Source organism: Melanotaenia boesemani, chromosome 5 (genome assembly GCF_017639745.1).
Source record: "Melanotaenia boesemani isolate fMelBoe1 chromosome 5, fMelBoe1.pri, whole genome shotgun sequence".
Classification (NCBI taxonomy): Eukaryota; Metazoa; Chordata; class Actinopteri; order Atheriniformes; family Melanotaeniidae; genus Melanotaenia; species Melanotaenia boesemani.
In genome coordinates, this window is record NC_055686.1 from 9,225,357 (window position 1) to 9,504,362 (window position 279,006).

General features: G+C 39.3%; 14 protein-coding genes and 1 long non-coding RNA gene across 19 annotated transcripts; 6 read left to right on the forward strand and 9 right to left on the reverse strand.

The window, feature by feature from the left end:
- Window positions 1-4,030: 4,030 nt before the first annotated feature.
- On the reverse strand, window positions 4,031-6,195 carry LOC121639733 (tripartite motif-containing protein 16-like). The gene has a single exon (XM_041985197.1). It carries the CDS (start codon window positions 6,193-6,195, stop codon window positions 4,513-4,515), a length of 1,683 nt encoding a protein of 560 aa, XP_041841131.1. The 3' UTR covers window positions 4,031-4,512.
- A 3,689-nt stretch (window positions 6,196-9,884) lies between these two features.
- LOC121639737 (tripartite motif-containing protein 16-like) lies at window positions 9,885-12,331 on the reverse strand. The gene has a single exon (XM_041985201.1). It carries the CDS (start codon window positions 12,206-12,208, stop codon window positions 10,538-10,540), a length of 1,671 nt encoding a protein of 556 aa, XP_041841135.1. The 5' UTR covers window positions 12,209-12,331; the 3' UTR covers window positions 9,885-10,537.
- Window positions 12,332-13,537: 1,206 nt separating this feature from the next.
- LOC121639841 lies at window positions 13,538-13,927 on the reverse strand. Its single transcript, XR_006010259.1, has 2 exons — window positions 13,687-13,927; window positions 13,538-13,609 (listed from the first exon to the last, which is right to left on the reverse strand). It is a non-coding gene; the product is annotated as an uncharacterized LOC121639841 (long non-coding RNA).
- Window positions 13,928-23,319: 9,392 nt separating this feature from the next.
- On the reverse strand, window positions 23,320-24,922 carry LOC121640345 (tripartite motif-containing protein 16-like). Its single transcript, XM_041986058.1, has 2 exons — window positions 24,918-24,922; window positions 23,320-24,840 (listed from the first exon to the last, which is right to left on the reverse strand). The coding sequence occupies exons 1-2, from the start codon at window positions 24,920-24,922 to the stop codon at window positions 23,748-23,750; spliced, it is 1,098 nt and encodes a 365-aa protein (XP_041841992.1). The 3' UTR covers window positions 23,320-23,747.
- A 3,517-nt stretch (window positions 24,923-28,439) lies between these two features.
- On the reverse strand, window positions 28,440-220,406 carry LOC121639738 (tripartite motif-containing protein 16-like). Its single transcript, XM_041985203.1, has 2 exons — window positions 218,554-220,406; window positions 28,440-29,705 (listed from the first exon to the last, which is right to left on the reverse strand). The coding sequence occupies exons 1-2, from the start codon at window positions 220,172-220,174 to the stop codon at window positions 29,656-29,658; spliced, it is 1,671 nt and encodes a 556-aa protein (XP_041841137.1). The 5' UTR covers window positions 220,175-220,406; the 3' UTR covers window positions 28,440-29,655.
- LOC121639766 (tripartite motif-containing protein 29-like) lies at window positions 29,693-32,051 on the reverse strand. Its single transcript, XM_041985244.1, has 2 exons — window positions 30,962-32,051; window positions 29,693-30,129 (listed from the first exon to the last, which is right to left on the reverse strand). The coding sequence occupies exons 1-2, from the start codon at window positions 32,034-32,036 to the stop codon at window positions 29,933-29,935; spliced, it is 1,272 nt and encodes a 423-aa protein (XP_041841178.1). The 5' UTR covers window positions 32,037-32,051; the 3' UTR covers window positions 29,693-29,932.
- LOC121639758 (tripartite motif-containing protein 16-like) lies at window positions 40,188-42,150 on the forward strand. The gene has a single exon (XM_041985229.1). The coding sequence runs from the start codon at window positions 40,212-40,214 to the stop codon at window positions 41,838-41,840; it is 1,629 nt and encodes a 542-aa protein (XP_041841163.1). The 5' UTR covers window positions 40,188-40,211; the 3' UTR covers window positions 41,841-42,150.
- On the forward strand, window positions 47,709-71,768 carry LOC121639762 (RING finger protein 150-like). The gene is given in 9 exon segments (XM_041985238.1): window positions 47,709-48,763; window positions 65,071-65,306; window positions 65,308-65,322; window positions 65,623-65,718; window positions 65,720-65,740; window positions 65,742-65,779; window positions 68,103-68,199; window positions 68,345-68,606; window positions 70,959-71,768. Coding segments are annotated over 9 exon segments (1,548 nt in total). The 5' UTR covers window positions 47,709-48,306; the 3' UTR covers window positions 71,285-71,768.
- Window positions 76,941-83,403, reverse strand: LOC121639722 (toll-like receptor 13). 2 transcript variants are annotated; one of them, XM_041985180.1, is made up of 4 exons: window positions 83,336-83,403; window positions 79,530-82,084; window positions 77,691-77,808; window positions 76,941-77,613 (listed from the first exon to the last, which is right to left on the reverse strand). In XM_041985180.1, the coding sequence occupies exons 2-4, from the start codon at window positions 82,042-82,044 to the stop codon at window positions 77,388-77,390; spliced, it is 2,859 nt and encodes a 952-aa protein (XP_041841114.1). In that variant the 5' UTR covers window positions 82,045-82,084; window positions 83,336-83,403; the 3' UTR covers window positions 76,941-77,387. The 2 variants fall into 2 exon arrangements, with proteins under 2 accessions (XP_041841114.1, XP_041841115.1); XM_041985181.1 differs by lacking the exons at window positions 79,530-82,084; window positions 83,336-83,403 and adding an exon at window positions 77,891-77,963.
- ppm1ka (protein phosphatase, Mg2+/Mn2+ dependent 1Ka) lies at window positions 100,877-110,878 on the forward strand. 2 transcript variants are annotated; one of them, XM_041985249.1, is made up of 9 exons: window positions 100,877-101,003; window positions 103,237-103,414; window positions 103,849-104,025; window positions 104,542-104,714; window positions 104,794-104,894; window positions 106,059-106,224; window positions 108,318-108,462; window positions 108,914-109,048; window positions 110,228-110,878. In XM_041985249.1, the coding sequence occupies exons 2-9, from the start codon at window positions 103,304-103,306 to the stop codon at window positions 110,357-110,359; spliced, it is 1,140 nt and encodes a 379-aa protein (XP_041841183.1). In that variant the 5' UTR covers window positions 100,877-101,003; window positions 103,237-103,303; the 3' UTR covers window positions 110,360-110,878. The 2 variants fall into 2 exon arrangements, with proteins under 2 accessions (XP_041841183.1, XP_041841184.1); XM_041985250.1 differs by having other exon boundaries at window positions 100,879-101,003; window positions 103,283-103,414.
- Window positions 116,022-140,225, forward strand: abcg2a (ATP-binding cassette, sub-family G (WHITE), member 2a). Of its 2 annotated transcripts, none has more exons than XM_041985193.1 (19): window positions 116,022-116,292; window positions 120,257-120,342; window positions 120,420-120,550; window positions 129,312-129,371; window positions 129,903-130,017; window positions 130,306-130,458; window positions 130,766-130,923; window positions 131,825-131,927; window positions 132,009-132,057; window positions 132,135-132,233; window positions 133,812-133,922; window positions 134,237-134,382; window positions 134,683-134,765; window positions 136,009-136,098; window positions 137,021-137,145; window positions 137,284-137,438; window positions 137,734-137,823; window positions 138,053-138,129; window positions 139,812-140,225. In XM_041985193.1, the coding sequence occupies exons 2-19, from the start codon at window positions 120,304-120,306 to the stop codon at window positions 139,957-139,959; spliced, it is 1,932 nt and encodes a 643-aa protein (XP_041841127.1). In that variant the 5' UTR covers window positions 116,022-116,292; window positions 120,257-120,303; the 3' UTR covers window positions 139,960-140,225. The 2 variants fall into 2 exon arrangements, with proteins under 2 accessions (XP_041841127.1, XP_041841126.1); XM_041985192.1 differs by lacking the exon at window positions 116,022-116,292 and adding an exon at window positions 117,622-117,768.
- Window positions 148,276-157,554, reverse strand: LOC121639720 (probable serine/threonine-protein kinase MARK-A). Its single transcript, XM_041985178.1, has 11 exons — window positions 157,419-157,554; window positions 156,318-156,496; window positions 154,040-154,234; window positions 153,551-153,735; window positions 153,337-153,449; window positions 153,117-153,256; window positions 152,096-152,184; window positions 150,079-151,986; window positions 149,047-149,122; window positions 148,827-148,959; window positions 148,276-148,434 (listed from the first exon to the last, which is right to left on the reverse strand). Exons 2-11 carry the CDS (start codon window positions 156,483-156,485, stop codon window positions 148,316-148,318), a joined length of 3,126 nt encoding a protein of 1,041 aa, XP_041841112.1. The 5' UTR covers window positions 156,486-156,496; window positions 157,419-157,554; the 3' UTR covers window positions 148,276-148,315.
- On the reverse strand, window positions 148,398-175,202 carry txk (TXK tyrosine kinase). Its single transcript, XM_041985239.1, has 17 exons — window positions 174,725-175,202; window positions 171,076-171,124; window positions 169,521-169,602; window positions 169,322-169,447; window positions 169,176-169,240; window positions 168,259-168,318; window positions 168,115-168,169; window positions 167,460-167,539; window positions 167,219-167,343; window positions 167,042-167,116; window positions 165,707-165,878; window positions 165,392-165,608; window positions 163,457-163,521; window positions 162,074-162,192; window positions 161,839-161,996; window positions 160,222-160,408; window positions 148,398-148,408 (listed from the first exon to the last, which is right to left on the reverse strand). Exons 1-16 carry the CDS (start codon window positions 174,735-174,737, stop codon window positions 160,337-160,339), a joined length of 1,533 nt encoding a protein of 510 aa, XP_041841173.1. The 5' UTR covers window positions 174,738-175,202; the 3' UTR covers window positions 148,398-148,408; window positions 160,222-160,336.
- tec (tec protein tyrosine kinase) lies at window positions 177,976-207,606 on the forward strand. The gene is made up of 18 exons (XM_041985191.1): window positions 177,976-178,161; window positions 186,572-186,775; window positions 188,304-188,408; window positions 191,791-191,872; window positions 192,588-192,716; window positions 194,142-194,185; window positions 194,291-194,499; window positions 195,781-195,846; window positions 198,640-198,694; window positions 199,988-200,070; window positions 200,356-200,489; window positions 204,602-204,676; window positions 204,748-204,919; window positions 205,260-205,476; window positions 205,591-205,655; window positions 205,739-205,857; window positions 205,940-206,097; window positions 207,054-207,606. The coding sequence occupies exons 2-18, from the start codon at window positions 186,638-186,640 to the stop codon at window positions 207,135-207,137; spliced, it is 1,935 nt and encodes a 644-aa protein (XP_041841125.1). The 5' UTR covers window positions 177,976-178,161; window positions 186,572-186,637; the 3' UTR covers window positions 207,138-207,606.
- A 12,155-nt stretch (window positions 220,407-232,561) lies between the features above and the next one.
- Window positions 232,562-275,203, forward strand: LOC121639727 (F-box/WD repeat-containing protein 7-like). 2 transcript variants are annotated; one of them, XM_041985188.1, is made up of 14 exons: window positions 232,562-232,780; window positions 233,783-234,367; window positions 260,014-260,090; window positions 260,317-260,452; window positions 262,511-262,645; window positions 262,739-262,862; window positions 265,551-265,687; window positions 265,775-265,888; window positions 268,961-269,142; window positions 271,102-271,327; window positions 271,403-271,469; window positions 271,809-271,952; window positions 272,061-272,210; window positions 273,470-275,203. In XM_041985188.1, exons 2-14 carry the CDS (start codon window positions 233,843-233,845, stop codon window positions 273,601-273,603), a joined length of 2,151 nt encoding a protein of 716 aa, XP_041841122.1. In that variant the 5' UTR covers window positions 232,562-232,780; window positions 233,783-233,842; the 3' UTR covers window positions 273,604-275,203. The 2 variants fall into 2 exon arrangements, with proteins under 2 accessions (XP_041841122.1, XP_041841123.1); XM_041985189.1 differs by lacking the exons at window positions 232,562-232,780; window positions 233,783-234,367 and adding an exon at window positions 255,813-255,982.
- Window positions 275,204-279,006: the final 3,803 nt, after the last annotated feature.

The window sequence follows — 279,006 nt, forward strand, 5'->3', positions numbered from 1 at the left end:
AGTCTATACAACTAAAAACCACCAACCAAGCCAGAAATCTGGGTGTATTGATGGACTCAGACCTTAACTTTGAGAAACACATTAAGGGAATTACAAAACATCCTACTATCACCTTAAGAATATATCAAGGGTAAAAGATCTGATGTCTCAGCAGGACCTGGAAAAACTAAATACATCAGTGACCTCTTGACCCAGTATGAACCTACCAGAACCCTCAGGTCATCTGGATCCAGTTTCTTATCAGTGCCCAGAGTCAGAACCAGACATGGAGAAGCTGCATTCAGCTTCTATGCTCCACATGTCTGGAACAAACTCCCAGAAAGCCTCAGATCAGCTTCTCAGATCACACTTAGTTTATTTAAATCAAGGTTGAAGACCCACCTGTTCTCTGCTGCATGGAGCTAGTTTTTATTTAGAAATCCAGATCTGCATTTGGTTCTTTTACGCTGAAATCTTAACTTTATTTCGTTATCTGAGCTTTTTCCTGCTGTTTTTATGTAATCAATTTTATCTTTTTTGATCTTTGCTTTTTTAATGCACTTGTATTTTTTTTTCTTCCCCTGCACCTTGCTGTAATGTTTTTATGTTTTATGTAAAGCACTTTGAATTGTATTGTACATGAAATGTGCTATACAAATAAATTTTCCTTGCCTTGCCTTTGCTACACTTCAGTTTGTGTTCTGCCATTGTGGTTATCTTTTGTTTAATTTTAGTGTTGGGCTAGGTTAGTGTTTTGTGTTGTGGCGACGGTCACGTTAGTTATGGATCTGCTGCCATTTTGTTTGGTTTTAGTTTCCTCTCTGAGTTTAGTCACTTCTTTGTTTGCACTCGGTGGATTTTGGTATATGTTTTTGTACATTTATTTCAGCAGGTCTGCGAACCCCAACACGTTTATTTTGTGTATTTTTTTCGTTACAGGTTTCACTCGTTGTTTCACTGGAGTTTAATAAAATGTGCTGATTACAACTTTACAATCTGTCCCAACGTTATCTTTTGTTACACCCAATCATGCCCCTGAGTCGGGTCGTAACACTGACCCACTGCCAAATCCGTCATGCTCATCCGTCTCATGCTACCACTACAGTGAAAGCACCACCCGCATTCAAAAGTGATCAAAACATCAGCAGGAAAGCAGGAACTGAGAAGTGGTGTGTGGTCACCACCTGCAGAACCACTCCTTTATTGGGGGTGGCTTACTAATTGCCTATAATTTCCACCTGTTGTGTATTCCATTTACACAACATCATGTGAAATTGTTGCTTCCTAAGTGGAAGTTTAATTTCACAGAAGTGTGATTGACTTGGAGTTACATTGTGTTGTTTAAGTGTTCACTTCGTGTTTTTGTGCAGTATAGATATATGTATCTATCTATTTATTGTATAAATATATATCAGTAGATGTATTGTTATGATCTCCCGGACCTTGGCTCCAAATGTTGTCTCTAACTGGACCTCTTTAAATTTTAGTTGAACACCTCTGCCTTAGGTGATAATTCTGCCTCTTCTCCTTGAAAGGACTGTTCCTTTCTGCGTACTGGAAGAAAACATTGTTAGCATAGAACATGCATGACACACTTTCAAATTATATTGGGGTTTGTACTTGGTGAACCCAAATTTTTAGAACAAAATAAATAACATCATCATTTCCTGACTAGATAACAAAAGGCATACTGCTTTTGCCTCAGCAGACCTTAGAGGATTACGTACCTTAAATGATAATTCTGCCTCTTCTCCTTGAAAGGCCCGTTCCTCTCTGCAAGAAAAGATTGTTAGTACAGATCCTGTATGATACACTTTGAAAATATATTGGGGACTGTACACAGACTTGCCTCTCTCTTCTGGTTCCAGTTCCCGAGGGAGTTCCAGATCGAGATGCCCCTCCGCCGCCCCAGTTCAAGGAGGCCGCACCTCCTCATCTCCACCTCCAGATCCAGTCTGTGCGCTCTCCAGAGATCCACTTTGCTCGGCCACCCAGCTGACCTCCTGAGCCAGGTCTGCTGTCTGTGCAGCCTCCAGGCCAATCTCCTCTATTATAGACATATGTAGACGGTGCATTGGTCCTGCTTTGTATGTCAGTGGCGCTGCCATATTGATCCTGGGAATTACTTTTAACAGTAAAAATGAACAACTGTTTTATAATCTATAAATAAAGAACTTCAGGTACTTGTTAGTCAAACAGGAACCTATAATGCTGTTATCCTAGCCTATAGCATTGATAAGGCTGCATGTCAGATCCTTTAGTTCCACTTCAGACATAATCTGACAGCATCTGAAAGATCCTGGAACCTTTTAAGTATTACAGGGTTTACTATAATATTTACTGGTTTTCACTGCTGCATTCCTTAAAACTTTTAACTCACCACTGTTTCTGCACATTTTTGTATCAGAAGATTGTGTGTTTTCTCATGTTGTGTGTGTGTTGTCCTGTAAATGTGAGTAGATGAGATGTTTCTGATGATGAGGAGCCTCTGTGCTGTTGATTGTGGCTGCAGATGTTTGAATCACAAACACATTTCTGCAATAAATGAAGACTTGGACACCAAACAGTCCTCCTGACGTCAGTCATTGAAGCACCATGCAGGTAGAAAATCATCTGAAACTTCACACTTTCTAAGCAGTTGTTGACACGGGACCCCTCTACAAACCAGGTCCTCTACAAACCAGGTCCTCTACAAACCAGGACCTCTACAAACCAGGTCCTCTACAAACCAGGTCCTCTACAAACCAGGACCTCTACAAACCAGGTCCTCTACAAACCAGAACCTCTACAAACCAGGTCCTCTACAAACCAGGACCTCTACAAACCAGAACCTCTACAAACCAGGACCTCTACAAACCAGGTCCTCTACAAACCAGAACCTCTACAAACCAGGACCTCTACAAACCAGGTCCTCTACAAACCAGAACCTCTACAAACCAGAACCTCTACAAACCAGGTCCTCTACAAACCAGGACCTCTACAAACCAGGACATCTACAAACCAGGACCTCTACAAACCAGAACCTCTACAAACCAGGTCCTCTACAAACCAGGTCCTCTACAAACCAGGACCTCTACAAACCAGGTCCTCTACAAACCAGGTCCTCTACAAACCAGGACCTCTACAAACCAGAACCCCAACAAACCAGGACCTCTACAAACCAGGACCTCTACAAACCAGGTCCTCTACAAACCAGGACCTCTACAAACCAGGTCCTCTACAAACCAGGTCCTCTACAAACCAGGTCCTCTACAAACCAGAACCCCAACAAACCAGAACCTCTACAAACCAGGACCTCTACAAACCAGGTCCTCTACAAGCCAGGTCCTCTACAAACCAGGACCTCTACAAACCAGAACTTCTACAAACCAGGACCTCTACAAACCAGGACCTCTACAAACCAGAACCTCTACAAACCAGGACCTCTACAAACCAGGTCCTCTACAAACCAGGTCCTCTACAAACCAGGACCTCTACAAACCAGGTCCTCTATAAACCAGAACCTCTACAAACCAGGTCCTCTCCAACCAGGTCCTCTACAAACCAGGTCCTCTCCAAACCAGGTCCTCTCCAAACCAGGTCCTCTACCAACCAGGTCCTCTCCAAACCAGGTCCTCTACCAACCAGATCCCCTACATTAGTTTTAATACAGGTGAGTCCTCCTTGTGTTTGTGGGCTGGAAGACAAAGGAGCTGGATCCTGCTTGAAGCAGAGGGTTGAAGCTCTTCATGGTTCTGGTTCTGATGGAAGTTTCTTTCTGTTTAAATTGAGAACTATGGATCTGAGGATGATTAAAATACTAATACTGATGATGTAATTCTGGTTGTACTTGATAATAACTGATACTAAGAGTCTGCACAAAATTGAATGATATTTTATTTTGAATTTTACATGAAATAAAATTGTGCATTTCTCACACATTTGATTCCCGCTCCTGAAATTTCTGTTCAGCTTCTGTCCAAAAATGATAAATCAGTTAATGATTCAAGAATAAAGAAAACAAGACTAAAAACATTTTTAACTATAAAACTGTATCCAGATACAAACATGAATTTATTTAATAAAAGAAAGATAAAATATGCAGAATAATAACTAAACTGAGGATAAATTCCAAAACCACCACCTTTTTCATCTTTATTGATCATGTAAATCATCAGTTTGTCACATTAATCAGTAAAATAATGATTGATGTCCTGATTGATGATGATCATGATCATTACTGTTTACATCACCTCATCTGTACATCCATTAGAACAACAACAACATTTGCTCTGACAAACCAATAAATGTAAATGAATTAGTTTAGGTGAATAAAATGCTCATGAGCAGTGATAGCCTCCATGGCTGAACAGACACAGGAAGGAGCTCCACCCAAACAAACCCAAACATCAACAAAACAACAAACAAGAAGATGTCAGAGAACCACCCAGAAAGTGTGATTGACAGCTGAAGAAATGACTCAACAATGATGGAGATAAATAAACTGGAAACTAAAATACACATTTTAACCATCTGACCTTAAATGACTTCTGTTTATTTTGGTTTAACAAACTCAGCAGCAGATTTGTAAACTAAAAATCCAAATCCAGCACAGAGCGGCTGAGTGAATGTGGTCTGGACTCTGTGGAGGAGAGTCCTGGTTTTAGAGACGCTGTAGAAAGACAGAATACCTGCTCTGTGGTCCAGATACACTCCTATTCTGGAGGAAGGAGGACCTGAGACATCAGTTTGGACTTTGTTGTGATGAAATGTATATCTTGTCTTGTCACAATATAATGCCCAAGATTTGTTATTGAATCCAAATAAACATTCATCTGCATCTCTTCCTCTACTGATGTTCTTGTAGGCGACTGCTACATAAACTAATTCTCTCCACTCCACCTCCCAGTAACAACGTCCAGTCAGACTCTCTCTGCTCAGGACCTGATAACATTGAGTGAATCTGTCTGGATGACCAGAATAAAACTGTTGTTGTTTCATTAATGTTGCTTTTCTGTTTCCTTTAGATAATAACAGGCGTGTGTGTGCTGTGTTTGAATCCAGTGTGAACTCATGTGAATATTTTAAGAAGTCAGCTCTGCTCTTTGGTTCTGGTTCTGGTTTTGGTTTAGGTAGTGAAACGTCCACATCAGTGGCTGCCAGTGAGATGTTTGTCCATTCCTCTGTCAGGATGTCCTGTAGTTTATCTCTGGTTTCTGACACAGCTGCTGTCAAATCCTTAAAGTATCTGAGAGGACGAATATTGATGCTGGATGAGTGTGTAGACTCACTGAGTGCTGACAGTGAGGGGTAGTTGTGTAGAAACTGGTTGTGATCCTCTGTGTGTGAGAGCTGCTCCAGCTCGCCGTCTTTCCTCTTCAGCTCAGTGATCTCCTGCTCCAGCTTCTCCTGAAGCTCTTTGACTCGACTCACTTCAGTTTCCTGCTGGGATCTGATCTGCTGCTTCACATCAGAGCTTCTTTTCTGGATGAGACGGATCAGCTCAGTGAAGATCTTCTCACTGTCCTCCACTGCTTTATCAGCGGAGCCATTGATGGCCTCCACCTCCTGTTGAAGCAGCTTCACATCTTTCTCTCCGTCCTGGATTCTCTGCTGGATTTGTTGTCGACTCACCTCCAGCTCCTTCTGCTTCTCAGCTCTTTCTGCTGCAGCTGGAACTGTTTCATGACCTTTATGTTCATCCATTAAGCAGAGATAACAGATACTCTGCTGATCAGTACGACAGAAAATCTTCATCACCTCATCATGACGAGAACAGATGAGCTGCTGGAGATTCTTGGAGGGCTCCACCAGCTTGTGTTTCTTTAACTGAACTATGTCATAATGAGGTTGGAGGTGTTTCTTACAGTAAGAAACCAGACAGACCAGACAGGACTTGATGGCTTTCAGCTTCCTCCCAGTGCAGACATCACAGGCCACATCTTCAGGTCCAGCATAGCAGTGATCAGCTGGAGCAGCTTGGAGTCCAGTCTTCTTCAGCTCCTCCACTAACTCTGCTAACAGGATGTTTTTCTCCAGGACAGGCCTCGGTATGAACGTTTTCCTACACTGAGGACAGCTGTAGCTTCCCGTCTGATCCTCTTCATCCCAGTGGGTTTTAATACAGTCCATACAGTAGTTATGCTTACAGGGAATAGTCACCGGATTCTTCAGTAGATCCAGACAGATTGAACAGGAAAAATTTTCTTGATGCAGCTGAACTCCTTTCTGCGCCATTTCAGCTCTCAGCAACGACTGTCCTTGTTTTGTTTCCTTGTACATTAAATGCTCTATGAGATCTGATACATCTTTGAGTAATGAATGTGATCTATCAGCTCTTGTACGCTACCTGTGCATGTAGGTTACACCCATCTAGAAACATAAATCTGTACGAGAAGGAACAAGGAAACAGTTTTTCGACAGACAAGAATTGCTGTTTCCCAGCAGGAGGAAGAAGGAGGAGTTATCAGGCTTTGATTCCAAGAAGAAGAGCAGCTTTTTTTGAAAACGTGTTTTAAACAAAAAAAAAAAACATGTGTAAATAGATAATAGATCGAGTATAGATGTGTGAATTTAGAGCAGTTTATCTCACATGAAAGATGCCAGATGTAGTTTATTCATTTATGTGCACCAGATGTAATGATGAGGGCAGATACTAACATGGGTTTAATGTTCTCAGGGCTGCCAACTTTTCAGTATTCCTTGGAGTGAGATTTGATTGAACCAACCAAAATTTTGTCGCATACACGGCAGCAAGACATAAGACTCTTTTTGACTCATTTTGTGCAGGTTTAATCATAAAATATAGCACTCAGGACTAACAAAGTATTTTAAAAAGGTGTACAAATAGGTCTTCAAAGTACCAACAGAAACTTCAAAATAAAACAGAAACCAACTCACCTACAAAAAAGAAGGATAAGACAGAAGGAATTTCACAACAATAGTAATTTTTCTTGACCTTTGAGCCTTGTCGTACTGGCTTTTGGCCTTTTTTGGGGCCTTAATTATCAGCTGGTGGTGGTGAAAATGTACAAAAATAAATACAACACTTGGAAATAAGATAAGATTATCTCAACCTGCTCACAGCAGAACATACAATAAAATTAAAGTTAATGTCACTGTTACTGAGATCATTTTGTTAGAACAAGCTGCAGGTGATTGATTGTTAACTGAAGAACTTCAGCCTCATCTGGACGTGATGATGGACCTGCTGCTGCGTCTGAAACTGACTTTTCAAGCAAACCTCCAAATTCATGTAAGAGATCAAAATGACATCACCTGAATGCATTTACCACAATAATCTGATATTCACTTGGAAGTATTTTCTAACTTAAGTCCATATGAATTTATACATATGATTGCATAATAAATTCTCTATTTGTATGTTTTACTTTTGTTTGACAACTCACAAAAAAGAGGATTTTTATTTTGAAATAGTCTGTAACTATTTGGTTCAGATGATTGGGATTTTTTAGGTACTGGATCAAGGCAGGATGTTTTCCAGAGCACAGGAACTCTTTTCTGACTCAGGCCTGAGTGGAAAAGATGCTGAAGAATCCAACTATTGTTGGTGCATTTTAGTCTGATTGAATAACCTATAAAAATATTTTAAACTTAAAATAGTCTGTCTAATAATTATTAGTTAATTACTTAATTCAACACATTAACTAGAAAAATAAAAGTTCTCAGGATTGCCATCCATCAGAAAGATGTCCAGCCTGCATCTTACAGATACAGAGTAGAATAAGTTTACAGTAAGACTGAAGGTACAATACAAAACATGACTCATGTGTCTGTGTTAGTATAGCCAGGGCAACTGGTTTATAACATAGAAAACATATATATTGAAGCTTTTAATACTACTGTAACATTGTCATATATCAGGGCCTCAGTTTCACACACAGCAGCAGCATCATGGGGGATGTTCCTCCATCCCTGCATCAAGTCTCCAAAGGGGTGTCAGGGAGGCACTCTCTTCTATCTCAAGTCTGCGAGGGGATCCTAGTGAGAGATGCTCCTCAAACCTTTGCCTCAAGTCTCCAAGGGGTCCCATTAAAGGATGAGCCCTGCCACGACTGCTCATGTTCCTGTTACTGCATAGGTCCAGACTAGAGACCTGCACACACTACGCACCCACTCCCAAAGCCTCCCTGCGTGCTCCTGCCCACTTCCTGCAAGACGCCCTTCACCTGACTGTCCAAGGGATTCCCATGTGTCCCGATGAGTCCCGAGTTTTTTCATGCGAATTCTGATGATGATCTTCTCATTACAATTATTGAGGGATTTTTTTTTCTAGAGTGCAGCGCACTGAGTGAGGCTTTGATTGACAATCCACACACAGACCAACCTGAGTCATGTGACCTGCACTACTAGTAAGAACAGGCCGCTGTTCACACAGTGCAGAGGTTTAAAAAGAAGGCAACAATTTGAAAGCTACTCCAAACGTCTGATTTCCCACTTTTGTCAACTTACACTTTATACGTGCCATCTCTTATTTTGCTTTCAGCTGGCTTAACCTTGCCCTCCAACTTCCCCTTTCCACCATCAGCTGCAGCTCACTCGAGTCTATCCGGACATGTGCAGGAGGCGGGACCTGACAGGTTTTGGTTTAGCTGCTTGCTCCCGCCCAAGGCAGGGTGAATTCCGTCTGATCCTCTGAGATTTGTGGCAGGTCCCACGGGAATTCCTGCCCTTTGCAGGTCTCTAGTCCACACTCTTCATATCTCTGATGGAGTCCCAGTGAGGTACGCTCCTGTTCCTTCTCTCAAGTGGGCCCTGCTTGGCTCGACTCTTCCTGATTCTGCTCCTGTGCTGGAAGGAATTTCTCCCCACCTGCCAGAACATCTCCTCTGTACCTTGTCATCACATCGTCAACCTGAGGAGTCCTTGTCAGCCACTTCAGTTTGTCCTGCTTCACCTGCTCCTGTCTGTCCATCCCCGGGGCTGTCCCCCAGTGACCCTGCTCCTGTCCGTCTGGTCCCTTGTGGGCTCTGTTTCACCAGCTTCCCAGCCAGCCCAGGGGAGCTGCTTGAGATTTTGGGCCCCATGAAAAGAAACTGGAGTGGGCACCCCTCCTGAAAATTTTGATAGTGTAATACATCCAATTAGCAATTTTAATGATATTTTGACCACCAAAGTCAATGATAAACTTTCAATCACGTAAACAAGTTGACCATGTTTACTAAAATGTGATGATCTCTTCATGCTGCTCTGACACTCTGCTGCCACCAAGTGGACAGATTTAACTTTGCAGCTTTGATGTTAGAAATCTGAAGACGAGCTGGAAGTGAGGTCTGGAGCAACTTCTACAAAGATGAGAACATGTAAAAAGTTCAGATTCTTGTAAATGATTAGTATTTGTCTCCTCAGAATGAAAGTGGGTCATAATGAGTCACCTGACTGCTGATCTGTGTGCATGTGTATTTGTGTGATGCTGCATGTGTGCAGGGACGGCTGCAGGATGGAGAACGTACAGAAGAACGTGGGCAGCAGGAAGTTTGCCTTCAGCAGCGTCTAGCTCCTCACCTTCCCCAAACTCTACAGACCTCCAGACGGCAGCTACGGATAGACTCACCACTGTTTCTGCACGTTTTATATAAGAAGATTGTGTGTTTTCTCATGTCATGTGTGTGTTGTCTTGTAAATGTGAGTAGATGAGATGTTTCTGAAGATGAGGAGCCTCTGTGCTGTTGATTGTGGCTGCAGATGTTTGAATTACAAACATGTTTCTGCAATAAATGAAGACTTGTACACCAAACAGTCCTCCTGACGTCAGTCATTGAAGCACCATGCAGGTAGAAAATCATCTGAAACTTCACAATTTCTTTCAAGGAAGCAGGTGAGGAAAGTTCGTAGAGATTAAAGATGATTTAGTGTCATCAGAACATGAAGATACATAAACACATAAAAACAAAGAGTCTGCAGAGAATTTAATATTTTATTTTCCTTTTCCACCAAAACATTGTGCATGTCGTATGTTTGATTCCCACTCTTCAAATTTACAGAACAGCTTCAGTCCAAAATTCATGAATCAATCAGTAGATTCAAGTTTAAATAAAACAACAAATTTTAACTATAATACTGTGACCACAGAATCGTGAATTTATCTGATAAAAAGAATAAAATATGTAGAAAAATAACTAAACTGAGGATAAATCCCAAAAACATTACCCTTTTTATTTTTATTGATCATGTAAATCATCAGTTTGTCACATTAATCAGTAAAATAATGACTGATGTCCTGATTGATGATCATGATCATTACTGTTTACATCACCTCATCTGTACATCCATTAGAACAACAACAACATTTGCTCTGACAAACCAATAAATGTAAATGAATTAGTTTAGGTGAATAAAATGCTTATGAGCAGTGATAGCCTCCATGGCTGAACAGACACAGGAAGGAGCTCCACCCAAACAAACCCAAACATCCACAAAACAACAAACAAGAAGATGTCAGAGAACCACCCAGAAAGTGTGATTGACAGCTGAAGAAATGACTCAACAATGATGGAGACCAAATAAACTGGAAACTAAAATACACATTTTAACCATCTGAGCCTTAAATGACTTCTGTTTATTTTGGTTTTATGAACTCAGCAGAGTCTTTTAAGTAAAGGAACCGAACTCCAGCATAGAGCGGCTGAGTGAATGTGGTCTGGACTCTGTGGAGGAGAGTCCTGGTTTTAGAGACGCTGTAGAAAGACAGAATACCTGCTCTGTGGTCCAGATACACTCCTATTCTGGAGGAAGGAGGACCTGAGACTGGAGTGTAGACTTTCTTATAAGAAAATATATAACTGTGTGCATCACAGTGTATTGACCAAGATTTGTCATTGATTCCAAATAAACATTCATCTGAGTTTTCTGCTCTGCTGATGTTCTTGTAGGCGACTGCTACATAAACTCCTCCTCCTCTCCACTCCACCTCCCAGTAACAACGTCCAGTCAGACTCTCTCTGCTCAGGACCTGACATCGAAAAGTGAATCTGTCTGGATGATTAGAATAAGACTGTTGTTGATTCATTACTGTTACCTTTGTATTTCCCCCAGATAATAACAGATATGTGTTTGCTGTGTTTGGATCCAGTGTGATTTGTCTTGAATATTTTAGGAAGTCAGCTCTGCTCTTTGGTTCTGGTTCAGGCAGTAAAACATCCACTTCAGTGACTGCCAGTGAGATGTTTGTCCATTTCTCTGTCAGGATGTCCTGTAGTTTATCTCTGGTCTCTGACACAGCTGCTGTCACATCCTCAAAGTATCTGAGAGGACGAATATTGATGCTGGATGAGTGTGTAGACTCACTGAGTGCTGACAGTGAGGGGTAGTTGTGTAGAAACTGATTGTGATCCTCTGTGTGTGAGAGCTGCTCCAGCTCGCCGTCTTTCCTCTTCAGCTCAGTGATCTCCTGCTCCAGCTTCTCCTGAAGCTCTTTGACTCGACTCACTTCAGTTTCCTGCTGGGATCTGATCTGCTGCTTCACATCATAGCTTCTTTTCTGGATGAGACGGATCAGCTCAGTGAAGATCTTCTCACTGTCCTCCACTGCTTTATCAGCGGAGCCATTGATGGCCTCCACCTCCTGTTGAAGCAGCTTCACATCTTTCTCTCCGTCCTGGATTCTCTGCTGGATTTGTTGTCGACTCATCTCCAGCTCCTTCTGCTTCTCAGCTCTTTCTGCTGCAGCTGAGACTGTTTCATGACCTTTATGTTCATCCATTAAGCAGAGATAACAGATACTCTGCTGATCAGTACGACAGAAAATCTTCATCACCTCATCATGACGAGAACAGATGTTCTGTTTCAGGCTCTTGAAGGGATTGACTAACTTGTGTTTTTCGAATGCTGGAGATTCATGATGTTGGAGGTGTTTCTTACAGTAAGAAACCAGACAGACCAGACAGGACTTGATGGCTTTCAGCTTCCTCCCAGTACAGACATCACAGGCCACATCTTCAGGTCCAGCATAGCAGTGATCAGCTGGAGCAGCTTGGAGTCCAGTCTTCTTCAGCTCCTCCACTAACTCTGCTAACAGGATGTTTTTCTCCAGGACAGGCCTCGGTATGAACGTTTTCCTGCACTGAGGACAGCTGTGGATTCCCTTCTGATCCTCTTCATCCCAGTGGGTTTTAATACAGTCCATACAGTAGCTGTGTCCACACGGAATAGCCACCGGATCCTTCAGTAGATCCAGACAGATTGAACAAGAGAATTTTTCAGAATCCAGCTGAACTCCTTTCTGCGCCATTTCAGCTCTCAGTAACAACACGTTCTTAGTTTCACTTCCTTACAAGTGAAACTACCTTCAGATCTGATTTAAACAGCATGTGTTTCGTCTCTTCCACTTCAGCACATGCTGGTTACACCATCTTCAGACTTGTAGATCTGAAGGGGCGGGAACCAGGAAATAAGTGAACAGAGAGGAGCTGCTGTGTTTCACATCCGTAAAGGGGAGGAGGAGTTATTAGGTTTTTATTTACAGGAAGAGGAGCAGTTAGACTAAACACACCCTTTACTCTTTAATTTATTCTTATATAATCCTTCTTTTTATGTAACAAAAAGGGAAAATTTTTAAAATGCTGTTTGACTCTTATTAGGAGGGAAATTAATTCCCAAATGTCTGAGTTTAGAGATGGATCAACACATTTCTGTTTTCTGTCAAACATTTGGTTTTAAAAACCAAATAAATAATCAGTATAAAATTTATAAAGATTTACTGTCAAACTTGGATTTATATGTTTTATTTGAACATTAATACATTTTATTAGGGTTGTCAAAATTCTTTTATCAGATTAATCACAACTTTTAAATAAATTAATTATCACAGCTTTCAAATTGATCATGATTAATCACCATTCGCAAGTTTTTATGACTCAAATTTGCCTGTTTTTACTGTATTGTATCAACAGAATGAGCCAACGCTTAAAATATTTACTGTTAACTGACCATCTCTTGTGTAAATGTCACATGTCCAATGGTCGGTAAATGCAGCATGTAATATACCTCTATGTTTTGTTCTAAATCATCTCTACCATGTTCTAGATCATAATTTAGAATTTATAAATCTCACCAACTGTCTCCATGGTGATAATTTGTCAAAACCATTTAAGTTAAACTGATAAAACTGATGATCTGGATAAAAACATGTTTTTCCTTTTATCATTGAAGTGTTAGTGTTTGTGCAACAGTGATAAAAGTACTACAGTAGCATCACCCACAATAAACACCTGTGAAAGGATTGGCAATTGGTTTGTTTTACAAGTTTTTCTTCACTTTTTTACATCACATGATCACTTTAGTTGTAATAATCTGTTCAATACGTCATAAAACCAAGACCTAAAAAAGGTCTTATTCATTCCCCATTTTTCCTGGTCAGTGCTTTTGCCTGGCCCCCAATCAAAATGTTTCTAGACTCGCCCCTGCAAGTATAAACCATGTCTACCACCAGCCTATTGTGTTAGAGAAGGTCCTGCCAAAAACAATACTTTGAGGTGATGGTGTAAACCATGAACCGCTAGTTTCTGTCACGGTCAGGGACCATAGAGAGGAAGAGGACCCAAATGCAGAACACACAGAGTTAAGGGATGAAATGAACATTGTTATCCACCTTTTCACGAATATGCGGGAGGCTTGGTCCAGGTCCAGGAAACTCTTTTTAAGAGAGGGCGGAGGGTTAGTGTGGATCTGAGAAGATGTTTGGTAATGACAGCAAGATCAGTAGCTTACTATGATCCGGTGGTTGTCTGATGGTGGAGGGTAAAGCCAGGGAATGATCTCTGGTTGAGGTGGATGAGTTAGGTGGCAGGGCGAGCAGGCAGACACTAACAGCAGGTGGTAGGCTGGCAGAAAGACATGTCCTGACCCAGAGTTGCTTGTAAGTCTCCAAGGTATGAACATCAAAATGCTGAGGAGTAGAGATAACAAGGTGAGTTACTTGCAAAGAGACACAAGAAAATCACTGGAGCTGGCCTGATTACCACGCAGCAAAGAGAGACAATCTGGCAAAGACTGGAGCTCCCGCTTGTCCTTAAATAGCAGGGTGTTGAACAGGATAACGAGCAGGATGATGAGATGCAGGTGGGGTCAATTGAAGCTCCAGACTCCAGCCTGAGTCCCCATGGCAACTTGCTCAGCCCTACCTGCAAACTCAGACACACACACAGAGCAAAACCATGACAGTTTCCTCCTTCTCAGCTGAACAATAATCAAACACAAAAAGAGAGAAAACCCCACAAGGACCAATTGATGACAACCAATGCAAATGGAAGGATGACAACAAGATGCATTTGTGACAAGATCTGCAAGAACCTGTGTGGCCTTAATATAAATCAGTTGAAGATGAAGTGCTTGGTGCAGCAGCCCACAATGCATTGCACAGAATTGGACCATGGTGAGATGCAGGAGTCTGGCCTAGAATCACCCCTCTTCCAAGCACCAGGGGCCTTATTTATAAAACTGGCGTAGGTACAAAAACCGGCGTACGCCAAATATAGTCAACGTTTGGGATTCATAAAAACCAAACTTAAAGGAAAAATGTTCCGACTTCCACAGCAACTCTGACCCAGGCGTACGCACAAAATCTGGGAAAACAGGAAACTGCGACACCAACGGTCCAGAATAAAATTGAGGAAATGGTGTGAAATGTGAGACATTTGTACACAATCCACTATTTCCTTTCACACCTCGTTAGATAATAAAGCTGTTTGCAGAAATAAATAAAAACGCACATTTCATATTAATTCTCCGAAGATGGCAAACTTGGGGGGAAAAACAGGATTTTCAGGAAAAGGGGAGATTATATTAATAAGAACCTCAACCACTAAAATATGTTCTGTCATTGTGAAACAAAACTTACATGTTATAAAACACATTCAGCTAAATAAGGTGACAGTCTGCTGCCAGCATGTCAGAAAGTCGTTCAGCAGAGCGGGAAGCAGACTGGAGGCTGGAGGTCTAGAAGTGATGCAACGCTAATGAAACACACAAGAGGTGGATTTCCTTTTATTTATTTATTCTTACGTATTCTTTTTTTCTACCAATTTCTGTCAAGACGGTCTTTATTTCCCACAACTCCTATAGTCCATCTGGTTATAAGCGGTGATTGTGTCCCTCTGCACCACCCACCCAGCTGAAGCACCCAGCAACTAGAAGAAAAACATTATTTAACACTAAATAAACTGCTACCAATCTCAGATGTAACTGTACATATTTATTTTATTAATTAAAACAAATTACCAGAATCATTACTGTAATTTTGCAGACACTTTTCTCCAAAGAAATTCACAACTCCTGGTATTGCTTGACGGATACTCTACCGACCGAGATATCCAGCCACGTATTCTGATGCCTCTGGCGTATCTTGCCTTCTGAAACTGCCCTGACAAGATCTGCCTCCTGTTACCACTATGGAGAGAACAAGGAAGCACACTGAATTTCTGGCTAACCTATTTCTGTTTACCAGGGAATTACTTGGAAGCAAGTGTGGTGGACGTCTCTTCTTTACTCCAAGGGGAGGTAGACCAGTTTCTCCATGCCACACTGCAGGACCCTATGAGAGATCAGGAACTGGTTCAATCAACCAGTTTCAAAAGTCCAGTTTGACATGAGGGAGCTGAGCTCGACGAAAAACCAAGACGTGGTGAAAGCAGCCAGATCCAGCTCAACCCCTAGCCCATGCAGGATTACTTAAAAGGTTTATAAGCTCTGCTGTTTCTTGCTCCATCTTCTCTGGAAACTTCTAAAACCAATCTGGGCTGGGGAGCAATAGAGATACGCTGAAGGGTTTTGGATTTCCCAGGTAGAAAAGTCCAAAAGCCTTGAGCAGTTCACATCTATCTCACTGCTTAGTGCCGAAAGCAAGATTTTAGACCTGGCAAATGCATATGGGTCAATACCACACAAGCTGAAAGAGTCTACATTAAACCAGCACCATGTTCCCAGTTAGATCAAGGACCTCATCTTAGACTATTAATACAACTTCAGATTGAGAGTCACTTCTGGACTTCTGGTTTAACATGAAACTCATTTATTAGGCTCTTTTTTTCTTACTTGTCCTGTCCAGTATTGTAGCAAGCAGAAAAAGAGGAGACAAAGATCTGGCCCAATGATGCTGGTCCATATATTTAGAAACTGGTAACATACCAGAAGTTTCAGCATGTCGTCTGTGGGAAGCAGAAAAGGATTTAATGTGAGGCAAAATAATCTCTTATACGTCTTATACTATTCAATTCAATTCAATTCTTTATTTCAGACTCATTTTTTTCATTCATTATTTCAGACAATTTGGTCAATATTAAAAACAAACACAAAACCAAACAGACCAAAAAAAAAAAAAAACAAACAAAAAAAAAAAAAGAAAAACTTATCCATCAAGGGACCTTCAGTACCACTCTGTGGTAATATGTGTTACTAGAATTAGAAGTAAGAGTTAAATAATTAGAGGATGCCTTTAGTGTTTCACCAGTTGAACAAATGCTGGACCAAATTAGGAAGACTAGACTATAATGAAACAAAATAAGAGAAAAAGTTTCTGGTGCACAGATTACGCTTGCAGACGTTTGAACATGTTAATAAGTTAATAAATATGGAAGATTTTGGCTGACCATTTAAGGACACACTTCCGTACATTTATTTTTATTAAAAGATTGCAGTTAATTTTCTGTCATTTTCACATTCACAGAGTTCATCTTGTGGGCCAGATTGGACCCTCAGGTGGGCTGGTTTTGGCCCCCAGGTCATATGTTTGATATGTCTGACTTCGAATATAGATCCTAGTTGCAGTAGATGGCTGACCTTCCTGGTTCTGTTCGATGTTTCTTCCTGTTTAAATGGAGTTCTTCCTCTCTACTTAAAACCAGTTTACTGTCATTTGGCGCCAATAAAAACAAGTTTTCACTCTGTAGAAGCTGAAACAGACTTTTACATTTAAAACATGTTAATTTATTTACTTCATTTGAACTTATTAGATTTCAAATAAAAATGAATAATAAACTGGGTTTTATTCTCTTTCATTGCAGGATTAATAAAATACTCCAAATACTGATGATGTCATTCTGGTTGTACTTGATAATAACTGAATGTAATGATACAAAAACACATAAAAACAAAGACTTTACAATGAATTTAAAAACATTTTTTTTTTCTTTAACATCAAAACATTGTACATGAATACAAATGTACCGTTCTTCTCACACGTTTGATTTCCTGACATCACATCATCATTTATACCGAAAGAATCATTTCAACAATCCAGAAACACATTAAAAACAAGAAATTCAGTCAACACAGAAAGCATCAATGTGGACCAAACAATGAACTCATCATGATGCAGATAAGTCTGGATAGACTGAAGATTAAAGAAAATAAAAAAAGAAATCATCTTAAATTTAACTATAAAACTGTATCCAGACACAAACATATTTTTTTTAAATAAAACAAAGATACAATTTGTGGAATAATAACTAAGTTGAGGATAAATTCCAAAACCATCACCATTTTAATCTTTAGTGATCATTTAAATCATCAGTTTAATGACTCAGTAACGACTGATAGTTTCACTTCTTTTCATCAGAAACTAGATTTTCAGCTTTTGTCAAAAACTCATGAATTATTAAATAAATTCAAGATTAAAGAAAACAAAAAAGAATCATCTTAAATTTTACTACAAAATTGAATCCAGACACAAACATTATTTTTTTAATAAAACAAAAAGAAAATAAGTTGAACAAGAACATTTTAGGGTGGCTCAAGAGCCCCTAAAAAAGCACAATGATGCCCATGGAGCGAATTATTAATATATTTAAGGTGTAGTTGAAAATAAAACATCAGAAACTCCAGACGATAGAGAAATTTCATGTAATATGCATTAACAAAGTAAATGTGTTTTTTTAAAACCATGTAAGGTGGACACAGATGGCCAGTATAGGGCAGAGGGTTGGCCCACATCTATTTCAGTTTAATGAACTGAGGAGTAGATTCATACCTAGGAAATGACAATCCTGAGCCGTAAGGTAGAACGTTTTCCTCAGAAAGTTCGGAGCTGAGCACAAGCTCCGTGATCACCGCCATAAATCAGCACTAACAACATCTTACTTTGAAAGTGGTGGTATGTGATCGCGCTACACCAATCAGAGGCCAGCTTCTGGTAAACAGAAAAGAAACATTGCTGCCTCCTTGGATTCACTGAGCAGCACCGATAGAGAGGAAAATTTCCCAAAATCATTGATATCGGACAGACATGAGCTGAAACCGGATTATACACAAAGACATGTTCATGAAGAACGATGAGGCAAATAGATTGGAAAGCAAAAGTGTCTTAAACTACATTTGATTACTTGCTAACTTGCCTGTGCTTTTCTTTAGAGAACAGAACCTCTGGTCTGCATTTGTTAAATGGCTGTAGATTTCCTTTAGTACTCTGGAAAAGGATTATAATGAATGTGTAAATAATAATAAACCTTATGCTGATGTAATTGTTGTCAAGTTTATTAACACAATAAACACTTATTTAATTCAAGTCAATTGAACAATTTGCCATGTCAACTTTGTTTATAAAGGATTTTACTGAACAAAAGTGCTCAACAGAAAACAGCCAAGAACGTTAAAAAAAAATGTAAAATGACAAAACAATAAAAGCTAAACAAATACAAAAACAAACAAACAAAAAAAACAATAAGAGTTAAAAAAAAAGCAACTCATACTGGTTGAAACACAGATGAAAATAAAAACGCTGTCAGGGTTTTCTTGTCATCCATGTAATTTTTAAATGTCCATCCAATCTCTCTTTGCTATTGAAGACCTATTTTGTGATTATGAAGAATGTGACACCAGGGTGTTTTTACATTGTTTTTTACATTGTGTTTATGTTGCATGCTGCAGCAGTGCAAGCACCAATGCAAATAAAAATACTTTTTTTTTAAATTTATTAAAGGAATTTAATCACTGATGTGGGAATTGGGTCTAAAAGGCAAGTTGTTGTGTTAAGCTGGAAGTAAACTCCACCCAGCATCTTTGCATCAACCAGGACAAAACTCTCCAGTGTTTCCTCGGGTAAAAGCAAAGCTTCAGGTCTGTTTAAATCAAAAGGTTGTTTGGATAAAAGGATGGATCTAATAAAATTTATTTTCCTTCTGAAGTGGCATGCAATGTCCTCACATGCAGCATCTGATGCAGGCATGAAAGACTTATTAAAACTTGTGTTTATTAAAAGATCTATTGTTTTAAAAAGAAATTTGGGGTTATTTTTGTTTTCTGCAATAAGATTGGAAAAATGAAGTGTTCTGGCTTGTTTAACTGTTTTATTGTAGGTTTTAAGTTTTTCCTTAAAAATTTCTAAATAAATGATTAATTTTGTTTTCCTCCATTTCCTCTTTGCTCTTCTGCAATGTCTTTTGATTACTTTGATTTGCTCATTCCTCCACGGTGTTGTTGGTTTGGATTTTATTATTTTAGTTTTGAGAGGAGCTACAGCATCAATAGCTGACCTAAGTTTGCTGTTAAAATGATCCACAATAAAAATCACATGATGCAGGTAAAATCTGAGCAGGAGTTTGGTTTAAAATTTCAAAAAAATTTGCAGCAACTTCAGAAGTACTATATCGTTTCCTCACAGTTCTCACTGAGGCCTCCTGTTGGCTAAAAGTGGTGATGTTAAAAAACACACAGTAGTGATCTGACACAGCCAAGTCAACAACAGAGGGCACACCAGTGGACAGACCATAGGTTATGACCAGGTCCAGTGTGTGTCCTCTGTTGTGAGTAGGCTGTGTGACATGTTTGAAATCTAAACAGTTTAAAAGATTTAAAAACTCCTCTGCAAAAGCCTCAGATCTGTTGTCAATGTGTAAGTTAAAATCACCAGTTATTAAAATTTAACTGTATTTTGAGTGTATAACAGTTAAAAAGTCAGAAAATTCTTGTATAAAGGAGGAGGGAGGATTGGGTGGTCTATAAACAGTCACAGATACAAGAGATGGGTTGCTAAAAACAAAGCATGATATTCAAATGATGCGTAATTATCTATAAACAATATTTTCGTTAAGATTGATCCTCAAGCAACTGATGCAGTTCTACTGGGATTGGGATGAATGAAAGAAATATGTGACCGAGGGTGTTTGTAATGCCTATTTGTGACGAGTACTGGTATATGATAGTGAAGAAGGTCGGATTGGACTAGGGATGAGTTCTGGCTGCGATGTCAATCCGTGCATAATTTGCAGGAGTGGAGTGTGAGATAGATTTTCATGGAAATGAGTTGTGTTCCCATTTGTTGTGGACGAATGCCATCTGATTTAAAGAGGTATGGTCTCTTGTAAAAGGTTGAGAAGTTGTCAACACATGGAAAGTTAATGGAGTTTCAGAAACCTTTAATCCCTTTGAGATCTGATCCAGCAACATTTTTAAATAGGGAATGGGACCAATCAGCTGTTAGATTTCAGCACAGGTTGGTTACACCCATCTTTAAACTTTTAGATCTGAAAAGGAAGGAACAAGGAAATATGTGGACTGGCTGGATCTGCTGTGCTTCTTAGAAAGAAAAGTTATCAGACTTTGATTCTAGGAAGAGCAGTGTTTAGTAGAAAATGTGTGTTTAACTTTTTGACAACAGCTGTTGGGGGTTACCAAAATAAAACTCATCTGAATCTGTGATTCTGCATCAGGTTAAAAAATATTAAAATGTTTCAGAAAGTAGAAAACTATCAGTAGAAAGTCTGGAGTCTAAAGCTCAGAAGATAGCGAAGTGCAAGCAGGGTGCATTTATTGAACCAGCATCAAAAACACCGTACAAATGATTGAGTCAAGACTCATGTTACTCTCCCAGACTCCTGTTTTTATACAGTTCTTGGACCCTTGTCCCCTAATGTTTATGCATCCTTCTCAGATTACGTTAAAGCTTTTCAGATATACTAATCTAATTGTGTACTAAAACCCTTACTCAGCATTTTTAAGAGGGTTACTACCCCCCTGTGTGGTGTCCAGGTCACCTCCCACATGGCAGCTCACATCACGTTTCCTTTGTCCTTTACTCAAAGTCACATGGCATTTGGGCCCCCTTCTAACTACATTATACAGTAAATACAGAAATGAATTATCATTGATCATATTTATGTATTGATTATCCATCATTTAACACTTATCACTGATACATACATATCATATAAACCAGCAGTGACGGATCAGGTGCAGCAGGATGATGTAGTCTCAGGTGACGTTGTCCTTCACATTTGCGAAACAGAAGTCCTTTTCCCTTCTTGCTGTGAGGAAGACAGCAAGAAGGCCGCTGGTTCGAATCTCAGCTGGAGGGGGGTTCGAATCTTGAGGGTGGTGGCCTTTCTGTGTGGAGTTTGCATTGTTCTCCCCGTGTGTGCGTGGGTTCTCTCTGGGTACTCCGGCTTCCTCCCACCGTCCAAAGACATGCATGTTAGGTTAATTGATGACTCTAAATTCTCCCTAGGAGTGTGTGTGTGTGTGTGAATAGTTGTTTGTCCCCTATGTGTTGGCCCTGCGATGGACTGGTGACCTGTTCAGGGTGTCCCCTGCCTCTCACCTGTTAATGCTGGGATAGGCTCCAGCTTACCCGCGACCCGTCATGGAATAAGAGCTACAGAGAATGAATAATGAACGAAAGTCCTTTTCCCACTCTTCGTGAAAATAATAAGTTTTTTGCCTCTTACTGGTATGACTGAACTCTGCCATTTTTACCAAAAGCCTGGTCTGCCTGTGCCTCCTCCCTCTGGCCACCCCGTTCAAATCACATTTAGCAGCACAGCTCGAACATTTGATTGGCAGCTAGTTGAAAAAAAAAAAAAAAAAAAAAAGGTTTGATATCGAAAGGAGGCAAGACATCTGTAAATTTGATTGGATTAATATTTTTTTTTTTTTACCAGTTTTTCCTAAATGACAAATCGTTTTTTGTGTTATCATTATTATTATTATTATTATTACTTTTATTATTATTGGAGAGTGACTGGAAAGGTGTTGGAGACCCCTGCTCTATTTTATGCTAACGCAATTTAGCACGTGAAATTAGCGCTAGCAACTTACTATGTGTGAATGATCTTCGCTCGTCATCATGATGTTTGCTGGTGTTATGTTCTTCGTCCTCCATAGCCTGTATATAAAAGAACCGTCCTCTCACAAACTGGCAACCAGCGCGAAACTCTCTAAGGACGAGGGGGATGCTGTCCGTATTTTTCTCTTTCGACTGCAGTTCTGATTTGAAACACTAGGTGTCAATGCTACTTATTTTGCCTTTAATCACTGGAAATGTTTCATATCTCATCAGCATTCCTGAATCACACTCACACACAAACATACACAGGAACTTATCTGGCCTAGAAAGAACATTCATAGCAGCAAGAGATGATGAATAGAGCAAATTTTCTCCCTTCATGTCTTCTACACAATTCATTTTCATTCTAAAGTACAGAGATGAGAACACAAATTCAATTTTGATCCTCAGTTAAATTCTTAGTTGTTTTAAAAACTTGAAATTCTGATGTTTTAACTAATTTTATTACAGGTTGCTTAGCAAGAGGATAACAAGACAAAGTAGAAACATGAATTCATTCATTCATTCTTTCATTCATTTATTCATTCATTCATTCTCTGTACTGCTTAGTCCATAAAGGGTCGAGGGTAGGCTGGAGCCTATCCCAGCATTATCAGGTGAGAGGCAGGGTCCATCACAGAAGTCGAAAACAATTTTAAGGAAAACATCCATTTGTGGTCATTTGTATATAAAATCCATGTGCAAAAAGATCTCTATGAAGAGATAATGGCCAAAGAAGAAAGTCTTTATTGATCTGTTTTATTCCATCTGTATATTTAAGTCTTTTCATTTTAGTTTCGATATACAGTATAATCCTCCATCTGGGCAGAAAGACAGAGCAGAGTATAAAATTAACAAGTCGCTGCACGACATGACTTGTTGACTTTAGCTAACACGTTAGCACAGCAACAACAAGCACCCACCAGCTCACAAGCGCCCCCTCATGGTGAGGTAAAGTTCTGTCTGCTTCCCTTTATTAGTTTTTTCTGCAGTTTATTGTCCAATCAGCAAGAATAATTGTCACACACTTATATTAAAGACATTACATAGACTGTAGAAAGTCATGGTGTATAATAAATCTTTCTGTAAACTTTACGTTGTCACCAGCAAATACAAATGTACCGTTCTTATCACATGTTTTATTTCCACTCCTCAACTTTACAGAACAGCTTCTGTCCACGACTCACAAATCAATCAATAGATTAAAGATCTAGACAAATTTTAACTATGAAACCGTGACACACAATCATGTATATATTTGATAAAAAGAATAAAATATGCAGAATAATAACTAAACTGAGGATAAATCCTTAAACCACCACCTTTTCATCTTTATTGATCATGTAAATCATCAGTTTGTCACATTAATCAGTAAAATAATGACTGATGTCCTGATTGATGATGATCATGATCTTTACTGTTTACATCACCTCATCTGTACATCCATTAGAACAACAACATTTGCTCTGACAAACCAATAAATCTAAATGGAATTAGTTTAGGTGAATAAAATGCTCATGAGCAGTGATAGCCTCCATGGCTGAACAGACACAGGAAGGAGCTCCACCCAAACAAACCCAAACATCAACAAAACAACAAACAAGAAGATGTCAGAGAACCACCCAGAAAGTGTGATTGACAGCTGAAGAAATGACTCAACAATGATGGAGATAAATAAACTGGAAACTAAAATACACATTTTAACCATCTGACCTTAAATGACTTCTGTTTATTTTGGTTAAATAAACTCAGCAAAGTTGCCATAAGGATCTTTAAAATAGTAGTTAAAAAACCGAAGTCCAGCATAGAGCGGCTGAGTGAATGTGGTCTGGACTCTGTGGAGGAGAGTCCTGGTTTTAGAGACGCTGTAGAAAGACAGAATACCTGCTCTGTGGTCCAGATACACTCCTATTCTGGAGGAAGGAGGACCTGAGACTGGAGTTTGAATTTCATTGTGATAAAATGTGTAACTGTTTTTCTCACAACGTAATGACCAAGATTTGTTATTAAATCCCAATTTACATTCATCTGAATCTCCTGCTCTCCTGATGTTCTTGTAGGCGACTGCTACATAAACTCCTCCTCCTCTCCACTCCACCTCCCAGTAACAACGTCCAGTCAGACTCTCTCTGCTCAGGACCTCCCACCAATGAGTGAATCTGTCTGGATGACTAGAAAAAGACTGTTCTTCATTTGTTACTGTTGCTTTTCTGTTTCCCTCAGATAATGACAGGAGTGTGTGTGCTGTGTTTGGATCCAGTGTGATTTGTCTTGAATATTTTAGGAAGTCATCTCTGCTCTTTGGTTCTGGTTTTGGTTTTGGTTTAGGTAGTGAAACGTCCACATCAGTGGCTGCCAGTGAGACGTTTGTCCATTTCTCTGTCAGGATGTCCTGTAGTTTATCTCTGGTCTCTGACACAGCTGCTGTCACATCCTCAAAGTATCTGAGAGGACGAATATTGATGCTGGATGAGTGTGTAGACTCACTGAGTGCTGACAGTGAGGGGTAGTTGTGTAGAAACTGGTTGTGATCCTCTGTGTGTGAGAGCTGCTCCAGCTCGCCGTCTTTCCTCTTCAGCTCAGTGATCTCCTGCTCCAGCTTCTCCTGAAGCTCTTTGACTCGACTCACTTCAGTTTCCTGCTGGGATCTGATCTGCTGCTTCACATCAGAGCTTCTTTTCTGGATGAGACGGATCAGCTCAGTGAAGATCTTCTCACTGTCCTCCACTGCTTTATCAGCGGAGCCATTGATGGCCTCCACCTCCTGTTGAAGCAGCTTCACATCTTTCTCTCCGTCCTGGATTCTCTGCTGGATTCGTTGTCGACTCACCTCCAGCTCCTTCTGCTTCTCAGCTCTTTCTGCTGCAGCTGAGATTTTTTCAAATTCATCTTCTAAAATCTTCATCACCTCATCATGACGAGAACAGATGAGCTGCTGGAGATTCTTGGAGGGCTCCACCAGCTTGTGTTTCTTTAACTGAGCTACGTCATAATGAGGTTGGAGGTGTTTCTCACAGTAAGAAACCAGACAGACCAGACAGGACTTGATGGCTTTCAGCTTCCTCCCAGTGCAGACATCACAGGCCACATCTTCAGGTCCAGCATAGCAGTGATCAGCTGGAGCAGCTTGGAGTCCAGTCTTCTTCAGCTCCTCCACTAACTCTGCTAACAGGATGTTTTTCTCCAGGACAGGCCTTGGCATGAACGTTTTCCTGCACTGAGGACAGCTGTGGATTCCCTTCTGATCCTCTTCATCCCAGTGGGTTTTAATACAGTTCATACAGTAGCTGTGTCCACAGGGAATAGTCACCGGATCCTTCAGTAGATCCAGACAGATGGAACAAGTGATTCTTTCTGAATCCAGCTGAACTCCTCTTTGTGCCATTTCAGCTCTCAGTAACAAAGACTGCGCCCTTTCTTCTTTCTTATACTGGAAACTAGTTTGACATCTGAACCAACAACATTTATTTGTACAGTAAACGTGACCAATCAGCTCAGCATATGTTGGTTACACCCATCATCAACATGTAGGTCTAAAGGGGAGGGAACAAGGAAATATGTGGACAGACTGGACCTGCTTTGTTATATAACAGGAAGAAGAAGGAGGAGTCATCAAGTTTTTATTGCAGGTAGAGGAGCAGTTTTATCCAACTCTCTGTGCTTCAGCTTTATTCTCTTATTGTTTCATAGCCAGATATTTATTTTAGGAGTTGGTGGAGACCAAATATGAAGCTAAAAGACACAAAGTCTTGGATTTTAGAGGCAGTTTTCACCTCCTCATTCAAACATGAGTCCTGACAGATAACAAGTGGACAGATCCAGCTATGTCAGCTCACATTCAAATTCAAATTCAAAACCTTTATTGTCAATATACACAGTAGCCCAACAAGATTGCTAGGCACTCCGATTACGTAAAACACACAGAGGCAATGACACAAGACAGATAGAATAGATTTGATATTAAAATCAGTTTAAAACAACTAATAATTATAGTAAATAAGTAAATAAAAACTGCATGAAAGTGACAAGTACTTAAATGAGTAATGTGTTCTAATCAAGTGCAAGAGACCTTGAGTTGGTCATTTTTTGTTCAGTAGGCTGATGGCAAAGGGATGAAAACTGTCTCTGAACCTTGACGTTTGTGCTGTGGCAGCTCTCTAGCGTCTGGCAGAGGGCAACAGTTCAAAGTGGTGGTGGCCACGGTGGAAATATCCCAAAAACCAGTAGAGAAACATTTATTTCAACTCCTTCAAGTAAAACCCCTCAGAGCCAGCTTGTCATTGCTTCTTTCAGTGTTTCCTTCTCACTTTGAGAGTAAAGATCCTAAAACAAGAGCAACAAAACAAGAATTCAAGAGTTGTTTGTGCAATTCTGTGCATGTTTATTGCATCCAGTGTGTTGATATCCAGTTGCTAGCATGTGATGCGTGAAGGAAGTCAGAACACATAATTTTAAGGTGAAAGCTACAGAGTGCTACTGTAAAGGTGCAGCATGAAACAAGATCAAAGGGAAATGTCAGAAAAATGTAATACATCATTAACAACTGTGTTTCTATTGGTATCTAATCACGTTACTAAAATAACTGTTATGTTTTTATTTTCTTAGACTGAGCCATTTATATCTACTTTCTGTGGGTCCACATACATGGCAGCCATGTTTGTGCCACCATTTTTACTACGGTGTCTCTGAATGGACAAACAACTCTGTGTGAGAAAAAGTGAGAAGTGAGAAAAAAGCAACACTGAAAGAATTATTGATGCTGATTTGAAGTTGTTTTTGAGTTGTCACTCAATAAAAGACTTGAAGGTTCCACAGCTTGTTTTAATATATTTGTCTCTTGTTTAAAGCCTAGATATTTTTTTTTATTTCAGGATATCTTAACAAGTGTAATTATGTTTCTGCTCTTGCAGATTCTTGTACTTGATTATACTTTGAATCTTCTCAACTTAAGTGATTTTTCCTTATATAAAGAGACCTTTTTTGCAGTGATGAACAGATTTTCTTCTTCTCTAACGGACTGGGTGAGATCAGCTGTGGCCGTCATGCTGATGGTTTTACTGTGTTTGAAAAACCAGGTCAGCTTAGATAAAGACGGTGTGTTTCTGTGGTGCTGATGCTTACAGGGTATCCTTGAATGTGTCAGAAGCTCAGAGACCACAGAACCTGTTAGTCAGGAAAGCTGTGACACACCTCAATGAGGATCACTGATTGGCTGGAAGTTAAGGCGTATCACCAGATTTTTGAATTTCAAAACAGAGGGAAGTATGTAGTAAAATTATTTATATTAATTTATTTCTATTTAAATCAAACTCTTTCCATTTTATGTGATTCCTATTTACTCCAATTTTTTGCAGTGTTTACAATTCCAAGATTCCAAAACTGAAGTCCAAATTAATAAATAAACAGGTCACGTGATAATTTGGTCCTTCAATGTGGCCCAGGACACATCTGTGTTCACATTGTGTAAGAATGTGGTCTCATGTGTCTCAGGCCTCGTTTCCACCAACAGGTTGGGACGGGATGGTTAGGGTGTGGATATGGTTTGTAAACTGTAATCTCGCTGTGTTTCCACAGCCAACCTTACATGAGAGGCGGAGTATCAGCCGGATAGCAGTAGATGGTAGTAGTAGATCGCAGCGCCTTCCTTAAAATATAACCAAAACACGACCCAGAAACAAAGGAGGAGAATGGCGGTCATCCAGCAGTTTTTATTCTTTCTTCTTGGTGGTGCTTCGTAACGTCATTTTAAATGGAGATTTAATGAACAAAATGAAAATATGTTGCTCTAAACAAGGAGCCGTTCCTGCATTGTTTTTATGTCAGGTCGCACGTGAAGTGATTGTTTTTCTCAACCAGTCAACTGATTGCAGTTTGTCAAGCGCCACCCTTTCGGGTTGGGTCGGTTAGATTGGTACCCTAACGTCCCAACAAAGTAGGACAGGTCGGCTTGAATATTAAAGAATTCATGTGTGGGAAAAAAAAAACAATGCGTCCCGACCCGTTGGTGGAAATGGGGCTTAGGACCACCTCCAACAAGTTCACCATGTTTACTAAAAGGTGAAGATCAATTCATGCTGTTCTGACTCTTTGCTGCCACCAAGTGGACAGATTTAAATTTGCAGCTTTGATGTTAGAAATCTGAAGATGAGCTGGAACAGAGAAAGTATGTTGTTGTAACGTAGACTTGGACACCAAGCAGTCCTCCTGACATCAGTCATTGAAGAATGAGCACCAAGCAGGTAGAAAATCATTTGAAATTTCAGACTTTCTAAGCAGTTATTGTTTTGGATCTGAGGATGATTAAAATATTACTAATACGGATGATGTCATTCATGTTGTACTTGATAATAACTGAACATGAAGATACAAAAACAATAAAAACAAAGAGGCTACATATAATTTAATGATATTTTATTTTTCATTTTCTACCAAAACATTGTGCATGAAAACAAAGGTATCATTCATCTCATGTTAATTCCCACTCTTCAAATTTACAGAACAGCTTCTGTCCAAAACTCATGAATCAATCAATGGATTCAAGATTAAAGGAAACAAACAAAAAATCATCTTAAATTTCAACTATAAAACTGTATCAAGACACAAACTTGTATTTATTTGCTAAAACAAAGAGAAAATGTGCAGAATAATACCTAAGTAGAGGATAAATCCTAAAGCCATAACCTTTTATTGATCATGTAAATCATCAGTTTGTTGTCACATAATCAGTAAAATAATGACTCATGTCCTGATGATGATGATGTTTACATCACCTCATCTGTACATCTATTAGAATAACAACAACGTTTGGTCTGACAATCCAATAAATGTAAATGGAATTAATTTAGCTCATGGGTCTCAAACATGTGGCTCTGGTGCTAATTGTGGCCCGTGGGATGATATTTTGTAAGAGCCTCATTTACTAAGCAGGTACAGATGGGATTTATGGCTCTTTAAAGAGAGCCAGATCTTGAGAAGCTGTTACTTTTGAAGAGCTTTTCAAAAGACTGGCTCATTCTTATTTTCTTTTCTTTATTTATTTATTTTAGTTTAATCAGAGGTAACTCATTTTTATCAAGGACACAATCCCCTGCAGCAATTAGGGTCAGATCATATTAATTTCAATTTACACACACCACTAACACATCCTACGGTGTTGGTCGGAATTATTCATAAAAATTGGTTTTACCTTAATTTGCTTGTCTTTTCATTGTAAGTATTCCAAAAGGTGTCTCTTCATCACCATGCTTTGACAGTGAGATCACAAAAAAAACACAACGAAATCTAAGTAGCTACATTTAACTTCCATGTCAAACAATTTTGCTTCAAAATCTTCCCCACAAATACACTTTAGTTAAGCAAAACACTTAATATATAAGAATAATAAAAAATAATATGTACCGATATAAAATCAAATATACAAGAAAAAAAAAGACAAATAAATCAGTAATACAGAAATAATATAAATAAAAATAGAATGAACCCAAGCAACATCACAGCAGATTTTAGTAAATATTTAAATCAAACTCACGAATCATCACCCAGAACGTGTGATTGACAGCTGAAGAAATGACTCAACAATGATGGAAAAAAATAAACTTAAAACTAAATTACACATTTTAACAATCTGACCCTTAAATGGCTTTCATCTATTTTGGTTTATTAAACTTAGCAGTGTCTCCATCAGAGTAGAAAAGAAGTAACTGTCTGTTTCACAATGTAATGACCAAGATTTGTTATTGAATCCAAATTTACATTCATCTGAATCTCCTCCTCTGCTGATGTTCTTGTAGGTGACTGCTACATAAACTCCTCCTCTCCACGCCACCTCCCAGTAACAACGTCCAGTCAGACTCTCTCTGCTCAGGACCTCCCACCAATGAGAAAATCTGTCTGGATGACTAGAATAAGACTGTTCTTCATATATTACTGTTGCTTTTCTGTTTCCCTCAGATAATAACAGATATATGTGTTTGCTGTGTTTGGATCCAGTGTGATTTGTCTTGAATATTTTAAGAATCCAGCTCTGCTCTTTGGTTTTGGTTCAGACAGTAAAACGTCCACATCAGTGACTGCCAGTGAGATGTTTGTCCATTTCTCTGTCAGGATGTCCTGTAGTTTATTTCTGGTCTCTGACACAGCTGCTGTCACATCCTCAAATGTAAAAATCCGAGATAAAATCCTCCTCCTCTTCACTCAACCGGGAATACAAAGAGTCCAGTCTCCCTCTGTGCTGGACTCGACACCAATAATGAAATTCATTTCGATTCATAGTATAAGGGAAGTCCTCCATTCTCCCTAAATGACTTATGTCTGTTTCATTGATGAACTCAGCAGCGTCTCTAATATAGAGGAAACTAACTCCAGCATAGAGCGGCTGAGTGAATGTGGTCTGGACTCTGTGGAGGAGAGTCATGGTTTCAGAGACGCTGTAGAAAGACAGAATACCTGCTCTGTGGTCCAGATACACTCCTATTCTGGAGGAAGGAGGACCTGAGACTGGAGTTTTTACTTTGTTGTGATAAAATCTGTATCTGGTTTTCTCACAATGTATTGACCAAGATTTGTCATTTAATCCAAATTTACATTCATCTGGGTTTCTTGCTCTGCTGATGTTCTTGTAGGCAACTGCTACATAAACTCCTCCTCCTCTCCACTCCACCTCCCAGTAACAACGTCCAGTCAGACTCTCTCTGCTCAGGACCTGATAACAATGAGTGAATCTTTCAGGATGACTAGAATATGACTGTTTTCCATACTTTACTGTTGCTTTTCTGTTTCCCTCAGACAATGACAGGCGTATGTGTGCTGTGTTTGGATCCAGTGTGATTTGTCTTGAATATTTTAGGAAGTCATCTCTGCTCTTTGGTTCTGGTTCAGGCAGTAAAACATCTACTTCAGTGACTGCCAGTGAGATGTTTGTCCATTCCTCTGTCAGCATGTCCTGTATTTTATCTCTGGTCTCTGACACAGCTGCTGTCACATCCTCAAAGTATCTGAGAGGACGAATGTTGATGATGGATGAGTGTGTAGACTCACTGAGTGCTGACAGTGAGGGGTAGTTGTGTAGAAACTGGTTGTGATCCTCTGTGTGTGAGAGCTGCTCCAGCTCGCCGTCTTTCCTCTTCAGCTCAGTGATCTCCTGCTCCAGCTTCTCCTGAAGCTCTTTGACTCGACTCACTTCAGTTTCCTGCTGGGATCTGATCTGCTGCTTCACATCAGAGCTTCTTTTCTGGATGAGACGGATCAGCTCAGTGAAGATCTTCTTACTGTCCTCCACTGCTTTATCAGTGTAGCCATTGATGGCCTCCACCTCCTGTTGAAGCAGCTTCACATCTTTCTCTCGGTCCTGGATTCTCTGCTGGATTTGTTGTCGACTCACCTCCAGCTCCTTCTGCTTCTCAGCTCTTTCCTCTGCAGCTGGAACTGTTTCATGACCTTTATGTTCATCCATTAAGCAGAGATAACAGATACTCTGCTGATCAGTACGACAGAAAATCTTCATCACCTCATCATGACGAGAACAGATGAGCTGCTGGAGATTCTTGGAGGGCTCCACCAGCTTGTGTTTCTGTAATGGTGGAGCTTCATAGTGAGGTTGGAGGTGTTTCTCACAGTAAGAGGCTGGACAAACCAGACAGGACTTGATGGCTTTCAGCTTCCTCCCAGTGCAGACATCACAGGCCACATCTTCAGGTCCAGCATAGCAGTGATCAGCTGGAGCAGCTTGGAGTCCAGTCTTCTTCAGCTCCTCCACTAACTCTGCTAACAGGATGTTTTTCTCCAGGACAGGCCTCGGTATGAATGTTTTCCTGCACTGAGGACAGCTGTGGATTCTTCTCTGATCCTCTTCATCCCAGTGGGTTTTAATACAGTTCATACAGTAGCTGTGTCCACAGAGAATAGTCACCGGATCCTTCAGTAGATCCAGACAGATGGAACAAGAAAAATCTTCTTGATGCAGCTGAACTCCTTTCTGCGCCATTTCAGCTCTCAGTAATGATCGTCTTTGTTTTGGTACCTTATACATGAAACTCCTTTGAGATCTGATCCAACAACATATTTGAGTAGTGAATGTGACCAATCATCTCTTAGACTGCACCGCAGGTAGATTACACCCATCTTGAAATGTAGATCTGTACGAGAAGGAACAAGGAAATACAGTAGGTTATGTGGATAAACAAGAGCTGATGTGGTTCCCAGCTGGATGGAGAAGAAGGAGTTTGCAGAGTCTGATTCCAGGAAGAAGAGCAGGTTTTAGTAGACATTGTGTTTTTAACTTTTTGTCTACAGAGCATGTGTAAAAACTAGGGCTTTCATATTATTAAAATTTTTAATCAGATTAATCAGAGCTTATGAATGAATTAATCATGAATAATCATGATTAACCACCATATATGCCTGTATTTACTGTAAGCCAATGACTACAAATATTCTATGTTGAGTGACCTTCCCATGGTGATAATATCTGTTGTAAATCACCAGATGTTGGCAAATTAAGTTAAACAGCTGATATTGATAAAGAAATTCTGATAAACTGATGATCTGGCTAAAAACACAAAGGTCTCATTTCTGCCCCCTTTTCCTGGTCAGTGCTCCTGCCTGGCCCCCCATCAAAACTTTTCTAGACCCACCCTTGCATAATTGAAGTATAAACCCTTTCTACCACCTGTCAGCTACTGTGTTTGAGAAGGTCCTGCTCTGATTTGTATCTCAGTTCATAATAACACTCTCCTCACATTCATGGCCCCTAAATGATCAGACCTGTGTCTCCAACATCTGCACAGCAGCAATAATTTAGAGAAGACGTCTCCTTTCTTCTTTTTTCTGTTTAACTCTCACTGGATATCTGAACCTTATCTATCGCCATAGATGTGTGCAAGGCTATCGTATAACTAGTAGATTTTACAGCTGTGTCACTAGCAAACCTCATTAATACTGAAAAGAGAATATAAAATAAAGTCAAACAATATGTAACTAAAATAAGCTGTTATCAACATTTTTTATTTTTTAGCTTCACATGTTAGTGACTTGGATCTGGTTGACGAGACAGAAAAATGTTGCCTCCTTTTCTAGAGCGTCCTGAAAAAGATAAACAGTGTTCAGTTTGGCTGCTTTTAAAAAAAAAAAAGACAAAATATTTCTCAAGTTTAACTATTTATTTGTATCATGCAGAATTTTGTTCGGCCGAGGCTCAGATGAGTGTATGTGGTTGCCACATCAACTCAAGTAAGCAAAAAGCGAAAGTTACAAAACTTTTTATTCACACCGTCAAACAAGGATGAATTTTCTCTCTGTGTGCTCCTTTCATGCAGTTGACCTTGACATAGGTTGTTTAGTTTTGGTGGAGACTTACTGAAGGAACTGATTAGCTTACAGAGTGAAAAATTACTGACACACAGGTACAGAGTGTATTTATCACCAAAAGTAGTGTACATATGAATGATTAATGCATTGGAGGAATATGTATGAAGTTAAAAATGATAAATGCATTTAAAGAAGAAATGTGAGGTTCAATCCTTCAATTCTCATTTTAATATCATTTATTATATATATATATAAAAAAAACTGTGTGGCTATGTGTAAGCTGTTAATAGCAGCAAACAATTGTCATCACAATCAGAGCGTAAAGTCACAGCTGAAATTAAGATAAGAAAACAGGGTTAGTAACCAAGTTTCTCTGAGATACTCCTGTCTTCACAACATATAGATCAGTAGCAAGCTGATGCTTTGTTGCAGTGAGCGTGTGTGTGTATAAGTGTAACATGGGGGGATGTGGCCCGGATCGTGACTGAGTGCAGGACCATGAGAGCCTACTGGTAGACCAACCCAATTCCCAAGGATGGTCTAGGGCTCCCTATTACAGAGTATGCAGGTTGGATGTGGCTACAGATTGATAGAAGCGAGACTGTAAAAATTTTCTATACTTTGTTAAACAGTGTATAAACACAACACAACAATAAAACACATTGAGTAATTTGGTGTTAACACAAAACCCACTGCAACCAAAAATAATAACCAAAACAACCAAAAAGTTAGTAAATTAAAGCATAACTCAACCAAACAAAATAAATCTCAAATTACCAAACCTTTAAAATGTGACTTGTGCAGACAATTAAAATAACCTAATGGGAGCGTTGAACTTAGGTCGGGACATTTAGAACAAAGGCGGGGTGCATGAGGTAATTGAGAGCAAAATCAAGCCTAATGAGAGTACAGTAGGGAGCAGAGGCAATCTGTTTCACAGAGAGAACGCAGAGTTAGCCAAAATACATGCTAACCAGTGAGCCAACCATTATCTTCTACAGACTTATCCATAACCCCGTCCTGAGCAACACAGCTCTACTCCAACGCCACTCCAGAAACCAGCAGCACAGTCTAGTGTGGAAGAATACACATTAGCCATGTGTAAACATAATATGCATCCTACAATGTCATGCTAGCATTTACCTTCACCAGCAAGGCTTGGGGAAAAGCCATAACCCAAACAGTGAATCCAGCCGACCTGACTCAAACAAACCACGTCGGCCAGCTCGTGGCAACACACGGCGTAACACTACCAACATGCCCAAAGGTAGAGGAAGACTAGCGACCGCACCTGTTTATATTCTTCCTTATGAGCCTAAGTGGAGAAGCGGAAGTACGGCCTGCGATGCCTTCACGACCACACAAAACACACAGCTATAATTACCTTGGGGTAAAACCACCCGGTTACATAAGGCTTGCCACAGGACAGTGTAACTTCCAGTACAGCAATGTGCAGCAAGTCATTAAATATTTGTCGTATGAAATCAGAACGGTCTCACCATCATAGTGACGAGCCGTCACATGACCGCTACCATCTCTCGAGTCAGCTCTGCTATTGTTCACTCAGGTGACATAGTTAGTCGAGTTCTGGAGCACGATGTCTTACCATCCAATGCAGATGTGTACACGTCCATCAAACATCTGGTTCCATTCCCTTTGAAACATCAGGGAGCAGAGGAACCCCCTGGGGATGTTTTGGTGAAGATCAATTGTCTTTGTTGCTTCATTTAAATAATATGGGGCATCAGGTAGGGCAGAAAGGGGTGGGTATCAGTCTCAGTTTGTTTAAAAAATAGCAAAAAGAGGAGTGGAGAAAAGTAAGTTGATGCTGTAGGTGATGTAGCTCCGGTGAGATGGCAGATTCAAACCAGGCGTGCTCAAACATTTATTCATTCATTCATTTAATCATGTTTTCTCAAATCTAATCAAAATATTCTAAAAGTAGGAAAAGTAGTGTCTTTTAAGGTACACTCTGGAGCACAGCAGGGAGGATTTGGTCAGCCTGACAGATGTCATAGATTGGTGCTACGACAGAAACATCATGGAGAAGCCAAACCAAACATCAACCACGCACATTTCCTTCAAGGCTAAGAGACAGTGAAACGACAATTCACCTGGAGCTATTTCATCGCCAGGGAGGTACTCAATTGACGTTCTTATCTCTATAGATAAAAAAAAACTTAGTAGTTTGGATGTGCGTTTGAGTCTGGTGGATATTCTCCACAAAGAGTTCCAGGCGTTTCGCGACTCACTGGAATTCCTCCAGAAGCAGGTGGAAACTCTGGCTGTGGAAATGCCAGCCTCAAAGAGTAGGTAAAATCCCTCACCAAGGGGTTGAATCCAACTCTCTGAGGAAAATAATAAGAAAAAAGAAACGGTGATCGATCTGCAGGCTAGGAGCATGAGAGAGAATCTGGTATTTGCAGGGATTTCAAAGCAAACGGAGGAGGTATCCCGAGACCGCGGTGAAAGACTTCATCTAAACTCACCTGAAGCCCCTGGAGGAAGCGATCACAGAGTCCATTGTCTCAGTGGGAGGAAACCCAGGGCCAGCAGACCAAGACCCATTGTAGTAAAGTTTGTCATCTTCAAACAGAAAGAGCAGGTGAAGAACCAGGGCCACGAATTGAAGGGGAAAAACTTTGGTGTTAACGAACAATATCCATGAGAAATCCCGGATTGGCAAAGTCCATCGCCGGAGGTGCTCGTGTTGTCATGGCAGTGGATAAGTTATTTAATGACGGACAGCTGTACCACAACCTGAACATCACTCCGTGGCTCTACTGACTTGGTTGGTATGTGCTTTAATCTTCATATATTCTTACTAGATCATGTTATATCCATAAAACTGCCATAAAAGATCATTTCATTAACAGTAAATTCAATGTCTGTCTCCACTACACTGCTCTCAACACGGATGTGTTTTTTTTTTCCTTGGGCACTGTCATTCTTTTCACTTTTCACTCTTCTTCTTTCCGACCAGCTACTTAAAACAATAGATGATGATCTGTCACAGTATTGGTGCCTACCCATATCACTCACGGGGAGGATTGAACAATTAAATTGATGATTCTACCTAAAGTCAACTACCTGTTTTCAGTTATATCCACTAGTGGTTCTCAAACTTTTTACAGTATGTACCACATGAGAAAATATCGAGCTCACCAAGAACCACTATCATGAAAAACCTGAGCATACAGTAGCAAACATATTAAGCTATAACATACATACCTATTAGCTATGGACAGTTCATAAAGGAACTGGGCTGCACGGTGGTGTGGTGGTTAGCACCACAGCCTCACAGCAAGAAGGTCGCTGGTTTGAATCACAGCTGGAGGGGGAGGTTCGAACTTTGTGGCCTTTCTGTGTGGAGTCTGCATGTTCTCCCCGTGTATGCCTGGATTCTCTCCAGGTTCTACAACTTCCTCCCACCGTTGTGGTTGTTTGTCCCCTATGTGTTGGCCCTGCGATGGACAGGTAACCTGTTCAGGTGTACCTGCCTCTCACCGGTAATGCTGGAATAGGCTCCAGCTTACCTACAACCCTTAATGTTTACTAATTTTATTAAAAAATATTTATGACTTTCCTCTAAGTACCACCAAGAGGCTCTCGCGTACCACTGGTGGTACACGTACCACAGTTTGAGAATATAGGCACTAAACCATCCTCCAGCTAGTTTAAGTCTCTGGACTCACATAAATGTAAATTTCTATGGAAAAACAAGCCATCACGTATCAGTCTAAAAACTTTACAACAGACTAAAGATAGAGGTGGATTGGACCGACCCAACTTTAATCACTATCAGCCATCAAATTACAGAAGTGTTTTAAAAGCGTTAATATCAGCCCCTCTTTAAGGGCTTGGTGGGAATTTCTAAAAACAACCAAGTCTTCACGTATTCCATGTAAGCTTACACGCCTCTGGAACAACCCTGACATTCTGCAAAACAAAGAGATGATTACCTTCACTCAATGGAAAAATAAAGGAATAAAACAGAACATATAATAGAAAATGGAAACATCCTGTCATTTAATATTCTCACTTGATAATACGGAATCAGCAGCAATAAACCTTTAGAATATCACCAGCTTTAATCAAGATGAATGGTCACAAATATGTTTAAAGACCTTTGCAATGACTAAAAATTCAAATACGCAACTAAAACGATTAAAAATTCTTCACAGAGCTCATTATACAGGACAAAGGATGTTCAGGATGGGGCTGTCAAAATCAAATATTTGCTCACATTGCACTGATAACAACTACTTCCAGAACCTGCGAACACCTGTTCGCAGGTTCTGGCTCCAGGTTTGTGAAGACATGTACACACGGTTTAAATGTAATATTCCTGCAAAACCCACACTGTGTCTACTAGGTGACTACTAGGTGAAAATTAACATGGTAATTAACCCTACATGCATGATCCTCACGGTCTTATGCATCGCAAAGAAAACTATCCTTGTGAACTGTGTTTTTGTCACTTGGTTTGTATTATCACACTGGATGGCAGTAAAGAAGCACACCGGGTGTATTAAATTGCAGCCACATGATGTAGGGCATTCTAATAAGCATGGGTGAGGGAGAATGACACAGTTGTTACCTCTATCACATTTTTGTTATTTGCACCTTTTATTTTGATCATAAATGTGACCTGTCATCAGTGAATACAATAAGATAACTGAAAATAAATGGGAACTTCACCCAACATGGACAGTGGCTTTTGTGTTGATTCCTGAAGCGTGTTATAAACAGATCTTTCCCCTCACCCAGCTGAGTGGCTAAATTCTGTGGTCACTACACAACTAATTAAGTACGGTTTTGTAAAAGGAGGAAACAAGGCAGAACCGAGAGATCTGTATGGTGTATTAGCTAACACTATTCGTCACTCCAACTCTGAAGCCTCGACATACAGGAGGTGACATCGCTCCTTCTCCATCATTTTCTATGGAAGTTGTGCTATGAGGCAAAATCGCAGCCCTCCTCCAGCCAAGCAACAGGCAGCATTAGTGCATGTGAAAATTTGCCTCGTTCACAGAGACGTGTACACATGGGCTTGTGACGTGGCACATGAAAATAGAAAAATGTTCCATTTTTGTTGCTGTCGCATGGCACAACCACCAACCAGTGAGGGTTTCATTGACTGACCAATGAGCTGAGAGCAGGCTAGACAGTGCAGTCTGCCAACACTCAACATGGAGAAACAAATCATTTTATTGTGTATGACTTTTCCATACTTTACAATACTTCACACAAAAATTATGTAAATAAAAAGGTAGCTGTGTGGCGCCAGGGTGAATTTGTCCAAACTTAGGTTCTAGATTTATCTGGATCAGCCTTCAGGTCCACCGTCAGATGATGATATTCACCATCCTTATTCCTTGTTTGTAAAATAGGATGAACACAGGGCTGTCTTTCTCTTTTGTACGGTAGAGTCAACAGCAAGATTTCTGTCAATTTGAGCAAAATCTTCTGACTCTTCATCCTTCATGCCTTGTCTGTCACGGACTGCTTTGAAAATGTCAAAATTCCCTCGAATATCATAACCAAATTTCTTGGAGAAAAGGGATCTGAGAGTGCGATGCGGCCGCATTGCATTTAAAATTTCTAAAAACAAAAACTAGAAGTTTATTTATAGTTTATTTAAGTTTAACATTTTTTATTTTGAATATATTTCATCGCTGCATTATTTTATTGATCAGATTTCCGTCTTTTCCCATCAGTTTTCGTTCAAGTCTCTCCTTTTTTTCTGTAGTAAAATCTATTATTTAAAAGATTTTGTCTTTATAAGCCTGACTTGAGCTTTTCAATTTGTTCTTGTAGGAGCCTGATTGTTTTCCATGAATTATTAGCCTGTAGACCCTCATGTCATATGAGCAGTTTCACATAGATGTGATATAAAAATGTCTTTGTGATGATCTCATTGCATCATGTTATAGTTTTTAGATATTTCTTATAATGGCATATTTTACAAAGTTGAGCTGTTAAGTGGAATTGGTTTAGCTATTGCATACAAACTAAACTAAAAATGAGATTAATTAAACCAATAGATCACAGAATAGACCACTTTGTACTGGAAAACTTTGGCCCCAGTTTATAAAAGGTTAGGAACCCATGTATGAGAGGATGCTTATTCATTGTTATGATGAAAGTTGTGATCTGGGGTCTAAATTCAGAAACTGTATCAGTCACAGTAACCTCCCTCTTTTTGTTTGTGTTAATTTCTACAGCTACATTAAACAAACAGCTGTGACTGCAGCTGCAAAGCTTCATATTCATCCTCTCAGTTTTCTCAGTCAGAGTCTACTCCTGGAAGCTGATATTTAGAGACAAGCTGGACACATATATGCTCTTTCTACCTAAAGACTGATGGGTAAAGTGGTACGGAGAACTACAAATATTTCCTGCTTTGGATGTAAATGTGTAAACTATTTTATGCTGACAATGATTTTGGTTTGTAAAACCGAGCTGAAAAGAGAAAAGAAAATTGTCATCCATCTCTAAACTCGGACATTCAATAATTAATTTTCCTCCTAACAATGGACTCAAAAAACATTTTACCTAATTTTCTCTCCTATTTTTACATAAATAGAATTATTAAACTAAAAAAGTAACAAGGATCAAACACACAATATCTTCCTGTATGCTACAAAGTATGCTCCTCTTCCTGGAAATGAAACCTGATACTCCTCCTCCCCTCTCCTGATGTAAAACACAGCAACTCCTCTCTGTTCACTTATTTCCTGGTTCCCGCCCCTTCAGATCTACAAGTTTGAAGATGGGTGTGACCAGCATGTGCTGAAGTGGAAGAGACGAAACACATGTTGTTTAGATCAGATCTGCAGCTAGTTCACTTGTAAGGAAGCAAAACTAGCACAGTTGTTGTTAACTGAGAGCTGAAATGGCACAGAAAGGTGTTCAGCTGGATTCAGAAAAATTCTCTTGTTCCATCTGTCTGGATCTACTGAAGGATCCGGTGGCTATTCCCTGTGGACACAGCTACTGTATGGACTGTATTAAAACCCACTGGGATGAAGAGGATCAGAAGGGAATCCACACCTGTCCTCAGTGCAGGAAAACGTTCATACCGAGGCCTGTCCTGGAGAAAAACATCCTGTTAGCAGAGTTAGTGGAGGAGCTGAAGAAGACTGGACTCCAAGCTGCTCCAGCTGATCACTGCTATGCTGGACCTGAAGATGTGGCCTGTGATATCTGCACTGGGAGGAAGCTGAAAGCCATCAAGTCCTGTCTGGTCTGTCTGGTTTCTTACTGTGAGAAACACCTCCAACCTCATTATGACGTAGCTCAGTTTAAGAAACACAAGCTGGTGGAGCCCTCCAAGAATCTCCAGCAGCTCGTCTGTTCTCGTCATGATGAGGTGATGAAGATTTTAGAAAATGAATATGAAAAAATCTCAGCTGCAGCAGAAAGAGCTGAGAAGCAGAAGGAGCTGGAGGTGAGTCGACAACAAATCCAGCAGAGAATCCAGGATGGAGAGAAAGATGTGAAGCTGCTTCAACAGGAGGTGGAGGCCATCAATGGCTCCGCTGATAAAGCAGTGGAGGACAGTGAGAAGATCTTCACTGAGCTGATCCGTCTCATCCAGAAAAGAAGCTATGATGTGAAGCAGCAGATCAGATCCCAGCAGGAAACTGAAGTGAGTCGAGTCAAAGAGCTTCAGGAGAAGCTGGAGCAGGAGATCACTGAGCTGAAGAGGAAAGACGGCGAGCTGGAGCAGCTCTCACACACAGAGGATCACAACCAGTTTCTACACAACTACCCCTCACTGTCAGCACTCAGTGAGTCTACACACTCATCCAGCATCAATATTCGTCCTCTCAGATACTTTGAGGATGTGACAGCAGCTGTGTCAGAGACCAGAGATAAACTACAGGACATCCTGACAGAGAAATGGACAAACATCTCACTGGCAGTCACTGAAGTGGACGTTTTACTGCCTGAACCAAAACCAGAACCAAAGAGCAGAGATGACTTCCTAAAATATTCAAGACAGATCACACTGGATCCAAACACAGCAAACACATATCTGTTATTATCTGAGGGAAACAGAAAAGCAACAGTAATGTATGACAAACAGTCTTATTCTAGTCATCCAGACAGATTTTCTCATTGGTGGGAGGTCCTGAGCAGAGAGAGTCTAACTGGACGTTGTTACTGGGAGGTGGAGTGGAGAGGAGGAGGAGTTTATGTAGCAGTCGCCTACAAGAACATCAGTAGACCAGAAGATTCAGATGAATGTAAATTTGGATTCAATAACAAATCTTGGTCATTACATTGTGAAACAGATAGTTACACATTTTGGCACAACAAAGTCCAAACTCCAGTCTCAGGTCCTCCTTCCTCCAGAATAGGAGTGTATCTGGACCACAGAGCAGGTATTCTGTCTTTCTACAGCGTCTCTGAAACCATGACTCTCCTCCACAGAGTCCAGACCACATTCACTCAGCCGCTCTATGCTGGAGTTCATTTAATCTCTCATGGATACTCATACTTCATTAAAGTGAAATAGACAGAAGTCATTTAAGGGTCAGATGGGTAAAATTTGTTTTTAGTTTCCAGGATATTTTGTCACCCACCCGAGGGTTCAGTCTGGCCAACGAGATGAATTTGGTAAAAATGACATAGAAGACAATAACTGCAATTTTTTTTCTTTGTTTTTGTTTGTTTGTTTTTTGCTCTAGAACTTTTATTCATACAAACAGCTGTGTGTTCTATTTTAAATGGTAGTGGATTAAGCAAACAAACAAGTGAATAGATAGCTAACCAGATAAATGAACTAAATAAACAGATGATATGTTAATAAAAAGGTAAATGAATTAATAAAAAGAACGATTGCTGTATAGCCTCTAATTGTATAATTTTGTTCCAGTGTAGACAAATGGTAAATGGTCTGTATTTATATAGCACTTTACTGTACCTGGGATGATACCCAAAGCACTTTACATGATACATCACATTCATCCATTCACAGACATGTTCACACACTGATGGCCCCAAGCTGCCATGTAAGGCGTTCAACCACGACCCATCAGGAGCAATTTGGAGCTCACAACATGAGCTCGAAAGATGCATCAGTAGTGAAACGCAAGAGCACCAGGACATTAAAAAACATCTGTGTGAGCACACAGGCCTCCACATACATGCTCTGTGTGTCAACAGACATATCCACATTTACACGCCTAGATCAGCAGATGCTACCAGCGTTACCAGGTCCACATTATAGAGGAGCTTTGCTGAATTGTAGGTTGGAGAAATAGTTTATAAAGGGTTTTCAGATCTTGTTAAATTTGTCCCCCTGTTTCTGGGTAGAGTACTGGATCTTTTTGAGACTTAGACATGACTGGATGTCCAAAAGCAACTGGGCCTGAGTGGGCAGGGCAGCACTTTTCAATCTGAGTAATATTGTTCACCTGGCTAGGAAAGAGGCAAAGAATTACATGCAACGCTTTGAGGGTGGGAGGTGTTTATTCTCCTCTTCGGTAGTACCAAACAGAGAAAGCAAGGGATTTGGTGGGATTTCAGTGGCGGTGACTGCGGACAGGGTTTGAAAGACCTCTGTCCAGAACTTCACTTTTTTTTTTCTTTTAACCCTGTCCTGTCCAGCATCCTAACATACCCTTGATATTTTTATTATTTTTATTGTAATCTTGTTTTCTTTAGTCTTTATATGTCAGTGCCGAATCTGACAGGGAGATAGAGGAAGAGGGAAAAAAGGGAGAAAAGGACAGGATTAAAAATGTGGAAATAACAGTTGTCTAGGCTGCCTAAAACACACCACAAAAAACAATATAAACTACAGTTTATCAAGTAGACAGTAGTCATCAAACGTACCTGCAGAGAAACGTACCAACACACAAACATCAGCAACATCTAGTCAGATGCGGATGCACTTTTGTGAGCATGCATGTGTGAACGTGCGTGTGTGGCCATGCAACAAGGAAGAAATGTGTGCTTGCAAGGGGGCTGCGATCACGCTGCACCCCGAAGCATCAGCGGGGGATGGGGGGAGCCCGATGCCCCAAAGGCCCAGCAGGTCCACAGAGCACCAAGCCCAGGACAGCCAAAGCAGACCGAGTAGCAGCCCAGTCAGACCAGAGCAGAGGGGGCCCCAGACCAGAGCCCCCCGAAGTGACAGGGCAGGGGCACCGGGCAGCCCAGGGTGACGGTGAGCAGGCCCAAGCAGGCACCGGGCTGGGCGCAGGCCGCCCGGAGGGCAGACACCCCACAGGTCAAAGGGCCACCCATTCCCCCAAGCAGAGCCCTGCCCAGAACACATGCTGAGACTCCTGGTTTGTCATTGTTTTCTAAGTATATAGCCCATTCTTTTGTGAAGTAGCTGATAAAATCGGGTTCTTTAAGCAATGCTGTATTAAATCTCCAGCTTTTAGTAGGTGGAGTGATTCTCGTGTTCCTCAAAGTGAAGGAAACTGGTGTATGGTCGCTAATAGTGATGGGGTGAATCTGGGTCTCTGAAATCTCACTTACCAAAGAGCTGCTAACCAGAAAATAATCTAGTCTAGAGTATGAATGGTGAACTGAGGAAAAGAAGGTGTACTCTCTGATATTAGGGTGATAAGACCGCCATATATCCCAAAGTTCAAATCTTCCATATATTGTTTAACAGTGTTTGTGGATTGCCAAATTCGATGTTTTACAGTGTTATTAAATCTACCAGCTGAGCCCAGAACCATGTTAAAATCCCCTCCTGTGATCAGTGTGCTATCTGTGTGTTCAGAAAGTCATGTGAAGAAAGAGTGAAAGAAGGAGGGATCGTCAACATTTGGGCCATATAAGTTAGCTAAGCATAACTTCATATTTTGAATAGATCGTTTTACTATGATGAATCTCCCTTCTGGATCTGTGATAACGCTGATTTCTGCGAATGTTACTTTTCTATTTATCAAATGGCTACCCCTCTCTGTCTGGAGTTATAACAGGCTGAGTAAACATGAGGAAACTGGGTTGTAGAGAGAGCATTCACTGATGTTTTTGTCATATGAATCTCCTGTAAGAACACAATGTCTGCCTGCAGATCATTTAATCTATTAAAGATTTTTAGTCTCTTCTCTCTGGTCCCAGCTCCGTGCACATTCCAGGTGATAAATCTAAGTTTGGTCATGCTTGTGGTGAAAAGGTGAGTGTTGGATGCTTCTTGTTGATATAAATGTGTATGTGTGTGTGTGTGTGTGTGTGTAAGTGTATGAATATGTATGCGTAATGTTGTGTGCTTGTGTTGAATGTTATTAAATGTGCTTGGATTAATAAATGTGAGTGTTGGGTTATATATGCAGGTATTACTAAATGTACTGTGCAGCTTAGCATTAGTGTTATGTGGTTTTGTGAGGTGGCAGCTAGAAAAAAGAAAAACAAAAGGTGTGCAGAGAGATAGAAAAAGAAGAAGAAAGTTGGAGGAAAACACCAAAAAAGGAGGGAAGTGGGTGAAAAAAATAAAATGAACCCATTAAAAATAATAAGTCCATTTTTGTGAACATTAGAGACTGGCAGTATTATTGTCTAATGTGAACAAACATTAAACTCTGTGACTTAAGCCCAGTGAGTCTGATTAGCATTTATAACACCTGTGCAACGTGTACACTTTGTGTGTGGAACTAACATTTACACATTTTGGCACAACAGAGTCCAAACTCCAGTCTCAGGTCCTCCTTCCTCCAGAATAGGAGTGTATCTGGACCACAGAGCAGGTATTCTGTCTTTCTACAGCGTCTCTGAAACCAGGACTCTCCTCCACAGAGTCCAGACCACATTCACTCAGCCACTCTATGCTGGACTTGGTGTTTTAACTACTATTTTATAGATCCTTATGGCAACTTTGCTGAGTTCATAAAACCAAAATAAACAGAAGTCATTTAAGGCTCAGATGGTTAAAATGTGTATTTTAGTTTCCAGTTTATTTATCTTCATTGTTGAGTCATTTCTTCAGCTGTCAATCACACTTTCTGGGTGGTTCTCTGACATCTTCTTGTTTGTTGTTTTGTTGATGTTTGGGTTTGTTTGGGTGGAGCTCCTTCCTGTGTCTGTTCAGCCATGGAGGCTATCACTGCTCATGAGCATTTTATTCACCTAAACTAATTCCGTTTACATTTATTGGTTTGTCAGAGCAAATGTTGTTGTTGTTCTAATGGATGTACAGATGAGGTGATGTAAACAGTAATGATCATGATCATCATCAATCAGGACATCAGTCATTATTTTACTGATTAATGTGACAAACTGATGATTAACATGATCAATAAAGATGAAAAAGGTGGTGGTTTTGGGATTTATCCTCAACTTTAACATGTAAATATTTATTTTTTATTCATGCCAGCAATTACATCTTTTAAGTGCCAGATTTTTTGATGATCCTCAATTTAATCTTTTTTTCCCACATTTTTTATCTTACTTTTATCAAATAAATACAAATTTGTGGAAATACAGTTTTATAGTTGAATTTAAGATGATTGTTTTTGTTTTCTTTCATCTTGAATCTATTGATTGATTGGTGAGTTGTGGACAGAAGCTGTTCTGTAAATTTTGGGAGTGGGAATTAAACATGTGAACGGTACATTTTTTTTCATGCACAATGTTTTGGTGTAAAATCAAAATGAAATATCATTAAAATTTACTGCAGACTCTTTGTTTTTATGTGTTTTTGTATCTTCATCTTCTGTTATTATAAGTACAACCAGAATGCCATCATCAGCATTAGTATTTTAGTCATCCTCAGATCCAAACCTCTCATTTTAAACAGAAAGAAACCTCCATCAGAACCAGAACCAGGAAGAGCTGCAACCCTCTGCTTCAAGCAGGATCCAGCTCCTGTTTTCCACAAACACACGGAGGACTCACCTGTAGTAGAACTAATGTAGAGGACCTGGTTTGTAGAGGACATATGTCACGTTACCCCAAGGACAAAAGACATTTGCAGCACCTCCTTGGTGCCAGCCTGGCTAAAGATGGAGTTAAAAAGACACCCTTTCTGACTAACAGGTCAGAGACCCTACAGAACATCTCCAGAACGGTCTTCTATTTAGCCCCTCCAATTACAATTGATGATTTCGGTCCCTTTGTTTTATTCATTTATCTTTTTCTAAGAAATCCTTTGTCAACTTTTTCCAACTCATCCAAACTTTTTGATAATTTTTAATTTTTTGCATCAGCAGTGGGTAGAGTAGATAAAAATATTGTACTTAAATAACAGTAGGAGGAACTACAAATACATTACTCAACTAAGAGAAAAAAGTATTTGGTGAAAAGAAGTACTCAGTAACTGCTTGACAGAGATGTGATCATTATTTCTTTCGCTTTAACCTACTTTATTAATACATTTGGCTCCAAAAATACACAAAACATATATAATATGAACAGAAAAAAGTACTATTTCTTCCATTACACACACACCCCACTTTTTCCTCAGAATGTATACACCTATGTTCAGTAGACTAGACCACTGTAATGCTGTCCTCACAGGTCTCCCTGAAAAATCCATCAGACAGCTGCACTTAGTCCAGAACACTGCTGCCCCAGTCCTCAGACCATAGAAGTGGATCTCAGATCTTTACACTGGCTTCCTGTTTGTCAAAGAACTGACTTCAAGATCCTGCTGTTTATAAAGCACTGAATGATTTAAGATCAAAATACATTCAAGATCTCCTTTCTTGTTATGGACTGACCAGATCCCACAGGTCGTCAGTTTGAGGTCTACATTCTGTTCCCCATGTCAGAACTAAACTTAGAGAAACAGCATTCAGCTTTTATGCTCCTCACATGTGGAACAAACTCTCAGAAGTGTTAAATCCAGCCTAAAATCTTTTCTGTTCACTTTTATCAAAACAACTGTTAAATCCTCACACTATAACTTATGTTACTTACATTTTGTTATATTCTGTGTTTGCTTTTTCTCTTTCTAAATTTCTTTGGTTCTTTTTAAATTTATTTAATGTACTTTTTGATGCTCCTTCTGCACCACACTGTATTGCTTTTATGTCTTATGTAAAACACTTTGAATAGTCTTGTATATTAAATCTTCTATAGCCTACAAATAAACATGCCTTGCCTTAAAATGGTAACACGGTGAATGATAAAATTTGACTGGCAAAACGTTTATTTAAAAATAAGATTGCATAAAATGTAATTAAATTAAAAGGGAATCAGAATTAAACTACAAGTTTTGTAATGTTTACATGTAAATAACTTTTCTCAGTTGAGCCGCTAGATGGCAGTGTTTGACAGCACTACCAACAGCATCGCATTGTTACAAGACGGAAACTAAATATTTTACACTTCAAAATAAAAAACATACATGTTTCGTCAAGTTAAACGTATCAATATGTCAAAAGGGAAGCTAATTAAACAAAATTCAATTATAATTCCTGTATGTACAAATAGTTTAAGAATAATTAAACCATTTTGACATTTTGAGCAGAATTAATGAGAGTTTTATTCTTGAAAGTCGTTACAGGAAGTAGTACTTCCTTGTCGCCGTAACAGTGGAGCTGTGGACTGTTGCAGAGTCAAAACAATGCAGCTTAGCTGGCCTTCTTCTGTGTGTAGCTTTAGCTTTAAAGAGAAAATACATTTTTAAATGCAGTGTTCACGGTGCACTGAATCCCCTGCATTGTGTTTCACCTCGGCGGGGTTCGGTTGCGTCGCCCCCGCAGTGACTTTTATCATCAACCGTGTTCGCGTTTAGGTTTCCACCGTGGCTGTTTATGTTTTGTCCGCGGCGACAGTTGGAAATGGAGACAGCTAATAGGCGTCTGCTGCTCGGTTGCCCAACGACTCTAAAGGGGAGCAGCTGAAAAGGTGGGGAATTAAAAGCGGAGTTGGGGCCGAAATATACGTGGCCCAGTGGGGAAATTAAGTTTTCTGTCAGTCGGTTGGTTACAATGGTGGAGTAGGCGTTTTCAGCCTTGAAGCTACCGGGCTCCTCCGACCAACTGATTGACGGTTTGCTCTCAGCGGGAAGGATCGTCATGGCCCCGGGCTCGTTGGTGGCGGCGTGCCGCAGCCTGGCCCTCTCTACGTGGTTGCTCTCCTTTTGCTTCGTCCACCTGCTGTGCCTGGACTTCACCGTGGCAGAGCGGGAGGAGTGGTACACCGCCTTCGTCAACATCACCTACGTGGACCCTGCCACCTCCGAGCTGCGCACCGAGAAGACGGAGTGCGGAAGGTATGGGGAGCACTCCCCGAAACGGGACTCGAAGGGGGTGGTGGTCCTTCCCGCAGCACCGCTCGACCGCCAGGCCTGCGACCCCCACACTCGGTTCGTTGTCCCCCCGCAGGCCGGGGCCTGGGTAGCCCTGATAGCCCCGGGAAACTGCACATACAAGGACAAAATCCGTCACGCTGCAGCACACAACGCCTCGGCGGTGGTCATCTTTAACGTGGGGTCTGCTAATGCCAACGACACCATCACCATGCCTCATCCAGGTATGATGGAGGTCCCCATTTATTTAAACTTTTAGAAAAAGGTAGATGTCTGCATTAAAATGTAATTAATACACTTTATTCTCTCTATTGCAATGTAAGCCAATAAACACTAAGTTAAATAATTCCACTTTGAGGTCTATTTAGGTATAAAATAATCCAGGTAATGTGTTGTCAAGTTAATCTCAGTTTATTATACTGCACAGAAAAAAACAGAAATGGTTATAGTTGTTTAAACTTGTGCTAACATAACTAGAAATGTGTTGTATGAGTTTAAAAAACATTGATTTATGAGCGTAATTGTTTAATGTTATTTTTATCTACTAAAAAGTCAGCGTTTTCTTAGATTTTAAGATTCAAGTTCTGACAAAAACTATAATTTCATAAAGTCGTTATTTGGGCCTTTGATTCACAATTAGAAGACATCATTAGGATTTTTTTTAAATGACTTTTTGCCTGACTCGTAGACTGGAAGCCAGTGTTTGCATGAATTGGGTTGGACCTGCTATGAATTAAAATGACTTGATTTACCAGTTGTTTCTTGGCCTAAACCAGAAAACTATAAACTCACATGACTGACGGAGCGTTTTCCAGAAGTGTATAAAAGCCCAAATTTCCTAAAGATAAAAGGTATTCCTTGATTTTTTTTTTTTTTTATAGTGAGGACAGCTACTACTTCTGTAGTAATGGGAGGTCGGACTTTTTTTTTAAAGATTAATCTGTTTTAGCTTCATTTAGGGTGCATTAACACTGTTTGGTCCATTTAAACGAACCCCGGTCTGCTTCCATGGATAGTACGGTTCTTTAGCTACACTCTGGTGCGGACCGAAGAAGCAAACATTGGTCGGATTGAAAACTGGGCATCTGTGTTCACTTGCAAATGAATCCTGTTGGCGTTCGCTGACAGTGTGAAAGCAAACAGACCATCCACAGAACCATAAAGGAAGTGATCCAGGATGTGATGTAGTGCATCATGTCAGATATCTCGCTGCTTCGCCTGCTGCTAAAACTGGACAGATTCTTGTGAACACTGCATTAGGTTTTAACACCAAAGTAAAAAACAGAAACATGGAGGCGTCATAAATGTATTTGTGCTCCATTGTTGTGGTGAATGAGTCGTTTTCTGTCCTTGACCAATCAATGAGCGAGATTTTTTTATCTTCTTTCTTCTTGGTCAGTGGTCGTTCCAGCTGGAGTATCGCCCTCTAGTGAGCAGTTGTGGAAGTGCAGTGTGAAAGTGCTCCTCTATTGTAGCCTAATTTACCAGTTACGGATGGTTTTTATGTTTAAGCTTTTCTTTCTTTAGTTATTCATTAAAGCCTTATTTTTATATATATATATATATATATATGGCAAAGAAAGACAGTTGCTATGGTTGCTATCTAATATTATCATCAAACCTTTTAATGAACATCTGAACACAGAGACACAACAAACATCAAATGAATAAAGGCACAGTCTGAAAATTATGAGTCTTCAGATCCACGAATTTCTCCCACTTTTTTCCGATAAACTTATAAGTTCAGCTCCTGTGTCTCTGCAGTGACACAGCTTTTAAAGTTTTGTTGTTAAAAAAAATAGTCATCAAGCGCTCCCTCAGGAACGGGATTTTAAAAAAAAAATGGGGGGTGCTATCGTCTTCATAATAAAAATTATCTGATGGGGGACGTAAGCGTCATCATTTGGCCAATCACAATCATGCTAGTCCAAGTTTTTCCCCATGGATACTTAGTTTATGGACATCAGCAGTTGTTTAGAGCAGTGTTTCCCACCCCTGGACCTCAAGGCACACTATCCTGCAGGTCTTAGACATCTAAGACCTGCAGGATAGTGTGCCTTGAGAACAAGGATTGGGAATCACTGGTTTAGAGGTAATTTGGGTTATCAGTCAGCAGTATAATCTGTCGTGTAATTTAACGTTGTGTAGAGTATCGTGATCCATTTCTCTGTAAACTTCATAATGGAAAGTTTTGTCTGTTTGTTAGCATATCCGCTAACATCAGTGAATAGTGTGTTAGCTTTAGCCTTCGCAAAATGTTTCACTCTGGCTATCTCCACTGCTTCTGTATTATCTGATTTTAATTCATGTTATTGTCGTAACATAAGAAGGAAATGAAAACACACACCAGTGTCTGGGATTGCAAAACCCACTTAGTAATTTGAGTCAGATGTGTTGGAGCAGGGACACATTGAAAACTTGCAGGATTGCTGGGCTGAATTGAGTAGGTGGCCTAGTTTAAAAGCTTTAAACCAGTCAGTGGAAACATGTTTGTTTCTGTTTTTATTTATTTTTATTAGATTTTCTTTCCTAATAGACAGAAACTTGGTTCCTATGACCTCTGAGATATTCCCTCTTTAATCTGAACTTTCTGTTGACCAGTTAATGTCACAGCTCTGATTTTAAAAGCTGCAGTGAGCTGAATATTACTCTGTGGTCAATAAATCATATCTGCCTCTCTGATGGTGAAAAACTCCATGCAGGGTTTCCCAGACCTCCCTGCACCCACCGATTACAGAGAACAGGCTCTTCTCATTCGATTATGTCCAGAGAAATTTAATGTGATGTTTGTTGTCAGTCACGATGCAGAGCAGAGTTATATAACCGCCTGGCTGTGCAGCAGTAGCTGGAAGTGAGGGCAGCTTGTTTACATTCACTCTGTCGGTGCTGCTGAGTGAAGGAACAGCTGTTTGTCTGACAGCTGGAATCTTCTTCAGGGATTGCTGCAGGTCTCAACAACCACTTTTAATGACAGAAATAAAGAAAAACGATGGCGTGTTGACTTTGAATCGAGTTTCTCATGACGTTTTCAGTGTCGGGGGTCAGATTTTCTGGGTCAGTGTTTGGACGTATGAGTTGATGTTAATAATTTTCCCAGAAGTGATATTTGCATCGGGTTCAGAAGCCGCCGGGTTCACATCGCTCTGCTGTTTTTTCTCTGCTTCTGTTTGCTGTCCATTTAAAGCTTTTTCTGCCTCTTTTTTAGTCACTCAAGTTTCTTATATATTGTTATGGAACAAAACATCAAATACTTGTACTTAAATCATGTAATACTGGTTTTAAAACCTCATATTGGTATTTATATGTGGAAGTTGACTGAAACCTGATTGTTATTTTTCATTTTTCTTCCTTTAAAGGCAGAAAATAATGATGATATTACGGGATTGTTAGTACGGGCTTGGACCCCCTTTAACTCCAGAACTGCCTTCATTCTTGGTGTGATAGCTGGAACAAGGTACTGGAAACCTTCCTCAGAGATTTTTCTCCATATCGACATGACAGCATCACACATGATGAGAATCTTCCGTTCCACCACATCCCAGATTGAGATCTGGTGACTGTGGAGGCCGTTGGCGTCCAGTGAACTTATTGTCATGTTCTAGAAAGCAGGTGGAGATGATTTGAGCTTTGTGACGTGGAACATTAACCTGCTGGAAGTAGCATTAGCATTACACCAGGAGCGTTGATCCAAGGCAGGATGGATCCATATTTTCATGATGTTTCCACCAAATTCTGAGCCTAGCATCTGAATGTGGAGCTGAAATAGAGACTCATCAGACCAGCAATGTTTCTCCATCTTCTCTTGTCCAGTGTTGGTGAGTGTGTGTGAATTGTAGCCTCAGTTTCCTGTTCTTAGCTGACAGGAGGCACCGGTGTGGTCTTCTGCTGCTGTAGCCCATTTGCTTCAAGGTTGGACGTGTCGTGTGTTCAGAGATGCTGTTCTGCAGACCTTGGTTGGAACCAGATTTGTTATTTAAGTAAATCCCTGTTTCCACCAATAGGTCTGACTTGGTATAAAAAGACTTGGTGTGGTTTAGTTCGGTAAATCCTGATCTCTGTTTGGTTTCTATAGCAAACTGTACCCTTACCTGGTAGGCAGGGTATCATCTGGTTAGCGATAGATCAGCTATCAATATCACATTATCCTTGAATCATGATGAAAAAGAATGCAACACAGAAACAAAGGGGGATGGTTGATATCCAGCAGTTTGTGTTCATTTTTCTTGGCTTGTGGATCTAAAGATGGTTGTTTGTGAAAATCCCAGTAAATACCCAGACCAACAACCATGCCATCCTCATTCTGATGCTCAGTTTGAACTTCAGCAAGTTGTCTTCATATATTCTATTATATACTGTATATAATAGTATAGTGTATTATGTATAATATTGTGTAATATATGTAATATTATAGTATAGTGTAGTCTATCATGAATTCCCCCCATGGGAAGAATAAAGTATCCATTTATCTGTATACATGACTAAATGTCTGAGTTGCTGCCATGTGATTGGCTGATTATATATTTGTGTTAACAAGCCACTGAAGAGGTGTAAATGATAAAGTGACCAGTGAGTGTTTATTCTTTGTTTCATCAGTTTGTCCAAAACAAAAATGTTCAGTTTCCTCACATGTACCTCATGGACATGGACTAATTCTTCTCTAATATTATTACTTAAGTTAAGCTTCTTAAGTTCCCATGTAATCAAATGTTGATGAACTGTGTGTGAATCAGTGCGTCGGTATTTGATCCAGCATATATGGTGACTTCCTGCATCTTTTAGGCTTAAACTAATTTTTCTCCATGAAATACATTCGGTAAAGTTGATGCAACGTGGTGGATAGTGTGTGATCAGGCCTGTGAGACTGGTTCAAATCGGAGGAGACTGGGTTTTATAGGGTGGAGAAGCAGCCTCCCTACATATGAATTTGGTCAATAGTGTTTTTCAGCTTAAAAAGCTTCCTAACAGTGAAATGAGTCAGATACCTGAGTAGCTGGTGAGGCTCAGGAAGGGAGCTTCGCTGTTCCCTTGATCTCCTGCAGCAAAGAAACACCTGACCATCTGGGCCATCCGTCACGACAGGAGATAAGTCAACAAAAAATGTAATTGCAGCTTCAGTCTTTAAAGCAGCGTATCATTATTTTTGTCCAGACTGGCCTGTGGTGAGGGATGGGGAATAAGTAGTTAACAGGTTTTATATAATGTTGCTTCAAGTGACGCCGCCTTCTTTGTCTGGTCCAACATTTTTAACCAAAGCAAAATCTTATTTGAGAAGCCTGAAATGTTGATTAATGATCAGCTTCCCCTCCTATGTGAGTCACATCCACCCTGTTTCAGCTGGAGAAGACATTTTTACTGCTATATCAATACTTGTTGCATAACATTGTGTAATTCATTCCTGTCTCTCCCACAGGCATAAAAACCTCCTGCTTGGTTTTATAACGTTTGTTGGTAGCTGATTATTTCATAAAGCTTGTGATTATTTAAAATATGTTGTAATCTTATGTCATTTGTTGCTGATTTTTGCTTCTGAAATGTACAAACTTGTTGGTCATATTGTTTCTTTTTGTTTGTTTTTCAAGGTTTTACAGTCAGATTAGAGAAAATATGATTAAAGCTGATCAAATGTTCTTCAGCTGTGACGTCCAGGTTAGAGTCGGTGCACATGATCGAGAGCAGAGGGGAGGGAGAGCAGCAGTGTTGGGTTAGAGCTGGTCCTGATGGGAGAAGGATGGGTTTGTTGGCGAATCCCTCGTCTGGTCGGGCCTATTCGCCGTTAATCCACCTGCAAACAGACTGTGTGGCATCAGCTGCTTTATCATTCCACAGTTTATCCCTCAGATTAGTTTGGAGCCGCTGATCATGACGTGCTGGGCCGAGCTCCGCTTCCACACTGCTGTCTGAAGTTTAAATAACCCTGGAAATATAGAAATCTTCTGACTAGGGCTGGGCGATATGGCCTAAAAATAAAATCTCCGATTTTTTATAACCAAATCCGATTTCTGATTTTAATCGATTTTTTTTCTTTTCTTTTACAAACATAAACTTATTAAAAACATTTATTTGTTTATATAGATGAATGCCAGCAAAAATAAAGCATATAATGTCATAGCTTATCCACCATATAAACGACTTCATATCTTACATAGAAATATGCGACACAATGCATCCGTGATCTCTTTCCATCTGGATCCTTATCGTACAGGATTCACTGCAGAAATAATTCCCCTGATGAAGGTCGTCTCTTTACTAGGGTTTGAGGGTTAAGTTGACTTCTGCATCTCGTAGAGAGCAGCATTTCTCACTGCAGTTATACGCACAGCTAAATCCCAGGCGTGAGTGACGGGTCACTTCACTGAAAATCTGTCAGACAAACACCGTGCTGGTCTGGCTAAGTCTGCTGCTAACTATGGAAAGAAAATCCCGATTTTCATAAAAATAAATCTCCAGAAATGCAAAATTCGATTTATCGATTTAATCGATTAATCGCCCAGCCCTACTTCTGACCTACCAGCAGCAATGAACTAACACAAGATTTTCCAGTTGTTCAGTCGAACCGAGTTTCAGGATTTCTGTCTCTGTGAGGACGGGCGTTTCGTCCAGCTGGGATTGGTTGATGATTTATAACAAGTTTTATGTTTAAGAGCATCATGATTTAGGACTGCTGATGTACCACCACAAGAAAAATAATTCAATTATTTATCAGTGAAATGATGGTTTTGGTCATATTTTCTAGCAGATATGCTAAAGTTATCCTGCCTGAAGCTTCAGAGAGTTGTATTCTTTATTGTTGGTTAATTAAAAATAATAAACATGATAAACGAGTCTTTTAACCCTCAAAACTCAAAGCCATTTTTGCTGTTTATTATAAAAATACATACAGAAGCTGAACCCTTTTAATCCCAGTCAGCATCAGACATGATGTTTTCAGGTCAGCCTCAGGTGTCAGATCATGAGGCTAAAATGATGTAAAATGAATGTATCGACAGATATAGCAGCATAAAGGCCGACAAAAACAAGAAAACAGAGTTTACTACTAACAGAACTTTCTAGAAATAACACACAGATCAACAGTGAGCAAGCCTTTTCTCATCTGCATCATTCTCTCAGGTTTTGGCTTTCAGGAGAAAAATTATTGACATTGAAACATTTACACAACAGAAACTATTTACATGTTTACACTTTTTGCTCATTTACAATTATTAATGCTACTATTTATCTGCTATCCTCACAACTCCAGCTCAGCTGCTTCTTGGCGCCACCGTGCATCAGAAACATCTTCTTGGCTTTGTTCCAGCCATAGAGGAGCATTATTTTTCTTCTTTTCAGACACACACAGAACTTTCTGCTCACTGGTTGAACTTTGGCTGCTCCTGATTGGACGTTATTGTCAATCTAACATCTCTGATTGGTGGAAAGTTTGATAGGAAGTGACTTCTTGTTCATTTTCGGCTCATAATTTTTATGATTTATTATTTTTATGATGAAAAAGTGATAAATAATGGTATCATGGATCATTGTGGATTTTCCAGAGTCTCTGAATAAACGCTAAATTTTGCAGTTGGGTTTTAATTCTCCTGTATGGGATGTAAATCGTTAGAAAAATTTTATAGATCACCTAAAAGGTAAACTCTCTGTCACAATTTACCACAAAGCTGCACGCCACCGTTCCCGAGACACTGATGACAACATGAGCACGGGTTCTCAGAGGACGCCGGTGATGTAGTGAAGAAGGGTTAAAAACTGAGTATTGGTTGAGCATAGATTTTTGCGTTTGCAGCGTACATCCTCAACTGGCACCTGAACAGCAGTACTAACTGTAACAAGTAGTTTTATAATTTTACATAAATTTATTTTCCCTCAAATCTGTTTAAAAGCAGCAGGTGATGAAGACTAGACAAGACAAACAGGTTGGAAGTGATTCTGTATTCTACAGCTGCACAATCTGTCACAATTGTCCTATTTCAAGTAAAAATGTTGACTTTGGGATTAATTTTCCATATATTGTACAGCTCTTCTCTATTTATTGCTCCATATAAAATTAAATACAGATGTAGGTCAGTCTTTTTTTTTAATCATTTCTGTTCTCTGTGGTATTTGCTGCAGAGATTTGTTTCCCACACTTTGGCATTTAGGTTGGTGCTTCTTCCCTGAAATAGACAGTAGGTTCCCTGTTGAAACAAAAACAGTCTTTAGAGGAAATCCTGAACAAATACTTCCCACAACAGAACAGCTTCATACCTCAGAAAACTTTATTAAGAAGAAAAACATCGGCCAATACTTAGACGGCTGCAAGGTTTGAGATGAATCTTCTAAAGAGGATGCTGTAAACATGACTGCAGTTTATTATTTACAACCAGGAAATAGTTTAACACAATTTTCAAGATGGAGACATTGTGATCAACCAAATTTCATTCAGTTTTACTGTCAGCTAAGAACAGGAAACTGAGGCTACAATTCACACAGACTCACCAACACTGGACAATAGAAGATGGAGAAACGTTGCTGGTCTGATGAGTCTTTATTTCAGCTCCGAATTCAGATGCTAGGCTCAGAATTTGGTGGAAACATCATGGAAACATGGATCCATCCTGCCTTGGATCAACACTTCAGGCTGCTGGTGGTATAATGGTGTGGGGGATATTTTCTTGGCCCACTTTGAGCCTGTTAGTACCAGCATGACCTGGTTTAACCACCACAGTCAACCTGAGGATTGTTGCTGACCATGTCCATCCCTTTATGACCACAGTGTAGCACCTCCTGATGGCTACTTCCTGCAGGATAATGCACCATGTCACAAAGCTCAGATCATCTCCAGCTGCTTTCTAGAACATGACAATATTCACTGGACTCCAACGGCCTCAACAGTCACCAGATCTCAATCCAACAGAGAAAGTAGACTTAATAAAGCTCTGCTGAGTGTATAATTCCAAATAGTTGAGGAAAAAAAATCATAATTTCTCTCGTGTTCCACTGACCAGTGTTAACGTATGTACTGCTGATTGCTACGTTATTTACTCGCTGTATGATGGAAATGTTTTCTCAACACCGATGCTGTTCCTTGTGTTTTTCTTGACGTTTCCAATATATGAAAGAATCACATGCAACATTTTTTTCTTTTTTTTGTCACCTTTATATCACTATTTTATGGTTGAAAAATGGTAGTAAAGATAATTATTTATGTAGAAAGGACACAAATAAAATTGCTTAATTTTTGTGTTCACACCAACCAGACTGAACCTGGTTTAGATTAAGGTTCATGATAGAGGTTGGCTTCATGTAATTGTTGCCAGTGGTCTTGCAAGTATAGGAGGATGTGGCCACATTGATCCCAGAGGATTATTTTTAGGCCGACGCTAATCGATGTTGGTGTTTGTGGGGCTGATGCGAGTTCTCCAGGGAATTTATCCAACTGCCAAACCACACAGCAAATATATTCACTTCTGAGCAAACATGCTGAGGTCACAGCCCATATCCCTCCATAATTAAATCTCAGAAGAGACTGAGAGAGTTCATGTTTGTTCTAAACAACAAAACAAGGAAACAGGAAGAATGAAGCATCTGTTGCACAAAGCTGGAACGCAGGAACCAGAAAATGATCATCATGAGAAACGAGCCTGATGCCGTGTTTGGATGAAGCTGCAGACATCTGCTGAACATTTAATTCGTTTCAACTTTACTGAGGAGACAAGCTGCTGGTTTCCTCTGTCCTCGGAGTGTCTAATACTTCGTGATATCAAATAATTCCCCTCAGTTACAGATGTCAGTACCAATAGTTTCCAGCATCAGATGGTCTGATCGGGGTCCTCTGAGCCCACTTCTCTATACGCTGTCTTTGCTTTTTCTGAGAAGCCGATGACTCTGTCCACCGGTTAAACATTTACTGCCTGACAAACATGAACTGCTGGATTTACTAGGCTGCTCTTAAAATCACTAACAATTTGTAAGATTTTTATTTTTTTAAGCTTTATTAAACACAGACAAACGTTTCAACAACTTGGAAAAATCTTGGAATAGTTTGTGTTTGGGCACCCTTCTCTTTGAGAGGTTTCCAACGTTTATGAACACTTTGGGATTTGACATCAGAAAAATGATTTAAAATTATGGTTAACTGTGAACAAATCTGTAACATCTATCTACTAACTTTGAATACAAATGGAAACCGTACAGTTCGACCATGCTCATGTTTTACTTGAACTGCTCACCTGGAATATGCCTGAGTCTGTCCTGTCAGTGGTGTCTTTGGATTTTTAAAGTATTTTAAAGTCTTTTTCTTGTTTTGTTTTTTTTTTTTAACAACATGCATCACATAAAGGAAAAAGGGGAACATATGATATACAGATGTTAACATAATGACAGAAAAGGAAGTGGAGTGTTGTACTGAAATGAAAGTGAACTGAGGGTCTGGACCCGACTCCCGCGGTACGATCGCCATCGCCGTCTGTGGTACATAATCAGATTTTAAACTAAAAGAAGCTCTGAAACGTACAGGTAGTCTTTGTTAGAGAAATGCTGAAGTTGGTGTCATGAGGACTGTTTTATTAGATTTGGTCTTGGCTGCAGTTTATCATCCAGCTGAGGTTGGGATCAGTTACACAGGCAAACACAGGAAACTGCCAACTTACATTAATCAGCTGTAATCACTTTCCACATCCTTTGTGCAGAGAGATTTAATACAATGAAGGTGCAGGAGATGGATTTAATCTGATGGACAACAATATGACTATTTTACACCAGTTTTCAGTTGAGATATTTATTGACTGGAGGGGTCAGATGCTGTGATAGTAATAACTTATGAATTACACCTTTTTCTTTTAGACAGCCCCCTGTGCAGGAGGCAGCATGAGATACGTGCATTACAGAAAGTCTTTTCACACTCAAGGAAGCAGCAATGCTAACATGTAGCACAGCTAAATAATGGGGAGAAACTCTGCTAAAAGACTCCACCAAGCACTGGCTTCCCAACCAAACACGGTTCAAACCTGAAGCAATTAAATGAGAATGTAAGAAAACCATAAGAACAGCTCTGTCCACATTAGAGCTTCTGCTAATTTCTCCACAAACAATGTGTCACATGAAAGCAGAGACTCTGATTACAAAGATGTCCGTCTCATTACGCTGGAAGCAGCCAGAATCAGAAATCATGTCTTACTTTTCTGTTTTGTGGTGAAAAGTTTGATTTCAGCTCTAAAAACTGCTAATATGTTTCTCCTATAACTTTGTCTTTGTTTGAGACGAATCATGAAGGTCCTGCTGTTCTCTACACCACTGCATGCAACACTTGGCATTCTTTGGTGGTGTATGGCTTGGATGCAGCTGATTGGCTGTGGCAACCCAACCCATGAAGCTCTCTTGGCACTGGTCTTGAGCTGATCTGAAGGCCACATGAAGTTTGGAGATCTGTTGCAATCGACTCTCCAGAAAGTTGCCGACCTTTGGGCACCATGCGCCTCAGCATCCACCAACCCTGCTGTCATTTTACAGGGCCGACCACTTCATGGTCGAGTTGCTGTCGTTCCCAATTGCTTCCACTTTGTTATGACACCACTGACAGTTGGCTGTGGAATATTTAGGAGGGAGGAAATTTCACGACTGGACTTGCTGCACTTGTGGCATCTTATCACAGAACCACGCTGGAATTCGCAGAGCTCCTAGAGGCGACCCATTCCTTCACAAATGTTTGTAGAAACAGTCTGCATGCCTCGCTGCTTGATTTTATACATCTGTGGCCATGGAAGAGATTAGAACACCTGATTTAAATTATCTGGATGGGTGAGTGAATACTTTCAGCAATATAGTGTATTTTTAATCCAGATTTGTTTTCTTTTCTTTTTGCAGCCGCAGTTATTTCCCGTGTAGAAGCAAACCAACCTCGGGGATATTTTGCTCAGTCTTTGGGGTTACACAAGGGTGCATTTGCACCGAGTCAGGCCTCAGTCACAAGGAAAACCTCAGATCTGAATCAAAAACAGCCAGGATGTGCCCCAGATTGAATTTTTTTTCAGATGTGCAGAAGTGGAGGGGCTGAGCTGATCAGCTGTAGAGACGTTTGTGTTTTCAGCGTCTGAGAGGGCCGTTGTGGCTGGTCATTGTCGGGGCTTGCTTGGAAATCCTGTCTTGAAGTTGACCTACAATGTTTATATTTGACTATAAATAGTTTTCTTGTAGTTTTTCCTTCCTCTTTCCCACCTTTAAACTTGACTCTGATGTGATGGATGAATGATTCCGTTTCCTGCTCAATTTTGTTTGTGATCCATAACAACCTAACCAGTCCTACAGGCATAAATCTGTAAACGAAGAAAATGAGCTTTACGTGTTTGTTTTGTTTTGTTTTTTTAGATCGGCACATTTAACCGTGAGCCAACGTTTTAAAAGTGGATTTCTTCTTCAGGTTGGATTGTTATCCAGCTAAAACAACAACATTAAGGGTTTAAAGAATAAATTGCTCCATTTTAATCTTTGGAAATTTGTGTTAACTTCAACTCCCAGCATGCATTTGGTTCAATTAAATGAAATCAGCTAGATAATTATATATTATATGATGAATGTAGGGCATTTCAGTAAAATAATTCAATGGTAATTCCTTCATTTCAAATACTTCATTGACATAAAAACTAACAAAAGTGTTGCGTACACCACAACAATATCAATCAGGTTGTGCAATAAATACTTCAGCATTGACCTGTTGTACATGTGCATTCAAAAATTTAGAAAAGCTCTAATTAAGTTCATGTATAAAGTTTTTTTTGTGCATTTAGGTTCATTCTGACATCATACAAAAAGCCAAATATCCCTAACGCTTCGTGAGTTATATATGAATGCAGTTTTTATGGGCTCAATATAAAGTCAGAAAGATTTAGTAGCTGTAAATGAATATTTGCAGATAGTTTCAGAGTTTGTATTTATAAATCAAGTTTTTCATCCTGCAAATAAAATCTAGCTGAAAAATTCAAGTTTGTGAATGTTGCATGGTTGTAAAACAGATTTGTATTTATGGAAAATAGAAGTTCTTTTACAAACATCCTGTCCACAGATGCAAAGCACAAAACTGCGTCCGAGACTGAAGTTCGGTTGTGAATTTTGTCCCAGTCTTTTTATGTCTATCTGATTGGATGGTGACTAATCAAACTGTCCAATCAGAGAGCAGACAGCTTCCTGTCTTTCCACACCGCTGCAGGTTGTTAAAGTGGAGTAGATCAATTTTAATGATGATAGCGGTGCAATTGTGTCTCAAAGTGAACATGATAAACTGATAATTCTCAATGGGAGACTCGAGCAGCAGGTGCTGCAGACTCTCTCTCTGCAAACCATCACTTTCACCCCCCACCGGCCGTTATGGTGGTCGCCCGGCTTGTTTACCTCCAGCGACCAGGTGGAGGAGAAAGTGGTGGTTTGCAGAGAGAGAGAGAGTCTGAAACACCTGCTGCTGGAGTCTCAGAATGAATATCGGTTTATGCTTGAGTGCGATGTCTGTCACTAATAGACAATCTTTGCATGTGCGTGCGTGACTTTACATTGAGCCCATACTTTTTGACTGTTTTCTGCAGCTTGGTCTGAAAACTTTCTCAGTAGCGGCGGTCTCTGAGGCATATGAGCATTGTGCAGAAATATTTGTCATGCCACAGATTCCACGGCCGAGTTGAAATAATGTGTATGTAAAATGTGTTTCTGCGTTAAACAACCTTGAGATAATCGTGGAAAATGACTGGAAGTGGTTGTTTAGACGGCGTTTCAAAGAAGATGGATCGTTGCTATAAAGAGCTGAATTAAAGTGCTCAGACATCTCACCAAATCACTGAAGCTGTTCTGGCTTATTTCTTCATGAAAGACGAGACTGGACACGTCCCGTCAGAGGAGTTCAGACTAAACTCAGGTTATTTAGAAAGAAAGAAATGCTCAGTAAGAGACAGGAATGTTCATTTGCTCTATATACGCTACATAATGTTTGCAGATGAATGGATAGGAATAAGTTTGAAAGTGCTATAAAATGTTTAAAAGAGAAATAATAGTTTGGAATAGATATTGTTTTACATCAAATAAAAATCAGGTTTTACTTGAATTTAGTTGAAGTAAGTAGAAGAGGAAGGACATGTACAATGTGTGGGGAAAAATGAGAATTTCTTTTACTTCATTTACCAGTTTGAGCTGTTTTTAATGTTCTGCTGGATAAAGCTTTTCTCAACATCTACTTCATTTGTCCAACTTTCTGTCACAGAGTGGCAGCCATCGCTCTGAAATCCAGGGCTAAAAGTAAAAAAATATTCCAGTATATTCTTGCATAGCTACCTGTGATTACAGGGATTCTCGTACGATGGGATGTGTGTGGAAGGGAAGGCACAAATGTTTTATGAGCATTTTTCATATTTTGACATTAAAAGAATTTAAACACAAAGAATTATTCTGAGGGACATGTATGTATTTAATCTGGACCAACGGAGTGTTTCCCTATGAGGAGTCAGACCTGCTGACGTAGAGCTGCAGTAATACCTGCCTGCAGGATTATAGAAATCCTGCAAACTGTCACTTATATAATCTTATGTTCAGCCTTCGTCCTGAAACTGAATGCTGCTCTGGATTGAAACAGGCGGCTGCACGCATCATGCACCATTTCAGCGTATAGAGTATATTTTTAGAACGGCAGTCTCCTGTGGGTGGGCGAGGAGCTGGTCGCCATAGCGATAGGGTGATGTGTTTAGCACAAGCCATAACAGGATCAATAAGCAGGGTGAAAACGTGGGTATGTTTGTGTTGAAAACAGTCTGTCAGAGATAAATTTAAATATGAGGAGGTGACAGTATATATTTTTTTTTATTATTATCATCACAAGGTTGTACTGTCATTGGCCACTTTATTAGGTACATCTACATAGTACCAGGTTTGCATCAGAAGATGTTACACTGTGGTCATATAGGGATGGACATGGTCAGCAACAGTACTCAGGTAGACTGTGGTGGGTAAACCAGGCCATGTTGGTACTAAAGAGCCCAAAGTGGGCCAAGAAAACATCCCCCACACCAGTACACACCACCAGCCTGACGATCCACGTTTCATGATGTTTCCACCAAATTCTGAGCCTAGCAATCTGAATGTGGAGCTGAAACGGAGACTCGTCACACCTGCAACGTTTCTCCATCTTCTATTTTCCAGTGTTGGTGAGAAAAAATATCTCCAACCAGCCTACCCATTGTCCTCTGACCTCTGACATCACAAGACTTTCTGGTCCAGACAACTGCTGCTCACTGGATATTTATTCTTCTTCAGACCTTCTCTGTAAACCCTGGAGATGGTTGTGTGTGAACATCCCAAGTAAATACTCAGACCAACAACCATGCCACGTTCAAAGTCATTTAAATCCTCTTTCTTCCTTAATCTGATGCTCAGTTTGAACTTTTGAACTAGATATTAAGCAGCTGAACAGCCGAGCAGATCGAAAGAAGCCGGTGAGTGTTTATTTAAAATGTTAAGATAAGCATCTAAGGAATGCTTAGGAATTGTTTTGCAAGCCCTTAAACTCCTAAATGAGTTTCTTTTGCTTTGCGTCCGACTAAAGCAATGCTGAAATATGAGACAAGGGAAAGAGCAACTTTTAGACATCACACAGCTGATGTGACAGAATAGGACTGAGGCTTAATAAGTTCACTTATTCTCACCAAAGCTCTGAAAACTCAAATACAGTCTGATGTTCAGGACGGCACTATAATACAAAATGTTCAGGTAGAAATGACCCCTTATGATCACATATTGTGTGGTTTAGTTCATTAACTGTCCATTTTGTCTGTAATATAGTTTTCTTAACTCAAACAGACCATGAATGGTCACATAAATACATCATAAAGTGGCGGAGAATCAGCAGGAGAAAGAACTCGTGAACAAACAAACCCTTTTAGCTAATTTAATCCAGGTGTTTTCAGAACTGGTCATACTTAAGTAGTTTGTTTTCCCACAGACCAGATGGCCACCACAGAGCCACGTCATGACATTTATTCCTCTCCTGCTTTACCTCAAAAACTCAGCTTTCAGAAAGAGCCAAATGTTTTATGTAACACCTAAAATAAGGATAATTATTGGCCAGCAGAACGATGTAACAAGATGTAAAATGTAACTCCAGATACTTTGAAACTAAACACGACCTGATTTAAAAACAAGTAGGATAAAATGCTTGAAGCTAGAAATTTGGACTTTTAGTTTTGTGTCTAAAATTGTATTTCTTTTAATCTAATTTAATTAATTTTAATTTACTATTATTTGTGCATATTTGGTATTGGGACCCTTCCATTGAGGTCCCAGCCGTACCGATCCAAATTAAAAGGGTGGAGCTGCAGACAAGAGGCAAACAGAGTTGTTCAGGTCTCTTTGTTTTACTCGTAGTTGGAGCCATTGAAATATTTAAATCCTGAGTGTTTCTGTTCAGTCCTGATTTCACCTCCTGATTTTAATGCGTTTAAACGTGTTTTGAAGCAGCTTGTTTTCATTTCAGCTGACTGGTTTTATCTCAGATTTAAGACCTGGGCGATGTGCTCCTGCTCTTCTTCAGGTACAGGTGAGGTGGTCGCCATCATGATCCCCGAGCCAAAAGGCCGCGAGGTCGTATCGCTGCTGGAGCGCAACATCACGGTCACCATGACGATCACCATCGGGACAAGGAACCTGCAGAAGTACGTGAGCAGGACGTCGGTGGTGTTCGTGTCCATCTCCTTCATCGTGCTGATGATCATCTCCCTCGCCTGGCTCGTCTTCTACTACATCCAGAGGTTCCGCTACGCCAACGCAACGGGACAGGAACCAGGTACAAGACTCCAACACACACACACCAACTGAGCGTGTGCAGAAAAAGAAAGAGATGGAGGGATTGACCTCATTACATGTAACCTGAATCCAGTGTTTTCACAGCATGACAAATAATTACGTCAGTGTGTATTTATGGACTCTGAAACCAGGTTACACAGGTGGTGGTAGAGATCTACGAACTCACTAGCAGGGATCCCAGCCTTAATTTTTACCTTTATCTTCAAGTGTTTCATTCAGTCCCTAAAACAGAAGATTTTTTTTAAAATAAAAGAGCACCATCCTCCTGTTCTCTCTTCAGCGTCGTCTTGGCGACGCGGCGAAGAAGGCCATCAGTAAGCTGCAGATTCGTACCATCAGAAAAGGCGACCAGGAGACGGAGGCCGACTTCGACAACTTGTGCCGTCTGCATCGAGGGCTAACAAGGCCAACGACGTGGTCCGCATCCTGCCCTGCAGGTAACCACACCCTCAACATGTTCTCTTCTGCCTCAATATGACCGTTCCCTCCCTGAAAGTCAGGTTTGGAAAACGGTTTCAGTAACATGATCTTTATCAGGGTGTCATGGGTCTTTCACTATCAGCGCTGCTTGGCTTAAATAGTTTCAAGCTGCAGCTGTAGACACGAATAGTTAACGCCTGCGGGAGTTTCTGAAGGCTTCTGCCAACTCCCACCTCTTATAAGTATCCAGAGAGGAAAAAAACCCTCAAACAGGAGTACGACTCGGGTAAACACTGTTTCTGTAGCTGTGTAAGATACACCAACAGTTAGCACTCACACAAGGCAGCTCTTTCTCTCTGCATTTAAGTTGTTTCAGGAAAAACTTCACCATCTGGACGAGTGTGAAAGTCTTTGTCATTGTAAAAAGGTTTTTCTCTCTGAACGGATGTTTGAAAAAGGAAAGAGCTCGTCCTGTGTGTTTGCTAATGTGGAAACTGGAGTAAGGACTTTGAGTATTTTGGACAAAGTGTGAAACATATTTGCAGCTGTTTGAAAAAAAACCTGCAGGAATGTCAAAAAATCTGCAGTTTGCTGCCGACCTCTGCCTCGGCTGGAGGCTCCAGCACACGAGCTTCTTCCAGGAAAACTGTCACTGAAGTGTGAGGGGTTCGTCGCCCATGACTGTCCACAAAAACATTAGGAAAGTATAGTAATTAAAAAAAAACTAAACAAAACCCAAAGAAAAACTAACAAACTGAATCTGAATCCTGAATCCTGGGTTGGTGTGTCCTGGTTGCTAGGTGATAGAAACCGTTGCTGTGATCAACAAATGTTTTCTGGTCACGCTCCCCGTATTAACCATTAGTCGTGACAATAGCACAGGCGGTACGATTTTTACTGGTGGTTCAGGTGCACTGGACTCACTGCTGGTAGCAAAATGAGACACGAACATATCAGAAAAGTTCCAGAAGAATTCGCACAGGAAGCACAACGTGCTTACACACACATACATCTGTCACACAGATGCCTCCAGATGTGGACCATCACACAAACTTGGTCCTACAGCTCTTCTGATTTTCAAATGTGCTGCTCATGCAGCATTTCTGCGCTTCTAAAGCTCTGGAAGACTGAAAACCACATCCAGAAAACTGGCTTCATGAGGCGACAAAGGTTTCCATAAACCAAACATCAACCTTTCACTGCCTGTAGCAGCAAGCCAGACTCAGTTGTAATTAAAAAAAAAGACTCAGTGAGCTGCTGAAAGTAATTGCCTTAAATCAGCTGACAGACTATAACTGCCCTATTCAAAAGCCCTGGTGCCAATCAAGCCCAGAAGAACCTGTGGTCAATCTCCAATCAATTCAGATCAAACTCTAATCAAGCTCCGATCACGGCCCAAACAAGCCCAGAAAAATCTCTGATCAAACTCCGATCAAGCTTTGATCAAGAAGTTCTGAACGAGTCCTGATCAAGCCCCAGTCATTCACAGATCAAACTTCGATCAAGGCCCCAATCAAGCCAAGAAGAAGCTCTGATCAGGCCCAGAGGAATCCTCGACTCAGGCCCTGGTCAAGTTATAACCATCTCCTATAAAGCCCAGAGGAAGGTCAATCTGGCCACTATCAAGTTCCAATATAAGACCACTAAAGCCCTGATCAAGCCCCAGAAACCGCTGTGGAAATATTGATCTTGGCTCACACCCTCCCAGTTTCTTTATGACTATATGATCTCATGTGTCAGTGGGTTAACCTTCCAGTGGAGCCCAGTAGAAAGTGGGAGAGTCCAGAGTTCTTCAGAGACTCTCATCCATGACTTTCTATTTCTGATGTCGGGTCATGGTGGCATCAGAACTTCCAGCTCCTCAGCAGAATTTTCCAGCTCCTCAGGGAATGCTGAGGCGTTCCCAAACCAGATGAGATATTTAATCTGTACACGGGTGTGGTTGGAGTCTCCACCTAGGAGACACTCCCAGTCTGATGTGCCAGGAAAACGTCCAGTAAAAAGCACCCGCAAGCTAACATTACCAAGAAAAGGGATCAAATAATTGGCTCTGCATCAAAAACTGTCAGAGAAACTTCAGTGATGTAGTTTATCTTGTTTTTTCTGTTTATATGACGTGGTGATCACAGAGCTGTCTAATCTCAGAGCAGACTGGTTTCCACCTCAGTCCAGTGGCTTATGAAACAAGTTTTGTGATATAACAGGAGTAAAAAGAGAAAATGTGCAGTGGAAGTAGAAGCAGCTGTGATTTCTCCCACAGCATTTTTCTAATGACTGCATGTTTGCAGCAGAATAACCGACTTCACAGCATCTTTTTTTTTTTATTTAAATATTTTGCAGACATTTGTTTCATAAGAGCTGTGTGGATCCGTGGCTGCTGGACCATCGCACATGTCCCATGTGTAAGATGAACATCCTGAAGGCCCTGGGCATCGCTGTGAGTCTGCACAGGGGGAGGGTCCACAGTTTGTTTGAAGTGTTTATTCTGGTGATTTTAATGAGTTAATAGTTGTATAACCTCTGAAAGCGGGTCAGGGCGGTCCATTAATGATGATCATATACATATATCATGTCCACTGCAGCTCAACGCAGACTGCCTGGACGACCTGCCTCTGGACTACGACCTGCCCCTGGGTGGCGTTGGAGGGGTCGGCATGGGCGGGGTCGGGGCCCTGGCCCTGGAGGCGGTGGTGTCCGGGGCGTCCAGCGACGGCACGCTGAGCCGAGGGCGGCTCCTCGGTGATCCTGACCCTGGCGTGCGACGGGTGGGACTCCCGCAGGACTACCAGGACCCAGACACGCTGAGAGACAGCCCTGTGACGGCCACCACCGACACCCACACAGGTAAAACACACACACATACTGCATGCTCAGAGTGCTTGTCACATACTGAGTGTTACACTGACACCTGGTGGTGCTTCTACTACATGACTTTTAATAACAAGTGTCAAATTCAGTTAGAGCAGTAGTTCCCAAACTGGGGGGGGCAGATGATGATGAATTGACAACAGTTTAACTACATAAAAAAAAAGGCAATAAAACATGATGAGGCATATCTTGCCTATCTTGCCCTGGACTTGACCAGATAATGGTCAAGAAATGGAAATGGTGAATTGTGGGTAATGCAGAGAGACCACAGCCTGTTGTATGTCTCTGACAGCATGAAGCCAAACAAGTTATAACGGCACTTGGGGGCTTTTCATCCTGAACACAAAGAAAAGCCCGTTGATTACTTTGGAAATAAATAACTTACCTGTTGTAAAAGGGGGACTAGGGACTGCAGATGGAAATTAACTCGGAGAGCTACAATCTGGTACAACACATATTTGCCTTTTGTAGTTTTTTATTCCCATTAGCCTTTTTTTGTGATCAGTGCCGCTGTACATGGACCCTGTTCCATAAGAAAATAAAAGTTTTACTAAAGCAGCATGTGTCTCATCAAATGCTCGACTCACCTGAGGTAGTTTGCATTTTTCTGGTTTAAAACACTACATCAGAGGGATTTATCATTCGCTCTGACACTGACATGATGAAGGTAGCAGCGGTAAACTAAAGACTATTTCGTGGCACATTTCTTGGTTCGTTTCTTTGTGAGCATCGGGGTGCAGGCGGTAGTGGGGTCGGTGAGGCTTGATGTTGTCGATGTAAAGGGGGCCCTGCAGAAAAAGTTTGGGAACCACTGAGTCAGAGGAACCGAGACGTCCTGTTTCTGAATGTGATGCATGTTTAATCTTTAAAATTTAGAGATGCACAAAAAGTTAGTCTTTCTGAGTTTTTTATCTTAATTTGGCATTTAGTCTTCTAGGAGGAAGAAAAAGTCATTTAACTTTTTATTAGTTTTTTAGAAAACAAAATTAAAAAAAATTATGGAGACTCCATGTTTGCTCTCTGCTCTCCTAAATAAATATTTAACTTCAGTTTTTCTGGTGTAATTTAAACTCTTTTTAGGTGACGACAACTTCATTTCCATTGAGACTCTCCTCCTGTGAAGCCATGAAAGAGACGTCTGGATGGGAGCAGATGTTGCTCTAAAACCTCCATGTACTTTTCAGCATTGATGGAGCTTCACAGCTGTGGAAGCTGCCCACGCCAGAGGCACTAATGCACCTCCATACCATCAGAGATGCAGCTTTTCACCCATCCACTGATAACAAGCTGGATGCTCCCTCTCCTCTTTAGTCTGCAGGACAACGCCGTCCATGCTTTCCAGAAGATTTCTCATCTTCATCCATCTGACCACAGCAGTTTTCCACAGAGAAAGGCAGCAGTGTTTCTGGATCACATGTAGCCTCATCTTTGCATGACAGAGCTTTAACCTGCATTTGTGGATTTCAGGATGAACTGTGTTCACAGTGATTTCTGGAAGTCTCCATGCAGTGATTTCCTGTAGAGAGTCATGTCTGGTTTTAATGCAGTGCTGCCTGAGGACTTAAAGATCACCAGAATGCAGTCTTGACCTTTGACCTTTCCCCCATGCACACAGAGATTCCTCCTGAGATGCACATTTTTGTTTTGTTTTTTTATTTAAATTTGATATTATACACTGTAAATGGTGGGATTTTTAAGTCTTTGCAGTTTCACCTTAGGAGCATTTTTCTGAAATTGTTCCACACTTTTTAGACCCACTTTGTCTCACATTGGTGAACCTCTGTCCATCTTTCCATCTGAGAGACTCTGCCTCTCTGAAATGCTCAGTTTACGTAATTAGTCGTCCAATGCTCCTCCAGTTGTTGCATCTGTTACTTTTCCAGCCTTTTGTTGCCTCTGTTCCAACTTTTTACAGACGTGTTGCTGCCATCAGATTCAAGATGAGCTCATGTTTTCCATTAAATGGTAAAATGTCTGTTTTATTGTCTATGTTGTTTGTGTTCTGTTGAGAATAAATGATGGGTTTGAGATTTATAAATCGTTGCGTTCTGTTTTTATTTACATTTCACACAATGTCACAATGTTTTTGGATTGAGGTTGAAATTTACTTTTGAAGAGCTGCTTTGGCTTTGTGCTTTAACACGTGCACCGCGTATTAACAGAGAATCTGCTGTATTTAACAAGAATTAGCGAACTTTTCCACCTGCTGCTGTTTATGAGCTGTTTCCTGGAAAAAAACCTTGTAAAAATTTGAGTTTTATACATTTGATTGAAAACAGCTTTGAAGATGATGATAATGAGTCTTGATTTCTTCTTTCTAACGCCAAGGTGAGCTGCAGCCGATGCGAGCGAGCGCTTCCCGTGGCTGTCGTTTGTCATCACACGCCGTGGAGACGCGGTCTCTCGGACGAGGAGGGACTCCATGGGATCAGTCCCTCAGCTGGGGGACAGTCATGAGAGCAGGCACAAAGAACCAAAACCACAATCGAGGCCAAAGAGAGACTTGGGATCAGGTCCAGGTTTTATTTTGTTTTCCTTCAACTGTACTTTGTGAGGGTCCAGAACAGAAACCGGACAGAAAACCAGCCAAACCCAACCTGAGTGTACCTACTGACCGACATGACGCAAGGCCCCGACATGTGCTCTGGATTTGACCTGGTTTTCAGTATGAAGCCTATCAACTGGAGCCAGACCCAGGCTTTTCCCTTCCGCACATGTGATTTATAACAAGCACAACACTAACCTCCTGAACCGTGTCATAGAGGGGTTTTTGTTTCTGTGGATTTAGGCTCAATAGAAGGACTGGTCCATGTTTCTGATTTCTAGAGAATTTCTCTCGACGCGGTCTCAACACCGGGTTTTCATCCCACCACAAGAGGCTGTTTTCCTCGGTCGTCCTCTCTATACCGGTTTCTCCGATTCAGCCCAGGTCTGCTGCCGCCTGATCGGGCTGACATCTGTGAAACCGTGTCCGTTTCCACCCCATCATAGACCCTCTCAACCCTCCACCGTGACCGAGTCTTTTATCTGAAATGTGGTTGACTTCTTTCAGCCAGCCAAGACTTTTTTTTTGTCTCCTGACTTGAAGGACACTTGAGGTTCAGCAGGTTTGATCCAAATGAGGGAGCAGAATCCAGATTTTGTAATGAGGTCCACTACTCTCTGGAGGGTTCTAGGCACCAGTTTTTTTGTCCCCCCCCCCCAGTATTGATCCACAGCATCTGAACAAACCCTGCTTCGGTGACGCTGTCAGGAACACGCTGTCCTGGTTCTGATCCAGTATTCCTGGACCCTTTTGATTTGTGCCATGAATCCGCTGCTGTATTTCTGGATGCGCGACGGACGTTCACCATTCTCTCGGAACAGTGACTTTCACTTCACGGTTTTCCTGAATCCTGGATCCATCCTGGCAGTGTTATTCAGCAGCTTGGCTGCAGGACTGAACAGCAAACATCAGTATTGTTTCTTATGTGTCTTTTATTTTCACAGTTTTTCTGATGTTCTTGGTTTGAATTCTCTTGCTGTTTCCAAACTCCATGTACACACCCTGTCTAGGTGCTTTCAGACCCAACCTGAGCGCTAAACTAAGTTTATAAAACTCCCTTTGTGGGGTCTAGCTCCTTCCCAGAGTATAGCCTCCCATCTGTGACAAACTCTTTTCCCCCATTGAAGGTTTAGAGTCAATCAAAAGAAAAAGAGAGTCTTGCTTCTTTTAGCTGGAGGAACGGAGGCAAGGACAGGAATTAGGATGGTAATCTGTCCACAAACAGCTTTGTAAAAATGTTGCCCATATAAATGGTTCCTGATATTTGCCTTTAAAAAGCCAAACACAAAGGAATGTGCTCAAATCATATACAAGAAGAAATCATTTAGATTTTTACCAGCCACCATCTGGTTGTTACGTTCGTGTTGTCAAATATAAACCAGAGGGGATAAAATCCCTAAAAATATGCTGTCCTTTGGGCTTTCCCATTTTCCATAACGCTCATTTAACCTGTTGAAGTATTTGATCCAAAAGTGTTGCATTTAGTTCCTCTGTCCAGCCCCCCGCCTGTGTGCCCGATCACGTGTCCGATACCATGATGCTGCCTAGCATTTACCTTTAACCCTGACAATCGAGGTTTGGAGTGTTTACCTGCTTGTACGGGACCTTTTCTCTGAACTTCATTTAAAATGTGTTTACCACCACAGGCAACCCCTCCTTCACAGGCTGACACCACCAACACTAGCTTAGAGAAAACCCTCCTCAGCTGCTCCCAGTTTTATGAAGTGTAGATCCGCTGAAAGCATGTAAATATAAAACCTATCCGACACACGTTCACTTCGCTGTGAGGCGTCGCCATCGGGTTGCCGACCGTCTGCAGACTGCCGAGTTCCCGCCGCGGTGTCGCCGGCGCCGTGAGCTTCCTGAGAAAGATAAAGATTGTTGTCTATTTTGATACCAGAGGAGACGTTTATTTTTGTAATGAAGACTCCCAGCAGCAAAGACTGATTTCTTTCCCTTCCATCCCCTCGTCACCCAGATGATTCTCATTGTGTTTGAGTACTGAGACAGATTTCAGTGTTTATTTGTGTAGTTTGTACATAAAAACCTTTCACAGAGAACATTGATGTGAACCCGAACCTGTCAGCGTGTTTGTACAGGTTTGGATCTTACTGATTAAAAACTGAGAGAATTGAGACCTTGTGTAGGCTGGTGGACCAATGTGGATGGAAAATAAGAATATTATCACAGCAGAAATAAAAGGACACAAAACAAATTGACAATTTTGTGGCATTTGGCTTTGAAGAAGTGGAATAAAGTATTGAATTATTATTGGATTAAAGTATTGGATATAATATTGGATTTACTTTCTCATTTGTTGTGTATATTTAGGTCTTTAACAGGAAACGTAACTGGATGAAAATTTTGCTTTTGGGAAATTCCAGTCTAAGTGCTGTTGTATTGGTTTCCAGTCCTACCAGTGACTTCAGTTTTCTCTCAGACTCACTGAACTGAATTTCTTTGTGAAGCTCCTGGGCTGAGAACCATCTCAGTCCCGCTCATTTACCAGGTCCTGTTGTGAACGCTAGTTAATTTAAACTCTGGTGGTAATGTTGGAGAGCTTGTAAGAGGAGAATGTTTTTGTATGCCTTGCTTTGGACTGTTTTCAGTGAGTAATGTTTTGAGTTAAAGTCACTTGCTTTGTGTTGTAAGCTTGATTGGCATGGATCTTTAATTCTACATCTGCACAAACCCACTCTATGAACAAGGTCATCTGTAAGATGGGACACAGCATGACAAGGAGCACCTACAAACATACAGAGCTCATATTTAATCATGAAATTAGGTTATGCTGTAAATTCTTAACCAATCAGAGTAGGACAACCATCTTTTTAACAACCTTCTTGCAGGTATTGATGAGCTTGTGGCAACATCCTGGAGTCCCATGGTTTAAATTCAAGCAGACATCCCAGGTAAGGTCCTCTCAGTGTTGAGGGGGTCAGAAAGGATCCATCCACTTACAAAAACTGGGAAGGGTGCCAGCATATCTCCTCCAACCCATCCTACTTTTTTTGGGACCTTTTTGTTGGGGTCCCAATCCTACCGATCCAACCTTAAATGGTGGAGTCTGACTCTGTAATCCTTTATTGGTCTAAATAATCACCACTTCCTGTTCTACTCAGCTATATTAACTAAGCAGGAACAGCTCAACTTGTACGGCTGGCTATAGAAACAACAGAAATCAGGGTTTACTGAACCAAACCATCCTAAGCCGGACCCCTTGGTTGAAATGGGGCTTTATTTTTCTGCAGGAGTCCTCCAAAGTTTAGTACTGGGACTCCTTGTCTTTGCGTTTATCCACCATTTCTTTGGGTCAGGTCACATCACAGATAATATTGCATGTAGTTCTGAGAACAAGCTAAAAGAACTTAAATAATATGCGAGGCAGCCATGATAAACATATACATGTAAATAAAATATGAAAAAATATTAGACCTGAATTGTGAAAGCATGTGGCAGGCAGGATGAATGTCCACTGATACGCCTGGAAATCTGCCAACATTTTTCAACATATCTTTCTATCATTTGGTTAGACTTTTTGTGTACATTATTTATTTGCTTTTCCTTTTTTTAATAAAAAAAAATTACAAGAACATTATTTAAACTGATGGAGAATTTGTGACAACTGTTAAACTTCATTAATGGATTGATTTTGTTCTCATATAAGGCAGTATAAGTATTGTAATTAATATTTTCAAGAATTTTGGTTTAAATTTAATTATTTTCAGACATCTGCCGGATTTTAAAGTTTATTTACCCCTTTTCCTTCCAGAAACCAACTCTTGGTGAGGTGTGGTTGGGATCACAGCTGTGTTTTTACACAGAGTGACCACCAGGGGGGCAGCACACATGAAATTAACTGGAAGTCTGTTTCTTGTACACACATACTCTCTCATGCATACACACACACTTATCAGCAGTCACTTCCAGCGTGGTTGTTGACTGGCATGACCAGCTGTCTCTGGAGACGATCTGCTGCCTCAAGATGTGTGTATTTCTGTATATCCGGATGTGTGTGTGTCGCCGCAGAGCTGTCAATCACAGTTTGTGAGAAAAAAAGATTGTCAAGTGTCTGATTTCACAAACCATATTTCCCCTCATCTCCACCAGCATGCTGCTAGTTACCTTGTGACTTTACAGTGTTTTGTTTTAGCTAAAAGTCCCTACAAGCCTCCACAGGAACTAGAACATCCTTCCTCAGCTATAGAAATGATTACATGAAAATATTGTTGTTGTCTGATGGAGCGCAGCACCAACTGCATGACTGGAGAGACCTTTCTATAACAACATATTTTGAAGAATTAGCTCACGTTGCATCTTGCCTGGTTCTCAGCTTTCTGATAAACCTGTAAATGAAAAAGAGTGTGACACATTTATATTTGAATTTGTGTCGGTGGGATGGAGAGGGGTGGCCATTACAGCAACCAGACCTTCAGCCCAGAGACTCGAACGCCATGTGCTTTGTATGTCTAAATTTAGTTAGGTTTAGGTTTATGCAAAAATTTTACAACTCAAACCAGAAAAAAATTAGAATGTGGGCAATCCGGTAACTCAAAGATTTTCATTTTGTCGTCGTATTTCAATGATAAAGGTTTATTTTTTCTTCTATTCAGACAATAACAGTAGGATGTTATGTTACAACATCCTACTGTTATTGTCTGAATAGAAGAAAAACCCTTATGTGGGCAATCCAGGGTTAGTGATGGGTTGTTAAAAAACTCAAATAGATAATGTCAACAGTTGATTGTACAGCATCCAAGAATAGTTCAATCTTTGAAGAGCAACGATGACAATCACTGAACTGTTTGAAAACAACGTTGCTCAAAGAAAGACTGCAAGGGATTTTCATGTTTATCTTTTTCATGTTTATCATATTTATATTTTGTCTCTATAGGACAGAATATAAAACAATTCACTGCAGTGGCAGGGGAGCAAGCCAACTTAGAGAGCTTTTTTATTAATAAATAAATAAATACTGAAATAAATACATATCCTATAAAATAATTACAAATTTAATTAATATGTACATTTTTCAATGATTATTGAATGACACATTGATTTAATTTATTTAAAACTTTTTAATTTGTTTTTGTATTAACACTTATTTATATGTTTATCTATTTATAAATACTTTTATTTATTTATTCATCATTTTTATTTTATATTGGAATTTAATTTAATGTGGAACTTTTTTATTTGCAGTACCATTTTGGGTTCTTATATTCTAGACAGGTTTTGGACAGTCCTCTCAACAGACCTGTCCAAAACAAAGAATGTTGGAGAATTTGTAAAAATAATTTTGAACGATGGCCCAGTGCCATTACACACCGTAAACCATTTGCATCAATAATGGGACAAAATAACTCCAGAAACTCTTCATCGCTAGGTCATGTCCTCAATGCTAGAGCATCTTTTAAATGTACAGAAACCCTGATCTAAGTTAAAAGTTACGTTTATCCATTAGTCTGTTAATTCTCGTTCTCTTCATGTACATAAATGGGTATTAATTTGTCAAATATTGTGAAACATCATCATTCACATTCTAACATGCTGCATTTACGTTGGTACGGTTAGACATCATCCACCATTGTACATTCTAAAAAAGACACAGCGGAGGCCATTAAATATGTTGCTGCTTCTTCTTCCTTCTTTCAATGGTCACACGTCAGCTATACTGCTCAACACTGCCCCTGCAGTTTCCAGTGGTACTGCTCTGATTGCTACGTCTGGGTAACCATCCGCAAACTATTTAAAAACTAAACAAAATCAGTAGAATGCTCCATCTGCATATACATATTTAACACTGAGCACTTTATGTAGTCGATTGTCTGACAGTCCTGACAGTACAATTGAAAGAAAAGCTACAAGCAAGAAACTTTTATTCAGTATTGTGAGGAAAAAAACAGCGATTTTGACACAAGCATAATTTACATTGTCTCTAAATAAGCAAAAATGAAAATAAAAAAGGATCCTACATTTCTTTTTCCTCTTCTCTGCCACCTAGATATACAAGAACCTTTCAATCCGATTTAAGTTTCCCATTAAAGTGTAAAAATTCTGCATAAATTAGATCCAAAATGTGTAAATCAAAAGTTACTGGTTTTTATCATCAGACCCAGTTCACATTAAAACTCAGTTCATTGGAGTTTATACCATTTTAACAGCACAACGATGCATCATTTCCATCATCTTACGTGTAAAAAATGTTCATGTTAAACACGGAGAAGTGAGTTATCAGTGGGGCTTTCAGCTGCACCCAGAGCTCGCTCTACGTTCTGCCAGAAGACCCCGGAGTGCTGAGTGGCCTGTGGCCAGCTCAGGTAGGTGCACCTCTTCACCAGACCTCTCATTTGGTGGTACGGAGACAGCTGTTGGACTGGGATGTCCTCCAGAAACAGCATGATCAGCACGTCTTTGTGCTCGTCGAACAGACGGAAGCTGCAGACACACATGATAGAAACTAAGCTGAGCCTGTGAGGTAAGTAGGTGTATTATTGGAGCTGCAGTTCCCTCACCTGGCCATCTGGATCTCTCTGGAGCACCACTCGCTCTGCAGGTAGTGTCTGCTGATCACACAGATGGTCTTCCTGCAACTGTAGATAGCCTCTGTAATGTTTTCAATGATGGGCTTACCTGGAAAACACACTTTAGTCAGCTGAAGTTTATAAAACTGTTTATTTTTTACACTATTTTGTTCAAGGATCCGAGAACCAACCTGTGACCAGAGTCATAGCCTTTTACCCCAAGATATGCTAATGGTTTTATGTCCTTCAAAAGTTAGAACTGGGAATAATTACACATCCCAGTTGACAATGTTCCAGTTTTATGTCAAAAACTTTGCTATATGATCTGAATTCTAAAACTGAATTTGAGACAGTTTAATGCTATATTTTACCCATGCTTACAACATAGCAAGTAATAAAACTTTTCAAAATTACTGGGAATTTTTCAACCATTTTTAAACTGATTATCTCCCTGCAACATCCACCAGAGTGCAGGCATATGTATGAGTCCAGAGTTACTGATGGACCTAATTATGCTGGGTTTGAATCATGGGTGTTAAAAAACATTAATCTACATCAATACATTGATGATGTTGTCAATAAGACAATGACATTGATCCAAAATGCAAACGTTGTTCAAAAATCTATACAATAACTAATTATCAAACACACTTTTATTTTGAAAATAGCTGTATTTTGAGTCCCCCTGGCATGTTTATTATTCTGTCTTTTGTTGTTAATAAAATTGATTAATTTAAATACCTGAGCTCAGGAGTAAACATGTTAAATGACATTCTAGTTGCTTTTTGTGATTTTTATATTACTGTGTTCAATTTCCTATTTCAAATCAATCGGTAGATCTTTAATCAAACTCTGATCATGACTGAATTTGAGATATCTGCAAAAATTGAATAGCTATCCATTAAGTCAATGTAATACCATATCATGATCAAACTGGTGATTTACACCCTTAACATTTCACTTCACATCTCCACCCTGGAACAGCTGCTGGAGTGAAGTTATTTATGGCAGTTGGCAAACAGCTTGGTGAATTGCTGCCACCTAGTGGTGATAGTAACACATTACCACTAGTCTGTTCAAACAAAATTGTTATACAGGTATATCTACATAAAAACAAGATGATATTTCAATGACTTGCCCACTGTCCACGTTGTTTTAGCTTCAAACCATGTGTCTCCCCCTGCCCCTTTTAAGTGTTTCTTACCAATCACAAGCAAACACAGGAAATCATTGTAACAGACTAAATTGTTTTATATTATTCTATTTTAGGATTTTTTTAATGGTGCAAAAATCCACCCAGGGTTCTACAGGAGTGTTGGGTAACTGTTTTCCATGTTCATTTGATTTGTAGGTTTTGGAAACAGTAAAGTGGCGCAATCATGACCAAAAAGGATTGCTTTCTGTAGCCCTAGTCAAGGTTGAGTTCTTATGTTTTGTTGGCCATCAAACATGGATTTATTATCCAAACTGACCTCTTTAAATTGCATTTTATATCTAATTAAGGCAGCCTGCTCCCAAAATAACCACTGAAAATTTTTAAAGACTGTTTTACAAAAAAAAAGACTAGAGAAAGTGCACCTTAATTCTTTACTAACTCTTTGACTATCAAATAGAATGAAATGAATGATATGACTTAAAATTATTATATTAGCTTAGGTGTAAAAATGGGTCTGAGAGGAAGGAGCTTGCATCTTCTGTCAGAGAAAGGGAAGTGAGATGCAGATATGTTTAGATCATAGATAACTGAGAAAGAGGAAGACGGAAATGGAAAGAAAAGAAGAAGATGATGACCCACTCAAGAGTTTTGAAGCAAACAAAAAGCATCTGTACCTGGTACAAAGTCTCTGTGGTGCAGACACAGTTTCCAGCCTTGCTGACCCTCCAGTATAGGAAGCAACTCACTGCAGACCCAGGCCTCATCATGAATGTTGTAGGACACAAAAGCATCGTAGCTGTCAGGAGTGCCCTTCTTGCTTCTTGTCTTATCGTAGAGGAAGGCCAGTAAAAGGTAGTAGGTGTAGATGATGTGCAATCTCAGGAAGTGATAGACAAAGGATGCAAGGAGGGTAAGCATGACCAGACAAGAGCTAGAAACGAAGCAGAGGAAGCTAGAGTCTACCCAGCAGAGTCGGACGTCAAAGTCCAGGAACATGTTACCCTTTTGGCTCACAGGAAATGCGCAGGGGTACTGGTGACCATTAACAACCTGTGTTTGGTTGTTGTTTAGAATCCACTGGTTGAAACCAGAGTTGGAGCATTCACATGTTAAAGGATTATCACTCAGGTCCAAGTATGTCAATGCAGGAAGGGATTGAAAGGTTGTCTCATTGATGATCGACAGTTCGTTGTTGCTGAGTTTGAGCCAGCGTAGCTTTGGTAGGTTGGCCCGAGAGAGAAAGTCCAAAGACGAAAGTTTATTGTTGGAGAGGTCTAGTTCCTTCAGGTTTGGGATTGGCCAGAAGACTTCAGGAGCTAAATGTGTCAGACCACTTTGGATTATTTCCAATCTTCGCAGCTGTGGGGTGTATTTAAACGTATCCGGGTGTAAAGATCTTGTGAAGAATTTTTCTGTTTTAAAGGATTCTAAAGATTTCAGACCACTAAGCAGATCTGGTGAAACATCAGCAGAGTAGGTGTCATAAGTTTTGAGAACAAGCGTCTTCAAGTTGACTAAATCAGAGAAAGATGGCTCGAAATTTTGTTGAAGACTATTTGGCTTCCAATTAAAGGTGAGATGAAGGCTCAGGGTTTCCAGGTGTTGTAGGCCCCTGAAAGTTGCTTTTTCATACACACTGAGTGACAGGCTAAGTGTTTTAAGGTGATCAAGTCCTTCAAAAGTTCCCCCATAAACATTATAATATGAGTCCGACTCCAAATCCAAAGAACTGAGGGACAACAGGTTCTGGAAGGTACCTTGCATAAGCTGTAAAAACCTATTATTGTGCATATTCAGAGTTTCTAGTTTCTGTAAACTTCCTTTGAGGCTGGATTCGATTGTACAAAAGATATTTTCCCCAATATCAAGTTCTTTCAAATTATTGAGATTTTGAAAAACACACTCTTGAAGACTGGACATGAGATTGCGTTTCAGATTGAGGGCTGTAATGCTTGTCAAGTTCTGGAAATCAAGGCAGCTGAGCTCACTGATGAAGTTAGCGTGCAGATTCAGGCTTTCCAGTCTGGCGAGTCCTCGGACTGCAAGTGGTACTTTTTTTAGCTGGTTTGACTCAAGATTCAACAGCTTGAGTTGTCTCGTATTTTGGAGTGCATGTTCAGACATACCAGACAGATCATTATGTGATAACTTGAGCTCATTAAGTTGCGAACACGACCAAAGCAAGTTATCATCTACAAACCCAATCTTGTTAAGGATTGCGTCAAGGCTTCTTAGAGATGGGGTTTGGCAGGCGACATCTATGAGGCCGTCATCTATAAACTTCTCCATGAACAACAGGGAAAGTTGTTGCAGGGAAGCAGCAGTCTGTAACATCGCGCTATATGTTTCAAAGCTAATATAACATCCACTAAGTGCCAAGCTAGTTAAGCTGCTCAGAAAGGTCTTGTTTGGCACATTCCAGTCTATGTCATAGCTGCACTTGCTGAAGTCCAGACTCTTTAGATGAGGAAAAATATCCTTTGTAATGCTGAACGTTCTCAGTGGATTCATACTAAGTTCAAGCATTTTAATGTTTGAAATGTTTAAAGGTAGGTCATCTGATTGAAAAGAGGTAAACTTGTTATACCCAATTCCTAGATATGTTAAAAATGGGAATTTTAATATCGGAGCAATGTCTGTAATTTGATGTAGTTGGTTGCTTCCCAGTTCCACCCACTGGATGCTGACCAGGGGTTGAAAAGCACCAGGGGATACAAAGGAGATCTGATTGGTGCATAGAGAGAGAAACACTAATCTGGACAGACCCAGAAACATGTTATCTGTCAGGTTTCTGAGTCGATTCTCATCCAAGAAGAGCGAATTTAATTCTCCCAAGTCTGCAAAAGCCCCATCATCAATATGTGAAATAAAGTTGTATTCAACCTGTGCAGTTCTGAGCTTTGATAAACCTCTTAAATCTGTCCTGGTAATAGCTAAAATCTGATTTGAGCCGAGATCTAGTGATGCTGCATTTCTGGGAATGTCATCTGGAATTGCTGAGATGCCATGCTGCCTGCATGAAACCGACACATCAGAGTTATTTTCAGAGTAAGCTATGGTGCAATTTTTCAGGGTAAAACCATGTGAGGGGCCATGATGAAGGGACAAAAACAGAAGTGAAACGAGCAGAAAAGGCCAAGTTCCTGAAGCCAGCATGGTGACCTTTGAGAGCAGGGTGGCTTCGCTCATGTCCTGTAGAGACTGGGATGTGGGGGCTATTTTTTCACAGCTGAGAGGAATAAAGAAGAAATCAAAGTTTCAGGACTTTTACTCAGATTACATTTTCTCTTCTAACAGCATGCAACTGCAACTTTATTTATAACTCACTTAAAAAACATAAAGGACCAAAGTGCAACATGACATTAAAATAAAAACAATCAAAATAAATAGCACATTAAGTACATAAAAAGTTAAAATAGTTCAAATAAAATAAATAAAATGTCTAATGTACAAAGGTAGCTTATTCCACAGTTTAGGTGCTACCAGAAAGGGTCCGGCATTCTTAAACAAGAGATGCTCTGACTCAAGCTCTGTCTATGACCACTGAATAAAAATCAATCCAGCACTCTCCTTACTGCTTATTTATCTGATATTTGATTCACTGACACAAACTTGGTTTTCCTGGTGGCTTTCCAGGAATCTTGAGCTACATAACCAGAAAGTGGACTATTTTTGGAGCTACCCCTAAAGTCTCAGGTAAGTGTTTTCAGAGGTCTCCTATAAGGAGCTAGCTCAATATCTTGTAATCTCTTATCACTTTCAATGTGTAACTATTATGTAGCCACAAGTTTATTATCTTGTTGTATGTATTAGAAATCCATGGCCACAAGTTAGCAATGAATTGCCACAAATTAATATGATATAATATAATTTTTCTTTCTAGTCTCCTTTTTATTTCTCTTCACTATTCTCATTGTTTTCTGTCCCCTTTGGTCAGGTCCAGCAAGATTATATAAATGACTTAATTTAAAATAAATAAATAAGATTTTAAAAATCAGATAATCAAGAGGGGCCTTATAATCATAAAGCTCCCGTTGGCAAAGAAAATTTGTTCATGCTGGAAGCACAAGTTAAAAAAAAAAACAAAAAAAAAACAATTGTGCTATTCAAAAAAACTTGGCTTTCTTTTATAAAACATTTTAATATTATAATAATATATAACAGTTTAAAAATTAGATTCAAAACCCTTCATTTTAAATACTGAAATTAATTTCAGATTTGTCAGATTTATTATGTCGCTAATAATAATCCGACATGAGAGAAAGAGTTTGAATACAGACGTGTGATGGTTTAACGCCATTAGACCTGTAGCTGCCTGCTCTCATTTTCTTGTAGGTTTATTTCTGTTCCCCCTTTTTTTTTTTTTTTTTTTTTTTGGCAGACAGACAGATAGATATAATCCAATGAAGTAATAAAAGATCCGTTTAAAGTTGGCGACATGCACAGCTCAACAGTCAGGATTTGGTTTAAATGTACTCACCAGTCTCTTCTTCATGCATCCTTTAGCTAAGTTTAATCAGTCGTGAGTACAAGATGGTTTTCACATCTCATTCACTGCAGACTAAAAACTTGACACCTAACTGTGTCAGATGTCAGAAATGTTTCACGTGGTCAGTGTAGATGTGTTTTGTGCTACTTTTATGGTTACACACTAAGGAAGTTTGTAATTAAGCCTCTGCTGTTCACAACATGACTGAAGTGTCAAGTCACTGCAAAAATTTATGACAAACAGGAATTCGCACTGCATCTTTAATAAGTAAGTAAGTAAAGTCTATTTGTAAAGCTATTCACAAATATAAAATCACACTAAAAAGTAAAATAAGAAAATAAGGTGCCATGATACCTAATAAAACATAAAAGAAGGCCTTAAAATAAAATAAAAAGGTAGTTAGGTACTTTTTGCAAAAAAGTTTTAACTGCTTTTTGAGAGTCCACAAAGTCAACTGAACATAGTTGTAGTGGTCAACTCTTCCAAGCCTTGGTACCATTGAGCAGTGTTTCTCAAATGGAGGCACATGTACCTCGATAAGACTTCTTACATAGATCTAACTTCAGTTTGTATTATGAGATGAGTCAGTCCAGATGTTCACTACTACTACACATGTGTAAATTTACATATATGTACACTTAAAATAACTTCTAGATGTTGAAAGGTTCATAATATAAATGGTCGCCTCTCTGGGGTCGGCAACTGGCAGGGTCGGCAGCTGCCGTCCCAGGCGTGCTGGGGCTGGTGCTTCGTGGCCTTGGGGTGCTCTGGTTGGGGTTTTCCTCTGCTGCCTTTTGGGCGGATGTGTGGTTTTTCCTGTGGTGGGCTGGCTGGGATACATGCTCTGGAGTTACAGGTGGTTTCCCAGGTCCCGTGATCTCCTGGTTTGCCTTTGATCTTTGCAGTCACCTGGTCACATTTGCAGGATCACTGATCACTACTCATCCCTGATATTTTGCCCCTTCATTTACTAACCTGCATGCTGAGACAGTCACTGTGTCGTCCGGTGGGTTTAATCACCAACAGCTACAGTTATGTTCATATTTGTTTTTTGTGTTGTTGACGTTTTTTGTTGTCATGATTCTTTATTTCAGTTACTCTGTCTTTTCATGGGTGCTTTTAAATATTGTTAGCTTTGTTTTCTTGCTGCCAATGTTGCAGCTGTTTTTCTGTTAAAACATTTGTGACACCTTTTGCAGCCTAGTGGCCATTAATGGTGTTGCTCTGTAGTGCTCTTCTTAATTGGTCCCTAATTATGTGTGTCTCTTTTATTAGAAGATTAGACACATATCTAAATACTTAAGGATATGACGTGATTCAGGCACTGTGATATGGTTCATGATGTTTGTTTAGCAAGCTACTGATATCATTTTCAGTTTTTAAGGCTCAACTCAATTTAGTTCCACTGGTTTACTAGATGGGGCAATGCATCCGGCCCAGGTTCAAATCCCAACCTGGGAATCTTTGCTGCATGTCATTCCCCACTCTGACTCCTTTTCTTTTTAGGCTACTATCAATTAAAGTCATTCACAATATAAGGTGAGGTGATGTTTGCTTGTGCTCATTACAGTAAAAAATATCCAAATACCAACATTTCATCTGAAATTTTAAATAATTTCCCAATTTTTCTTGAAATGAGATTTCTATTAATTGAAAGGGGGCTGGAAGATGTCACGTCATAGAAAATATTGTCTATGGCTGACAAACAACATAGCTCTAAGATTACTGTAAACATCAGCACATTTTCCATGTAGTTGTGCTATACTGTTCTGGCAGGCCTACAGGGGGCCCTGGTCCCAGGGGCCCAAACAGACTCGGGGCCCCCTGAGCTTCACCTGCAAAATGTCACAGAAAGGGATACATGCTGACATCCAAGTGTGAGCGCTTTACAGTAAGAACAAATATCCATCATAATCCTCCTGAAACAAGGATGTTTGACATGAATCATCTGAATTTTATGTTGCTTCCTGCTATTTGGTTCAGACCTTTACTCATTTCCATCCTCACTCTATTTGAAAGCAGGATCAGAAAACAAAGAAATAAATAACAAGAATCAGAAGGAATTAAAAAATCATGATGAGTTACAGAGGTTTAAGTAGGAGGAGTTGAATAAGACGACTGATGGAGGAGAGCAAATGAAGAGAAAGGCAGGAAAAGAAGAGGAGGAGCGAAAGTAGCTCTCTGCTCCCTCTATGCCTCTTCTATTTATTTATTCTTTGTGAAGAGAGACAAAGGAGGGATGAGTGGCTAAGGATTGGTACTCTTCATGTGCAAGCTGATTTTCACTGTCTACCGGAGCTGGACTCAGGAAAGGTACAAAAACCCTTCCAAGATCGTCATGATATTCCTGCAGTGAGTTGCTATTTTAACACAGAGATAGAAAACAGTACTGACAAGCTGCACTACTTTTTCTCTTTAATATTAATTTGAGTTATACAATGTGTCAAGGTTAATAGAATGGATTAATGGACTGGTAGTTTAACCCTAAAAAGTAATAGAAAGGTTAAATCAAATGCAGTATAAACAGCTGTGGTTCAGGGTCTGTCAAATTAGCTTGAGATTAATGTACCTTTTAAAGCACAAATACTGTGAAGCTAGAGAAGATTATTATAACAGAAAGAATAATTTAAAAAAAAGGAAAAAGAAAAAAAAGAAGAAAAGAGAAAAAAAAGGAAAAAAAAGGGAAAAAAGAGAAGGGAAAAAAAAGAAAAAAAAAGAATAATTTAAATACAAATCAAATCAATATAGCTAAATAAATCTTATAAATATATATATATATATATATATATATATATATATATATATATATATATATATATATATATATATATATATACAGTAGCTCCCGGTGAGAGGAGCCCAGCAGGTGTGGGCATGCTCATTGCCCCCCGACTTGGCGCCTGTGCATTGGGGTTTACCCCGGTGGACGAAAGGGGTAGCCTCCCTCCGCCTTCAGGTGGGGAGACAGGTTCTGACTGTTGTTTGTGCTTATGCTCCAAACAGCAGTTCAGAGTGCCCACTGTTTTTGGAGTCCTTGGAAGGGGTGTTGGAGAGCACTCCTTCCGGGGACTCCTTCATTCTGCTGGGGGACTTCAACGCCCATGTGGGCAATGACACCGAGATCTGGAGGGGCGTGATTGGGAGGAATGGCCCCCCCGATCTGAATCTGAGTGGTGTTTTGTTGTTGGACTTCTGTGCTCGTCATGGATTGTCTATAGCAAACACCTTGTTCAGACATAAGAGTGTCCACTTGTGCACTTGGCACCAGGACACTCTAGGCCGCAGTTCAATGATCGATGATTGTATTGTCTGACTTGCAGCCGCATGTTCTGGACACTCGGGTGAGGAGAGAGGCGGAGCTGTCAATTGATCACCACCTGGTGGTGAGTTGTCTCAGATGGTGGGGAGGATGTCGGTCAGGCCTGGCAGACCCAAGGGTGTTGTGAGGGTCTGATGGGAACGTCTGGCAGAGTCCCCTGTCAGAAAGTGTTTCAACTCCCATCTCCAGCAGAGCTTCAACCGTGTCCTGTGTGAGGCGGGGGACATTGAGTCTACGTGGGCTGTGTTCTGTGCCTCTATTGTTTAGGAGGCCAGCCGCAGCTGTGGCCACAAGGTCGTCGGTGCCTGTTGTGGCGGTAACCCCTGAACTTGTTAGTAGACACCAGCAGTAGGGGATGCTGTTAAGCTGAAGAAGGAGTCCTATCGGGCTTTTTTGGCCTGTGGGACTCCAGAGGCAGCTGATGGGTATCGGCAGGCTAAGTGGAACACAGCTTCGGTGGTCGCTAAGGCAAAAACTCAGGCATGGGAGGAGTTTGTAGAGGCCATAGAGAATGACTTCCGCACGGCTTCGAGGAGATTCAGGTCCACCATCCGGCGGCTCAGGAGGGGAAAGCAATGCTCCATCAACACTGTGTACAGTGGGGATGGGAGGCTGCTGACCTTGACTCGGGACATTGTGAGGCGGTGGGGGGAATACTTCGAAGACCTTCTCAATCCCACCAACACGTCTTCCGATGAGGAAGCAGAGTCTGGGGACCCTGGTGTGGGCTCTACCTTCTCTGGGGCTGAGGTTGCTGAGGTGGTTAAAAAGCTCCTCGGTTGCAGGGCTCCGGAGGTGGATGAGGTCCACCCAGAGTTCCTTAAGGCTCTGGATGCTGTAGGGCTGTCTTGGTTGACATGCCTCTGCAGCATCACGTGGACAGTTCCCATGGACTGACAGACTGGGGTGGTGGTCCCCTTCTTCAAAAAGGGGGACTGGAGGGTGTGCTCCAACTACAGGGGGTCACACTCTTCAGTCTCCCTGTTAAGGTCTATTCAGGGGTGCTGGAGAGGAGGGTCCGTCAGATAGTCGAGCCTCGGATTGAGGAGGAGCAGTGTGGCTTTTGTCCCGGTCGTGGAACAGTAGACCAACTCTATACTCTCTTCAGGGTCTTGGAGGGAGCATGGGAGTTCGCTGAACCAGTCTACATGTGCTTTGTGGACTTGGAGAAGGCATTCGTCCATGTCCCCCGAGGAACCCTGTGGGGGGTACTCCGGGAGTATGGAATGCCAGACCCCCTTGTACGAGCTGTCCGGTTCCTGTATGACCAGTGTCAGAGTTTAGTACACATTGCTGGCAGTAAGTCGTTTCCGGTGAGGGTTGGACTCCGCCAACGCTGCCCTTTGCCACCAATTCTGTTCATAACTTTTATGGATAGAATTTCTAGGCGCAGCTGAGGTGTTGAGGGGATCAAGTTTGGTGGCCTCAGGATTAGGGCTCTGTTCTTTGCAGATGATGTGGTTCTGTTGGCTTCAACGGGCCGTCATCTTCAGCTCTCACTGGAGTAATTCGCAGCTGTGTGAAGCGACTAGGATGAGAATCAGCACCTCCAATTCTGAGACCATGGTGCTCAGCCAGAAAAGGGTGAAGTGCCTTCTCCAGGTCGGCAATGAGGTCCTGCCTGAAGTGGAAGAGTTCACGTATCTCGGGGTCTAGTTCACAAGTGAAGGAAGGATGGAGCGGAAGATCAACAGGCGGATGGGTGCGACGTCTGCAGTGATGCGGACTCTGTATCGGTCTGTCATGGTGAAGAGGGAGCTGAGCCAAAAGGCAAAGCTCACCTATTGTCACGAGCTGTGGGTAGTGACCGAAAGAACAAGATCGAGAATACAAGAGGCCGAAATGAGTTTTCTCCGCAGGGTGGCTGGGCTCTCCCTTACAGATAGGGTGAGAAGCTTGGTGATCCAGAAGGGTTTCAGAGTAGAGTCGCTGCTCTTCCGCATCAAGAGGAGCCAGATGAGGTGGCTTGGGCATTTGGTCAGGATGCCTCCTGGATGCCTTCCTGGTGAGGTGTTCCGGGCACATCCTACCGGAAAGAGGCCCCGGACACGCTGGATGGACTACATCGCGCGGCTGGCCTGGTAACACCTCAGGATACCCCAGGATAAGCTGGTGAATGTGGCCGGGGAGAGGGAAGTCTGGGTTTCCCTGCTTAGGCAGCTGCCCCCGCAACCCGACTCTGTATAAGAGTATAATCCGGCAGATAATGGATGGAGATATATATATATATATATATATATATGTATATATATATATATAGATGTACATATATTAGGGCTGTCAAAAAATAACATGTTAATGGTAGTAACTAATTTATGTAATTAACTGCGTTAATATGTGTAATGCAGTTAACACATGCGGGGCATGACAAGCCCCATACATCTGTCTTTTCTCCGTTTTGTCTGCTCTAGTGGCTCTCTGGTTGTCTCTGGTTGTTTGTGCAGCAAACATGGAGACATCTCATGTTGTTCCGTGAATCATGATGTCTGTCAGTGATCAGCCTTTCTCTCTTGTTGCGTTTGTTTATTGTTAAGCTGACAAGGAGGAAACTAGCTGTTCATGGTTTACACCATCACATATTTACCCAAAAGCATTTATTTCGGCAGGACCTTCTCTAACACAGTATTTGGCTGGTGACAGACAGGGTTTATACTTCTACTATGCATTGGGTCTAGAAAAATTCTGATGGGGGACCAGGTTGGAGCACTAACAAGGAAAAGGGGGGCAGAAATGAGACCTTTTTTTACATCTAGATTTTTTTTAAATATTGAACCGATTGTTAGAACTAAAGTGATCGTGTAATGTATAAAAGTGAAGAAAAACGTGTAAAACAAACAGCCAATTATCTATTTTATTAACAGGTAGTTACTTTGGGTGATTTTGATGTAAGACTTTTATCACTGCTGCACAAACACTCACACTTCAATGATAAAAGGAAAAAGCTGTTTTTATCCAGAACTACAGTTTTATCAGAGTTTCTTCATCAATGTTGGCTGTTTAACTATGTTTAAATATTGCTGTCGTCATATCTGCTGGTTTTATGACAGAAATTATCACCATGGAGACAGTTGGTGAGATGATGATATATGAGATCTGAATTATGATCTAGAACATTGTAGAAATGATTTAGAACAACATATAGAAGTACATTACTTGCTGCATTTACTGACCATTGGACATCTTACATTTACCCAAAAGAAGGTCAGTTAACAGTAAATATTTGTAGCATTGGCTCATTCTGTTCAACGGGGAAATTTCAGGCATAGTAATTTCAATCATTTGACAGTCCTAATACACACATGCACACACACGTGTGTGTGTGTGTGTGTGTGTGTGTGTGTGTGTGTGTGTGTGTGTGTGTGTGTGTGTGTGTGTGTGTGTTGCTACTGCAACATTAAAAGTTTGGCATTATTTAGTTGAGAGAAGCAGATTTTGGGCATGTTGCCTTGTCACCACTTTGGTTTTTTTTGTTTTATTATTGTTGCTTAGTTTTGTAGGCAGTAATTGATTACTTTTTTAAAGCAACCCTTTAAGGTCCATTTATGCTCCTTTATATACATAATAGGTACATCCACTTTAAGCATTGTTGTATGTCACCGCGCTTATACTTCCATGTGTCTTTTACAATGTCATTGTTATGAAGTCAATTTGTCCTCCAGTGGACTAGTGAGTTCAGAGTTCACTGAAGCAAATATATATTTATAGCCTATATACACATCTGATACCTCTTCCCCTCCAGAACCAGAATTGCTAATAGCTGAGAGCGTACTTCATTAACTGTGAAAAAGAGTTTCAGTATGTTGTGTGGTTTTTCTGTAATCCACTCTGCATCACCGATTATTAGTGGTTCCTCACTGGCTCAGTATGATGTCTTTCAAATGCAATTTCCTCATAAACTTTGAATAGATCCCCACCCTCCCCTCATCTACCAACTGTGTGAAGATGCACATCTCTGCCATCTAGTGGTGGAAAGTGGTAACAGGTTTAAGAGCTCTTTTTGGCCTGGTGCTTATCTCAATTTTGTGACTTTAGCACTTACAGGGTTAACTATGGTATTAGACATAAGTATAAATCACAAAGTCTTGTTTTGACTATAGGATCTGCAGCAAAATGGATGAATGGACTAATACTTTGCTCTACTATCCTGCCTGACACAGTAAGATGGAACATGATATTATTGATCGAATCTATGTCTTGTCTTTCTTTCTTCATTTGTTCAATCAGGTGCTGACTTTCAATGGAATTATCCTACAGACAGAATTTGTTCTGATTTTTGTTGGACGGATATATAGCATCACCATGGCAACGCCCCCAAGTGTTTCCAAACAGAGAAAAGATGTTTTCCATTTGAAAAGCTCAGTTCCAGGGGAGGAGGACTTTTCAGATGCCATTGGCAGCTCGGATTCTAACGCCAATCGGGGTTTGGAGCCTAATTTCAACCTCAACCTCAATTTGACTTCGCCAAGCAACCCTCGCTCAGCCATGGGCACCGTGAGGCTGCATTCAGGGATCAAAAAGGATGATGGAAAAAAAAGGAGTTGGGAAATCTTTGGTAAGAGCAACAACAACTTCAGACACTAAAACAACTTCAATGTCACCAAGTGAGAGACAGAAGAGCAAAATTCCAGCTTTGTCTCCTTCACCAACAGCTGAGTTGATGGTGAACAGCAAAGATGAGCAACGTCTTCTATCTCCAAATCTTAAACACTCTCTAACACTCAGCCCCAAGATGTACACACATAGCAACATGGCGGCAAGTCCAAAACCACATCGGCTAGAGCAGGCACCCATGGGTAGCAGCCCCAGAACAGCCGAAAGAGCCAAGATGGAAACTCTCAGAGAGGGATCTACTAAACCAAAAGCTGAACCAAAAACCATGAACACAAACAAATTAACACTGAACATTAAAATGGAATTAAGCAGCAAAGAGGATGGTGGAAGACAAAAGATCCTTGGGACACCATCACCCCAAACTCTTTGTCCCCCAATGAATCCAAAAGTCCATGACCAGAAAGGAGACGCAATAAGTCCAAAACTGGCAACCCGGATCCCAACAATGCAAACCAAAATCAAAATAACAGATCGGCAACAAGCCAGGCAGAATCTGAGAACTCATGGTTCTGAGACGTCCCACTTAAATCTGAACTCACAGAGTCAAACAGCAGAATCAACACTGAGTACCAAAACCCCTCAAGAGACCTCTGTTAGTCCCAAACCTGCCACACAAAGGAAACCCACCGGCACTGGAAATAGTAATACATCAGGGTTTAAGGAGAATCAGAGTGGTAAAGACTCAAGTGCTGGTTCTGGATTCAAAACCAGTATTAAGCCCAGTTCAAACTCTACAGCAACAGTTGTGGCTAAGGACAGCCTGGATTCCAAATCCAGTCCAAACTCTCAATCCAGCGATAACCTGGATTCTAAAAGCAGCTCAGCTTCCAAAACCAGTTTGGATGCCAAAGATAGCTTAGACTTGAAAATGGTCCATAGTCCTAAAGCTAGTCCAAGTTCTAAGTCCAGGATGGGTTCCAGAGACAGTCTAGACTCTATACACGCTACAGAAATCAAAGCTAACAAAACCCACAGAAGAGTGGGTTCAAAGGACAACCGAGATCCCAAATCTCTTCCAGACTCTAAACCCAGTCTCAGAACGAGTCCACGTGTCAAATCTGGCTGTGATTTAAATAAAAACTCAAATTCTGATGTTGTTTCCAGTACCTGGTCAACTTCTACACCAACTCTACAGGCACCTGTTTTTAAGATGGACCTTCCTGGATCTTTTTCTCAAATAGCCAACACCAGCGGTAGCCTCAAGATCTCAGGTTCTAAGCCTAGTCCAGACCCCAAGACTGGATCAGATGCTTCTCAATCCAGTTCAAAGTCAGCTCTGGTAGATTTGTCATCCTCCCTGATACTGTATCCTGAACCAGTATTAGCCAGTAGAAGTCCTGGATCTAGTGTTGGGAAAAGCCTTGGTTCCAGGTTACCAGAAACAAACGGGGAGGAGCGAAGGAGTCCTGGTTCTGTTCCAGGTAAATGCTCACATAGTTAAGTACTGAAAGCTGACACTGAAGAACATAAGCCTTAGTTAAAGCAGAAGCTGATAATTTGAGGATGAAAAACAGCACCTGGATGCCAACGGTCTGGAAGAAACCAGACGAGTCTCTTACTGCTGTACTCAGCTTGTCCACATCGAGTATCTAATTATTATCTGATTTCTGGATTTGATCAGATAACGCCAGTTACATGATCAACTTAACACACTTGAATTTTACCCCAGTACTCCAATGTCTTTGTGTATGCGCACCATATCTGATTTATTTAGTTTTTTACATCTGTGATGTGAAAAAAAAAAAAAAAGACATGGCAACCCACTGCTCTCTTGAAAAGTCTAGTAAAGATGGGTCAAATGCGGAGGTGAATTTCCCAAATGAGATTAATAAAGTAGATATCATTATTATTATTAAAAAGACATAAACGCATTGTTGTCTAAATATTAGCAGAACATAAAATACAAACACAGGGCTTCTTGTTGGCCCAGCAACTCTCACATTATCAAGCCAAATTTATTTCTATTGCATATTTCTTACATAAGGGTCATAACTCCTTGTAAATGAATTTTTGATGGTCATAATTACAGGCCTAACACCTAAAACGCTACTGTGCTCATGAGCCTACTTACATTATCCTCTGTATGGAGGCAGGGCTTCGGAAGGCAGAGCTGAAGCACAGCAGAGAGGGAGGAGCTTACTTTTATCAAGCTAATACAGCCTTCTTCTAAAGATACAATATCAGTTATAATGTTCGTTTGCTATTCTTTAGTTCAGATTGATGACTAACAACATTTCTGTAATAGTAATTTGTAGCACTGATGATCATGTTCTTATTGTACCCCAAAACCACACACTAACTCCAAAGCAAGTCATTCTTGTTCTTTGCAGTACCTTCAGTTTTCCCACATGGTTGGTAGGGAATGGTGTGGTGGGAAGTTGCAGTTTGCAATTTATGCCACTAGATGTCACTATATCATACACACTGGATCATTGCTCCAAACCTGTTTTAACTGAGGCCAAAAGTTGTTTTTTGTGTCTCTTATATTTACCAAAAATATGGGCTAAGACAGACTATCATGATTAAATGTATCAAGAGCAAGGGACTCACTTGTGAAGTTAGCAAGATATATGCTCTTAGTGAGCTAGTTATTTATCTTCCAATATTTCCTTTTTGCTTCCAGGTGTGATTTCTGGCCTTTTGGCTCCTTTGGCCACCTCCAGCCCTAAAATTAGAACCACAATTACCTCAAAAGTAAAGGAAGGATCCAATTCAGAGTCTGCAGCATTTGAAGATTTGAAAACAAGCCCAAGCAATGTATACCCTGACGTTGGTCTCACTCTGGGTCTCACTATTGACTCTATCACAAAGACACAGGTAAAAACAGATGCTGATGTTGAGAAAGAACAGCTGAATGTGTCGGCTGTAGGAGGCCGAGTGTTATCTCCAGGGACCATGAACGACAATGCAAGGTGGTTGCCGGGAGACAAAGGGAGGATATCGGGCACCTTGCAGAGCAAAACCAGTACCCTGGGAGACACAAATATCATGACCACTGGAAGCAACACACCATCAGTAATGTTGAGTGTACACAGTGAGAAAGACAAGAAGAATAAGCATGAAAATAGAAAACAGAGTCCTTCTCCTTCCACTCACTCAACAACCTCTAAGAAATTTAACGAGACAGCAACAATGACTGACCTACTAGAGACACTTCATTCCCAGAGAAGGGAGCAAAAAGAGGTGGGCATTCAGGTGGAGGTGGAGGTAGTTGAGCGCTCGACCTCTACGAGCCCTAGCCTCCACTGTGGAGCTCCCATCTCTTCCCTGATTGGCTCCCCAAGCTATCAATCAGGCAGTTTGACCTCACCAGCCGTCCCATCACTGTGTTACATCCCCGCTGGTCAGCCGCCCTTCAAACACGTCTGCAAGATCGACATTGAGCTATGTAGCCAAACACCACTTCCCGCTGTGGTAAGTGACAAAGCGAGTTCCCTTCCCGCCTGTCTGCGTACGTACACCTTCCACCAAAACCCCTGCCTCATGTCGGAGATTGGACAAAACCACCACGGAGAAGTTAGCACTGAAAGCATTGTTGAAGACGAAAGGGAAGACTGGGAGAAGGAGGAGCACAGGAAAGAAGAAGATGTGGATAAAGAGGAGGCAGAAAAGCCACAACAGGTGGCGTGGGATGAACAGGGGATGACGTGGGAGGTGTACGGTGCCTCGGTGGACCTCGAGTCCCTGGGTACAGCCATCCAGTCTCACCTGGAATCAAAGATTCAGGAGCAGGAGAAACACATCAGGACTCTCAGGAAGTCCATCTGCTCCAACAGCAGCCTCAGAGCAAATAAAAAGATAAAGAGAAAGATGCGAACAGGGAGGATTCTTGGATGCTGTGGGAAGACGTACACTGTAGCAGACTGAGATCACTTGGCAAAACTGAACATCAGCAATATAAGCTCTGCCTGGATTATCTGACGCTAGAGACTTAATAAATTAACTTTTCATGTGTGGGTCACAGGCAGGTTGTCAGGTTGGATGAAGGCTAAAATAGTTTTAGATTATGGACTTTTGTTTTGATTTTACAGCCATTTCTGTCTGTAATTTAGACAAGAAAATGACTTGGGTTAAGCAAAGAATGTAGTTTCACTTCACTCTTAATGAGCATGATTTTCTTGTTGACTTCATGTCAGACCTAACCTTTATTTATTTTTTATTTTTTTACCCCAAATAGGAATTTTATTAACTTTATCTTCTGTCAGCTTTTAGATGTGATTGCATTAAACAAAACTGTGCACATGACTGTATTAATAGATCTGCAACCAACAGAAAAACTCAGCCTTCCTGCCATTTTTTAACCAAAGTCATTGCACATCATAAAATATCATATTTTCTAAATTGTAAAATAGGATGTGAGGTTCTTCTGTATACCACATTTTGTGTATTTATTGAAGAGGAGGGATGGAGCAACCAGCAGTCTAATGGGTTCGACACACAGGAGGCGATGTCACTCTTTCTCTATTCATTTCCTATGGATGAGGCGAAAAGCGCTGCCCTCCTCCAGCCAAGCGACAGGTGACATTTGTGCATGTAAAATGTTGCACTTATTCACGTAGACATGCACATGGGGGCTTGTGATGCGACACAAGAAAATAGAAAAGTTAAATTTTTGTCGTTGTCACATGGCACTACAACCAATTAGAGAGGGGCTTCATTCACTCCAATGAGAGCAGGCTTTACAGGGCAGTCTGAAAACACTTTAATTGTGGAGGAACAGATCATTTTAGCTGTGGCTGACTTTCCCATACTTTACAATTTTCACACAAAGATTATAGAGATAGCAAGAAAAAGGCAGTCGTCTTGTGCCAGGGTGAATTTGTCCGAACGTAGGTCCTGGATTTATTTGGATCCGCCTTGAGGTCCGCCATCAAAGTATGATATTCACCATGCCGTTATTTTGTAAAATAAGATGAACTCATGGTTGACTTTTACTTCTGTACAATAGAGACAACAGCAAAATTTCTGTCAATTTTAGCAAAATCTGAGTCTTTATCCTTCATGCCTTGTCTGTCACAGACTGGTTTGAAAAAGTCAAAATTCCCTCCACTATCATAACTAATCAATTTTTTTGGAGAAATGCGATCCGAGAGCACGATGTGCTACACTTCTGCTATCGCTGCTGTTTGTCGCGTCCTATGTGTTTGGTTTAACCAGGGTGGTGATGAGATTCGCCTGTCGCTGCTGTTGGTCACCCACCGTGTGTCGAGCTCATAAAGCATGGTCCACACTCCGCGAGAGGTGAGAACTTTCTTCTTCTTCTCGTCATGAGAACATCTCTTTGTTCTTGTTGCCTTGGTTTGGGAGGTTTTGCTGCTTGTTCTCCATGCATAAGCCAAGCAGAACTTTGTTCTCATGGGAGAAGTATTGTGGGATTGGTCAGACATTTGAGGTGGGTGTGGTTAACTCAAAAGAGCAACAAGTTGTCACTACTGAGGTTGAACACATAGTTTTAATGAACAGCTGATCAAGGTAGTGAGAAACTTTGAAAATTAATGCAACACATATAAATACATAGACACTGATGCATGCACACCCCGTCCTGCTAAGGACAAAGTTTCTAGTCAAGAGTTAAATATCTGCATCGATTGTTCACTGCACATAACACAGATACCCCCCACTGTAAGCCCCGCCCTGTTGAGTATGAAGTTTTGCATGGTGTATGAATTAACTAAACCAAAAAATGTTTTTCTTGTTTTTGTGGTCTCGAGAACAAGAACAGGAATAAAAAATTCTTGCTTCTTGTAGAGATGTCACAAACGTAAAGGCCCATTTATGGTCTACACAACAGATGGATACAGAGCCTTTTGTCCATCTCCTATGTCCTTTAGGTGCATAATTTGGTCAGTTTTCAGAGAGCTTGCAGATACGAATGGCGATGCAGCAAATGGAGCAGTACCACTGGTAACCATGGGGGCAGTGTTTAGCAGTATAGCGGAAGAAGTAAAAACTGCAGTGTATTTAGTGGCTACACAGATCCCTCTGTCACTGGGCTGCTTCTTTTCATCTTTCTTTCTGAGAATGTATATCATTATCTTGTCTGCTGTTATAATGTTTGCCATTGTCTAAAACTGATATCAAAACTAGAAGGTGAACTCAGAACTCTGCACTGCCCTCTAGTGGATGTATTACCCAACAATCATGCCAATGTATAGAATGCATGAGCGTATGAGGGCAGTGATGTTTGAAACGGACTTTATTATCTATGTACGTGAAGATGATACATGGGCCTTGAGGATCTTTTGAAATATGTGTTTTTATGTACGCCGATCCAAACTACAATGGGGACAAACCAACACTCCTAATCAGAATAAAATCTTTATCCGAAAGAGTGTAAACTTACCAGAATGTTACAACTAACATTTTACATGAAGCATTATTTGGTGTAGCCTCCTGCCTCTCCTGCTGCTCATACTGGACTCTGTTCACCATTGGTTTTTTTTAGTTGTGAATGAGCCATTTTTAGTCCTGGCCAATTAATAAGCCGGTATTTCTTCTTCCCCTTGCTTTTTTTTCTTGGTTGTTTTGGGAAATGTTGCCCCAAACATGCAGTTATTCTAACTGCACGACATTGTCCGGGCAGTTTGGTCTGCTTGAATGAAGTGCAATGTGAATACAAAACAAACCAAAAGAAGGTGCAACATTTCTCAGTCCCCTGGACTATCCTGGTGTAAGTGCACCCTATAAAAAGATATTTTGATGTGAGATGTTATTACAGAGTCAGTTGTTTTGGAAGCCATGATGTTTTCTTAACCTTAACCCTGTCATTACTAATTGGGGTGTAAATGAAAAGTTTGATCATCATATGTTATTTAAATTCTGTGGATGGTGATTTAATGTTTGCCACAGTACGATTTCCATTTGATTCAGGAGTCAGTTATCAATAATTCACATCTAATCAAATAAAAGTGCACCCATTTAATTATTTATTTTTAAACTGGGATTTTATAAAAAATATTAAAACAATTGAAAATAAATGTGTGCACTATTTTGCTTCATGCTCATAGGATTTTTGTATCTGTGATCACAGATATATCCACATCTGTTACACTGAGTTTTCGTTTATTATGCTTCTTGTATTTCATAAGATACATTTTAGAATAATTTGGTACTGAAGTATTATTGCACAGAGTTATACATCTTTAGTTTTGGGTGTTTTAAAACTGACGTAGTCAACATCTGCTGCTGGTTTTACAGCAATCCTGTGAAGTTAGTTCATGTTTGAATGTGTTACCGTGTCATCCAGCAGGAGCAGTAGTTAGTAGTTTAGTTATCCAGTGTTTCAGGTTCAGTTTGAAACAACAGTGGTTGTTAATGTGGAGCAGAGAGGACGGCAGCTCCGTCACTGGTAAATATTTCATCCACTTTCTTCTTTACCAAATGCTGCACAAAGCACTCAAGCACTCGGCCGTCCAGAAAGCCTCAAACCAAGTAGTGGATCACTTCCATTACTCAGACAGAAGCAGGTTCATTTCCTTTTATTTTCCCTTCCACACATTTATCTTACTTATTACTTACTTTTGGGTTTTTTTTTTCCTTTCATGTATTTTCACACACCTTCTTTTCCTGCTCTATTATCTGCTTTCTTTTGTTTACCTTCTGCCCTCCTTTCCTTTGCGTTCATGTCTTTCTCCATCTTCCTCCACCATCTTTAGTTACTCCTCCTCCCCCTCCTAAGGAGGGACTCATGTTGATGGACTCAGATTGTTTATGTGAATTATTCAGAAACATTAAAGTCACGCTCATGTTAACAACAGAGTCTCTGCCATGTTTTATTCAGTCAGTACTCCAGATACACTGAAAACACACACTCTGCATTCAGGATGTTTTATTAAAGCTTTACTGAAAACTACCATGCACAAATCATGTAATTATAATTAGATTGCTGTATTTGTACTGAAAATAAAAATTCAACTTGGGTTGTAATTTTTTTTCTTTTCTTTTCTTTTCTTTTACCTTATTTTTCATTTGTAGGTTTAAGCTACAATATCATTTACCTTTATGGATAAATGAAAAAATAAATAGTTTAAATCATTTAAACTTTTGTTCTTTGTTTTTGCTGTTTATGTGTCTGATAAATCCCTCATCCAGATGACGTCACACAGTCTAGAAAAAGCCCAGATATAAGGTATGTGAGAATTTAACAGAATATTAAACTGACACAGCTGCAGGTTTGATAAATCTGGAAAAATGTTTTTAAAAAGCTGCTGTAGTTAAAATCAAATGTCATTCAGATTAAATAAAATATACATTTCTTGGACTGTTTTCAGCATCAGACTTTTTGCTTCTGAGAGTATTTCTAGATAAATAAACCAACAATAAAAAAAAGAATAGAAGAAAAGCAACAAAGAAATGCAAATAAAGGGATATTCACATGGAGATAGTCGGAGGACTCAGTTTGATTGGATGGAAATGGTAAATGGTCTGTGTTTATATAGTGCTTTACTGTACCTGGAATGATACCCAAAGTACTACATTATACGGCACATTCACCCATTCACACACTGATGGCGGAAGCTGCCATGCAAGGCACTAACCCATCAGGAGCAATTTGGGGTACAGTGTCTTGCTCAGGAACACTTCGACATGAGCTCAACAGGCAGAGAATCGAACTGACAACCCTCAGGCTACAAGGCGACCACTATACCCACTGAGCCAGAAAACTGGACCACCTGGACCATAATCTTCAAGCCCCATAACCGGCGTCGATGTAAGCTGTCATTTAACAGCCCTAATTATATAACATAATGGGATTTTATTTGGTTGGCAAACATTATTTTTAAGACTTTTTAGTTTTGTAAACCTGATATGAATATATTTTAAAGTTGTCAAATATTTTCCTTTATTGAAATAAAAAGCAGTAATAGGTGTTTTTATAATCTGAAATAAAAGTTGCGGAGTTGGCTTAATTGAGTTTCTCCTAAACTGCTCTAATTGTAGTCAATAATAATAACAATAATAATAATAATAAAATTGAGAGAACATTTAAATTTGTTTATTTTGTATTTACTTGTTTGCTATTTAAAATTCACTTACCCTTTGCTTATTGTTAACGTCCCGTGTGGTTTGTATAGAATCCCTTTCACGCTACTTGTAAATTAAGTATATCTATATTATAATGATGAGATTTAATGTCACAGTTATGAGATAGAAAGTCATTATTGTGAGATTCAAAGTAATTTTTATGAGATAAAAAAATCATTGTTATGAAATTAAAAGTCATAATTATTAGATAAAAAGTCATAACTATAAGATAGTCAAACTTATGAGATAGAAAGTCATTAATATGAGATAAATTTATTTTATATCATACTTTAAATCTCAATTACTTTTTAATATAATAATGACTTTTGTCTCATAATAATAACTTTATATCTGATTTAAAAAAATTATCTAATAATTATGACTTTAAATTTAGTAGTTTTAAGATACTTGTTGGGGAGACACAGCTTCCATAGTTTGGCACTGGTCCTGTTGGTGATCAGTTTATTTTAACTCACTGGACACGCCCTCCATGAGGGCTTGGTGATGACGTTGGACATTCTGATGTTCTGATTGGACAGCTGTGGCTCTGTTTAAAATGCCTTCGATCTGTTTGTTAGCTCAGCAGTCACAGCGCGAGCGCCACTGACGACTGGAGACAGATGCTGCTGCAACGCTGAACACCTGTTGCCAAGGAAACTGCAGCCGGCGGGAAAACCACCAGTTAAAGCCAATAAAAAGTAAAAGGTGCGTTTTTCGGACAGCCATTTTGATTGTTCTTCTCTGTTTGCATCTGGGTTTCTTAACGGCTGTGTTTTTAAAAGTATTGATAACCTTTAACTTTACTTTTACATATTTTGAATATAGGTTGAATGTTTGAAAAAAAAGATTAAAAATAAAAAGTGGTTTTAATTATTTATTTGAAAAATAAACCTCAAATAGTAGTTTCTTCAGTCATATTTTTTCAGTATTATTAGTTTAACCAATAGAGTAAATTGCAGTAAATAAAAGTAAATCAAATCAGTCAACTCTCTAAAGTTGAAAAAATTTTTTATATAAATATTACTAATATTTAATGAAAGCCTCCCTAATCTCCATATTTGGTGATTTTTCATTTTACTATAATTGGAAACTATTAATGTGTAGAAATGTAAGTTAAACAAAATCTATATTTGAGCTCTTCATCTCAGTCTTGAAAAATTTTATACAATATTTTTTCATAATTTCTTTTCAATAAGACTATCAGTAATAAGCTGCAGGTAATAAAGGAGTATTTTGTTTGTTCTGAAACAAATGTGTGCACCCAAATATGCATGTGCATTATGATATTTTGTCAAAAAATAAGTGGTCACTTGAGGTAAATGTTGCGTGTGTGAGTGCAGGGCTGCAGAGGGATTTCATACTAAACATGTCAGCAGTTAGTGATTCATATCGATTACATTTACACTGAAGACCAGGCAAAATTTACATTGCAGCCTCAGAAAATGGGGTAAAGGTGATGGCTTCATAGGGTCAGGCTGCTTGCCATACATTCATTTTTGTGTCTGGATATAAAGTATATGGTAACATTAACTCATTCTTTTGTGTCCTTTTGTTGTTGTCAGTCAGACTATTTTTAGAATCTGGCATGTTACATGACCTACTTGTAATCGGTAGGAAAGGAGGTAGTGCAAAACATAGAACTGCAGAGCTATTTGAGGAACACACACACACACACACACACACACACACACACACACACACACACACACACACAAATGGAGTGAAAAGAACAAGATGAAAAAAAAGTGTAAATGTAGATTCAAATCCTCAGATTTAAGATCACATCTCAAAACTGAAGTTAACATCCTACTAACTCTTCATTTTATCATTTATGTAATCTGAATATCAGACCCTGAAATGCCCTGAAATACTCTTTTCTATGAGGTTTCTGCTCTTGATTAGAGAAGTTTGGTAGTAAGTCTTTTACTTATGCATTCACTTTTCCTTGTTATTTTTTATACTTCTACTCTGTTGACCCTGTACTTAGTGCAAGAAGGAATAACAACCTCTAATAAAGTCTCTAAGAAATTAAGAGCCACTCAGATTAAGTCAAATTAAGTCTAATTACCGTTTAATACATGTTTAAGTTAAGGAAAATATCATGATTTGACATTAAATACAAATTTTCCACATTGTTTTTTTATTTCACTTAGTCATAGTGTTAAATATAGCTCTTTAAGTGTTGATTTAACACTGCAAAGGTTGCTGTGTTAATAAAGTACCCCATGACTGTCATGTTACCACCTTTAAAAGTAATGCTTTGTGTGTACCCTCCCCATCAAATACTGATGCGATGGGCTTCTGAAAAAGCATCCATTATTGTTGGGAAGAATGGTTTATGTGGGCAGGAATAGAATTTGTATGGTTACTTATCACAGTAAAACTGAAGTAGCCCCTGACTGAAGACATTCTATTATGTTGAGGAATTCGTGCCACATTATTTCCTCTGTAATCACCTCCAGGATTTCTAGAGTGGTCCCATTCTCCCTAATTGTGAAATATGAAACATTTCCCAACAACATAGCACAATGAAAACTCACTTCACAGCCTTTTCCTAAACCTAACCAGGTATTTTTTTTTATTCGTTACCCTTTTCAAGTGGTTTTGTGCCTTAACCTAACCCGACAAGAAACTGGGTTGTCCAGTCCAAACCAAATAGTAGGGACTGGTAGTTCAAGGTTTATCTCTAGAAATGAGGCTAAACGTCTTTATATCTCACTTCACAGTTATGCCATGCCATTTTTAGTTTAAAATATTACACAAAACTGGTCACATCTTTCTTAATTTCTTTTTCATGTCACGTCTTTCTTAATCCCAGTTGTAAAAAAGACTCTTGCTACTGGGAGCCAATTTTCTAAAGATTATTAGTATACTTTTGATGCTGATACCTTTGCTGAAGTGTTAGTAGTAAAGTTTTACTGTTTGTTTTTTATTTCAGAAATTTGTCACCTGGCCAAGTGTTTCCTTCTCTTGTAAATCTCTAGAGCCGTTACAGACCATCAGCCATGTCGCCTGCAGTGCTGCTCAATCTGCTGCGTTGTGGCCGCTCCTCCATTGCTAGAAAAACCCTCCTCACTGTACGATCCTCATCTGAAACCTCCACTCCATCAGGGCAGGTGAATCGGTTCTCTATGTGTTTCTTTACTGGCAGCTTTACTTTTTGAAGATTAAAGCTGACTTTATAGTTCCAGCATTTTACATTTAGGAGTACCTGTAGGCAACAAGCAAGACCCAAACCTACACCTTCTTTCAATTTCAAGGTGTTACTTAGCAGGGTACAATAATAATAATAATGAAAAAAAATCCTGTCCTTATCAGATTATAAAGTGAGGTAAAAAAAAAAAAACTTATACATGTTACATATTACACTGCATCATTGTTAATTTAATAAAAACTAAGCCATAGGAAGCTGTAAGTTTCAATGGGCTATCAGACAATAAGTAGCCAGTGTCCAGTTACAAATACATCACCAGTAAGTACAAATAGGTGTTTATATAACATCCTGAGCATATCAAACTAACCTTTGTTTACGTGGATGTTTGCTGTACAGGTGGCCGGAGCACTGCTGGGGGTGTTGGGTGTACGGTGGGCCACCGGGTCAGCCCGATTCGACAGTGATGGCAGTGGCCGGCCAGTGACTTGGGACTCATTTGGCATTTGGGACAACCGGATAGAAGAACCAATACTGCTGCCTTCCAGCATCAGATACGGAAAACCAATTCCACATGTGAGTAAGGAGTTTGATTAATAACTGTATGGATAATAATGAATGGAGGTGAGGGGTGTTTATTTATAGACATTACATACAAAAAGCAACCCAGTCTGCTGTATATTATCAGAAATAGTCAGACAAGAGAACTCATACAGTGAGTTATATGTAAGACAAACAGATGTAAACTATCACTTTCATCATCATCAAACTACATAATCAAGAAAAAAAATTCATTATCTTAATTAAAAGCTGTTGCAAATAAAAGGGTTTTCAGAACCAATTTTAAAAAAAAGAAAAAGGTTAAGGTTATCTGGTCATTTATTCCAGATATTAGGATCAGAAAACCTTAACACTGATTCTCTTTGTTTTGTTTTGTTTTTTGGTTTGTTTGTTTATTTGTTGTTGTTTTTTTTTTTGTTTGTTTGTTTGAATGGGTGGGTGGAAGAAAGAATGAGTGTAAAAGATATAAATATATTTGAAGATAGATTGTTATAATTTCAAACCATTGAAGGTTATACTGTCCTCTCCTAGGTCAGTTTGTCTCGGGTTGGCAGTGCATCTGTTTTGGGTCTCAGGAAGCAGAACGAGGACCGTCTCCGCATCTCCTGTATCCATGAAAACCTATTGTACTTTGCTGTCTTTGATGGCCATGGTGGCCCCCATGCTGCTGACCACTGCTACACCTTCATGGAGAAATTCATCAGGTTGAATATTGATACTGTCATGCAAAAAAGCCCAAATTTACAAATTTGCAAAGCCCAATTTTCAAATGGTTTTGTGCAGAGACGCTTTGGAGGAGGATGATGACCTGGAGAGAGTTTTAAAGAAAGCCTTTTTGGATGCTGACAAGGCTCTCCATACGCATCTCAACTACTTCAAGAATGGTGAGATGCTCTCACAAAGAAGTACAGAAGGAATAAATTCACTTAAGGATTGCCTTTTTTCACAAAATGCTTCATGATTTGTCAGAGAACACCATATAACAAACAAGTTAAAACACAAGGTTGGATTTTTAACTCAAGCAGAAATAATAATCTCAGAGCTGTTACATTTTCTAAAATAGCCTGAACATACCAGCCTATCAAACTTTTTTATCATTTTTTTTAATATATATAATCCAATTTTTAAAAAAAAGTTTCTGCAGAGGTTAGACAGTGTTCGATAAAATTTGTTAACAGTGAGCACAACCAAAGCGAGATAGAAAAGATATTACTGGCAACCAGGGGGTCTTAGCTTCCAAGGTCTGCATGCTAAATCTAATTTGGAAAGAAAAACTGAAATTAAGTCTTGCAATGAGCGTCTGTGACTAGGTGTTCAGCAAAAATGCAAAGTACTTTAAACACCCGAGTTAAAAAGGATAAACAATTAAAGTTGTTGTCTAATCATAAATATATAAACTGTTAAAATACTTTGCTAAGAATGTAGATAAATAGTCATTTAATTGGCACTTTTAAAGACATAGTCCAATTCAATCCAATTCATATCAGGGCAGTTAAAACAAATCAATTACATGATCCACAAAGTCTAATTTAGACAACTGTTTTCCTGTAAGCAAATTTTAAAATATTGCCTAGCTAAAAGATACCATCAGATCCATCCACGACTACATTGTTCATAGAAAAGAAGTATATTTATGAATGAAATTTGGAAATAAATGATCATAATTAAAAGGTATGGAAATTTTTTTATTCAAATTCTGAAAATATTACTTAGTATTAGTGTAAATAAAAGGTATGTTGGGAAATTGTTCGTGTTATATATTTAACAGTGTTAGCGGTTAGCTTAATGTTGCATCACATTCATTCATGTTGTACAGGCTTCTGTTATCTGGAAATGATGAAGACGTATTGCAGCTCATCTGTCATCTGACAAGAAAGACAAGAGATGCTTCAAATCACTGCTACACTGTAAAAATAACACAACTAAACACAACTATTTGAGTTTTTTGATGTTCAAGATAAACATGAAGCTTAGAAACATACTGTTGAGCATTCCGTTGTTTAAATGACCACAGATTCATCGAGAATTAAAACTTTCCTCCTCCCCAGCCTCTTTCCTGACAGTTGGCACCACGGCAACAGTTGCTATGCTACGTGATGGTGTGGAGCTGGTGGTCGGCAGTGTCGGTGACAGTCGGGCGATGCTGTGCAGGAAGGGACGAGCCAAAAAGCTCACCAAAGATCACACACCTGACCGGAAAGACGAGAGGCAGCGGTACGTTTGCTCTTATCGCTACTACCATTAATTTTTTACAAGGTAAAAAAATAGAATTCTGTAATACAGTTTTTTTCTGTGTTTCATAAATTTCCCCATGTATACATTAGAAATTTGCATGTCTAATGTAAAAAAAAAAAAAAAAACAATGAAAAACTGGCAACCGTGGAAACACATTTAATTTTTATTTTTGAAAAATAAATATAATTTTATTTCACACATGAGCCATTTTGACCCACAAAATTCAGTTTTTTAAAGAAATTTAAAAATGACTAATTTCATCATAACTAATACTAAGTTGTTTACAACTCAAACAACACATTTCAGGGTGCACTACCCCTTGAATGGCATAGTCGTCATATCCATTTATCAAGGATATATGTACTATGCAGCATTCTCTCCTTAATTATGGTTGTGAGACACAATTCCCAAATTATTTGTTATACAAATATACTTAATTTATAATATTTTTTAATTGTTTAGATTTGCATATTTGTAATTTCATGTCAGTGTTGGATATTGCATTGTCAAATAATCTTACCACATTTTTTTTAAATATTTAATCAAAACTTCTTTGAAACATTTCTCAAGAAAATTATTGAAACAACTGAGACCTCATTTGAAACTCAGGCTAACTGGACAGGTACTTTTTGTTAACTTTAACATAAAAGAAGCAGAATGAACTTTAATTTATACATATAAAAAGAAATAAAAAACATTATTGAGAAGTAATTACGTTATTGGTTTCATGACATTTAAAATAGCAAAATTTATTCTGTAATTGTCTGTTGTTACATTATCAGTTGCCAGGCTGGCAATAATCTGAATTAATATTACATACATCTTTTAATAGACATTTAAAAAGCTGAAATAATAGAAAAATTTCCTGTGTAAAGTGAAAATAAGGTAAAAAGTGTATTTTTATTATGCAATTTTACCGTAATTTTATGTTTAATTTTTTCCTCTTTTTTTTTTTTTTTGGCACCCCAGCTGCTGGAATAATACCTTTCTTTTTTCCAATGTACCTTTTTTTTGTTTGTTTGTTTATTGACAGCAAGGGACATAACGACAAAGATTGCAACAAAATGTGACATTAACAGACCAAACATGGACGAAAGTTGTACGTAAAAGTGTAAAAGGCTACGTTCGCAACATCATGTTAAATTCACAATTATTAGGAAAACCCAACATTCCCAATATTTTTATGAAATATTGATGATCATAAGAGTTTGAGGTTTGAAGAGTTGTAACAAACTTTTTTATTACCTCTTGATTATGCATTAGTTCATTAGGAAAAAAATATTATTTATATTCACTTCACTATTAATTTACAGCTGTGCTATACAAAAAAACACTGATACAGTGTTAAAATGCTGTTTTGGTTGCACATTTACATTACTGCACTTAGTTTTTGTGTCTCTTCAGAACAGAGACTCAAGAAAGTAACTGTGGAAACCACTAACAAGAACTTCGAAAGGAACCTTTAGTTGAGGGGTAGGCAAGTTTAGTCCTAGAGAGTCGCAGTTCTGCAGGTTTTAGATGTTTCCCAGCTCTAACACAACTGATTTAAGTTAAAGTAATCCACCAGCTTATCAAGTTCTGCTCAGTGACTCATTCATTTGAATCGGGTTAGTTGAAACATCTAAATCTTGCAGGACTGTGGCTCTCAAGGCCCAAACCTGCTTTAGTTTCTTAAAAGTCAGCAGTGAAGTAACAGGATTCAGGTTACCCAGCAGCAGCAGATCAGGTTGTTGGATAAAAAAAGACTCCAAGTATGTTGGCTCGGACGTAAGAGCTGCTCAGAGACAGTCCAGCAGCAGCTGACATAAGAGCAAAGCTGTGAGTTGACAGGTTTGGGATTCCCTTCAGCTAAAAATGGGAGGTGTTATGTAACAATGGAGTGAGCCTGTGTTTGACTCTGCCTTGGTCAAACATGTTATCCCATTTGGTGTTGAGTTTGTGTGAGAAATATAGACACACAACGGCATTTAAAGACTTAAATTGTCTTTAAATGTCACTCATTTGGAGGTAAGACCAGAAGCTGTCATGAATTCAACATCACGTAAATTACAACAGGCTGCATTTGTGTTCAGGATACAGAGGTCTGGTGGTTTTTTGACGTGGAACAGTGTGGGTCAAGCAAATGTTAATGGACGTCTCGCCATGACACGCAGCATTGGAGACTTCCACCTGAAATCCAGCGGCATCATCGCAGAGCCTGAAACACAACGAGTCACCGTGAGTCTCAGTCACTATCAAGTCACCTCTGAGCTTCAAGGAAAATCAGATACATAGGGCTTTTAAAAGTCAGACTTACTGTAAAAAATTTTTTGAATATTAAAACAGAGTACTGTTCAGTTCCACTCTGCTGTGGCATGTAAATTTCCCCACTGTGGGACTAATAAAGTCTTGTCATACTTTATCTTTGGTATCCTGGACTCACAATGTCAGAATACTCATTAACCTCTTGAGGCCCAAGCAGTTTTTTACATGCATTTTTTATTTCTCTTTGCTATTTGGGCTTGTTTTAACCCAGTTAGAATAAAAACCAAGCTTCATATATTGATGTTATGTACTTTTAGAGAAAAATGATGTCCACATATGTGGTATAATGTTCTGAATTTCCATAAAGTGCTGTCCACGTATGTGGCTGCTAAGCCCTAAGAGTCTGATCTGTCTGTTTCTGCAGGTCAAACATGCTGATGACTCCTTTCTGGCTTTGACCACAGATGGCATCAACTTCCTGCTGAGTGACCAGGAGATCTGTGATATCATCAACAAGTGCCAGGACCCCACCGAGGCTGCTGATGTCATTGCTCAGCAGGTACATAAACTCAGTTGTTTTTTTTTTTGTCTTTATCAAGCAATTCATAAAACAGAACATAAGGGAAACAATAAGACAACTAAAAAGAACCTGAATAATATAAATAAGAGTGTTAGCTGTATTTTAACACATCAACTTGAAGTTTCATTGTTATATATTATATAAATTGAACTTTATATTAAAACCAACAAGAAGAAGCAGGGTCTTAAATTAAACATGTAGTAGACAGTCTCACTATGCTAAACAGTAAATTGTAGGCTAAGCTGCAGATGAGACAGTTAAGTGGCATTGTTGATATTTCATCCAGTGATCTGTAAACCCATTTATTCAGCATATGAACTTGCTTGAAGAGGAAATTAAGTCAAGAAGAAGGTTTACTAAATGAGCCTTGAGCACATACCTCTGATGTTAAGATTAGCTGAAATGTCTTTCTTTGACACAAGTGTACAAGCACAAGATTAAATTAATTTTTACAAAAGTGTGAATGATTTATTCAGGAAAGGAGCATCAAAAGTTTTGGAGATTATTCCTTCAGTGTGTGTACACACTCATGAGGGCTTGGAAAGAGAGAAGAGGTACAGCTTTGTTGTACAAAGAAAAAAACTTAGAAACCACTTAGCTAGAGGATGGTGTCATCAGCAAAGAAACATTCATTAAAACACTGAGTAAGAAAAGTAAAGCCTAAAAATCAGTGGGCCTGATCTTGATCCTTGAGGAACACCTTTCCAAAACTATTTTGGTTCACAGCAACAACATTTAGATGAGATGTAAAATAAAATTATTATTTCTGTGTAATTAAAATCGCTTCTAAGGGGACAATTTGTTTTTATGTTTCTAAAACATATTTGCACATTAGAATTGTTTGAGAAGACAGATAAACAGACTCATCTTCATAGAGAGAAAGAATGCCATTCATCCCTCTGTTTCCTCATCATTCCCTAGAATTCTGGGGAAAAAGGAGAGCAACTGTTTTGTCCCCATAAACCAGTTGTTTATGGGGAAAATGCCTTATGTGTAATGTAATGGATTGATAATAAGAAACTGATCTAAGTCAGCTGCAGCAGATGAATTAATGAAAAATATACATTTCTTTTAAATGTCATTTCACCTATTCAGTCATTTTCAATTAATTATCATTAATAATCATAATTTAATAATAAATGATGACATGTGTTTTAGGCGCTGCAGTACGGGTCAGAAGACAACTCCACCATTGTCATTATCCCACTTGGAGCTTGGGGGAAACATAAAAGCTCCACCGCCATCTACAGCATGAGTAGGAACTTCGCTTCAAGTGGAAGATGGGCATAAACCACACAAACAAAACCACAAAGATTAACTTAACTTTTCCTCAAATTGTACAAAAATCCATATCAGACTCCAAAGCATCCCAACCTTCACCTGTATGTATCCCAAAATGCTCTGGCCCAAAGAAATACTTCAGTGTCATCATGTTAGTTCATAGCTGACTCATCATCAGTGTAAATATAGTGTATTATAATATATGTTGTACATACAGAGAGAAATGCTGCAGTGTTTGTCCAGTATGTTATATTTGTAAAATAGTGAGCTTTGCTTTTAGACAAAAACATTTTCACATTCTTCATGTCTTATCTTCAAAGTGGTGGCAGATCTTGTGTTTTTACTGCCTTAAAATTAATTTAAATTTTCAAAATTTTTATTTTCTAGAGATGTCAGAAGTTCAGGTTGGACTTGAGTTTAACAAAACAACTGAAAACAGCTCAAAGATAAATGACAGCCCATTTGTTTTTTTCTCCTTACCTGATTTGATACAGTGGTTTGCAACAGTATTAAACTACTTGATGCATTTTACAGTCTGTCATTTTAATAAGTTTCTTTTCTTCAGTTAGATGTAAAGGACCTAAAAAAATAGTCCAATTTAGTAAAGGCAAATGTGAAAAATACATCCCACAATCTGCATCAGCACTAAGAGGCATCACCAAGTGAGAGACACCATTAAGACCAAGAAGCTCTCCAAACAGGTCAGGAATAGTGTTGTGGAGAAGTACAAATCAGGTTTGGGTTATAAAATTTCATATCAAAAATCTAAAAGAAAAAATTCTAAAAAAAATCCCAAAGAGCACCATGAAGTCCATCATCCCAAAACAGAATGAATATGATGCTGAAACAAACCTCCTTAGGCAAGGAGGACCTTAATTAGAAAGGCAACAAAAGCCCTGTTTCCACAAAGGGAAGGGTCGGTTTAGTCCAGTAAAACCTGATCTCTGTTGTGTCAAACATACCCTTACCCGGTAGGTGGGGTTTAAGCTAGGTAGCAATAGATGCCCTCTTTGTTTTTATTAGCAAGTCATGGGGAAAGTGACGATTCTTCTGACCAATCAGTGGATTGCAGTGAGTCAAGCTCCACCCTTTTGGGTTTGGACCATTAAGATGCGGTCCTAACAGAAGGGTTCCAAAAAAGGTAACATTGCTCAGATCAGATTTCCTGACACCCCTCCCAGTTTTTGCCAGTGGAAAAAATAAAAAAGCATACTGACTCATCTTGTACAGTTGGTGGAAACAGGTTATAGAGACCAAAGGTAACCCCGAAGCAGCTGGAAAGCTCCACAGCAGAGGCAATTGTATCTGTCCACAGGACCACTATAAGTTGTACACTCCACAGTATTGGGCTTTACAGAGAAGTAGATAAAAAAAATTAACAGTACTTACAGCAGTGGTTCCCACACTGGGAGGAGAGTCATGACAAAGGGGTGTGCAGCTGGACTAAATAAAACATATAGTTTTGCACTGCTACCAAAACATGGACAAATTTGTGAAAGTACCAATGGCCAAGCAATGATGAATCAACAACAGAGATTTCAACTACCAAAAAAGATACAACAAAATATCACGAGGCACATCTTGCCCAAGGTATGACCAGGTAATGGTCAAGTAACAGTAAAGGGCAAGGGTGAGTAAAGAAGAAGTGATGAAGCCAAACAAGTAATAACGCTGGGGACTTCGCATCCTGGACACAAAGAAAGCCCTGTTGATAACTTTAGAAATAAAATACACAACTGTCATATATAGCAGGGCTGTTTTACTCCATCTCATTGAACGCTCAACTCACCTGAAGTAGATCACAGTTTCCTGGTTTAAAACGCTTCACACTATAAAAAAAGGAATTGATGATTCCTTCTGCCACTGATATGGTTTTAACTATAGTTAACAAAGAAGCAGCCAATAAACTACAGACTATTTCTTGTCACATTTCTGTACACGTTTTTTTTGTAAGCATCAAGGTGCATGTGGTAGTGGGATCGGGGGGTGGGGGTTATGTTTTGACGTTATTGTTGTTAGTGAAAAGGGGGCACTGCAGAAAAAGTTTTGGAACCACTGACTTAGAGAAAAATTCACTTAAAGGCATGTGAGAGATTCACCTAGGTCCTCTCGTCATATGAGACCAAAACTGAACTTTTTGATCATCAATGAAAACACTAACCAATAATAACCAAGTGCACCATACCCACAGTGAAGCACGGTGGTGGGAATATCATAAAGACTAGGATGGAGATTCACAGTCCAGCAGAACAGTAACTATAGCCATGATGCAAAAGCAACATTGAAGTGATGTAAGAGAAAATGCTTGGATGTGCTGGAATGGCCTTTTCAAAGCCCAGACCTCAATCCAGCTGAGAATTTGTGGTATGATTCAAAGGCTGCTGTACACCCCCATAACCAATCTAATTTTAATTTCTTGTTTGCTTCATAATAACAAATATTTTACATCTCTGAAGATGTTGGCATGTTATCTAAACCAAACTCTAAAATACCCCAAAATTTATTGTAATTCCAGGTTGTAAGGCAACAAAACAAGCTAACAAAAAAGCCAAAGGGGGTGAATACTTGCAAGCCACTGCTGTTGCTAAAGAAGACTGAATCATTTACCACCTCTGGACTTGACTCTCAAGCTCTGACTTTAGACCCCTTAGAAGAATAAAGTTTTACATGTTCAAAAAAACATCATGTTGTTTCTTTGTATTCTTTAAACACTTTCATTTAGATTAAAATTTTAGCAACAGGTTCTGCATTGATAATGTAGATTTACTGCTGCTGCTTGGCAGGTGGTTCATTTCCTCCATCAGGACATCCATCACGTTTCAGCCACTGGTGCAGCTTTTGTTGTATCACACTCCCTGTAAACAGACGCAGTAATAAAGCAGGAAGGTCCTGCAAACAGAACCAGTGAAGAGCTGCTAAACTAAAACCAAAAGGTCTGGCATTTGTCATCATTAGAAGTAAAGTTTAAGTTCTCAGCATGTAATCTAATAATAATGTTCTGTTCTGGGCTTTTCTTTTGCTTTTCTGATCTATACTGTTTAGTTTCTGTGTCTGGAATACAGCTTCTAAACTGAATTCATACAATTTCCTCTCAGCTCCACCTCACTGGTAACATAATTTTAGATAATATAAATGAACTTAGAAACTTAAAACTTAATTTTGCATAATGATATGCTGCGACAGACATTTTCATAAAGTTTGTCATCCTGGTTGACTGGCAGCTGATCTTCCTCTCAGATGTCCAGTCACGTTGCTGGAATCTCAGGACCTGCTTGTGTAGAACGAAGCGTTCAGATGTCGGAGGGTAAATATAGAAACCATTGATTCATTAAACTAATTCATGTGACCACACGATGACGTTGAAGAAGGAGCAACACTCACATGGACACACAAAGTACCACAATGTAAAGTGAGTACCAGTGACACACACTATAACCGGACCAAGAAAACCTTGTGATGGACTGACCTCCAGAAAATTCTGCCTTGTGAGTATCTCTGTGTGTGTTTGTAGTTAGCTGGCTATTTTTGTGAGGACCAGTTTGAGTAAGAGACCTTTTGACGAAAGACGGTAGAAGGGTGAGGACATCACAGTCTTTACTTCCAAATAGATCTTTAAAGGGCTGTTTAACAGTTCACAAATGGCTTTGAAATTAAGGTTAGAATTTAAATAAACCACACTGAAAATATTTTTATACAATACAAAACTTACAGATACCTCTTAGTTCTTTGTTTTTCAATATTAACAAGTATAAACATATTGTAGAAGTACATAGTGCGTTTGTGCCCTCTACTGGTCAGCAGGCCAGTTGCAGACACCTAAATACCTATAAAAGTCACATTGGGGAACAAAAAGCAGACCTCCATCTGTATATTGATGTGTTTATGGTGCAGACTTGATTCATGCTGAAGTTTTGTTTAAACTATTCCCTCCTGAAGTCATGACTGCATATTATGAAAACACCATCAGCTATCACTGAATGGAGAGTTTAAAGTATCACTATGGCTAAAATAAGTGAAATATAATGTTCATCAGTGAAATGAAAGTAACTTTGTTGTAGTTATGTCAAATTAACCCGCAGAGTAAGACCATTTAACCTCTAAAAAGATTTATATTAACACAGAACAAATTTTAAAATGTTTGATCATTACAATTATATTTATGTTTGAATTTAATAAATATTTTTTAACATAAAATAGCTAAGTTGTCAGGGGTAATGGTGCATTTTGTGTAATATAGGTGTCACAAAAAGACTGTTGTCCTGCACTTTAGTTTGACTGAGCACAAATTCCTACAGCAATTCATGGTTAAAAGTTGCACAAAAGTGAGCAAAAAAAGAGTTTAGCAACTGGATATCAACAGACTGGCCATTTTCAACATGCACTGTGGTTAATTCAATAAAGCTAAAGGACATTGTTGGAAGAAGAGAAGACAAGAAGTTAAGTAACAATGCAAGAGATAAGGCAAGGGTTAACAGACTGACTGGAGAGCGCTCAGAGAAAGGACAGGATGAAGATGGAGGCTGAATCCGCCTTCATTAGGGGGTGCCTCACTGAGAAGATCAGCCAGCGTTTAGTAGTGGGGCTTTAAATTTACTCTGTCTTAATTGTTTGTAATTTTAAAATTTTGTTTGACTTCTCTGTGAACAAAAGATAAGTTAGGATAGTATTCATATCCAATGACAAATTCAATTAATGTGAGTTTAGTTAACCTGGACTTGATAGTCCTATCAATTTCATCATGATACTGTGACCCCTGACCTCTACACATGACTAAGCTGCTGTTTTCCTCAATGTAGATTTGTTACACTAAAATCTGTGACCCGTCAGAGTCTGTTACCACAGGGGGCGACATTGTACATTTCTATGCATGTCAGAAGACAAGCAATGTCGAAAGAAACTTGTGTTTAAGTCTGAGTTAATTATAATGCAGGTACTGTAAAGTCACCATTCTCATAGCTATTAGAAATTGTGTCCTATAGGTCACCCCTAGTCTGGACTCTTCTAAGAACACAGAGGTCACATTTCTGATAGCTATTACTGTACCTACATTACAATGAACTTAGACCTAAATACATGTGTTTTCGAGACTTTGCTCCTCTTCTAAGATGTATGCAGAGAAATGTACACTGTCGCCCATCCGGTCACAGATTCTGATGGGTCACATCTTTTAGTGTAACGTGTTTCTATGGCATGAAACCTATACAGTCTATGCACGAACCTTTCTGATGTACCTCAAATTACACCTGCAGCACACACATTTATCAAAATATATAATCGGACATCTAGCTTTAATAACGTGGCAGACACATACTTCTCGGGTAATTCATCCATCCTTTCATTAAATCGGTATTTCCCCCTCATCTTTCCTTCCTGTTTCAGCTGCTGGTGCGTCGCGTTGTCTTTTCGTGTCAGAAATACACGATTGGTTTTGAAGTATGTAAGATATAAGTTCGCCTGTTTTATATAAAAATAAAACTAGCGTAGTGGTCTCTCTTAGTGAGATTTCCACTGTTCTTAGATACTTAATTAAATATATGCTTTAGTTTAATGAAGCTGCAGTATCATGATTAAAACAGAGACCGTGTAAAAACTGCTGTATGGCTTTAGAAATAATTGATTGAATTAGATGAAACAGGATGTGAATGTTTCTGACTTCCTGTACAGACTGAAGCGGCTGAGAACGGACCTGGTCTCTGTCTCCACCCGCCGCCCCAGCAGCTCTTCGTCGTCCACCTTCATCCTGCTGCATTGCTTACAGTCACTTCATGTGGTTTGGAAAACAACTGGTTTCAGACGAGTTTTATCAGAATATCCTGGGCCGATGCTGTTAGAGACCTGCCAGTAAGTCAGACTGCAGAAGAGCTGATTTAATTTTCTGCTGGCGTGATCTGCATCTGCTGCAGGACTCCAGATAGAGGACCGCTCCTCTGAGCACACAGATGGTAAGAAGGGCTTTTTTTTTTTTTTTTTTTTTTTTTCTTTTTGAGATAGGGTGGTAGGCTGCAAATTAAAAATTAAATTTTTATTTAATAATTAAATCCCCTGGTCAACGATAAAAGCCAACTTAGAGATGTATGGGGAACCTTTAAAGTATTTTTTTCAAATTTAGACAGTTGTGTAACATTAAGTCATCTGCCACTCTGTAAGGTCCTTCTGGTCAGTTGCTTGTTTAATCAGCCAATCACATGGCAGCAAATCAGTACCACTAGTCATGGAGTCATAGTGAAGTTCAAACTGAGCATCAGAATGAGGAAGAAAGGGGATTTGAGTAACTTTGAAGATGGCATGGTTGTTGTTCTGAGTATCTACTGGGATTTTCACACACAACCATCTCTAGGGTTTACAGAGGAAACATCCAGTGAGCAGCAGTTGTGAGTCAGAGGTCAGAGGAGAATGGGCAGACTGGTTGGAGATGATAGAAAGGCAACAGGTCACATAAGCACTGGTTCCAACCAGAATAGCATCTCTGAGCACACAACACGTCCACCACAGCCTACCTGAGTATTGTTGCTGACCATGTCAACCACTTTATGACCACAGTATAGCATCTTCTGCAGGATAATGCACCATGTCACAAAGTTCAAATCATCCCCAATTGGTTTCTTGAACAGAGAAACTTGTGTGAGAAACTCACCAATGAAAGCCTTAAACATGGTGGTTTCAGCAAAATCTCTGGGGAATGTTTCCAACACCTTGATGAATCTATGACACAAGTAAAGCAGTTCTGAAGGGAAAAGGGTCCAACCCGGTACTAGTAAGGTGGACCTGATAAAATGGCTGGTGAGTGAACCCTGTCAAAGTCCTTCGTCCTTGAATGTGAACATGTAATAGCGTCCTCAGACAATATACTGACTCGTAAACTACATCTGGTGTCATCAGTCTGAGTGTCTCTGATAGTAAAAAGTAAGAGGCAGTTATGTAAAGCACTGGAAAGTTTACCATGTCTCCACTCATCCATTTCATTAAAAATCTTCATACGAACAAAAACCTTTAGAAGATTTCTTAAAGTAATGTTCAAGTTTTGCCTTTTACCAACCAAAAAAAGCAGATAATTATACCAAAAGCTTTGAGAGTTGTTTTTAATTAAAACATTGTGATTATGCAGAAAAGCTGTGTCAACATGATGAACTGATGATGAGCTGTTTTAGATACTATTTTCCTCAATTAGGGAACTGAAGGAGGAAAAAGTTAGTCGCTGACAATGCTGCCCTTCTCCCTACATATCTTATCACGCCTCAGTCATAAAACTGGGCTTACCAAACACACACGCATGCACACAGTCACTGTACACTAAACAAACTGTTCTCGCTCGCTGTCAAACACACACTGATCCCAGCAGACCCTGAACTCTCCTGGCCAGCCTCCTGTTGTTTGGATGTCTTTTAGCAGCTCTTTTCACAGGCATTTTATAACTTCAGGTGAGAAATGCTCTCTTATTTAACGTTTTTGCAAACATATGTAGCATGTTTTATACAGATTTATGAGGTCTTGTCTTGCTCTGGTTTATTTAAATTAAATTTTAGGTGCTTGTTTGTGCTACAGAACAGGGAAATAAGAATCACATTTAGCTATTTTTGACTTCAGTTGCTTAATCAGCAGCATGCAGTAAAGTGATTATTGCAGCATGCAGATGTCACAGTCAGCAGCTCCTCATTGTCCTAGAAATGTACCGTTTGTACAGGAATGTTTAAGCTTTTCATGAAACATCTAAAAGCTGAAATTCCATTTCAAGAAAAGCGGCTTTACATGCAAAGATGTTTATGTACATTTTTTATTTGAACTGGATGAAAACAGCCTTTAGAGGAGAGGAAAAGCTGGCAGATCAATAAAAGGTAAATGAAACCGAGCTCCTAAATGGAATAAAGTACAAATATTTGTTCGAAAGTCCCAGTTTCTAGTACAACAGGAACTCTCTCTATCTACAACTATTTTGACAAAGTAATAACCAAGAAGCAGTGGATGGAAACATGCAAATATAATGTTTTATTTAGCTGAATTAAAAGAAATTCTATTTTTCCATGTATTTTCTAATGTCCCATCAGGTACTAGGGAAGACCTATGCATGGTCACCGGTCCATCGCAGGGTTGTGCTCACATCTTGAGAGAATTTAGACACAAATTAAACTAACATGACTGTTTCTAGACTGTGAGACAACCAGGAATCTCCTTCCTGTGAGGCAACGGTGCTAACCACCACTTCTCAGTTTATTTTGGTTCAGAAAAACGTGTACTTACATTTTGCATGCACTGTCACTCACTAACCCTCAAGATAGTTTTATTTATTTTAATTCAGAATCTCTTTATTAAGGTTTTCTTTAACACCATACAGAGGAAAGGTCCCGTACAAATGCACATACAGACACAGGAGCACGCAAGTGCAGGGTCCACGAAAACAATAGAGAAAAAACAAGAGACAACAAAGGAAAACCAAACAAACAAAACAAAGCTTCAATTTCTTTGCCAGTGCCATCAGTCCAAAGATATATGCAGACATAACGATACAACATGAAAAGTTAGTTGTTTGTTAGCTCATACTGGAGATTCCTGCTGCCATATCTTCTGCAACTTCCTGCTCTCATGCTGGAGTGAAAGTCTGATCTCTAGTTTTAAACAGGACATCATGTTGGACATATTTTCATTTTGACTACATAATATACAGTAGATCTCCTTAAAAGAAGCTTTGTGCCTAAAGTTCATCAAACTAACCAAACAGAAATAAAAATGAATTCATTTTGGAGTATTTTTGAACAATTCATCAAATAAAATTTATTTATATAGCACTTTTCAGCCAAACAAAACAAGTTAGAACAAAAATAAGAGCATAATAGGGTTCGTAAAAACTAAAAGCAGCTTCTCCAAACAGGCAAAATAAATACTAGACAGACAAATCGGCGAAAAAATAGGACGGAAAAGAAAAAAACATAAAAGCTAAGCATAATACAAGACAAGTTAAAAGAAGATAAAAGCATTACAACAACAAATCAAACATTTAGATAAAGGTGGTTCCACACATCAGTGAAAATTTAAGAAAAAAAAATTAGCAGAAAAAAAAAAATCAAGGCACTGAGTTAATTTAAAAGATGTCCAGATATGATCGTCTTGTGTTTTTTAAATAGGACTTAACATGGTGTAAAAGTAAAAAACAGAAAAAAAGAACACCATAAATTACTTTCTTTTGTTTTTGCATTTTTAAAATAAGCAACTAATTCAGCATCCTTCGTGACTTTTTCTTCGTATTGTTTGCATCATGCTGTGCTTCCTGTGTTCGAAGTCCGTCTGGTTACATCAGTAGAAAATACATTTTATTTCGTGGCTGCAGATTTTTTACCTGTGGGACCTAAATGGATGCTTCATGTCTAATTCTCTATTTTTTGGTGTATTTTAAAATCCTACTTACAGGCCAGGCATAGAGAAAAAAATGTACACATTTCATTAAATGATTACACCTTTGTGGACAAATCTTTTAAATTAAGTATGTTTTGTCTCATGGTCATGGATTAGTTAACACATGGAAATGAGATTATTACTTATGCATGGAAAGGCAATAATTAAGTCATGGCTGCGGATTAGTAATTTGCCCACATTTTTATTTTATTTCAAACCGTGCATCCTAAGCAGCAGAATGAAGTGTTTCTTACTAATTATGACATTGTCGTTAATTGCGAGAGGTCACAGAATATCTTTATAATTCACCCCAAGATTAAAACTGGGTTAAATTAAATAAAAAAGATCCATGTTATATCTTATGGCCACAGTTTAATTATGTTCCCATGCATAGTTAGAACTATCTCATTCAGGTGCATTAGTAACATCAAGTTAGCATAGATATAAATGTGTTTAATTTCTCTTCATTTAGATGATCTGCCTTAAAAAAGAAGTGTTACTTAATACAACGTGCTTTTTCAGTGTTTTGGGTACAGGAGAAGAGGTAAAGGAGACCAAACAGCCAGGAGATGATGGAAGCCGGCCTGAATGGAGCCTCCAAATCCCAGGTACCTTCCTCCTTTCATGCTAATCTCTTACACTTTGATAGCTGAGGAGCTCTCTGGGTGAATTAACTGTTCAACAGTCTGCAGGTGCGAAGCAGCAGCTGCATGGCGCCACTGTCAGTTTCCACAATATTTTCTACAAAGTGAAACAGGGAGGTGGCTGTTTTTGCTTGAAGAAGACCACAACCAAAGACATCCTCATCGACCTCAAGTGAGTACAACAGTAATACTTCCGCTCAGATGAACATAAAATACATCTTTGTACTTCTTTAATGCTTAATTTAGACACATTCTTGAATGTTTAATTCATTGTTAAACTCAGTTTTGATGAGTTTTTGGTTGAGAATAAGGCTCAACTTTGCAGACAGAAACTTTTGACGTGGAAAAACAATCCAAAATATATTCTTTATTTTTATTTGTCTTTTGCTATGACACAAAGTGGAAAAAGGTGGCTTATTCTAATATTTGAAAGGAAGATTCACATGAGCAAAAGTTTGGTTTAGGCCTTTTAGAAGATGTTGCAGCTGCTTGGTTGTCTGCGTAGGAGACTTCGAAGCTCTGTGATGGTCTTAAAGCTCTATTAAACTGATGCAATCAATGCTGACAACTAATTTTAAGTCTCAGGAACTTTGTTCAGTTCAGTATCACTGTGAAATTAAGATACCAGTCCTCAGAAAATGTGGGCTGATGAAATGTAGCAGCTAATCAGACTGATAAAGTGAGTGCATGCTAGTGCTAATGCTAATGCTTGTGATCACAAACTCCAAAGTTGTGTGTTTAAGGTAGCTTATCAAAACGTAAGTCCAAATTGGAAAGCTTTTATGCCAGTTCCGCAACCATCAAATAAGTTCAAGCTATGTGAAAAAAATTATGTTCCCTGTTAAGAAAATGGGGGGGATTAAGGAAAGCAGAAAAAATGTTTAGAAATGTTTAATGCTTTTCACTCAATGAGACTGTAGTTAACCCACCAACTATTTTAATAAGGGACTGTAGTCAGTGACCAAATGTCTAGAAGCACATTAAGTATACAATAAATAAACATTTCCTCAATTAATTTCTCCTGCTACTGCTTTTCTGTGGAGAGGTCTAAATAAGATGAGGCAATTAATGGAGAATGGAGACATGACTGCTGAATTATTAACTTTCTGTATTTTACACACCATGTATGCTCTAAATTTACCCAAGGCCACAATCTGACTTATTATACTAAAACAATACAAGTATTATATAATAATATTATGTTAAATGTTCTCTACTTTCTGCTAGCTTTAGCTATGTCCAACATATCTGTCAATTTTTATTAAAGAAAGAAATATAATTCTCCATATTTTTTTCATTATATGGCAAATAAAAAGAAGTGTTGGAATCATAAACTAGTGCTTGAAGCTAACTAGCTAGCAAGCTAGTCTTAAATTGGTGTAAAATATTATTTGAGTCCCTTCAAATGATATATTCATTGCCTTAATTCAAGAAACATTATGCTTTAGCTGATTTAAAAAAAAACGAAGCAATGTCCCTGTTTTTAATGTTTTTGGCAAAAATCTGCAGTGTGTCTAGAAGAATAGCTTTTCCTGCAGAGTAGACACGTTAGCGATTCAGTTTGCTATTGTTAGCATCAATGCAACAAATTTCCTTTTTCCCTACAAACAAATCCTGTGTTAGTGTTGAAACACACTGAATTCACAGCAAAATTATGTATCTATAAATGCTGGTGGGGCATCTGTATTCACCGTTTCATGAATTTGACATCTTTTTGAACTAAATCATTCCTAGCCTTAGCCGTCAGGTGAAGTACGAACTCTACTCACTGTAAACAGTTATTGTGTGGTGGCTGTCTACGTGCCACCAGGAGCCCACCTGTGAAGCAAACGTGACCTGATCAAGCCTGCTCTGGATCAAATACTCTCACATGTTTTGGGAAAGGAAGTTTCCTTTGTGGAGAGACTCGGGTTCCCACTTTCCTCTGCAGCACACAAGCACTGTACATACAGGAGCTTGTTAGAAAACAATAACTTTGACCTTAAATCAACAAACAGGCACAGTAACAGGATGCTGACCTGCCTTGATACCTTTACAGCTGTATTTAGTGTAAACATTAAGGGTTTTAATATCACAGAAACACGTTGACTCTGGAGATTAGTGGCCCAGAAATAACCACTATATTAGTAAACACCCTCTTTTCCAGGTTTCTTTCTGCTTTAATATTTGTTTAGACCCTCAATTAATCCTCTGATGCACGACTACTAAAAATATGTGCCACATCTTTTACACATACTGTTTTACTCCTATCTGCTTGTACAGTAATGCTTTTCTTTATTTAATGTTATTTGAGTTATGTTCTATAGAAATATTTATAAGAGAATGTGTCTTATTCATAATATAAATATTCTATAAAATATAACTGCCTTATTTTCTTGTCCTATCACTCAAGTCAAACTTGGTAATTACGTTGTATGTACAGTATATATATTAGATTTTATGATTTATTTATTTAATTTTTAGCAAGTGGTGGTATATTAATTGACTCACAAATGTCCAGTGAAGTGGCTAATTTTCCAAATATACCATCCACACCCATGCTGGAAAACGGATGTCCACTGCAGTGGATACCATGCAACAAAGAGGTTATACTGGACCAAAAATTAAAATGGCTGAAATTTTTCTCTGAAGAAACTGATCTAAATGGGTAAATTTACTATTTATTCTAAACTGAATATAATAATATTAAGAAGAAGAAGAAGAAAGGTGTGCCGAGGCCTTTGTGGTTCTTAGATGTTGGAAAAATGTTGGTACCCTTTGGTTAATGAAAGAAAAACTCACAATGGTCACAGAAATAACTTGAATCTGACAAAAGTAATAATAAATAAAAATTCTATGAAATTTAACCAATGAAAGTCAGACATTGCTTTTCAACCATGCTTCAACAGAATTATTAAAAAAAATGAATAAGTAAAGTATTGAAACAGGCCTGGACAAAAATGATGGTACCCCTAGAAAAGACTGACAATAATGTAACTAAAGGAACATGTTAATCCAAGGTGTGTCCACTAATTAGCATCACAGGTGTCTACAATCTTGTAACCAGTCAATGGGCCTATATATAGGCTACAGGTAGTCACTGTGCTGTTTGGTGACATGGTGTTTACCACACTCAACATGGACCAGAGGAAGCAAAGGAAAGAGTTGTCGCAGGAGATTAGAAAGAAAATTCTAGACAAGCATGTTAAAGGTAAAGGCTATAAGACCATCTCCAAGCAGCTTGATGTTCCTGTGAATACAGTTGCACATATGATTCAGAAATTCAAGATCCATGAATCTGTAGCCAACCTCCCTGGACATGGCCGGAGGAGGAAAACAGATGACAAATCAAAGAGACGGATAATATGAATGGTAACAAAGAAGCCCAGTAAAACTTCTAAAGGGATTAAAGGTGAACTTCAAGCTCAAGAAACATCAGTGTCAAATCGCACCATCCATCGTCGTTTGAGCCAAAGTGGACTTAATGGGAGACGACCACGGAGGACACCATTGTTGAAAATAAACCATAAAAAAGCCAAACTACATGTTGACAAGCCACAAAGCTTCTGGGAGAATGCCCTATGGACAGATGAGACAAAAATGGAACTTTTTACAAGGCACATCAGCTCTATGTTTACAGATGGAAAAATGAAGCATATCAAGAAAAGAACACCATCCTTACTGTGAAACATGGAGGAGGCTCTGTTATGTTCTGGGGCTGCTTTGCTGCATCTGGCACAGGGTGTCTAGACTCTGTGCAGGTACAATGAAATCTCAAGACTATCAAGGGATTGTAGAGAAAAATGTGCTGGCCAGTGTCAGAAAGCTTGGTCTCAGTCGCAGGTCATGGGTCTTGCAACAGGTCAATGACCCAAAAAACAGCTAAAAACATCCAAGAATGGCTAAGAGGAAAACATTGGATTATTCTAAAGTGGCCTTCTATGAGCCCTGACCTAAATCCTATTGAGCATCTTTAGAAGGAGCTGAAACATGCCGTCTGGAAAAGGCTCCCTTCAAACCTGAGACAACTGGAGCAGTTTGCTTATGAGGAGTGGGCCAAAATACCTGCTGAGAGGTGCAGAAGTCTCACTGACAGTTACAGGAATCGTTTAATTGCAGTGATTGCCTCTAAAGGTTATGCAACAAAATATTAAGTTAAGGGTACCATCATTTTTGTCCAGGCCTGTTTCATGAGTTTATTTTTTAAATAATTCTGTTGTAGCATGGTTGAAAAGCAATGTCTGATTTTCACTGGTTAGATTTCATATAATTTACTTTTGTGAGAGTCAAGTTATTTCTGTGACTATTGTGAGTTTCTCTGTCATTAACTGAAGGGTACCAACAATTTTTTCCACCTCTGTAAGCTTGAACTGGTGCTTCAGGGTCATCCAAGCCAAAACAAACAGATTAAAAAATTGTTTTTAGCCAAAGACTGTAATTACACAGAAAAGTGTACAATCCTATCAACTGAACACACACTGAAACACCAGCAGGTGACTAATTTTTTATGCTACTCTATTATGAAAGCAGCATATTGTGTGTATGTTATGAAAACTGTATTTGGTCAAAGGACACGTGAACACGTTCCTGTAAAGTGTTACTGGCTGGTATTTATGGTATTTTACTGTTCAATGTGTGTAATCATTGACAGAGCTGAACGGTGGGTTCAGTTCAGGGCTGGACTGGACTGAGGGAAAAAAATCAGCATTTTTGTTGTATTTCTGTGATACAGTCAGGAATCTGTCAAGTTGTATGCCACTAATGTGTATATTCTTCACACTAGTAATCTCATAAATCCGCCTAGTAATCCTTAAAACTCCACGGGATCTCCTGCACTCCGAGCACCATCTCTTATATAATCATTGGTTTTTCAGAAACAGTAGTATGTAACTCTGTAGGGTAAATTGTGATTTAGATATGATTTGGATGGATAGTTCACGCTTTTAGGTGATCTATGGAAGTTTTACAGTTATTTATATCCCATCCAGGAGGCTTACAATCCAGCGCAAAGTGTAGTGTTTATTCTGTTACTCTATGTAGTAAATCCACAATGCGTGATCTATGACATCACCATTATTTATCACATTTTCATCATTAAAACGATCACTATTACTACTGTGTCACTAAAAGGCCTCTATTTTCACCCAGAAATGACGATAAGCCCACTTCTAATTAAACTTTTCAAATAGAGCTTAAATTGACGGTAGTGTCCAATCAGGAGCAGCCAAAGATCAACAAGTGAGCAGAAAGTTCTATGTGTCAGGAAAAAAAGAAAAATAATGCTCCTCTATGGCTTGAATAAAGCCAAGAAGAGGTTTTTGATGCACAGTGGCTCAAATACTTAAGGGTTAACTTCAGCTGAGTTGGTTTTGTGAGGATAGTAGGTAAGTAGACACATTAATAACTGTAAATACCACAAAAAAAAAAAAAAACTGGAGGAAAAAGTGGAAATACGTAAAAAGTTTCTGTTGTTTTTGATTCAGCTTCAATATTTTTTCTTCTTCAAGCCAAGACTTGAGAGAATGATGTGCAGATGACAAAATGCTTGGTTACTGTTGACCTGTGTGTTGTTTCTACAAAGTTCTGTTAGTAATAAATTCTGTTTTCTTGTTTTGGTCGGCCTTTATGCTGCTATATCTGTTGATACATTCATTTTACATCATTTTAGCTTCATGATCTGACAGCTGAGGCTGTTCTGAAAACATGTTTGCATGCTGACTGGGATGAAAAGGATTCAAATTCTACACGCAGTTTTACATCCGTTTTTACATTGAAAGAAATGGACAAACAAAAAATGACTTGGAATTTTAAGGGTTAACTTCAATGGAAGTAGTAAAACTTTGTTTGGATCTTATGAATTAGAAAAGCTGTTATTATCAACCCCCAACTACAGAGCTGATGGTGTGACTGGTTCGCTCAGGCAAACATTACAATCATTTAGCAGATGTTTTTATCTAAAGTGAGGATACAGTAGCCCAATGACCCTGAGGGATTTGAACCCTGGTCTTCCACATGGGAGACTGATGCTTTGCCAACTGAGCAACACATATTGTCTGCATTTCTGCCAAAGTTAGGTCAAATCTGAATGGAAATTACATGTGAAACCATAAGTCTATCTATGATTAAATGTGAGCTAAAACACATGCTGGAGTTAAACTGCTTTGTCATGTTTTCTAAAATCTGCTGATAAATGACAGATTTTTGAAAAGAGGAAGTCATGTCACTGTATTTGTCAAGGCCAGTTAAAAGAATGAGCTACATGATGAGGGTTGCAAAATAAATGTTTGCTGACCAATAACCTGACAGACAATTGAGAAGTGGAAGTACTCTCTCAATTTATTTTCAAAATCAGCAAAAAGAAAAAGATGAATGAATATCTATCTATCTATCTATCTATCTATCTATCTATCTATCTATCTATCTATCTATCTATCTATCTATCTATCTATCTATCTATCTATCTATCTATCTATCTATTCATCCATCCATCCATCCATCCATCCATCCATCAAAAATGTTATGTGATTTTAGGAGGCCTTCATTTTACCATAACATGACTGAGTGGTGTGACAATCATCTGACCGAATGCTTTTCAGTCTCAAACCATCGAACTTTCGATGAGACGAGACTTATCAAAGCTGGACAGCTACCCTGATCCAGACCAGACTTCTGTGTTCTGAAGAAAGTTTTGGCAAAAGTTAAAAAATGACCTAGTTTATCTGAACTGAGAACTCGTAACTTGCTAAAGAACCCTGAGATGACAGATTTTAAGATGCCACCTAGCCCCTTCTTGCCTTTATTAGATTTCTTTCAAACATGTTCTGTGTCTATAAAGTTTCTAGTGTAAACAAGTACTGATACGCGGTTATGGTGGGGTTTTTTGTGAAATGTTGCATCAAACTGTTTATAAACAGTTTTTAAAAAAAAATTGCCTGGCGCTTTCACGGTTCACAATTGGTTTGTGATTTTTTTACTTTTATACGGTATAATTGTAGAAGCTCACAAACTGGTTATTTTGGAGGTGTCCATTTTTTCCAAGGTTGTGCAGCAGAAACACCAATCAAGAGTTTTTACCTGGTAATGTTGTCGCCTACTATCAGATAAATTATGATACAACTGGGATGCATTATGTGTTAAAAACACGAAACAGAATTAGCCATCCTTCCATGGAGACCATTTCTGATGAGCCTTTGGCCAACAGTAAATGGATCAGCTGAAGGTCCAGATGCATTTCTCAGGTCCTGGTTCAGGTCTTTGCTGGATTTATCCTATTTCTTCAGGACACCTTTCAGATCCTGTTTATCTGTTGTAGATAGTTTTTCAGTCCTCACTTCTTCTTTTGTCCTCCACTTGTCACTTTAAAAAGTGCCTAAAGTGAACATTTAAAATTGGACGGAAAGAAGGGAGGGGTCAAGACTTCAGATTCAGGGAAGAAAACTGCAACCTCATGGTTTCAGCTTTATATTGTATGAGATTGAATGAATGATCTGACTCATTTCAGATGGAGGAACAAGGATGTTGTGTCCCGGAGTTTCTCAGGAAAACTTACGAAATTAATCAAATTGTTGCAACACTCAACTGTCACTGCATTTTTTGTTTGCTGAAGGGGGGGATTAAAGCAGTTTTGGTTCCTAAAATTAAGACAGTTCACCTCCCAGAAACACAGAACTGAAGCTGGTGCATGACTATACGAAAAAATTTGCAGATATTACATAAAACAAAAGACATTTGGAACTATGCAGACTCATTTCCCCCCTTAATTGTGTTTTAAATATGCTTTATTGATTTATTTGAGTTTACTTGATCAAACTGTAATACAGCCTCTCATGAACACATTTAATGATCATCATACAAAAAAGGAAATTAGAATGGGCACTCTGAATCCAGCATGTCCCAGCCTTGTGGTGTACCACAGGGCTCAGTCTTTGGACCCCCATTCTGTTTACATGCAACCACTTTTTATTCAGGACCATAACAAGCTTTACATTTCTTTTTCGCTGATGACGCTCAGCTGTACACACTCACAGACCACAGCGGCCTTGCAAATCTCTTAGCTTGACTCTCATAAGTTAGAGGTCACTTTGTTTGGTCCTCCAACTTCTATTTGTCAGAGCACCATCTTTATTTCCAGCTTTTACACACTGAACTCACACCATGTCTAGTTACTGTTAAATCCCTTTCTCTTGTTGAGAAAGCCTTTGGTAATGTCTAATAATGTTACATAATCAATATCCTCATTGCATATTCATAGTCATATTCTGGCTAAAATGTGATATCTACCTGATTGTGCTCTCCTAACACTGCTAATTATTTTTGCAGCATTGCCTATACAACCTGAAAATATGACTTAGATGAATTTGCTATGAGGCTAACAATATCAAACATGTTGTTATTGACTTCATGTATACAGTCAACTTACCCAACTCAGCATGTCCCTTATTGTGTAAAGCACTTTATAATATTGTTTAAACAAAGAGCTATACAAATATTACTTAAACCTGATGTAAGTGTCCCCACCTTCTCCCTGTGATGGGAGGGACTAAGACATGAGGAGAGGAGTTGAGTAATTAGGAAATCAGAACACTGATTGATGTGTGGCCGCAACACCAGATTTGATTATACTCAGCTGTAAAACTTATCAGTCTTTCATTATGTGGATGTTATGAAAGCTGTAGTCGGTGAAAGGACACCATGTGCTCATGTGAAAGCAGTTTGTGTCTGTTATCTTCTGTATTTTACTGTTCAGTGATTGTAATCATTGACGAGTAAAAGTGAGTTCAGCCTGTGGTTCCCGTGACAAACCACCAGTATTTATGAATTAGAGAAAACTTGTGACTTTAAAGACAAAATAGTGGAAATAAGGTCTAAGGACACTATTAATAGCTCCAATAATATAAAAACCACTTGCATGTCCACCATTAAGCATGTTCTTTTTGGTCTTCTTTTGCCCTCAGTGGTATCATGAAGCCAGGGCTGAACGCCATCATGGGAGCAACAGGAAGCGGCAAATCATCGTGAGTGCTGCAAATGTTTTGGTTTAAGAGGATAAATCCAAATACAGGTCAAATGTTCCCAAAAATATTCAAAATTGCATGTTTTTCCATTTAGTGGTGGTGTACATGTGTGTTAATGTGTGCAGAATAAAATTATTCAATTTTATTTTTGTTTATTTTTATTTTGTTTTCCCTTATTCATTCAGTCATTTAATTTTAGTTATTTTGTTACCTCTCATTCTCATTTATTTATTTTTTTTATTTACTTTAATGAAAATTTTTATTTTATTTATTTTAAAGAGAATATTTATTTAAAATAAACCTACACATTTGAAACAATGGAGAAAGCAGGAAATTCCTTTCCTGCTCTAATTATCCCATTTTCCTGTCCTCCCATCCTTTATCCTGGATGCCATATGGAAAAGACATCCCATTTAAAAGAAGGAAAAAAAATGCTCTTGGCTCCATTATTTTTTATTTTTAAACTTAACTTTATATTCAGACCTGTTGCATCAAAACCAGTTTGTTATTGGAGGCTTTTCTCTTTTTCAGGTTTCTGGATGTTTTGGCAGCCAGGAAGGATCCTGCAGGCCTGACGGGAGAAGTCCTGATTGACGGAGCTCCTCAGCCTCCGAACTTCAAGTGCCTTTCTGGATATGTGGTGCAGGTGGGTGAAAGGAACAGGAAGTCAGACCTGTGGCGGCCAGTCCACCACATCTTTGATTTAGCAGGATTTCCTGGAAGGAAGCGACTGCCTGCAACAATAAGACAAGCCTCTTTGGCCAAATCTGTTTTAGTCACATTAAATAAATTGTTTTAGAAAAGCTGAGGTCACAAGTCACAGCAGGGGAAATGAAATTCAATGTGGAGAGATATTATTGATATTAAGGGACATCCCGCAGCTTTAAATGTTTGTGTTTTAGTTAATTTTTCAGCGGTAACTTCCTGTCTGCAGGACGATGTGGTGATGGGAACGCTGACGGTGAGAGAAAACTTCACCTTCTCAGCAGCTCTCCGCCTCCCATCGAGCATCACTCAGCAGGAGAAGGAGCAGAAGGTCAACAGGCTAATCCAGGAGCTGGGACTGGGACGAGTGGCCGACTCCAAGGTGAGGAGGAGGCGAGGAAGAGATGCAGGATAATGGGAAGACATCCGTATGAGCATAAAAACTATGACCGAAAATGATTTATGAAGTAAATCAAGAATAAAAACAAAAGAAAGTTATAAAAATATTTGCGAAAAGGACAAAAAACAAAAAGACCAGCAGAGACACTGAGGACAACGAAACAATATAGAAATGAATGAATCAGACAGTAAAAATCTTCAGAAAAAAGTAAAGGAGGCTGAAAGAAAAGGAAGAAAGGATGGAAATGTATTTCATAAAAACTGTAAAGAATGAGTGTGTGTTTGTGCAGGTGGGCACGCAGCTGATTCGTGGGATTTCCGGCGGTGAGAGAAAGAGGACGAACATCGGCATGGAGCTGATCATTGACCCGCCCGTCCTCTTCCTGGATGAACCCACCACGGGCCTGGACGCCAGCACGGCCAACTCCGTCCTGCTGCTGCTGAAGAGGTGATCACGCTCACACGCTTACTCTGCTGCTGCAAGGGAAATAGTTTTCCATTCCTGGACATGTTTGGGTTGAAAACAGGCTACTGTTGGTACTTGTTACTTAGTTGCAGCACTGTTTAGTGTAGTGTGGGCCAGAACTGGGCCAGAACTAGACCAGATGTCAGTTGGCAGCCTAGCTTTGATTATTGCATGTCTCCTGTGGGCCACATGTGGTCCAGATGTTAGTTGTTGGCCTGGACGTGGATTATGACTAGTATACTGTGGGCCAGAAGTGGTCCTAATAATAATGTCCTTGTGGGCCACTTTTGGTGATCACATGGTTGAGTTTTGACATCCACAATACATTTAGTCAACAGTTTACGTCAAGGTCATATTTGGGCCGAACATTTTTTGTTATCTGAGTAAACCTGACCAGTCTGTAACTCTGAAACAAAGCCGTTAAAGATCTACCCCAAAGTGAACCACCATGTCCTCACTTCCACATCCTAAAACAGCAAGTCTGAGCAATTTCTGAGGATTTCTACACCAATGAAACACCTCATGCTCCTTAAAATATCATAAACAATCATTTATTAATGTGGGGCTTCAGTATTTTCCCCACAAACTCCAACATGTTGAGCCACAGATCAGATCAGATCATTTTCTCTTCTTCAGACCATTCTCTGTAAACCCTAGAGATGGCTGTGTGTGAGAATCCCAGTAAAGACCAACAACAATGCCACATTTAAAGTCACTTAAATCCTCTTTTTTCCTCATTCTGATGCTCAGTTTGAACCTCATCAAGTCATCTTCACCATGTCTACGGTACTAAATGTGTTAAGTTGCTGCCATGTGATTGGCTGATTAGATATTTGTGCTAACAAGCAGTTGTACAGGTGGAGCTGATGTTTTGTTTCTGTAGGATGGCTAATCACGGTCGGACCGTCATCCTGTCCATCCATCAGCCTCGGTACACCATCTACCGCCTGTTCGACAGCCTCACTCTGCTGGTCAACGGCAAACAGGTCATCTCAATTATTTGAAATGATAAAATGTAAAGAGAAAAGAATCCACCATCATTTTAAATGTAGTTTTGTAATGTCCAGGTTTACCACGGCCCAGCACAGAGAGCACTGGACTACTTTTCAGACATCGGTAAGAACTTAAATCTTACCATTCAAGATGGCAGCCTAAGTGGATGTTTGTAACTCAGCATGGAATCTGTTTTCCAGGATACACCTGTGAGGCCCACAACAACCCCGCCGACTTTTTCCTGGATGTTATTAACGGAGACTCAACGGCCGTCGCTCTCAACAGTATGGAGGAAGAAGGTGTGCAGCTTTGAACAGAAAGGAAACAATGAAAGGAGTAAAAGTGATTCCCAGGGATTTTATCTTAGAGTAGTAAAGCCAAAAATATCATTAACCCCTCCGATTCATAATTTTTCATAGAAATTTTAATAAGTAGACAAATGTGTATGAATAAAAGTTTCCTGGTAGTCCCTTAACCCATAAGAGCCCGACTTGACATATTTGTCACATACAGTTTCTGAGACGTTTTGCTTCAATTTATGGTATAAACTTTGCTAAAAATCCTGTTGAACACAATCTGACACTTGTCTTCTGTCCCCTAATAGATAGCCAGAAGCAGAAAACCATATTATAATATTTTTAAACTATCACATGCTAATAAATGGTAGATTCCCCCCCCCCCAAAAAAAATGTTAATTTTTATGTTACATTTTGGTCAAGGACCAAATAAAGACCTCATATTTAAAAAATTCAACTTTTCTTACCATTTTTTCATGGGTCGGGCCTTTATGAGTTAAACCCTTAATTTATTTACAATTATATAAAAACTAAAGAAATCTGGAAAAAACGTAATAAAAAAAAATAACTGGAATAAAATATGGTTAATGGTCTGTACTTATATAGCGCTTTTATCCAAAGCATCACATTCACCCATTCACACACTGATAGCAGAAGCTGCCATGCAGGGCCCTCAACCACGACCCATCAGGAGTAATTAGGGGTTCGGTGTCTTGCTTAGGGACACCTCGACATGAGCTCGAAGGGCCGGGATCGAACCGGCAACCCTTGGGTTACAGGACGACTGCTCTACGCACTGAGCCTACCGCCCCTATAAATAAAATATAGTTGAATTAATAACAATAATGATAACAAAATTAAATAAATATGAAATACATAAATAAGTGAATAAAAGCAAATATATATATAAAAATAAATAGATAAAAAAATAGCCAGTACAGAAATGGTTTGTTGCAAATTTATGACAGCAGGCATCAAGGGGTTAATAAAAAAAGAAGAATTTTCTAACGTGGAATCAAGCTTTACACACATTTCCAGTTTATTTTTAGATGAATGTATTAACTGACTTTGTAACATTTTTATAAATGGCAGCCTCTAGTGTTGAAGGTTGAAGTGGAGATGATCGTCCCGGCTTTTATATCCTCACGTCTGGACCGGTCTGATAGTCTTTAACCTGCTTAGATAAGAAGAAACTTAACCTCATTAAAGCTGCCCAGAACTCGGCTGGAAGGTTTTAACTGGGACCAACAAACACACCTGTTTGGCCTCCATTCACTGGTTACCATTTCATTTAAGAATACATTTTAAAGTCTTGACCTTAACTTTTAGAGCCTCGTCCAGCTCCTCCTTCCACCTCAGACCTGCTTCAGTTTCAGGTCAGAAGGCCGGGTGTTACCGGTGGTCCACAAAGCCCATTTTAAGACTGAAGGTTCCTCCTCTTTCCCTTTGCTGCCTCAATACTATTGATGTATTTTAAAGCAGTGAAAGACTGGTTTTTTAAACTTTTTTGTGAAAAATGCTATACACACACAACTATTATTGTTGTTTAAAATTTTTCTGTCTGATGTTTTATTTCCTCAGATCCACGTCCGGATGCAGACTCGGTGTCGATGTCCAGAAGAGGGATCGAGGACAAACTGGTGGAGGAGTACAGGAACTGCCAGAATTATAAAGAGACCAAAGCAGAGCTGGGTAGGTGCCCTGCTCAGTGTTTATATATGTATGTATGTACTACTGTACATATGTATGTACATAGTTCTCAGAGACACTAAACAACCACAAACAAAATGAGTTAAATTAGACACAAAATGCCAAAACTGGTTGAAGTTGTTGAAGCACATCAGAGCAAAACAACTGCAGCTACAATACGACTTTAAAGTGGCCAAAAAGTCACAAAATAACTAGATAGTAATCAGACACTAAACAACAAACACAGCTGCTAAAACAATAAGTAAAAAGACTAAAAACACACTAAACATCCTTTTTTTTTTCTTCCTATCGCTCAGAGGCGATAGTTCAGGGAAAGCCGGCCACCACCTCCTCTCGCTCCAGAACCATCACCTACAACACCGGCTTCCTGACCCAGTTCAAATGGGTTTTAAAGAGAACTTTCCGCAACCTCCTGCTCAACCCTCAGACCTCCATCGCTCAGGTAGGATACGAAGCAGCTCCGGTCTGTTTCTGCTTCCCCTCACTGAGTCTGAAATGTGTAGAAATTAAACACATTCTCGTGTTTTAGGAGTATCTTTGAGCCATTTTTAGTTCATTTAACAGTTTTGGTTCAGCTATAGCAGCATCTACTGGACAAAATAGGAACTGCAGAATCACATACTTAATCTTTTTTTTATGTTAAAATACTTCAATATTTCTTTATTATTTAGTTGTTATTGTTGCTCTGAATTCCCTGCAGTGACTGGTAATAATCTGTTTGTCTTGTTTTTATTGTGTGAAGGTTGCAGTAACGCTCTTCCTCGCTCTGGTTGTCGGAGCACTTTTCTTTGATGTCAAGGACAATCAGAGCGGAGTGCAGAACAGGTATTTTACTGTTTTTATCTACTTAAGCAGCACCGATGACTGATTTTATTTAATATGCACATCACTGGGAAAATACATTATGACAGATATCAGTGGCAGAATGAGGTTTGATGCAATTTATTAAGAATAATAAATCAAAATGTTTTATCAGAAAGTGGAAAACAATACGTCAAAATACTAAAAATCCAACTAAGGTTAAAAGCAATAAAGAATATTTAAGATACATGATGAATTGAAAGAAAAGTCCAACTTTAATAAAAATGTTATTTTTCAAAAAGACAGATGTTTCTTGAATAAAGAGAATAAGACCACATGTGTGCAGACAGCAGTGATGGCTGTGAGTTATTCCAGAGATATTCTCCTATTGCTGACTTTAGACTCATGGAAATATAAGAAAAGATCCACAGAGGGCTTTAAAACATGAGAAAATATCTAAAGATTATCTGAAAAAGTTTAAAAAGCACTCGACCAGTCATGGGTTTAATAAACGTACCGTGAATATCAGGCCGGGGTTTTTAGCTGTAATTTTAAATAAAGGTAATCATATATTTTCCTTTTTTTTTTAAAAAAAGGAGCCATTTAAATGCCTTTTTGAGGAAAAACTGATCTTTCTCAGGATTTTTTCCTGATTATTTATGAAGATATTATTCTAATCATGCTGTTAACCTGTACCAGACATCATGTGGGCGGGACATGACAAATATGTATTTTACTCTCCCTTTCAAGTACCTACATATTATAAACCACTGGAAAGCTAAGATTCTGGGATGTGCCATATGCTAATGCAATTTATCTTTGAGGCCATGCTGTACTCCAGTACCAGATGATGCTGAAACAAAATCACTCCTGGTTCATCAGCAAGGGTCCAGTAAAAGTAGTCCAGTAAAAAAGCTGGTCCACAAACAAGTCTTATCCATAAAAACCTGTTTTAGGCAGAAATTGCAGGATTTTAAACCGCAGGATTTGTTCTGGTAGTGTTCCAGTAGATATAACAGGAGCAGCAATTAACTATGTTATTTGGATTCATCACACACAGAAATACAAAATATATTTCAAGTGTTTATTTCTTGTCACATTGATGATTATAACTTAGAGCTAATGGAAACTCAAAGTTCAGTGAGCAGTGCTGGAAAAATGACATTTGTATGGAGTAAATTATATCTTAATAACTTTGGTGCATGACCAGCTTTAGTTGATTCTAGTGTTAATTCTGTATCAGTTCATTTTGTAATTGTATTTCCAGGATCGGCGCGCTCTTCTTCATCGTTGTGAATCAGTGTTTCAGCTCTCTGTCGGCTGCCGAGCTCTTCATCGCAGAGAGGAAACTCTTCACGTGGGTCTCACACACATACACACATTTACTCATAAGACCAATCAACAGCAGCCCAGATATTATTCTTTTTTTTAAATCCTTCACATTTTTCTCAATTTATGAGATCATTTTACACAAATGAACCATTTCCATTCATTTTTATTTAAAATTTATTAAGTAATTTACAATAAATACTGATTTTTTTCATTCCAGAAGGTAATTTAAAAATATATGTACATATTATTTATTAATTTTTATTGATTCATTTATTCATTTATTGTATTTATTCCAAAATCATTAATAGTAATTTTTATCAGCTGTAACTCCTATATGGTCAAAACTAAAACAGTAGTGGAAGTGGTAGTGGGGAAAAGAGAAAATACTTTATTTTTAATCATTTAATTATTTTAAAAAACCTTTTAACTTTAAAACTCCTAATTTCCACATAGACGTTTTCTGTCCACAGCTCCAACTGTATCCATATTCTGCCCTCTAGTGGTCAACATGGAGAAATGCATTTCCTTTCAGATGGATGTAAATATCATTGCCACAAAGACCAAAGGCCAACTTCAGTTTTCTGCATTAAATAATGTGTGCCTGTTATTTTTATGAAACACATTAAAAGTCACATGAATTACTTTTAATGCACTCTACTCCACAGCTTTCTATCATTTTAATACCAATGTAAGATAAATGCAACACTTGAATGTGATCTAAATGTACTCAGTCTAACTTGGAGGCTTATAGCTTCTCGCACACTGTGCAGTTTCATTTTCTAACATGAGCAAATTCTGAAGGTAAACCTGTCTGAGACCAAATAAAGAAACTTCTGGTTGACACACGCACATGTATGCAGAAACGAGACATAATAAAATAATTATTGACACGCTGCTCAGAGGATGTTTATCACTGAAACCTTTCCTGTATTTCTATCTTTCTGCAGTCATGAGTATATCAGCGGCTACTACAGGGTGTCCGTCTACTTCCTGTGTAAGATCCTGTCTGACATCATCACACTGAGGACCATCCCCGCCATCATCTTCAGCTGCGTTGCGTACTTCATGATCGGTGAGTGAACAACAAACAAAACCCACCTCTACATGCACAACCAAAATAATTCCAATTTGTTGACATTTTCACAGATTTCTTCCAGTTTTCCCTTTTGCCGGTGTTATAACTCTGCTGCACATTTGTGTGTGTGTGCAGGTCTGAAACCCACAGCTGAGGCCTTCTTCATCTTCATGTTCACCGTGGCTCTGGTGTCCTACACAGCCACCTCCATGGCCATGGCCATTTCGGCTGACCAGACGGTGGTGGCCATCGCCAACATCTTTATGACCATTACCTGCGTCTTTATGATGGTGACGCTCACAAACACACCTACACACACCATCACAAACACATGTAACAACTATTACATGGTATATCTGGACGTTAAAAAGGAAAATAAGGTTTCCAAAATGGCCATTGTAGAGATTACTGTTCTTAAGAGAGCTCTGTGACCTTATTTTGCAGCATTTTGTAAGGGGGGTTGCACATTAAGGTAGTTTACAGTCATTAAAACTGGATATTATTGATCTAAATCATGATCCTGCAACTTTAACTTTCACATCTTTTAGTGTCTCACTTTCTTGTGTTTTGTGTTTTGTTCTGCAGATCTTTGCAGGCTTGTTGGTGAATCTTCCTTCCATCGTCAGCTGGCTCGCTTGGTTAAAATACTTAAGTGTGCCCAGATATGGCCTTAGTGTACGTACACATCACACCTCAGTTTCTCCCACTTTAAATAGTTAATTACCTGTTTGTCTGCCTAATTTTCTAATTGCTAAATAACAGATAGAGAAGAAGCTGCTACATGTATTCATTCTCAGATTAGGATTAGAGAAACCCTGTATTTGAGGAAACCAAATAGTCATTTCTGTAAATGTAATTAAAGTTTGATGCCTGAGGATTATATTGATTGTCTCCGTCTCTTCAGGCTCTGCAGGTTAATGAGTTCACCGGGCTGAACTTCTGTAATGGGCTGAACAGCTCCGTCATTCCTCCAGGATCCTCGTAAGAAACACAATGCTTAATGTAACTGGGGTGTTGTTAAAACGAGCTGTTGTCAGCCTCTCTGATCAATGAGTTGAATGATGGGTTACAAACTTGATAATATCATGTTGAGCACTTCAGCACTTGGATTTGGTTCTTTTAAATAGTTCAGGAATTTTGAAGCATATATGTTAGCTAACTGGTTGTTAGCCAAGTGGATGTTAGCTAACTGGTTGTTTGCTAGCTGGGTGTTAGCTAACTGGTTTTTAGATAACTGGTTGTTTGTTAACTGGTTGTTAGCTAACTGGTTGGTTGCTAACTGGGTGTTAGCTAACTGGTTTTTAGATAACTGGTTGTTTGTTAACTGGTTGTTAGCTAACTGGTTGTTTGCTAAGTGGCTGTTAGCTAACTGATTGTTTGTTAACTGGTTGTTAGCTAACTGGATGTAAGCTAACTGGTTGTTAGCTAACTGGTTGTTTGCTAACATATTTGCTAATTATGTTAGCTAATTGTGATCCAGTTAGTTTAACCTTCAGATTTGTATAATTGCTATGACAAATGGTTTGTTAGGAAGTCTGTTAGTTGCTTACACACAAGGAAATTGATCTGTGTTTTCTATAGTTACATGAATATTGATCCTAGCAGTTTGATGATTGGACGATTCCTTTAATACTTTAACTGTTGAATTCTTGTTTTTTTGTGATGGTTCATTTTTAGTTAGTTTTTGGTAATGTCTGTGGTAAAATGTGAGGAAGTTAGTGGTTTAACTCTTCGAGGTCTGTGCCTATTCTTTTGGCTTCTGCTTGAAAATTGCGTAATGAAATTTCTATAACACTACAACCACAAGGCCATTTTGAATACTTTTTGAGTCACAGTAAAGGGAATGCTTGTGATTTATTTTTATTTATTTATTTATTTATTTTGTAAGACTTGTAAATATTAGTACATGTGTTACTGTTGATTAAAAAATTAAGAAGACATATTGCACAAACGGAAAATGTTTCAGGCTCATCTAAATTAACCCAAGCACTTTCAGGATTAATATAAATATATTTTTGGAATAACTGAGATGTGGCTGTAAAACTTATCAGATCATCAGATCATAGTACAATAGTAAAATATGTAAACATAAATCTGGAAAGGTCAAATCTGATAAAGTGGAGCAGAATAAAGACAGATTTTAGTTTAGACAGTTCAGGAGAGGTTTACTAGTTTTTATTGAAAGGTGAAACATTCTTTTTTAAAAGAATGTGTCAGAGTGAAGTAATCACTGGTTAAAACATGGATTTAAATAGTAATTACCACATTACACAAGTACCACTCTAACGTGCTAGTAATTAGCACATCAGCGTGGTAGATATAGTAGTTGGTTATTTGCTCATGTAAAAGATGCTCCTGATATTTGGTAACTTACCAGCTAATGTGACTGTTAGATGATTGGTTACGTGGTTAAATCAGCCTGGTAGTTTGTTGCCAGGTAACGAGCTAGTGTATTAGTTGTTGAAGTTATTAAGTTAATAAACACTAAAGTAAAATCTGAAGTTTTTTTGGTTAAATGGTTACTTAACTACTTGGTCCATAAAATACTCCTGATATGGTATGTTTAGTAAAGTTATCGACTAAGTTAGAAGGCGAACCTGCCAGCTAACCAGTGCACACAGAATAAAGTCAGTAACGTTGTCATCTTCCCGCTGCGTCTTCAGCTGCACAGGTGAGGCGTTTCTGGAGGAGCAGGGCGTGGATTATTCCAGCTGGGGCCTCTGGCAGAACCACCTGGCTCTGATCATCATGACCATCTGCTTCCTCACAATAGCATACCTCAAACTGCGCTTCATCAAGAAGTTCACCTAGACCCTCATCATCATCATCACTGCTGCTGCCTTGGTAACATAATCAAAACTGCTGCGAAGAGCAGCTCAGGATTGTTTGTTTTTTACAGATATAGTTTGTTACTTTCCATCGTTCAGGTTCAAACTTACTTTTATTGATTCAAGTAAAAAAATATCTGTGATCTTCCAGAAGACTTTTTTTTATAAATCTTTTATTCACTCCTTGTTAACGCTGTTTTACTTTGTATTAAGTCTATTTACTTATAAATGTTTTGGTTTTTTGTTGTTTTTTTGGGGTTTTTTTGCACTTTAAAATGCAGAAACACGCAAATGCATCTTTATTTTATATTTATAAATTTGTACAAAATAAAAGTGAATTTTCAGTCTGAATCTCTTTGTTTCCAAAAAAATAAATAAATAAAAAAAGGTAAAATAAATTCTCACTGCTCAGCAAAAGTTTTTTCTTAATTATCAGTTTAACTCATAAGTTAAGTAACTATTTTCAGAAGAGATGCACCAATAACACGTTTTTCATTTTTTTAGACCGAGTACAAGTATATTTGAGTACTTGTACACTGAGTACTGATAAATTCCATTACTGTTACTGGTAAGGAGTGTTGGCCAGAATGTCAGATGCTACAACCAAGTCATTAATTTTCTGAGATCAAATGGGTCATCCTGCAGCATCCTCTAAACGTAAGGCTTGAAAACTACCAGAGTCTTCATAATAAGGAGAATAAAGAGGTTTTTAGTGGATTCGGTTCACTTCTGTGACCAAAATCAAAACTTGATATTATTTCTCGCTGAGATTTTGTCAATTATTTCTTTCTTTCACTGGAGTTATCTGTTTCTTACCTGAAGTCAAATCGCTCTCAGTTTGGAGAATTAGTAACTAATCGTGTCCAGCAAAGACATGGACAGATTTCTCATTCAAAGCTCCAACAGCAGAGACGTTCGGTTCCCAAACAAATAAAAAGTGTAGGAATGAAGTGATGTAACACAATGACATACATCTATCCCAACTTTTGTGTCTCACTGCAAAGTATTTGAAAATTGTTTACATCTAAACATTGAAGATGGTCACTGAAAATCATGGAAATAATTTTGTATTTTATCCAGATTGTTGCATTTTGAAGGGGATCCAAACGCTGCAGCACCGATGGAAGAAATGTGTAGATCACAGTGGAAAAATTCAACCTGTGCATCATGATCGGCCTCCCCCATAATTCCCAACTCTTTTAGAAAAAATTAGTTTGTACTTAAACTGAAGCAAACAAACCTTTTAAAGTATCTCAAACAGATGTGAGCTCCCTCCTCAAGGAGTTGCTGAAGGAAAAGCCAAACGTTCACTAAAGTTTGCTCCATAAAAATCTATAAAACCGTCTCTGCTCTTCTGCTTTTCATCAACACATCGAGTTCAAACAATCTGCCTTTTGTTTGGACGGGAGAAGATAGAGGGAGGAGGTCATGAATCATATGAACACACTTGGAAGATCAGACTACAATAGATGTGTGTCTGTAAACAGATACGTTTCCATAGTAACCCCTGCTTTAAACAGTGTGTGTATGTGATGTTAGGAAATCCACTTTCCTAACAGCTGTGATGAGATCCAGGTAGAGAACTGCTTTGTTTGTTGGGAGGGAAATCTTCATGAAGGGAATGAATGAGTAACTGTTCCCATGAACGGCCTCACCTGCCCTTGAGCAAAGCAGTAGGACAACAAAGGAAAACCTGGTTAGGTCCCTCAAATTATCATTATTATTATTATTATTATTATTATTATTATTATTATCTGTGTTTAAGGTTTTCATGGAAAAAAGACTGTAGCATCTTGACTGGTTAAACTGGTACCAATGTCTTTAAACCAGAGAGCTAAATCTGTAAAATTCCATCCACTCAGTCCTGTGCAAACATCTTGAGCCCTTGTATTGTGCTTCCAGGCAGTCAGACTTTCTTGTAATCGTTTAGTCATCTTAAGCAACAGGTTTTCTGGCTTTTCAGGTTTCATAAAGCTCCTTTAAGGGTGCAGCGTGTAACAAAAACAAATGTCAATTTATCTTTAAAAACTGTGTTTCTATTTATATGTAATCACTTAAAAAGTTATTTTTTTATTCTCTTAGAATGAGCCACTGATATACTTGCCGTAGGTCCACACACATAGCAGGTGCCATTTTTATGCCACCATTTTTACTACGGTGTCTGTGAATGGACAAACAACTCTGTGTGTGAAGCTTTGAAACTGCAGCACCGATTTGGAATAAGTAACAGCTTAAAAGGACCACAGACAGAAGAAGTAGTTAGCTGTAATGCAGTCATCGCTGCATCTGGGGCCACTGGATCCACTCACAGATGAAAACTGCAGTCCATGTCTGAAAGAATTTTGGCACATTTTTGCCCACCATCCATTCATGACTGTGTGTTGCATTTGAAGTCATTTAAATGCTCCTGATCACCACTAGATGTCAGTAATTTGGAAATTTTGCACCTTTTACCAACTTCTTTGGACGGTGGCTGATTGTCACACATTTTCAGTCCAGTCTTTGTAACTGGCTATTTAGGTACTACCAAATCAGTGGTTCCAAAAGTGGAGGGCAGGACTAAAGTTATGACAGGGAGGGCACAGCAAGGCTAAAAAGCATTATCTACACATAACAGGCAGCTTAGCAAAAAAACTATTTAAATATCATCTTTAGGCTCTTTCTTACTAGTAGCCTGCCACAAAAACACATAAGCTAAACCTGCACAACTGCAATGCCATTTGCACCACTGTATTCATCTGGTTTTCTTTACCCAATGTTGCTGCTACTTGTGCCTTTTTCATTATTTATATTTCTTCTTTTTATTCCTTTTATATAGCATAATATAGTTTTTTATATATAGTATAGCAAAGCAGAGACCTTTTTTTTACTTAAAGATGTATGTTAAATGTTTATTGTCTGCACCTTGGGTCTGAGTGAAACGCAATTTCGATCCTCTGTATGTCTTGTACATATTGCAGAATTGACAAATAAAGGACTTTGACTTTGACTTTGATAATTGTTTCCCATTTCTTTAGTTGTATCTATGTAAAATACTACAGATACACAACAGACATAAACTAGGATTTAAGCAGCAACAAGGTGATTCCCAAAGAGATATTAGCTGGAAACATGGTGTGCAGTGTGTTACTAAAACATTTGAAGAAACTGAACAAGTGGAGGACAAAAGAAAAAGTAACCACAGCAGATGGACAGGATCTGAAAAAACGAAAATAAAAATCCATCAAAGACCAGGACAGCTGATACATCTACTGCTGCTTGAAGCTTCATCAGAAATGCTCTCCATGGAAGGATGGCTGTCAAGAAGCCATTGTTAACGAAGGGAAACAGAGAAAAAGCTGAGGCATGACACAAATACTGGACTGAAAATCAGCGGCAACAGGTCTGATGGAGGCACGAATCCTCCGCAGAGCCTGGACCTCAACATACTGAAGCAGTGTGAGATCATCTGGACAGAGAACGCAACAATGACTTTTCAAGACAAGCTTTGGAAATTCCTTGGAGAAACCTAAAGAAGTTACAAGAAAACTGATCTGAGAGGGTCAAAGAATAAAGCTGCTCATACCAAATACTTTTTTTCTTTCATGTGTTATTTCCATTTGTTTGGATGTTCGAGTAAATCATTAACAACTTTGCATCTTATTTAAACAAATGAGAACTGGTTCTCAAACATTTTTACCTGGTTAAATAAAGGTTAAAAAAAAAAGGCTCAGGACTTCTGCACAGTACTGCTGAATGTTTAGAAATTGTAATATTTTGCATATTTAAATATTTTACATTGTTGTAAAACATCATAAAATGAAAATTATTAAGTAAAATAATACACAATTCTGCTTAGCTACTTCTTGAAAGCACTGAAGATTGAATCACATGAGGGTGATGACTTCACTTTGCAGCATATGAACATAATGTGTTTGGGAAATCACCTCTGTGCAGATCAAACAAAGCCTTGGGATTTAATGCCCCGCTAATCTCACCTGGCATGTAATTACACGAGCTGCTGTTGTGTAGTTTAGCAAGACAGTAAAATGAGCATTGAAAGAAAAAAGGTAGCGGGGAACTCCAGGTGTTCATCCATCACAACTTAATATCAAGCTGGAAAAAGCTCAGCAGGCACACAGCCAGACTTTGTCAGACCGACTGTTATTCATCAAACATGAATACTTTCAGTCATATAATCACGAAACCCCACATTTTGTAACATGGGCTGAGAGGAAAAAGACAAATTTAAAAGAAACAAACAAAAAAAAAACAATCAAGGATCATACTGTGTGTGATGAGCTCCGGTAATCTCAGCACAGAACAACACACACATAGCAATTCTGTCCCGCAACCGATTTAGAATCTAGTCCAAGCCAGAAATCTTGCATGATCAAACATGATCTAACAAAAACAAACTAGAAAAAACATAGCAACAACAAGAAAAACAAAAAAGAACCACGACACAAACCGGAAAACACCCAGCATAGCATAGGACATACATAATGAAGTAATGATGGTGGTCTTAAGACCACAGCAAAAGCCAGAACTGAAAAAAATAAAAGACATGGACATGAACCCGGACTTTATATCCTTCATTGCTGCCCAGTCAGCTCGCTCTCTGATTGGCTACATTCCGTTCCACATCACAATCCACAGTTACAACTCAAGAGTCGTCAGCTTTCCTCACACACGTGAAGTTTTGTGGTCGTAAATACTGAACATGTTTGATACTTTCGATTGTCAGCCACGATGACGGGCGAATTCGCTCTTAACAAACCTCAGACCACGTAATAATCTTATAAGATAATCTTAAAAGACTTAAGTTAATCAGGCGTTTGCAGTCTTTGGTCGGGAAGGGGGGAAATCGGGACAAAAACAGCCAGATAATCTTTATTTGTGTACCCTGTTCTCTCCTAATATTGCTGATTGATTGTGCATCGTCTATAAAAGCAATTATGTTGAAGCTAATGCAATACATTCAGCAAGTACTTTTATATTTAAAAATTTAAGTATATTTAAAGGCAAGTACTTTTACTGGGTACTCTCCTTTATTTCAGCTGGAAATGGACCTGTCGTAGCCGACTGTGCAGAACAGCAGGCAGACGAGTTTCTAAGAAAACACAAGAGCCATGGAGTAGAAATTAAACAGCAGTAGGTGATTGCTGTGCTCTTATTGGCTGTTGATATTTAAGAAAAATCTCAGATTTGACAAGTGCAATGAAAAAACATTTAAATCAAGACTAAAAAGTACATGAAAAATGCAAGAAGAGATTTAATGCTGCTCCTTAAAGCTTCACTGAATGAGTCAAATTAGAAAAAGAAGTGGGGATTTAAAGGATTTTACTCTTTTGCAACTCAGAACCACAAACCCTGTCAGATCTCCTCTGACTAAACTTTAGAGTCTAGACATCCACCTTCTCCCTCCTTTCCCCTCCCTCCCCACCTCATTTTTCTTTATCAACTTCCTCTGTCACTTGCCACTCTGTCTTCTTTCCTTCCTCCTTTTACTTTCTCCTGGTCTTCTCTAATTTCCACTTTTTCTCCTCATATTGCTGTTCCTTAGACAGGCGTTATGTCTCTTGCTCTGCCCATCGTTTTCCTCCTTTATTTCCTCACAATTCACAGCATCAACTTGATCCACGGTGAGTACAGATAAATTCTTTATAATCTTTAGAAATCACATCCCCATGTGTGTATGGTTTTTATTCAACGTATTTTATGCACTGATGAGCTGCGAAAGACGTACAGGAAAAGAAGTTGTTGTAATTTGACTCTATTTTTAACACACTGTCTTCATGGCAGCTTTGCTGCAAACAAAAGACAGAGACAAAAGAAAAACACACCTTGGAGCTGTCTTCATGAAATATGCAGCACAGACTGACAGATCAGATGGCTGCACAGACACCTTCATACAAACAGACCGGTTAACCTTGGCACAGATAAGGAAGAAGTTCATCCTTGAGTACTGTGAAGTTATCAGAAGATAAAAACCAAGTATTTAAGAAAATCAGGGCATCTATTGCTCTATTATTAACCGATATACTTATTATTTCTCTACCGTAATCTAATAACAGTCACAGGATTCTGATTTATCATATTTAAGTTTTTGTATATTTAACTTGTGATGAAAACAATTGTTCAAATATTCTTTACAAAAACTCAGTGAGTCCAAAATAGAAAATTACCAAGTTGCATTAGTTTTCTTAAATCCATCAAGCTTGTCAGGATGTTCAGTACTTAGTTTGCAAATACTCACTAAATCAAGCTGAACAACTAAATTCTTCCAAATGTCTCAGTAAACTCTGGTTAAATCTGCTGGGAAACATTTGCAGCTCTGTCTAGTCAGGAGGAAAATATACATGTTTTCAGTTGTACAGCCACTTTTCTAAAAAACTTAGGACTTTGTATAAATTTTAAATAAAAGCTAAATACAATGATTTGCAAATCCTATCGACCCTTATTTTATTCTCAATAGCACAAAAACAACATATCAGATGCTGAAACTGAGACATTTTATCTTTTAATGGAAAATATGAGCTCATTTTGAATTTGATGGCAGCAACACATCTGTAAAAAGTTGAAACAGGAGCAACAAAAGACTGGAAAATAAAAGTAATTGATACAAATAAAAAGCTAGTGGAGTTTTTGACAGTTAATTAGGTTAATTGACAAAACGTCAGTAACAGGACTGGATATAAAAGGAGCATTTCACAGAGGCGGAGTCTCTCAGATGTAAAGATGACCAGAGGTTTACCAATCTAAGACAAACTGGGTCTAAATATTGTGGAACAATTTCAGAAAAATATTTCTCAACATGAAATTGTGAAGACAGTGTATAATATAATAAACCTGATGCTTGATTAATTCTCATTTTACCACATGCTTCTTGATGTTACTACTCAGTATGTCATTTCTATATAAACTAACTATACAGCAAATAAAAAACTAAACTTACTAACAAGAAATTTCCTTACAAGGGAAAAATAAAGTTAAAAAATAAAGGTGAAACATAGTGGTGTTACATAGAACTGATCCTTGCTACTGGCTGTTTATGTTCATTGTTATGTAGAAAATAAATAACATAGCTCTGATTTCTCTCCATTAGCTCAGCCGTTTTCACCTTTGTCGGGTTTTGAGCTTCCAGAAATCGATGGCTCTGCTGTAGATGAAACCTGCAAGATTTTCACTGATGCCACCCCTTCCATACCCACAACTGAACCAGCAACAACCTCACCCATCACCAAAAAGGTAAACATATGGGCTGTTGCTAAGGCTTGTGTCTAAGTTTTTGAAAGGTCAGAATGAGTGGTTGAAATTTGTTTTTATACTTATTACCATCTTCCCAGATCAGTTCTGAATGTCTATATAAACCATATACTGTTAAAACAGCTTAAAAAATGTATTATTTTAAAGCAGGTGATAACTACAGCCAAAAAAACAACTGCCATATCATCACCAAGGAAACCAGAAACCAAAGCACCAATCAGGACACTGCCAGATGTGGGCACACCAGTCTCTGTCAGCCAAACCAATCATGCCATAAATCTCCTCTACTACCTCCTGGCCAATAGCAGAGGAGGTGTGGCTGGTTCTCGGCCAATAGGAGTTAACGGTGTGATGTCGAGTAGCGACGAGTCAGCGGCGGTCTGGAGAGTGGCAGCATTTTCTTCTGAGGACTCCAGTGATGAGTCTTGAAATTACGACATAGCACTTTTTTTTTTACTTTTTCTACATTTCTTAATTTGTATATTCAGCTTTTGAATATAATTAAATGCAGTTTTGGAAGTAATCTTTTCTTGTTCACAAAAGTATAAAAAATTAGCGCTAAATTTAGCAGCCAGTACAATAGTTTTTTTTACCCAAATTTTGTAATGATTTTGTTTGTTTTGACAATTAAATACAATAAAAGATCGAAATGAAATGTTTGTATGTAACCTTTTCTTTGTTTTAAAAGTTTCTTTATATTATATTTTATAATTATATTTAATTATATGGTCAAAAAGTATTAGCATTTTACTACACAGCTCCTTTTGTAAAATTAATTTTTAAATTAATTCATTTTTGGTCCTTTCATAAAGAAGTTCAAGATACAAAAACAAATCTAAAAAAAAAAAAAAAAAAAACATTTAAATTTAAATGGTATTTTCTTTTCTATTTACTTGTTTGATAAAAAAAAAGAACTTTTTAAATTTGATTTGATTAGTATGACTGAATAAGCATAATCTTAAAGAAGAGTGAGACAAGAGACAGGAATTTAAAGTCAAGCCTGGTTATATTGACATCAGTGTTGTTCATGTCAGCACTTAAGTATTAAGTCAAGACATAAAGGCATTTTATCGGAGGAAACAGTGGTGCATTTATTGTGTTTGCTTTGGTTTGTTTGTATTAATGTCTTTCTGTGCTTCAGATGGCAGACTGGATGGACCTGGATGTTTGTCTCTCTTCTGATCCTTGGCTGTGCATTTGTTGGGTTTGCCTGAGAAAAAATTAAAGGATTAGTCATTTTATTTGCATTTCCCATAGTTTGAACATACTTCAAGTAGAGATTAATATTTAGTCTCATTGGTCCACTTCAGATCTCAAATACCAATAAATGCTCTAATGAGCAGCTTCTGGTTTGAATCACTTAACCCTTTGAAGCCCAGCCCAAGAAAAAAACAGAGAAAAAGTCTAATTCTTTCAATCTAAAGTCTCTATTTAGCTCTTTAACAAAATGTTTTAAAAAATGTACCATATATTACTGTGTGACATGTCAAAATTATGTGTGATGTGTCTTCTGGCTCCTGGTATCCACCAGGGTTTTGAACAAAGTTTTACCATAAAGTAATGCAACAGGTCTCAGAAACTGTATGTCTTGAGGTTGTCTACCTCTGAGATCCGAGCTTCTTAGATCCGGGAAATGAATGTGTGACTTGTTTTTGGCCATGGCAACACTGCTGTTACCGAGGTTACAGTGGTCAGACAGGAAGGAGCGATCCCGGACGAGACTGTTTTCTGATGCCTGAAAGGCCAGACAGCATTATCTTTAGATGAGACCTTTCTCCATTTTCATTTTGATAAACCAGAAAGACTTCAGCTTGTACTTTACCTGGAAGGTGAAGGACCCTGAAATATGGGCCTGTCGACCAAACATCCCACCATGATGCCTTGTTTTGTCAACACACCTGTTACACAAATGAGTTAAATTAACAAGAAAATGTTTTTTCTTGCAAAATAGCATTAAAATTATGGTTTCAAAAATGCTCAGATAGATTAAATTTATTGACTTGAAACAAAAGAAGCATCACTTGCTGCAGACTGAAACCAAACAATTCAGTGATACAAACCCAATGTCATACTGAATAAATATAATGCTGTTAAAAAGCAGTTCAGTTTAATTGTCTAGCTGAAAGACAGCACATTTAAAATGTATTGGATGTGCTGATAATCTAGCAGCTGAAATTGCATGGAACCAACCAAATAACTCCCATCTACCCCCAAACCTTAGCCCCATTTCCACCAAGAGGTCCAGCTAGGTATGAGATAGAACATATTTTTTCATGTTTCCACAGGCAAAAACTGGGAAGGATGCCAGAATTTTTTATCTGACCCATCCTGCTTTTTTAGGATGCTTCCATTTGGGTTCCAATCTTACCAATCCAACCCTCAAGACTGGAGCTGGGCCACTGCAATCCAGTGATTGGTTGAAAGAATCACCACGTCCGGTGCAACTCGGGAATAAGAACAAAGCAGGAACAGCACTGTGTTTAAATACACAGTGGGGTTCTTTTGTTGTTTAAAGCTATGTGACAAGAAGAAAGAACACAAACTGCTGAATGTCCACCTTATTTGTCTTTTGTGTCTCTGTCACATTCCTCTTTTATATTATTCAAGGAAGGCCTACCACCAATATGATGCCGCACTATTACTAAGCTGATACATCTGTCATTATCTGACTTAGTCGTCCCCTACCAGGTAAGGCATTGGCTGTGGAAACACAATGTAGATCAGAACTTAGCAAGCCAAACTGTCCCGTCCCACGCTGGATCCCTTTGTGGAAGCAGGACTATCGTTTCATAAATGGTAGCCATGAACAACATGAAAGGTCCACCCTGGACTGAGTGACTTCCCAGAGAACTACCTGTGACTTTGGGTCCCAGGATGGAAACTTGCTCCCTGGGAAAGGTGATCAGTGGCAACTTCGTTGTTGGTATTGAAGATAGAGAGGGAAGACATAAAAGTTGTGGAGGATGGGTGGAAGAGGAAAGGAGTGGAAGAAGGTGGAGGTGGAGGAGAAGGTGTAGGGGACTGGGGTATAATGAAATCAAATTTATTTAGGTCTGTAGCATCCACGTTGTTAAGGATGAAGCTTCTTGTTGGAGCTTTGTGGTCCTCAGACGTGACTGAAGTCAAATCTGTGACTGCAGATACAGTTGTGTCAATCCTTTCTGGGTTGTCGTTCTTCTTCGCTTCAGCAACAAATGTAGTTTTCTGAGTCTTGGGTGTCTCTGTGGACTTCTTATGGTTGATAAAGGACCCAGGCTTCGTTAGGATCTGTTTGGGGTGAGGGACTTTGAAGGATTTGGCATCAGGTTCGAAGGCTGTGCTCTTGTGTCTTTTGTCGTTGCCTAAGCTTCTAGACGCCGAACTAATAGACAAGGGAAAAACTAAATCCTCTTGGTTTTCTTGTTCTGATACTTTTAGAGCTTTCAGATCAGTGAATTCCACCAATATGTTTTCATCCAGCAGGAAAGTTGAAGTTTTTATGTCTTCTTTGGTGATCTTACCACTCGCCCAACTAGCACAAGAAGTCGATTGAGGATCTCCACCTGGAGAATGTGACATAGGAATGTGTGACATTGCAATGGTTTCTGTCACTGGACTTCTCTTTAGAAGTCCATGATCTTCCTCGATATTCTTTTCTTCTATAAGTTCCCTGGCTTTGGAAGGAGTTGTGGAAGTCATGTTTGTCTTGGACACCTTTGGATGTGAGATTTCTTTGGGTAAGGCAGGACTGCTGTTTCTAAAGATGGTGGAAGGCTCCTCTGAAGCACCTGAGGTAAGAGTCTTTACAGGATTAGTGGACAAAAATGAGGCATTATTCTTTGTTTTTGAACCTCCATTTGAGGTAGTCTTTGATGCTTTGGGGCTTGATGGTAAGTCTTTTGGACATCCAGAAGTCCTTAGCTCTGTGTCACCTGCCGGGTGGTTTGTCTTAAACTCTGAGGCGGCGCTCATCTTGCTTAACTTTGTGACAGTAAGCAGTTTTGGTGCCGAATCTTCCATATTGTCCTTATTTGAGATTTCAGAGTATTCCAACCAAGCATCTGTCTGATTTACTGCCGATTCTGAGGCAGCTTTTGAAGATAAACTCAAATTTTGTTGAACATTGGTTGAATTTTTGGACACTTTAGAGTTTGTGCTACTCCAGCTTTTTGCAAACTCTTGGCTTGGCTCAGATTTCGATAACCTCCTGATCTTCATCATGCTTTGTGCTTTATTTTCTGCTATGTCTGAGCCACTACTGTGCATTTCATTTATATTTTTCAAATGGTCTTTACTTGGTTCAGGAGAAAGACTTATTTTATGTTCACCTTTTGCTGTCACTGAGATTTTGCCTTTCAGGCTTGATGTGGTCCTGGTTGCATCTGCCGACTCAGAGATAGTAGTTTTAGTTGACTTAGAGATCTCTGACTCTTTCTTCGACTCTGCACCAGCAACTTTTCCTGGTTTACTTTTCACAGGCATAGAAGACTGCGCTGCATTATGTATACCCTTATTGCCTAAAGTTTTGGATTGTTTGGTTGTTAAAGGTTCTGAGGTGGTGCGAATAGTTTTAGATATCTTTGAAAGTTGTTTTCCTTTTGCTTTTTCCATCTTTTCCTTATTTACTCTCTCATCCATGTCTTCAGGTTGCTTCCTATCCTTTCCTCTGCGGTTTTTCTCATTCCCTTCCTCCCGGTCTTGTCTTGGGATTTTGGTTATTTTGGGAAGAGTGGAGTTCTCCCTGTGCTCTTTTTGGATCTTGGCATTAAGCTCATCCAAAAATCTGTGAAGGTACAAGAAATATACCAAGGTTTATGATGGATTTTTAATTCTGGTTGATAAAACTAAAGTGTTTCTGTAAATATGAACCACATATAACCACCAAGATCTACCTGATATGGAAGGAGTCTTGTGTGAAGAGAGGATGCTCTAACAGCTCTGAACACTGAGCTCGTCTATCTGGATCCACCTCAAGACACCTCTGAGAAACATAACAAATGTACTATTGACTAGTTTTATTTAGTAACTGAAAATATTAATGGATAAAAGAACAAGTCTTGTTGTGGTGTCAAGTGGGAACTAAACAAACTTCTGCACCAGTTAATCTTCCAGTCTCTAAGAGACGATTCTTTTTATTGAAGAAAAAAGCCGACTCTGGTCAGGGAAGCCTGAATTTTTAGAAGGGACTTTATGTTGACGGCTCACCATGCTCCCAATCCAATATCGCTGCTGTAAAAACATGAATTTTGCACATAGGAGGTTTGTGCATGACAGCAACGACATGAGAAAAAGCAAGGATCACGCCATTATACGAAAGAAGGAAGTGCTGAGTTGTTCATTTAAAGGTCTGATTAAAATATAAAATAGTAACTATTTTATTTAACAAAAAAAAAAAAAAACATAAAAATAATGCTTATATGAAAACAGTGTAATAAAAACATGAGTTTTTATTACATGAGCTGAGTTTTGGCAGCCACACTTACACTGAATCATCACAGTAAGTTAAGGCCCAATATGGGCCAGACAAAACTGCAGATGTGGGCCATGGTTGGGCCAAACATTTTTTACTATCTATGATTCTTGGTAGTTTCTCAAGACTGGCATCAATAATTAGGGTCAGTAATCGTGTTTCCATCTGCTTATTTATTCATGTCTTTGTGCAAAAATTGATGGATCATCAGGAGTGATTGATGGAAATGGTAAAACTTGGAAAGATTTTACCATTTCCATCAATCACAGAGTAGCAAGTACTTACAGATCTGCAAATGTCTTTTGCCAGTAAATTCAGACTTAGTCACCAAATGGTCCAATTTTTCAGATGTGGTGTGTTTATCTCTCTTCTTTTATTGTTTATTTACTTTATATATTGTCTGCGTGATGTGGCAGTGATGAACTGTCTACAGTGAGCTGTACCTGAGCCAGGCCAAGGCCGGTGGGTGTGATTGTGGGAAAGCGCTGCAGCAGTGGGAGTGTGGCTGAACATTCAGGCAGTCTGACCCCAGAAAAGACCGGATTTCGGTAGAACAGTTCCTGATGATGAGTCACCAGGTTACCTACAGCAAAGGAGGATCCAGAGTACAATCAGTGTGGATAGAAGAAGAGATGGTACAATGCTGCCACTTGAAGCTCTTACCAAAGCACTTAACGATGTGGTACAGTTGGTCGAGATCGGAGTCTCCAGGAAACAGAGGCTGACCTGTTAGCATTTCTATCAACAGACAACCCACAGCCCACACGTCTACTGGTCTGCACACACACAAACACACACAAACGTGCTTTTCAATGTTTTTTTTTTTTTTAAAAATGGTCTGCAGGTAACATCCTGAGGTTAGTACTCAGATACTAACTTGCCATATTTGATGTCTCCCACCAGTAATTCAGGGGCTCTGTACCAACGAGTGGCTACATAGTCAGTGTATACAGCCCCTTCGGAGGACGATGCCATGGTGCGGGCAAAGCCAAAATCACATAGTTTGACCACACCACCCTGAGAGATGAGGATGTTCTCTGGTTTGATGTCACGATGGATAACCTGGGATATGGGAGAGAGAATCCAAACACTATACCGCCTGTAATTTCATATATTTGAGGCTCTCCAGGATTTGCCAATATCATCTTTTTTATCGACAAAACTAAAAGTCCTTATATCAGAGGCAGTGGGCTGGATTATGATGACCTAATAGGCCAACCGAGTTCAGAAAAACCAAACAAAACAAACCTTTAAGGAAGTTCTCATGGAGACGAAATTTGGTTCCATGAGGGTTTGTGAATTGCAAAATGGCACAAACCTTATTACATGGTAGAAACTGAGTCAGTGTTTTGTAACTTATCCTCACGTTTTGCTGGTGGCAGAAGTCAGCAGCCCTCAGGATCTGGTACAGGTACTGCCGGCTGGTGTTCAGGCCCAATCCGCTTGGGTGTTGTTCCAGATCATCCAGAAGAGTGCGGTCCACGAACTCAAACACCAGATGCCAGCGGCGGCGACGCTTCCACACTTCCAGGAGGTTCACCAGGTTGTCGTGGCGCAGTTGCTTCATGGTTTATAAGATTAACATGTTCATGAGTTTAAGACTGACAGTTAATACATTTATGAATGAAAGGTTAAAGGCTGTTACATACTCTCCAAGAACAGAGGAATTTGTTCTTGTCTCGACCTGACGAGAACAGAAAGACGCTGTTTTGTTCTCCTGGTTTGGAAGTTCTTGCAGCTTGTTCTCAACACATCCTCTAGACAGCTGTTATTTGACTGAGAACAAGAACAATGTTTTCCGTTCTTGCAGAGTATGTAACAGCTTTAAGACCCTTCTGAGGTAGTACTGATCCACCAAAACCTGAACTTTCTATGAGGGTAAAGTTAGAAGTTTAAAATTCCTCTTTACAGTCTACATTTTCCCAACCTATTTTTCTTGAAGACCTCCTTCATGCAACTACCAAAAAGCTATCCCCCCAAATTGTTGAATCTGTTTTTGGTTGTCATGCTTTCATTGGCTGTTTCTCGCTATAAATGATGCATTCTGGATAACTTGCCTTTGATAAAGCAAAGTTAAGCTAATTTTCAACATATTGCCTTGCATTTTTCTTTTAAAAAAAATAAGGACGAATCATCTGCACTGCATTTCTCAGACATGTCTGAGCAAATAGACCTCAGTTTGTCTCTGTGTAGACATGGCCCTGATTTAAATCACACTGGACACTGAACAGTCAAAGCCTTGGGGACCCCCTGTACTCTTTGGGGGACCCCAGCTTGGGAACCACTGTTTTACATTAACGCTGCTATTCTTACCTTACCTTGTTACCCTATAGACTATATATACTATATAGACTATGGGATGATATTTTTTGGAAGAAGGCGTTTAGCTTGAAGGAATTCCAATTTAAATTCTTAAAGGACAACAACAACACCAAGGACAAATTTACTACCCATTCTGGCTCATTAGAGGTCATTTTATTGTTGAAATATGAACCCTAATTTAAAGGAAAACACATCTGAATGACGAAAAATTGGGGAAAAGTTAGATGTTTAGACCAATGTAAAAAAAAAAAAAAAAAAAAAGTATTCTTGATTTGACAAAGAAAATTTCTCTATTTGTGTTATCATGGCTTTGGATAAGTTATCTTTCAATACTGATTTCAGTCCTGAAAGATCATTATAATAATTGTTAATCATTGTTTGAAGCTACAGTTCCCTGCCCTTTCAGATCATTAGAGGTCAAAAACGTCCTCTCTTAAAACCACTATAAAAACATTATAGATTAATATCTCATCCACACTTTTTGCTTAAATTGCCCAATCAGTTTAGTCTAAAATAAAACTACCAAATTTTGTAATTATTCAAATTATTTTAACCCTTTAAATCCCAGTTTGATCACTTGATGTCACTGTTCATATTTAAAGAAATGCAAATAAAATCACTTATTTTTTTATATAATAGACGTAAGAGCGATTGCGATTTTAATAAATTATCAAAATCAATCTTTTTAATTATTTTCAGTTTATCTGAGACTCAGAAAAATATTCAGCTAGCAATTATGTATCTTTTTATAAAAAGTTGACGTGTGTTGGGTAAATAAATGAATGAATGAATGAATGAATGAATGAATGAATGAATGAATGAATGGTAGTCTTGGTCAGGATTGAAACTGAATGAAAGATCTGAGCAAAAGAAATAGGGAAATATTATTATGTAATGTTGTTTTTAGCAGTTTTTGGTGAGGACTTTTTTGTCCTCTAATGATCTGAAAAGGTGGTAAAATGAAATGACCAAAAAATGATCATTTAAGCGTTGCAATGATCTTTCAGAACCGAAATCAATATTAAAATATAACTTCTCCGAAGCCATGATAACACAAATAAATCATTTTTCTTGGTCAAATCAAGCCTTCTTTTCTTTATGCTGGTCTAAAAATCCTGTGATGGACTGGTGACCTGTCCAGGGTGTACACTGCCTCTCTCCTGTTAATTGCTGGAATAGACTCCAGGTTCCCCGTGACCCTGAATTGAACTAAGCCGTATAGAAATTAGATGGATGAATAGTCAAAAAATCTAACTTTGGCAGGTTTCAGGCTTATTGATAAACTGACTGACTGACTGGTTGATGGACTGGCTGATAGATACCCTGAGCAGCTTGATCTCCCTGAGGGCAATCTTCTTCACCGTCTTGTCATCATCAGAGTCCAAAAATTTCTTGATAGCAACGAGGCGACCAGAGTCTCGGTGGCGGCACTTGAGCACCGTGCCATAACTTCCCTCCCCAATCTGACCCAAAGGCTCATAACGCTCCATCAGGTTCTTATCTGCAGGGACAGGAAAGGTCCTGAAAGTTACTCAAAGAAATCAACTCTGTTTTTATCTTTAGTTGCAGGAATTATAATGCATGTTTTGTTTGATTAACTTCTTTCATGTGTATGTTTTCATTCATTTGTGCACATAAAATAAAAATCACTTCTATTTTCTGGTACAGCCATAACCTATATCATCCTGCAAACCTTGACTATAAATCGGTAGATTACTGACAACAGTTCACGTCAAATGTGACCATGGTTCCTGCTCACAGGTAATGCTGTGCAATCAAACACCTGATTGTCAGCACCCGGGGTAATGCTCAAAACAGGTGAATACTGAAACGCACCGTTTGGTGTTGGTAGAGAAGTTTTTCATGGGCACAACACACATACTAAACTTTACTGCTCATCCCACACCACAGACGTAACCCACCAAATACAAATTTACTCTCAATTTTATATACATATAGATAGATAGATAGATAGATAGATAGATAGATAGATAGATAGATAGATAGATAGATAGATAGATAGATAGATATTAAAAAGAAGGAAGAGGATGATTTATTAAAGTTCAAAGTGACTTTTTAAGCAAAAACATTTTAAACCTTAAATATGCAGAAGAAGGAATATTCTGAATCCATTTATAGAAGTGTTTCATACTCTACAAATAAATTCTTCTCAGTAGTTCCACTAACATTGTTTATTTTCTTTTCTAAATGTTTCATATGCTGTAAGCAATGATCTCAGTGTGACTGAAACCAGAACAGAAGCAGAGTAGAAGGAGCAGAAATGTCCTCTGTGACATTATTACCTTTATTAAAATCTGCATTCTGAACACTAACAGATAAAAGATCTGCTGTGAAACGGTGATCAGAAATATAACAACAACACACCGAGTTAAAAACAAACACACACGCACAAGCACACCGACCTTCCAGCTGATCTCCTTTTATCCCGTTAATCTGCGGGGCTCCGGTAACGTAAACACTGGAGTAACTCTGTCTGGCTCTGTGTGAACGTGTCGCAGTCACCGGAGAAGACAAACCCGTTTCCGTGTGTCTGTCGCCCCACTCGTTGCCATAGCAACGCCCCCCGCCGCTTGTTGCAGTCTGGAGGTTGTTTTTTTCCGTCAGTTTGAAGCGATTAGACGACTTCTAAAACTTTTTATTTTTTAAAACACAGGTTTCCAGATATTTCTGTTTGTTTGTCTTTATTTATTTATTTATTTATTTATTTTAACCATTTGTGCTCCAGGTCTTCTATTTAGTAGAGCAATTTTTTCTGTGACTGTGATGAATGTTATTTAAAAATTGTGTGAATAAAAATGTCCAAGTCGTCTCTGCTACTTAGTATAGATATGTAATACCTAAAGTGTTTATCTCATTACTGTTTCAAATTTTGACATTTCACTGTTAAATTATCATAAACTCTAATGTTAATACGAATTATTTATGCTGATAATTAACCTGTTTAATGATTATTAACTAATGTTATTATTAACATTGTCATTAACTGTCATCTCAACTATTTGTTAAAAAATGGGCCTTTATTGATTTTGTCCAAAGGAAAATAAAAAAAATGAAGAAGAAGAAACATTTCTTTTGCTTTTTTCTTGCTACAAACATTAACATTTTTTATTCTACAAAAAAATACGACATTTTCAGAGTCAGTGATATACAGTAAAAAAAGGTCAGGGACAGACTAAAAATGAGCAAAAAGTATTTTAAGAACTTTTCATGCACGCACACAAGCAAGCACACTTATGTACACTGATACACTTCCACATGATTTTTCTGCCTTGGTTTGTCCATTTTCCCCCTCCCTCTACCTCCAGGCAGCAGGTTGATTGGATGCGCTCAAGTTCAGCTGCGTCCACACGTAGCTGCGATGGGAGACCCCTCTCCCCTCCTGCCATGTGTTTTCTTATGTTGTGAATGTCTGAATTATGTGCTTTTATGTACTGAGGTGTGATTTTTGTATCTCAACAATGGGCCCTTCAAGGCCCAGTTCAGAAATGTCTTTTTTTCCTAGCCTCATCCCGTTACTCACCCTCATGATCCACCTGTGAAAATGACTCGCTGCTCGGAAGCTGCTGTCTCAGTCTGCCTGATCCTGTTTATGTTTATATGCTGTTGTTGTCTACTCTTGGACTGGTTTGTACTGGGAAAAAAAATTCGTTGCACCTGTTGCAATGACAATAAAGTTTAAGTCATTCAAGGATATAAATAATAATAATCGGCTAATACAAATAAGCAGCATAATTTTTATTGTCGACAATGAGTCCAAAATAGCTTCTTCTCTAGACAAACAGACAATAAAGTTACCTTTGTAAGACATACACTCATCAGTCACTTTGTTGGTAACCCTTGCTAGTACTTGGACCCTCTTTCTGTCTTTACAACTGCCTTGATTCTTGGTGCCAAAACCCCAAAGATGCTCTTTTGGACTGACATCATGGTGACCGTACAGTGTCATGTTCAAGAAAGTGGCTGAAGATGATTTGAGCTTTGTGACATGGAGCATTATCCTGCTGGAAGCAGCTAACAGAAGATGGATGTTTCCCTCTGCAGCACCTGAATTAGATTGATGGGTCAACATGCTTTGGCAGAACTTGACAACAAGCTGTTAAGGGGAGACGTTTAATTTGAATCAGGTGTGTTGGAGCAGGGAAACGTGTAAAACCTGCAGCACTGCAGTCTTAATGGACCTGGGTTAGCCGACAGAAAGGGATGGACATGCAGGAACATCTAACTTAAATTCTGTATCCCTTTGACCCTTTAAAGTTTGAAGAAATTACAAGGGAAAAATATGTCTTTGCATTTAATTTTTTTCCTTTGGACAACAATAATAAGGATGTTTTTTTTTTTTAACAATTGGTTTAGATCTCAGTAAGTAATATAGTAACAATGGTCAACATTTTAATCAGTAATGAAATAACACTTAGTTTTGGCATTCCCACACCCATAGAGATGGCGCCAGCTGGTTCATTTCCACTATTTTTGTGCAAAATTCATTATATTCACTGAAAACGGTCAAAGATATACAAAAAAAAAAAAAAAGCAGGCAAGTCAAAGGCAAAATAACTTAATCTTTTTCTCCCCTTAATTTCCTCAAGAGGCTTTGCCTTTGACAGGCTACCAATAAGAGTTTATTTTCAGTTATATTCTAGGTTGAATAAAGGAAAAGTAAAATAGAATTAAATCTATCAGTCAGGTTATCTTGTATTTAATCATGTACATTTTTGTTTGTAATCAAAAAGCCTGTGTTAATATGGGTTTGGTTTAGCCTCATAAGCCCAGCATGGATGTGTATGATTTACAGTACATATTTTTTTTATTTATGTTTCTTGTTTTATTGAGCCAATGACAACTTTGTCATCGACTGCTATTCTTTCTGGGGTCCTTTAGTTAAGTACCTATGCACATATACAGCTTGAGTCAACCCTGTCAGAAAAGTGACCTTGTGAGCGCTCTGTCGCCATCTAATGTCACTTATGCTGCACTGAACTATTCTGCTTTATGTGTTCCTTCAAGATTGGAGTCAGGTGTGATGGAGCAGGGAAACACTGAAAACCCATATAAGATAAAGTTAATAAAATTCTGCCACTAGTTTGAATTACACATCCTCAAATTTAATCCATGTGTCAAACAAACTTAGAAAATTAGGATTCTTGCACATAGTGGGTCGTTCATTTGTTTGAAAATGAGTATAAATAAAGAAATAAACAGCTTTACTTTATTGTAGGAAAAACACTTTAATTTAAAAAATATTTATTTACAGAAATATTACAGTTGTTATAACAGTGAAAAAACAGTTTGATGTTCAGCATTAACAGATTAACAGATTCTGTTAATCTGGATTTTCTGCTAGTTTTCTGATTTCCTCTAGGAGCTCGGAGAAAGATGGCCGACCCTGAGGCTTCTGCACCCCCACAGAAGAAGAAGAAGAGAGAAGAGGATGAAGTGGTTAACAGAAGGTGTGATCAGCAAATGTTTACCAAAACACAAAATTTCAATGAAATAATGGTTGAGCCTATTAAGCTTTCAGTCACATCTTGAGATTTTCTTGTATTTTTTCTTCTTTTTTTTATAGACCCAATTCCAAAAAAGTTGGGACTCTTTGAAAATATGAGCTGATAGTGAATCTGTTGGCAGCAACACATCTGTAAAACATTGGGAAAGTTTGACGTTTACCAATGTGTGGCATCCCATTCTCTTTAAACAATTGTCTATAAACGTCTGGGAAGTGAGGAGACCAGTTGCTGGAGTTTTAGAGAGGAATGTGAAACGTCTGGACAGAAAGGTCTGGATGCAGGATGTGGTTCAGCATTGTCTTGCTGAAATCTGCAAGGCCGCCCCTGAAAGAGCCGTTGTCTGGATGGGAGCAGATGTTGCTGTAAAACCTCCATGTACTTTTCAGCATTGATGGAGCTTCACAGCTGTGGAAGCTGCCTACGCAATAGGCACTAATGTGACCCCATCCCATCAGAGATGCAGGTTTTTCACCCGTCCACTGATAACAAGCTGGATGCTCCCTCTCCTCTTTAGTCTGCAGGACATGCTGTCCATGCTTTCCAAAAACAATTCTGTATCACCCATCTGACTACAGAACAGTTACCCACTTTGCCTCAGACCATTTTAAATTAATTTTGGTCCAGACAGTGATGTTTCTGGGTCATCTTCACATATGGCTTCTTCTTTGCATTCAAAACTATATGTGAACATTCAAATATTTGTGGATTTCAGGGGGAACTGTGTTCAGACAGTAATTTCTGGAAGTGTTCCTGAGCCTATGCAGTGATTTCCCGTAGAGAAACATGTCTGATTTTAATGCAGTGCTGCCTAAGGGCTCCAAGATCACAAGCATCCACTTTTGACCTTTGACCTTGCCCCATGCACACAGAGATTCCTCCAGATTCTCTAAAAACTTTTTGATGATATGATACACTGTAAATGATGTGATCTTCAGTCTTCACAAATTTACACTAAAAACATTTTTTCTCAAATTGTTCCCTGATTTTTAGACATAACTTTGAACAGATTACAGTTACTGACCTGTTGTCAATTAACCAAATTAGTTGTCAAAATTTGTTTTGTAATTTTTTCCCAATTATTTTTCCAGGATTTTGTTGCCCCTGTTCAAACTTTTTAAAGATGTGTTGCTACCATCAAATTCAGTACGAGCTAATATTTTCCATGAAATGGTAAAATTCCTCAGTTTCTACAGCTAATAGGTAATTTATGTTCTATTTAGAATAAAACATGAATGATATTATCATTATTATTATATTATTACTCTGCCTGAAAATGCACTTTACATATTTTTCATTGAGTGAATGGGTGAGTGGGTACCTCATGCCAGCAATGGTACATGATGGTATACAGTGCTTGTGAGGCACGGTGCGGTCGGTACAGTCGGTGTCCACTGGTGATGTTATTTACAACTTCCAAATTGGAGCTGTTTTCAAACGGAATCCGACCCTCCGAGTAAATCTCCCACATTGCAACACCTGTACACAGATACTTACATGTCAGGAAACTATGACAACCACTACTGTTGAGCTTTGATGCTATTAAGTCTCCTCACCAAAGGACCAGACATCTGACTTGCTGCTGTATTTACTGTAGTGGAGAACTTCAGGAGGAGACCACTTTACTGGGAACTTAGTGCCATTAGAACTGGTGTATTGGTTGTCCAGAACATACCTGTCAGTAAGCATATACAGTAAAAACACAACTTGAGGCTTGTGGTTTTGGTTTTTCACGTTTTAGGGAGTAATTTCTTGTCTGGAGAAAAGTTCAATGAGAAGATTTAAAACACTATGACAAATACATTACATATGAGCCAAAAAGCCTGTTTAGGTGATAGACTGGAAACAGAAGGAAACCATAAGGAAACAGACTTTGGGCACCACTGATAGTATAATGCAAGCTTTCATTCTGCGCTCCAAAAGTAGAAACTTTACACCACATCTGTTGACATGGACCACTGAGTATTGCAGCCTGAGCCAGCAGCTATGGAGCTAACAGACCATACAAGCTCAAAGCTTGCTAGCTTTAGCTAATGCTACTGCTTGCTAATGCTTGCTAGCTTTAATTAACTCTAGTTGCTAATTTAATCAAAAACTAATGATTTTATTATGTTTGATAACTTTAGCTAATGTTAATGTTACTAATGCATGCTAGCTTTGGCTATCACTATTGCTCATGCTTGCTAGCTTTAACTGATGCTTAAGCTTAAGCTAATGCTAATGGATGCTAATGCCTGCCAGGTACAAATAGTTGCTCATGCTTTCTAATTTAAGCTAACACTAATAGTAGCTAATGCTTGCTAGCCCTAGCTAATGATAATGTTTGCAGTTTTTGTTTTGTTTTGTTTTTGTTTTTTACCCTTTGAGAATGTGTGTGTGGTCAGCAAGTAATCATTTTTAAGCATTTCAACCATTATGTGCTTTTTCTTTTTGTTTTACTGCCCAAGGTGATGATTCGTACTGAGAGCAGCCATGCTTTCAAATATCTATTTTGTCTCAATATTACTACTTAATTACAAAATGATCGAGCTGAACTAAAATATTTGTAGTGAGTGTTGGCATCATATATGATGCTAACATCCACTAATATATATGTCATCGTTGTTCATTTTGGCAGTTTGTGAGAAGCTAAAACAATTAAGGTGTGTAAGTGTAATTCTGATTGCTAAATTGGTTGCTTGTTTTCTCAAGATTTATCAAAAAAGTTTATACACTTGAGAAAGCAATCACTGTTATGTCAAGAAGAAAACAGCATTAATTATTCTGTTGAAGGTTTAAGTGATTCTACATTTTAATAAAGGATTATTATGTATCATATGTTCTATAGGTGGTATCAATGCTTCTGTGGCTGGATGCAGTACAGAATGAAAGAAGTGAACAGTCTTTATGCAAAGCTAAGCTAACCAGCTCTTGGCCCTGAATTAAAATGGCCACTGTACCTGGTCATTCCAAAGTCGCAGACCTTCACCATGTTGTGCTCATTGACCAGGCAGTTTCTGGCTGCCTAGAAAACAAACAAACAAAAAACATCCAAAAGACAAATATTAAGTTTAGTTTGTGCTACACAAGCTATTGTAACAAAGAGTTATCTTTGGTCCTATACATGTCAAAGTTTGAATTTAAGGGTTTTAGCTCCATTAGTTAAAGTTAATTTTTGAGACTAATGCTAAGTTAGGCTTGTAAACTTACTCTTTTTTTTTTTTTTTTTTTTTTTTTTTTTTAATAGCAAAGTCTGTTTTTATTAAATATGTAATCAGCTGACACCACCCAAGTCTGGCTGTCCCCTGGCTCCAGGAGTATGAAGTGCCGAACCACCTTGTACGAGCTGTCCGGTCCCTGTACGACCAGTGCCAGAGCTTGGTCCGCATCGCCGGCAGTAAATCAGATTCACAGCCAAGTGTGAAGCGGCTAGGATGAGAATCAGCACCTCCAAATGCAAGACCATGGTCCTCAGCCAGAAAAGAGTGGAGTGCTTTCTCTTGGTCAGGAATGGGGTCCTGCCCCAAGTGGAGGAGTTCAAGAATCTTGGGGTCTTGTTCACGAGTGAGGGAAGGATGGGGCGGGAGATTGACAGGCGGATCAGTGCAGCGTCTGCAGGGATGCAGACTTTGCATCAGTGTGTCGGGGTGAAGAAGGAGCTGAGCAAAAAGGCAAAGTTCTCGATTTACCAGTTGATCTATGTTCCTGCCCTTGTCTATGGTCACAAGCTGTGGGTAGTGACTGAAAGAACGAGACTGCAAATACAAGCAGCCAAAATGAGTTTTCTCTACAGGGTGGCTGGGCTCTAACTTAGAGATAGGGTGAGAAGCTCAGAGGGGAGGGGCTCAGGGTAGAATCACTGCCCCTTTCCATCAAGAGAAACCAGATGAGGTGGCTCAGGCATCTAATCAGGATTCCTCCTGGACGTCTCCCTGTAAAGGTGTTTCTCCACCAGGAGGAGACCCCAGGGAAAATCCAGGACACACTGGAGGGACTACATGTCATGGCTGGCCTGGAAACGCCTCGGGATCCCCCCCAGATGAGCTGGCGAATGTGGCCGGAGAGAGTGAAGTCTGGGTTTCCCTGCTTAGGCAGCTGCCCCCGTGACCCAACCACAAATAAGCAACAGAAAATGGATGGATGGACATAATCAGAAGCAATTTTCATACTTTGAAAGACTAGGATTTAACAGATAAAAACTTAAGGTATAGGCAAAAGAAAACATATTGTATCCGTTTCTATGTTTGGGGCAGATTTATAGGCCTTTATTATAAAAGGCATCTTTTGATTATACTATATAAAGTTGTCAACAAAAAATAGTTTGGAATAGTGTGGAATAATGATCTTTAAACAAACTGATGATCTAAAGTTGTGGCATTAAGAAATAACATCACGGGTCTTCAGAAATCAAACTAGAATAAATTTATGCAGGTAGGGTGCCACGACAGACAGACAGCATCAAAGTACACTACCTTATGCAGATAGGCATATGGATGTATACATTATTAATGTCTATCTAATCTATTTACACATATTAATAAAAAAATATTAAAATAGTATGCATGAATTATAATATACAATATCTATGAACATGCATGAACATAGATAATAGTTCATTTATTTATCTTACAACACAAACGCCTCTCAACAATATGGAGGCATAGCAGTTCTTAAACACGGACTTGAGGGTAGCATAGATTTATGGGCGTGTCCTCAACCCCACATTGAAATTCCATTTTTGTGATACGTGCATGCGCAGAAAGCTTAGGCAGGGTGTCTCAATAGATAGAATGAAATTTTAGAACATCTGTACTAACAAGGCGGGCCTGATATAGTGACTGGTGAGAGTATATAAAAGTTTAATTTGTATATACTCTTTTTTTGTAGAGACTCACCAGATCTCTGTGGATGAAACTATGTGCTTCCAGATACTCCATTCCTTCACAGATGTCCTGGCACATGGATAGAAGCCATGCCTCCTTCAGAGTCTTACCCTTCTGCCGCAGAAAGTTAACCAGGCAGCCATTCTCCATGAACTCTGCCACAATCAGCAGGGGGCGCTGCTGTAAGCAAACACCATACAGCTGAACCAGTTTAGGGTGGCAAAGCCTCCTGGGAGAAACATCAAACAGAAGAGTTTAAACAAGACAAATTCCAGAAATTAAAAAAAAAAAAAAAAAAAAAAAAACTCTCCTGCTCTTCCTTCTTACATCATGACTTTAGCCTCTTCTATAAAGTCTTCCTCATACATGGACCCCTCCCTGATGGCCTTAATGGCCACTTTTTGCTGAGCTCTCCACTTGCCGAGCTTGACGACTCCAAACTGGCCGCTGCCCAGCTCCTTCATGAGGGTCAGCTCACTGGGATCGATCTCCCACTTCTCTGAAGAAAGGAATGAGAAGAGGACAAAGAAAATGGAAAAAATAAGCAACCTAATATTTCATCATGGTGGTTACATTTACTGAAAATTTTATATATTTCTTAATTCTGTTAATATTTTTCCAGTAATTTCAGAACACCGTACAGATCGACATTAAGATTTTTAACATGTTAAAAGCACACGTCTTTATATATTTATGACATACTAAAAATCTTTGAAGAAAAATTATTCACACATATAAAGCAAGTAATCATTTCCATATAAAGATTCGGTGGCTTTTTTTTTTTTGTTTTTGTTTTTTCTTTAGTTTGTTTTTTCTTTTACTTTTAAGATAAGCTGGTATTAACTTCTTAGATTAGTTTATTCACTCTGAGCACAATAGATTACATAGCACAGCTCAGCTGAACTGGGTATTGCCACTCAGAGGCTTCCACAAGCCGGCCAATGATGGAAAAATAGTCTCTTTTTTGGCACCTTAAAGAAAGAACAGCTGAAAGGACTTGTATTAAATCACAAAATGAACTCAAGTGATGCAACAAGGACCAGAATCAAATTAAGTGAATTTCGTTTTAAGCTGTGGATCATACAAAACTATTTCGTGGGTGAAGTTTTTGAATAATAATAATAATAATAATAATAATAATAATAATAATAATAATAATAATTATAATTATAATAATAAAAAATTCTTGACGCCTTTCAAACACCCAAGGTCACCGTACACAAAAGGAAAAATAAATGAAAAGTCAATAAAAATATAAATTACATAAGAGTTAAAAGCAGATAACGGACATTGATATAAAATTTACACAAAACAGTCAGTTTACATGAGTTATAGGGAGTCTGCCAGTTTAAACAGGTGGGTTTTGAGTGCAGATATGAATGATGGAAGAGAGTTGATGTTCCGAATCTCGGATGGAAGTGAGTTCCAGAGCTGGGGAGCAGAGTGACTGAAGGCTCTGCTCCCCATGGTAGAGAGACGGGCAGAGGGAACAGTAAGGTGAACGGAGGAGGATGACCTGAGAGCACGGGAGGGAGTGGCAATATGGAGATCAGACAGATAAGGAGGGGCCAGATTGTGAATACCTTTGAAAGTGAGGACCAGTAACTTATAGTTGATTCTGTAATAATACTTAATAGGTGTACAGTGCTAGTATATATTTACCTGAGCTGAATCCTGCTGTGGCAGGGGCACATCTTCCCATTGGTCCTATTGCATATCGCAGCCTGCTCACAAGACCTACACACACACAAAACACACATACACACACAGAGAGATATTATATCAACTCATACATTAACAGAAGATGTAGCTCTGCTGCTGTTCCATGTGTAAACCAACCCGCTGCGTTGTGTTCGTGGTAGTGTATAACATCTGGGATGGAGCTGAACGTATGTTTTTCAGCCAAGTAGAATTGTCCAGTGTCGTTTATTTTAATCTGGTAATGTTTAATATCTCCATTATGACTGCACATAGAAACAGACAGAGAAGTTTTTCTTTCAGTTTATAGGTAATTATTTTCTGTATATGTGGATTTTTTTCTTTTTTTAAGTTCCAGGTTACATATTAGGATGGGAATCACCTTAATGTCTTGGTGTAAACGGAAACTGTGTAGACCCCCTTTTGGCTTGACTCCCTCACCACAAAACCACCTTCTTTGTCCTGGAAAAAAATACATGAGCAAAACAATAATTCAATAATATAAAACATTTTGAAAAGCAGAGAGTTATTTTAAAAATAAATAATTTCATTTGAAATAATAAATAAATTAAAATAAGACACTAAAACTTAACATATATTTACTTATTTATTGATTTATTTATTTGGAAGTAAGTAAAACTTTATTTATAGCATCTCTCAAGATATAAAATCCCAAAGTGCTTCACAAGGGCCAACAATGTAAAATTTTAAATAAATTTTAAAAAATGAAACGCAGATTTAAAAAAATGTTTTTAACCAAATTTGTTTGTTTGTTTATTTATACAGTTATTTATTTATTCTAACAATCTAACAATAAAAAGAGAAGATTTTTACTATTAAGTGACATAAGATTATAAAATAAAAATAAGCTGAACACAAAAAGAACCTTTATCATTTTCCAGAAAAATACAAAGAAATTATTAAAATATTCCAGGAACTGTCCTACATGGAGGACAAATTGAAAGGTAAATATTCCAGTTTCTTTTAGATACAACAAATCCAAATGTGGATATAAAAGAAAGCCGGTGAGTTAATACCTCTAGTTTGAGCAGCTGCTCAGCTTCTGTCCTGGTGATGTTCTTGCAGAACCACCTTCATGAAGAGCAAGAAAACTTTAAGAACAATAGTTTTTAAATTTTGTTGTTAAACTGAGGAAATACTGACAAACATGCAAGACTCACGAGTTAGCCTCAATTCTGTTTTTCTCCGTCACATAGTTACTGGGGATGAAGCCTTTATTCCTGGTAGAAACAGTGCAAAGGAAACATTCACAATATGCCATTTTAGCACATTTAGAACTCAGCATTTAGTTTTTGCATTATTCACAGACTGAAAATTGTTTTTATATTTTTAAAAACAAAAATTCAGGTCATACATTTTATATGGAAGGTGATGTTTTTCAATGTAAAAAATTACCTCTGCATGCGCAGAATTAAATCACTTTCTGATTTTCCAGAAACAGGAGCAGGAAAAGAACCTGCTGCATGAGCATCCGACCTCCTTCCCTTTCTACACCATTAATCATTTTACATTCTTAAAAACCTCATGATATGGATGGATCTGTTTTGGTCCCACCACGTCTTCCACTCAGTGTAATGCTTTTTTGTCTGTCTATCTGTCTTTCTTTTAAACTATCTTTATTGATTAAAGCTAAAAGTTCAAGCTGTAAGTGTAGGATTATGTTAGGCTGACGTATTGCTGATTTACAGGGATAAGCAGTAAAGATAATCTCTACATGAAGTTTCGAATATGTGTTTTCATGCATGTTGATCAGGACAACGATCAGCATAAACCACCCGTCTTGATCGGAATGAATGAATGATCAGATTAGAATCTTCTGATTGGTGTGTTTACTAACATTTTTATTCCAATCAGACTATTAATCCAAATACTTGTGTCCATGTAAACATGGCTACTGATCTGAATTCTCTAGTCTTGCCAATGCATCAACGTAGTACAGACATCCATGAGACTGGGAAACACTTTGGAGTGTGGACGTGAAATAGCTACATAAACAGGTTTAGACTACGGAAGTACGTGACTGTAAACCAGGAGATTGAATTTCGTTTGGTGAAACCGTATCTGCAGAGAAGCATACCCGTGTTTGTCTTGTGCTCTCCACCACAGCTGGTCTTGCTTGTGCAGGATGATGTACTCCTCACCCTGCAGACGCAGCACACTGCATCAACACACATACGTCTCTGTGGTTTGTGTGCATGCTTTTGTCCGTTTGTCTGCATGTACCTGCTTGAGCGTCAGGTCCGTTTCCTCCTTGGCTGTGAAATCATACATGGCGACAACATTCAGCATCCCTTCTCCTTCATCATCCTCTGGTGGGGGGAGAGGAAGTTTCTTCCTAGACCTGTGAACCTTAGGGAGGAAGAAAAAAAAAATCAATATCAACATTTAAATATATCAAAGACTGTGAAACAGTCTGTCTTACCTGGCGGGGGTTTCCTGGGTATCGTCTGCCTTGGAAACAAAGAGTAGGTCGACCTTCGAGCTCCATGTGGGTGCTGATCTCCCTTAAATGGCAAAAAAATCAATTTTTTTGTCTGTTTGTTGCAAGAATAAATAAATAAATCTGTCAAATGTTTTAATTAGAACACCCTTTTATTCTTTAAACATTAGGATAATAATCTGACTTTTACTTAAGTCTATGTGTGATTCCTACAGTAGGGTCTCTTAGGAGTACAATGGGAGGCAGAGCCTTTGGCTATCAAGCCCCTCTCTTATAAAACCAGTTCACAGCTTAGGTTTGGGAGGATGACACTCTTTTTACCTTTAAGATCAGGCTTAAAAGCTCCTGTTTGATAAATCTTATAGTCAGCTGTTGTTAGCCATCCCTTCCTCCTACTACTACTGAGGGGTGTGTCATAATGCACTGGGCTCTTCCTTCCCTTTTCATCTCTCTGCTCTTTATTTTTGCATGTATAAACTTATGACAGTTTTGGCATCATTAACATATTTCTCCTCTTCTCTCTCAGCAGGTCCACCTGGCTAAAAGTTGCAGTGCCTGTTGGTCTGTCTTTCCTGTCCTCTCCATCCCAACCGGTCGAGGCAGATGGCCGCCCTCCCCTCCCTGAGTTTAGCCAGAGGTTTTCCTTCCCATTAAAAAGGAGTTTCTATCCTATCCACTGTCTCTCTTATCTTTAGGTATTGATTATTTACAGCTATTTAGCTCACGAAACCAATTCCACCCCAGCTGCTTTTTGGCACCACCGTGCATCAAACACGTCTTCTTCTTTATTCCAGCCATAGAGGATCATTATTTTTCTTCTTTTCAAACACACAGACCTTTCTGCTCACTGGTTGATCTTTGGCTGCTCCTGATTGGACATTACCATCAGTAAGCAATCTGATTGGTGGAAGGTTTGACAGGTAGTAGCTTCATCATAACTTCTGGGTCATAATTACAGTACATTCAGCTGGATTGTAAACCTCCTGAATGGGTCATAAATGCCTGGAAACCTCTATAAATCACGTAATGGATAAGCTATCCATCACAGTTTACCTCACAGACTTAACCACTACCCTTCCTGAGAATCTGTTAATAATATAAAAGTTTTAAGGATTAAAGCTAGATGTGAACCTTCAGTCATTATCAAACTATTACGGCATTTGTCCTGGTATTTGTTTAATAACTGCAGCATCATCTGACAGAATTCATTTGCAGAAGTAAAACTTCTTGTATTTGTCTGTGCAATGACTTCAGCTTTATTTAAATGTACTTTCACCTCACAGAGACTAATCTCGGAATGACTAAACATCTTAATTTTCTCACACAGTCCAACCCCATTCATTATAGTGTTGCTTGACTGGTCTTTCTCCTCCTCTTTTGTCACCATATCGCCATTAGTTGTGATTTTATTTCTTTTCATTGGAAAATTAATGTGAAGCTTGAGAGTGTTTCAGTTGCATTGGGTCTCACTCTCAATGCACGAGGCCTTTGTTACAGCCACAAGATGAAACTTTAAGCCTTTAGTGCTAATTAATACCTGGTCTGGACAGCGCAGCAGCAGCAGAACAGAGAGTAGATGGACTGATCTGGAGGAAACAGATAAGAAAAGATGTCAGTTACTGAGAAAAGTCGTCATCTAGTGAAGAAAAGCCACTCCTGATATTATAATCTAACTATTTTAGTGATTAAAGGAACAGTTCAACATTCTTGGCTTCATGCAGGAGATAATGACTTGGCTATTATTTCTTAAACCATTAAAGCCTGACCCAAGAAAAAACATGTAGAAAAGTCCTCTGTTTTTTAATCTAAAGTATTTGGCTTTTATTAGAAGCTGATAGGCGGTACATATACAAACAATTTTTTTTTTAACTTATTTTATGTAGATTTAGATTTTCTTTTAAAAAGACTTTTCGCTCATTTTTTCTTGGGTCGGGCTTTGAATGGTGGGAAAAACTTATTTTCATTATTGTTAATCTCACGTTTATCCCACCAGCTGTTTAACTTTTGCTCTTTGTGTGTCTGTGGTTTTAAGTAGGAGGTCTTTTTCAGGAAGTTTAGTTTCCTTTTCACTAGAATTAACTCTTTCTGTGCAAGTAGACGTACTTCTTTCCGTGGGTGAATTAACCAGAACACGGGTCATTTCTTTCTTTTTTTATCTTGTGATCACACTGACAGATGGCTACATAACTTCCTGTGTGAGTGTGAGAGGAAATCGCATATTTACAGCTCAGAATTTCTTGTCATGAAGTTTAAAGGTGATTACCCACATCTACGTCTCTTCATGCACAACATACCTGACATCTGCAGCTCTGCAGAATCAATGCCATGAGGCACAATCAACTCTTAGTGATGGTTTGTGGTGAACCAACATCATATTAATACATTATCTCTGATGCTTTTATCAACAGACTTCAAGCAGATTGAAAATTTTCATAACAATGACTCTGATATTTGACAGCCTTCTTTTACGACATAAATACAACAAATTCGGAAAGCTTTTAAGTCGTGTTTGGATTAAAAAAATGGAAGATAGCATAAAGCAAAGATTACTTATTATCCATTTTTTTATTTATAAACAAATACACTGACGTTACCATCTGTCTCTATCACATGAATCAGCAAATTCAACCCCTGGTAAAAATGATGGGCTCACTGCTCCTGGAAGATGTTTATTCAGCTGTTTGTGTTTGTATGATTCATCCCAAACAATAGAAATTAATATAAAGTTAAATCATGAAGGTAATCAAAAGGTTGTTTCCAGTCACCTGGGTCTAAAATATGAAGCAAGTGCAAACAAAACAAAAAGATGTAAAAGGGAAACACACAGGACGACAAGGGAAATGTCAAAGGACAGAAAATTTAAAGCATCGTTTTATATTGAAATAAAAAATGAACAAGAGAAATGTAAAAACAAATGGCATCTAACTATAAGAAACCAACGGAAGGAAATGGGATTTACATCCAGAAAAGCCAAAAAAAAACAAAAAAAAAACATGGCTAATAGCTAAAACGAAGAAAAAAAGTTAACTAAAGAGAAGAAGTCAAGACTGCAGATGACTAGTTGAAAGTGACATTCAGGAATCAATCCAAGCGTAAAATAAAGAAGGAACCTTTTTTTTTTTTATTTTACTTATTTATTTTCCTTTTTTAAAGTCCAATAAAACACATAAAGATGTCTGTCTAAAGAAAACAAGCTAATTTCTGCAATCATTGATGATGAAGGGGTTGATTTTAGGTAAAGTGCAGAAGAGACGAGGTCATTACTATAAAGTCAACACAGGTGGACTACGCTGGGACACGTTTCTCATTTTGTCAGTCAAAATTAAGTTTGTTGATGCTGAGGTCATTTTTATAATATAAAACAACATATCTCGCCATCAGGACAGTTAAAATAACCCAAAATAAACAAAGATACGTTTTACAGTCAAAAGGTTATAAAACTGCTGTAGCTCTAAACTGCTATTAGATCAGTGTAAAATATGTGAACATTGTCTCTGCAAAGATAAACTGATAAATGAAACAGAACAGAGGTCTCCAAAATGTCCCTTTTGGCACCGGCTGGCATCTACGGTCCCCCGTGATCCCGGGCTGGGAGGCCCGTAGGCTTTAAAATTTTTATTTATAGCCACTGTAATTTCTTTTAACCCAGATTTAAGGTTGGTGGGTATTATTTTAGAGACCTGCTTGCGACAGAGCATAGAGCATTGAAAATTTACTTTAGCACAGATATCTGCATCAGACTGGAGTTCTGCTTTTTAGTCTGTCATAAAGATCAATATTTCCTGTCTGGCTCTCCGGCCCATGCCTTATTTGGTCGTCTTTCCTGTCACTTCTCTGCCTTCTCTGTACCCATCAACCAGCTTCTAATTAACCGAACCACTTTCCCCTGTCCCTCTCTCTGGAGCGTCAACCCCAGTCCTTTAACCTACCAGATAATTTGCAAACCTGTTTTCAGCACCTGGATGCAGATCTGATCTCTGCTCCTGGATCTGGATCATCTGTTTCTGTCTGACTTCTGGACCTGGTTAAGTTTAACAGATCAAGAATCTGGATCTTGTCTTGGATTTTGACCTCTGTTTTGGCCTTTTTGGATACTGTTGACTCTTTACTCTTCAGCCATTTGACATCAGTTATTAACTTGTTTAATTTTATTTCCCTCACTTCTCCCTGTTATCTGACTGAACTTTACCCATCATTCCCTGTGTCTGCTCACCTCCAGACTCTGGCTCATCTACCTACCAGCTACAAATCCCACTGTCCTGTCACTGCAGCATCCTGTAAAATGTAACTGCTTCTTCAAACATCTCTACATGTGGGTCTCTACTGAATTTTGGTTCTAAGCTGATTGAAGACTTCACTAACTTGCCTCTTTGTTTTTATTCTCTTCCAAGAATCACCTTCCAGTTAACACGGCCTGCAGTCTCAGTTCCTGATCATCTGTTAAACTAATTACACACCTTTTATTCTTTTGCTACTGGCCCTTTGAGTCATCAGCCATTACAATAAAAGCCAAAGGACATGCAAGAAAATCTGCAGAATTACAGATTTATATATATATATATATACATATAAACATGACTTAACCTGGAAAAAGTCAAATCTTTTCCAAATGCAATAGTTATGTCTCATGTCTGTCTTTAATTTAAATAAAGCAGCTGAATGAACATCCTCCCAGAGAGCCAATTTTCCATCACTTTTAGCTTATTGACACACTAAAGATGTTGAACTCTGATTCAAAAGGCTACTTTAGCTTGTGCTGAGTGGGTAACTGGACCTTTATGCCAGTGTAAGAATCAGAAATGAAACTTAAGCTTGTAAATGTTTCTCTGCAGATCAGAGGTGTCTCTGCCTTTTTGAAGCTTCCACTGCACGATCAGAGCTGCAGCAAAGCGTTGCAAGCGTAGCAAGCTCCAGTTTTATTTTTATTTCCACTTAATAAAACAACTTCTGAAGCCAAACCGTCATTTGTGGAGCTCATTTTGATTCGATTTCACTGATCTGAGCAGTTTCAGATACAAACACGATTTTTTTTCTGCCATTTTTCTGATGCAGGTTTTGTTGTTTTTAAAGGAAGAAAGTTTCCATGAACCTCGTGGCCCCGTCTTAAATCTTTGTATTTATACAGCGAGGACAGTTTACAGCATCCTGCCTGTAGATGTTAGTGTGAGAGCATCTTTCTTACTTACTTGAGTGAATCATGTCTGTCTTCAAGCAGCTCCCTGCAGCTCCAACCTATTCAGCTCGACTTTTTGAGGCCAGTCTCGATTTTTCTACATTGATGAAGTTGATATGATGCCACAGGTGGTAAACGGCATAGATATAAAAGCAGAGTGAGAGATGGAGAGAGAGAGAGAGAGAGAGAGTGAGAGGAGGTAGTGGGTGGAGGAAGTAATGAAGGTAAAGAAGACAAAAGACATGAAATGTGCAGAAAAAGAGGAGGATGTTTTTTGCAGCTGCTGCTGTTCCTGCCGTTGTCAGCTTAGGCCACATCAGTCGAGTTTTAAATGTCTGTTTTAAACTGTAGTTACTAATTTCACAATGTTTACAGAGCGGGAGACGTGTAAAGACAAAGAGGTGGAGAGGAAGTGAAAGAATGACGTGAATGAAACCACAAGGCATCCGTCTGCGAAGAAGTCCAGGAAGAACGCATATATACAGTAAAGCTCACCATGCAGCACTCCTGCTTGTTGATTGCTATTTAATAACGTTGATGACTCCCTGATCAAAACATAGTCATGTGAAAAAGAAATTACTTCCTCTTTCACTTTTAAAGTTGGGTTCACACAACAACACGGTGATAAGAAAGCAACCCGAACCATGCTTATACAGGGTTGGACCCCCTTTTTCCTCCAGAACTGCCTTAATTCTTGGTGTGTTAGATTTAGCAAAGTATTGGAAGCATTCCTCAGAGATTTTTCTCCATATTGACATGACATCATCACACAGTAGCTGCACATCCATGATGAGAATCTCCTGTTCCACCACATTCCAAAGCTGCTTTGTTAGATTTAGATCTGGTGACTGTGGAGGCCACTGGAATCCAGTGAACTCATTCTCATGTTCCAGAAAGCAGCTGGAGATGATCTGAGCTTTGTGACCAGCCTGTCTGGTACCAACAACCATGCCACGTTCAAAGTCAGTTAAATCCTCTTTCCTTCTCATTCTGATGCCCAGTCTGAACATCAGCAAGTCGTCTTCACCAATGCAGTGAGTTGCTGCCATGTGGTTGGCTGATTAGATATTTGTGTTAACAAGAAATTGAACCTAATAAAGTGTATATAGAGTGTATATTCTAAAATCTATTAAATGATGGAAGCATCTTCAAAGTGATCACGTAAACAGCATAATCTGATTACCCTTTATCAGATAACCACCAGATTAACTGATTATGAGAAATCAGATTAACACATTTAAATTTCTCCCCAAAACTATGATGTCTTTGTACATGTAGACACATTTAAATTCTTTTTTTTTTTTTTTTTTTTTAATCTGCGCATGTGCAAAAATCTGCATCACTTTTGTTAAAAAGACAGAAATGATGCAGTCACAACGTGAGCAGTCAGCAACAGAAAACAAAAGGATATAGCGGCCCCTATGGGCTGGAGTTTGACACCCCTGCTATAAAACTTCCTTTTATTATATACACACCCATACACTAAAAAAATGAGTTTTTATTATTATTTTTTTAATCTGCTTTTATTCTTTAAAAACTACTTTATGGATGTGGCTGAGACATATAATACAGAATAAAAAGTTTGTGGAGCAAAATTCCCATGTTAGTGTAGGTACGGTCTAAAATTTATGCATTGTTATTGGTTTGGGCTTTGAGTAATGGGTGTTACCCCAACACTGTTATCCATCCATCCATCCATCCATCCATCCATCCATCCATTAATTTTCTTCTACTTATCCGGGTTTGGGTCGCATGGGCAGCTGCCTAAGCAATGAAGCCCAGAAGTCCCTCTAGCCGGCCACATTCGCCAACTTATCCGGGGAGATCCCGAGACATTCCAGTCCAGCCAAGAGATGTAGTCCCTCCAGTGTTTTCTGGGTCTCCTCCCAGTGGGATGTGCCTGGAACACTTCACCACAGAGGCGTCCAGGAGGCATCCTGACCAGATGCCCAAGCCACCTCATCTGGCTCGTCATGTGTGGAGGGGCAGCGACTCTAATCTGAACCCTCCCAGATTACCGAGCCCCTCATCCCATGTCTAAGGGAGCAGTGGAGACAAGCTTGTATTAGCCATCCATCCATCCATCCATCCATCCATCCATCCATCCATCCATCCATCTCTGTTGACCTTGCTTTTAAGTAACTTTACAGTTTAATGTCATTTTTGGATTAATTTGCTGTTACTATAGCTAACTTATCATTGAAATGTTTTCCCACTCTGCTGCTGAAAATAAATTGTTAGGTATTAAAAAGGACAGTTAAGTTATGGTTAAGCATTACAATGTAATTTTTTTAAGGTTAGCTATTGATGACGACACAGTAAAGGTAAGGAAAACACAAACGGTTGCTTTACAACCTACCCTTTCATAACGTTTTTCAAAACTTCCTTTTACTTCATGCTGCTATTTAAATGCATCACACACTGAAAGGCAATCTGGAAAGTATAAAAAATATCCAGATTTTGTCTTTGTCAACACAAATGCTTTTTAGCTTGATTGTTTTTGGTTACATTTTTCTCATTATTGTAGAAATTCACAATATTTTTGGCTATTTATTGCTTTACTTAGTGAAATTGTGGTGACAAATTGACTGTGAAGGACTGTTTAGTCTCAAGTCTCTACAAGCTGGTCCTCTAAGAACAGAAGCGAAACTGCTGACTGGCACGAAAAAAGCAGAAATAGAGAGTGAGAACCGACTGGGCAAAAAGTAAATTTGGACAATATACAACTGCAATGCTGTAGCTCTGTACCTCTTACCAATCAACTATCAATGATTAAACATAAAATGTTTTATATAAACTCAGTTAAGAAATTCAGTTACGCCTTCAGTTAGTCTGTACACACACACACACACACACAAATGCATGTCTTGTTTGCATGTCATTTTATATATATATATATATATATATATATAGAGAGAGAGATATAGAGAGAGAGAGAGAGAGAGAGAGAGAGAGAGAGAGAGAGACTGTCTCAAAGGTCACCACCCAGATTTAACTGGTAAGAGTCTCTTGTTGGATAATAAACAACTGATGCTTCTCGTTTCTTTAACAGCCATGGAAAATATGTTAATCTGTTTCAGAGGGGTCAAATTATTGACATGCATCAAGCAAAGAAAACATCTGAGACTGCTGAAATGATCCTATGACCAATTTTCTAATATCTAGATTCTTTTTGCGCATGCGTCAGAGTCAAGCTAATGCCGCAGACACTTAATATTTCCACTCTGTTATCAGGACTGATTTGAATACTCATATGATGTCACACCCTGCTGACTTCATTCCTTTTAACGCGCGCACACGTTTTTGCATTAGTTCGGTACGAGGAAGTCCGCGTATGTGTGTGCGTGTGTGTGGGTGTGCGCGTGTGTCGTCTGTCTTCATTTCCTGACTGACATGCGGGACAAATGCCCAGCGGAGAACTGAGCAGAAGCCGGAGGATGAAGGGTGAAGGTAAGACAAACATTCAGCACTTAGCTTATTAAAAATGTCTTCAGACTATCCTGAATGTTCACATTTACAGACACTTACACGGGAAGTTTATGGTACAAAACCTAGGGGTCAAAGACACGGATCAACAGGTCTGACTGCTTAACCGAGACTTCGAAGACAAAATATGACAACATGTAAAACCTGAGTAAATATAATAGTTGTGTGGCTTCGTAGAGACGCCACAGTAAAAACAAGCCTGCGCTGCTGTTTTAAAGACATTAAATGGAAGTCTATTATTCGTTTTGTGGGACCAAATACGGTTTTTTAATTGTTAACAAATGAACCTAAACACCTGAGAGCAGGTGTAGTATAGGCTGCGTGGCCGCGGAATACGGGAACGCGCAGTATTTTTCCTTCCATTTGCTAGATTCAGGTGCTGTCGGAAACATGGACACTAGGATAAAATATTACTCAAACACAGTCAGACGCAATCAAAATGCATTAATATTGGAAAAGCTTTTACTTCTCTGGTGCTAGAACACCTGATTTTTATTGGAGGACCCAGACCAGGAGACGGGTGGTCGTTAAAAATGAAAAAAAGGCCAAGATTTGAGGAAATAATTTATTATTACAACTTAAGTGGTCATTAATTTAGCTAAAAAAGTGAACTAAAATTTGTAAAAGCAGCCAAAGATATTTTTTGCTAAGATAGATACGTTGATAGGAGCTTGTAGCTATAAACTAGCTTGCAATCTAATCTATTAACTAATTAAACTAGCTTGTAGATACATCTGTTAACTAGCTTGTAGTTATGAGCTAGCTTGTAACTTCATCTATTGATAAATGTAGGCTTAAATGCTGCAAAATGGTCAAGAACATGGTGGTGTTCATGTAGAGTACATGTGTAAGTACATGTGCCATTTACCTGTACTTGGGTATGTGAGGTTTACCAAGATAAAAGGTCAGTTTACACAAAATATTTGTTAGAATTTGATTGTCTATTCTTGGTAAAAAAAAAGAAAAAGATCTGTCTGGAGGGCCAGTTAGATTATACTAGTGGCTCATACCATCCCTCTGGTCCCACCTTTAGAGAGTAAACAAACAAACCACAAAGAAACTAAAAATGCTCCGAACAACTAAAAGGTTTATGATCCGTGTTAATATTAATGGTGCATAGTAACGTCAGTGTTTTCTGCTTCCCTCCAACAGCGTTTAAATTATTAATTTCTTGATAACAAACCTGAATCCTGGTAATAGTATTCAGATTTTCTGAGTATCATTAACTAACCATCTGATATCAGTTAATATATTTCTTCTTTGAATTTCTTATCAGATCATTTTGTAGTGAGTCTTTGCATAGGCACTCTGACAAGATGTGTTTCCATGCACCCAAGCATCCGGTCTAAACAAAAGTAGTTTTACATTTAAAAAGGCTCATCCTACTGATCTGCAAGAAAAATAACAAATAAAAGAGCAAAAATAATTAGTCTCTTCAATTTTAATGATAAAATCCAATTACTCAAGACATATTTTACCTCACAAATGTTTTACCTTAAGTTTTTTTTTTTTTTTTTTTGCTGCTGCTGCTGCTGCTGCTATTATTTCACTCTTCATAAGCTATAAAAAAAACATGTCAGCCTGATGTGGTTTTGGCACACCCAGAAATAACAAATTTAGTCTGAACACTTGTGTTCATCGCTAATGTTCTGCAGCAATGACAGTACACCTCTGTGTAAATTAGCACAAAATTCTTGCATTTTTAGATATATACTGCAATTCTTCAATGGTGGTTGACTGGGGATAGTGTAGCTAATTCTATTTCATTTTAATTAGACAGAAAAATATTAAAAATGTGTTTTTGGGAGTTCCACGTTATTACTCTATCAGCCAAGCCTGATGTGTGACTGATGTTTTTGCAACCTTTTTTGGGAAGTGAGACAGATCTGAGTCTTGTGTCCAGACACATGTGACTAAATTACTAATAATCAGCCCGATTGTCCAGCTAGGCTGTAAATACACTTTGAAAGGATAAAGATATGTGGCGTTTAATTGCTAAAAAAGTAAGTAAAACAGGGCAAGAGGCTCTGAGTGCATCACGTGACCCCGACTTCTTCTTACTGATATGTGTAGTGTCTTGTAAATATAAATAAATTCTGACAGTGTAACTGAGAAATTGCTTTTTATAAATACTAGCAGCACTTTAGCCTAATCAACTATATAATCTACACAGTTTTTTCAAAGCAAAGTGTTGTTGCATTTTATTTTTAGACTCCCACTTATCTCTCTCTATCTTTCTGCAGTACCTTTTTGATGACACAAAAAGAAAATTGTCCTCCTGTTTATACCATCACACCTCATTGTCCCTCAGCCTCTTTCTCCCTAAGTTCGGCCTTAATGTCAAGACCATAGAGGGTGAAAAAAAACCACAAAGATGGCAGGAAGAAAGTGTAAGAGTGACTCAGATGTTTTTCAACACAGAGAACTAATGCATTTAGAAGAAATTAATCTGGGTTCTTATCATTGAGGTTTGTGGACATTGGGTTTATAAGATAGAGAATTAAAAAAAATGCAGCTCTAATGTATGTTGGAGGCAAATGTTAAGCTAAAATAAGTAGCTCTTTATCAGGTTTTGCTATTTAGCAGTCTAATAACAGATAAAGTTACCCATCAGTATTTAAAGTAATAACAATTAAGTAGCTGCTACCCTTAAGGGAACCACATACTCATCAGTCAATTATTATATTCTAATAACATTACATGTGGATCTCGAAATGGGTCATTGCGTAAAGACTGGCAGGGTGGTGGAGGAAGCACACATGGAGTCTGAAATGTTTTGTTTATTTGGACAAAAGTTAGCCATTCAAACTTATACTGGGGTTGGTCACAGAAAAAGATGCTGCCAAAAGACCATAAAGAAACTTAACAGAAGAAAAAAAGGAGGCTTGGCTCTTGTTTTTCTGAACGGAAAACTCGTAACTTGCAGAGAACCGCAACATTCCAGATTTTATGATGGCTGGGCGTAGTACAGGGGTGGACTAGTTCGGTCCTAGACAGCCACAGTCCTGCAAGTTTTGGATATTTCGTTGTTTCAACTCACCTGATTCAAATGAAGCAGTCACTGAGCCGAACTTGATAAGCTGTTGGATCTATCTAATTTGAATCAGTTGTGTTGGAGCAGGAAAAAATCTAAAACTAGCAGGACCGCGGCTCTTTAGGACGGAACTTGCCTACCCCGACCTAGTACCACCTGTAGAGTGTTAAATTTCTTACTAATATGTTTAGTGTCCAATCAGTTGTCTTTGTAAAAAGGCATATTTGTAGATATTCTAAATTTGGCTATCTTAGAGGTGTCTTTTTTCTGAGTTAGTGCAGCGAGAAGGTAAATGAGAGTTTTCTCATGGTGATGACATCACCTGCTGTCGGGTGCTCGGAATTCTAAGTAAACTGGAATGTAGAACTACTAGCCTTGTAGCTAACCTAGCTGGTAGATTAAGCTATTAGCTTGTAGTTTTATTTATAAACTAGATTGTAGCATCATCTGTAGCTCTGTAAACTAGCTTGTATCTGTGAACTAACTTGCAGCTTAATCTATGAACAAACCTAAATATATATTAATCTATGAACTAGCTTGTAGCTTTGAACTAGCTTGCAACTTATTATATTAACTAATTGTAGCTATGAACTAGCTTGTAGGTACATCTGTGGGTTAGCTTCTAGCTAGACCAGATATTCTGTCTATAAGAACAAACTACTGACGTCAGTTAGTAAGCAAGTTATTTAAGTAATATTTCTATCAACTTCACTTGACAGAGAGACCGTAAATATACCCAAGAATAACTCAGGACATTTGTAAGTAAAAATATATATATATATTAAAAAATAGGAGAAAGTGTATTGGAAGGCTCGACATGCAGCAAAGGTTTAACATTAGAAAAGCTTTTATTTCTATTTATTTATTTATTTATTCTGTTTTAAATTCTGACTTAAATAAATTAGTGTTGAAAAATTATTTTGGGTTTGAGTTTGTTTTATATTTCTTACAACAATGTGAAAAGGATATTAATGGGAGAATTTTTAAGAATTATTCTGTACAAAGTAACTAAAAAGTTACTTTTAATAATAACACATTACTTTTTGGTGTAAGTAATCAACAAAGTGAGTTACTTTTTCAATGAAGTAACTACTAACTGTAACTAGGTACTTTTTTTACACATCAACACTGGCCTTGACTGAACAGAGCTGGACATGACGTGTGTTGAACATCATCACCCTTGTTACATAGTCCATGGGAAGCGAGAACCTTGTTCTTGTTCTCAAGGCCGCAAGAACAAGAAAAAAGTTAATTATGGTCCAGTTAATTCATACATCACAAGAAGATTTGTCCTTGACGGGGCGGGAATGACTGCTGGGGGTCTCTGTGTTTTTATGTTCAATGAACAATTGAGCCAGTTATTTCATACTGAACGAGGAATAAGCAGTCTGTGTCTTTATATACCACATATGTTGTATTTTCGTACTTTCTTAGCATCTGGATCAGTGCTCAATAAAACTATCCATTTATCTCGCATAAGCAGAAATGCAGAAGTCACAACTTTCCGCTTCACGCTGTTCCACGCTAACCACGTCCAACCAATCGCACAACACTTCTTGGAGCCCCACAAGATAAGAACAAGCCTCAAGAACTCCCAAACCAAGGCCAGGAGGACAAAATGACGTCATTGTTTCCGTTGTTCACCTGTTTGCAGTTAGTCTGAAACGCTGCAGCTACACTATTCATTAAGACCTATCGCTCTCACATTACTCCAGTTCTAATGTCATTGAACTGGCTGTAAGGATTCAGGATCCTATTAAAGATCCTCCTTTTCATCTTTACACCCTTTAAGAATCTGGCACCAAAATACATCAGTGACCTTTCAACTCCTGATACCCCTGTCGGTCCTCAAGCTCCTCTGATCAAGGCCTATAAATTGTTCCTCGCTTTCAACTGATAATTTGAGGGGGCTGTTTGTATGTCTGGCTCCCAGACTATGGAGTAAACTTCCGCATGCATTTAAATCTGCAAACGCAGCTAAAGAACCAACCCTTTTCAAAATGTTTAAATGGCTGACATTTGAATCAGGTGTGCGATGGAAAACATTGACCTGAACAATATTCAGCAGTGGGCTGTTGAGATGCAGGGATGACAAAAGAGACACACTATCCTGCTGTAGGCTCAGCAACAACGCAGATTAATTTACTTCATCACAGCATCTTTGCTTTTAGGGTTAAGAGGCATTTTGAGGGTTGTTAACAGTGTAGAGAAAGTTATTATTAATGTGATAAATTACCTGTTAGTAGCCAGTTAAATTGCTTGACTAAAATAATGTGTCAATAAAAAGTTGTCTTCAGACTACAGATTTTTTTCAGACTTTACACTGAGCAATATTGATAGCATTTTCACTAATGGTATGGCCCTATTAGTATTATTACTTTCTGATTTCAGTGTTTGCTTAGAGCTGTAGTTCCCAAAATGGGTTTGGATACATGAAGTTTTCTCTACACAGTTTGTCAAAATTAGAAGTGCACATGTAGAAAAAAAATGATTCTATCAAAAGTCTGTAGGAGGATGAAGGGAAATGCATCAAACGCTGCTGTTAAACAGCAGTGGGACAATTGTTGATGCATCTTAGATTTAATATACACAACAATGTTCAGCTGATTTAAAAACAGCATAGCAGCAAGATACATTCACTCTCTAAATCACTTGTCAAACTGGCCCATTTTGACAAGTGACCATATTTAATTACTATTATATGATATATGGCTGATAGAGTGCACACACCTCTATAATGCTTCAAGTCCCACAACGCAGGGCCAGTGGGTTGGTGCGTCAATCATGGCCTGTTCCCCCCAAAAAATGGCTATAGGAAAATTGGACAAGTGAAGACTGAAAGCAGAGAATATGATGACGGATGTTAAGGACAATGCTGTCTGTCTTCTGTGTGGAGACAGTTTGGCTGCAATGAAAAAATAAAACGTAAGAAGACAATTCAAGGCAAAGCACCACAACAGATGTAAGCATCTGAACAGGAAACAAAGGCTCCAAAAGGTAGAAGAGTTATCAACCCTTCAAGTGCCAGTTTTAAGAGAGAAAAATGTTGAATATGAACCAGAGTTTATGGTAGTAAAGTTTCTCATCTAATTTAATTTTTTACATTTTTTCTCTTGCTATTACAGGACATATGATTTTTCAAATGAGGAAATTATTCTTGGCTGTTTTTTGCCTTTCTTCTGATGTGCATATAGAGCCATAAAAAAATAAATGCAACAGATTTGAACAGACTTTTTATTTTATTTAATGATTAATCTTGTTTTATAGGCAATAACTAATAGTCTCTGTTAGTTCCAGGTTCAATGTGTGCAATAAGGTCAAAGGTTTTAAATGAACATTGAACCAGTCCGGGCCAAACTTGTTCCAGTTTTTTCATTTTGGCCCGCTGTGTATTTGAGTTTGTCACCCCTGCTCTACAATGAGACCAGCAAGCAGATCAGGGGTCATGAAACAAACATAATGCAGTCCAAAGAAGCTTCACACGCACTAACGGAAATATCGTTTGAAAAAGCTCACAATAATTTCCACAGTCCTGTGGCTCTGTGTGTGCAACTTTGCTCACACATTTACTCTGCACCAGTTTAAGAATATGCTTCAGGAAAATCAGTCTGGTCTGGTTTTTGTTGCTGAATTGTCAGTCCTTAAAAAACAAAACAAACAAAACAAAAAAACTACAAAAAGATGCGGGGTCAGAGGATTGAAATAATTGCTTAGTGTATCAGTAAGTGCAACAAATATGTTGATTCAGCTTCAACAGGAAATTAGTCTAAATGAAAGCTAGTAAATCCTCTGAATATTAAACGTCTGTAGTTCGTCTGAGTGCAGGAGGATGTGAAAACCAACACTATTACAGAAACTCAATACAGTAAATCAGAAAAGGTTATTTTCAGGTTTACAAGTGGGCACATTTAGGAAATAGATTCTGTTGAAGTTTCTTTTTCTTCTTTTGGTAAATGGGAAGGACTTCCTGTCTGTGGCAACACTAATTATGACCTGATACCAGGAATTTACATATAGTCATTTAGTGAGTGGTTTTTTTCTGCAGGTGAGAAGCTTCAGAGCAGGAATGGTTTTTAGCAAAACTCTAAAATTTGACAATCACAAAATTCTATTAGCTAAATTACATAAATATGGTTTCAGAAATGTTAGCTATAAATGGTTATCAAATTATGTTTCCAATAGAACTCAGTTTGTTTATGTTAAGGGGTGCTTAATTCAAACAAAGCTAAACTATAACGTAGGGTCCCACAGGGGTCCATTCTTGGACCACTGTTGTTCCTTATTTATATAAATGACTTATTTAATATTACAAATATGCTTTAACCAATTATGTTTGCAGATGACACAACCCTGTCACACTCAAACCTTATTACACTGATTGAGAATGCAAATGTTGGACTTGTTGCCTACAATGCATAGTTCAAAATAAATTATCTTGCAGGAGGGTTAGCCATCTTGTTACCACAAAGTGTTTTCACACTTTGTATTACATCATTGTGTCTTTTCTCATGTACTGCAACTTGGTTTCAGAGAGCACTTTTCCGACTACTTTCTATGGGATTTTACTGCGTCACAAATGCTTTGTTAGACTAGCATCTCAATCAGAACCACACTTTTCTGCCCTTTTATTTCAGAAACTCAAGATTTCTGACAGTTAATGAAGTTAATATTTTTCAAAAATGCTTTTTAATTTATAAAATTTTGTCAACTGAAGGAAAAATTCCCAAACAGTTCATTATTTATTTGAAAGGAAATTCATCTGTTCCCTCACACAATACAGTCGAAGGATCTCCATCCTCCCAAATGTCTCATTCATCAAGGCCGATTCTCTGTACTACTGTACTACAATTTGGAAGTTTTCTCATTTGGCAAGCCAGTGTTCATCAGTGGAAAGCTTTAAAAATCTTTTCAGAAATCCTTTATGGGAGGGCCATAACAGCATTCCATCCTCATTATTCTAGCATCACTGTATCTAATGTTATTGTTTTGTATTCTTGTCATGTTTTCAATATTTTTTTTTCCTTTATTTCATATTATCCAATGGACATAGCAAATAGTAATATCCATTGATCAGACACCCCTCACCAACTTCTGTCTCAATTTGGCCACCCAGTTCAAATTCCTTATAGATTATAGAGGATGCGTTTGTTGTTGTGAGCAAGTTTTTAAAGAAGAACACATAAAACCGCACACTCACTACCATCTTTAGATTTTTTCTTTGGGATTGCCTCAGTGAACTTAATCCAAATTATTTTCTAATACAAACATTCATCATTCCTCACATTTGATAAAAACTAAAAACATGTTTGCTTTAAGTTAAAGTTGTTTTTCTCTCCTTAGGTTAACTCCATTCCTGTGCATTGTTACAACATCAACCAATGGGCAGAAATCGTGGATGGGACTAGAATGAGCGGCGAACTGCTGTTGGAGGAGACGCTGATCAAGCGTTCGCAGCAGAAGAAAAGGACGTCTCCGTTAAACTACAAGGAAAGACTGTTTGTTCTCACCAAGACCAGGCTAACATACTACGATGGAAGACCCGAGGTCATTTTTATAGCTTTCTTTAACGTCTTTAGTTTCTATTTGTTCTCTTATCAATGTTTTTTCTCCTAAATTAACACTTAAATAATTTTATCATGAATGATATGTTATGCATGCTTGTACATCTTTTCAGCAAGATTCTTGTTAGCTTAGCTTAGCATAAAGCAAAACAGTTCACTTGGCTTCTGTCTGAGAAGCTTAGTTCAGCTAATAATTTTGTTCTATTTACAGCTTGTTAGCTTAGCTTAGCATAAAGCAAAACAATTAGCCTGGCTTCTGTCAGAAAGGCTAAGCTAAATATTTATGTTGTGATTAGCAGCTTGTTAGCTTAGCATAAAACTATAAAGTTTTCCTGGTTACTGACTATATACAATTTAGCTCAGTTAAATCTTTGTGTTGAGATTAGCAGCTATTAGTTTAGCTTAGCATATACCATAACTATTACATTGCTCCTGTCTGAAAAGTTTAGCTCAGCTAAAATGCTGTTTTGTGATTAGACATTTGTTAGTTTAGCCTAAAGAAAAACAGTCTGGCTTTTGCCTGAAAAGCATGATGCGTTCCAGTTGTCCTCAGAACTCGGAATTCCAAGGAATTTTTGCTGGAAGTGACGAAGTTACCTAATTTTTGTGAAGGGCGAACTCCCAGGTTTCAGAGGATCCTGAGATTCCAGATTTAAAGATGGCTGTGCCCAGTACAACAAAGCTGTTATTATTAAAATTCTTCATAATATATTTTGTGTCTGTTAAGTTTCTACTGTAAATTGCAGTGAGTTGTTATCAATAATGACATTGTTACAGCAGGCTTTAATGTCAAAAATTGCGTCATTATGTGTGGTTTATTAATCATTATCACCAAAATTGGCTGCTGTTCTCATGGTGCACAATTTTACGGTGGGTTTGTGATTTTCTAGTTTTTATGTGGCATTTGTAGATGCTCACAAATTAGCTATTTTGGAGGCTTCCATGTTTTTCTGAGATGGTACAGCTGGAACACGAATTACCTGGTAATGAGATCACTAATTCCTGACCACTCTGAATTACGAGACAACTTAAATGCACCATTATTTCAGCTACATATTTGTGTTGTGATGAGCAGCTTCTTGGCTTAGCTTAGCTTAGTTTAGCTCAGCTTAACATAAAGCAAGACACAAAGGCCCTGTCTGAGAAGCTCCTAACCAACTTGATCATATTATACCTCAGGGTTTCTTTTCTGATTAATGATAATAGTAATATAATATTTTTATTAATAACATTCTTACACATCAGTATTTAATAAATAAATAGAGTTAATACAAAAATAGTCAAAAGCCTTAACTGTGTATTTACATTTGATCTAATCATTTAGAGGAAAATAAAAAGCATACTTTCTGAAGGAACTGGCAGCACTAGGTCATATAATGTGAGAAAACAAGCTTTAGATTACCATTCATCTGATAAGCTGCAGATCAAATACAATTTAGTACCCAAGAATGAGACACGTCTCATTGTCGAAGTAGAAAATGCTATTTTTGACAAATTGTTTCCATCAACAGAAGAAGTTCAAGAGGGGCTCGATTGAACTGAGCCGCATCAGATGCGTAGAGATAGTCAAGAATGGAGGTGGGAGCATCCCTTGCAACTACAAATACCCATTTCAGGTACAAAGATGCACAACCACTTCTTGTATTCAGCCATACTCGCACATGTGAGATGTTGTTTGTGTCGCTATAAAGACACAGTTTGAAGGGTATGCTTATCTTCAGGGGTTCATGCGTCTATGTTAAAGGTTACATGCATGTGTGCAGATTGTTTGCAATGATGGCATACGTCAGTTTTGGTTTATATCACAAGACTACCAGAAGTCTGATCCAATATCTGTCTCAAACACAACCCTTGTGATTACAGTGCTTCAGAATGGATTGATTTATTCTTTTTTTTTTTTTTTTAACCTGTCTTGTCCAGCATCGTTGCAAACAGAATGATTGTCTGGCTGCCGTCTGGTGCTGGGCAATTTTACTCTATCAAGCAGGGATTTATACTACATGTATAAAGTCCCTCTTGATGACATGAAAAACTTTATTAAATCAGACTCTTAATGCTGGACTCGACCGGAGGGGACAGAGAGAGAGAGAGAGAAAAGAAAGTAGAGAGAAGAGGGAGGGGAGAGAGAGGGACAGAAAGGGTGTGGGGAGTGCGGGTGGGGACTTGAAACATCATACAGAAGACCATGTAATCCATACTACTTACAACATATATAGCTAAGATCATCCTAGCCAGTAGGTCATTACACAACTAGTTGATAATAGTAACAATAATAATAATAAGAGTAAGAGTAATAATAATAATAAGAACAGAAATAATAAAAAAAAGAAAAAAAATATGATAATAGATATAAGTGAAACTGCTGTATTCAAGAACACGCGCAGAGAAACCTGTGTGGATGTGTGGGAGAACTTGGCCACACGGCGACGCAAAGACTGTGTGGAGACGTTCAGGAAGGAGTGACCATGCAGAGTGATCATGCAGATGCCACCTCACTTGAACAGAGGCCAGAGTCAGGCCAGCGGTCCCGAGACCCAGGCCACCAGCCCCCCCGCAGGCAACAGATCCCGACACGTCCACAGAGACGACCACTCGCCCGCCCAGGAAGGCAGCAGCAGGAGACCCCAGCAGGAGCCGCCCCGCGGACACAGGGCACTGGCCCCGGCGGGCCGAGGCCAGCAGTCCCTGACCCCCCCGGGCACCGGCCGCCCGGGACAGACGGGGCAGAGGGCCCGGGCCCAGGAGCGCAGGGACACCCCCCCCCCACAGGCCGAGGGCCAGCACGCCACCCGGGGGGACCCGGCCCGCCCAGACGGCCACCACCAGAGGCCAGCCCCACACCCCAGCACCCAGCCGCACACCCCGAGAACCAGTCCTGCCCCCCCCCAGACCAACACACACACACACAAACACACACACTCTCCTTCCACTCCTCCATTCATCCTCCCACGCATACACCATTCAACCCTCACATACTCTGTCCTCCCACACACACACCATCCTTCCACCATCCATCCTTCCACACACACACACATCATCCCTCCACCACTCATCCTCCCACACATACACCATCCTCCCTCTCATACACCATTCATCCACCTTCACACCTCCCACACACACACACACACACCATCCTTCCACTACCCATCCTCCCACACATACATCATTCTCCTACACATACACCGTCCTCCCTCTCCTACACCAAACATCCACCTTCACGTACCCCATCCTCCCACACACACACACCACCCCTCCATCACCCACTCTCCCAAACATACACCACTCCCCCACACACACACCATCCTCCCTCCCATACACCATCCATCCTCCCGCACACACACCATCCTTCCACCATCCATCCTCCCACACACTCCCCCATCCCTGCACCATACATTCTCCCACACATACCCCATCCTCCCACACATACATCATCCCTCCACCATTCATCCTCCCACACCCACACCACCCCCCCTCCCACACACCACGCATCCACCTCCACACACCCCACCCTCCCACACACCATCCCTCCACCACCCATCCCCCCCACACCACTCCCCCCCCCACACACACACACACAAACACCATCCCCCCACCACCATCCTCCCGCCACCCCACGCCACGGGGGGACAGCCCCAGCCAGGAGGCGAGGAGACACGAGCCAGGCCCCCACCCCCCCACCCCGCCCCCCACTCCCCACCCCCAAAACAGCACCTTCCAGCCAAAACCCCCCGGGACAGCCCGCCTACGCCCCGGGCCAACGCGACATGCCACCCGGCCCGCCCCGCCCCCGGGCCATCCATGGAGACAGGGGCGCTTGAAGACCCCATCCCCCCTCCCTCCCCCACTAGTGATGGAATATATTATGTGCTGTTTGCAATTAAAAAAAGAGGGTTAAAATTGGGGGGCAGTAACTGCATTGAGGAGGGGGCGGGGCCACCTGAGCAGTCCCACCCACCTGACCTCGCATGTTCCACCCCCCAAAACGTGTTTGTATGTTGCAAATGTTATTTGTGCTCAGTGACTAAGTGGAATTAAAAGCTGGGAGGCATGCTGCCGCTCGGCGAAGCAACGGGGCCACTATGATGACCCCCCTGCCCCGCCCAGCGCAACAAGCACACCTCCCACAGCCCTACCTGTGTATGTAGTGAAGAGTGGGGGAGGGGAGGGGTCAGGAGATGTAGGTCCAGAGGGGAGTAAGCCTCCCCCCTGGAAGACGACCCGCCAGTGGCTTAGGGCGCCCCCGTCCCCCGCCGGCCCCGAAGGGCGTCACAGGCCCGGAGCAGGCACCCCAACCCAGGCACGCCACGAACCCTGGATTGATTTATTCTACCTCCATATGAATCTAACCTTTTTCTGATATACCACTTAAAACCATTTAAAGGAGACGGCATTCCTTCATTCTTAAGTCTGGCTCTGCTGGAGGTTTTTCTCTGTTAAAATGGTGTTTTTATCTCCACTGTCACCAACTGCCCCTGTTCATGTTCAGGACTGAAAAGTAAACTGAAAAGAATGCAATGCAATCCTACGTTTGTTACTAGACAGAATTTTTTCATGAACTGCATTATATTAACACAATTATAAATTGGATTACTTTGGATTATATAATCCATTTGATTTAATTTGACTGTAATTATATTATACTGAATTGGATTGAGGTGGATTATAATCGGATTGGAGCTCTAAAAGTACCTTGAGATGACTTTGTTGGGAATCAACAATGTACAAATAAAGCTGGAATTGAATTGAATTAACAAAATTGAATTGAAATGAATTGAATGAAATTGAATCTCTTTTTATAGCCAAACATGCTGATAAATTACTGCAGATTTTTTTATATATATGTTGTGTTTAATTTGTAGAGACCAGCATCACAATATTATCTTTTGCTGATATTGCTGGTTTAATGTCACATGCTATGACACCTCCCACTTAAATTATTTGACTTTCACTTTAAACTTGAAAATTTTAGAGTTACAATTAACATTTTTCTGTGTTTAGGTGGTGTACGACACCAACACCCTCTATGTGTTCGCTCCAAGCCAGAACAGCAGAAGTCTCTGGGTCCAAAGTCTAAAGGAAGGTCAGTTTCAACAGAATAAAGATGCCTATAACGAGTTAAGTGTAACAGATTTCACTCTGCAGGAAAGTTTTCACACCTTAAACCACACAATGGAGGCTGGCTTTCACACAGCAGAGGGGCCAACAGAACCTCATGTTTCCACTGCTTTGTTGCTCTTGTGAAACTTTTCTCATGAAACAGTGACATGCATCTCACATCCCACTTTGCTTAGATGCCACTAATTTATTCAGCATTTGTTTTTAGTGTAAGTTAACATAGATGCTCAAACAAACCTGGATGTTTAAAGTTATTGTTCTGGTCTGGTTTTATAAACATCTACTGCTGGATAACTTTCACAGAAGAACCATATGACTGTATCAGCTAAAGACTCAGAAACTAAGACTAAAAAAGTTACATGATGACTTTATGTTTGTATGAACACATCACTCTGGATCATAATTAGAGAAATATGGTTGGAATGTGCTTTAATTCATTATAAATTTAGCTGATTTGTTTTTGGTCATTTTAACACTAGGATTTGTAGGATAAAGTTTGTACATTGGAATAGAAATATTACAGTTTTATTCTTAACTGAGAAATAGTGTTTTAATGGGAAAAAAATTAAATGGGAGAACACGTTCTCAGATGTACTTAAGAAAATTTTGAAAGATAGGCTGCACATCAGCGCTGACATACTTTTGTGACTATATATGTGTGTGTGTGTGTGTACATCTAGAAATCAAAGACAATACAGTGGTGTTCATGAAGTTTCACCCCCAGTTATGGCAGGAGGGGGTGTGGCTCTGCTGTCGCCAGGCAGAAAAACAGGCGCTGGGCTGTGAGGAATACAACCTGTTTGGAGACAGTAAGACATGTCCCTACTTCTTCTTTACCTGTGTCCAAGATGTGTTAGGAGGGGATCCTTTGAGTAGAGACAGGCATTTCAAGCAAAATTATTTTTCAAAATTACTGACATTATTCAGTTCAGTTCCTTTATTAAGGGGAAATTTGGTTTGCAGTGCAGTACAATATTCAAGGGACAATCAAGACAACCAAGACAATAAAATGAACAATCACAACCACAATAGAACCATGGATAAGTAAAAAACGGTAAGCTCAACAGAAAAATAAATCTATAAAAATAATACTAATGATTCAAGTTCCAAGACCTAATGGAGTGCTTTTTAGTCAGGAAGGCAAATTAAATCTCAAAAGGCTTATTATTACACTAAGAATAAAGGAAAATCTAAACCTAGGGAACATATATCACTCTTCACATACTGCCTTCCAGCACTGTGCATTTTTCCAGTTGGAAAAATTATACCATAATAAAAATCCCAGTTTGGCATTATCTCTGCAAAAGAAGCAGATTTCTGGCATGTAGGTACTTTGTCACAGCTGTGAACATAATCCACCAAAAACCACTTCATCCTCTTTATTTATTAAGTTTCTGATAGTTCGTAAGCCTTACATTTAGAGGATGGCAGCAGGATGACCCATCTGATATATAATACAATTAACCAGTCTGACATTCTGGTCCACATTACTTACCAGAAGGTGTGGTATGTGTGCCACTGGCCGGTACCTGTTTGCTAGCTTGTTTACCTGCACATCCGAGTCACGTGACAGTACAACATCAAAACACAAGAGGAGGGAGGAGGAGCAACATGTGATGAAGAGAAACTTCCAAAGAAACACAAATGGCCAGGTCGCTTCTTTGAGGAAATGTACCAGCACATGCTGCACAGAGGAAAGGAACTGAAACTTGAGTATCAATAATTTTACACTAAGATCGATCAATATCGATGCCGACATTGATATTAATATTTGGAACGGTCCGCCCACCACTTTTCAAAATGAACCTAATGCTAACCTCCTCTGTTGTTTATAATTTTGTTTGCTCCCTAAAAATTTAGTAACTCCATCTGGTCTCAGTTCTGTAATGCGCCCCCTAGTGGAATCACCTGGTAACAAGTACTCTGACAAAAGCAAGTTTGTCAACAGTTAAGCTTATGACGGAGCCGGTTGCTTACACTAATGCTTAGGCTGTTTTAAAAGGCTTTGAATATACAGCTGTTTGTCTTTGAATGATAGAAGTAAAAAGTTAATAAAATAAGGAATAAATAAAGATACTGAAAGTATTTTAAGTCAATTAGTTCATAATTTATGCTGTTTTCTGGCTCATTCAAACTCGCTACTGCAGATTATTCTGCTGAAGGAGGTCAAGAGGTTACACTTACTTAATAACAGTTTTCTGCTTCACTGATTGTTTCTGTTCTCCTTTTTCTAGTCACCAGAAAACCTTTACCCCCAATTCCTGGAGAAGAAAATAAAGTGAGTAACCACCAACAGCACAATCACATGCATGCAGTTGTAAAAGTAATACACACTATACCAGCCACCCCAAAACCCATGAGTACATCCTCCTTCCCCCTGCAGCGACGGCCTCCTCCTGACCCCCCTTTGTCTGAGGAGTATGAGGATGAGGATGCAGATGAAGATGACGACAACAATGATGAAGAGGTGGTTGTGGCTCTGTACAACTTCCCGGGAGCTGAGCCACATGACCTGAGCCTGGTAAAAGGAGACGAGTACGTCATCCTGGATAAATGTGACGTCAACTGGTACAAAGCTCGTAACATGTACGGGTGAGTGTTTAACACCGATCTCACATTAATCATTAAACCAGCTAATAAATATGTTTTATCTTAAACTATGATACTGTGGAGTATTTCAGTTTTCAGTCTGAACATTTATAGGTATATTACAAATAAACAAATAATAAAAAAAGATTTTATATTATTTTAATTACATTAAATGTAAACATTTATAGGTTAAAAATGGGACTCAAAAACAAATACAACTTTCTTAGATGCCCACTCCCATTGGATTTAATGGGAAAGTGTTCAAACTGTTGAATCAGGGATGGAGAGATTCACCGATCTGAATCGGTGGTCCCAGATAGACATCACCATGCACCACTGTGCATCAAATACAGCTGCCGGCTAAATGCGTAATGTATCTTTGTTAGCGTGTCTACATCAGTAAAACCCATGGTTACATCAGTTATTACATAGTTTATCTCCTCTTCACCCATGTTTTTGAGGCACCTTGAATGCATCTTTTGCCATTTTGTTATCAAAGCATACGGGAGCCAGCTGGCCCAGCTGTAGTTAGTAAACAGCAAACATGGAGGGAAGCAAGACAAGACAAGAGATGAAGAGGAGGTATTCAGCGTATGTTAGTGTTTTTTAAAATTACAGAGAACATTTTTAGTAAAAGGACCTGAGAAAAGGACTGTTTGTTTGTTTTTTTTTTGTTTTTTTTTAATTAAGAGGCCAAAAAAAGACCTTAATAAATGTATTGTACACATAGAGAACAAGATTTATTATAAATGTAATAAAAAAATTATTTTTATGATTTAGTATTTATTCGTAGTAAGACAATCCTCTGTCTGTACCATGCCGAATTGCACCTTCTTTATTTATTGGTTTGCTGTATAGAAAACAAACAAGTATCAAATACATCCTTCGTAGGGAAAGAAAGAGGAAGAAATAATTGTGATGTTATTTAGAAACCAAATGTAGGGTTGTGAATACTTTGTAATGTGGTGAATTGACTTGAATCGTATCATGAATCATATCAAACCGAATCAAACTATATAAATTTAAATCGTCATATCATGTCATGAGGAATGAATTGAATCGCAGTGTATCGGCTGTATCGTTAATATATCGTATCGCTGGCAGCGTATTAAGATGCGTGTCGAATCGGCCTCAGTGGTGGAGATTATTATGCCTAACTTCTATACTATTGACAATTAAATCCCAGCGTGTTTGTGAGTAGCGGCATATTTAATGTTTTTTTTCCAGTGATTTTAACTAATTTATGTCTTTCCTTGTGTGTTTCTGTGTGTTTGTGTTTCACAGCGAAGAAGGCTACATCCCAAGTAACTACATAACAGAGAAGACGTCTGGAAACCTGGAGCAGTATGTGTACGTGTGTTAATAATTTTCTTTGGTGAAGTCTCTCGTTGTTGGCTCAACACAAATATCTAAAACAGTGCTCACTTATTGTTCAACACATTAATAAGTCAACTTTAGACTGAGCGTTATGTATAAATAACAAAAAGGCTGAGACGGATTTCAGGTTAAATGTTGGGTAAACATTTGTTTTTACGCAGATAAAAGAGCAACAAGATCAAAACACAGAGGCTAGAAATTCATGCCCACTTTCTGCTGTGAAAACCTAAAAGCTGTTTACATAAACCAGGTACATGCATGTGATTTGATCATTTAACAGAGACTCTGAAGGAAATCTCTTTTCTGATCAACCTTGTTAGCTAGGCGTTTTTTTTAAAGATAATTTAAACCATCTTCAATGAAAGTCTTTCCACTCGAGCTGAACTTCCTGTTGTTTGATGTGCTTAGCAGGAAGTGGTGTGATTATGCTGTACCACAACCATTATCACTGTCATCATTTTAAAGTTGCTGCTTCTACTACCTCTCTTCTGTGTCGATAGCACCTGAACTGTGTTCCACCAAGGCCTGCAATGAGTTCGCCAAATTCTTCACAGGAAAAAATCCAGAATATCAGACAAACAGTTGGTTCATAAGCAGCAACAGGTTCAGGAAATATACTGTGTCCATTGAAAACCAGCTTAAACACCATGACACAGTTTAATCCCATTAGCAGCAAAGATCTGGGCGATATCATATGTGAGCTGAACTCCTCCTCTTCCTGCTTGGACATCCTGCCCACAGGCCTTTTCAAAAAGGTCTCAAGAACTCTGGAGCCAGATCTGTTACAGATTGTTAACTTGTCTTTAATTTCAGGCATCTTCCCAGAACTTCTAAAAACAGCTGTAATCAAGCCTCTTGCTTGTGTTGTTCTTACTCTCAAATGTACGTCGCTTTGGATAAAAGCGTCTGCTAAATGACTGTAGACTGTAAAAACACTGTTACAATAATCAAGCCGACTAAAGATGAAAGCTGGACTAGTTTTTCCAGGTCCTGCTAAGACATCAGATCTTTTACCCTTGATATATTCTTAAGGTGATAGTAGGCTGACTTTGTAATTCCCTTAATTTGTTTTTCAAAGTTTAGGTCTGAGTCCATCAATACATCCAGATTTCTGGCCAGGTTGATGGTTTTTAGGTGTATTGACTGAAGCTCTGTGATGACTTTTAATAATTTCTCTTTCTCTTCTCAGTTTTGTTTTTGTTTAACTGAAGAAAGTTCAGACACATCCAGTCATTAATCTCCTCAATGCATTTCCCAAAAGCCTGTACGGGGCCTCGACCTCCTGGTGACATTGTAATATATATCTCTGCGTAGCTACTTTTGTTGTTCTTTATGACCTGTGCCAGTATTAGTGCTATAACTTACTGAAATGCTGATATATTTTACTGCTGTGCATGATTGCTTTTACTGCCACTCTAACTACACCTGCTGGGCTAGAGTATGGAGCAAGGGATAATCAGACGTTTGTCCTCATCTCCAAAGTGTCAAAAGTCAACCTGATTGAGTGGGTGTGTGTTGAAAAGCTGCCAGGGAGGCTTGAAAGAATGATTATATTATTTACACTCATCGACTGCTTCATCAGGTCCACCATGCTAGTACTAGGTTCTGGTCCCCTTTTTTCTCCAGAACTGAAATTATTGATGTCATAGATTAAACAAGCTGTTGGAAACATTCCTGAGAGGTTAAGCATCACACAGTTGCTGCAGATTTGTCAACTGCATCCATCATGAGAATCTCCCGTTCCACCACATCTGTTCGATTGAGATCTGGTGACAGTGGAGGTCATTGGAGTCCACTGAACTCATTGTCATGTTTAAGAAAGCAGCTGGAGATGATCTGAGCTTTGTGACATGGTGCATTATCCTGCTGGAAGTAGCATCAGAAGATGCTACACTGTGGTCATAAAGGGATGGACATGGTCAGCAACAATACTCAGGTAGGCTGTGGTGATTAAACCAGGCCATGTTGGTACTAAGGAGCCCAAAGTGGGCCAAGAAAATCTCCCCCACACCGTTACACCACCAGCAGCCTAAAGCAAATTCTGAACCTATCATCTGAATGTGGAGCTGAAATGGGGACTCATCAGACCAGCAACGTTTCTCCATCTTCTATTGTCCAGTGTTGGTGAGTGTGTGTGAATTGTAGCCTCAGTTTCCTGTTCTTAGCTGACAGGAGGCACCCGGTGTGGTCTTCTGCTGCTGTAGCCCATCTGCTTCAAGGTTGGATGTGTCGTGTGTTCAGAGATGCTGTTCTGCAGACCTTGGTTGGAACCAATTCTTATTGGACTTCCTGTTGCCTTTCTGTCATCTCCAACCAGTCTGCCCATTTTCCTCTGACCTCTGACATCAGAAGAAATTGTGTTATCTAAAATAAAAAAATCAGTTTGGGTATTTCAGTAGATATTAAGAGATTAACGTTTTTCAATTCGATTCAATTAAAAAAAGAATTTAAGACATTCAACAGAGTTACATCTACACTGTCTCCATTTTGTTGCCACAGATATAGCTGTTAGTGCACATATTTTAAATAACAAATGTAATATGTTTTGATTTTTGTTGAACAGTTAATTGTTCAGATCATTGTTTAATCACCTGACAGATTGATCAGTCTCTCATTTCTCTAAGGATCACCTATAAAACCAGTTATATTTCGGGAATTGGGGTTAGGCCAATTTGTGACTCTGCAGAGTCGAACCTCCATCTTATTAAGCCGACAGATGACTGGAGAGAGTCTCATGCTGAAGGGATATGTGTTTGTTTTTTCTAGATGGTACAGTAAGCAAGTCAACAGAAACAAGGCTGAGGAGCTGCTGAGAACACAGGTTAGTCTCTTTCTTTTCTTTAGCTTTTTCTCTCTTCCTATTTAAAACTTAACCTTCATTGTTTTCTCACATTTCTTTCACAAGCCTCACTAGTTAATCCCTCTATTCTCCTCATACTCATTTGTACCTATACTGCCTTTTTAGGCCCAGTCATCTACTCACGTGGCTTTTCATATCACTGCTATGCAGATGATACCTAACTGTAGCCTTCATTCCCACCAGATGATCCCATAGTTTCAGCTTGCCTCTAACACAGTTTTGCTCAAACTTGGGGGCACAATGACATGACGGGGTGGGGGCATGGGGTTGGGAAAATGTAAGTTAGTAAGTAGAAATTTTATTTATATAGCACCTATCAAGAAAAAAATCCCAAAGTGCACCCTAAAGAGAAACAAGAAATTATAAAACACAACAAAATCAAGTTTAAAAAGATGGTTTTCAGCTGCCTTTTGAAAGAAACCAGTGAATCCACAGACCTCAGGCTCAGATGAGGGGGTTCCAGAGTAGGAGCAACTATTGCAAAGCCTCTGCCGTCTTTAGTTTTTTTACAGTGTTTGCTGCACGACCGGCAGACCCTGATCACATGACGTGCTACAAACAGTAGAGGAAGCTAATGTTTGATATGGAACACCTCAGGCTCATTCTGGTCCACACTTGGTGATGGTAATGCACCAATTTGGTTTTTTCAAAAAAACATCAAGAAGAGGAAGAACTCAAACTCTTTTTGAATTACTAACAAAAAGCCACACTTAAATTGTGACGAGACAGACAGAAACTAGGGGTAGGAATCTTTAGGCACAACACGATTTGATTGGATTTGATTATAATTACGATTCAGATGGCCACAACACGATTAGAAAATGATCATTGATGCACCTTTTTTTTCAGTGTGACAACTTGACTACTACTGCTTTTAGTGGAAGCATGTAACATGATTTCTCATATCATTTGTGACAAACAATTGGTCAATTCAGGACAACTTCTGTTTCCACCACATCACAGCAAAACATGGAGCTGCAGATCCTAGCCCTCTTTGGTTGATCATATTTCTTCTTTTACCTCATTCTTTCTCTTTCATGTCTGCCTGGTGGTTCTGGTGTCATGAAGCAGTCTGATCCATGGACTTTGTTCATCCTAAAATCTGGTGGTTAGGATTCAAACCAAATGATCTCAGCATCCATAGATCCAGATGTTAACCTTTATTCTGCCACTGTTTATAATATCAACAGATGTATAAGATGAAGCAAAAGGTCTCATAATTTTCAGCCTGTTTGTGTCTCTGTGCCCCTGCAGGACAAAGAAGGATCCTTCATCGTCAGGGACTCCAGCACCCCAGGAGCCTACACCGTCTCTCTTTATGCCAAGTCTTTAGCAGGGTAACATTCAGGTTTTTAACATGTTCATGTCTTGCTATAAAAGACATGTCTTGCTTTCATGACTTTTATAGCAGCTGAAAAGAGAATGAACTTTGTGTGAATTCAATGCCTCCCTGATAAAAATTTTAAAGTGTGCTTTAATACACTTTATATACGTTATATATACATAGCAATCACATTTTATTGAGCTTACAGAGTGATTTAGTGCAGCAGAGGACTTTTATTCTGACACTTTTTAGGCCACATGCCATCGCAGCCAATAAAAAGCTGTTATGTTGTTTGCAGAGAGGGGAGTGCAGCTATAAAACATTATCATATCAAGGAGATAGAAGGCTCGCCTAAGCAGTTTTACCTGGCTGAGAAACACCTGTTCAACTCCATTCCTGAACTGATCGAGTACCACAAACACAACGCAGCAGGTAACTATGTACTATTAACCAAAACTGAGAGCTGAACAGGCTCAGTTTATGTCTGTGATTTACCAGAATAGTAAAGCTTTCCTCACCAACAGAGACAGGTTGATTCAAAACTTTAACTGAACCACTGAGGACTTCTGACTTTCTGTGGATCCTAGCATCAAGTCTGTTGTGACCTTAGAAAGACCAGGGGTTGATGCAGAGACCCAAGAGTTTGGTGCATTGCTACAGTTACTGTCACAACCCACCCTGTCGCAGGTATAAATTGCTGTTGAGGATGAGGAAAACAAAAAGAGGCTCAAGCATCACTCCCACATTTCTCATGAAACACCAGACTGATGTCCCATAGAGAGCTATGGAGAGTGGGTCACCAAAGTCAGAGGAATAGTGACTGTGTCTGGACAGCTAAACGTGTCTGAAAGCCTTCCAAAGGGAGGCAGCCAGGAGACGTCTTCATCAGATGAACTGACTACTTCCAATGCAGAGCAGCAGCTTTACTTTCTGCTCCCCTCAGATACACAATGATGCCAATTGGTTCTTGCAGCTTGTTCTTGACACATCTTGGTAAAAGTTTCACTCGTGTGGTGTCCAAGAACTGAGGTCAGAAATTTGAAGAGTGAAAAGTTGTCACTTCTGTTTTTCCACTGATGCAAAGGTTTCAACTAGTGCGATAGATACAAGTAAAAGCTGGCCGAGGGGTGGAGGAAGTATTAAACCCGAACACCACACATAAGGCAAGGCAAGTTCATTTGTATAGTCATGTACAAGACAATTCAAAGTGCTTTACATAAAACAATTACAGCTGGGTGCAGAAGAATCATAAAAACAGACTTTAAAAAAAAGAAAGAAAACAATTTAAAGACTAAATCAAATCAAATTTTATTTTATTTTATTTGTATATCCCCTTACAATAACCAAAGGTACTCAAAATGCTTTACAACAGAGTCATAAAAAGTACGTAAAAATAATGCATAAAAACAGAATAATTAAATCAACACATAGAAACACAATTTGAAAAGTGCTGCAGTGCTGCAGGGTATTAGGAGCCTTCCAGAAGTACATAAAACAGACTAAATAAGAATAACAACATACACCTAAAAACAAAACTGCCCAAGTTGGAATTAAAAGCCAATCTTAAGAAGTAGGTCTTCAGCTTCGATCTAAAAAGGCTGAGATCAGTCTAGGAGCAGCAAACGCCACTCTTTTTTAGTCTCGACGTTTGGCCTTCTAGCAGAAGCTGACCGCAGGGCCTCGCCATGATTACGAATAATTAAAATCTCAGACAAGTAGGAGGATGCCACGCTATCGACAACAGTAAAAACAAACAGAAGTTTTAAAATTATTCTAAAATGAACTGGAAGCAGTGAAGTGATGACAACAAGGGTGTCTAGATGTGCTCTTTAAAAAATTTTCTGTACAAGTTGGAGCTGAAACTGAAGACTGACCGAGGCTATTGTAAAGGGCATTGCAGTACTTCAGTGTTGAACTAATGAATGCATGAATTGCCTCCTCAACATCCTGCCAACTAAGAAAGGGCTTTGGCCAAAAGACTGAGCTGGAAAAAGCTTGTTTTAAAAACAGAACTGATCTGTTTATCTAATTTGAGCCCATTTGTCAAATGTTACACCAAGATTTTTAACATGTGATTTATAAACGGGGGCCAGAGTAATACAGTTCGATATAGGTGACGTACCCAACAAGACAATTCAGTTTTGCTGTCATTCAGGGGCAAAATGTTCTATGTCAACCACAGCTTTACATCATTTATAAAGTCCAGTAGCTTAGTAAGTGCTGTATTTTCATTTGGTCTCATGGGCATATATAGTATATTTGCAAACTGTTAGCATAAAAATAAAAGACAGATAATGTTTTCTCATAATTGATCCCAAAGATAGCAAATACAATGAAGAGAGAACAGGCTGAGAATAGACCCCTGTGGCATCCCACATTAGAGGGATGCATGTGAAGAGCAGAGATCACCAAACATTATAGAAAAGCTCCTAAATGCCAGGTGTGGCTTAAACCAGTGTTTCCTGTTCCAGGTCCTCGGGACTCCCTGCCCTGCATGTCTTAGACGTGTTCCTACTCCAACACACCTGATTCAAATGAATGAACTTCCCCATCCAGTTCTTCGCAGCCTGTTAATCAACCATTCACTTAATTCAGGTGTTAAAGTAGGGTTACATCTAAAATATGCAGGCCAGGGGTTCCCGAGGACCTGGATTGGGAAACACTGGCTTAAACCATTGGAGAGGGTTGCCATGGATACCAACATACTGCTCCAGGCAACTAACAAGGACTGCATGGTTGAGTGTATCAAAGGCCGCTGTGACGTCCAGCAAAACCAGCACAGCGGGGTTCCCAGCATCCACAGACAAGGCCATGTCATTGTGCACCTTTGCTGATTCAGTGCTTTGTCAGGAACTTTGAACCTTGTAAAGACAAGACAGGCCTAAAATTGGACAGCACGAAGGGGTCAAGGTACGTTTTCTTTTTAAAGAGGAGCCTAACCACAGCATGTTTGAAGGCAGCTGGGACAACCTTACTGAGACAACAGTTTATAAAAACAAGCAGGTTTGACCAAATGGAATTAAAAATCTTCAAAAATTTGGCTGGAATGATGTCTAAGGGACAGTTAGTGGGGTTCATGCCACTAACCACCTTGATTAGAAATGACAGAGAAATCCCTTCAAACTGCTCAAAAACAGCTTACTGTGCAGGAAAAGTAGACACATTGTCATCAGAGGAGGCATCACTGTTAGTAATATTTTGTCTAGCAGACGTAACTCTGTCAGATAAGACAGAAACAGTCTCTTCACAGGCTGCGGTAGAGGCGTTAGACAGGGCAGCGGTGTGTGGGTTAGTAACAGAATCAATAGTATTGAATAATATTCCTGGATGATGCTAAAATAAAATAAGATAAAATACAAGGAATCACAGTCAGACTGTAATTAAAATTGTAGCGTCTTGAAAAAGACCATAACTGGAAGGTGTTACTGTTCACCCCTGGAGGAATCGAACTTCGATCTCCCGCATGGCAGATGGATGATCTACCGACTGAGACATCCAGCTACTCATTCCGATGCCTCTGGCGTGTTTTCCTTTCTGAATGACGGCATCTGCCACCTGCTGCCACTATTCTGCCTTTCTGACACAAGTAATGTCCACGCCATGCACACCATTAAACATTTTTACGTTTTTCAACGTGGTCCATCAGGATCTCTGTCTCACACCCTGAAAAATTCCACTTCTTTCCTCCTTTTCTCTCCCGAGCCATCATGCAAATGATGTAATTAATATTTATAATAGGTGTTCACCTGACCTTCTATAGCCACCATGTGGGCATGGGAAGGCGTTCCCTCACGTGCGCCCGCTTTAGAGTTGATTCTGATTTATAAATGGAAACAAATGTGGGACGTGTGTGTGCATGCTTTGATAAAACTGAAAGTTGAAGTGCACCGCATTTCTTTTTTGTCACGCAGACAACACCTGTAGTTTGCTTTGCTACGCACAGTTTTATGCATGAGGCCCCTGACACCACCCTGCACAAATCCCCACGCCACCATGGGCAAGAGTAAGAAACACCTTCATTCTTACTCTTGTCACTAACAAATTCTCTGTTCTTGCAGAGTATGTAACCGGCTTTATTTCAACCCCTTTGTGACTGCAATCTCATCTTTTCGGTCTCTACCTAAATCTGTTGCTCATAGGTGGGTGTTGGAACAAAGATGAACCAGCAAAAAAGGGAGTTTTTCAAGGCCTTCTCCACAATCTACAAATGACCGTTTGCTAACTGAGTTAAAGGATGTTAAAATGTGTCATGCAACCACATGTAACCACAGCTGGGTTTTAACTCTGTAGTTGGGTTTGTCACCATAACTAATACATTTTCCATTACATTGTTGGTACAAAAGAATTCCTTTTACCTTAAGTTCAGGTTTATCTTTTGTTTGCCTGATAAAGGCTGTAGGAAGGCTGCAGTAAAATGTCATATAAACAATTTATGGACATGTTAAATGGTCGTATTTTAAGGAATGATTTATGCCTTTCAAACCTGCTGGCAGATTTTAGAGGTTTGTGTAAATATGTTCTGTTTTTATATATGTCTGTGTTAGGTCTGGTAGCCAGGTTGAGATATCCCGTAGGAAAACAAGACAAATCCGCACCATCCACCGCTGGTTTTAGTTACGGTGAGTTGGAACAGTCCTCTATGTGTTAAATATCTGTAGTATACACAATCTTATAATACTTTGCTCTCCAGAGAAGTGGGAGATCAACCCGAGTGAGCTGACCTTCATGAAGGAGCTGGGCAGCGGCCAGTTCGGCCAGGTCAAGCTCGGCAAGTGGAGGGCTCAGCACAAAGTGGCCATCAAGGCCATCAGGGAGGGAGCCATGTATGAGGAAGACTTTATCGAGGAGGCCAAAATCATGATGTAAGGAGGAGGAAGAAGCACAAGTGAAAAACTAAAGCTGTGTTCGAGAAAAAATGGATGAAAAAAGATTAAAGAAAGAAAGAATAGCTAGTAATGTTAAAGCTCTGTTGCCATCTAGTGGAAGCACTTTGTTACTACAACAATAAGGTCAGCACAGTTAGCACTAAAATGATTTTCTCTGTAAAAACTTGCCTATAAACTGTTAGATGTTACTGCAAAGATTTCCCAAATCCACTAGTTATGCTTTCAGAGTTCTTGTTTTATGGAAAAATGCATCAAATCATCACATTTGAGAAGCGTTACCCTGAAAAAAAGTCAAATTCCTGGGTTTTTTGTCCAGGAAACTGTCCCACCCTAAGCTGGTGCAGCTGTATGGTGTGTGCAGCCAGCAGAAACCCATCTACATCGTCACAGAGTTCATGGAGCATGGCTGCCTGCTGAATTTCCTAAGGCAGCGGCGGGGCAGCTTCAACCTGGAGTCCTTGTTGAGTATCAGCCTGGATGTCTGTGAGGGCATGGAGCACCTGGAGGTCAACGGCTTCATCCACAGAGACCTGGTAACATTCCGTTTGCTGGATTCTGATGTCACATTAAAAGCCCAGGAGGTTTTGCATCTTGGTCAGGCAGCTGAGGTGTAAAAGTCTTTCTGATTCTGTTATCTGTCTTCAAAGGCGGCCAGAAACTGTCTGGTGAATGATGCTCTGGTGGTGAAGGTGTCTGACTTCGGCATGACCAGGTAAATGTTTAACTCTAGTATCACTGCCAGTTTCTTTCATTCATTCAATATTACTTACAGTCACATGAATGCTGCTGGTGCAGGTACGTGTTAGACGACCAGTACACCAGCTCATCAGGCGCCAAATTTCCAGTAAAGTGGTCGCCCCCTGAAGTTTTTAACTTCTGCAAATACAGCAGCAAGTCGGACGTCTGGTCTTACGGTGAGTACTCGTCAATGTCAGAAAGCACACGTATGGATTTATTTCACCATCAGTCTCACTGGTGTGGTATCTGTGTGTCCAGGTGTGTTGATGTGGGAGGTGTTCACAGAAGGCCGGATGCCGTTTGAAAAGAATCCCAATCACCAGGTGGTGATGTTGGTGTCTCAGGGTCAACGTCTGTACAGACCCAAGCTGGCCACTCCTGCCTTGTACGACATCATGCAGCTGTGTTGGCACGAGGTGAGACAACAAACACCTGTTTGTGTGTTTTATTAATAAATAAAATCATTTAAAGTGGTAAATTCGTTCAATAAAAGGTTTAATCTTGGACATTAATCAAAAGAGACTTAACTTTTAAATATTCTTCTGAATGTCAAAGCATTAGGTTTAAACTCATAAAAACATTATGACTCAAACCAGATCATTTAGTCATAGTTCAGTCACTTTTTTCACTTATTTTTCATTAATTTTATTTTAAGATTTTTTTTTTATAAGTTTCCAACTTTAATTTAATTAGTCTTTAGTTATTTCTATTTTTTAATTTCAAGATTTTTATTTTCATCAATTGTAACTTTGATTTATATAATATAATATAATATAATTTTTTAAATATCTGATCTGTGAAAATTTCAGTTCTTTTCATACTTTTAAACAAGCCCCTTATGTGAGTTATCAGCAAATTTGTTGATTATTAGATGGTTGCATTGGAACTGGGATCTTGAGAGTCCCATTTGAACACTGGAGTGGAAGGTAAAGGTTAAAAATCCTGCAGGAGCAAGTGGGATTAATAAGGACTTCATGTTTTCTGTATTTGCATGTGACTCCTCTGCTCGTGTGCACATGTCCCTTATCTTCTTTGTCCATCGTTTTTCTGACGAAGGCTGATCTGAGTTAGCATGCCGAGTCCGAGCAGTCGCAAATATTTGGGCTGCAGAGACCCGGTGGACATTTGAGGACAGTTGAAAATTTAAATCACTGAAGCCTTGCAGACATGCAGATGTACAAAGCATCATTTTCATGTCGCGGTTTAGCTCTGTTCACTGTAGAAGACATTGTTTGGTGACGTGAAAGTCAGCAGCACTCAGTGTACATCCAGTACTTAAATTTTGCCGTTAATGTCAGCTTTTGTAACTTTGTAAATAGAAATCCTGTTTTCATAAAACATTTATTGTCCTTTGTCCTCTTCCTGCCTGCAGAGACCAGAGGAACGTCCTTCCTTCTCTCATCTTTGTACCATGCTTTCTGACACGTTAGAGGAGGACATCCTGCCCCCAACCTGATCAATCAGCCTTTTCCGCCTTCACGCTACCTGAAGCAGCCGCTTTAATGGCGCTCTACAGCCGTGGTGTCCTGCTGTGGAGACAACAGCAGTATAATGGTGCTTCATTATGGACCAATCACAAAGACAAGATAAACCAGCTGATGCCATCCAACCAATCCCATCTGCTTTACAATGCAGCTCTCAGCACATGCTGCATTTTCTTTCAGGATGGCTGACGTGAACTGAATAAACCAAGTTAGAAAGTTTCTGCCAACGCACCTCCAGCTGAATCCATCCAACCTTCTGGATCTGCCTGTTATTTGTTTCTTTTCCAATAAAAAAGGCACAAAAGAAATCCTTTTATGAAGATGAAGTTGAGGAATCTCAAAGTCATCATGATGTCTTATTGTTTGTTTGGTTGACACACATTTCTGTTTTTATGTCAATTCAAAGACATTCTGAACTTTAATATTAAAATACTCTAACGAAAAAAAATCATTTGAGGTTTTTTCCTGTATTTAATTTTCATGTGAGAAGTGAAACTAAACTTAATCAAATTACAATATACACTCACCGTCCACTTCATTGGGTCCCTTGGTAACACAAATAGCTAATTATCCAATCACATGTCAGCAACTCAATGCACTTTTGTCATGTAGACACAACCATGTCCATCCCTTTATAACCACCATGTTACATCTTCTGATGGCTACTTCCTGCAGGATAATGCACCATGTCACAAAGTTCAGATCATCTTCACCTGCTTTCTAGAACATTACAATGAAAGACCATCTTCAAAGAGTTTAAATGCCACTAATCCATGCTCTGATTATTCACAAATGGAGAAAGGACCACAGGAGCAGTCACCAACTAAAGATCACTCAAACTACAGTCACTCAGAAGAAGGTCACTCATGCTGAGAGTGAGGGTTTATGGGGTGGATAGATGGGAGGAGGGTGGGAGTTGGTGGATTTCAATGGCCTCCACAGTCACCAGATCTCAATCCAACAGAGCAGCTTTGGGATGGTGGAACAGGAGGTTCTCATCATGGATGCATCCGACAAATGTGCAGCAACTGTATGATCCTGTCATGTCAATATGGAGCCATATCTCAGGAGTGTTTCCCACACTTTGTTTAATCTATGACACCAAGAACCATGATAGTTCTTGAGGAAAAAGGGGTCCAACCCGGTACTAGAAGGTGGATCTGATAAAAATGGCCAGTGAGTGTATAAGAGCTAAGGGATTAAAATGTTACATTCATATATTTTATGTAGATGCCATTTAGCATGTTGCATCTGCCATCTGGTCAGTGTGATAAGGTTGATTTTTATTTTTTTTTTTTTTAAGGTACACAAAGCAGTTTAAACAACACTGAGCAGAACCCTACAGAAACTGGTCCGTAAAGGCAGCTCCATAATGTTGTCTTCCATTGAAGTATAAAAAAAAACAACCAAAACAAAAACATTAATTACTTAGCAAATTTTATAAATTTTACTTCATGACAGAAGTACAAATATTGTTTTCATGTCCAAGGAGTTTATTTCTTCCTCTTTCTTTATTATCTCTTTGCCCCAAATGTTTTATTTTCTAAAAATTAAACATTCCACGTGTTAAATTTTTCAATAATACTTTTAATAAATTGTATATATTTTTGATGAATGTGCCACATAATTTATTATTCTTTTAAATTAAATAAATATACATTTTTAAGGCCAGTTTCTGTTACATATAAACTCATGTAACTCTGAAACAACACAGAAATACAGTTTGTTATATCAGACAGGTTCTGCATTCTTAAAATTTGAAGAAAAAAAAATTCTTATGACTTTAAATACAGATTTATTCACTTTTAGGTCACAGTATCAGAAGGAAATATGTCAAATTGATCAGATCCCTGAAGACCACATATGTGCTGCCATATGCAGAATGCATTCAGCATTTCTGACTAGTCTCTGACTAGTATCACTTCAGAGTTGTTTTTCTCATCCTGGCCTTCAGTTATCTATCTATAACCACGCTGATCTGTACTCCTACTCCTTAATATTTAACATAATTTCCACAATACTTTCCATCATCTGTGTGTATTATCTACCCGTGTATAAATGTCTACCTACATCTACAGTCTTCATCTTTCACTCTGCAGAACATCCAGACTGCTTTCTGGATGACTGACCACTTCAGGAACTTTTACAATAAACCAAAATTAAAAAAAAAATTAAAAAGACTCAGCTTCTTCAAAAGTGGCAAAAACTGCATCACTACTTCTTTATTTTGCATTTCTCTGAAATATAGACTAGACATTTCACCAGAAAAATTCTATAACTTCCTGTATGTACTTCCTCTGCCCAGTCGTCACAAACAGCAGAACTGTATTTAGGAAATACCACAAATGTTTCATTTAAGGAAGTTTGTCCAGTTTCTCAAGCTCAGTTGAAAGATGAAACTCGACTGAATATCTGGAAAAGTGGTGAGTTGTTTCTAAGTTTTCCCCCTTTACAGCTAACTCATTTTTGTTTTTATATAAATTGGGATTAGGTTGTGTAAAATTTTATTTTATTTTATTGTTGCATTTTTAAAAACGACACCATTTTTGATGAAACATGATGCAGATTTAAATCTCAATCAGTGAAATGTACCACACATACTTATTTTGATATATTTTGTGTGGCCAAAAATGATATAGCCGTTTCACTTTTTGGGGATGTTTGACTTTCTATAAATAAATAAAGATGTATAGCAAAGTAAGTCTGTAAAAATGCAAAGCAAGATTGGTCTAAATTTATATTCAACATATACATACTTGTGTCCTGCGTTTTGCAGCATTTTATTTATTCTGTAATTGTAATTGTAATAATTTTATTTATGAATGTGCTCTTTAATTAACCGAATAGTATTTCTACATTTTTTTAATCAGTAAAACTACAACAAAAATATTTTTTATAAATGTTCATTTTGTTTGGTTTGGGAACTTTAATATGACTTCATGCTCTGATGTACACTGATGTGAAAAAGAGCGATTTCTTTTCAAGTCACCAGTTTAACCCTTTAAAGCCTGACCCAAGATATAATGGACAGAAAAGTTTTGAAATCTGAAGTCTTTATTTGGTCCTTATTATATTACAACATGCATTAACCAGGGATAATAAGACAATTATCAGATTGTATACAACAGGGTATTTAGCAAAGTTTTTACTATAAAGAAATGCAATAACCCACCACTCTCTCTTGCGGCTGTCTATTAATTTTCCTGGTCTCCAGTCTTGCCATGCAACATTCTTTTCAACATTTCAGCTGCACAAAGAAACTCAGGAATCCAACCATGCAATGCTATTATGTTCATACCATGCTGTGTTTAGTTGATCTTTCATCAGTATTTCATTGTCCCTTCCATATTAGAACAGCATAAGTATCAAGCCACATACATTTTTATGTAGGTGAAATCTCAGCTGTTATCATATTTTACCGACTGTGTACTGAAGCTACAAATGCTTGTTCAATGAGTAAGTTTGCTAATCCATGCTCAATGACTGTGAGCTAGCTAATGCTTGTTCTGTGAATGTGAGCTGGATAAAGCTTGCTTAGTATAAGCTAACTAATGTCTGCTTAATAAGTGTGACTAGCTAATGCTTGTTCACTGAATGTGAGCTAATGGTTGCTTGGTGAGTGAGTTAGCTATGTGAACTAATTAATGCTCACTCAATGAGTTTGAACTAGCATATGCTTCTTTAATCCAGTTTGAGCTAGCTAATGCCTGTTCATTGAGCGGGAGCTAGCTAATCCATGCTAAATAAGTGAACTAATTAATGCTCGTTCAATGAGTTTGAGCTAGCATGCTTCTTTTAATGAGTTTGATCTAGCTAATGCTTGCTGAGTGAGTGTGGGCTTGCTAACAGTTGTCTAAACTGGCTAATGCTTGCAGTATGCATTATATCCTTTTAAATACATAATTGTTGGTTAATCAAAAGACTGAGGCCTAACATAGAAATCCATATATGGACCAAAGCTTGTGCTAGCAAGATTTGCTAACATTTGCAAAAATGTAAAAATTGTTCCAATGCTTTCCTTAAATTTCTCTTTTGAATTCTGGCTTTGGGTTATTAAACTAACTCATCACTGTTCAGTCTCTATTTCCATCCAGGAAGGCACTGATGTTAAGATGCAAGCTGCTACAATCTATCATCCAATATTCAAAGTGTTAATAGGTGCTTTGTTTGGATTTACAGCTGTTATTAATGCATTTAGAGCTGTTAACGCTTTTTATTTATTTATTTATTTATTTATTTTTATGTTAAGGATAAAAACTCAAAAGATGGCGTCCCAGCAGAGGTTCTGTTTAATGCCAATCGCTTTCCTCGTTCTCCTCCTCCTGTGCATCACTCCCACTTTAAGTGAAGTAGTGAAGTCTATGTCAGACTGTGACCACTTTCTACTGGACCAAACTCCTCCACATGTTCCTAGTGTCTTGGAAAATGGGAAAATCCTTAACCAGAACCGGTACAAAACCATTTGCCAGACTTACAGGAACAAGAGAAGATTTGTGACACTCTATGATGTCGGCAACAAGATTCCAGTGTTTTCTGCCTTCAAGTATGTTGGAGAAAAAGAAAAGAAGAGACCCAAAAAACACTGGAAGGTTGAACCACAGGTAGGTTTCCTTTTAGGCCTGATAAATGATTAATCAGTTTATTTTTTGGTGAAAATACTTGTTTGAGCAGATTTTTCACTACTAACCCTTTAAAGCCCGATCCAAGAAAAACTGGGGAGAACAGTCACAATTTTTAACCTGAACTCTTAATTTGGCCCTTTAACACAATTTCCTTCCTGATAATAGAGTTTTGTTTTTTATCTTCTACTGTTGCCCACAACAGTAGAAGGCAAACTACATGCTCAGCATGGGGAACTGAATTAAGGAGACTGAAGAGAACAAAGTTTTTACCATAAAGTAATGAAACCTGTTGGTTTTCTGATCCAGAAAATTCTATTTTTATGAATTGTTTTAGGATAAGAGAAAGCCTGGAACACACATAACGATTTTTTAATCTTGTGAGATTTTTTATCTGGTCGAGACCTCACACATGAAGACAAAAAAAATCAGTTTTGATCATACTGTGTGTGGGGTGCTCCGAAAATGTAATCACAGAACAACACACACATAACGATGTTGTCCAGCAACTCATCTACAATCTAGTCCTCCGAGCCGGACAAACATTGAAACGCAGAGGAAGAACCATAGCAACAACCGGCAAAAAACAAAGAAGAATCATAGTAATAATTGGAAAATACAATACACAGCATGGAAGGGGATATAGGACAAGGGAATGATTGTGGTCTTGGGATTATTGTTAACAGAAAAAGCCAGAACTGAAAAAAATAACAGACTGGAAACAGAGTGAACACGGACTTTATTTACTTCCTTGTTCCCCAGCCAGCTCGCTCTCTGATTGGCTACATTCCATACGACATCACCATCCACACAGTCACAATACACGAGTTGTCGGGGTTCCTCAGAAATCAGCGCTGAAATATTAAACATGTTCAATGTTCCCAATTGTCGGCTACAACCCGTTTCGAAGAGGATTATTGGGACAAATCGGCTTGTGACACACCACAGACCAAATGATAATTGGACAGGGAAATCTTACAATGATCAGGCACCATCCAAGGTCGGGATGAGGCAAAATCGAACAAAAACAGTCCAAATATAGTTATGTGTGTACAAGGCTTCAGATAAAATATTACTTAGTCCCCCCGGAGACTGAGAAATTCATGTGTTACAGCAGTAAGTAGCAGTATAAATTTAAAGTAGAAATAAGAGAAATATTAGAAAATAGGAGTAAAAAAAATTACTTTAAATATTTACAGTAAAACATTTACATTACAAATTTACATTAGCAGAGTAAGACATAATAAGCACATCCCATTGAGATTATTGCTCAAGTAAATAGACAAATTTTATCTAACTGTACTGACTATTATATGAACAGTTATTATAAACTGGACTAATTTGGATCATACTATGGGCTTGTTTAAATTGGATTATAATTTGACTACAAATTAACTGGATTGAATTCAGTTGCATCTTAAAAGTGCTGTTAGATTGCTTTATTGTGAATTGGTAGCTGAACTGAATTAAATTGATCTCACAACCTTCAAACTCTTCGAAATAAAGATGATCATGGAATTATATATTATACAAGATGCATCTGGGAGATCATAAAGAAAAGTTAAATACAAAAAAAAATTGCACAATATCAGATGTAAAGCTTAAACAATTCTACCAATAAACCTTCAATGCAAGCTACAAATGTGCCTAGAATTTCAAAACAGTCATGCAACTTAATCTACTTCACAACCACTGTAGCTTTAGTGAGCTCAAAAAAGGGGGTTTAGTTGTATAACATAAAGCATCTATTCTGAACTTTTTATGTTTTGGTGCTAGGTATTTCCAGCACCAGGATGGTGTGTGTGTGAAGTTAGTCACGCACCAGGATGGTGTGTGTGTGAATTTAGTCACTTTATTGATGTGTTTTAATAGCACAGATGAATTAGATACTGTATAAAAACAATACTGTTTCACTATTGCCTTTAGTATTGTGTTTTGTTGACTGCCTCTCAAGAGGTTGGTTTTGTTGGAGGCTACTTCCTATTAAAAAGGAGTTTTACTTCCCCACTATTGCCAAGTGTTGCTTCAGAGGGTTTCTTTTCTTTATTTCTGTAATAATACTGTATGAAGTTTTAAACCTTTTAATTAAGGAGTCCTGAGATGCTCTGATTTAGCAATCATTAAAAAGGTATCAGATCCTGGTTTGTTCCATTTTGGCACACAAGGTAATAGTCTACCTGTCTCAGTAATAAGCCATCTTACTCTTTACAGCTGGAGAATGAAAACGCTGACAAGAACATGATGGGCAGAGACAAGCAGATGACCTACAACTACCAAGCTATCGACACTGATTTCAGATCCAATCAAACATTTGACAGGGGCCATATATTTCCAAGCTCTTATGCATTCACCAAAGTGGATAAAATGTCCACTTTCACCCTGACCAACATTGTTCCACAAGCAGGAACCTTCAACAAGAGAAGCTGGAACAAAATGGAGATCTGCGTCAAGTGTGTTATGGAAAAGTACTGTATCAACAGCAGTGGTGTTAATGAAGGCTTTGTGGTGACTGGAGCGCAACCCAGCTCCAACAAAAGCCTTAACAACAGGATTAACATTCCCTCTCTGCTCTGGTCAGCATTCTGCTGCTACAGCGCCAACATGAAGACATGGATAGCCAGCGCACACTGGGGCGAAAATGTTCCCGATGAATCTGAAGACAAACATCTGCAGACAAAGACGCTGGCAGAACTTTACAACAAACTGAGAACATCCAACTCAGAGTTTAAAGTATTTCCTGGAGCACAATGTCCTCTTAACACAACCGTCACCAGGTTTTACCCAGAAATGAAAAACTGCCATTGCCCACCCTCCATTTCAACCATCCCTGTACCTTCAACTTTAACATCTGGCTCAAGCACATCTACATCTAGTAGACATTCTTCAAAATCTGCCCCTCCCACTTTAAAATTTGGTCCATATTCAACATCTGTCCCTTTTAGTTCAGCATATGGCTCTAGCATTTCAACTTCTGCGCCTCCCACTTTACCAACTGCTACATATTCAACATCTGCACCACCCACTTTACCTCCTGGTACATATTCAACATCAGCCCCTCCCACTTTACCATCTGATACACATTCAACATCTGTTCCTTTTAGTTCACCACATGACCCTAGCATTTCAACATCTGCACCTCCCACTTTACCACCTGGTACACAATTAACCTCTGCACCTCCCACTTTACCATCTGGTACACATTCAACAGTCTCCCCTCTCACTTAACATCTGCCCCTACAATTTTAAAATCTGGCACACATTCAACATCTTTTAGTCACTTTAATATTTGGTCATCTTTCTTAAAAAATCTGCCACTTCTTTAACTTTTAACACATCAACTTCAACATCTGCACCTTATCAGTCTGACCCCGACACATAAACATATCCTTCTCCACATTCAGCATCTGGCCCACATGACACTCACCCCTTACTTTTTATCATCCGCCCCACATCCTTCAACGTCTGAGCCTTACCCCTAAGTATGTGGCAGTTTTACTTTTGTACAAGATCTGCCTCAGTTTAACTCCTTTTCCCTAAAACATCTAGGAGGTATAAGCAAACAGACGCCTACTATTGTAAACAATTAAAGAGAAGCTGAGAGCAAAGACAAAGTTATGTCTGTATGAAGAGTTCCATTGATGAAACTCACCTATGACTACACAAGAATCATAGATAAGCCCTGAGCATAAGTTTTCTTTTAATTGCTAGTATTTGTGTTTCTTCAACTTTTTATGAAATTCTAGGATAAAAGATAATTTATTGATTTGCGAGCAACATGTTTTTAGTAAAACTTTTTTTTAAATTTAAGCACAAAACTTATGCTAAAATTGCTAATGTCAGCATAACAAGTTAGCTTTGCACTTAAGATGCTAAATTATTAACATTGTATTTAGCAACCTGAACTTTGCCAATGGTGGCAAAACACTTTGTTCTGCTTTTTAATACTAAACAAACCAAGTTTTAGAGATTCGCTTCTCAAATTTGCAACATGCGACACCATTTAAATTTTTTCTGTAATTTGGAGACTCAGTTCAACCTTCCGAAATTTAGTCCTGTTGTTGACAACTTATTACACTCATGTCTTCAGTGCAAACCACTCCAACAAATTAACGCATGCAGGTGATTTTAAGATAAGCATTTGCCTCACATTTATTTTTAAAAAAATTTAAACCGTTACAAGAAATCCTACAATGTAAGAGACATAAAATACATGCAGTGAAACACAGGTTAAGTATTATATATCAGCGGAAAAACAATGGAAAGCTTGACAATATAGCAAGAAAAACATTCATAAATCAAAGAAATTACTATATTTAGGTTTAAAAAAAAAAAAAAAAATCTTAAATTAGAAAACCTTTGTTTTTTTTTTTTTTGCTTACAAGGTAAAAAGATTTTAAAGAATGGATAAACAAATCATGCAAATCATTTATATTTAACTTCAGTAGCCAAGAAGTGAGAGATCAAGGTAATGGATGAAATCTGACTAAAACTATTTGTTTAAAAATATTTCCCCTGTTTTTAGTAGCATAATCTCCAAGGTCATATCTCAAATTATTGATCATACTGCTCAAAATATTCAAGGACAATGAAAGCAGCTTGGAGAAAGTGAAATGTTTGGTAGTGAGGAAAAAAAACCTGCAAGTGAGTTGAATGAACATTTAGAACAAAAAATAAAGCTCAAATTTATTTTTGTGGGAGGTAAAAATGTTTGTCTGCACCGCTGCACAATTAAATTTTAAGCTCGCTTTCAGTGAAAACTGATATCTGAGATGTTATCTTGGTTTTCGGTATCAACCCATCTATCTTCACCTCAACGTGTCACCAAATTACAAGTCATAAGCCGATTGTCCACATTCTTACCTAAATTCCTGAAATCTGGATATTATTCAACACCTGAAGTCCTTAAACTTTTATATTCATCCCAATTTCACCAAACCTTTCAGTTCTCCAATTCATTATCTTTTGGATTACTTAAAATAAAACAACCTTCTACAGAGTCTACAATTTCTGTAATCATCTCCACACAAAAAAAGAAAAAAAAAAAAAAAAAAAAAAAAAACCTACATCATATCTGTTCAATAACTATCAAAATCTATAGACCAATACCCAGTCTTACTTCTCTCAGTATACTTGAAAAACATGTCTAAATAATTTTAACACCAATATTTACAAAACGAACTAATTTCAGAGCCAACAAAAGGACAGAAATGCCCCAAATGAAATTAATCAAGGGCTATATGTTCTTGCACAGCAATATTGTGAGTATTGGATTTAATCTGAACAAAATTCTGATCGAATTCACACGAATTGTAGATGTTGCCAGATCACGTGACAGTGACAAGTATCCCAATGAAAAACAGATGTTCTTACAAACAAAAGACTTTTCTTTGCTCATAAAGATGTCACTTAATTACAAATCACTATTAATTACAAGATGATTCAAGGATGTAGTTTGATTAAGGTATATACATGTCCACATGTTGCCACTAAGACAAACATATTACATTTATCTGAATTTGATTGCTTGTTCTGAAAATTACTCAAGTGAAGGCGATATGTTTTACGGTGTAGTGCTTTATTTTGTGTAAAGTTTAAATTAAGGTAATCTCAGAATATTGCTGTAAATATAGGCATTTTTACAATCAGCACCAACTCGTAGAGAACTTTTTTTTTTTTTCTACTTGATCAGAAAATTTTGACTTGAAGTCTTTATTATTCAGTTGGTTTATCTACTTCATAACTGGTTTTAATCATATTCAAAGAAGAGGGAGTTTTCATGTTTCAATAACTCATTTAAAAATGAAGGGGAAAAATCTCTGGGGTACCACAAGGCTCAGTTCTTGGCCCACTTCTCTTTACAAGCTTGTACTTGGTATTATAGAAACTATATCTTATTTATATGCACTTGTAAATTTCTCTCTCTCTCGTTGAGTATTGGTAAACTATTAATAATTACTGGATGTCCAAAAACTGAATAAAGACTATACTAAAACACTTCCTATTGGACCAAAACAAAAGTTGGCCCACAGTTGTCTTTGCTGACTTTAAACCACAGTGTGCAAGTCAAACATATTGGCATTATGTTGGATACATATTAGATTTTCTTATTGTGGTACTAACATCACAATAATTGCTTTGTACCACATAGATTCATTTTCTAACCTTACTGAAGTCCTGAACATAGTCTTTCTCTGATCAAAGAATCAGTTCAAGGATTAATATCAAGCAGGTTAGACTACAAATAAAACTGTATTATTACCCAACTAATTCAGAATGCAAGAACCAGAGTTTTTACAAACAAAAAAGAAGTTTGGCTATTAGTACAATACAGATTAAAAAAAAAAAAAAAAACAAACACTGTCTTAAAGTACATAACAGTTCTGTTTCTTTTACTCACAATGTAAATCCCAATCAGATAGTATTATACTTTTTCACTTGTTCTAATCAATATTAAGGTTTGTGGATATGTGTAGGTGTGCATGCTCGTGTAACTAAAAGAGGATACAAAATGTGCACTTTGAGTTTGTGTAAAAAAATAAAAATTGTGATACAAATAAAATTGATGTTACCACCTATGTCTGATATTTTTCTAGTAAAACTAACAAACCTGAGTAAGTACAATCAGCTAGGAAAATTGTATGATAAAGAAATGTCCCTGAGCAACAATGGAAACTAAAATACTGTTACCCATTTTACCAATGTCTGCTTTAAAAACACTTCTATTTGAATTCAACAAACTCTGCAGTGTCTCCGTCAGCATAGAAAAGAAGTCCAGCATAGAGCCGCTGAGTAAATGTGGTCTGGACTCTGTGGAGGAGAGTCATGGTTTCAGAGATGCTGTAGAAAGACAGAATACCTGCTCTGTGGTCCAGATACACTCCTACTCTGAAGAAATGAAGACCTGAGACTGGAGTTTTTACATTGTTGTGCCAAAATGTGTAACTGTTTTTATCACAGCATAAGGCCCAAGACTTGTCATTGCACCCTAACAAACACTCATTTAAGCGCCCTGCTCTTCTAATGTTCTTGTAGGCGACTGCTACGCGAACTCCTCCCCGTCTCGACTCCACCTCCCAGTAACAACGTCCAGTCAGACTCTCTCTGCTCAGGACCTGATGCCAAGCAGTAAATCTGTCTGGATGACTGGGATAAGATTGCTGGTGTTTCATATACGTTGCTTTTTTGTTTCCCTCAAACAACAGAAGGTGTGTGTGTGCTGTGTTTGGATCCAGTGTGATGTCATGTGAGTATTTTAAAAATCCATCTCTGCTCTTTGGTTCTGGTTCAGGCAGTAAAACATCCACTTCAGTGACTGCCAGTGAGATGTTTGTCCATTCCTCTGTCAGGATGTCCTGTAGTTTATCTCTGGTCTCTGACACAGCTGCTGTCACATCCTCAAAGTATCTGAGAGGACGAATATTGATGCTGGATGAGTGTGTAGACTCACTGAGTGCTGACAGTGAGGGGTAGTTGTGTAGAAACTGGTTGTGATCCTCTGTGTGTGAGAGCTGCTCCAGCTCGCCGTCTTTCCTCTTCAGCTCAGTGATCTCCTGCTCCAGCTTCTCCTGAAGCTCTTTGACTCGACTCACTTCAGTTTCCTGCTGGGATCTGATCTGCTGCTTCACATCAGAGCTTCTTTTCTGGATGAGACGGATCAGCTCAGTGAAGATCTTCTCACTGTCCTCCACTGCTTTATCAGCGGAGCCATTGATGGCCTCCACCTCCTGTTGAAGCAGCTTCACATCTTTCTCTTCGTCCTGGATTCTCTGCTGGATTTGTTGTCGACTCACCTCCAGCTCCTTCTGCTTCTCAGCTCTTTCTGCTGGAACTGAGACTGTTTCATGACCTTTATGTTCATCCATTAAGCAGAGATAACAGATACTCTGCTGATCAGTACGACAGAAAACCTTCATCTCTTCATCATGACGAGAGCAGATGTGCTGCTGGAGTTTCTCAGAGGGGTCAACCAGCTTGTGTTTTTCAAATGCAGGAGATTCATAATGAAGTTTAAGGTGTTTCTCACAGTAAGACGCCAGACAGACCAGACAGCACTTGATGGCTTTCAGCTTCCTGTCAGTGCAGACGTCACAGGCCACATCTTCAGGTCCAGCATAGCAGTGATCGCCTGAAGAAGTCTGAAGTCCAGCCTTCTTCAGTTCCTCCACTAAATCAGCTAACATTATGTTTTTCACCAGGGCAGGTCTCAGTGTGAAGGTGTGCCCACACTGAGGGCAGCTTTGGGTTTCCTTCTGATCTTCTCTATCCCAGCAGGTTTTAATACAGTTCATACAGTAGCTGTGTCCACAGGGAATAGTCACCGGATCCTTCAGTAGATCCAGACAGATGGAACAAGAGATGGAGTCTTCCAATTGAGCTTCTGTCTGCTCCATTTTTCACCTGAGTGGAAATCGCTTAGTTTCTTTTTAAAGCTATAAGCTAGTTTTGGTTCTGATCCGAACAATCTGTGTATATACAGTGAATCAGCTCTTCCACTTCACAGGTTTTCAGGCTGCAAAACCTAAGTGGAAAAAAAAGAAAGAAGAAAGAAATTAAGTTATTTACATTTTATTTGCTTAAATACTTAGACATTCTCCCCTCCATGTGGTCATGGTCCTGGCTCAAGACTAGAGGTCTCATAGGCCTTTCCTTACAGAACAGATCTTTCTATGCATAGAAAAGACCCAAGCCTAGTCCTTGTCCAAGTCAAGATTAAAAGGTATTCTCCTCAACAGAAGACACTGGTGTTGAACAACCAGAAATGTCTTACATTTTATGGCAGATTTATACTTGCGTGGTGTATGTGTCACCGCCGCATAGGCGGTGCACCCCTGTTAATTTGACAGCCACGCAGAGGTACTCCCTTGTGATTGGTCAGTTTAGGATCATGTGTTGCCGGATATTTGGATCTAAATTTGTGTGGTAACCATCCTTTTTTATAAGCAATTACCAGTGGATTAAGTTAATGAGAGGCTGATTGAATTATTTCTTCGTTTTCTTCTACAAGCTAATAAAGACACTGAACCATACTGGACGCCATTGTTGTTGTAAAACAGAAAATACCTACCGAACCATCAAAAGAATTCTAATCTGGTGAGTTTATTGGCCGATACCACCCCTGCTGCCACCTTCTGATTAGGAGGGGAAACTGCAACACGACACCAAAACGATGTGTACCCTCTATGCTCGGGTGCGAGAGCAAACTCACCAGCGTCAGCTACACCGTAACCGACTGCACGCAGATGCCATGCGAGTATAAATCCACCTTAAGACCTGCAGGACAGTGTGTCTTGAGGACCAGGGTTGGGAATCACTGACCTAGAAATTTCCTAATGCTAGGTGTACATATATTAAATATAAGTAACAGTGGCAGGTGTTCAGGTGAACCCAGCCTTTGCCCACTGAGTCACGGTTCAGGTCAGTTCCAGCTGACAACCAACATTTCAGGTCCTGAACCAACGTTATTTGGTTTGAATGGGTCAGCCGGTTCGGGAGCTGGCGCTGTACCAGTGACTGGCTTGTGTGAAAGTGCTAATAGTGGTTCTTTGAAAACAGTGACATCATCAGCGGGCAGTTATGTTTCAATAAAGTTAAAAAAAATTAAAAAGCCAAACCAAATGTTCAATATAGAGGAGAAAAACATTGTCAGTGGAGAAAACACAGGAGTTAAAGTGCAGCTGGACATGATGTTACATGTCCATCTTTCCAGGTGTTGAACAGCCACCTCAGCAGCTACAACCGCAGAAAAAAAAAGCTATCCAAGTATCACCTACCCACGCTTGGGTCTTACAAATACAGTTCAGATAGGCTAACTTCCGTCACTCAGACACTGCCATATTTTCTGTTAAACCTGAATGTTAATGCGTGCCTGGCAACAAATTAAAATGTCAGTATATATTCAGTATATTTTAGACTACAGCTGTGTCCCAAAGCAGGGTCTGTACACTTCGGAGTGTGCAGAGTATGCAGGCTACAGAGTGTCCTAGTCTGCACACTTCGAAGTCCGCTTAACGTTCATGAAATGGGACAGCCTACCTAGCCAACAAGAATTTCCCACAGCAACATAGGATGCTGAATCACTTAAACCTCTGAAATTACTGTTTGCATATCATAGGACCACAAAACAGTTATATGCAGAAGACAAACCAGCGGAACGGGGTGTGCTCTGCCTTTAAGCATAACGAATCAGTTTCAGCAAGCAGTGTTTTATTGGGCCATGGTTGCATGGAATGGACTGCCAGGATTCCTGTTACTGGAAAATAACAGAAAATGTTTTCAAAAGAAACTTAAACTCTTTTCGTTTACACAACAAACATAATAATGAAAGCGCATAGATAGGTAATATTGGAGTATGTCAAGTGACTAGTCTAAAAGAGCTATGGTTATGTAAATATAAATGGTGTTTTCTATTTTTTTTTTTTTTGAGCTGTTCGTACATATGTGTATATGTATATGTATGTATATATATGTTTTTGTGTGTGTGTTTGTGTATGTGGGTGGGTGTGCATGGTGTATAAAATTATGTAAATAACAAAATTTGTAATATAGAGGAGACCCCAGGAAGAATAGTTACTGATGTCTCAGTAGCTAATGGGGATCTTAATAAATTAAATGAGAATGAGTGCATTATTAATTTTGGGAAACCATAGGTTATAATGGAGGCTGACAACTTATCAACTTTCCACACTGTTTACTTACACAGATTAACCCGTTAAGGCCAGACCCATGAAAAAAATGGTTTAAAAAAAAATTTTTAAAAAATAAAAATAAAAATAAAAAAAAAAGCCAAAATTTTTAAATATAACGTCTTTTTTTGGCCTTTTAACAAAATGTAACAAAAAAATAACATTTCTTTTGGGGGGATATCTACCATTTATTACCATGTGATACATAAAAATATAATATGGTTTTCTGCTTCTGGGTATCTATTGGGGGACAGAAAACAAGTATCAGACAGTTCAACAGGATTTTGAGCAAAGTTTATACCATAAATTGAAGCAAAATGTCTCAGAAACTGTATGTGACAAATAAGTTATGTCGGGCTCTTATGGGTTAAAGCTCTCCCATTGTGGTTTGTAACTGGTGACCTGGTTAAACTGGTACAAATGTGGACCGCTTCACCAGAAAAGACTGAACTGTGACAATAAATTAAACTACCCATAAAATGGGCTAGTGGGTCAGAGAATGGGCAGTGACCTCTAAACCACAAAGTGTGAATGTACAAACAAAATCACACTAGAAAGAAAACCTCCACCTGTGGTTATGAGTGCCTGGATTAGGCCTGAACCATATGGAGAAAAAAAAATTTTAACCTAACGCTTTTTCTGACAATATTTATTTGCAGTTTAATCTTTTAAAATTCCAGATTCTGTTTAATGTTAATCTAGAAATCTTTTCTATATGAGATGGAGGATTAACACAAGATGGCATCTAAATATGAACTGCTCTAGATCCTAACAAGGAAGTTTTGAGACATGAACGGCTTCAACTACAAGATGGGGCCAAAATATTGAAGCATGTAGGTCAAAATTCCTCTAGAACAGGATTATACTTTGTCCTTGTAGTAAAAACTAAACAGTGATGCCATTTATTTTATTTACAGCTTATCTCTATCCATATGATTTCTGTACTGCACACAGCAGTTTCATCCTGATGCCGCACACACACGCGCGCATATGCATGCGTGCAAACTGACAGGCCCGGACGCATGTCAGAAAACATGGCTTCAGCCACCTGAAAATCAGACAGAAATCCTGTTTAACTCTCCCAGGCAGGTGAAGATGGAAACACTGGTGTTATGCTGAGGAGTTCGTGTCCATCTACAGTCATTCTAGTCATTTCTGAGTCACACTAAAATGGATAAAATATTCTTTGTAAAATTAATAAACACATTATCTGAGATCTGAACTTTAATATTTAGAGCAGGAACCGCCAACAGCTCGTCCTCCTGTCCTTCAGATTTTCCATGTTTCCCTGCTTCAACACACCTGACTCAAACTAATAGCTCAATAGCAGATTTGTGCAGAGCTTGTCAGAGATACATTTAATCTAAATCAGGTGTGTTGCAGCAGGGAAACTTCCAATACCTGCAGGATAGCGGGCCTTAAGGACCAGGGTTGGGGATCACTGATTTAGAGTGGCTCCACTCTGTAAAAGTCCTTATTGACTTCATCAGGACATTTCAGAAAGTTGGACTGTTTTCTGTCCTCAGTGTTTTTTTTTTTTATCAGTTTCAGTCATTTATGGAAAATTAAGTCCATGACAAGGTTTGAAGACTCAAGACAACTTTACTGATCCCTAAAGGGCTAAAGACGTGACTCACAGCTAACTGTAGCAGTCACGTGTTTATTTTCAACACGTTGCCTACCTCGTCTTGTTAAGAACCTTTTCATCGGACAAAGTTTAATGAACATATGAGGGAGCGTCTCTCAGTTTCTCTGAACTTTTGCATAAGCACCCACAACTGATCCAAACATATTTGAGGCTGAGATAAGGTTAAAGCAAATTCACAGAATGTTTTTAAAATCCCAACCGGATGTGTTTAACTCTCAAATAGAGGAAGTTTGCGCTCTCTAGTGTAAATAACTATCGCACAACAAAGACGACAGGATTCACATTTTTGTAAAATCATGGACGCTGCAGGTGTGAAACCTGGATCAGGCACTGGGTAACATGAAAATGAATCATGTTTCATTGTGATTTTCTAATTATAACATCCAAAATTGCTATTTTGATTTTAAAACAATCTTTCAGCTCCAGTGTGAACATTACGACACAACTCGCCAGGGCAGAATGGGGCAGATGAACATACACACCAAAAATACAAGAGTTGGCTGATGCTCCTGTGTATAAGGACCCCAAGCGTGACACCGATCCAGTCTGTTAGAAGTTAAAAAAATAAATTAAAAAAACCTTTCAGATGAGGTAAAATATCTAAATACCAGGGAAAGGAACCCAGAAACCTTTGATTCAACCTAGTTGTGAAGATAAGAGATACCACTCCTGCATCAAAGTTCCAGTTGTTTCCTCAATGTAACCAAAACTCTGACAGCAGCCAAACAAATCTCATGTCATAATGAGCAGTTTTTAAATTTATCTTTATAAACCTTTTAGCTTCTCTTACTGGTTTGTATAAAAAAGACAACTATAAAACATTTTCATGGCACCTTTGTAGCATAGATAGCATATATAGATGAAATAAGTAAACCTTAATACTAGGTTCTGTTTGTTAGACTCTTACCAGGATGAGATGATGTGGTGAACAATGGAGAGGGCTGGCCCCGGGGGCCACAGTGTAAAGGGTCAAAGGGCTGTGAAGGAAACCGGATGTGAAACCCTGAGGGCTTGTAGTTCCAATGCTCAAAGAAACAGCCCAGTTCACTGATTAAGTCGATTATAATTCACATCGGCATGTAGATTTGTGAGATAAGAATAAAGATTCCAAGATGAAGACACTACTCCTCGTTTTTCTCCATTTTCACACTTTTCTCCACACGAGCCACAACAAGATTAATCTGGTCCAAATGTCTGAACAGCAAATTCAGATCAAAGTATAATAAAACAAAGCATTATATTCCGGTGTTATACGAGTACAAGACGATGCAGTGATGACTGGAAATGTTCAACATTCCAGTTTATGTTACTGGGACTATTTACTAGAAACTCTTCGTCTTAGTTTCTGAACCACTATACAAAAGAAATGTATCAGTGAAACCTGGTGGAGATAAATGTACAAACATACAAATAACTTAGAAAACAAAAAGCACATACCAGTAAAATACGAAGCAGGCAGATAGTCCTCAGGTAAATTCAGCATGCGTTTCTGTAAGGAGAAAAAAATACTGGTTTTGAGAAAGGATCTGCAGAAATCTTTGCAGGGATGCGAGTGATGTGATCTTGGCTTTAACACAAAAGACCCCCGCGAGCAAACTCGGGGCGTTTCAATGAAAATATTTTAGAAAAACAGTCAAGAAACGGGGGTAAAACAGCCGGTAAACTGTTACACGAAAGAGTTTTATATGAGCTAATAAAATATTACTAAGAGTCGGTTATCAAAGAAAACTAAAGAGAGACAGCAGCGTTTTCACTGAACTCACCCTCTACAACCAAGTAGTGAGGTGGGGGAGGATCTACGGAACCCCAGGAAGTACAAAAAAGGCAAGAGGCTAAAGTGATTTAAAAATTTTTTTTTTAAATATGTTAAGTGGTGAGAGCCTCAAATTGCATTATCTTATTTATCCATGAAAAATGGATCAATAAAAAATTATTCATGTGGTAAAACTTCAACTCTGGTGTGGACGGACTTTTTGCAATATTTTATGTGTAAATAGTTCTAAGGGCTTTGAGGGTCTTTAAGGATATATATAATTTATCCAAAAATAGTACTAACAGCTTCCTTTTGTACAAAGAAATGGCATTTATTACAATTCTGGGTCGCTCCTCTTTTTTTTTTTTTTTTTAAATAAAAAAATATTTTTGCTACAACAAATCTAAATTGGGGTCTGAATAATTTATTTAAAGGGGTGGATTGTATCATTTTGAAAAGAATGTCCTTGTGCTTGGGAGTAGAAATATCTGCTATAAGAAATTTGTAATTATTGAAGAACCACATTTTCATTTCCATTTTTAGGTTTTAAAATAAAGAAAAACATGTTGGAAATTATGTTTAAAAAAAAAAAATAGTTTCCAACCTAATGACAAGAAAAATAGAGGCAAATAAATATTATTGGTAATTTTAGTGTCATATGTTGTGGAAATGTGGACACTCTTATGTCTGAACAAGGTGTTCGTTATGGACAATCCATGACGAGCACAGAAGTCCAACAACAAAACACCACTCGGATTCAGATCAGGGGGGCCATTCCTCCCAATCACGCCCCTCCAGGTCTCGCTGTCATTGCCCACGTGAGCATTGAAGTCCCCCAGCAGAACGAGGGAGTCCCCAGAAGGAGTGCTCTCCAACACCCCCCCCAAGGACTCCAAAAAGGGTGGGTACTCTGAACTGCTATTTGGTGCATAGGCACAAACAACAGTCAGGACCCGTCCCCCCACCCGAAGGCGGAGGGAGGCTACCCTTTCGTCCACCGGGGTAAACCCCAACGTACAGGCGCCAAGTTGGGGGGCAATGAGCAGGCCTACACCTGCTCGGCGCCTCTCACCGGGAGCAACTCCAGAATGGAAGAGGGTCCAGCCCCTCTCGAGGGCAGTTGTTCCAGAGCCCAAGCTATGCGTCGAGGTGAGTCCAACTATATCTAGCCGGAACCGCTCAACCTCGCGCACCAGCTCAGGCTCCTTACCCGCCAGAGAGGTGACATTCCACGTCCCTAGAGCTAGCTTTTGCAGCCGAGGATCAGACCGCCAGGGTCCCCGCCTCTGGCAGCCGCCCAGCTCACAATGCACCCGACCCCTATGGCCCCTCCTGTAGGTGGTGAGCCCACGGGAGGAGAGGCCCATGTCTCCCTTTCGGGCTGAGCCCGACCGGGCCCCATGGGCAAAGGCCTGGCCACCAGGCGCTCGCCTCCGTGCCCCACCTCCAGGCCTGGCTCCAGAGGGGGGCCCCGGTGACCCACGTCCGGGCAAGGGAAACCTTGGTCCTTGTTTTTTCAACATCATAAGGGTTTTTGTGAGCCACACTTAGTCTGGTCCCTCCCCTAGACACCTGTTTGCCATGGGTGACCCTACCAGGGGCATACGCCCCCGACAACATAGCTGCTAGGATCGTCAGGACACACAAACTCCTCCACCACGATAAGGTGGTGGCTCATGGAGGAGTTCGATGCAGTTCGATGATCGACTTTGTAGTCGTGTCGTCGGACTTGCGGCCGCATGTCCTGGACACTCGGGTGAAGAGAGGGGCGGAGCTGTCAACTGATCACCACCTGGTGGTGAGTTGGCTCAGATGGTGGGGGAGGATGCCGGTCAGGCCTGGCAGGCCCAAGCGTGTTGTGAGGGTCTGCTGGGAACGTCTGGCAGAGTCCCCTGTCAGAAGGAGTTTCAACTCCCATCTCCGGCAGAGCTTCAACCAAGTCCCGGGTGAGGCGGGGGACATTGAGTCTGAATGGGCTGTGTTCCGTGCCTCTATTGTCGAGGCGGCCAGCCGCAGCTGTGGCCGTAAGGTCGTCGGTGCCTGTCGTGGCGGTAATCCCCGAACTCGTTGGTGGACACCGACAGTAAGGGATGCCGTCAAGCTGAAGAAGGAGTCCTATCGGGCCTTTTTGGCCTGTGGGACTCCAGAGGCAGCTGATGGGTATCGGCGGGCTAAGCGGAGCGCGGCTTCGGCGGTCGCTAAGGCAAAAGCTCGGGCGTGGGAGGAGTTTGGAGAGGCCATGGAGAATGACTTCCGGACGGCTTCGAGGAGATTCTGGTCCACCATCCGGCGGCTCAGGAGGGGAAAGCAGTGCTCCGTCAACACTGTGTACAGTGGGGATGGGGGGCTGCTGACCTCGACTCGAGACGTCGTGAGGCGGTGGAGGGAATACTTCGAAGACCTCCTCAATCCCACCAACACGTCTTCTGATGAGGAAGCAGAGTCTGGGGTAGCTGGTGCTGGCTCGCCTATCTCTGGGGCTGAGGTCGCTGAGGTGGTTAAAAATCTCCTTGGTGGCAAGGCCCCGGGGGTGGATGAGGTCCGCCCAGAGTTCCTTAAGGCTCTGGATTCCTTAGGGCTGTCTTGGTTGACACGCCTCTGCGGCATCGCGTGGACATCGGGGGCAGTCCCCCTGGACTGGCAGACTGGGGTGGTGGTACCCCTCTTCAAAAAGGGGGACCGGAGGGTGTGCTCCAACTACAGGGGGATCACACTCCTCAGCCTCCCCGGTAAGGTCTATTCAGGGGTGCTGCAGAGGAGGGTCCGTCGGATAGTCGAACCTCGAATTGAGGAGGAGCAGTGTGGTTTTCGTCCCGGTCGTGGAACAGTGGACCAGCTCTACACCCTCTTTGGGGTCCTCGAGGGGGCATGGGAGTTTGCCCAACCAATCTACATGTGTTTTGTGGATCTGGAGAAGGCATTTGACCGTGTTCCCCGGGGACTCCTGTGGGGGGTACTCCGGGAGTATGGAGTGCCGGACTCGCTTGTAAGAGCTGTCCGGTCCCTGTACGACCGGTGTCAGAGCTTGGTCCGCATTGCCGGCAATAAATCAGAATCGTTTCCAGTGCGGGTTGGACTCAGCCAAGGCTGTCCTTTGTCACCGATTTTGTTCATAACTTTTATGGATAGAATTTCTAGGCGCAGCCGAGGTGTCGAGGGGATCCGGTTCGGTGGCCTCAGGATTGGGTCTCTGCTCTTTGCAGATGACGTGGTTCTGTTGGCTTCATCGGGACGTGATCTTCAGCTCGCACTGGAGCGATTCGCAGCCGAGTGTGAAGCGGCTGGGATGAGAATCAGCACCTCCAAATCCGAGACCATGGTCCTCAGCCGGAAAAGGGTGGAGTGCTCTCTCCGGGTCTGCGATGGGGTCCTGCCCCAAGTGGAGGAGTTTACATATCTCGGGGTCTTGTTCACGAGTGAGGGAAGGATGGAGCGAGAGATCGACAGGCGGATCGGTGCGGCGTCCGCAGTGATGCGGGCTCTGCATCGGTCTGTCGTGGTGAAGAGAGAGCTGAGCCGAAAGGCAAAGCTCTCGATTTACCGGTCGATCTACGTTCCTACCCTCACCTATGGTCATGAGCTGTGGGTAATGACCGAAAGAACGAGATCTCGAATACAAGCGGCCGAAATGAGTTACCTCCGCAGGGTGGCCGGGCTCTCCCTTAGAGATAGGGTGAGAAGCTCGGTGATCCGGGAGGGGCTCAGAGTAGAGCCGCTTCTCCTCCACATCGAGAGGAGCCAGATGAGGTGGCTCGGGCATCTGGTTAGGATGCCTCCTGGACGCCTCCCTGGTGAGGTGTTCCGGGCACGTCCCACCGGAAGGAGGCCCCGGGGCAGACCCAGGACACGCTGGACAGACTACATCTCTCGGCTGGCCTGGGAACGCCTCGGGATCCCTTCGGATGAGCTGGTGAATGTGGCCGGGGAGAGGGAAGTCTGGGTTTCCCTGCTTAGGCAGCTGCCCCCGCGACCCGACTCCGGATAAGCGGAAGAGAATGGATGGATGGATGGATGTTGTGGAAATTCAATGCAATTATTCCAGGAAATAAAAAGAAACGTTGCTAAAATAATGCATCTGTTATTATATCTATATTTAAAAACATTAGTTTTTAGCATGTTTAACCACGTATCAGGAGCCATTTTGTATGTCCAGAGAGCCACTTGCAGCTCCAGAGCTGCTGGTTGGAAACCTCTGCTCTAAACAATCACCAAGATTCAAGCATAAATTACTTCCTATTTAATATTGACAATCGGTATCAAATTATGAGATTCATAAAATTTCATAATATGTTTTATTTGACAATAACCTTATCATACTGTGTTTTATTATTATAATAATGATAAAGTCAAACTCAAATGATTGTGAAATTTTAAGCAAAACATATCAGTATCAGCAATACTTGCCCTGGATTTACTAAATTTGCAGAATCAGCCATCAGCCCTAAATTGGAGCCTGTGTTCACATGTTGACAAACTTTTAACAAAAACCCTTAAAATTTGAAATAATAGGCTATTCTGTTTTCAAGCCCACAAGTGAAAAGTTAGACATTTTTATTTTATTTTATTTTTTAAAACAGGTCAAACTGGTTTTTGGTGCACCAGGAAACACTGGTACCCATCAGATTCTGAGACCCACACAGGAAGTTTTTTGTAAAACAAAAGTCACAGGAAACTCAATTTGTGGCGTTTCAGGAGGAAAACTTTTTCTCTCACGTTGGCCTTATTTTGGTCTTCAGTCTTTGAGATCTTTAACACAGAAGATCATTTATGAATTACCAAGAAAGGTTTAAAGTCTGATATATGCATGAATAATTTGTAATACAAAGAAATGTTCCTTTGAAGGGAAAAAAATGTCATGAGCAGTAAGTACATTTATATACACCTCTAAGTTGAGCTGCTCCAAGATAATCTTGTTAGAGAGAAAGCCGATGTATTTGCATGTAATGCTGACTTGAACAAATGCAGATCAGAAACACCAAAAAGAAACTGAGCGAAACCACTTTAACAAGCTCCGTTCAATCAAATGGCCGTGCAATCACTTTCTGGCATGATCATTGTTTTTAACAAGGGAATGCAAAAAAGATCTAAATCTCCCTGTGTCCCCTCGGGGTCTCCCTAAATACCTATACCTGACCATTTTTTAAGAATCTCTAATTGTTTATCAAGACGTTTAACTAGGCTATGAATCATTTAAACAAAATAAAGACATTACAAGGGATAAATTGTGTCTACACAAGTTTTAAATGGGATCTTTAGGCACTTTGTTGCCAGAAGCCTGTTAAAAAATGAGTTGCTCCCATGTCTCTGGTTGCACCTATGAAAATAACCAGTGCCAGTCAAGCTTAATGTGGAGGCAAACCTCAGCTGTGGCTCCTGAGGAAACACGGCAAGCTGCTGCGGCCGTTCTATAAAGCATTGAGTCTGTCCTGTGCTCCTCCATCACTGTGTGGTTTGGAGCTGCCACCAAGCAGGACAAGTCCAGACCACAGCACACTGAGGACTGCAGAGCACATCATTGGAACCCCCTGCACTCTATTCAGGAGCTGTAGTCCTCCAGGATTCAAAGGAGGGCAGGGAACATCATAAAGGACTCTTCTCACCCTGCACGGTCTTTTTGAACCAGGACCAGGACTAACAGTCACTTTATTGAACAGAATCTGCTAACCAGTTGCACCTCATCACTCACGTGTTTCATTTTATACCACTCCTCTACTGCATCCGCTGTATATTGACTTAATATTTGTAGTTGTAATTTATATTTGCATATATTTCTCTGTATATAGTAGACACGACTAAATAAGAGTCAGTTTTATTACTTGCTACTTATTTTATTACTTTTTACTTATCTTAATACTTACATTAGAGAGACATCTGCCAGCAAAAAAAATTCCTTGTATGTGTTCATACTTACTTGAATACAGCTGATTCTGATAGTGATAAAGTTCCTTTAGTTTTATGCACATGCATACAGGAGCAGAGCCACAGGGTTGACCTGGTGGAGTAAGGGTCTCCCCTAAAATCCTAAACATCATACGCCCAAGTGCACATGAATAAAGCATGTAATCAACTTTGAGTTGTTCTACATCAATACAACCATGTTCAAAATGCAGCATTTATACAGCATCTTCTCATCAAATACCTACCTAGGTTATATTTGTATATCCAAAATGTTTACATTTCCATAAAGAGGATGTAAACGTCAGAACACCATCTGATATGAATGTGAGAAGTTAAATGGACAGATTATGTTAAAGAAACACAAAAATGTGGTGTAATTAAGTTCAAAACAACGTTTCCTCGTTATCCATCTGTCTCATTTAAAAAGTGGGTATGTACCCCTGCCTGGACCCACTAAATATTTTTCTGGACCCGTTCTTGTCATTCAAAAGCACCATGTAGCCTTAATTTTAATATCAGCTTTAAACTAACATGGATTTACGGAGGTGTGCCTTGAAGCTCCTTTGCGTTTTTCTTTCAATTTCAGAAACCAAATAAAACAGAAAAATATTGATTAGACTGATTGATTTTAAACCACATTCAAAGTAGATGTCTGGGATAAATGTTTTGAAATTTTGTGGCCTTTCGTGGTGGCGAACTATATCTAAAGTAGTTTAATACACACACACACACATACAATCATTACGACGCCGCGTAGCAGCGACACGTTACGTCATCAAACCGCGCCAAACAAAGCTCCATGTGCAAGAGGAGAAAAATAATCCATAAAAAGTTTGTTTTCTTTCTTATGAGACAAAACTATGCAGAAACAAAGTGTTGGAGTTTAAAACGAAGTGATGCTGTTCGTGTTGGATGTGAAACCGCGAAGAACCACAAAAAAGCGGAAGAAGTTAGAAAACAAAACCCGGCGTTTAATATTTAAAGCCCGGAGAAGGAGAAAAGCATCGTAACTAAAGTAAGTCTGTTCTTTATAAACCTTTTCAGCAGCATTTTTCTGTTGGTATGGTAAAGAGTATTGGGAATAAATTTGTCTCATTGGGCAGTTTACTGGGTAAACATTTAAAACCGTAGTGTGAGTTAAGACAGTATTTATACTGCTAATTATATTGCATGCAAATAAAAACTAAACTAAGATGTTTTACCTTCAAATGTTTGAGACTTTCCGTATCCAGGCGTGTTCACAAATAATTATTTAGCTAAATTAACATATGATAAAACTTGCTATGATAAAAATGTTCAGCTCATGAGAGACAATTCGGTCAATGAGATATGTAACTGGTACCAGAAACAAAGCAGAATATATTCACATCATAAATAAAGAAATATTTCATACCTTTTCTAGAAGTTTGAGTATTGGAGCAAAAGGTTATAAGTTAAATCCAACTGGCTGAGCACCTGTGGAGGATAGCAGAGAGTAGCCAGGTGGGTCAGCCAGGTGTTTCTGATCACACTAATTAACCAAAAGCAAATAGAAGAAGGTTGATACCATAACCCACCACAAGAGGACCAGGTTTGTGTGTGTATAATGTACTTTTATATGTATCCAGTATGGAATAACGTTGCAGAGATGTGGGGACCATGAGAAAGCTTTGGTTGTGTTGGATTGTTATCCGGTCAGGTACATGTGGGATGTGGTTATGGAAGTTATTCTGATCCATGTTGGCCTCACCTTGCAGTTTAGAGTATTTAAAGAATCTGCACCTGATGCTACATGACACCTTGAGGTGAACTTCTTGAAAAGAGAGAACTGTTATGGCAGATAGGGGGCTTAATGTGACATCTGAAAGGTGATGGACTCTTAACATGGAGCACTATATGCACAAACTAAATAAATAAACAAGTCACATAAATGTGGTTAAAGCCATTTTCTTGATTGATGACTTGATAGTTCATCAAAGTCTAGTGTACCCATTACTAGTGAAAATAATGTTTTGATGTTGACATTTTGTCTTTACAGGATGCTTCTTTCTCCTTCTGCTGGTTGAAGAATTAAAAAGGGAACAGGAGTGGGGAAAAGATGGAGAGAGGAGGCGTTCAAGATAGGGGAGAGGAGGAAGACGAGGTGAAAGCTTATGAACATGAAGACAAGGAAACAGGAGAGGAGGACAAATCACTAAGTCCTAAATTGAAGGAGCAAGAGTTGAAAAGGACTAAATCTGCCTCTAGAGACGGTTGTCAGAAACAGCCAATCAGCGGACACGCTCTGATCTCCGCCTCCTCCTCAAAGTTCTCCTTTTCTTTCATCTCCTCCTCTGTGTGCCAAGGAAGAGGAGGAGGATGTGAGGAGGAAGACGAGGTTAGAGTCTCCATATTAACCATTGAGGATGAGTCCTGTCCATCAGAGCCATTTGGCCCCACCCACCTTGAATCGGCCAATCAGATTTTACCGACAGAACATGGAGCCATCAAGAAAGAAGTTGAGGCGGAAGGAAAGATGGAGAAAATGAAGGAACAGGAGGAGGAGGAACTAAAGAGCAAAGAAGAGGAGGAGGTGGAGGATGGTGACGAGGTGACATCACCCTCAGATCACCTGCAACACCAGGTAGGAGTCCTCTGATGGAAGTAAACTCTCTTCCTCTGATATTGACCTCAATGTCTTGATATCCAGATGTGTCTTTAGTGTCTTTAGTTTTTACTTTTGATATGAATTTAGCAAAACTACATCTATGCATAAAACTAATTTTATGTACAAGTATGAAGTAGCTTTTTATGAGTACGTCTCCTGATCAATATTTATCTGAAAATTATTCCACAAAAGAGGCGACACTTTGTTTAAATAAAATTTTATAAGTCAGTATTTCATTCACAATAGAACGTAAAACATATCAAAAGTTTGAAAATGAGACTTTTTGAGACTTATCTTAAATTTGATGCCAGCAACATGTCGCAGAGAAGTTGGGTTTGGCTGAAAAAAAGTTGCAGTACTAACGGAAAACAGATGGAGGAACATGTTGCAAATCATTTAGTTAACTGGTCAGTCGTACGCATAGACTGTATATAAAAGATGGACGGAGCCTCCGTGACGTCAAAAGAGGTGGAGCTGAGAGGGGGACTGTGAAGGTTGGGGTGGATGATTGACACCCATCAAACTCCAAGCTGCCTGTAGCTAAGAGCTAACCAAGCTAACCTGGAGTTAACGGTAGCTAACCAGCTAACGGAGGTGGGCGAGCTAAAGCTAAGGCGCAATGTTAGCCGGTTCAAAACTGCGGTTGTCTCCCTTCTTGCCACGAATATTGGATACCTCTCAATTAAAAGGACACACCCCTAATTATGCCAAATTTCAACATTAAATAACAACCAAACGGATGAGTTAGAAAAAAATTCACCCCCCTCACAGTTGTCATGAAGGTAAACTTGATCTATTAGTCCTAAAATGGATTTTTGTACCAGGCTTTAAACATGTTTATGTCTGCTGTGAAATTGGTCTTTTTAACGTGGGAGTCTATGGGGATTGACTCTGTTTTGGAGCCAGCCCCCAGCGGATGAGAGGTGAACTGCAATTTTTTGCACTTCCACATAGGCTTCACTTTTTACCGGCGGAGGTTGCTGCTTGGTCGTACAAATGAGTATAAAAAAGTGAATCTTAAAGAGGCAGAGTCTCTTTAAGATTCTCTCTATTGCATTTTTGATGGTATGGAGCTGCATTAGTGACTCTTGAACTGTCAGCATGGACTGTAGAGCTTGTTGAAGGAGTAATGTTGTAGGCCAACACCTTTTCTGTCAGATATTATCAGACTCTTGCCGGTAATTTTCTCTCCACAGCTAAAAGTTTGACATGGTTGTATCTGTGGTGTATCTGTTTGTATAAGTAGAGCTGAAGTACCTCTGATGGCCAGCAGGTGGCGACAGTCCACAGTTAATAACCTTGACACCTGGCCTGATAACATGTGTCATCTTTATACAAACAGCCTGTTGTTGGGGAGTGTTTACCAGGTGCCACCATGTTCCCTGTTTGGTTGTTTTTATAAACAAGCTAAACGCCAGGACTGCTGCATCCAGCACTGTGTGTGTGTGGGTGAGGTTGAGTGTTTCATCCTCTTTTCCTCCCAATTATATAGTTTTTTTATGAGTTAAAAAGGGAAATTATGCGGAGCCTCAGCTTAGTGTGAACCTCACTGATTTTCAAAATGTATTCTTTCATAGTTAATTATAAGAAAATAAGTGACCAGTCACTGGACACACACAGCTGGTCATTTTAAAAAACAAGTTGAGTACCATATGAGCCCTCATATGGTGGCATATTTAAATCTATATTCAGAGAAGACTTGTTTTATGTTTATTTATTCAACCTTTATATAATCACCAGACCCTTTATTAGGTATTTAATTCCTTGCTGATTAGATATGCCAATCACATGCTGCAATGTGATTGGTCTCTCTAATCAGCCAGTCACATAGCAGCATCTCAGTACATCTAGTCATATAGACATGGAGAAGACGACTTACTGAAACTCAAACTGAGCATCAAAATAAGGAAGAAAGAGTATTTAAAGCCGTGTTTCCACCAACGGGTCCAGGTTGGGATGTTTGGTACACGTTTTTCTGCGTTTCCACAGCCAAACTCTGGGAAAGATGCCTGAATTTCCTACTTTTTTCCCTTTTATTAGGGTCCCAATATTACCGAAACAGGGCTTAAGAGGCTGTTAATGCTACAACCAAGGTCTGAAAAATAGCATCTCTGAACACACAACGCGTCCAGCCTTGAAGCAGATGGGCTACAGCAGCAGAAGACCACACCGGGTGCCTCCTGTCAGCTGAGAACAGGAAACTGAGGCTACAATTCACACAGACTCACCAACACTGGACAAATGAAGATGGAGAAACGTTGCTGGTCTGATGAGTCTCCGTTTCAGCTCCACATTCAGATGGTAGGCTCAGAATTTGGTGGAAACATCATGAAAACATGGACCCATCCTGCCTTGGATCAACACTTCATGCTGCTGGTGATGTAATGGTGTGGGGGATATTTTCTTGGCTCACTTGGGCCTCTTAGTTAAACCAGGCCATGTTGGTTCTAACACAGTCTACCTGAGTATTGTTGCTGACCATGTCCATCCCTTTATGACTACAGTGTAGCACCTCCTGATGGCTACTTCCTGCAGGATAATGCACCACGTCACAAAGCTCAGATCATCTCTAGCTGCTTTCTTGAACATGACAACGAGTTCACAATCAGTGTGTTTTATCATGTTTTCAGGAACTTACTGGTTGTGATGACTGAGCCGACCCTCAAATCTTAAATATAACAAAACAACACACACAGTAGGAGTGTGTAGAGGAATGTGCAGCAGGCTAAATTTTTTAAATTCCTCTCACAGCTGTGGGATCATGGGATGTGAAGACTGCTGTCATGGGAACTGTTACCTTAAAACACACTCGGATCCCAGTGAGGAAGATCTGATGATGGTGATGATGATAAGGCCACATTGTGGTTTTTATTACATTTAAAGCACATGAAAGGGGAATTTTGAGGTTGAAATTAGTCGATGGATGACAGAGTGTGTCCGTATTTGTGTTTGGGATGTACAGAGAATTTTGGGTTCAGACTTGATTTTAAAGACAGATTTAAAATCAGGCCTGAATGGAGGTTAGGTTTTTAGTTTTCATGTTAAAAGGGGGTCAAAGGTTCACCCTGTTGCTGGGGGACTCAATTAATGTAGATGTAAACATGTTTAAGTTTGTGAGACAGAAAAAAAACAAAAAAAAAAAACTGGGGCACTAATCTGGTTAGAAAGGTTTGTAATCTAAGAGCTTTTTTTTCCTGGATTACTACACATGTGGGGGATTAAACACAGACACACACACACACACACACATACAGAGGAATTAGATTAATACCGTCTAGTATTCTGATTAGAGCGTTTATCTTTCTTTCAGATCTGTTTAGTGTGTATGTGTCCACAAAGTCAGTCTGTTAGTTCAGTCCTATATTACCCTCTAAGACTCACACAGATCATGCTCGGGTCAGCTGATTGGTGTTAGAGGCACATCAGAGCTGCAGTGGCACGTCTGGTATGTGAACACACACTTCCTTATTCGCCTTCCAGCATCCCATCTGAGGAGAGTCCTTTGAGCTCTGAGTTATTGAAAGTCGGAGGAGGGATGAACCTGATCATCGTTTTGCTTCCTGCCAGATGAGGTCACGGTTTAATGTGCATGTCAAAGAGCAGGAAGTGTCCGATTTCACGTCCTGGTCATAGTATGACTAAGAGAAACAGTCGGGGGGCAAATATTTACCCAACAGAAATGTGTCTGCCATGTGGTTTTGCAGTGGGCCATGTTCAGGCTGATAGTGGCTGTCCTTCTTTCATAGGCTCATTTCCACCAATGGTTCGGGTCGGGTCAGTATGCATTTTCTACAGGCGAAAACTGGGAGGGGTGCCAGAATATATAAACCAACCTAATTTTTTCAGGACCCTTCTGTTGGAGTCCCACTCTTATGATCTGACCCTAAAGGGTGGAGCTTGACCCACCACAACCCTTGACTGGTTGAAAGAATCATCACGAATCTTGACGTTACAATGTTATGTTGTTTAAAACCACATGACAAGAAGAGAGAACCCACACTGCTGGGTGTCCACCGTTCTCCCCCTTTGGTTCTCTGTCATGTTCCTTCTTATGCTTTAAGGAAGGCGTCACATCAATATGATGTCACACTAAAATGCAGCTCACCCACCTATTGCTGTTCAGCTGACACCCCACCAACCAGATAAGGGTACGGTAGGCTGTGGAAACACAACGGTGATCAGGGTTTGCTGAACCCAGCCACACCAAACCAAGTTGGACCACTTTGGTTGAAGGATCTTACAACCTCTCTGTTACCACATCCCTGCTCATTCCCTCCACAGCTCATTTGTAAGTGATTAAATGAATCAACACCTGATCTTGGTGCCAGTATTTGTGTTTGATTTCTGTTGTTGTGTTTCAGATAAATGTAAATCCATTTCCAAATCACTTCAATACCCCTTTTTTAATACTAACAAATATATTTAGTGTTTATAATTAGTTTTCATCTTTTTATCTTCTACAGCTCATCGGTGGGTGAACATACCAGTCTTTCCTACTGATCCATCTCCTGATGTCTTTTTTTTCTCACACATTCTTTGAGACCGAATCTCTTTCTTTAGCTCATACACACCTAAACACACCCTCGTAATGGCTCAATGTGTGTGTGCACGAGGTCACATTCCAGCGCCAGGCAGCATTCCAGTCGGTCAGGTCCAGCACGCCCATCTAGCAGAGTCAGCTCTCACAGACGCATTCTTTGAGCTGGGGTAGCATTCCCGACGTCTTCTGCTTGTCAGCAGGACGCCGACTTGAACCCACAACCTTCTGGTTACAGTGCAGTCTCATTCTTTCACCATAAGTAGCACATATATGTACATTTACATACATCCCTGTCATATCAGGGTCTGAGTATTTTGTGCTCCTTCTTTATGAGCCTGATGCAACATGAGAATATCTTATCTCAAGTCTGACAAAAGCTTAAAAAGAAGAAAGTTCCAAGGTTTAGGTTTACAACAAAACTCCACATGTTTAAGCTTTCAGATGATTTTTATTTTATCTTTATCTACTTCAGAGGCAGAGGAAAGAAGAATGGCTGAACCTTGACATATTTTTGAAGTTTCCAGAAAGCCCTTAGGTTGGTTAAAGATGTTTAAAGGTCAGCTTGGGTTGTAATAGGCTAACTGTACCACCTTGACGGAAAAGAATAAATAGCTTTCAGCTATTTATAAATCAGCTCTATCTCTCAACCATATAAATGTTTTGCCTCTATATATCAGGGGCATCTTGACATTTTTATCTTGGTTGTTTGCTTTGGCCTTGACAGGGTTTTCAGTCATGTCAGCTGACTTTTGCATCCTTATGCTTCCTACAAACAGCTGTTTGGTTCTGACAGGATGCTTCAGTGAGTCATGGTGACTCCTGGGCTGCATTTGAAGATTGGAGATTTTCTGGCCCTGTTGTATTTAATATTAAATAACACACTGGTCCATATATGGGAAGATTTTTGAGTCATCCAGTGTAGTTAATAGCATAAATGTCACTATTGCACAGAACTGTGGGACTGATCCTCCATGTTGGGGGAGTAAGTGTTCTGTTTACTTAGTAGTCTTTTTCATCTTGTCACATGAACTTTACTAGACTTATCACTATACCACTCTATTAGATACACCTGTTCAATTACCTGTTAGCCAAGTAGCTAATCAGCCAATCACATGGCAGCAGCTCAGTACTTTTAGGTGTATAGAAATGGTCCTGCTTGATTTCAGATGCCACATTTAGATGGTAGGGTCAGAATTTGGTGGAAACAAGAAAGCGTGGATCTGTCCTGCCGTGTAAACAATTCAGAATGCTGCTGGTGGTGCAATGGACTCCCAACGGCCTCCAATGTCACCAGATCTCAATCCAATAGAGCCGCTTTGGGATGTGGTGGAACAGGAGATTCTCATCATGGATGCAGCAGACAAATCTACACCTGTAAAGAAACGTAACAGAAAACATCCTACATCCTCTGTAAGGAAGCAAAGCAGACAATCATCAGGAGCACCTGTAGGAAGACAAACATGAACAAGTATATGAAAACATAAACTCCTGGCGATTAAAGCTGCAGGACAACACAGTAACTATTAGCATGCATGTTAGTGAATCTGGGTATAAAGATAAAATATTAAAAACAATTTTTTTAAATGATGAGTGCAATCATGCAAATGTAACTACACCTCCTCCAAGGATAAAAAGGAGCAGAGGAGGCCTTAAGACCCATGGAAACCTGAAGACACCGTGGGCCCTGAAACCAAGCCAGTCCACAACAAGGAAAACCACTTACTCACTTGGGAGATGGCAATAAAAATGCCCCAATCAGAGCACCCAAGGCAATGAAGCACATCTATGCCTAGAACAACAGCTTTATTTGTATAGCTTCACGTCACAACAATGTAATCTCAGAGCACTTTACAGACAAACCAGTTTGAGCCAATTCATAATAAATAATAGCCTAGTTAAGGAAAACCAACAGATTGCATCAAATCTTGACATCGATCCAATTTCCAATTCTGAGCATATAAGAAGCTAAAGAGGAAAAGCCCCTTTTAACAGGAAGGAAAAACCTCAGGCAGAACCCACCTCAGGGAGGATGGCCATCTGCCTCGACCGTTTGGGAAATCTCTGAGGAATGTTTCCAACACCTTGTTTTCTTTCTTTTTCTAATACCATGTACAGTAAAAACATTAAACTCAGACCAGACTGAGTAGAGATGCACTGCACCAGATTATAGCTTTCTGTCTGGTTTCCATCTGCAGACTCTGCGTCAGGCAAGAGAAGAGATTTAAAAGGTCAACAGAAATAAAAAGAACATAAGAATAAAAAAAAAAGGTAAAAGGGATTAGAAACAGATAGATAAAATGTCTCTGAATCTCAGCCATGAAGGATTATGCCAGTTTTGAAGGCAAACGTGGGTCCAACTTGATGATAGCAAAGTGTACCTAATAAAATGGGTGGTCAGTGTAAGTCTATGTAGCTTTCTGGTCTAATACCAATAAAGGACACACAAAGTATTATCTATGAATTTTCTTTACCCGTTTAATCCAATTTAAGGTCATGCATGGTAAGTGTATGAAACATTATTTTATGTAATTGCTGAAAAGAGTATACAAAAAGTGCTTTGATATAATATTGTTGCTTTAGTTTACATGAGCATGCATCCAGATACATAATCTTAACTATGAAACTTTGATTGAAAGCTGCTGAATAGACTGCAGATAAGTCATGAACAAACATGGGAATGATCCTCACTCTGTCTGGGAAACTATGAACATACACTAGTCATCAAATTTAGTGCAAAAATGCAGATTTTATTTACATGCAAAGCTAAAATGTCCTTAAAGAAAGATGCTTTTCTGTTAAAGGACTCGTTGTGCTCTAATGTTAGAGCCAAAACACAAGTCTCTCTTTTTCTAATTTTTTATCACTCTTGTCCTCTCTAACTGCACCGTAACCATGGTAACCAGTTTAAGGCGGTCTCTGATTGGTTGGTCATTGCGCTGGTCATTGCTTGTGTGTGTGTGTGTGTGTGTGTGAGAGAGAGACAGAGAGAAAGAGAGTGCATGTGAGGTTAGGACACAACGAGGAACAGGTGTTCTACTGTCCAGACTCTGACAGAGTTTTAGTGTGTAAGGTAACACCTGAAAAAGGAAGGTGAAGTTGTCGTTCTCGCGCTCCCCTGCTCTTTTTTCTTTCTTTACTCAGAGTTGCTGCTGTAATTCCTCATGTTTAGTGTTTCTTCGTACTCTTTTCATTCATTTATGTTCCCACCTTCAAGCTGTTAAAGAGAATTTTATTTTATTAAAATACATTTCTGCAAAGGACAAATTTCAATAGAATTTGACCAAAATGTGAATTTAATACATGATATTTCTTTAGTTGGTAGAAAAAGGTCATTTATATATCTGGTCTGTGTGTATTTCACTATTTAAAATTTAATTTACTTTGCTTTTATTAATGCACAAACCTGTCAATTTCAATGAAGTGTAAGATAATAACCCTCTCTCTCTTTTTTTTTAGTGATTAAGTAATCAATTGGATTACTTTATCTGGACAGGAAATAATTATAAAACAAAACAAAACACCTGATCTGGAATGATTGTTCCCATCAGCACACTCATCAGAGGCCTGGCTCTATAAACTGAAATTATGAGTCTTTAAAGAATTTATTAACATCTTTTAAGTAAATATATTGTGACTGTTGTCGGTATTTTACTTGAAGATGCTTTAACTTTGTGAGTTTTACACATTATTACGTCTGTATGAAAACGTATAATAATCTATGATAATTGTGCCCTCCTCAAATTTATCACCATCTGCTATAAAGTCTCATACATAGTGTATTTTATTTATTTATTTGCTTTTTGTTTTTTCCTAAAACATTTAAACAACTTTAGTCCTGCTCAAAACTACCAAACATTCAATCATTTTTAGTATTTTAACTTTAAATGCCAGTTTGAATATCTGAATAACAGCTTCATTTATTACAAGAAATCCTATAAAAACTGAATTATTTTCTAATATTATATGTTAGAGGGATGGGTCTTTGGTGGTGATTAGGCACTTACATATGACAAAGCTTAGCAATATAATGTATTTGATTGCATTTGTATTTTAAAAACTGTGGCAAAAAATGTACATGGCAAAAAACTGTTTCAAAATCAGTATACATTGGTATTATTTTTCAGCTTTTTCATAAATCATTTGAACAACTTCAGACTTGCTCAAAAATATTAAATATTAAATCATTTTAAGACTTTTAACCCTTTAAATATCAGTATAATTATTTGAATGATTAATTATTCATTAAAAAATAGACAAACATGAATTAATTTCTATTAAAGAAATAAAGGGATAGGGCTATGATGGCAATTAGAGTCTTGGATATGTCAAAGATTAGCAATAACATTGATTTGTTTTATGTAGTGTCAGATTATCCCTCTGGTGACATTCGTGGGTGAAACTGCCCCCATTGACTTCTATTAAAACTGTATATTTCATGTCATTAGCTGCAACACATCCGAATGATCGCCAAGTAAATAAAAGAAGTTTAGAAAAATGGCCAAAAATGCTTGAAAATGGCATAATGGGTTAAATGCTAAAAACCAGTACTCATTCCTTATCTGAATATTCATGTTTTTTGTCCTTTCTTTTGTTTCCACTCCCTCCATCCATCTGTCCTGTTCGTTAACACTGTTGCATCTTGATTTTGCCCTCCTGAGAACAGTCTGAGCTTAGACACACTGAGAGAGTTTCTCATTAAAATATACATGAGCACTAAGTCCCTTAAATCCCTGCAACACCGCCAGCATTCATTATTGATGAACACACACTCACACACACTGTACTCTGCAGCAGCATTGTTGGTTGTCTTTATTTACCACATGTTGTTTGCTGCATTGCACCTCTGTAATTTGTCCCACTGGAAACACAGGAGACTGCTTCTTAGCTTGCTAACCACAGTTTCTGCTGTGCTGACCGTTGCAGTCTTGGTAACTGATATAAATACTCTGTGTGGTTGCCACTTTAGACCTCATTTTCAGATTAACCCCCAATTTCACTTGGATTTTTTTTTTTCCTGAAAATTGGCCTAAAATATATGGTAACACTAAAATATTTTTAGTGCCTGGTAAAAAAAACGGTATTAAAACTGTCAAAGTGTGAGGTAACTATATTCATTAGTTTAAATTTATATCCTTGTTTCTCTCTAGATGTCTGTGGTGTGTTAAATGGTTTTATTGTTTGTTATTTGCTGCTGTTTTGGTCTGAAATCAAGTGGAATTAAGGAAGCACTCCAATCCAGACACGAAGGAAAATCCCCAGAAAACCACAGAAGAAGAAAGTATATCCAGTATTTGTTAGTAGGATGGTCATTTTCTTTAAATTACTCACTGCAAATAGATAAACAACTTAAAAAGTCGTGACAGCCGGATGCTCAGCTTTACAGGCTGGTGAGCCGTCCTCCACAGTAACACCTTGGTCTTTCTTTCTATTAAAAAAAAATGACAAGGATAACTTCATCCATTTGTTTAGAGGGAATAACTCTTCATCTGCCATACTGTCCCACTCCAACACTTCTTCTCTTCTGCAACGCATACAGAACGAAAACAAGGCAGCACATGGCAACACATGGATGTGGTTTCATTTTGTTTTTGCTTCGTTTCAAAAGTTGCGCTGATCTACCGTGGTGGTTCAGACATAATCCTTTTTGGAAAGTCACATTCTTTAAAGGGCAATTAGCAGAACTTCATCATTTCTAGATTGGAGGAATTTAAAAAATGGCTATGTGGGGAACTAGAGGTGTAGTTTCTTCGGGAGAATAGCATGACGTCACACTGCGTCTCTCTGTGTTGATCTCCAGCCCCGTGTTTACCAGCCGGTCCGGCGGCGAGTTCATGTACGTTCAGGTGAATCGACGCCTCTCCCGGAGCCTTCGATCCTCCCTCCCTATAAAAGGCTTCAGCCAGCGAGAAATGGCAGCCCACATTTTCGAAGCAAAATGACAGCAAGTGGAACAAAACATTGACCAGAAGACAACCAGGAACTGACATTAGCTCAAAAAACAAAAAAAGTTGTTGACGGATGGAGAAAGGGACATAACCCAGATTGACATTGGCCTTGTGTTTTCAAAGAGGAAAGCACTGCGAGAGCTAAAGAAGCTACAAGTTGACTCGAAGCTAGCTCTTTAACAGTAAGTAACAACATAAATGTTATAAGTTAATTCAACATGTTTCACAAAATAATGATATGGTTTTGCTCAGTTAGTTTGCGCTTTCGTTTGCGAACAATGAAAGTGGGGGGAAGAGGTAGAGGGGGGTGTGACTCATTACACACTTTTGTTTTGGTCTACAGGCAGCGCACAACAGCACACCTTGCAGTGAAACGATTTCACTTATTGCCCTTTTAAAGATCTTTACTATTAAATAATCGTTTTGTTTAATACCACTATTAATTGTGAATTTAGGTAATCATGACATCCTTAGCTGCCACCACTCCAAAGTAAAAAATATTTTTATCTGAGACTAGCCTACTTCTGTCTAGAGTCTCTACTATATTCTAATGTAGGTCATGAGGGTGGTACTTGGAGAGGCTGATATTTTCTGAGGTGCTACATGATGTAAACAAATAGAGAACTGCTGGCCTAGCAACCATGCCGACATAAAGGATGCACGGGAGTATGTGGGCAGTGACGAATGTTTAAAAATGGACGTATTCATTTATGTGTGTAAAGGGAGCATAAATGAGGCTTAAATCCAGTTGCTTCCTTGTTGTGTTTAGTTTTGTTGATCCAAACTATAATATGTCTGTAAAGTCTGATAGATAACATGCTTCTCCGAAGGTCTTCCTGTTGATTGTTTGTGTTGTAGTTGAGATAGTAGAAATGAACTTACTGTAACTGAGTCCCGTTGGGTTGTACTCTTCTGCTTCTACTGTACTCTACTCAGAACACCTCCAGAGAGCGAGATGAAACATCATCTGCTGAAAATCAATCTTTCACACATTCCTCTGATCCTCTCTCTCTCAACCTCTCTTTATTGATTCCTCACACACTTGTAGGATAATCCAGCCAACACACACACATACACACACTACATCTGTGTCTGTCTTTGAAGTGTGTAAATATATGTGTGTGTCTTTGAAGTGGTTTTCTCTGCTTCCAGTGTCTGACAGTTGCCAGCTATTCAGATAAAACACACAAATGTTGCTTTCACAATTGGTGGATGAAACACTCCGTTTGTTGACATCTACACAATGTGTGCTTGGATCAAACCTCAGTATCGTGAAGTGAACGGAAACCACCATGCAGGTCAGATGAAAGCTAATTATTATTATTAGCTATTGTATTCACACATGGTCCCACTCTGTCATATATTGGAGGGATAACTGGGAAGGAGGATGAGCGTTCTCTCAGAGAAATCCAGAAAACATATTGTAGACATTTGTGTTTTCAGATTAAGCCCCGCACAGATGTTTAGAAAATGACACAACTGCTACGCATGTGTGAGCATGGCACAATACCAGGAGAAGTCCAACGTTCGGCAAGATTTTAGATTAAAAGGTGACTCTAAATGTGCACTTAGTGGCCATTTTCTTTTAGATACATCTGATTAATTGCTTGTTAAATATGTAATTAATCACATGGCAGCAACTCAATGCATTAAGTCATGTAGACATGGTCAAGACATGTTGAACAATTGTTGAAAACTGAACGCAGCATACCAGCACTAACGCCTCATACCAACTATAAAGCATGGTGCAGTGTCTGTAGTCGCATGTGGAAGCAAATTAAGAAATAATTCGATCAGCCTCTCATCAACTTGAACCATTGGGTGTTGTTTTTAAAAATGGCGTTTACCACACAAATTCAGCAAGAAGATCCAGAAATCCAGAAACACTTAATCCCAAACTGACCAATCACAAGGGAGTATTTCTGTGTAACCGTCTGCCTAGCAGGGAAAAGGTTTGCCTCTGCAGACCTACGCGGCGCCTACGGTGGTGATGGCGTAACAGACCTTATGGAGACGCCATGTGAGTATAAATCCATGAGATTAATGTCCTGATACAACAACCTCATAATGGACATAGGCTTTACTTTCATTTAACTTCACAGTTCATTGTTTAAGTCTAAAAGAAAATGTCTGAAGCCCAAAATAGTACATAAGGTCATGTGTTGCTTTGGACTGTCAGTCTTGTCCATGTGTTCCTGGCGGCTGTTTTCACCACATTTAGCTTCACTACTGTCCTCATCTGTCTCCTCATCCACTTACAGAAACTCATGTTTAATTCATGTCTTACTGAATCATCTCCAAACTTGAGAAATCTAATTTTTTTCTGAATTAGCTCTTCTAAACCCTACTCATTTTATAGGTAAGAGGCTTTAAGTGTGATTAGAAATGGTGTAGCCCCTCGCCGCATGGATGGTACTGTGCTGCCACCACTTTCCTCAGACCATCATCCATCAGCCGGTAACCTCCAGTCCATTTAACAGGGATTCTCTCCTCCTGCTGCTACGTAACATCCCAACAAGTGGAACACAGCCTCCTAAAATTTACTCTCACACCAAGTCCTCAAGTGTGGGAAAGAGTCTGTTTTAATGCAGAACTCACAAGTTTCAGGTTTTACAAGGACATGAGAGGGAGAGACGCTGTGGGCCTGCATACCAGAGAGCTTTAAAGCTTTGACCTTTAAAGCCTTAAACAGGCTGGAGGGGAAACAGACAAAGAAGAGATGCATAATTGTGCTTTTCATCATTGCTTTTTTCATTCTCTAGAGCAATGTACAACATCCTAATGGTGGATTTGTGGCTTTCAACACAAAAGAGATTTTTATTCGTTGACTAATGAAAATATGAAAATTGACTTTAAAGTGGCAAAAAATTTACACACAAAAGATGACAACTGAAAGCAGAAAGTGGTTGAAATCAGATTTATGACCATCTAGAAACAAAGAGGCGGAAAGGGAGGAGGAGAAAGAACAATATTATAACCAGACATGAGGGAAAGAAATGAAGCATTGTGACAGAGGATTTAAAACGAGGGAATTAAAAGCAGAGGAGCAGGAAGGATGAAAGTGAAGGATGGAAGAGAGGAGGAGGGGGGAGTGATGGAGAAAACCATGGGTTATTGATATTGATTTTTGTGTCATATGAGAGATCTACAGATTAACAAGCTCAGAGGTCAAACGTCCTATGTAGGGTGGAGCTAGGGGGCGTGGCCAGAACAGGTCAGGTGATTAATGGCTATTGTGGGCAGAGCACCTGGAAGGTGTGATTGGAAGATAAATGCTAAAGATTAGATTTGATTAAATACTTTATTTGTCCTCAGGGAGAAATTCAGTTTTTGGTGATGGAGTTTTCTATCTGTGGCCCTTTAGGGAAATATTATTTTATATTTTAGTTAATATGGGCATTTTTTGATAGTTGTTGGTTTAATGAAGAATTGACTCAGAAATTTGACACAATTTGTTCAAAACACTTGACTATTGACCCCAATTACCTGCTGTCGAACAGTGTACCAGGTGTTTCGTCTATGTTTGTTTTGTGGTAAGCTATTCAGCTAGGCCAACCCATCATCCCAAGATTAAAATTAAATTAAATTAAATTATAATTACCTATAGACATGTGTTCTATAGCCTTAAAAGCTCACATATAAATAACACATGTTCTCAATTATAATGTTCCATGAGTAATGCGATGCCATGAGTATGTTTTTTTCTGTTGTCATTATAAAGGCTCCATACATTTGTCCTCTGGGGTGTGGAGAGTTTGGACCCTGAAATAAAATCTTTACTATTTACAGCTCAGTCAGGATATTCAGAGTCTGTTTGACAGGAACCTTAAAAGCAGTATATAAAGAGGACTTCCTTGCTTTAAGGGAGTCTTCTATATATCCCACCCTGTTTGCTTCCTTTGACTGACAGCTCAGTTTGTCCCAGTGTGACGCAAAGCACCAAAGTAAACTGTACAAACCAAAATACTAATAACACAAAAGCACAGTAATCAGAGTGCACACACAGCATGACGGCGGTTTCTTAGCTGTTTTGTTGTGTATGCAGCACATTCTGGTCCAGCAAACTAAACACTTGTAAGCTTTTAATCCTGAGCAAAGTTGTGACGACTTGCGCTGCATTCGGGAATGTTTTTGTTTGATTAAGCTCATCAGAAACTCTGGCATCTTTTGTAAGGTTTCATATCCTTGGATTTACTTTGTGTTTATTCAGAAAGTCTGTCCTAAAATCACACGTCTCCGGTGTGAATGGGGATTATGTCCTGTAGTTTCAGGTGTAAACAAACTCACTGTCTCTCTGCTTCCTATTTTCTGAATATCAGGTTTATGCTGCAGCTTTTTTAACGTATGGGAAAAGTTTATTCTGTTCTCGTGACCTCTTCAGGATGAGGTGAGGTCGTGTTGTCAGTTTAGTGTAACCGAGCTCACGGCTGCAGGTCAAGACAGAAAACCAGAGAAAGACGGGGGCTGAACAGGTGGGAGACATTAGGGGGTGTCGGATGTTTTGACTCTCCATGCCGGGGTTGGTGGTTAAACCTCCCACATTACTCCCCCCCTCCACCTTCTGATGCTGGCTAATGAGTGTGTGTTTGTGTGTGACTGCGGGAGTTTGAGCGTGTCGACCTTTCGGTTCGTCTGCTGTGAGAAAGCTGCGACATCCAACCCTCCCCCCTGCTGGGCGTGCCGCTCAGGGTGTGTTTGTGAAAATCACTGTGTGTTTTAGGGGTGTACAATTATACATGTTGGTGTGGCCTTTCTTCTTTTCAAAGGACGGAGATGTTCGTGTAGACCCAAACGTCTCAACTATGGGATGTAAAGAAGTTTGGATCATGAACAGTTTAGTTTTAATTCATTTGTAAGAAATCCAAAATCATCTTTTCACATTGACATTGTGGGTTACAGAGTGGTGAATTATGGGAAAAATGGCACTTGTATTAATTTAGAACTCTTTATTTTAAAGGATGGTTCTACAATAAGTGCTGGAAGATATGGCAAAAAGATTATTGGAATTTTGTTTTCCTTATTGATTTATCTAGATCTTGATCATAGTCCAGGTTTTTAAAGCTACCAATGAGCCCGTTTACATGACCATTAAAATCCGATATCTGGGAATAATTTAATTATTGTAATAATCTGATCTGACGAATCTACATGCACTTCTGAAATGTGTTATTTAAAAAATGACATTTTCCAGTCCATCATTACATTTATTTCAGAGTGTGTACATACATAACAACGTAACTTCCTTTTCTTTTTAAAACATCAGTGTTTTGTTGAACACCACCCTGAGGTCTTAGCGTTAGCTGGTAATGTAAGTGCAGAATAGTCTACAGGTAAACTCTTAACTTATCCTCGACTTCCTGCTACTGCTCGCCATCGTGTTTTTCTTTTGTTTTCTGCTCACGTTATGTTTTTTGCACATGCACAGATGTCGAAAGACTAAATAAATCAGATATATGGGTCTACATGCATGAAGACATCAGGATATTTGGTAGAAATCTATGTGTGTTAATTTGATTTTTCATAATCAGATAATGGCTCTTATCCGTTATCTAGCTGTTGTTAGAACTGGCAGCTATAAATCTGAACAAGTGATTATGTGGATTTCTTGAAAAAAGACATTAAACAGCTGCAGCTCATCATAATTTAATTATTTTATATGATTTTATAATTATTTATGTACACCCCTTTAATTTATGTTGTAATACCTTTATGTTCTGTTATGTAAAGCACGTTGAATTGCTTTCATGTATGAAATGTGCTATATAAATAAACTTCCGATCTGACAAGGATGTCAGATTATGTCGTCTACATGACCACTTGGATTATCTGATAACTCCAGAAATCAGGTACTGATCAGGTTTTTGGTGTACATGTAAACATGCTCAATCAGGCTAAATCTCAAAAGTATACCAATAATGAGCATAAGGAGCATCATGTCTTTTTCTATGTATTATGGAACTGCTACTGAAATGTCATGTAATGGCATAATAATAATAAGGGATTAGATTTATATAGCACTTTTCAAGACATGATGCTTTTCTGTTTGACACGGGCATTGGAAGAACTGCTTTACTGAGTGGCATCGTCCAGACATAGTCGCTGCAGGGATACCTCTTAGTTGTGTTTACCAACTAATTTGTTTGTAGTTTTTAATCTGTTCACCATTTTTTACTAAACCTATCCGAACTACTTCCAGATCACTAATGCAGGGGGGCTGATTTTTGTCAAGGTTTGGGAAGTTTACGCGAGTCTCTTATTGTCATCCTGAATGTGAAAACAAGAAATGTTCTTTTCTGGTCTCAATGTAATAATAACATCACTTAAAATAGATAAGTTAATCAATAACTATGCAAAAAAATGACTAGACTTAAATAAACTACATAAAAACAGGTCTAATAACACAACAATATGTAGATAATAGTAACTAAAATCTGTTTACTGAAAACCTTCAGTCCCTGTAGTGGAAAGGCAGAGATAAGGGACTTGGGTGAAGGTCCTGCTCACCTGAAATCTGTTTGATCTCTGTAACCTCAGTTAAAACTGCTTCTTGAAAGGTCCCCTAAAGCAGCAAATTCCTGCCAAGTTGAGCAAATAAAAGGAAAGAAAGTTCACACAGTAGCATAACTTCCCCCTGATGCATCAGCCACACAAACTAAACATTTTGATTAGACGTAATTTATCTCTATCCCGCTCGTTCTGGTGCAAGTGGGGCATCTTCCTTCCTTTTCATAATTAAACCTCTATGTGGACGTTGGCCAGTAAGAAACAGCCTCAGAAAAATTACTGTTACATAGTTTGTCTACAAGATTACAAAACTAATCTTTGACAAGCCTTTTCCTCAACTTCTTCATCATAAGGTCTATTTTTCTGCCTCCTGTCCAAAATAAAATAATTATATCATCACAGCTACATAGGATGTATGTATAATCTTGGTCTCTACAGAAAGCTGAGATGTGAGATTACTACAGAAGTGTCAGAATATATGTTAGTATGTCAGAGTAAATTCACCTGGAACACAGTGGAAAATGAACATTTTTATCTTAGCCTAAAACAAAGCTATATTCAGAGTAAAAATAACCTTATAATAAGCATACTTGCAAACTTGTTGCTTCTTGGTGAAAATCGCTGTTTTTAAATCCAAATGTGGCATTCACGTGAATCATATATCTGGAGAGTTTTTCATGTTTTTCTGCAATTACACAGCGTTTGTAGCTTTTCTTGTTAATAAAATAAGAGCTCTTCATCAGGAAAGGGACTTCAAGAAAAGATGGGATGCTATCGTTTTCACCATTTATCTTTGATGGAAAGCGGGAGGTATTGCCGTGTAATACAGAACAGACCTTCTCTGGAGGGTTGCCATTGCAGATGAGTGCTTTTGCTACTCGTTAGCTGCTAACTCAACAGGGTTTCGTCACATTAATGAGACAGACATCAAATTTGGATGCTAGCGCTTGGTTGTCTTTTCGCTGAGTTTCTCCCCGACATTTTGCTATGCTACATGTTAGCATTGCGGCTTCTTCTTGGTGTGTGCAAAAATCATTGTTGCTGCACGGATCTCACTCAATCTCATGGGGCTCGGTGAAGAAGAGGTTAAATCTCTGAATGACCAAAACACTAATAAAAATGTTTACGGTTGGTCTAAATGTACAAAGTTTCCTTTTTTCTTTTTTAAATCTTGATTTCAGATGTACAACACACTGGTTGTTTTCTTGTCTCAGCTCCATTTCTCTGTTGCTGCAGTCTTGTTGAAAGTAACCACTGAAGTATTTCAATTAGGTATTGATCGCAGCTGACTGATCACTGGAGACTGCTGGCAGACGTGCAGCTGTGTTGGGAGATTCCAACACAGCTGCAGGGACGAAGCTGATGGAGCTGGTGGAGCAGGGATTATGATGAATCTGTTTAACCACTGAATTTTTGGTTAAGTCTCAACATAACTTTAGATCCAGATGTTTGATTGCAGGAAACATTTTGCATTACTTTGGTCCTGTCCGATTACAATGATAGAAAATATATCTGTGGTTATGGATTGCTAACGTCAAGGATTGAGATAATTAACAAGTGGCTACGTTTTAATTGTGCTTGCAAATTTATGGCCATAGCACTTATGTAACACGGATAATTATTCAGTTTAATCTTGGGATTAGTTATAATGATGTAACCTAGCCTATTGGGTTAGTATACCTGAACAGTTTGTTAGAAAACTTGAAAAAAAGACACCAGCTACACAACCGCTTCATTATTCCCCAAAAAACTTCAAATCCCACAAAAGCCAGCAACAGTCTGCCTACTCTCCCCCCTGGGAGGTGGGGGGAATATTTCCTACTCAAAGACCCCAAAATATTAAAGAACAAAATGGTCTGTTACAATGATGTCCTGTGATCCAATTTATCATTCATTCATCTACCTTCTATACCACTTATTACAATTGAGGGTCATGATGGGGCTGGAGTCTATCCCAGCATTTAGCCGGTAAAAGGCCAACGTATTAGCCACTAAGGGCTCATTTATATTTAATGTTAAATAGGGAATATGGACCAGTAACACGCGGTGAGGTTCATGGCTGGTGAGACACGGACTCCGTTGGAGTCAGATTTACAATTATAAGAACTCAATATCTATTCAAATGGAAGCATATTGATCACTGGCAAGGTTTCATATCTCATCAGCATTCTCTCACATGCACACACACACACACACACACACACACACACACACACACACACAGGAACATACTTGGCCTAGAAAGAACTTTTTTTATGTCAACAAGAGATTAATAGAGCAAAGTTTCATGTGTCCTAAACATTTCATATTCATTATAAACAAAGTAAAGTTTAGAGATGTGAACAGACATTACGTAGACTGTAGAAAATTCATGGTGTATAATAAATCTTTCTGTAAACTTTATATTAGCAACATGCTGAGAAACAGGCACCTACCGTACAACCCATTGCATCTGGGACTACGCAATCCGAGGTGAGTTGAGGTTCGCCAGTGCCTCATCTGGGGTTTCTGCCCTGTATTTGATCGGGAAATGCGTGAATTCTGCTATTTTTACTCAAGAAAATGTTAGAAATTTTTGGAGTCATTCAGAAAATACATTTATAACACAGATCAGTGGAAAAATATTCCAGTTATATTATATGATAATTAGTTTTTTTTTCTTTTCTATTGTACAGAGCAGTTTTCAGAAATGTAACAAAGCACTACCAACAGAAACCATGGGGGCAGTTTGAGCAGTAAAGGTGACCTGCCACCAGCAAAAGGAATAAAGAAGAAGAAGCCATGCGTTTAATAGTCGCATAGACCACCGCACAGAGCACCACCATCTACTACGCTGCCTCTTTTTATGTCTCTTCCTGAGGATGAACATTATCATGATCTCCTCCCCGTCACCATGTTTGCTACATTGCGATTGAAACTAATCTTAAAACTCATACGTAAGCTAAAGAAAAAAGAAACCAGAGAAGAAGAAGAGGAACAGGAAGGGGGGGAGAACAACGAAGACGAAAACAATAAAGCTTTTGATGAAAGGCTATGCAAACATTTAGGGTAAGTTGGGCAGTTGGAAACAAATTTATAGCAGCACATCACCGCCAACAGTTGTCTGAAACTGACATCGGGTGGCAGGAGTGAACGTTGAACCCATCATTCCCCTGTGGAGGAATTGACTTAACGTAAAGTACACATGGAATTATGAGGATGGCGACATATGACATGTAAAATGAATGTCCCTACTTACGTACGTAAGGGAACATAAATGAGCCTTAAGTGTTCACATACTTGTTGCCGTACTGTGGTTGTTGCCAGAGGATTCCACTAGGGGGCGTATTAGAGACCAGGTAGAGTTACTGAATTTGTAAGATGTAAAAAAGGCTCTAAACATTGTGATTAGACAGGGTTATTGTTTGGTTTCTATTGATATCACATAAAAAAACCAACAGTATCCTAGAAAGTATATAATGCCTGTTCAGAACTCCATCATTTTTACTGCATTTAACGCTGTGATCTTACTTCTGATCAAACTGGTCCCGAGACTGCCCCCTGGCGGTTACTCACATATTGCAGCTTGCAAATGTTCAGCATGCATTTCCCAAGAAAACACGAACAATGCTTCAAACGCAAAATATGCAAAACAGCCATGATATAAACAGGAGCAAGTGTAATTAGGCCAGACCTTCTTATTCTAATCCTAGTTGGTTTGCGTGGTTTGCTCCAATTGTTTGGGAAGGTGAGAACACGGAAAGAAGCTTTGATTTGGATCAAAGAACTCCAGTCCACAAAAACAACAACAACAAAAAAAAAAAAAAACCTACAGTACGTTTTTTTTTTTTAAGAAAAGACTCAAAATTACCACTTTTCACAAGTTAAAAACTAACAAATACCCCCTGGACATACTTTACACAAGTCACAATTCCAGCCGCAGTATTTGACTTTGACTGATTCAGTGTCTGTCAGATCAGATAAAATAATCCTCATCTTCCCATGAACATCTAAGGATTAAGCTAAATTAAGGGAGGCATTTTATTCCTGGTCTGTCAGAGGGAACACACACACACACACACACGCACGCACACACAATCCGTGACTTTGAAAACCACGAACTGAGCGTGATGACAAGCTCGTGCATCTCTGCGATTAAACTGTAAATTTACACATCTGTGGATTTTCAGGACTCCTCGAGCGTTGTGTTTTACTTATCCTGTATTTTACACTCCAAGCGCACGCGGCTCCACCCCTCACTCTGTAGCACGAGACAGAGAGAGGCATGTCCCTGCGTGTTCCTGGCAGAGGTCGAGCGACAGAGAGTCAAAGCAGAGAGAGGGAGAGAGCGGCTCAGTCAGTGGATCCTGAAGCAGCTGCAGCACGAGCTCAGCTCAGCGCGGACTCCCCACGTTCACACACCTTATCGATACACCAATTTACCTGATGGATCTCTGACGTCACTAACGGTTGGATCCCCCCCCACCCCCGCCCCTCACTCCAGTTTGTGGACCTGTTCTCCAGAACTTGCCGTTGTCTGTCGCGTGCTCTCGGTCGAGGTTCGGATCTACCGGCGGGGCAGCCATGGGCTTCTACGGCACACTAAAGCTCATCTTCTACAAAGTGAGTATCGATTATTAACGGGCGCGTGAGAAACCGAAGGTTTGTCAGGCGCGTGCACCCCCGGGATGACGAGGCGTTTCTCCCTCAGACAGCGGAGTGCCTCGTCAGGCGCGTGCGTGTGTACGTGGACCACTGCGGAACCGAGGAGAGGGAGAGTCGTCTCATTTTTTATGTCCTCCGCCCACCCTCCCCTCTCTCTGATTCGATTATTGGTTATTGATTGTTGTTGCTCAGGCTGGTGTCTGTGATCAGGGTTTGAGTTTGAGTTTCAGCCGTTTAATAACAGCTGAAAAAAACAGCAGTTTGTGCCACAAATGCTCCAAAATGCTGCATTACATTGAAAATAAATCAGTTGGAATTGATCACATTATATATTAACTTAATTCTCTAACGCTTGATCATCATTACAGCCTCAAATAGCAAGATAAAAATTTTAAAAGTGACATTTTTACTCAGTTTCAGATATATTGGAGTACAGCTGCTGTCATGTGCATGGTTTCAGTCAAACCTCCAATTAAATTAAATACTATGAAAATCAACTTTAGTATCTGGTGCTTGTTGATCTTTTCTGAAATAAATGTGACATTTCTGTGATTACACAGCCATGTAGACTACGTTATGATGATCAAACATGGCTGGAAAGCCATCAGAACAGTTAATGCTTCAAACTACTGTTTTCTCAGAGAAGATATATTAGGTGTGGTTCACATATGTGCTCATATAACCATTTAACTCATATTAACCGCTTCAAACCACAAGAATAACATCAATATGGTTTATTACAGGTTCAAATAACTGATTAAAATCAGTCTTTGGTGTATGATGCAAAGCTTGTTACAGCTGGAGCTGATTAAAACCCTGAAAATTACATTTTTGCTGACTAGAGGAGGGACATTGCCAATTACAGCTGCTTTAATGTGCATTGTTTGGGTCAAACCTCAACAAAATGAACTGGAATCATCTTGACATGATTATCTGTTTCGTGTTTATCCTTGCTGCTGCAATGCACAAGATTTAAAGCTTGAAAACATTTCTGCTTCCCTGTACGGTCAAAATGCAAATAGAGGAGGTAAGCCGCTCACTGCAGCCACGTAGTCTCCAGGATTCAAATCTAACTGGGAAATTACAAGTGAAAATTAATCTTAGAAATTGCTTAACTTTTATAAGTCATGCATTTAGATTCAAACTACAAGATTAAAACCTTTTTAAGATGTGATTTCATGGTTCCATTAAGGAGGGATAATACAAAGTATAGCTTCTGTAATCTGCCTGATTTGACTCAAAAATGCAGAATAAACTATATAAATCACAAGAATAATCTCTAAAAAGTGTAATCTCCTCTGTAATAACACAAGTAAACATATAAGCTGAAAATTTTAGTTTCAAATGTGGGTTAAAAAGATCAATAAAATAAACTAAAATCCATCTGAAGTGCTCTGTTGATTAAAACTACAGGCTAACACCCTTGAAAAAACACTTAAACTCTTAAATGAAGGACATCACCAAGTGTAGCTCTTATAATCTGCTCTAAATCTGAAGAAAAGCATGGAGAATCAAGCTCAGCTTCATCGTTTAATGCTTGTTTCTCTTTACTGCTGTAAAATGAAAGATTAAAACCCTGAAAACGTGATCGCTGCTCACATTTAGTACAGCTGCTGTAATCTTCCCTGCTTGCTTTGTAAATGCTACATAAACAGCAAAACACTGTAGAGCTTTACAACTGTAAACCACAGGGGGGAATATAAATGAAATCTTTTTTCTGTTGATTTTACAAACTACGGCAGCTTTAAAATGTAGTTTGGTGAGATGTGCTGCATAAGTCAGAAAAGGTCAGTAGGACCAGACGTTTGTCTTTACAGCTTCCTACTATATGAAAACACAAATAACACAGGGATGCTGCACATTTATAGTCCATGCACTGGTCAAATAATGCTCCAGCATCACTATTTCTTAAAAATCCAGGAAAATAACTTCAGAAATGGACAAATTGGTCTTTATATGCATAGAAAATAAAAAAGCTGATAGATATTGCACAGTGTAGCTATGTATTCTCAATGTTTTGATCAAATGTGAATTTAACTAGATAGATCTACAAAAATCTGAGTGTTTTAAACAGCTTTTAAAATAAAACAAAACTACACGAATATAAATATACAAAAGAATATATATATATACACACACATGAATAAATATATATATACGGTATACATAAATATACACTATGTTTGAATATTAAAAATAATAGTAACACCAATCCCACAAAGGACAGAGGGAAGTGGAGAAAATTCAAACCACTTCTTCTAACTGCTCTCTGGGAGGTTGCTTGCTAACAAAATGGATGAGCTTGAAGCGCGAACAAGGACACGGAAGGAATACAGAGAATGCAGTATTATGTGTTTCACTGAGATGTGGCTGCAGGAGCAAATTCCTGACTCTACTGTCTGTACAAGGTTTTAAGACTGTATGAGCAAATGGAGACAATAAAGTTAGCGGAAAGCTTAATGAAGGAGGTCCAGTAGTGAGGAAAAAAATGGTGTGTTCAGTCAGAGGCTTCTTCAGATAGGTGCAAGACAGAGATGACAGCCATCCCCCTCTGGAACAATATGACTGACAGTTATTGTCTTAATAAAGTCTCTTTGGTCTAAAATAAACAGCAAAAATGTGTTTAAAAAACTGTGAAATCAGATTAAATGTAAATATTTGGTGCTTTTTGTGGTTTATTGTAGCTTCGAACTTTAAGAATCACAACTTAGCAATGGCCACATGTTGCCCCCATTTGACACATATACGAACACAAGTCGGCGCAGTGATGTCGCAGAGATGCTAAAACACAGATGTGAATTTTACCAACAGCAGGACTGAGTTGCTCTGGTCCTTTTTAACGAGAAACACATTCCTTTCACCACAAAGTGAAGTTTTTCTTCAGAAGAAGATCCAACAAAGTCGGCTATGTGGAGTCAGAGGCTGAAAAGCACGTTATATGTTGAGGTTGTGAATGAATGAATGAAATCCTCTGATTTCCCTGACAGTGGACATACGGAAACATTCAGGAAAGAGGACACACACATTCTGTCTTCTTTGTGTGTTTGTTGCAGCCTGTTAACTCGTGCTTCTCTATTTTAGACCAGCGCTGCACCGGCGACATTCCTCTGATTTTCTGCATTCCTGCATTCATTCACTGCGAGAGACACACAGAGGGAAGGGAAAGAAGGCTGATTCAGACCTCTGGGTCGCTGCGTTTATGTTACCTCGCAGCGTAGGTGTTTCCAGCATCTCTGTGGTTCAGCAGAGGGCTGCAGTTTTTCTGCACCTCCTCACTAATCTGGACTCTGCAGCTGCTGTTTGGGGTTTTTTCTGATCGCAGTGACGTCCCGGAAACCCACAAACATTTGAAGGAACATATTTTGTATTTCCTCTCCAGGCGTCTCTGGTCCAGATTAATGATGGATAGAGTCTAGTATTAAAAAATCCAGCGTTATAGACAATTATAAATATGAACTGGGGTGAAACTTGACTGGACCAATCAGTCAGGCTAGTTACTTTAATTTTTGAGTGTTTTCAGTCGTTTAAGTCCAATAATAAAACAGCTGTAGAATATTGATTGATTTCTACCTTTATTTTAAACAAGTGATTAAAACAGTGAATCCGATATAATGATAAACAAAAGGATAAAAAGCAGTCTGTGTTCAAAAACGAGTAAGAAGAAGCAAAACTTAAAATATAAATCCTAAACATTATCTATGTTTATAAGCAGCTATATGTAATTATTCATATATACAGATAAGGTGTGGATATAAATATATAAGATAGAATTGAACTCTTAGAACTATATTAGAGAACAACATTCAGGAGGATTAAGTTCTTAAAACTAGTCAAGGTTTTACAGTCAAATCATGAGTCTGCTGTGAAACCAATCAGCAGTGACTGAAACAAACTTCTTTTCGTGTGACTTCTTTATAATTCTCTCTGTTATCTTCCCACATGGAGGAACATCGCCATCAATAACTGTTTATCTCTGTTTGCACCATCAGATGAAGAGGAAGCTGGGTCCAGACGACCGGCCTTTCCCTTCAGGGAAGAAACACTGCAAAGGCAGCGGATACCTCAGGTAACACATTTGATTGAAGAGCATCAGCTAGCTCTGCAGATAATTAGCAACAGTTAATGCTAATGATCCAACATCATTTCAGTTTTTCATCTGCAGAATTCCAACTTACATGCCCACAAAGTCAAATCACAAACTAGTAAAGTTAAAGCACCTCAGCTCCATCAGGTATAAGGTCCAGCATCTAAGCTCAGTGCAACACATGGTAACTTGTAAATCTTTCTGTCAGCCCCTCCAGTCTGGCTCAGGCCACACCCACTACATTTGGGGACCTGCGGCTGGCCAACGGGCACTCGGCTCAGCGCAGACGGGTCACCTCCGGTCCGCCTCCTTCCGGCCTGCAGGACTGGCTTCATACCTTCCAGGTGAGAACACAAACATTGAGTGAAGGTAGGGCTTTATCAAATTTTTATTTAGATTTTGTTAAAGTAATTTAGCTTTGTGACGCTCTGCTATGCTGGTTCTAAAGGAGGAGTGTCGTTTGTTGTGATTTCATCTTCCTAAACCTTTCGTAATTTTATGCCAGTGTGACAACCATGCAGGACTTGTGTTTAAGGGCTGTTTCCTTCATTTTGCTGTCGCACCAGCCTCTGTGAGAACATGCAAACAGAGGGCTGGTGTGTTGGGGGTGGTTTGGGATTGAGGCCTGGTGTTGTGCTGAAAAAAGAACCCCTGCTGTAAAAGTCAGAAATAGTTGGAGCTCTGCCAGAATATGCACCGTCCTGGTAGATTTATCGCTTTTGGTACCAGCATTATTTACATTAGACAGTACAAACAGAGCAGGATCATTTCTAAATGTTGGAGTTTGATGGCTATGACTTATTTCCAATCACCCACCCTGGCTTCTAACGCAAGTGCACAAGCTGAATATTACTCTGAGAAAGTTTAATCTTTTTTTCTTTTAATTTATCAGTATAATCAGACTGGTAGCGGTTGAGTTGTTAAGGGTGGTGAAGGTCATGAGTCATTCTCTTTTAATGTAGTTTCTATCAATTAAAAGCTAATCATCTAATTGACATTCATGCCTACAGTCGCAGAGTCCAGAGAAACTGACATGAGTCACCAGGATGAGTTAATTCACCACCACTCCTGTCCTGCAGCGCTGCCAAACACACCCGCACTTCTTTATATTCTGCATTTAGTTAACGGTGTGTGTTTGTGTGTGCATCTTCTGCTTGCTGCACATAAACAGAGCGGCGGCAGAGTGCTGCCTCCAAGCTGTCCTTCTGTAACTAATAAAAGAAACATACAAGGACAAACACACACATACAGAGACGCTGATGCACACACATTCATGAGGAAAAAACAACGCGGACGTCTCTTTCGTAGCTTCGGGGGGAAGATCAAACGATTCCAGAGACGTGGAAACGTATTGAACCAGACGTACAGAGAAACAGAAAACCATGAAACCAAGCAGGAAAAATATCACAGTAATTCACATAAACATACAGGGTTACACTTCAAAGTCAGGAGGGAAAACGTCATTTTAAAATTAGAAAAAAAGAAACTTTTAAAGAAGAACAGAAGCGGACATGATAATAAAAATAAAACTATGCAACACTAAAGTAAAAAAAAAAAAAAATGTGAGAAATGTGCAAAAGCCTTGAGCCGCCCCTCATTTTTTATGTTTTGCTCCCAGACTGACTCACTGTTTCTAAGCTGTAATTCTCCGGACTTTCTGAAGGTCTTTCAAAGATTTTTTTTCCATCAGCCAATGTCGAGTTTTAAATTGCATTTCTAAGCTCTTTGTTAACAGCAGCTTGTCACAGAAACATTGTTTGTTCCCACTTTTGTAGTTAAAAAATACCAAAGATAACAGAGTTTGTCAGACAGAAAATAGGATTTGTGCAGCAACAAGGTGATTCCCAAAGAAATATTAGCTGAAAACGTGGCATATCTCAGCATGTGCAGTGTGTCCTTCGAACATCTGAGAAAACTGGTCAAATGAAGGACAAAAGAAAAAGTCAGGCTTAAAAACACGACGTACAGCAGATGAGCTGGCTCCGAAAGTCCCGTCCTTAAGAAATTGGAACAATTTCAGCAAAGGTCTGATACAGGACCTGAGAGATGAATCTGGACCTTCAGTTAATCCATGTAGTGTTTGTCGAAGCCTCATGAGAAATGGTTTCCATGGAAACGTGGCAAGAACTAGAATGAAAATCAGTGGTAACAGGTCTGATGGAGGGATGAATCCTCCCCACAGCTGGACCTCAACATTATTAAAGCAGAGTGGGATCATTTGGACAGAAAAAGGACGAAAAGGCAGAAACATCGAAAGATGAAATCTGGAGAAGAATTTTGGAGAACTATTCCTGAAGACGACTTAAAGGAATAACAACATTTGTCTGAAAAGGATGTGCTGAAGAATACAGAACACTGAACATAATTTCTCCCTCCATTTTCCTCCCCTTTTCCTCCTCCAGACATGGAGCGGCCCCGAGAGGCTCCTGGCTCTGGACGAGCTGATCGACAGGTGCGAGACCAGTCAGGTGAAGCACATGATGCAGGTCATCGAACCTCAGTTCCAGAGAGACTTCATATCGCTGCTGCCCAAAGAGGTACAGCAACAAAACCTCATCAGAAAGAAGCAACAAGGTTTCCAGGCTGACAGAATACAGTTTTAATGGTGTGTTTATGGGTTATGTTTGCAGCTAGCCCTGTACGTGCTGACCTTCCTGGCTCCCAGAGACCTGCTGCAGGCCGCCCAGACCTGCAGGTACTGGAGGATCCTGGCCGAGGACAACCTGCTGTGGAGGGAGAAATGCCGCGAGGAAGGTAAACAATGGAGTTCACTATACTTTTTTTTTTATCTCACTTCATTCTCAGCATGTTTTGCCTCATAGCTGTCTGGACTAAAAAACAAAACCACAAAGCACCGCTCCAGTCTGTCCAAACACAATTAATTTTATAAACAAGGCAATTAACTTACATAAATTACTATGTGGAGAACACGTATTTTTTATTTTTGTGTAATTGTTTCTAGAGTCTAAAATGATGTTATTCAATGTTTGGTTTTATTGAATGTCTGGTCCAACAGCTTGAAGAAAAAGAAACAGGAAAGGAATCAATTTACAATGCAAAATAAAAAAAAAACAACAGATTTTCACATGTAATAACTTGAAAAGCTACTTAAACAATTAATGGATCATGAAAGTCAGTTTTCTCTCAGCTATCTAATCATTACATCTAAAGGACTGAGCATCTCCAATTCAAAGTATCGAGCCAGTGAAGGGAAATCAGATTTTACTGAAAATATAATTGAATGAATTAATATAATGAATGGGGGGAAAGTGAGGTGGTATCATTTTGTGGGTGGTTAAGTAGCTCTAAAAGATTAGCCAGACTGTCATTAATCATCTTAAACCATGTAAAACTTGTTTTTGTGTGTGTGTTTCACGTGGCATCTGAGCAGAGACCCTACAGGTGTGTTTTCACAGAAGGAAGCAGGAAAAAAAAAATACAAATAGAGGCATGATCTTACTGGATGCAGATTGCTTTCTGACCTGAGTGTAACACGCAAATGCTGCTACACACAGTCTGTCACTCTTCCTTCATTCAGCGCAATGCAGTGGCTGTGTGTGTGTGTGTGTGCGTCTGGGCGTTCTGCCAGTCAGCCAAGATTCACTGCCAGCACTCAGCTTCCATACCAATGAAGCTACCTAGCGTTAGCACCACACCACAGCCATACCAATGAGGCCAGTGTTAACTGCAGCTCACCAGCTTCATAAATAAGGCTAATTATTAGCCCTTCTGCTAAACCTCTGGGAACTGTGTTGGCATTCGCAAGAAGTCAGTGAGAATACAAATGCCGCTAGCTTCCATTAGCAGTGCTCCACTTACATACTAATGACAAGAGCATTCGTGTTCACTTACAGGGGAAACTAACATGAGTAACACCATAGATACTTGTCTGTACACAGTGTTGACACCATAAAAGCTGTACCACACAGAGTGGGCTTAATTTATAAGCTAAAGGGATATAGATGCCAATGTTAGCTAACCTTAGAATAATGAAACTTTACAGTCAAAATGGAGATTAATAACCAATTACATACAAGCTCTGGTTAATATTTTTATATGTTGTTAATGACCGTTTATCTTCCTGGGTTTTTTGTTTTGTTTCATTAAACTACAGTAGAAAGCTCACAGTACAGTTCTGCTAGCTAGTAGCTACAAAGCAACTAGCTAATATTAGCTTACACTACATTAATCAATGTGTTACACCAACTACTTGTTATTTATATGACATTTACCAAACAAAGCAACTAAAGGCTAGCTTGTAGCTAATGTTTTATATGTTTTATTGTAATGGATGCAGGTAGCACAGTTATTTATTCCTGTTGAATTACAATAGATGAAGGAGGTTTCGTGTGTTTTTCTTGTTTTCTATAATGTGGCAATTTTTGGGATGTTTATATTACATCTGTAAAAAAACTGAAAGTCAATAATTTCCTTAGCTAGGCAATTATATTTCTATTAAACTGACCTATATAAACACAGTCGTTGCAGATTGGACTAATGTGGATCATGTATTGGATTTTAAGTGGATTATAATTATAATTGGCCTACGGTGAATTGGACTGTGTCTGTAAAAGTGCCCAGAGATGGCTTTGTTGTGAATTGGTGCTATACAAAAAAAGGCTGAATGGAACTGAATAAATGTGTTAAGTAATCCAAAAGCCAAATATTAATGTGCTAGATGTTTTAAATGTGGGTGCTGCTACACCGGAAGTTGTCCAATCCGTCATAATGGGGATTTTTAGAGAGGGGGGACTTAAAGGGTCAGGAACTAAAAGCACTTGTATCAGAAAGTGGATGAACTGAGGGGCTGCAGGGCTGCGTGAATGTCCAGTCAAAGATAAGTAATATAACTGTACCTTTAGGGGTATAAAGGTTTGTAACTTAAGTGGTACCTTTAAAGTTTTTGCTGTTGTACTCTCAGTAGTAAGTACTTGTTTGTATTCTTGCAGTTTGTACCTTATAAAGACCAGTTTTGTACCACCAGGGGCCGTCTTATAGTCTAACAATACTGGTGTGTAACAGCAGGTATGCAATCTTAATGTCCTCCATTGTTGTGTCGTGTCGGCGTCGCATACAAATGATGTCACAAGACTTTTGGGCTGTCTTCCTATAATGACCTGACCCACATTAAGGTGTTACTGTAATGGAAAACTACTTCAACAAGTTGAGTAAAGCTGAGTAGGAATTAGTGAAAAAGTGGCTAAAGTGGTTTTAAATGCTGACTGTTAATCATGCAAAGCTATTCATATGAGGTTGCACAAAAAAAGAAATAATAGATATCATCATAATTGCTGCTTATTAATAAGTTTCCGGCTGTTGGACAGCAGATAACCAGCCTCTTGTTTATTTACATGTGTTTTTCTTTTACCATCTGTTGATCTTTGCTGCAGTGCGGCAGCTTTTTATGCTACACTCAACCGTTAAACTTCATCTTCTCTTCAGGTATATCAGAGTGTGTGTCATATCGTCGGAGGGAGAGTGCACGGCCAGGCTGTGCAGTTAGCCCGTGGAAATCAGCTTACATCAGACAGCATCGCATAGAGACCAACTGGAGGAAAGGGGACACGCGGGAACCCATGGTACGCTTTAACACATACACGAAGACCTGGCAGAGCTGAGTGTATTATCGTGTAAATATGTCATCAAATCCCTCAATGTCTTTGTAGGTACTGAAAGGTCATGACGATCATGTGATCACCTGCCTTCAGTTCAGCGGCGACCTGATTGTCAGCGGCTCAGACGACAACACGCTCAAAGTCTGGTCGGCCATCACTGGCAAGGTAGGCAGCAGCAGCAGAGACAGACGTATTGATTATGAAAATGATTTCTTTCTGCTGCTTCAGCTGCAGCTACACGTTAACCGTTTGTGTTCACATTTATCCTCAGCAGTAGTTTAGATTCAGAGGCTTTTTGTTCTTATTTTTAGTGACGAACGTGACATATTAAAAAACATCTTTACGGAAAAAAAACATGAAAATGAACCAAATTGGCGGCTTTGTGACAGGCTGTAATAAAACACAACACAGGTTTAATGTCGGCCAACTTGAGCTAATAGACTCCACACAGCTTATATGGTGGAACAGAAAATAAGATAAACCAGAGGCAGACGGAGATGTCCTGTTAGTCAGGGTGTGTTGCTGAGCTGTTTAAGCACTGCATACACACACACTAAACCGGACACACCAACAGCCTGGGGCAGCTTTGTTTGATTGCACAACTTATACAGTATGTGTGTTAAAGTAAACAGACGGTCAGCAGGTTTGTCTCTGCATACATGCATGTTAATGGTCTCGTGCTTCTCCTGCACCAAACCCCTGCAGACATATATACAGTCAGATCTTTATCCGTACATTCTCTCTTGACAACATTGATGCATAAATTCATAAAACATGTTTCTCTATCGTGTTGTTACGGCTGCAGTCACACAACAAGTCACGTAGGGAAATATTTAGCTTTAAATCAGGAGATTTTCAGGACAATTTAATGATAGTTAAACTTACTTTTCAGATGGAGATGGCGGTTTACAAAACTAGGGAAAAGTATGAAATTATTTTTTAGTATTTTCCAGGTCTGGATAAGTATGAAAAATATAGAAATTTTCTTTTTCCAAATGATTTGCTCCAGCTCTGTTTTTAAAACAAAAGAGAAAAATGAATTTCAAGGAAATTACTGAGCTCAGACAAGCAGAGACGATGTGTAAAAGATGGACACCGTGAAGGTAGTGCTTGTTTTATCTCCTATTTTTAAGTATAGCGTTTATGTCATCATCATCATCATGTTTTTGGTTTTTGAGCAGGAATTCAGGAATACTGGTCACATCTGTGGCTCAGATGGTAGAACTGGTTTCCTATTCGCTGCAGGTTTTTTAGTCCAGTCCTCATACAAACACTTTAAAGCGTCTTCAAACAATCTGAGCACGCCGCAGCATTTATCTTGTTAGAAACTTTCAACCAAGCCTTTTTATTGGTTGAAATAACTTTTACAAAATGAACATCATGTTGGATTGAAGAAGATTTTACACTACTGATAATTTATTATTCTTTTTGCTTGTTAGAATAGTAAAAGCAAAATAAAAGAGAAAAGGGAAAATAAAGAACTGAATGAGTGTAGGCAGAGGCTTTAGCTTTTATAGCAAACCCATTACAAATATGAAAAATCATTTTTTTGTGATCACATAAAGGCCGATTCCACTGCTTTTTTAGGGACTTTGACCTCATTAGAGCAGCTCCTGCTAAAAAAAAAAAACACACACATAAAAATACAAGACTAGACGTTTAGAGCTGGACTGATTTATTCTACAGAGCTTTTAGATCCATTAAAAGTTTCTGGTTTGTGAAACCTTTATTCTGTTATGAAAATGCAAATGAGGCTGTTTGTTTCTAAACCTTATCAGTCTTGGGTCAGTTCCAGAAAGCTTCCCCCCAGAAGCAGAAAAAAAATCAGGCTCAGGATCGTTTGCTTTAACCCTTGACTTTTACAACAAAAGTGCATCAGAGTCTGGTAAAATCAGTTATTTGTCCATTTGTCTCATGCAGCCCTTCTGGAGGAAGTCTGAAAAATGTCAGGGTGGTAGTAAACATGTAAACATGGACATTAAAGAGCAAAAATTAAGCCTGAAAAAACTGACAGGTTCAGTTGTTATAAAGTCAAAATCTTGACATGATAACCTGAGAGTTGTTTTCTGCTACTGAGACGTCAGTTTAAGTGTTTCCACAGTAGCGCCGGGTTGAAACCTGCTACATGTCAGACGTGGCGCCGTATGAACCGCTTCCTCCTGGCTGGACGTGTTCATGCACACAAGAAACACTGAAACACATGTGGACTTTGTTCAGCCGAAACCAGATAGACGCGCACGCACATTCTTTAACCCGACACACCTGTTCTTTCTTCCATGCAGACCTGCCCGTGTGTGTGTGTGCTTTGTGTTGTGGGAACATAAATGTGTTTGTTCAGTCACGTTCAGGTGGCCTTCGTCCTTTTTCAGGATTTAGGATCATAAAGACTCTGTTTAAGTCACCAAGAAATGAATGAAAATGAATGTGATCTTTTCTGAAGTGATGAAAAATGCAGCTTGTGTGTGAAGAGAAAGTCGAGTTGCTTCCTGTAGAAAGAAAAACACACACACCCTCATCTGTAGCCTGAGGGGAAGAAGAGGTGTGTGCGTTTAATCGTCTTGTTTCTGAGAAACAAAAAACAAAAAAACCTCAATTATGAGGACATGGCAGCTCAGCAGCATAGCAACAAAGAATGTTCTCCTCCTCCGTCTCTGCAACAGCTTCCAAGTCAAAGTTTTCCCCAGCTGTTCCCATGACAACCACCGCAACAACACCTTCAAGGTGAAACTGCATTTTTTTCCCTTGGCATGCTTGGATAGTAGCTGTGAAAGTGGAACAAATATGGACACACAGGTTTGAGCAGAATGTGGCGGATGGATAAAATCTGGACGGCTGCTGCTTTCCTCTGGTCACCGTTTGTCATTCAGCTCAGACAGGAAGTCAGGAAGCGAGGAGGATGAGTTACGGTCGTTTCATCGATTTCATGTGAAACGCAGACACAAACAACCAGTCTGATTATTTTCTTTTTATCCTTTGATTTATTTGTAATTTCTAAATTGAATTTAAATACAAAGTAAATTAGAAACTATTGTGTCACTGGTATTATCTGTAACAATACTTTTTAATAATGTTCTCTTAATTTTTATTTGAGAATTTCTTTCCTCTGGGCTTTAGCACTTGTTTGATCCTCTAATTGGCAGCTGTTAAAAATTAATCTTATTCAGACTGTTCAAACTGTGAAAACTTTATTTAAAAACGGAGTGTTTCCACTGACACCCCCTCTCCTCTGTGTTTTAGTGTCTGCGCACGTTGACGGGTCACACCGGCGGGGTGTGGTGCAGTCAGATGGCAGTCGCCACGGTGATCAGCGGCTCCACCGACCGGACACTGCGCGTGTGGGACGCCGAAAGCGGAGAGTGTGTGCACACGCTGTATGGACACACATCCACTGTACGCTGCATGCATCTCCATGGCAACTGGTAATGAACTCTCCCATTTCAAGAACACCTAACTTTCAACTCCATTCATCTCCACAGCAACCAGAAGAATTTAATACACAGAGACATACATGTTTTGTAACTTACTGCTCCTCTCCATGGCAACCAGCTGCTGCAGTGTAACCATTGGATGGTTGTTTGTGATGTTCACACACACATAAATACACCTGAAACCAACACACCTAAACAGACACTAGGATGTCAGAACATGTGTGACTCATCTGCTCACACTAACACACACAGCATGTTCACACACATCAATAATTCATTTTACACTGTAACTACAGGCACAGTTCTACACACCAGCATCATTCACCCATACAGCAATGTAAATACAAACACACAAAGTAAAGCAGAACTGCAAATGAAAAACAAAGTGGATTATCTTTCAGTTTTGCGTTTTTTTTACTAATCCAAATATAGTTTTTTTTTTAAAAAGAAAAAAATCATCTGGTCGATTCCAGGTTGTAAAATTTGATCATTTTACACTCAAATGAACCACAACATATAACACTGTCATTAATTTAAGAAAAACAGAAGCAGTGTGTGGAAAACTAAATTTATGCTGCTTCATTTTTCCTACAACCCTTCAAAACAGTACATATTTCCTCAGTTGTAGACCTGACACATACTCCGCCAGACCTTTGCTCTTGATCTCGACAATATGAGACAAAAATTACGTCATGCTGTTCTCGTGACCCTGGTTTGGGATTTGTTGTAACTTGTTCTCGACACATCAGTCAACAGAACAAACACCGAAAAGTGTTGTGTGACTGGTCGGATATTGAAAGTGAACATGGTTTACGTGGAAAAGCATGAAGTTGTCACTTCACTACATTTCCACTGCAAAAGGTTCAAGGTTGGACGAATAGTCTTAATGTACAAAAATGCATATAGCACACGTGCACAACCCCACCCTGCCATGGGTGAAGTTTCTTGTTAGGTATAAAATAACCCAAGGCAAGTGTACATTGCACATAAAGACAAAGTTTAGGTCTGAGTCCATCAATACACCCAGATTTCTGGCCTGGTTGGTGGTTTTTAGGTGTATAGACTGAAGCCCTGTGGTGACCTTTAATCGTTTGTCTTTGGCTCCAAATACAATCATCTCAGTTTTGTTTTTGTTTAACTGAAGAAAGTTCAGACACATCCAGTTATTAATCTCCTCAATGCATTTCCCAAGAGCCGGTACGGGACCTCGGTCTCCTGGTGACATTGTAATATATATCTGGTTGTCACCTGTGTAGCTATGGTAACTCATTTTGTTTTGATCTGCACAATCTGTCATGAACTTTAACATTTAACATACAAACTGAGGCCTGGAGAGTCTGAGATGTAGCTGGATGTGCTTCTTTCAGTCTGATTTTGGGCTGAACTTCCACATCCTGACGTCCACTCCTGTGAAGACTGAAAGCTGCCTTCAATGTTTTTCACTCATGAATGGATTGTTTTTTCTGTAGAATGATGAATGACCTCATAATCCATCCCATATTGATGGACAGCAACAGTTGCTCCTCTAAGATCATTGCTGATGTCTTTCCTCATTGGCACTGTATTAACACACACACACACACACACACACACCTGAATGCACCAAACTTAAAAACAGCCAAAACCTCAGTATTAATCAAGTGCGTTAGATGAGCAGCACCTGGTTGACACTTCATCGCTTCATCGCTATGGAAACAAATGTTTCCATATGTCTTAGTTTGTGTGATACGTCATGAATTGGTCTCCCTCTGAGGTTGTGTTTACCTCATTTTAGGACTCAACAGGGTCTTTTTTTTTTTTTTTAAGTTCTGACATTAAATAAAAATTCTGAAAGGAGTAGTTTTTTAATTTACTTTTCCATTGAATAGCAAGAGCACACAACAAGACATTGTGACTTGAGTTCACCTGATTGGCTGATGTTACTGTGATGTCACATCTCCCGTTCATTAGGGTGGTGTCGGGCTCTCGGGACACAACGCTGCGCATGTGGGATGTGACGACGGGCCGCTGCGTGCATGTGCTCACCGGCCACGTGGCGGCGGTGCGCTGCGTCCAGTACGATGGCCGCCGCGTGGTGTCGGGCGGCTACGACTACATGGTGAAGGTGTGGGACCCTGAGACGGAGGTGTGTCTGCACACGCTGCAGGGACACACCAACAGAGTGTATTCACTGCAGGTAAACACCAGCTGTACACGGCATGCAGGCGTCTTTCAGCTCCTTGTTTCGGCTCTAACTCTGTTTCTCCTGCAGTTTGACGGTGTGTTCGTGGTGAGCGGCTCGTTGGACACCTCGATCAGAGTCTGGGATGCAGAGACAGGTAGAGACACTAAACAAAGTGGATTAAATCTGCAGTTCATTTATTTAACAGATCTCATCTAAACATACCACAGTTTGGTGGTAAATCTGAGTAAAATACACAAAAATACATCATAGCGGACCAAATATCCAATTTATTATTGATGAGCATAATTAACATAAAGTTTTATGTTCTCTAGTTAAGTGTATTTCTGTTTATAAAAATTAATCTAGTGTTAAATTTGATCTCATCTAAGTTTTGCACACCCAAGTAGTGAAATCCAAAACAAGCCATAAATCTTATATAACTCAGCACATTATGGCTTCAAGTTAAAGCAGACTTTTACCTCCTGATCTGCAGGTGGATGTGTCCACACACTGACCGGCCACCAGTCGCTGACCAGCGGCATGGAGCTGCGCGACAACATTCTTGTGTCTGGGAATGCCGACTCCACTGTGCGAGTGTGGGATGTCCGGACGGGACAATGTCTCCACACACTGCAGGGTGAGATGATGACATCAGAACAGTAATCCATGTTAAAAAAATAAAGTTAGGAATCCGTCCATCCGTCAGAGATCCGAACTGTTGCTGATGTAGAACTGTTTCCTTCAGGTCCCAACAAGCACCAGTCGGCGGTGACATGTCTGCAGTTCTGCAGAGGTCTGGTTCTGTCCAGCTCAGACGACGGGACGGTCAAGCTGTGGGACCTGCGGACCGGGGCTTGGCTTCGGGACGTGGTGGCGCTGCAGAGCCGGGGATCAGGTCAGGAACTCACACCAGCAAATTAAACCAACGCTGATGATTGTAAAGCTTTGATCATAAACAGCTATGCTTAAAGATGCAATACGGAACTTTTTCTCAGTGACACCCCCCCTATCTACGGCTAAGTCGGCATCCATCTTGTATCCTACCTGTACTGTGAACTCTTCTCAGCCAGTAAACAACAGCCTTATCTCTTGCTCTCTCTCTTCCTCTTTTCTTTTCTTCTCTTCCTCCGATAATGTCTTCTTGGGTTTCTGTGCTAAAGAAAGGGGGCACCGTGGCTCAGTGGGTAGAGTGGTCAGCTTGTAAATTATGCCACGTCCCAGGAAAAAAAAAGTAAAGTCAGCCTCAGGATGCTGTAGAGCAACAACAACTCCAGAAATGTACATAATAAACATCACTGTGCCATCAAAGAGTCCGGAATGCAGAGTTTTAGGTTCGGAAAGTTACGTAGTGCATCTTTAAATAACAGCTGTTACAAGTATGGCTGGTCGAGTTTGTACATTTAAAAAAAAATTTAATGGTGTTCATTGGGAGGTTTTTTGCCAAATTTCTAAGCCAGTGTTCATATCCAGTTGCTGTTGTGTGATATGGTGCCATAAATTGAACTACTGCTGTAAGCTCTGACCAGTGTCAAGGCAGACACAAACACAGGCAGCAGTTTGAGAAGTTTTCAATCCAGTATGGTCAGAGGAATGAGTGCAGGAGCATGGACAGGCAACAACTCCAGAAATGTACATAATCAATGTCGCTTTACATTAGAACATTAGAAAGGCACAAAGTTACATAGTGCTACTTCAGGAATTAATTTAAGGCCATTTGCAACATTAGAAACAGAGAATCTTACAAACTTTGATATATTAACAATCACCAATTTGTTTATGGAGACTTTTTCATGTAGTCCAGATTTCATGAACTCAAAAGTCAAATAAAAAATTGAAAATACCAACAACTTTAGAAAATATGGCAACCTAAACCAGAAAGGCAGACTTAGACAGGTAGAAGTTAAGTTTAATATCTGAAAAAGGGCCCGTGTTTTCTGTGTAGTTGGCTTTTGTGCTGACTGTAAAGGCCAGAATATGCTAATTAGAGGAGAATTACTCAGAACTGCAGCGTAAGTTCACCATTTATATGATTTAAACTGTAGTTTGTTTACAGACAAAATTATTTTTAGCACATAAAAGAGTTTATCTTTAACAACTACTATGTTATCATGTGATGTCTATATTTTATATTTCTATATTCTATTTTTCACACAGGTGGTGTGGTGTGGCGAATCCGAGCGTCCGATACCCGGTTGGTGTGCGCCGCAGGCAGCAGGAACGGCACCGAGGAGACCAAACTGCTCGTGTTGGACTTTGACCTGGATGACAGGAAGAAGGAGACGGACTGAGGAGGAAGTGACGCCAGAGACACGAGATAAAAGTGTAAATGAAGACACTGATGGAGGAGAGTGAGCTTTTTTTATGTTTGTTCTTTTTTTAAGGAAAAGCTGCAGATTTTTTTGACCAAAGTCCTGACTGGATCTGGTTTTCTCCCACCTGTCAGACAGGTGTGGATGTTACATGTTCTGATTGGCTGGCAGAGACAGGTGGACAGAGTACGGATAACTCATCAAACAGCTAAAGACAGAGGCATGGATGTAAATGGTTTCTATGGAAACGTGAATGTTTGACGGACAGACTGATGGATTTATCTAAATCAAAGACGGCTCAGAGAAGATGTTTCAGAGTTTTGAATGTAGCCGATGGAAGAAGCAGAGGGATGAGGGCATTCACCTTTTTTTGCTGCTGAACTGACATCGACACGATGATGATGCTGATGCTGTGTTAACCAATAAATCCAAATCTACCAAATGTTGACGGCCAAAGAGACGCAGGCGATGTGTGGAGGCGGCGGAGGCGAGGAATGCTGCAGCTCGGGTTCGGTCAGTATCGTTGTCGGACTTGTAGAAAGGGAGCGTCTCGTCTCCGCTGCCCGTACACATCGTGTTCGGTCCTGCGGTACTGTTACATGTGTGCTGTTTAGAAAACGCTGCTGACTTCTGGCTGTAAAACTTTCTTTTCCCTTCATGCAAAGAGGAAGGACTAAGTTAAAGAACACACAGCCAGAGCCTCACACCTGCAACATTAAGTACTGTCTTAATTTAAGTTTTACAGAAACTTTTATTTAAAAGCAGACGAGGGATTAACAGAAGTGAGCTGCTTTCCAAAATCTTTCTAAGCTGTAAATTACTCCAAGACCTGAATGTTTGAGGGATTTGTGGTGAACTTTGCCACATAATGCAAGTCCACAGCTGGTGTGTTGATGCCAAATGTGGAAAGAAATGTAGAAACTACTAAACTGGCAACTCCTGAAGGCCATTTTAGGATAAAAGTTTCAAACAAACCCTGCAAATGTCAACATGACATCGGCATCAACAGGTGGTGATAAAAAAACATTAAATGTAGTGGCTGAGCATCAGTCTCCATGTGGGAGACCAGGGTTTAAATCCCCCAGAGGACAAATATTAACACCTTCCAGTTAGGTCCTTAAGCAGGACCCTTAACGCTCCTGCCTGACTATTATAAGCCGCTTTGGATAAAAGTGTCTGTAACGTAATGTAAAGGATAAATATCAGATAAACAATGACAAATAACTGCATTTATTGCTGCTTTGACCCCACATCCATGCTAATGCTCGGTTTCCATTTATTCTTCCATCGTCCTACTCGACACTAATGGAGCCTTAGTCGCTCTTCACACACTGAGGTGTGTTAAACAGCTGATTCTGGTGATAATGTAAAAGTTACAAGTATTAAATATTAATATTGTGCTAATAATACACTAATGATAACATTATGATTTAATATTTGCTGGTAAAAAACATTGATTGTAAGTTGGGGTTTATTTGTCCAGTTTTACTTTCTTTTACAAGTTTAATTCAGTTTAAAAAAAAAAAAAGAAGAATAAGCTCCATATCATCCTGCTTTCAGCCAGATGCTGAAAATAAAAGAAAAGGTTTAAAACCAGCACTGAAACTGCCTCAGAAGGGAAAAGGTGTGCAGCGGGTCGAAGTATTAAAAGTACAGGTGTAAAGAGTTAGGGTAAGTGAAGATATTTTTTATTTGGAGGGGACGGTGAATGTGAATGGACATTACATTAAAACATACCATGCAAACATCCTGGATTTTAGCCAAAGACTAATTTCCATCTGTTGTCCCTGAAGAAAGTTCATCTAAAGCAGAATTTTGTGCATCCAATAGCGATAAATGGTTAGAGTCTGAGACGCATAAAATACATTTGTAACACAGTTTTATTTCCCTCAGATCTGTATAATTAGTCTTCAATCTCAAAATGTTGTCTTTGCCAGAGGGAAGAGGGTTGAAATGTTGACATGCGACCCTGGTTTGACATGTTGAACATGACAGCACCCACGGTCTTAGTGTTAGCTGCTAATGTGGGAGCTAATAAGCTACAAACTAGTTTACACATGAATGTTTATCTTTGTTTATACTCCCACTTCCCATTGCTGCTCATTGTTTTTTCCACATGCACTAAAGTAACAAACACTAAATAAATCAGATTACGAGTCTACATGCATGAAGACGTCAGAGTACTGGGGGGGAGAACTTTGTGTTAATCTGATTTCTGAAAACTACATTTATCTTATTAGATTATTTCATTTATATAATCACCGAAACTATCTCATAATTCCAGAACCCAGAAAATGATCAGATTTTGGTGTACATGTAAAAACGGGTTGTATTGGCTTAACAGTTGCCATAGTTACCATAACAGCTTTCTCTGCAAAGAGGGCTTTAGATTCAAAGCTCGCACCACTCACGGGTGTGTCATGATGGCCTCCACCTGATCTGATTAAATTTCTCATCATTCCAGCAGCAGTCATCTCAACTTTTCTGATCTTTGACCTGAAACTACCTGTTAGCAGATGTTTTTACATGATCACTTTTCTACATATGAGCAAATGTAAAAGCACAGAATCTGATATTTTCTTTATGTGAGACTACACGACTAAAAGAAAAAAAATATATTAGCAGCTTTGTTTAAACTGCAGCTGCGGTGAATCTTTTAAGCATCACTACAGTGATTAATATCACACTAATTTATAGCATTAAATATTCAACCTTTGCTTTATCATTTGAGGCCAGAATCTTTTTCTCTGCTTCAAACCATCTTGCCACATTTTCCTAAACTAATGAAATATGTAAAAAAGAAAGATAAATTATTTAAACAAGTCATAGTAGCACATATTAATCCGATAAGCTGTTGTTGCCAGGCAACACTTCCTTCCAGTAGTTAGAAATCCGATCGATGTCTACCCCCAGCAACAAGTGGCATTTCAGATTTTATTTCTTTTTTTTTCTTGGGGGGGTGAACTTTTGCAGGTGTGAGGTTCTGTGACAGTGTAATCATGTACAATAGTGTAAATACACAGAGGATGTACATATTCAGCTTTTTATAAGAAAAACTAAGAAAATATTGTCCTGGTGGAATGAGAAATGACTGGATGAATATGAATTAATAAAGATGAGTTTTATAAAATGCTGGCTGGATGTGTTTTTAATACGTTTTGAAGAATCATTATCAGTGTGATGTTTTCTATTTTATAACCAATTTCTGCTCAAATGGGAAAACTAGCATTCCTGTTTATTTCTGGTGATTATTCAGCAAAAGATTAAATATTAAACCATCCAAACAAGTCAGAGAGCTTAAGAAGATGTAGAATTTGTCATTAGAATCCATCAATCCAACAGTAAACTGTACCATGATTTGTAAAATATCTGCAATGTTTCCTAACTTAACTGCTATAAAATTGCAGTATACTGCATATATTTAAACTTTCTCAAATAGAACTGCATAATTAAATGTTAATGGTCTGTTATGGACCATAAATCACCAATACACCAGTTCTGGCCCAACTAGAGTGTTTTTGAAGTCCTTAATAAATAAATTTAGGTTGGTTTGGATTGGCTAAATTAATTTCTTTGGAAAACTTATGTATTCTGTACAGGCTTGGGTTGTCTGCCACTTTTGTATCTGTTATAATGATTTCCTGAATTTTAAAAATCAAGAGTGGATGCTGATTGATTAGAAGTGTTCGTAAGGCCACTGGAGCTGACCAATCAGAACGCTTCGACATAGGGCATCTGAAAAGTGGCTGACAGTATTGTGGTTCATGACTTGAAACTGCAGCTTCTTTGCAAGATTATTTTTTAGAAAGAACTAAGTCTGCATTAGCTAATAATAGATATTTTACTAAAGGTTCTAAGTAATTGTTATCAGTCAGTAGTAAACTATTTACATGACACGACATTTTCATACAGACATGAAATTATTTAGGTTTTAGTATGGACAGAAGCTTTCTCAGAAAGCTGTGTCCACACAGTTCCAGTGAAAATGCTGTAGGATCAATGTCATGGCCTTCATGTACAGTGTTTTGTAGTTCCAATGTGGCAGTACATAAACAAGAACTGAACCAGTTCTCTGTAAGAATCACAAAGTATGAACAATAGATCCATGGAAATCTCTACTTTTGCATATCAGAATATCAAGATTTTTTAATTGCAGCTGCAGCATCTGTGTGAAATGCATCTAAAAGCCCATTCACAGCAACCTTTTTGATTTTGGTTTGAATCCTAGTCCGTTTGCTCGTAAAGTCCACTGCGTTTGGGTAACTGTGAATGAGCCAACGAATTCTTATTTGAATCAAAGAAGCAGACTCGGTCCGCCTACAAACGCAGGTCTCGGTCTTCAAGCAGACAAAATACAGTAAGCGGACTACAAAACAAAGTGCATTGTGGGTTCAGCACATGGCATTGTGGGTAAGCACAGCAAAAACATAAGTGTGTGTGGGACGATAGGCATAGACGATAGAAGTTTTGATAGAAATATGATCAATCCAAAGCTGCTAGGATCTGATGCAGCTCCATATTTAGCCATTATGTACTATCATCCTAAGTTGTCCTGCGTTAACCATGAATGAGTTTTCTTCTTCATTGTTCTCCTGCTGTAATTCTTGGTGCAGCACCGCCTCTGGAGGAGAGTAGAACACATTTAAAAAGATGCGATTCTTTTGAGTAATTTGCATGTGGTTCCTATTGGGAAGCACAGAGGAGAAGCTATGATGGTGTGGGCAGTTTAGCTACTGAATCATTCACTGCAGTTTTATATACTGTCATTAACCCCCCTCCCCCCGGCTAGCTGAGTCTGCCCTCTAAAATCACTGAAAGGGCATCTGCGACAGCCGGATCCTCTCCCACAGAGGGGCGTGAACATGTACCACTCATGAAGATTTAAAGGTTCAGACACAGAAACAGCCTGCTCTCAGTAGAGCTCAATAGAGCTACTTTTGAAATGACTGAAATTAAGGACCAAGGAAACAATGTTCTTGGACCTCTGAAACCCATATGAAATAGTTGAAAAATTTATAATATGGGAGCTTTAACAGACTGTTCACTTTATATGAACCTCAGAGTTAAAGTTTCTGTTCACAGGTATGCTGCTGTGTTCACTCCATTCAGAATCAGGCATTTAATGGAGGCTTTCTACTGTCCTTTACACCAGAATGAATTCCATCTTTAAACCTCCGTCTTCCTACACGTTTCCTGTCTGAGCTTCACAGCAGAGCTTTGTGTTTCTGCTTCAGTATGTGGGAGTCGGAGAGCAGAGCGGATAACATTATGCAAGAAGAACTGGCCTCAACATCCAGAACAAGAATCAAACAGCATCACGTAGGAGGCATGTGTATCTGTTTCTCTGGACTTCATTAATAAAATCAAATCGAATCCTCTCCA

Bases quoted from the DNA above. Each gene is read 5' to 3' on its own strand.
- LOC121639727 (XM_041985188.1), top strand. From the start codon at position 233,843: ATGGAGAGAGGAGGCGTTCAAGATAGGGGAGAGGAGGAAGACGAGGTG. The intron at 260,091-260,316 runs GTAACACATTTG...TCTTTCTGTCAG, and splicing joins AAAGGCAGCGGATACCTCAG to CCCCTCCAGTCTGGCTCAGG. The intron at 269,143-271,101 runs GTAATGAACTCT...CCCGTTCATTAG, and splicing joins ATGCATCTCCATGGCAACTG to GGTGGTGTCGGGCTCTCGGG.
- LOC121639738 (XM_041985203.1), bottom strand. From the start codon at position 220,174: ATGGAGCAGACAGAAGCTCAATTGGAAGACTCCATCTCTTGTTCCATC. The intron at 29,706-218,553 runs TTCTTTTCTATG...ACAGACAGTTAC, and splicing joins TCAGCGGCTCTATGCTGGAC to TTCTTTTCTACTCTGATGGA.
- LOC121639758 (XM_041985229.1), top strand. From the start codon at position 40,212: ATGGCACAGAAAGGTGTTCAGCTGGATTCAGAAAAATTCTCTTGTTCC.
- tec (XM_041985191.1), top strand. From the start codon at position 186,638: ATGAGCGGCGAACTGCTGTTGGAGGAGACGCTGATCAAGCGTTCGCAG. The intron at 188,409-191,790 runs GTACAAAGATGC...TTCTGTGTTTAG, and splicing joins ACTACAAATACCCATTTCAG to GTGGTGTACGACACCAACAC. The intron at 191,873-192,587 runs GTCAGTTTCAAC...GTGTACATCTAG, and splicing joins GGTCCAAAGTCTAAAGGAAG to AAATCAAAGACAATACAGTG.
- txk (XM_041985239.1), bottom strand. The intron at 161,997-162,073 runs GTGAGGAGACTT...ATCTGTGTACAG, and splicing joins GTCAGATGTCTGGTCCTTTG to GTGTTGCAATGTGGGAGATT. The intron at 160,409-161,838 runs GTACCCACTCAC...GTGGGGGTGCAG, and splicing joins TGTACCATTGCTGGCATGAG to AAGCCTCAGGGTCGGCCATC.
- LOC121639722 (XM_041985180.1), bottom strand. From the start codon at position 82,044: ATGAGCGAAGCCACCCTGCTCTCAAAGGTCACCATGCTGGCTTCAGGA. The intron at 77,809-79,529 runs GTACAGATGCTT...TGTGTTTTCCAG, and splicing joins CCACAGAGACTTTGTACCAG to GTAAGCCCATCATTGAAAAC. The intron at 77,614-77,690 runs GTGAGGGAACTG...GTGTGTCTGCAG, and splicing joins AGAGAGATCCAGATGGCCAG to CTTCCGTCTGTTCGACGAGC.
- ppm1ka (XM_041985249.1), top strand. From the start codon at position 103,304: ATGTCGCCTGCAGTGCTGCTCAATCTGCTGCGTTGTGGCCGCTCCTCC. The intron at 104,895-106,058 runs GTGAGATGCTCT...CCTCCTCCCCAG, and splicing joins TCTCAACTACTTCAAGAATG to CCTCTTTCCTGACAGTTGGC. The intron at 109,049-110,227 runs GTACATAAACTC...CATGTGTTTTAG, and splicing joins CTGATGTCATTGCTCAGCAG to GCGCTGCAGTACGGGTCAGA.
- LOC121639737 (XM_041985201.1), bottom strand. From the start codon at position 12,208: ATGGCGCAGAAAGGAGTTCAGCTGGATTCTGAAAAATTCTCTTGTTCA.
- abcg2a (XM_041985193.1), top strand. From the start codon at position 120,304: ATGATGGAAGCCGGCCTGAATGGAGCCTCCAAATCCCAG. The intron at 130,018-130,305 runs GTGGGTGAAAGG...TCCTGTCTGCAG, and splicing joins TTTCTGGATATGTGGTGCAG to GACGATGTGGTGATGGGAAC. The intron at 134,766-136,008 runs GTATTTTACTGT...TTGTATTTCCAG, and splicing joins CAGAGCGGAGTGCAGAACAG to GATCGGCGCGCTCTTCTTCA.
- LOC121639720 (XM_041985178.1), bottom strand. From the start codon at position 156,485: ATGGAGCGTTATGAGCCTTTGGGTCAGATTGGGGAGGGAAGTTATGGC. The intron at 153,450-153,550 runs GTTAGTATCTGA...GTGTGTGTGCAG, and splicing joins GGAGACATCAAATATGGCAA to ACCAGTAGACGTGTGGGCTG. The intron at 151,987-152,095 runs GTAGATCTTGGT...GTACCTTCACAG, and splicing joins CAAGACTCCTTCCATATCAG to ATTTTTGGATGAGCTTAATG.
- LOC121639766 (XM_041985244.1), bottom strand. From the start codon at position 32,036: ATGTATAAGGTACCAAAACAAAGACGATCATTACTGAGAGCTGAAATG. The intron at 30,130-30,961 runs ATAAAATACAGG...CAGAGACCAGAA, and splicing joins AGCTGTGTCAGAGACCAGAG to ATAAACTACAGGACATCCTG.
- LOC121639733 (XM_041985197.1), bottom strand. From the start codon at position 6,195: ATGGCGCAGAAAGGAGTTCAGCTGCATCAAGAAAATTTTTCCTGTTCA.